We start from the raw sequence: 270,245 nt of genomic DNA, 5'->3' as shown, positions 1-270,245 counted from the left end.
TGTACTTGGCTTTGAGTCTTGCTACACTCCCGCTTGTAGGTCTCCTGAATTCTGTACTCGTGGAGCCTTGCAATTGCTCTATGTGACTGGTGTGGCAAGGAACTGGGCACATATATTGTCCATTCTCTGCTCACATGCATGCTCCATTGTCCCATCAGACTTCACTTACATAACTAAGTTAAAAGATAAAACTATGAATTTCAAGACCCTAGTAGCAGAGCATTTCAGCCAAGGATGAGGCCCTTCTGAGTACGGGGTCCTGTGTAGCTGCATGCGCAAGAAGTCAGCCCTGCCCACCACCCCATGCTGGTCAAAACAAAGTGTTAAAGAAGAGCTGATTTAAATTAATAAACGTGTGCAGAAGGACTGTAAATTGACAGCACCTCTCTAGGACAACCAAAGCACATGCAGAGGGCTGAGTCAGCACTGCGGTGTGATGCTGAACTCAGGGTTGGGGTCACGCAGAGAGCTGGGTTCCACTGCCGGCTCTGTCGTTTACTGCCAAGCTTTCCCAATGCTAATTTCCTCACCTGGAACATGAGACATTAGCATGCGGCTTCCTATGATTATCAAAATGGGGCAACGTGTGTAAATATTTAGCCCAGGGTTGGTTTACTGTAAGTGCTTGGCATATAGTCATAGTATAGGGGACCAACATGCATAGCATTTGTGTGAGATACACTTCCCACACTTGTTTACATGTTTCTTTCTCTGAGTATTTCCAAAGAGAAATGGCAAACCAAAAAGCTGCCATCAGCCCAAGCCAGAGAGGCCAGAACTGGCCTTGGATTCATTATTAGGAATTGCTGGACGAGTGTCATACGACTCTGGACGAGTGTCATACGACTCATTTCCAAATGGATCCAGGGTCAGTCGGAGGACTGAGCTAGGATGCAGCCTGGGGACAGGAGGCAAAGACTTCTAGCATTTTGGAAACTGTTGTGCTGTCCTTCAATGACAGACGTACGTTCTAGTCCCAACCTAGGACACAGAGATGGGCATTGTTTTAAAAAGGTTTTTACGCTCTTTTTGTCAAGGTTCAAAATCCAATAGTCGTAGAGAGTTTACAGCAGTTGATGTTGTCATTTGCCCATCTCTCCCCACACTCCTGTCTGGTTCCTCAGAAGCAACCCTTTCCAACTCCTTAAGTGCTTTCTTCTGGTATTTTGCTCCATAAGCATCATGTGATTATAATGGCTTTTTCTTATGCATCTCTTCACCTGTTTTTCAGTAAATGAGGTTTAGCTCTCACACCATCCCCCCACTGCCACCCATTTTCTCAACCAGCAGTCAACATTTACATTACTAGGTTCACACAATTGAGATAAATTGCAGAACTAAATAGTGGACCAATATTATTTTCTTTCATTGTTTTCATCAGTGCTGTTAAATACCTATAAATATTTCTTTTTCCCAATTGCTCCAAACTGTCTGATAACCTTCTGGTTTCTTTCTTTTCTTTCATTTTCTCTTCTTTTTAAAACTTCATCCTCTGGACTCAGTATGGACTAGTTCTGTCCATCTTTCAAGCAGCTTCATCTTAGGCTTTGCCAAGCTCCTACGATGGATACCCTGTTTTCTGGAGTTTATATTTTATTTCTTTATTCTCTAGTCTGCTTGGATTACCCAAGAAAAAGTACAAACGAAATAAAATTTTTTTTTCTGCTTTCTCTCCCCAAACCCCACCCCTGTGCACAGTTGTATATCTTAGTTGCAGGTCCTTCTAGTTGTGGGATGTGGGACGCCACTTCAACGTGGCCTGACGAGCTGTTTCATGTCCGCGCCCAGGATCTGAACCCTGGGCCGCCGCTGTGGAGCACGCGAACTTAACCACTCGGCCACAGAGCCGGCCCAGAAATAAAATTTTTGATTCCACATGTGTGTGTAAATTTATGTTATGCTCACAGCCAAAAGAGTCCAGCCCAAATTGCTGACCTATACTGTGAGCAAATAAAATGGTGATGGTTTTTAGGGCACAAAGTTTTGAGGTTGTTTGTTACACAGTACTAGGTAACTGATACGACCCTGTTCAAAGTACAGAATTTTACCTCCGTCTAATGTTTTTTTTGGCACTTCATTTCCTCCACCATCCTTATTACCATGGCTCCTTCGGCTTAATTCTTTCAAGAATAAATCTCCCATCTCTTTCCTGGAGCGGGGCAGCAGACTTTCAGGTCCACCAGGGGTGTATTATTTAATTATTGGCTTCAGCCTGATGTCATTGGTTGTCGTATTAGCAGAATAAATCATCCTGCGCAGGTACTAGCTAAATATGACCTGTGAGTGGAGCATGAATTATGCTGCCAGGAAGCAGAGTTAAGCCTTCTCATTTGGCTCAGGTTACGTGGCATCCAAAGGGGCTCTGGGATCTGCACCTTGGTGCTCAGGTTGCAGTTTTACATTCTTCACTTCATTGGAGTCTTAGGGAGTCAGTAGATAGCATCCCTTTCTTACCTTATAGAATCTGGAATCAATTAAAAATAAGACGTAGAAGAAAGACTGATGGAGGTGAAAATATCCATTTCATTACTAAGGAAGCTGATTGTAAGACATGGCTTTTAGACCTTCAGGGGTGGGGAAAGCTTCCTAACATTCCACCTTCGAATTCAAAACAATTTGCTTACCCAGTCACAGGCCTCCCCTGGGGCTAGAGCCTGCCCTGAGGCCACCACAGCTGACCAGAGTAAACGGGCCCCTGAGCATGCTCCCTCTTGGTCTCCCAATCAGATAAATAAGTGGGAGGCCCACACTGTGACCTCTGTGGCAGTTCCAGGGCGGTTGAAAATCCTCCCTAACGCTCTAGCTGGGGCTGTAGGGCCACCATCCACAAGTAACGGCAGTTGAGGCCCCTGGGTGGGTGTTTTCCATGCATCACCTCATTGACTGTCATCAGAGCCCGAAGAGATAAGAGCTGTTTATTTCCACTTAATGAAGAAGATTCAAAGAATTTAGCTGACCATCCAGGATAACAGGATTTGAATCCAGAGCCCAGTGCTCTGTCCACTGAACCATGCTACTTTGTGACTCACTGACATCAAGATTATAGGGCAGCTTCTGGGTATATTAGAGTTGAAGTGTCAAGGCATTTCAGAAGGAAGAAGCTTCGGGAGAGGAGGTGGAACAGTTCAGGAATAAGGAATAAAGGGCACAGGACTCGAGTCTTATCCACCGTGATATACAGGTGCTGAACCACCACTTTCTGTATCAACCTCCCAAGGCCAGCTCCCTACTCCTCACAGGGGCCTGCTCCTTGCTCCTCACCACTGAGTGCAGTATGTGTGGGACACGTCACGAGTCAAGGCAGACAAGTCCCTCCCCAAATATCCAGGGCTGAGGCAAAAAGGGAACTGTTCTCAGCATACACCGCTTCAGGGCCAAGATGAGAGCCTTGAGATTTGCCAGTGGAGGGAGCAAGGTCTCACCCTTCTCCTCCTTGGAGTTTTAGTCCCAAGTCACCAAGAGGGAAGCTTTGCTCAGGGGATTGTGTAATCTCTTGCCCTGATCCTACCCTGGCCTTCACCCATCTGTCTGAAAACAGTGATGGAAACTTGTTCCTTCTTTGATCTTCTATCACTCTCACTTTTGCTCCCCAAGAAAAAAGAGACAAGAAGATATTGAGAATCTAGACCTGGTGGAAGGAAGACATTCTCAGGAGACCTCTCTTTAGATGGAGAAGGAAGTTTGGGCAGAAGTTGAAGCCGAGGAATGTAAGCTGTGACCTTTAACTTCTGCTCTTCAGCCCTTCACGTGTTTCTCTCTGAATGCCGATCCAAGATGGGCGTACTTCCTCCCTCACTCACGTCTAGAGAGGTGGTTTCAGTGGAACCCTCAGAGAGTGAGGTAGGAGTACTCTGCAGCAGAGAACGTGAGAGACTGCTACCCAACTTGTGTCTGAGAAGAAATGGCTGGTGGCAGCAGAGAAAAAGGCTGTGTTTGAGAAATGACTGCACTCCACTCTGACAGCCAGTTGAATGACGTCCAAGATGGCTCACTCACATAGCTGCTGGCTGGGAGCTCAGCTGGAACTGGCAACCCAAGTGTCTTAGTTCTCTTTCATGTGGGCTCTCCACGTGGCTTGGGCTTCACAAAGCAAGGTGTCTGAGTTCAAAAAGGGAGTGTACTAAGAGTGGGAAAGAAGAAGCCTCAGATCTCTTCAAGCCCAGTGTCAGCAGTTACACAGCATCGTTTCAGCCACATTCTATTGGTCAAAGCAAGGACAATCCCAATTCAAGGGGAGGGGAATAGACTCCACTATTCCACAGGACAAGTGGCAAAGAATTTGCAGCCATCTTTAATCTACCACATTGGACTTATGGCTTAAAGCAATCCTCTGACCTTTTCCTAACCTAAAAGTAACTAGGAAAATTGTGACTTTTCTGAGTTTTTTGAGGAAGTTTTTTGAGGAAGCAAAGAAAGAACTTTCCATTGGAAAAATTTTAAAGATCAGTGAGGAAAAAAGAAAGTTGTATTCTGATTTTATATAACTAGTCATATTTATTTAATTTTTCATTATGATAATAAAAAACAATAATAAAATAACATAGCATTGAAATGCACAAAATAATATATAGAGGAAATTTTATAGAAAAAAATTCACAAATGGAAAAAGTTTAGTCCACATTAAAAATTTTTAAAATATTTTTATTACGAAAACTTTCAAACATAAAAAAGTAACAGAAAAGTATAATGAATTCCCACGTGCCCTTCACTAACCCTCAACGATTACCACCTCAGAGCCAGTGTCTTTTCACCTACATCCCAACCTACCTCCTCCCTTCCCATATTGTTTCCAAACCAATTTTAAAGACCATATAATTTCGTTCACAAATATTTCAACATGCATTTGCAAAAGATGAGAATATTTTAAAATATACTGACGTGATATACGAGCGATGAGTGTTATCGAGACTTATTGTGGTGATCATTTCGCTGTACACACATATAACAAATCATGATTTTGTATACTGGAAACTAATCTAATGTTATATGTCAATTGTATCTCAATAAAAGAAAGTCTTAAATACTCAAATACCATTATCCCATGTACAAAAATCCCTTAAAAGTAGTTGGACATTTTAATACATCTCTATTTGACAGATCTAGCAGGCAAAAATAAATAAAGATATACAGCTGCACTGTCCAATATAGCAGGTAGGAGCCACATGTGGTTGTTGAGCACTTGAAATGTGGCTAGTGTAATCGGAAAATTGAAGTTTTAATTTTATTTAATTTAAATATAATGTTTTAAATTCTACTTGATTCAGTATTGGCAAGTTTTTAAGAATGTTTAGAACAACGTGGTTACATGAATCTACATTTTCAACTGTAAATTTTATGGAATCTAAATACAGATCAAGTATTTCTGATGACAATTTAGCATCTGAGATGTGCTGAAAATGTAAAATACACATTGGGTTTTGAAAAACTACTATGAAAAAAAGAATGTAAAATATCTCATTAATATATTTTGTATTGACTACATGTTGAAATGATAATATTTTGGATATGGGGGTTAAATAAAATATGCTAATTAAAATTGGTTTCACCTATTTCTTTTTACTTTTTAAAATATGGTTACTAGAAAATTTTAAATCACTTATGTTGTTCACAGTATATTTCTATTGGACAGTGCTGCTATAGAAAGTCTGAATGATATAATCAATAAGGTCAATTTAACAGACAAATATTGAATTCCCTTTTTCTACAAACATAAAGCTTTCCTAGTACTCGTAGATAAGCTTGAAATTGATTATATATTGTTTATCAGAGAAAATTTCAGTAAATTCCCTAAAGGAGAAATTATTCAGAACACTCTCTAACCAATATAAATAACAAAACTAAAATCAACAAAAAGACCTAGCTGTATGAAAATATTGGAATTCTCTCCTAAATAATTCTTTTGTCAACAATGAGACCAAAATGCAAATGTAGGATATTTAGAAAATAGCAGTAATAAGCATCCTCCATAGTAACCCTATAAGATGCTGACAAAGCTGTAATAAGAGGCAAATTCAAAGCAGCAAATGCTTTCATTTCTGGATGCAACTCTGCTAATACATTTGAAAGTCTTTACAAAGGGTATTTTTGAGTAAAATGTAAATTACCAAACTTGAATCAAGAAATAGATAACCCAAACAAAGCAATAACGGTGAAAGAAAAGTTGATTGCCTCCATAAAAATGCTGGGCCAAGTGATTACAAAAGAAAATTCTTTTTTGAAAAACTTCAAGGAGGGGCCAGCCTGGTGGCACAGTGGTTAAGTTAGCATGTTCCTCTTCAGTGGCCCAGGGTTTGCCACTTCCGATCCCAGGTGCGGACATGGCACCACTTAGGAAAAGCCATGCTGTGGTAGGCGTCCCACGTATAAAGTAGAGGAAGATGGGCATGGATGTTAGCTCGAGGCCAGTCTTCCTCAGCAAAAAGAGGAGGATTGGCAGTAGTTAGCTCAGGGCTAATCTTCCTCAAAAAAATTAAAAACAAAATTCAAGGACTAGATAATTCTCATGATAAAGAAATTGTTCTAGGACAAAGGACAGAGGAAACCATAGATTACATAACAATTCAATTTATAAGGCTAAGCCAGACACAAAGTTTAAAAAAGATGTATAGATGATGTTCATTTACGTATATGTATATGTTATGTATATGAAAACAAAATTTTTTTTTAAAGCTTGGCCCTAGCCAACATCTGTTGCCAATCTTTTCTTTTTTCTTCTTCTTCTCTCCAAAGCCACCCACTACATAGTTGTTTATTCTAGTTGTAGGTCCTTCTAGTTCCTCTACGTGGGACACTGCCTCAGCACGGCTTGATGAGCAGTGCTAAGTCTGTGCCCAGGATCCGAACCAGCGAAACCCTGGACCACTGAAGCAGAGTGTGTGAACTTAATCACTCGGGGCTGGCTCCGAAAAAAAAATTTTAAACAAAACTCCAGTAAATAAGTCCAGCAGTATATAAAATACCAAATAACATTATGTCAGAAATGTAAAGATGGCTTAATATGAAAAATCTACACATAAAATTCATATCAACATCTGTCCTCCTGATAGATATTTTTGAAAAGTTTGATGAATTCCAATATCCATTTCTGATGTATTTTTATTTTTTATTTAGTTTTTTTTGGTGAGGAAGATTGTTGCTGAGCTAACATCTGTTCCCAATCTTCCTCTTTTTGCTTGAGGAAGATTGTTGCTGAGCTAACATCTGTGCCAATCTTCCTCTATTTTATACGTGGGACACGCCACGGCACAGCTTGATGAATGGTGTGCAGGTCTGTGCCTGGGATCTGAACCCATAAACCCCGGGCCACTGAAGCAGAGCACGCAAACTTAACCATTATGGCACCAGGCCAGCCCCTAATGTATTTTTAAATAGTAAGCTTTGATTTAAAAAACATGCTTTCTTTTCATGATGAAGAATATCCTTCTCAACATCTAACATCTGACTGGTATAAATAAGAATCAACGTCATACTTAAGAATTCAACATCAATGATTTTGAGACACCAAAAGCATTCCTATTAAAATCAGGAACAGTGGGGCTGGCCTGGTGGCTCAGCGGTTAAGTTCGCACGTTCTGCTTCTCGGTGGCCCCGGGTTTACCGGTTCCAATCCCAGGTGCGGACATGGCACTGCTTGGGAAAAGCCATGCTGTGGTAGGCGTCCCATGTATAAAGTAGAGGAAGATGGGCATGGATGTTAGCTCGAGGCCAGTCTTCCTCAGCAAAAAGAGGAGGATTGGCAGTAGTTAGCTCAGGGCTAATCTTCCTCAAAAAAAAAAAAAAAAAATCAGGAACAAGGCAAAGATTCAGGTTACCATCACAATAATTTACCGTTACTCCAGAAGTTTTAGCCATTCCTAAACAATAAGGCAAAGAAAGATTGCATTCAAAATAGCAACAATGCCATTAACTACCCAGGAATAAACCTAGAAAGAAATGTGGGAAAAGAAGGACTCAAAATTACATATACAATATAACCTTTACTAAATTAAAAAGAAGTGCATAGACCACGAGCAACTGTTTTTATAATTTCCTACACTGTCAATTTAGCATTAGCATACATTTTATGACCAGAAAAAGATAAACAGCAACAACAAAGAAAAAAATCCCTAAAAGAGAGTGGGTTGGCGTAGAAAATGTGATGAGCTTGCAGTGTCAGGAGAGAGAGGGGATTTGGGAAAGGGATTGACTTGGAACCGAGGGGCATGCTTTTCCTCTCCCAATACCTTCTTGGGAAATCCTACTTCCGGGAACCATTCATCCAGAGCTGAATGTGACTGTCTCAGAGCGTTGGAGTTCAAATTCCTTGGTGAGTCAAGCTGAAACTTGCCAGCAATTAGATGGCTGTAAAAGACACCAGAAGACAAGCATGCTGTGTGATAAAAATTTTTCCGGCTGGATAAAGTCCACAATACCAGACAGCACACACGCAGGGCTTCTGGGGCCCTAGGCTTTCTGATGGCCCAACATTTCTCATTGAGGACATGATCCCAACCCAGGGCAAGAAAGAGTCTTTCTAGCCAATTTTTTTTTTTTCCCCAGAGCTTTTATATTTGAGTTTATTCTTCATTTAACTTTTCAAACATTACTGTAGTTGAATATTCCCACTTTCCTTTTCACTTCCACTTCCCTAGATTCAACCTGAAGAAAGGGAGAAAGAAGTAAGGCGTTTGTGTGTGTATATGAGTGTGTAGACACATGTGTCACTGTATTCTCCAGACATTTCCTTTAACACTCACCCTCTCTCTGGGATGACGGGGATTCTGGTTCACTCCCGTGAACTTCTGAGTGCTTGCACCTTCTGGTTGGGACTGGTCACCGCTGGATCCAAACTGTACTTTCTGTGGCCCACCCACAGCTCCTCTTCGTCTCATTACTCCTGATTCATGTCGTGCCACTTGATCCTCTGCTTCACATCCCAGAAGCACCCAAACCTGAGTAGCTAAAGTCACAGGCTTTCCTAAAAACTCGAAAATGCCATAGACTGGACAACACAAGGAGGAAAACTTTAATCTCAAAGCACCATGTTGGCCACACACAGTCACCTGGAGCCCCTTCCTGTCCAACTTTCTCCTTGGCCTACCTGCCCGGCGTTCAGCAAGCTCCTTCCTCGCAGATCTCAGCCTCGTTTCAATTTGCCCTCCCCCCAGGCCCAGGGACCCTCAAGATCCCTGGATTCCCAGTGTCCACAGAAGAAGCCCCAAATCAGTGAACATCCCAGCAACCCCGGGAGGGCACACTTACCCTCCGCTATGCAGAAGGATTGAGCTCTTTCTTCAAAACTGCAGATGTCCAGGCCAGGCCTTAGCACGAGCACCGAAGAAACTTTTCTCCACAAAAAGCAGTCCCCTCCATCTCCTTATTTCCAGGACGACTTCTGGGGGCCACTTGTTTCAGTAACGTTCTCAACTTGGCAGGACCCGCTCAAATGTGGAACCGCAGGCCTCGCCCCAGAGATGGCCATTCAGTAGGTTGAGGGCCAGGAATCGGCATTTTTAGAAAATGCCCCAAGGGATTCAGATGCAGGTGATCCTCAAAGCATGCTTATAAGCACTCTTCCCCTAGCAAAGGGCAAAAATTAAGATGCTTTTTAACACAGCTTGCCAAGACTTCTCTTTCTCTCCCCCCACCTCTTTCCCTTCCTTGCTTTCTTCCTCTTCTCTTTCTTCTTCCCCTACCCCCTTTTTTTCTTTTTTGAGGAAGATTAGCTATGAGCTAACATCCACTGCCAATCCTTCCTCTATTTTATATGTGGGACGCCTGCCACAGCATGGCTTGATAAGCAGTGCTAGGTCCGTGAACCGGCGAACCCTGGGCTGTCAAAGCGGGGCATGTGACCTTAACTGCTACACCACTGGGCCAGGCTCTCTTCTTCCCCTTCCGCTTCCTTCTCCTTTTTCTCCCACACACAAAAATGTTAACAGTCATTTCTGGGTGGTGAGAAATATTTATAAAGAAAATTATGTATATATTATGAATATATAAGAAATAAATAAGATACAATAAATCATAAACTATAATAAATATAATAAATAAACAGGAAATTAGAAGTAAAGAAGAATAAATAAGAAAAACATAATACTTATATTTATATTTTTCTGCCCTCCACCCAATTATTTGACCATGAACTTATATGATTTTGTCACTAGTAAGAAAATGTAATAAGGAAAAGAAAAACGCGAATGACCCCGGAAATGCGTCCGGTGGGAAACTGAATCTGGCCTAGGAGTCTTCTCCTGGCTCAAGTTCAGGGCCTCGTCTCCAAAGAGCTTATCTAAGTAAGCCGGGGCTTGTTCCCACGTCTCCAATAAAACCTCCAGTGGCTGTCAGTGCTCGCCAACGACAGGCCTGCTGAGCTCTGAGCTGGAAAGGAAAAAGGTATTCCAGGTTAAAGGTCATCTGCCACTCAGGTCTCAGAGGGAGACTTGATCTTTTCCCTCCCTTCTCTCTACGTCCGGCTGTCCTGCCCTCCCTGAGGTTCTGGGGCCCCGTAGCCCCATGGTGAGTGTGATCCCACTCTCCTCTCTCAGCGAGAAGGCAAGCCTCTGATCATCCGTGCTCTCACCTTTGAAGCAGGAAGGGGCACTAATGATCGTTTCTTCAGAAGAGCGTTGGGAGAATTAAACAAAAATGCTTGTGAAAATGCTTTGCAAATTGGACACCACCAGCGACTCCCGCAGGCACTCGTTCCTTCCCCAGAACCTTAGTAAACTGTACTGTGTCTCGAGAAGAGCCCTGGGCATGGGATGTACAGACGGAGAAGGCAAGCTCCTGCTTTCAAGGAGCTTCCTGCCCCGGAGAGACAGACCGACAAAGAGACAAAGCCAGTGCCTGGGGGAGTCAATCGGATCAAACAGCAAATCCCCTCCCCTCCTTAGGGGTCCTGTGACCTGAGGCTAGTTCTCTAACCTCTGTGACCCTGCGAGCTTTTGTCTCAGCAAGGTGAAGCCAGCTCCTTCACAGGGTGGTGGTAAGGATTCTGTGAGATGCTCCCAAACCCCAGGTACCAGCATCTCTCCTTTAAAATGTTCCCTCCAGGGTCCGGCCCGTGGCCCAGCTATTAAGTTCGGGTGCTCTGCTTTGGCGGCCCAAGGTTTCGTCGGTTCGGATCCTGGGCGTGGACATGGCACCGCTCATCAGGCCACGTTGAGGCAGCGTCCCACACGCCACAACTAGAAGGACCCACAACTAAGATATACAACTATCTCCTGGGGAGATTTGGGGAGGAAAAGCAGAAAAGGAAAGGGAAAAAAAGTAAAAACGTTCTACAAGTCCTAAAGTAAAAAAGTTCATACAAATAAAAATATTAAAAAAAAAATAATAAAATAAAATGTTCGCTCCCCGTCCCTGCAGCCTCTGCAATGAGTTCGTCAACCTTGCCGGCCCCTTTTGCTTCACGCTAAGCAGCGAAATTTATGAAATCTTGGGTTTGTTGGGTGATTCCTATTTTTCTGATCAACATTAAAGCAAAGGCATAGTTGTTAAAATTTTAAAAGTTTGTTCTGGTCAGAAACATTTCATGGCACCCCCCCCCCGCCCGCCCCCCTCCCCACGCCCCCAGTGTATAAATACTACATTTAGGGAAATACTGGGATTTGTAATTAAACCACATTGCTTAGTGCGTGGTAAGGCTTAAATACACACAACGTTATTGATTCTGAGAAGTAAGCACAAAGAAAGGCTCCTCAGAGAGGGTGGCATCCAAACACAGCACTGCACTGAAGCCAGAGCTGTCATCAGACAGAGGAGAGGGCTTGAGGAAGGGAGGAGGGGAAAAAGGAGATGAAAATAAAAGGGAACAAAGGCCAGGATAATGAGATCAGGATCGTAGAACATTATAGGAATTGCCTGTGGGGCAGCCAGGCTGGGCTAATAGGGGAAGCCTGTGAGAGGGGAGCTGGGAGCTGGGAGGGATAATTAAGGGGGCTCAGATAAAGATGGAGGGTGTGTGTGCTCTCTGAGGAGTTTTGACTTGATCCTGACGGATATGGCCAAACCTGCTGAGGAGTCACAAGTTCCCATGCACAGCCTAAGAAGACCTCAGGGAATTATTTAGAGTGGCTCCAGACAGAGGGCCCACAAGGCCGGACCCAGCCTGCTTGATAAATCCGTAAGGCCACCTCTCATGCTTCTGGTTCTTATCACTCTGTTCGCTGGCCTGAGGCTTCCAGATAAATCAGCCCACAGGGAACTACGAGTTGATTTCAGCAGAAATGAGCATTTTGTTTCTGGTATCAGCTTCTACTGTCCTAAAAGAGGTGTGGCTGCTACAATCGTCATTTACCAGCCTAGTGGTGAAAGCCAGAATCCAGGAGCTGTCTTGGATTCCTCCGTCTGCCTGACCGTCCACGACCAGGGTCAGCAGGCCTGTCAATTTCCCCCTTTCAATCCTGACCTGATCTTGTCACTTCTCTGCATCCCACTGCCCCTGCAGTTCATACTCTTTTCATCTCTTGCCTCAACACTTTGTAAGCGTCTCGAAACCAGTCTCACGGCTGGTTACATCTGGATTCCTAGATGTAGGTAGCTACAGGATCCTAAGCAGATCCCTGAATTTTACTAAGTCTTGGTTTCCTTATCTGTCAAATGGGGAAGATGTATTCACATATCTGTCTCATAGGGTTGCTGTGGGTATTACTGAAATGCCGAGTGTAAAGCACTTTCTACACGGCGTGGTGCAGAGTAGAAGTTCAATAACGGCCTGGTGTTATTATGATGACCCTCCTCCACCATCACCCCCCACCTCCAAGCTGTGATCTACAGCTGCCTAAAATTGGTGCCGTGGTGTCAGTCTGCCGCCTGCTGGACTGGGTTCATGGGAGTCTGTCCCCTGAGAGTCAAATCTGCACCCTGCGTGTGCAGATTGCTGAACCAGGTGTGGCTGAAGGTCAACAGGGAGGAGGCTAGGCAGAGGCAAGAGGGACGCCTAGGGCACAAAATTTAATAAGGTGCTCACTCTCAGGATCATGTGAGTGCTTCCTTAAATTTTGTGCCCTGGGTCCAAAAATGAGATTACAGTCTGCTTTGTTTTCCTCTAATTGGTGGTTCTTTACACAGAGAACCAGATGCTCCAGCTCTTAATAAAAAACAAGCAAGCTCCAATGCAGCCTTCCAGGTTCCCTAGGACCCAAGAGGGTAGGAGGGAGCGGGGAGAGCCCAGGAGAGGTTTAGGGTTACAGTGATACGCGGTGAGGGGAGTACTGGGAAGGACATGAGTGTCAGTGTCCCAGGCACCTAGACTTCCCAGGGACAAAAATCTGCCATCAACCCTGAGTAGACACAGGCTGGCTAACAGTCTGGTACCTTTCAGTACTACAGTGTGGATCTACACTTTGTCCTACCCCGACTCAACCTTCCAGCAAGAGAGAAATTTCCTCTCTTACCTCTCGGTTGGCCCCGGCCCTAAGCTACTAAAGCATATACTGAGGTCATTCTTCTATGTCCCAACCCGCTTTAGGTAGCTGATTACTCAGGCAACTCTGGATCCACTGGGCAGGATGTTGGGGTTTTTGGGATGGTAGAGGGCAGAGACTAGGCATCATCCTCTCAGGGGGCGATCAGCAGACACCTTTGTCTTGAACCTTTCACATCCTGCATGGGTAGAAGCTTCTTTCCCAGCGCTGGGTGATGCCGTGCACGTAGGGTAGGGGTGAGGTGGAAGTGATGAGGATTTTAGGCTGGTTATTTTTAAAACTACAGATGAGAAGCAGGCTCCGAAGACCGGAATTTTGCTTGCCCTTTTGAGAGACTTTTGCATTTGTGAAGGAAGGGGGATGACATTGTAGGGACCTGAAATTGGCCACCCCAAGATACGTCTCTTTGGCACTGGGATTGTTTTGGGGCTGATTGCTTTCGATAAACTGGGACAGGGAAGGAGGCTCTGAGGAATGGAACTTGCCCTTGTTGGGACACATTTACATTTGTAAGGTAAATCTCTATCTGTAAAAGGTGCCTCCCTCTCTGTACCAGGAAGAAGAGGGGAGATGATCTTATCTCTAGAAACTCTTAATGGGGAAGGCAAGAACTTAAGTTGGTTACTGTCTGGCAATCTCATGTAACTGATTTAGGGTGGTGGCTTCTGGCCTTCACTTAATCCGATTTGATTCTTGTCTAAAAGTCATGGGATCACCCAACGACCAGACTCCACCTGCACTGATACCATTTTAACTTTTTTACATGTTCTTTCCTTTGTCTTCGTAAAGAGATGACTCACATACCTATGCCTTAAATTTAGCCCTAACCCTCAACTCGGGGCAGCAGCAGGAGCTCTGACTGCCTGTGGGTCCTGTCCCCACGCACCAGCCCTGCCTGCCCATGGGTCCTGTCCCCATGCCAGTGGGGGCAGCAGCAGGAGCTCTGACTGCCCGTGGGTCCTGTCCCCACGCACCAGCTCTGCCTGCCCATGGGTCTTGTCCCCATGCCAGCGGGGGCAGCAGCAGGAGCTCTGCTGCCGTGGGTCTTGTCCCCACGCACCAGCTCTGCCTGCCCATGGGTCCTGTCCCCAGCAGAAGCAGCAGCAGGAGCTCTGACTGCCCGTGTGTCCTGTCCCCATGCTATTCCATACTATTCTCTAAATAAAAGAGCACTCCTGCCAGATCTTGAGAGTCTAAGAAATCTTTCTTTCGACTCCTCGGCTCACCGACCCCGCATCAGAAGTAGAGGACAGAGAGAGGTCTCAGATTTCCCAGGCATCTGTCCTGGCCAATATTTTAGAACTCCTTTCAAATTAGTGGGTTAACACAGCAAGGTGAGACCAAATCAGGCTGGTTCCAGTCTGGTGCGTGGGATTAGTGTACCGTGGAAGGAATCAAGGATGTGGCCGAGGCCAGTTAGAAAGTCAGCAGGAAATGCCAGCCAGCAGGGTTTGCACCCTCGCAGCAGAGCTTTCCCTTTGCCCTGTGCTTCTTCCTCTGCCTTCACTTCTCACCCTGTTGCCCTCCGATGGGCTTGGCCCAGAGAGAGACTTTGAACAGGGCAAGCAAAGCAATGGAGTAGGAAGCTTACGAGTTTCGCTACATGCCAGACTGGGTTTGAATTCTGGATCTACCACCGACCACCTGTGAGGTGTTGGTTAAGCTATTTAACCTCTTTGAGCCTCAGTTTCCCCAGCTGCACAATGGGATCTCAGAAGATGAAAGGATGAACGTGGCAGTATTTGCAAAGTACCTGATAAGTAGATTCCACTGATGCCAGTTACATTCAGCTTTGGTCTGTCCCACCTTTTTTCAAATGAAGTGGTGTTGATTTTTTATAATCTTAGTAGGAATGAAGGAGGCAGTGGTTTGCATTAGGACTTTTTGAGGGAGGTTTCTACTGGGTTTCTTGGGCAAGAATTAATAATAACGATGATAGATAACATGCATGGAGCATTTACTTTGTGCATGGCCCTGTTCTAAGTCCGTTACGTGGACTAACTCTTCTGTTCTGCCACCAGCTCTGCGAAGCAGGAACTACTGTCATCCTTATTTTACAGATGAAGAGAAAGACCCATGTCCCCAGGAGAGCATGCTCACCTCTTTACTCCTGCTGGATTGGTTCTTTTTTTTGCCATTCCCTTATGATTTTTTAAAAAAATAATTTATTAAGGCAAAATTCCTATAACATAAAATTAACCATTTTAAAGTGAACAATTCAGTGGCATTTAGTACATTCACAATGTGGTGCAACCACCACCTCTATCTAGTCCCTAAACATTTCCATCACTCCGAAGTCAAACTCCTTCCCCATTAAGCAGTTTCCCCCCATTATCCCCTCCCTCAGCCCCTGGCAACCACCTTTCTGTGTCCTCTCTCTGTGGATTTCTCTCTTCTGAATATTTTATATAAATGGAATCATACAATATGTGATTTTTTTGTTTCTGGATTTTTTCACTTAGTATAACGTGTCTGAGGTTTATCCATAATGAAACATATATCAGTACCTCTTATGGCTGAATAACACTCCATTGTGTGTATACAGTCATGCATCACTGAACAGGGATACGTTCTGAGAAATGTGTCATTAGGTGATTTTGTCATTGTGCGAACATCATAGAGTGTACTTACACAAACCTAGATGGTAGCCTACTATACACCTAGGCTATATGGCATTAATCTTATGGGACCACCATCGTATATTTTGTCCATTGTCAACCAAAACGTTGTTGTGTGGCACATGTTGTATACCACAATTTGCGTATCCATTCATCCACTGACGGACATTTGGGCTGTTTCTACCTTTTGGTTATTGTAAGTCCTGCTGCTATGAATATATGTGTACCATTTACTTGTTTGAGTCCTTGTTTTCAATTATTTTGGGTCTATACCTTGGAGTAGAAATGTGGGGTCATATGATAATTCTATATTTCACTTTTTGAGGAAATACCAAGCTGTTTTCCACGGTGGCTGAACCAGTTTTAGATTCCCACAAACAATGTATGAGGGTTCCAATTTCTCCACGTTCTCTTCAACACTCGTTATTTTCCTTTTTTTTATTATAGTCATCCTATTGGATATGCAGGGATAACTCATTTTGGTTTTGATCTGTATTTCCCTAATGATTAAGGATGTTGACATCTTTTCATGTGCTTGTTGGATATTTGTACACCTTCTTTGGAAAAATGTCTATTTAAGTCCTTTGCCCATTTTTTAATTGAGTTGTCTTTTTTAGTTATAAGAGTTCTTTATATATTCTGGGTACTAGACTCTTGTCAGATATATGATTTGCAAACATTTTCTCCCATTCATAGTTTGTCTTTTCACTTTCCACATAATGTCCTTGGATACATAAAAGTTTTTAATTTTGATGAAGTCCAACTTATCTATTTTTCCTTTTGTTGCTTATGCTTTGGTGTCGCATCTAAGCATCCCCTGCCGAATCCAAAGTCATGAAAGCTTTACCCTAGTTTTCTGCTCAGTTTTACAATTTTAGCTGTTATATTTAGGTTGTTGATCCAGTTTGAGTTAATTTTTGGATAGGATGTGACGTAGGAGTTGAACCTAATTCTTTTGCATGTGGAAGTTTAGTCGTCCCAACACCAACTGTTGAAGAGTCTCTTCTTTCCCTATTCAGTGGCCTTCCCCTTACGATTCTGATCTCTGTGGAATAGACGTGAAGACAGTTAGGGGGCAGCCAGGTGCCCCAATTCCTGGCTGGGAACCAGGGGAGCTATCAGGACAGGTTGCTCGGTATGTCAAACAGAGGACTAGGAAGAAAATTTTTAGAGCTACAGCCCTGTGTATAAGTGGGGGCACTGCTTGCTCTTTATGGTTTTATCAAACATGAATTGAGCAACCCTTTCAAATTGATTTGATTTATAAAATGCAATGAAAATAATAAATAATGCAAACCATTGTGGTAACGTCCAAATTCCAAATCAGAGCTCGTTGCACGTAACACGTCGACAGGCAAGGCCAACCTTTGTACAAGGAGGCCGTGTAATTTCCATCATTTGAGCAATTTACTTCCTCTGTTTGCTTTTCTAATATCCCTGAATGTGAAAAACTTTAAGCTGGTAGTTATGGTATAGTGTTTTACAGTTTTCAAAACGTATTCACATTCTATTGCAGTGAATGCTTAACTGAAATAAGACCTCACTCTAATTCGAGATAGTAAATGAACTTGAAATTGTAAATAAAACACTTGGGAAGGACTCCACATTTATCATGTATATGCCACACCATATTTAGTGCTGAACTAAGAGAAGAGGAAAAGAGGATTCGTGTTCTCTGAGTATTTCCCATACATGAGGTGCTCCAACAAGCGTGCAACCTGTTTTCTCATTTAATCCTGACAACAGCCTGTGAAGTCGGTATCCTGAGTCCCCTTTTACAGATGTGGACATTGAGGCACAAAGAAGTTAAGTCTCTTGCTCAAGGCAGATCTCTAAGAAGCGTAAAAGCCAGAATTTTAGTCCAGATGATATGGTTTCAAAGTCTATATACCCTCTTTTAGAGACTGAAATATCAGTGGCAACAAAATTTAGTTCAATTGTAATGAAAAATAAAAACAAGCCAAAAAATGACCCAACTAGTTCAAACTGGAGTGTCCTTTGCCTGTGTATATTTAGGCTGATTGAGCTGGAATATCACACTGGTCTGCGGTAAACTGGAAGAGAACTCATATTTTATAGAATGCCAGGGTCCGTTTGAGAATCTTTTGACTCTTTTATTTAAAATTGATGATTTTAAGAGGCCGGTTCATCTTTCTCCTTCCCTCAGACAGATCCCCAAGAGACTTTCAGGGCTGGTTCTAATCTGGAGCTATCAGTTCTCACTCGAGGTTTTAGAAGTTTTAGATTCTAGCTAGTTCTAGGTTCTTTTTTTTTTTATTTGAGGAAGATTAGCCCTGAGCTAACTACTGCCAGTCTTCCTCTTTTTTGCTGAGGAAGCCTGGCCCTGAGCTAACATCCGTACTCATTTTCCTCCATTTTATATGTGGGACGCCTACCACAGCATGGCGTGCCAAGCGGTGCCATGTCTGCACCCGGGATCCGAACTGGCGAACCTGGGCCGCCGAGAATCGGAACGTGTGAACTTAACTGCTGTGCCACCAGGCCAGCCCCTAGTTCTAGGTTCTGGACCTCTAGAGTTCAGAGGACTCCGGAAACACCTACCCTTTCCCCCATGACTACTTCTGCTTTTAATCCCGCAGGGTGAGAGTGTGTCTGGGTACCAAGGGTCCCAATGCAGTGGACCAGCTGCTGAGCTCTTGAATGTACCTTCATCCCTGGAGACCAGAGTGGCTGAGAATCCTGTTGGACATCCAAGCATCGTAAGCTGAGTGGTCACACCACCCCCAACCTGAGGTGCCGAGAAGAGCCAGCCACACACAGCAAGTCTTAAACTGTTCATTCTCATTGATCCAGCAATCCTACTTCCGTGAATTTATCCCAAGGGAATTAATACAGAAACTATAGATTTGCTACAAGGATTATTTTTCTCAAAATTTATTTTTATAACCAAAGATCAGAGATAACACAAATATCCCACATGGGGAGATTGAATAAACCAAATACAATACATCCATATAATGAAATATAATTCAGCCATTAAAAGTATGGTTAAAAAAAAAACCAACTAATTTTTGACATGGAAAGTTGCTAAATGAAAGCAAGAGTTAAGTAGAAAAGATTACCACACAGGGTTGTCATCTATTTGTCTCTTTCTATCTGCTTGTCTATCTAACTCCAAATCCTAAAGTATAAACACTATTAGCAATGGGAGACCTTGGCTAGTGGGATTATGGAGATTTTTTGTGCTTTTCCATATTCTTCAGGTTTTTCTGTCATTTACATGTGACTTTTGTAATGGACAAAAAATATTACTTAAAGAAAAATTAAAATAGCACCATCTCTGGAGAAGAACATAAGATCTCGGGGCTTCAACAGAATTGACATTCCACAGAATGCGACTTGTGATTTTTATTTTTTTTGGTGAGGAAGATTGGCCTTGAGCTAAAATCTGCTGCCCATCTTCCTCCTTTTGCTTGAGGAAGATCGTCCCTGAGCTAACAGCTGTGCCAATTTTCCTCTATTTTGTAAGTGGGATGCTGCCACAGCATGGCTTGATGAGCAGCATGTAGGTCCACACCTGGGATCCAAACCTATGAACCCTGGGCCACGGAAGCAGAGTGTGTGAACTTAACCTCTATGCCACTAGACCAGCCCTGAGACTTGTGATTTTTGAACATACATTCAGTCCATCTCACTCATCAACCTACACAGCTGAAAATAAAATACTACATGGCAATATTCCTATTCTAATATTCCTATATGTATCAACATGGATAAATCTCAAACACATAAGGTGGAATGAAAAGTGAATTTTAGAAGATACTATTTAAGTAGAATTTAAAACATTCAAGACAAGTTATTAATGTTCATCTTTATTTACATAAGTAGTAAAAGTTTAAAAAACACATTGGAATTAGGGAGACAAAATTTAAGTAGTGGTTACCTTCGGGCATAGAGAGAGGGTGAAAGAATTTAGCGGGGGATGCCTGTGGGACATTTTCTATGTTTGTAACATTTTGGTTTTTTTTTAAAAGCCAATCATTGAAAGAGAAAAAAGAAAAAGGTGACATTTTACAAAACAGGTTGGTAGGGACACAAGTATTATTTTCTATACTTTTTAATGTTTGAAATAGTTCATTAAAATGAAAAAGAACACAGTAGGGATTTAGCATAGAGTACTGAGGAGTACAGGGTTTTTCATCAGGGTTTGCCCCCCAGCTCCACCATGGTAAGCACTGTGATCCTGGACAAGTACCATAATCTCTTTAGCCCTCGTTTTCCCCAGCTGCAAAATGGGGATGGTTATAATCAGTATAAGATTAAACAAGGTTATGAATGCATGGTCCCTGTATGTGTACATAAGTAAGTGCTCAATAAGCGTTAACCAGTATTATCACCACCTCCGTTTGACTAGGGGAAGGGCGTTCTTGAATCACTCTGACTCTCATTTCTTAATTCTCTTTAGAAAATGAGATTTTGTGTATTAGACCCCCAGAATTTATTCATCTTCTAATTGTAAGTTTGCAACTTTTGACCCATAGCTCTCTATTCCCCTCCCCCCAGCCCCTGGTAATCACTTTTCTGTTCTGTTACTATGAGTTCAGCTTCTTTTTAGATTCTACGTATAAGTGATATCATACAGTATTTGTCTTTCTCTGTCTGACTTATCTCACTTAGCATAAGGACTCTAAGGTCCATTCATATTGATGCAAATGTTGGGATTTCCTTCTTTCTCATGGTTGAATAATATTCCACTGAATATTTTATATACATATATATAATATATATACTATGTCTTCTTCATCCATTCATCTGTTGATGGATGCTTAGATTATTTCCATATCTTGGTTATTGCAAATAATGCTGCAATAAATGTGGGAGTAGACATCTTTTCGATATTCTGTTGACATTTCCTTTGAATTTGTTGTTAGTGCCGTCAAGTCAATTCTGACTCCTTGCGACCCTGCGTATAATTGAGCAGAACACTGCCCGGTCTTTTTGCACCATCTTCTCAGCTTCTGGAACTGTCTCAGACAATGCTCTGCTGCTATTCACAGGGTTTTCGTGGCCAATTTTTTCAGAAGTGGGTGGCCAGGTCCTTCTTCCCAGTCTGTCTTAGTCTGGAAGCTCCACTGAAACCTGTCCGCCATGGGTGACCCTGCAGATATTTGAAATACTGGTGGCACAGCTTTCAGCATCACAGCAACATGCAGCTGCCACAGTAGGACAACTGACAGACGGGTGGTGTGGCTCCCTGACAGGAAACGAACTCAGGCCGCAGTGGTGAGAGCGCTGAATCTTAGCTGGGGCTGGCTTTCCTTTGCATATATACCCAAACGTGGAATTGCCGGATCATATGGTAGTTCTATTTTTAATTTTTAACAACATTGTATTATATACTTGAAAGTTACTAAAGGACTAGATCTTAAATGTTATCACCAAAAAAAAAAAGATAATTATGTGATGCAATGGAAGCATTAGCAAACGCTATGATAGTAATCATACAGCAATATGTAAGTGTATCAAATCAACGTGTCGTACACCTTAAACTTCACAAAGTTATATGTCAATTATAGCTCAATTAAGAAAAACAGAAAGTGAGATTTTGGTCTCATATCTGGAAGAAATATAAGTGAAAATAAGGATATAAGCTTGGAACAGCTTTTTTTTAAGTCTGATTTTGACGAGAAGCTGAGTTTTGACAAGAGCTGCTAATCAAATCTGTGAGGAGGATACAGTGCTGATTAACCCAGCCTCCCTGCTGGCGGCAGGTCCTCTGAAGCACTGAAGAGCTGTCAAGTTCTTCCAGCATTGTGGGGCCACGGTTACGTGCTCAGCTCTTTTCGGCTTGTCTTCACGTAATCAGGCAGGATCTCCACAGCAGCACTTATTTCAGGCTTCTTGGTACGAAGATAGAAATATATACCTGACCAGCCCTTCTATAATTTCTCACTGTGCTCCTTCTCTGTACCAGCACCGTGCAGGAGCTGGGGGTGCCCCTGCTTTAAGAACTTAAACGATTCCATTGGGGAGATAAAGCAAATACCAAATAATGAAGATCTGAATAATAGGACAAAAGTATGTAATTGCTTTGCTGAGTGGTAAAGACAACGAGTCAGGGGATTCGTAGAAGGGGGATGCGTTGAAGGCTGCAAGAAAGCAGCTCCAGCTTTGGTGTCACACAGATGGAAGTTGAAAGCAACATCCCTCTCTCCTCCCCAGGAGGTGTGTGCTTCCCTGCCCCCATAGCTTACCCCTGTGACCTCCTCTAGCCAATGGGCTGTTAGCGGAGGTGATGTGAATGAAGGCTTCAAATATACTTGTGCATTTCGGTTTTTGAGCCTTTTGCCAAGAGATTATTGGAGAGGATAAACTTTTCCTTTACCCTCTATGTACATTCAATGGGGGCCTGCAAATTAAACTAACAAAACAGATTAACAAGAGAAAGGCACACAATTTTTATCAATATTTTACGTGTATGGGAGTTCACAGAAAAAGAGAAATTCAAAGAAGTTGTTCCACTCAGGGGGTTATGTACCATTTTACAAAAAGGAAAGGGGGTTTGGGATTTGAGGGATGATGAATTGTGGTGAAGTAACCAGGATATATGTGGGGAAAATAATGGAAGATAAGGGTTATTTTTGTAAAGTTTGTATATGCAGACTCCTCTTGGTGCCAACCCTCCATCTCTGGTGATAGGAGTTCCTCTCTTTTTCCTGGTGTGATAGAGGAGGGGACTCTTTCACAAAAAGAAATCGATGCCTTGCTTTTAGGCAGAAAAGGGGAAGGGCAGAGAACTCTTCCTGCGTCTGTTGATTCTCGCTAATCCTTATGCCAAAGGGGCATAGTTTGGGGTTGCATATCCTGACCCAAGAAGGATAAAAGACCATGTTGAGCATGCCTGGACCCACCCCACAGCCTGGAACCAAGCCCAGCTGAGTCTACCCTAGATCAGCTGAACCACTGCCAACCCACTAGTGCCTGGGTGAGAATAAATGCTGATGGCTGTGTGCCACTGAGATTTTATGGCTGCTTGTCACTCAGTATGATTGCAATAATTTATTCATCTATACAAAGGGGAAACGTGTATCTAACTTGCAGTGGTATTGTGCGAATTAAGTGACATAAACCCAATGTCTCAGATTTTGACACCCTGAGAATACAACTGAGGTCACGTTAATATTGATCCCTGACTCTCAACGGCTCCTTTGCTCACAAGGAAATTCCCTTCTCGGAAGATGGTTTATACATAGTCCTGATGTTTCTCAGTGTCCGGGTGTGCCCCTCCCCCACCAGCCCCTGGTCCCCACACCCCTGCCAGGGTACCACTGTAAGCTGTTGCTTAGAGTTCTGCATCTGTTGATTGGCTCAGGCTGGCCATTTGGTGGACTGCAGTGGAGACTCACCAACAAATAGCACAGGACTTGAACGTCATGATGCAGGACAGCTTGACTCGTTTACTTACTTAACAAACATCTGCTGTGTACGCAGCAGTATATTTCAGCGGTATACTGAGTCAGATTCATGACTTAGGGTAGTTGCTTTGATAAGGGTATATTATTTGGGAGAGGAAAGAAAATGCTCTCTCCCACATTTATACTCACTTGTTGAACCCACAGCCTGGTTAGGGCCCCAGAGAGTCGGAATTTAGTGAAAAGCTCTTGCAAATATGAAATGTTTCTAGAATGGCAGGATTAAGAAGAGATCCTCTGACAGCTACAGTAGTAAACCCAATTCGGTTCTCCCCTACGGCCCTCAGGGCCTGTTGCTAAGTCTGGGTCCCTAGGGTCAATGTTCTCCCTGGCCCCTGTAAGGCTTTTCTAACCCATGGCCCTCAAGTCTGTCAGGCACGTCTGAGCCCTGATCATGAACAGCAGTCAAGATCTGTTCCCATCAGACATTCCAGCCTCCATGCAAATCTGAGTCTGCAAACAGCTTCTTGAGAGCTGGGGTATCGTTCAACCAATCCCAATGGATAGATTGGGTCCTCTAGGATCCCTGCTTACAGAAATAACGTATGCAAAGTACCAGGTGAACGGCAGGCAGTCGAGAAGTGTCAATTCTCTTCCACTTCCTGGAGGAGAGGAAACTTAAGCTGTATTACAGAGCAGTTGGAATGAAAAAAGGAGAGGCCAGAAGTCTCTGTGCCCAGTGTGAGTAAAAAAGCTCAATCTTTGTGCTTCAGACCTTGAAGACAGCTCAGAGATGACAGATAGACCAGTGAAGTGAGGCTGGATGGTCTGCTGATTGCTCAGGGTTACACAGCAAGTAATAAAGGCCATGCATCCCTGCTCTGGGTGATTGCAAACCCAGACACCCTTTTGGTGATGAAATTATTATAAGGCCTCCCAGAATTCCTATAAATATTTCCTAAAGTTCTCATGAATACTACTTTTCTTAAATTTGTGACTCTTCTTCAAAGGTTAACGTTATTCATTTGAAACTGTTCCTGGTCCCCTATTAGCTTTTTTATTTTTGTGATTAAGACTTTATATTTTTTAGAGCACTTTTAGGTTGACAGCAAAATTGAAGGGAAGGTGTAGAGATTTCCCATACACCCTCTGCTCCCTACCCACAGGCATAGCCTCTCCCATTATCATCTCCCACCAGACTGGTACAGGTGTTAAAACTGATGAACCTACATTGACATATCATAATCACTCAAAGATCATAGTTCACATTACAGTTCAATTTTGGTGTTGTACAGTCCACAAATTTGGATAAATGCATTATGACATGTATCCATCACTACGGTATCCCACAGAGTATTTTTACTGCCCCCAAAATTCTCTGCGCTCTGCCTCGTCTTTCCTCCTGTCCTTCTCCCATCCCCTGGCAACCATTGATATTTTTACTGTCTCCATAGTTTTGCCTTTTCCAGAAGGCCATATAGCTGGAATCATACAGAATATAGTCTTTTCAGATTGGCATCTTTCACTTAGTAATATGCATTGAAGTTTCCTCCATGTCTTTTTACGGCCTGACAGTTCATTTCTTTTTAGCGCTGAATACTATTCCATTGTCTGAATATACTACAGTGTATTTGTTCATTCACCAAGTGAAGGGCATCTTGGTTGCTTCCAACTTTTGGCAATTACGGATAAAGCTGCTATAATCATCCGTGTGCAGGTTTTCGTGTGGGGACAGAAGTTTTCAATTCATTTGGTAAATACCAAGGAGTGTGATTGCTGCATGATGTGTAAAGAGTATGTTTAGTTTGGTAAGAAACCACCACCCTGTCTTCCTAAGTGGCTGTACCATTTTACTTTCCCGCTAGCAGCTAATGAGAGTTCCTGTTGTTCCACATCCTCGCCAGCATTTGATTTGGGACATTCTAGTAGGTAGGTACCCTATAAGCTTTTTGTCATTGAATTTTATTTTGAGGGTAAAGCAGGACCCTCGTATATAATCCATTTGGAAACCACATGGCAGTCTCCCGGGCTTGCCCCAGCTGAGCTGGCCTGTGGTCCTGCCCAAACAGCTCTCTTCTTTCTCTTCAAAGCTGTGAGTCCTTCAAGACACAATCTCTGTGCAATGGGGAGGGCAGCAGTGGGGGGCCTTCTCAAACCAGCATTTGCCTCTGAGACCTGAGGGCACTCCAGGTGCAGACAGGAGGCCTGGTGTGCGTTCCATGGTGACTTATCCTGCTGTGGATGGCTGAGGTCAGGGAGAGAGAAAGGTGCCTAAAAGTGACAACTAATTAAAAACAGCGTTAGGTAGGGTGTTGGAGTGGGAGGAGGGCGCAGGCTGCATCCAGGCATCAGAGTCCCTGGGACCAACACTCTTCCTTATCCCTTGGCCTCTCAGTAAGGAGCTCTGCCCAGTTGAACAGCTGGGCCACAGGAGGTGACATGAAACGTGAGCCAGGCCATTTCTCAATGATCAACCCAGTGCATATTCTTCATGGAGTGAATAGAAACTAGAAAACAAATAAGAGCTCTCCTTACAGGGTGCCAGCCAGAGTCTGTTCCCAGTCCCTGCCTTCCTTAGGTTGACTTGTGAGGGAAATGACCCTTGGTGTTTCTCAGACACGCCCTCTAAAAATCACGCTCTCTCTCAGTGACATGTTGCAGCTGTTTGCTACTCTGCAAACACCAGGAGCCATTGGATGGCCACTTTCAGCTTCTTAACTTATTGAGAAACCAACTAATATTCGTGACCACATTCTCTGCCTTTCTGTTTGCAGTTTCCAGAAGACGAGTCCGGGCCTGTTCAGAGCCTGCCTTTCTGAGCACACTCACGGCTGAGTTCCCAGCCATGCGAACCAAACGGGGCACCACAGGCCCTCCTGTCAACAGGAGCCCTCTGCTCCACCCTATTCTTATTGTTTCCTGAAATGCCGTGTGCACCTGCTCCCTTCCAGGCCTCACTTGGGCAGTTCTCCCTGTCTGACATGCCCCCTCCCATCTGCCTGGCCCAAATCCTGCCCATCCAGCAAGGCACCTCCAAGACCCTCTCCCACTTACTGGCTACCACTATTGCCCTGGATCACTGAATGCTTTGAAACATCTTTTGTATTATCTTGGCAGTGGCTGGCAAATTTATGTACACTACACTCAGATGCACATTGGGAATATATTTCCTTTAGTTTGTCTATAATCTAGTCTTCTTTTGAGTGTGCATCCTCTGGGTATTGATGGGGGTCTGTGGGGGAGTTGGTGAGGAAACAATTTATTCTAATGTAATAAACTAATACAGTGCCATTGGGTAATGTTCAGTTTCTTTAGGTGAAATGCTTCCTCTCTCAGCATCCCCGCCTCCCCCTACACATATACACACTATACCTCTATAAGATGGTATAATGGTGGAGTCTATGGGATGCTTATGATGATGTGTATAATGTCTTCATACTATCTAGTCACTGGGCCAGCCTCTGAAGCTAACACCTGTTGTCAGTCAACTTGTGCTCCCGTCCCTTGATTTGAGCAGTGCTCTGGGGCACCCTCTCCAACTTCCACTTGCTGATGGGCTCAACTTCTGGCTTTCAGTGCTGTTTAAAGATTCCCATAGTTGCAGCCACTGCTAGAGTCTTGAAAACCAGCTTGCCCTCTATTACTTCCCACATCTCTCTTTCAGGGCATATACACGTTTCTGGACAACTTCAAACCACACAGAAAGCCAGGAAGACTCAACCAAGCCAAACTCAAGCTTTTCTTCTTGGCTACAGCAAATGGAGGCCCAGTTATGGGCAGGGGTCGGCAAGACTGGTGCCTTCTGATGAAAGCAGGACAGATGTCTCTACGCCCCAGGGCTCCCCCACATTTAAGCATGAGGGTCAATCTTCCTGGGGACTGGAAGTGGAGGGAGGATGTCAAGAGGATGTGAAAGAGAAGCCTGGCATCTGCCTTCATCCTCCAAACTCCATTTTTCTCTTCTTTCTTTTCTCTACCATCCTGAAAGCTAGAAGGAGTGGATTTTTCTCTCACTTCCCTTATCTTACTCTTTCAACTATAGTAGCTAGTTGTCACAAGTGGAAGGGGTACTGTCTCTACACTGTTGGTAGAAAAATCTATGAGCTAGTCCTCCAAATCCATCCTTTGCTATACTAAAGAAATGCAGGAAATCGCTCTTTCTCCACTAGGCTTAGTGTGCAAGCCCATTATCCTAATAATGGGTCAGCATTTGCCTCTTTTCCACTCTCTGGTTATAAGCTTCAGGGCTCTCTCTCTGAGGGAGAAGGCTGCAAAGTAATACGACCTATAGGGGAAATTAAAATACATTGGTTTAATATTTACAAATATTATCCCCCATTTCATTTTACTTTACACTCGAGCTTTTATTTAACTTTTTATTTTTGTCGGTCTTGTCTCTCCAAGTAAGTAAACTGCTTGTTTTATCCGCTACAGAGTTTCACACACTATTATATATGGAGTAAATTCACACAAGAAAATTAAAAATAAAATTTTATGGCTTCATTGCGGTATAATTGACATACAATATACTGCACGTATTTGAAGAAGACAACTTGATGAGTTTTGACATATGCGTACACCAGTGAAACCATCACCACAATCGAGGTAATGAATAAATGCATCTCTCCCAGAAGTTTAAAAGCCTTCTTTCCCGGCCCCCCACATCACCTCAACCCTTACACGCCCCCAGACAGTCACTGATCTGCTTTCTGTCACTATAGATTAGGTGGCACTTTCTAGAATTTTATGTAAATGGAATAACTTGATATGGATTCTTTTTTGTCTGGCTTCTTTCACTCAGCATAGTTACTTTGATATTCATTCACGTTTTCTGTTTATCCATAGTTCATTCCTTTTATTACTGGGTAATAATCTGTTGTATGGATATACCATAATTTGTTTATCCATTCTTTTGTTCATGGACATTTGAATTATTTCCACTTTAGGGCTGTTACAAAGAGATCTGTTAGGAACATTGGTGTACCAGTGGACAGATATTTTCATTTCTCTTGGTTAAATACCTAGGAGTGGATTGGCTGGGTTGTATGGGAAGAAGAGTTGCAAGATTTGGTAAATAAAAATACAAGGTTTGAATTTGAATTTCAGATAAACAAGTAATTTTTTAATGTACGTATGTCCTATGCAATATTTAGAACTCACCTAAATTGAAAAAATTATTCATGGTTTATGTGAAATTTAAATTTAACTTGGTATCCTTTATTTTATCTAGCAATACTAAATTGCTAGTGTAGTATTAACTTTTTAAGAAACTGTCAGATTCTTTTTTCTGAAGTGGTAGTACCATTTACATTCCCACCAACAGTAAACGAGAGTTCTGGTTGCTTCATGTCCTTGTCAACACTTAGCATGACCAATCTTTTAATTTTAGCCATTCTAGGGATCATGCAGTGGTGTCTCAGTTTGGCTTTAGTTTGCATTTCCATAATGACTAATGATGTTGAGGAACTTTTCAGTGTGTTTATTTGCCATCTCTATAGTTCATTTGATGAAGAGGCTGTTTGGTTCGGTTTGTTTCTCCATTTTTTGTATTGGGTTTCTGGTCTCTTATTATTGAGTTGTAAGAGTTCTTTGCATGTGCTATATACAAGTCGTTTGTCATATGCACTCTTTGCAGTGTTTGGTTCTCTGCTTTGCCGATCTCCACAGCACATGCTTTGTCTGTCTGTTGGTTAACCCGGGATAGTCTTCCTCGCATTAGAACTTTTGCAAAATATGCTTCAGCTTAGACTCATTAAGGAAATGCCAAGGCTTCCTCATGCTATCTAATGTCACAGTGAATGTCAAAAAGCAAGAGACTATACGGTTTGCTAAATTCTTTTGCCTACAAGGATACTCAGGTTGTGGGAGACTGAACTCCAGTAAACATCTGCCAGTTCTGAGCATGGAGGCCAATTTTAGTTTGCTTTGCCTTTCTTTATTTCTTGTATTTGGACCTCAGGTACCCAGAGTTGAGCTAACCATTCTCCTCAGTTCATGGCACGCCATCAACATTGTCTGCAAGATTCTACTCTTTTTGTATTGTAATATATTTCCTTTCCTCACACAGCCCCCCTCCCAATCCCTCTCTGAGTACCTAACTAGCCACTCTGATATATTTGACATGTGATTTAGGCCAGTGGTTCTCAACCAGGGCAATTTTGCCCCTACTCCCCACTCACTTGGCCAGGGGACATTTGGGAACGTCTGGAGAAATTTTTGATTGTCATAACTAAGGGAGTGCTACTGGCATCTAGTAGAGAGAGGCCAGTGATGCTGCTAAGCATCTTACAATGCACAGGACAGATCCCAATAGCAAAGAACTATCTAGCCCAAAATATGAATATTGCCAAAGTTGAGAGTTATGCATGTATCCTGAAAAAAGAAGGTATATATAGACACACACACACATGAATATGTACGTATACATATGTTTATGCACACATATATGCATATAATATTCTTTGGGCGTTTGCTTTCTAATTTACACAGATAGTATGGAGATATAGATCTGATTCAGTTTCTTACTTTTTTCATTTATCAACATATTTTTAACATCTTTCTAAATTGCTGCTCATAAGTCTAGTTTCTTACTTTCTGACTGGTGCATGGTTTTCTGTTATATCCATCTACCATATCCATTCTCCTACTGATGGGCATCCAGCCTGCTCCATCTCCTTGCTCTCCCAAATAGTGCTGTGATGAATATACATGAGCCTCCCTCATGTATATCCCCTATTGGACCCGTGCAGGTTGTGAAGTCCATATTCAGGAGTGGGCCTGTCATAAATACTTAATTTCACTAAGTATGTTACTGCCATATTGCTCACCAGTTTGCCCTCTTACTAGCTAAGCATGAGAGTTACTATTCCCCCATAGTCTCAGGATAATACCAGCGTTCTCATTTTTGCAAGTTTTATGGATACAATGTGGCATCTTTTTTTGTTTATTTGTTTTTTTTTTGAGGAAGATTAGCCCTGAGCTAACATCTGCCATCAATTCTCCTCTTTTTGCTGAGGAAGATTGGCCCTGAGCTAACATCTGTCCCCATATTCTTCTATTTTATATGTGGGATGCCTGCCATAGCATGGCTTGATAAGCAGTATGTAGGTCTATGCCAGGGATCCGAACTGGCGAAGCCTGGGCCTCCAAAGTGGAGTGCACAAACTCATCAATGGCCAGCCCTGTGAAGTGGCATCTTTTGATTTTAATTTGTATTTCTTTGACTTCCAGTTAGATTGAGCAGCTCTCCACCTATTTGTAAGTCATCAAATTTTCTCCTTCCATGAATTGCCTGATCACATGCTTTGAATGTTTTTTCTACTGGGTTTTCTGTTCATTGTTGTGACTGATTAGCATGCATTCTTTGTACATTCTAGATATTGAGCCTCTGTGGTGTTGGGTGTTTCGAATGCATTCTCCCAGTCTGTCACTAATCTACCAACTTTGTCTGTGGTGTCCTTTCTTGAATAGGAATCCTTTATTTTTGAAGAAGGGAAATCTATATATTGTTTAAAAAATCTTTTCTCATTTGAAATGTTAAAATATTCTCCTACAGTTTCTCCTACTAGCTTGGCAGTTGCACTTTTCATAATTAAGCCTTTAATTTATTTGGAATTTTTTTTTTATAAAGGACATGAGGTACAGTTTCAATCTTATTTTTCCACATATGATTAGCCAATTTCCTAACTCTGTGTACTGAATATTCCATTTTTACTCCAACTGATTTGTGATGACACTTTATCATACATCAAATTTCTGTATATATCTAGTTTCCTCCTGGGATGTCCATTCTTTTCCCTTGAACCACTTGTCTATTCCTGCATCACCATCACACTGTTCCTGTAACTACGGCTTTGTAGTATAATTGTATTCTTCAGGTCAGTTCCCTTCACTCTTCTTTTTTCAAACTTTCTCTAGGTATGCATGGACTTACATTCTCCCATACAAATTTTAAAATCAGTTTGTCAGTTCCTCACAAAATCAGGGCTTTTACTGAAATAGCATTGAATCCATAGATTAATTTTGAGGAAATTAACAAATTTATTTGTTGTTATTCTATCCATGAACATGGTATATTGATTTATTGATATCTTCTTTCATATACTTTTAAATTCTAAGATTTTCTTGGTAGTGATCTGCTGAGTTCATTATTAAGTTAATTACTAGACATTTTATAACTGTATTGCCATTGTAAATGAAATTTTTAACTTCATTTATAATATTTAGTATTTTATTAAATATATTTTTAATAAATATAATTCTTCAGCATTTTATTTTTTGGTTACTTATGCAGTTATAGGAAGACACTGTTGATTTTTTTTCTCGACATTTTAGTCTGCAACTTTGTTGGACATTCTACTGGGACTTCAAATGACTCACAACTTGGGCTCTCCCTCTACCAAAGAATAGAAAGAAAGACTACCACTTCCCCAACTCCCAGAGGCTTGGCAGTGATTAAGCAGTGGATGAATCTGTGGATTGCTATCAGACTCACCAAAATGAAGTCATTAAGAATGAAGAAAAGGAAGTCCAAAACATGGATTGTAAACTCAGTTGCCTAAGTGGACTAGGTGTAAAGCACAGGGAATGGGGGTAACTGGGGCAAACCCAGAAGCACAAGTTCTACCTAAAAAGGGCAGACCTACTCAGCCTCAGCTAATTCTTGCTATGCAGCAATGAAAGCCCAGTTTTCCCACATCTTCAGATTTTTTTAGGAGAAGCCCAAACACCTTGAGTTTAAGATATTAGCACTATTTCAACCTTTTATTTATTTATTTTGGTGAGGATGTTTGGTCCTGAGCTAACATCTGTTGCTAATCTTCCTCTTTTTCTTTTTTCTCCCCCAAGTCCCAGTACATAGTTGTATATCCTAGTTGTAGGCCATTCTAGTAATTCTATGTGGGACACCACCACAGCATGGGCTGACGAACGGTGTGTAGGTCTGTGCTCAGAATCCGAACCAGCGAACCCCAGGCCGCCGAAGGGGAGCACGTAACCTTAACAATTTGGCCACAGGGCTGGCTAGTATTTCAATCTTGTAAAAATATTGGATGGGTCAAAGAAAGCACATCTGTGGGCTAGATTTGTTTCACAATCTACTGATCTGCATCCTTTGGTCTAAGAATGTCCCAAGTGGAGGAGATGATAGGGAAGTAACTGAATATCCTCTCTGGACCCACCCTTCCATTCCTTTATTCCTTCCCTTCTACCCCATTTGCCTTCACTGTGCAGGGTTCTGTTCCAGCCAGCTTGGACACTAGTCTTATAGGACGAGGTTAGAACTTGAGGAGAGAAGAGGGAGGTTGAGGCTTAAGAAGGTATGGGCTGGGCCCAGATCCCAAAGCCTGAGAACTCCCAAGAGAACAGGAGTCTAAGCTGGGACGTGAATTGACATGTGGCCCACCAGAGTCACCTAAAGTGGTTTGGTGTTGAAACCAATCCAACTCTTTCCCGGCATCATCTGAAGATGAGCAGTGTTTGGACAATTGTCTCAGATTAGGTTGGCTCCCATGGGTCCATATTCTGGACCTGAACCAGCCTCCTATGGTGTCTTAGGTTGGTGTTATGGGCTAATCGTGTCCTCCCAAAATTCTCTGTTGAAGTCCTAGCCCCCAAAACCTCAGAATGTGGTTGTATTTGGAATAGGGCCTTTAAAGAGATAATTAAGGTAAAATGAAGTCAGATGGGTGGGCTCATATCCAATATGGCTGGTGTCCATAGAAGAGGAGGAGATTTCGACACAGACACACAAAGAGGGAAGACCGTATGAAGACACCAGAAAGAGACAGCCATCGACAAGCCAAGGAGAGAGGACTCAGAAGAAACCAAACTTACCAACTCCTTAATCTTGGACTTCCGGTTTCCAGACTGTGAGGAAACAAATTCTGTTGTTTAAGCCCCCAGTCTGTGGTACTTTGCGATGGCAGCCCGAGCAGACTCCTATTGTTGTGTTCCTTGGCAACAGACTTTGAGGGCAGGTTCTGTGTGGTTTGTGGGAGCAGTGTCAGGATATCCTACACAAAAACACAGAAGGCAGAATTGGGCAGAGGGAGAAAGTGAACTACGCTAGGAGTGCCACCAAGCAGGAGTTCTGGAGTTCTGGAGGTGGGATGGCCTTTCAGGGCTGTTCCAAATTGAGGCAAGGGGTATTTGTTTTCCTACGTCGGCTATTCTCAAGGTGAAGGAGGGGAAGTGATTTTGGCCCCCAGGGAACGTTTGGCAATGTTTGGAGATATTTTTGGCTGTCACAACTGGAGGGTGGGCAAGGGTGTGTGTGTGCATGCACTACCGGCATCTAGTGGGTAGAGACCCGTGATGCTGTTGCTAACCACCTCCAATGCACAAACAGCCTCCCCACAACAAAGAACCATCCGGCCCCCAATGTCAGTAGTACTGATAGAGAAAGCCCGCCCTACACCAACAAGCCACTGGCCATGAGCTGCTCTGGCAAGGACATAACCTTAGGCAGACCCCTGAGGGGTGTAGCTGTGACCTGTCACCACCCTCTCTTCCCAGCAGCTGAGGAATGAGCACGTTTGCCATGAAGAGAGGAGCTGGGCACAGTAAAGAGCCCTCTGTCTGGCCTCTCAGACTTCTCTTTCTAATATAAGTAACAACTAACCATGTTCAGGGCACTGCCCTGGGAGTTTTAGATACCTTATCCCATTTAAGCCTCATGAAAAGGCCAAGAACTGGATTTTATTGCCCCTGTTTGATCATAAAGGAGATCCAAGACTCAGAAAGGGTTAATCACTCACCCAGGGTTCCTGAGCTAGTAAGTTACAGAACCAGAATTTGAAGCCAGGACTGTCAGACTCCAAAGTCTGGCTCTTTCGCAAGCAGGAAGGACAGGCTCTGCTGAAACAAGAGCAGTATACACCGCATAGACGGGAGAAAGAGGTGGACTGCATACTTAACCCAGAAGTGATATAAATCCAGCCTCAGAGCTGCCAGAAGCTCTGAAACAATTTCTGACATCATGGGGGCCAGACCTGGGGCTCGGGATTCCCGGAGAAGAGCCTCCTGGCACCTCTGTATCTGCAAATGTTAACAGGTTACCAGAAATAACGCCTCTGGTAAAGAGGACTTTTTTTTTTCCTCCTTGAGGAGAATGCATGGACTTTAGGACTTTGGATGATGACAACAGTAACTATGAAAAAGAAAAAAAAGCTACTTCCCAGGAGTCAATGGTATAAAAATAATTTTTATTTACTACTGTAAATAAAGTAGTGCAAAGAGTAGTTTGGACCAATATTGCATTACTGATTTATCTACTACCTTAGCAGCATACAGTGTACAGTCGGTCTGCCCTTCCTCTCCCTCTCTCTGTGCCTTTCTCTCCCCCTTTCTTCACACATACACGCTCACGCGCTCACACACACACACGCACACCCTTCATGGACTCAGGCAGGCAGAAGGGGCAGAAGGCTGGGATGAGACTATGAGCTAAAGGCGTGTTTCCTGCATACCCACTGCTGCCAGGCTATTCTAAGGGGTAATTCATGGAGAAGACTACGCTTAAATACTAAGAATTTTCTAAATGTTATTTTATGGATTGCAATTGAAAAGTAAACCATATCCAACAATGTCATTAAGTGATTTGGAAGCACTACGACCTTAGAAAAATTCAAGGAGAAAAATGTAAACCAATTTACAAAAGCCATCGCCTTCCCTGCATGTGTGGCCACAACCTGTGTATTTCAAGGTGCCTTAGAACTGCTGCGTTTTGGAAGTTAAATTGAAATCTGTTGATTGGACTTTGAGGAGCAGGGTTGTGGCAAACACTTGTACTGAAATATTACCCAACTGGTAGAGAAGTCACAATTTTCTGTTCTTTAATAAAAGGGAAAGAACAAGGCGCTAAAAATTCTTAAATTACATCTCAGTGTATAAGGATGCCGATATGCCACAGGGCATACACACAATCGCCAGGAATGGACGTCGGCAATAACCCTGGCAACCTCCCCAACACCCCTATGACCAGGATCTTCCTTGCATTGGTTTGATAACCTTTGGTATAACCAGTGTCTGCTCTGGGTACTTCTTTGTAATTCAATTTAAAAAAAAACAACAAAAGACACCAAGTGCAAAATTTGCATCCAGTTGACAAGACATTTAAGGTGTTTATCAGTATGTTGCGGTGGCCCCAGCTTCCCAATACCAGCCGTTGAAAGGATTGTCTCTCATCTGGAGAGACCTGGAGTGCATAGTTCACCCACGAGGCTCTGGGTTATTAGGGACCGTGGGCTGGTCCTGAGCGGAGGCATCTGCAGCTGGAGTCACAGCTGGACTTGCAATGGGAGCGGTGGAGTCTGGGGAAGCCCGGGCTGGTGTCGGACGGGAACTGGTGGCTGCAGAGACACATGTACAACAGGTGCTGATTATTCAAAACAGTGCGTGCAGGACACACAACCACGCCTGGACCTTAGCAAGCCAGGGAGATGCTTCTAGGCTAGTGGCCATGACACGAACTTGATAAGGCAACTTTGGACCCATTATCTAGGTTCTTCGGACTTTGGTGTTCCCTTCTGTAAAACGGCAGATTGGAATAGATGTGCAAAGACCTTTGATGGTTTTGACACCCTGGGACTCTAAGCTCTGCATTTATACTGTGGCTTCCAGGTAAATATTTTAATTAAAAAAAGAAAAGAAAAAACCAACACTCTGGTTTGTTTCCTGTGCTTATATCTCTTTTTTTCCCATGGTGCTGACGCAACGCAAGCTATGAACTATACCAATCAATCATAAAGGAGTGTTGGTTTTATTCACTTTCTTATTCCATTTGGATGATGTACCAAATTTGGTTTAAATTACTTTATTTAAATAAATGTGTATACGTTTTGGAAAACATAACTTCTAGGTTTAATTATTCATCAATCTACCTTTAGTAAGGAGATTGAACAAACACAAACATTAGAGAGGCTTATAAAGTTTTATACTTTATGTTAGTGGTTTTCAAATGCACGTGATTTTGATTCCCAGGCAACAATTGGCAATGTTGGTAGACATTTTCGGTTGTCACAGCTGAAGGGCAGGGTACTGCTGGCGTATAGTGGGTAGAGGCGAGAGATGCTGTTAAGCATCCTATAATGCAGGGATGGCCCCTACACCAAAGAATGGTCCACCTGCAAACATCAACAGTGCTGAGGCTGACATATGCCGCATGTGTACTGAGGCTGGGCGGAGTCCCGGTTAACAAGACCGTGGGCTCTGGAACCCAGCTGCTCCGCCCTTTATCAGTTATGTGACCTTGGACAAGTTACCCACTCTCCTTCTGCCTCTAAAAAATGGGGAAAATAAAAGCATCTCTACCTTGTTGAGTTGTTAAAAGGACTAAATGAGTTAACGTATATGAAGTGCCTAGAACAGTGTCTGGGACGCACAAGTGTTCAACAAATGTTAGCTATTAATTCCAGTGACCCATTTTATCCTGAAAATGTGTTAAGATTTATTATTAATTTCAGGGGCATGGCTTGCAGGACCGATAAAAAAGTTGGTGCCTTTGCTTCTGGGATGCCTACAGATCTCTGTTAGGCCCCAATATCCTGTGAAAACTGCAGAAACCTTGAAGCCAGGAAGTCCAGGAGTCTCATGCCTCTGCCATTTATCAGCTGTGTGATCTTGGGCAAGTTACTTAACATCTCTGATTGTAGTTTCTTCATCTGTAAAATGAGGGTAGCAGTTGGCAGGGATGAATGACATGTGGCTAGCCCAGTGGCCATAGTTTGTGCCAACAACTGCTAGTTTGCCTTTAACCAGTGATCTTAATCGAGCTCAGCTATCCTTGACTCTTATACACTTTCCAGTAGATGGGACCATTTTTAAAGATTCCCAAATGTCCATTCTGAAATGCACTGACTTTAAGAAGATGCTGGCATATATCTAAAAGTCATACGTTGACAATCTGATTTTTAGATAAACTCTTCAAGAGATCCATCTTCAAGGAGCCTTTCTAGGCCATTCAATATGGGCTCCAAAGTCTCTGGTTTTTCTGGATATGTAAAGGAATTCTCCTAGGAACCCTTTCCAATACCCACTGAAGATCTTGTGGATCCAGAGACTGTTCAGAAGGAACAGGAGAGTGGTGGTGGAGGGGGTACCCAAGGTGTTGCATAACGCTGGGGCGTTTCTGGGTTAAATCATCACTGTGGCAGGTGAGCTACCCATGGCAGGGAGCATGAGGTCCAGCGATGGGGCACAAAGACCATTTGCTGGAGTCAGGAGACCCGGTCTAAGAAAGTCTTATTTATCTACCACCAACAGGTGACTTTGGGGTAGATATTACGGCAGACATTTCAGTCCCAAAAGCTTGAATCTCATAGGGCTTGGTTTCCTCTTCTGTGAATTGAGGGGCTCCGATCAGATGGTGTTCAAGACACCCTTGGGCCCTAGGATTTATCTTTCTGATGATCTCTGAAGAAGTTAATGAGGTACTAAGGCATGTATTTTTCCTTTTCAAGCTCAGGGAAATGTTTAAATCACCATGGTAACAAGATAAATCAGCAATCAGTTTTCTGATTAAAACAAAAAAGTGCCAATGTGTAAATGTAGAAGGAATGCATAATTAGCATTGCCACGATTTAAATTTTCTTGTAAGAGCATAATAAGAATGCTCAATGTTTCTACAGCATGTTTGTTATTATCCACGTGAGAACCCTCCCCCTTCCACTAGGGGTCTGCGATCAATGGACAAGCCCCCCACAGCCCATGGTAATTTTAAAGTGGCCCCCTTCTCTCTGCTCACCTGGGATGTGTGTTAATTTGAGGACCAAGTAGAATCAAGGTAACAGGAAAATAAGCGTGCTGCTTAAAAAATTACAGAGCGTGTTCCAGAGCATAATAGAAATGATTTTTGGATTACCTGCTGCTTGGGGGACCATTTTCTGTGCATTAGTGAGAATAATCAAGACCTGGCTCTGAGTGGTGTGGACCAGGGGTTGGCAGACTGCAGCCCATGGGCCAAATGTAGCTTGCTGCCTGTTTTTGTGTGGCTGAAAATCTAAGGATGGTTTTTACATTTTTAAATGGTTGAACAAAAATCAACAGAAGAGTGATATTTTGTGACATGTGAAAAACATGAGATTCAAATTGTCACATCCAGAGTAAAGTTTTATTGGAAACCAGCCACACCATTCGTTTTCATGTATTGTCAATGGCTGCTTTCACACTATAAGGAAAGTTGAGTCATTGCAACAGAGATGGCCCTCGAAGCCAAAATGTTTATTATCTGGCCCTTTGCAGAAAAAGTTTGTTGACCTCTGTTGTGGACCCTTGAAGGAAAAATGTCTACTTGCCAGTTGACCAGATGGGAGCATAAAGAAAAGAAGAACACGAGGAGATATCCTGGGTTAATCTCGAGATAGTAGAATGTTTGCAAAGATGGGGGGCAAGCGGATGATTGAGGGGGAGGCTCTGGGAATCATATCCTCTGAATAAGATCTAGCCTCCTTCCTTTGGGCCTCTGGCTCTAGCAGGGCGCAGGACAAGATTCCTGTCATTTAAATGCTTCTTCTGAGTGGAGATCCTGGGAGGGCACCAATTGTAATGAGTTAGGAGAAAAGCAAAATCTCACCACTAAATCGCTCTGACTTTAAGGCTCCTGCTTTTTTCATGAGCACCACTTTGTGACATTCTACTGTAATTTTTGTAGAAACCTCATTAACCAGAAATGTAGAGGACAGGAAAAGAGCAGGAAAAGGTTTAATTAATCTTGTTCGTATCATCTTACTCTTTTTAAAAGACCACTAGGCTAATCATTTAGGCAGAAAGGATGAGTTGGCTTAAATTACGAATGTTTGAATAGGCTGATACAGGTTTAAAAGGCGACCGAGTCACACCCAGGAGCTGGTAGCTCTGCACAGCGTGCTCTGTCCTGTGTTTTCTATTCAGACGTAAAGTCTGCACCGACACTAGTAAGACGTTGTCTGAAATGGCCACTGACATTTTCTCCACCTAGTCTTCTCTTCACCTTCCTTCGGACAGCCAGCCAGGCTTCACGCATTCTTGTCTCAGGGGAGATTTGTGGCAGGGCCGAAATGGAGATGGTTCTAGACATACTTTGCTTTGGGGTTTTTTGTTTTTTCACAAGCCTGAGTCCATTAAGGCGCTTACACTTGGCGTCCCTCACAGGGAGGGGAGAAAGGCTTTCAAGATGCAAGGAGGCAGGGAAAGGAGCGTTTTGGAGCCTGAGAAAGTGGCTGAGCCCTGCTGTGGGTTGTACCAGCAGCAGAGCCCTCACCTTCAACCACCTGAGAAAGGAAGACTTGGGAGAAAAAAGGCTAATGGTGCACAGCCTTGGCAAAGAGGATAGGACTCTTAGGCGACCGAGAAGCGGCAAAGCCACTGGCCCTGGAGGGACAGCGTGGGCCCAGGGCACTGTGTGTTCTGCTATCAGACTGGTGACCACGTGAGTGGTCCTAGCGCTACCCAAGACCCAGGGACCTTTGTATCACCCTTGGTGGCATCAGCCTCAAAAGAGACTGAGGGGCCTGTGGAATGCAAGCTAGGAGTCAAAAACAAGCTCCCTTGAAGGATACAAAAGACATGTGTGATATTTTTTGTGATAGACTAGTCAATGTCTTCGTTTAGATGCTGTAAAAAGAGTTTCATATTTTTGACAGAGTCTAGCAGCATAGAAAAGCACGATAGGCTCTGGTGATTGTATCTATCACTGAGATAAACCAAGCTACCTGAGAGCAGGTGCTACCTGGTGTCACCACGTGTTAAGTACAGGTAAATGGCCTGGAGGACACTACTCCTTGGGCACTACCAGTTAACATTTGTTGAGTTCTAAGCACTTTACACCGCGTTATCTTCTTTGGTTCTCTCAACTACAACAGGAAGTAGGTGTACTACCATTTCCACTATTTTACAGAAGGGGAAACTGAGGCAATATACGATCTCTGCTTTGCCCAAGGTCACACAGTTAGCGGCAGGGCCAGAATCTTGGCAGGCTGACTCCTGAGTCTGTGGTGTTAGCTACTGTCCTGCACGGCTGGCCTTCCGGAAGGTGGGACAATGTTATGTGGCAAATGCTGTGACATGTTGACGGTATATCACAGAGCATACAAACTCAGGAGGAAAATGAAGGTCATTAGAGCCGAACGCAAACGGATGGAGAGCTCAATTTAAAGGTTTGACCATAAATCATTCATTTTAAAAAAATTGACTGGAAAAATGCAAATCACAGAATGACGAAGATCTCTAACTTACAGCACAATCCTCACACAAAGCCACTTAAGGGAGGTTCCTAATTCTCCATCTCATTCCTCTTTCCTCTGTCAATCAGCACTTGAGTTCATGATTGTGCTTGCTTCCCAACGCCATGGCTACCACCAGCATCTACTACATTGTCCCCCTGCCCATGGGGCGGGTCATGGGACCTGGAGCACTGGGGCATCAGGGGATCCTGATGGTGGAAACTTTGTCCTCTGAGCAATCCCCCACAGAAGCTTCTCTCCTGTTCTACTGTGCCTCTATTGCCCCTGCCCCATGGCCCAATCTCGGACGAAGTACCTTCTTATTTCACAGTTAGTGACAAATTTGCACTTATGTTGAGGACTTTATGAAAAAAATTTACTCCATATTTTAACTCAACACCAGTTCTAACAGGGCTGGTAGGCACCACAGTGTGGGCACATTTTGGAAATACGTGGAGACTTTGTTTTTTCACTTTTAGGCCCTTACGACTCAAGGTATGGCCCATGGGACAGCAGCACGAGCATCACCCGAAACCTTGTTAGAAATGTCGAATCTCAGAACCCAGCCCCAGACCTACTGAAGTAGGATCTGCATTTAACAAGATCCCTAAGTGATTCATATGCACATTAAAATTAAGAAGCACCCGGGCTATAATTTACACATTGAAATATATACTATTTTGTTATAATTAGTTTCTTTTTTTTCCTCCTTTATATTGCTGTTAGGGCATTATTTTAAAAAATATATGTGTAGGCAGGTTAATTATCCTTAATTTCAGGGCACCAAAAGATGTGCCACAAAATATTTCTTATGTAAGAGGATGATAGGTCGAAGACAGATGGTAACCACTATTTTAAAGTATTGTGAGTCTGACAAAGTTTGAAATTCTACTGCCCTACATCCTTTCTTGGACTTTATTTTGTGAATTTGGGGCAGGCCACTTCATCCTTTTGGCCTCAATTCCTTCATCTGCAAAATGAAGGGCATAGAATTAAATTATTTTTAAGATCCCATCCAGACTTCTCTAAGGCTAGTCAAGAGGGAAGGAGGGAAACACATGAAGAAGCAAGTGAAAGAGAAAGAGATGAAGAAAAAGTGTGAAAGAGCACAGGGTACATAGAAAGGGGAATATATCAAAGGGCAGGAGGAACAGGAAGACGAGAATGGGGAGGGACTGATAATGAAGATGTGAAGGAAAGAAAAAGAGACAACTTCTGATAAAAGCAATTCCGCCAGCCCATGAATTTTCATGGCGACCAGCTGGCATAAAATCATAAAGACAATTTTCAGTTCCTCTAATGGAATTGCATTTGTAATAATCATAACAATATTTCTACAGAGTAAAAATGACAAAGATAATTTGAAATGGAAAACACTGATGAGAGGCAAAATAAATATGCTCTACCTGGCAACAAATTTAGCGACGGGACAGAATTTGCATGAGGACAATTTATAAGCTGGCATAGTACAGGGCATCAAGCCTGGAAGGGCTGTTGACGGTTCCTGGCTAACCTCCTCAGGTAAATCAGAGGGAAATGTTCCGGATTAGCCTCTAGCAATGGCGACTTTCTCCTCCCATCGAATCTGTGGTGAAATGTACTCCTTTCGCTTTTCATTATCTGCTGCATAAATAATGGCTATGCGAATGCTCAAATGCCATGTCCAGTCCTAATTTCTCCATTTGTAAATGTCCCTGATGGTCTTCATGAATGACTATGTCCTCCTGTAGCCATCTAAGATGGTGGAAGATTACAACTCTCCACAGACAGATGTTTGCAAATTTAAGCACCTACTAAGTGTGAGATACTATAAATGACAGGACTAAGGCCTTCCTCTGACTCAGTTTATGGTCTCACAGGGGAGATAAACACGGTAGGTAACATTTGTTGAAAGGGTTTTATATGCCAGATAAACACAGTAGTTAACATTTAACTATAGTAGTCCTTTTGGTGACTTATGAGTAATTTTTTCACTGAACCCTCCTAACACCCTTGGGAAGTAGCTACTGTTATAACTTCATTTTATGGACGAGAAATTGGGGGATCAGAAAGGTGAAATAACTCGCCATAAGTCACACAGCTAATGAGCAGCCAGGCCTGGACTCTAAGCCCAAATTGAAGCCACTGGGGCTCCCGTCTCCTTAAGTAGTGCCCAACATGAGCTCAGGCAAATAATAGTGATCAGTGGAATCCCCATTAGATGAAATGCTGGTTTTACGCTCCTCCTTAGACCCTCCCTCTGAATCCATGGGGCTGGGGATTTTTATTCACCATCATTCCTTGTTTATCCTCCCACACCTTTGATTCCTTGACTTGGATAAATGGGAGGACATCAGCCTGAAGGGGGCCTCAGAGCCAGGTTTAAAGGCACATAGAGGTCAAATTTTGAGAGCAGAGGTATTTTCAATAGGAGAAGACATTTTAATTTGATTTCTTAAGCTTTTTATTTAAAAAAAGCCTTGCTTACTTTGAAAAATATAACAATAATTGGGGTCTTCCATCAGCCAAAGATTATGATGCACCCCTAGGGGTAACCCCCCATTTTTATATATAATATATATATATATATAAAAGAATCCCTACCTTTTTATATTGCCCTGGCTTTTTATAAATCTTTACCTGAGACAGACTGGAAATACTGCACGGTCCGGGCGATCAATATGGACAGCAGGAAGGTTCCCAGAAAATAGATCTGCAAACATCAGAAGTATGCATCAGATGACTGAAAAAGGGCAGGGGCCCCTGGGCAGGGCTGGGGGAGACAGTACCTACCAGGGCAGAGTGCAGGATGGCGCCCCAGATAAGCCGTAGGTGAAGGTAAAGCCAGGCCAGGGCGCAGGGGCTGAAGGACTCCTCAGTACTGTGGTTCCAGCACCTACAGATAAAAAGCACAGCGCATCTTGACGTGTCAGCCAACTTTGGTGGCCTTACTTATGACCAACATTTTCAGATCCTCAAACTCTCCCCCTTCTGCTTTGGGACAAATGGGCACGCTAAAGATAAGAGATAAAGAATTAAAGCCAGTTCTAAGGGGTTTGGACCTGCCTTAAAATTCTAGGATCCTGGCAGAAATCTTAGAAGAAGGTCAATCCTGTCCTTAATTAAAAGCCAAGATGTCAAGGAGAAGCCTGAAGCATGGGGGCCGGCAGAGCAATACTTCTGTTCAAGTGTCTGTCCAAAGTCCAGCCATTGGAACATCTCCCTATCTTACAGAAAAGCATGGTTCCATTGGACATGTTATTTTTTCCACTTTTGTGGAAAAGCTTGGTCAGCGCTTTAATTTCAGATCAAGCATTCTGTAGCTTAAGCCTCACATACTAGAAAAGGGAAATAAATCTGGGTTCAGCTGAGTGTTCTCTAATCAAAATGAATCCTGAGCCCTTTTTACAGCAACTGACACTACAAAATAAGAGTAAGGCTAACCTGAACCGAGAGGCAAACCCCACTCACTGGGGATCCCCCAGAACCCACCAAACTAACAAGGCTCTGAACTCACCTTTCGTATAGTTCCTGCAGGATGGAGATGTTATTAGAATGGATAGTTGGGTCAATTTCCAAGAAATCCAAAATATGATGCGGGATTATAGCACCTTCCTCAACTAGCAGGGCCAGGTTAAAAAATCCCTGAAAACAAACCGCAAACCAAACTCATTAGCTCCCTATAATGAAGCCCAGACACAAACCCTGCATCAGAAGGTAAACTTTTACAACCTCTCGACTTTTTTTCAGTCCCTGGAGCCAGATGGTTTTGTCATCTTCATTGATGAATTGTTTCCCTAAATAAATGCATCTGAGAAATTTATTTGCAGGAGAACCAGGAGGGTTTCAGAGGATGCTGTGTCCCATCTGCTCAGAAGCCAGTCAACCGGGAGATCTGTCCTTTCCTGCTCTGTTCACTCTCTCAAAACAGAACTTGCTGGAAAACGCGCCCTTGTATCATCAACAAAACCAGAATACTGAGTCGAAGGCAGTGTCCATCACTTACAGATTATGCCCTGGGTCATCGTCAGCATGTCAGAAATCCAACGAAATGTTTTTGTGCTGGGGCTACTACTCGTGACTGACATTCTCATGTAGCGAGTCTCTTATGCACAGAATGGGGTGCGGGTGGTTGCCCCAGGTTGCCTAGGCCAACATGGAAAACCTCTTCTCATGATTCCTCTTGTCACAGATCTCCACTCTGGGATGCTTCCCTCTAGCTCTCTCTTACACACCTTCTTCTTGACCTCAGAAGTAGGACTGCCTTATTGGGCTGCGCAGGTCCAATGAAATAACACAGTGAAGAGCCTGAGGGTAGAGGTGCTTCACAAAGGATGGAAACTGTTATACTACCTGGAGGAGATGCACTGTCCATCACGCGCTGAGCATGTGGCCACACCAAGAAATAAATAAAAAACGATCGGTTACTTACCATTAGGGCTTTACAACTTTCCCTGGATTGCTGCCCTTCAAAGAATTCATGGTCATGTTTTAATGACATATCCTGCCTTTGACCTTTACTTTCAGTTGCCACTGACAACAATTTAAATGAAAATCACCATCCCCCAGGTTGTATATACCAGGACTCTCACAAGCATCCTATGCAATGATCATGATAAAAATAACAGCAGCTAACATTTTCCGGGTGCTTGCTATATGTGAGGCATTGTTCTGTTTGATATACACTCACTTAACCTCATAACAACAAATTGAGATGGGTACTATTATTCTCCCCATTTTATAGATGAGACAACTGAGGCACAGAGAGGTTAAAGAATTTGCCCAAGGTCGCAAAGCTGTAAAGAGGCAGAGCTGGAATTCAATTGCAAACAAAGAGGGTTGGCGTCTCAAATCTCAACCTCGGTCATGCTGCCAAATAACCTCTAAATAGATGAAAGTATTAAGTGATGTGGGCTCAGTGAGTTGAGGAGTCGAAAGAAAGATTTCTTGGACTCTCGAGGTCTGGCAGTAGTACTCTTTTATTCAGAGAATAGCCTGGAATAGCATGGGGACAGGACCCATGGGCAGTAATAGCTGCAGGCATGGGGACAGGGCCCATGGGCAGTAGGAGCTGCAGGCATGGGGACAGGGCCCATGGGCAGGAGGAGCTGCAGGCATGGGGACAGGGCCCATGGGCAGTAAGAGCTGCAATGTGTTGAGGGTTAGCTCTAAATTTATAAGGCATAGATATGTGAGTTATTTCTTTACTAGACAAAGGAAAGATCATGAAAAAAAGTCATTAAAATGGTATCAGTGCCGGTGGGGTCCGGTTATTGGGTGGTCCTATAACTTTAGATAAGAATCAGATCGGATTAAGTCAGGACGTCCTATGCTTCCCAGAGGATGACACAGATCGGTATGTAGGGCAGGACGCCTTGGGCTTCTTCCTGGGGCAGAGCCAGGCTTGATCCTCATCATTAAGTATCTTTAAGATGCACACACGCAAGCAGAGAATGGAATATTTGAAAGGAAGGTACCCTTAAAACTTGAAGTATTAGAAGAAAAGAAAAACATTGCTTTATAAAAATTTAAAGTCTCTGAACAATGAAAACATAACAAGTTAAAATAGATAGGAAAACAGACTAAGGGAATATTTGTGTGCAATGTAATAGCTTAAGGTTCATTATCTATTGGGCAAACGTAAAAAGAACTAACTATGATTTAAACTGAAAAAAAAAATCAGTATCAAGACTCCAATAGGTTAAACAGGTAAAGAATAAGAATAAAGAATCACATAAAAGAAAATATTAAGAGTAAATTATCATAGACAAGTTGAGGTAAAAGTACCCATCTTCACTAGTATTCAAATAAACGCAATTTAAAACCATAAGGAAGCATCAACTTAAAACTATTCAATTAGCAAAATTAAGTCACAAAAACACCCAGTGCTGAGCACATGTCAGTTATCCTCCCACACTTAACCACTGCTTGGGGATGTATTAACTGGAAAACACTTTCAGAAAGCAAATCGACAATATACTGTTATTATGCAGCTGTAAAACAATTTAGACTGTTTGACTCAGTAATACTATCTCACAGACAATAAAAGAAATCATTCCAATGGAGTTAAAAGATGGAAATATGAAAACGTTCACTGTAGCACTAGCTATAATTGCAACACAGTAGGAAATGACCTCCACGTCTTCCTTAATAGATTCTAAATCCCATGAAGCCAAGAATATTGTCTATCTTTTTATCTTAAGTCTCCACCACTAAGCAATGTTTAAGACATGGCAGGATTGGATAAACATATGCCAAATCAGTGAATAAATTAGCGAATGTAAGAATAAATGTCCACCAATAAGATAAACCTTAATAAATTGGAGTTACCAGCTCAACGGAATATAAGGCAGTGGTTAAGGGTAAGAAACTAGAAAGACTATGGAATAAAATGCCCACATTCCTACTGTATGTGAGAAGAGATGGATTTTGAAAGTGGTGTGTACACTCTTGGTAACATCACAGAGATACGCTTGCCTGTGGGCAGGGACTGGAAGGGAACATGAAGACATGAAGGAGTAAAGCCCGTCACGGAACTGTGGGTGCATTCTTTGATTTTTCTTTTCTTTTAAAATGATCCTTTAATGTTTTGCAACATTTTCTTTCCAAAAAGTAAAAATCGGAATTGAAAAAAATGATCCAGACCTAATTTTGAGTCACAGATACCACGTGAGAAAGTTTAGTTTGGCTCTTGATCAAATCGTTTTAGCACCAACTCCTATTTCATTCCAGAACTAATAATAGAACGGACTGTGTCCATTGTGTGTTCTCAGTGCTGGGCTCAACATTGTACATCAAACGTCTCATTTAATCCTCATAAACTGTGAGGTATTATCCCCAGTTCACAAATGGGAAAATGAAGACCCAGTGATTTAGTGACTTGCCATGTACAAACAGCTATGAAGTGACAGAGATGTGGGACTTTAACCCAGGTAAAGAATCATCCTGACATAGTACCTCGTTTGGAAAAAAACTAATACTGGCGAGTTTCCAACTTTTGCTCATCCAACATGTGCCCAAAGCATACCACCAGAACGTGTTGCATAAGAGGGTTATGCAACCATTCCAACTTCCAGCCTGAAAATGACCCTGAGATCCTCACAGGAGAATTCCCATTGGCAAATCCAGGAGGAATGAGGGAAATAAAGAATCATATTAGCACACCACAGAATGACTGCAGGGGGCAAGATCTACCGAAGGATACTAAAATCAGTGGGCAGAAGTTTGAGGAGAAATCGGATATTTGCATGGTTGACATCTAACTCTCCAAGATACCTATAAATTTAGAAAGAGAAAAATAACTTTACAGGGGAGAAACTGAGCAGAAACCATGTTAACCAGGTGACTGAGATCAACCTCATCAGTAACAAGACATATTGAGATCATGTACACCTCGTAGGATACATTGAGAAGGACACATCATTTCTGTGCTGTCCTTGCCCAAAATGTGTAATCTTAATCTATTCATGAGAAAACAGAAGACGGACCCAAATCGAGAGACATTCTGCAAAATACCTGACCAGGATTCTTCAAATGTAACAAGGTCAGGAAAGACAAGGAAAGACAGAAACTGGCCCAGATTGAAGAAGATAAAAGAAATATGACAACTAAATGCAATGTGAGATCCTGAGTGGGACTCTGGAACAGAAAAAGGACATTAGAGCGAAAACTAGTGAAATACAAATAAAGTCTGAAGTGTAGTGAATGGCACTGAACCAATGCTGATTTCTTAGTTTGATAATGGTATTGTGGGTATGCAAGATATGAACATACTCTTCCTGCAACTTTTCTATAAATCTAAAAATATTCCAAAATGAGGAGTTTCCCAAAAAAGGTCACTGAGAGCAAAATCCTGTCACTGAAGTATTAGCCCAACTATAGAAGCAAACTACTTCCCATTTTGACCACACTTTCAATTTCTTGAGTTTCTACATGGTGAGTTAGTTTGAGAGAATCTGGTAGAAAGACCCCTGGGCTTGGAGCCAGAAAACCTGGGTTTATGGTCTGGCTACTTCATCTACTACGGGATTGTTTGGGCTTGAGCAATTTATCACCCTGTCATAGTCTTGGTATTCTCCACTATGAAATGGGTGTGCTAAGCCCCACCCCCACAAGACTGCTGTGGAAAACATGGTAGGTGTTCAATAAAGATTCGCATTATGGTTAGCGTCCTCGTAGAGTTGTTGTGAGGGGCTTGTGAAAATGAATGAGAAATGACTTTGTAAGCTGTGGAAATATACAGACAGGAGGGCTTATGAAGACTCTAGGCCTTTCGACCTCACCAACGGGGATCCCCCGGAGCTCGTTTCTGTCATTGTTTACCTGTGAGTCTCCGTCCAGTGCTGCTTGGGCATACATCTGCACGGACAACTCAAGGTCTTGTGACTGGTTTTGGTGGCCATAGTAGTAAAGGTCTCCCATTTTCAAATATGCTGCAGGACAAAAAGCACAGGTCCATTTGTCAAGTGGTTTTATTTCAGACCGACATTTTAAACAATTGGCCCATTTGCATGGTTGAGAACTTTCCTACCAGAATCTGAATACCAAACATATTTAGGTTTCCTTGGTGGGTCAGGAACCAAAAAATAAAAAAATGGCTCTTGTGCTAAACCTTCTACACAGATTTTTTGCTTTGCTGGGCAGCTCTCCTAAATGGGTCTGTTTGTGAGAATCAGAGTCTGCAACCGCACAACCCAATCGGCCAAGGTTATTTCACATCTGAAATTGTGCTGCTTAGGTTTGATGACTGACGGGTATTTCTGGTATTTCTTTACTCTGTTTAAGCCACATATTTTATTTTTCCTCTGAGGAAAAAGTTTTAAGAGTGTATGTATCACTCAACGTCCAATCAGAAGAAGAGAATCCATGTCAGGTAGTTCAAAAGAGGGATTTTAACACTGTGAACTGGTTACCAGGGTATTGGAAGAGCTGAAAAGGCAAATGGGAACAACAGACAGCCCAGAAATCAGTAATCTGATCAGCCATCAGCGGCCCAGGGACGCTATCATCATCCCCGGGCTGGGAGCCAGCCGAGACCAGAGGGTGGATGACCAGGCAGGAGCTGGAGCCGTGGACAGGCAGCCATTGCCATAGACATAGACCAAAGCAGAGAGAGGAGGGGAGAAATACTTGGACTTCTTGCCTTCTCCCATCCTGCAACCTCCCTCCAGAGCCTCCCATTGGCTGGCACTAATCAGAGGCACTAGAGCAAAGCAGTCTGGGAACTGTAGCTCCTGAGGGTCAGCCCCCCACCATACAGAGCAGAGCCGAGGAAGACAGGAAATACCCCTGGGGGCAAAAAGGCAAATGACTGGCCCAGAGAGTCTCTCCATAATAGCTTCCTCTTCTGAATTCTCACTGATTCTGAAGAATTGGTGGGTTCAAGCATTGGGTGGACAATGGACTGCATTGCGTGAGGCTGAGAGCAGAGTTCAGTCATGATCTTCATAGCAGAGATTTTTCACTCTCTTTCCTAATTGTTTAGAAATACCACACTTCACACAAAGCTGTTAGATGTTCCCTGTTGCTAAACATTAAAATCACCAGCGAAGCTTCAATTCAGCACCCGTTTTTCCATACATACCAAATGAAGGAGCATCGATTTGAAAAACAGAGAAATTATAGTATCTCCAAACGCAATTAACACCCAGGTATGCCTTGGCCAGGTCCTAAGGGGACGAAGGGGGAGAAAAAGTGAATTCAGTAATATTTCGGCCAAGTGACTCATTTTGCCTCCATAAAACCCACTTCATTATCCTTAACCTTAATGCTTCTACTCCAAGAAGAATACATGTACTTACTGGGCGCTCCTCACAGATGTGTGCTAAATTTGTCTGTGACACTTCAATTCCAGTTTCTGCTGCTAAAACATAATACAGCAAAGCTTCGTGCCTAAAAATAGATGATTAATAATAAATTTCATATAGTGGCTCTCACTAATACTCACAGAGAGCTTTATATTTAAATGTAAGAGGGCACCAAATAAGCAGTTTTTTTAAAACCATAAAATCATGAGTTCTTTTTTTCTTTTTTTAAATAAACACGGTTGTTAAAAATACTGCCTGTACTAATTTATTTCCTATCTTCAAAGCTGAACTCACAGATAAGGTTGGGGAGCTGGTTGGTACAACAGCTACCTCTACTGGCAGAAGGTATGTTGAGTGTTGGCTGGGGAGTTGTCTACTAGCCGTTGGTCCTTGAATCCTTCGGTCCTCGCTTGGAGGAGATAAATGGTATTAAGAAAAAGCCCTGTGTTTCTGAGTCCTCTGTTTTGTGGAAGGCTTTATGCGGCTTAGGATTCTGAACAAGGTTAATTAAAGCTGAACTGTTGTGGTGCATTAGAAGTTTGGCAAAGGAGAGCTTTGATTCCAATGGCCAAAAACACACATGAAAAAATAAATGTTCGACACCACCAGTAATTGAGTAATTAAAAAACAATGGGAGACCACTTTTCATCTGCTGAAAGATTGGCACCCAGTTCATGATAGAGTAACAACAAGGGCTTGGGGAAATGGACATATTCCGACAACTGCTGCTAGTGGGAGGGCCAATTAGACAATGGTTAAATGTGAGGAGTCTTAAGAATGCACAGACCACTTGGCCCAACAGTTCCCCCTGCTCAGAGTTTATTCTAAAGAAACAATCAGAGACATGGGCAAAGATTCTGTGGCAACAGAGTTCACAGCAGAGCTGTTTATGTGAACAAAAAACCCCAGAAACAACTTAAATATCTGAAAATCAGTGACTAGTTAAATTAACTCGCAGTGCAGCCACTTTCAAAGGTGGCTGTTAAAAATGTTGTTGTGGAAGAAAATTCAAAAACAGAAAAACGTTCATGCAAAATTTTCCATTCAGTAAAAAAAAAAAAAAAAAAAAAGGCAGGATAAAAAACAGTGTAAATCCATTTTGGTAAAACAGACATAAAACTGAATACATACCATGTTCACACACACACAGATACATAAATGCAGAGAAAAAGTAAAACCCAAAAATTATCTACCAAAATGCAAACAGTACTTATATCAAGGTGGTAAGAATGGAAATAATTTTTATTTCCTTCTTTTTACTTATCTGATTTCCCCCATTTTCTTCGTTTTACCCAGTTTGTGAGTAGAAATTTATTTTAACCATAAATAGTTGTTTCTAAAGCTTATTTTTCATTCTAAGTAGTTGACATTACTAACTTTCTTAATTTTAGTTCCACCTAGGAACTGGTTTATGGAAGGGTGGGGAGGGGTGGGTTGAGAAAATAAGGTAGGCAGATTCTGAAATCATCTTTTCTACACTGCTAAAGCAGCTTCTGGCAGACCATCTTCTGGGGACACAGAAAGGTGGCTAGGGTCACATTAGGACAGCCAGACTTTCAATCAGATACACTGCAGGCTACTGGCCACGTGGCTGCTGAGCGTGCTGATTCTCAGTCTCTGAGATGCCCAAGGCAGCCGACAAATTAGCCATGACTCATGCTAAAGAGACGAGGCTGGCTAAGCAGTGTCCCCTGCCTAGGCAAGCCAGATAACAAGTCCACAACTGCAGCTGCAAGAACAATACAAAAGACACTGAGGCATTTTCTTACGTAACCTGCAAAAATCATGTTTGGTGACAGAATGCTCAGAGCAGACCCTAGATGGAGGGCCTGCGAGGGAGGCTCAGCAGAAAGTCCCCATCGTTTTGCAATCAGGTCCTGTTCCAAAGGTCTATAATCTCGAGTGTCTTCGGGACACTCAGGCTCACACCAGTGCCTCAGTTTCCCACAGGGGTGGATGAAGGAAGCAGATGGTGTGGACTTGCCAGCCCAAGGTCAAATACTGGGCTGGCTCCCTCGGCTGCTGTAACTGGATCAAATGTGGCTTGACGTTATTAAAATGTAATAAAATGAGTTTTTCTTAGACAGTATTCGGGTAGACTGCTAGACTCTGGGGGGACCCACGAGGCTGACACTCTCTGTACGAACAGAGTCACTATGATAAATTTTATAAGACTAATATCTTGTCTCTAAAGTTACTTTGGTGGTGGGGGAGGGAAGAGAGGAACAAGTTTTAAAGGAAGACTTCCACTTCTAATTATTGTATAAGTCGGGAGGAAATTTCATAGAATTCTCGAGCATTTCCTTTGAGGAAGCACTGGAATCCATCAAAAAGAGATGTCTAAAAGCATTAATGTCAATAGAAATAAGGAACAGAAATTCGCCTCTCTTTTCCCGCTTGCAGAAGCGATCATCAGATGCTGGTACATGCCAGTACCACCACCAGCCATTTTCATGCATCAAAGAGTGAACCATAGGTGAGGATTAGAACACGGAAGATCAGGCTTTCTCAGCTTATTAAGACTTCTGAGATGCCACACCTCTGCAGAAACCCTATCCACATTTAGCCTGCTGGCACTTTGCTCTCACTTAATTGTGTTTCAACAGAAACTGTCTGCAAGTATTAATTACAGATATTTCTACCCTTACATTCATGGAACAAACATTTACTCAGCATTTGCTACGTGTAGGAAGCCCAAAGACAAGCCACAAAACTGTAGTGTCCTTGCATGAATTTCCTCAAGGTTTAGGAAGCCAGCCAGAGCTTCCAGCTTGATTTCCAAAGCACTAAAGTGAAATTGTTCCCCAGGCAGTCCTGATGGGGATGGGGATGGATGAGGAGAGGAGGGGCTTTAGAGTAAAGAAGGAGTCTAGGAGCACGTTTGCCACCCTCCCACTTCAGACTCAGCACATACACTTATAGAACTTTCATAACGATACATCTTAATAACCAATGCTTCGACTGCCTGCTGTGAAGTGTGAATTTGGGCACCTCTGAGCAGTTTCTCAAACAATGATATTATTTTCTCTGTGCTCTTTTCTGCCAATGCCTGAAACAGTTCAAACTGGAAAGATAAAAAAATCCTGGGGTCTCAGTGGAATTCAGGACCCCCGTTCTATTGCAAAAAGGTGAATTTCTTTCAACTGGAACTTTGCATGCCTCCTTGTCTTGCCTCAAGCCCATCACAATCTGGCTAACCTCCTGGGGTAAGTGTTTGGGGTATATTTAAGACAAAAGACAATAAGACACATAGCTCACAGGTAAAACACGCGTAGGGGTAAGGCAGAGAGAAATGAAACATGACAGCCGGCCTCTCCTTAGCTGACTTCTCCTGGTGTCCGAGGACAGGCTCAGGCATGGCAACATTATCTTCCGTATTGGGCCTACACAGCAAAAGGCCGTTCTCTCACTCACACTCTTCATTTAAACTGTCCCATATAAATCTTGGAACAACACAGAAAAGTACAAGCTCATCAAACTGACACACGTAATTTGAGAATAATGCCCAGAATAAATTCACTCACAGAAAATGAAAAAAGGGGATGGACTTGGGACATGGATGGACGATTCAGTCCTATTACTGCAAAATAGATGTCACCAAAAAAAGCCACGTTGGGGTGTGAGGAGGCCAACATTCATATATTTCCCATTTAACCCCTGGGGTGTGTTTGGAGGCTCCGCAAGAAGGAAGAGATAGAAGCCCTTTGCCTCAGATATATTTTGACAAAGATCTTCCCATTGGAATGGATACCAGATGTTTCTTCCCATTGATAGGAAAAGGCTTCAAATCTAGATTGAGACTTATCTTTAACTATACTTAGCATCAGCATCAAGACTGGCAAGGATATGGAGAAACAAAAATTTATACACGGTTGGCAGGGGAGTAAACTGGTAAAATCATTTTGGAAAGTAGTTGGCATCATCTTGTAAAGTCGAACATGTGCCTGCCCTGTGACTCCACTCCTAGGTTTATATTTTAGAAACTCTTCCTATATATGCCAGGAGATACATAAAAATGTTTACGGCCACCTTGTTCTTAAAAACAAACAAACAAAAAAAAATGGGAAACAACCCCAATATGTGTTAACATGAGAACTGGTAAGTAAATTGTGTTATAAGACAGCAGCGAAAATGAATGATCTACATGTACATGTACCAAAAGCTATGAATCTCAGAAACATAATGTCAGGTGAAAGGAAAAAGCTGTTGAAGAACTATATATAATATGATTCTAATAATATGCAGCTCAGAAACAAGCCAAACTAAGTCTTATGTATATGAATATATCCATATACAGTCACATGTCGCTTAACGATGGGGAGACGTTCTGAGAAAAGCATCATTAGGCGATTTCGTCATTGTGCGAACATCATAGAGTGTATTTACACAAACCTAGGTGGTACAGCCTACTACGTGCCTAGGCTACATGGCACTAATCTTATGGGACCATCATCATCTGTGTGGTCAGTTGTTGACCAAAACATCATTACGTGTAGCAAAACTATAAAGAAAGCAAGGGGCAGATCAACAAGGTTCAGGATGATGGTTACTTCCGGGCATTGGGAGTAGGGGTGATCTAATCTGGGAGGGAAATGCAGACGGCTTCAATAATTCATTTTCTTAAATAGGGTTACAGGCGTCCACTTTACTGTTATGCTTTGGAACCTATATATATATAGGACATATTATTTCTACATACCAACTATTATATGATAGAAGAACGGGAAAATAACTCAACTGGCTCACGCTATATCTCTGGCTCAAATGCTCAGCTCCTTTTACCTGGGTTCTGAACTAGCTCCCCCTTTCAGACTCTCCCTTCTCTTCTCCATCAAACACAGTTGTTTGGCTCAGTATCTCCAAACCCAGCTCTGTCATGTCACTACCCTCTCTCAAAACTATCAATGGCTCCCCACTGCTTCACAAATTAAGTAAAAAGTGTGTGATCTGCCATTCAAAATTCCGTAAAGCAGGACTTCTGTGGTCTTTTTATATATCACTCCCTTTTGCAAATCTTACCCTCAAGGCAAACTGGGTGGCTTAAAATTTCCTAGACTCACGCACAATTTTCCTGTCTCTTTGCTTTTGTTCCTGTGATTCCCTTCACCATAAATGCTGTTCCTTGTATGTCTAGTGGAAACCTCACCTATTCCTTAAGGCCATATCATTGGCTACCTCCATCATGAAGGCTGGCAGAAGTTCCTCAAACCAGATAGCTTCTTTTCCTCTCCAGCATCCCTAATGCTCTTTACATACTGCTCAGGGCCCTTCAGTTATGATTATTCTGTCTTTTTAAGCACTTGCCAGGTGCCACGAGGTGCTGGGCTCTGGGATACAAGTCACAGGGCAATCAACAAGTAAAGAGCAGTCCTGATCCATGAAAGGACAAAAGGGAGTAAGGAGTTAGGCAGGACTTCTGGGCAGAGGGAACAGTAAGTGCAAAGGCCCAGAGGTCAGACAGAAGATGGGCCATGAGAGAAACTGTAGGTAGTTCAGCATGAGGAGGAGATGAGGCTGCAAACTTCCTCAAGCCCTACTGGTGGCATCCCCCACAGCTTATGGCAAGGCACCCGGCATTTAAGTGTACTCAGTAAATTGGCTGGACTGGACCCAGCTCACAAACAGTGTAGAACACACTTAATTCCCCTTCCCTTCCGCCAAAAGATAACAACCAAAAACACAATCTCATGTTGTAACTGAATATTCGAAGAAGGACAATAGGTGACAAAAATCTTTTTTTTCTTTTAAGGAAGATTAGCCCTGAGCTAACCTGTGCTGCCAATCCTCCTCTCTTTGGTGAGGAAGACTGGCCCTGAGCTAACATCCGTGCCCATCTTCCTCTACTTTATATGTGGGACGCCTGTCACAGCATGGCTTGATGAATGGTGCTAGGTCCACACCTGGGATCCGAACTGGGCGAACCCTGGGCCACCAAAGCGGAGCAGCTAACTTAACCGCTATGCCTCCAGGCTGGCCTCCACAAAAATCTTAGTTCATCTTGAACTTCAGTGCAAATTTTTAAATGTGCTACCTGAAGTGCTTTGTGATATTAAAGCCAAAAGTAGACAAGAAAGCTAAGCCATTAGCAGAAGCTATTAACAGACACTCTATGGGAAAAACGGTGTCAGACATCTTGGTGTATGTGTGTGTGCGTGTGTGTGTGTGTGTGTGTGTGTGTGTGTGTGTTGGGGGATGGGTATTTACAGATGTGCTCTCCCTTTGGGGAAACCCATCAAATAAACATTTTCATATTTAATTGCTTCGTTCTCCTTAAGAAGCTTGTAGGGGGGTATGGGTGGGAAGTCTGGAGGATGAGAAGCAGAGAATGAATTAAAGTCAAATTTGGGAGTTTTATGAACTGAAGCTCACTTGGGAAACAAGATAAAACACCACAAAAATCGTAAGGTATATCAATTGGAAAATAATAATTTCATTAAAAAATTTCTTTCCAATTGTGCAAAGTGAGGCCACAGATAATAAACTTTCACAAAATGATAATAATAAACATTTGTATTTGGTGCTTTTTTCATTGAGTTCATTTCCCTCGCATTCTCTAATCTAAGATTCTTGTTTACTGAGATGCTATCTGTTGATTACGGGGGCACCCATGGACCAAAGGAGAAAATGGCATTCTTTTAAACTTATATTTAAAATTTTTTTTTAGGAAGATTAGCCTTTAGCTAACAGGTTTGCCAATCCTCCTCTTTTTACTAAGGAAGACTGGCCTTGAGCTACCATCTGTGCCCATCTTCCTCTATTTTATATGGGATGCCTGCCACAGCATGGCTTGACAAGCAGTGCATGGGTTCACACCCGGGATCCAAACCAGCAAACCTTGGGCCGCCGAAGTGGAACGTGCAAACTTAATCACTGCGCCACTGGGCCAGTCCCTTATATTCTAATTTTTAATTGAGGTTCGGATCAGAGTATGATCGATGACAGGTCTGGTCTAATGTTCTTGAGGCAGCGGACCGAGGGGATATGTGCTGATTTGCATATACTTTTTAGTTATTACTGAAATACCCAGATCATTTAGGCAATAAAGCAGCCAAGAAAATGTGGCCCAAGGAAAAGTAAGAGAGAGTGCTAAGACTCACAGAGGAAACAAAAAGATGGAGTCAGGTAGAGTCTGGAGAGGTGTCACCTTATTTGTAAAATCAAGTAACAGCAACTGGGGAGCATTTGCAAGTCCTCATACGCGGTGTCTCAAGCCATAGAGTACATCATGCTAACTCCAGCAGAAGAAGGTTAGAAAGGGCAGGCTGTTTGGCTGTGACACTGGAGGTTTGGTGAGTGACTCGAGCAATGCCAGGTTCCTGGCCGTGGGAGATGCAGTAAACTATCTACGGAAGAATGCAGCCTAAGCCTTAAACACGCTGCTCTCTCTTCTTGCCATGAGTATGGTGGAAATCCTGGACCTTCCGTGGCCTGTCCTGAGAGGCAGAGGTCAGCTAAGATCCCCTGTGCTTCTTCCAGACTCGAAAACCAAGAGAAGCAAGCTTGAAGGGAGGGGAAGTCAACGCATTCGTGTGTCTCTCAACTTGATGACTGTGGACGCTCCTCCTAGAGAACTGATTTTTGTGTATAATTAAACATGGAAATGCTATGTTTCCCAATCAACGGCCAATCAGCGTGCGATACTCTGAATATTATTGCTGGGAGGTCGTGATTTCCCTGCAAATTGCTTTTTCAGTTGCATTTTAAGGCTCCATCTCATAAGGCTACTCACAGATTGAAAGATAAGGGCTGGGAAAGTGCATTCTAACGCGGGTCCCGAGCTTACCATGAGCCCTCCAGGTAGGCATTGAGGCCTTTGCGAATGACATGGCCCAAGTAACCATTTTTCTCAGCTACGTGCTTTGCCCATCTGAAAAGGAAACAGAAGAGAAAATATACAAACTGTGGTAAATTAAATAATTGCTTTTTCCTTCATATGATCTCAATAAATCCCAGTTGGGGAATATTTTGCTTGTTAGAATTTTTACAGAGCAATAAACCAGAGCTGAATGTTAAGAAGGTAAAGAAAGACGCGTTTTGAGAGCTTCGCATTCAGTGCCTTTTCTTAAGGATGCTTAGGAGCTGTCATGTATGGGAACAAAGACATGAAAGGTATGTAATGACAAATATCCACCAATATGGAAAAAGATAGCCTTCACCAAGAATTCTAATACTCTCTCCTTTAAAATATGTTTAGTGATTTATTATAAGCTTTCCCTATTTTGTTTCCATCCCTGAATTTATCCTGGAGAGGTTTACTAATAATGAACTAGTCTGTTGTAATATTTAGATCTACAACCACTAAAACAATATTATAAGAATACATAACTCACAAGCTAATGGAAGGGGGAAATACAATAATTTTTTAAAAATACTTGATTAATATAAAGGAAGGGCAACAAAAGAGAAAAAAGGTACAAAGAATAGATAGAACAAGTAGGGAATAAATAGTAAAATGGTAGATTTAAAACAGGTACATCCATAATTACAGTAAATGTAAATGGACTAAATACACCAGTTAAAAACTAAAATTGTCGGACTGAATAAAAAATACACAAAACTCCAATTACATGTTGTTTATAGGAGATATACATCAAAATTAAAGGACAGAGAAAGATTGAAAGTAAAAGGTTGGAAAAAGATACAATATGCAAACTCTAACAAAAAAAGCAGGTGTACCAAAATTGACCATATACTGCTCATAAAGCAAGCCTCAGCAAATCTCAAAGGATCAAAGTCATTCGAAATATAATCTCTGATCACAGTGGAATTAAGATAGAAATCAATAACAAAAGGATAACAAGAAAATTCATGAAACATGAAAGTTCATACCAAATGTCCTAACTAACTATGATAAAAAGCCTCAAGTGTGTCTAATTTTATCACTGAGTTCAGGTAACGCTGGGTTGGCTCTCAAATGTCTTATGAAAAATAACCTTTTGGAGAGCTAGACCATTGGTGTGGGGTGGTGTACAGCAGAGGTCTGCAAACTTTTTTTCTGTAAAGGACAAGATAGCAAATATTTTAAGCCTTGTGGCCCACATGTGATCTCTGTTGCGTATTCTTCTTTGTTTGTTTGTTTCACAACACTTTAAAAATATAAAAAGCATTCTTAGTTCTTGGGGCCACAGATAACAGGTGGCAGGCCATGTGTTATCTGTGGGCCATAGTTTGCCAAGCCCTGCAAAGCATTTCAGTTATGCATGACCTCAAAATTGTGCTCCCTGTCGTTCTTCGGGAAGCTACGGCAGGTTGCGCTCTACCAAAATGTAGGAGTAAACCAAGAAAGAGGAATAGGGTCCAGCAAAGAGAACCACAAAAGATAGAAATGAAGGGAGCGGGAACCCCACAATGATGACAAAGGTCATTTCAGGAGGGCAGCTCTGTCCTGAGCAAAGACTCTGGGAGAGATGTTACCAAGAAGATTAAAGCTATCTGGTGGGGCTGGACACACTGAGAAGACATTTAGACAACTGAAGGAGAATCTGGAGACCAACCACATAGAAAATGATAAGTACACAGAAAGCTGAGCAACGAAAGAACAGTAAAATACAGTTGCTATTCCATAGAAAACAAACGCTTTGCAAGAAAGAAAAAGCCAAGTAGTATACCACATGGCTCGGCAGCGAACATGGTCATAATAATGTAAGCCCTGATGCTAATCTGCCATTTACTGGGAAGGTGGGAGAGGGCAGGAAGTATGAATGTGTGGGGTGGCAGGAGTTGGCAGAGCGAGAGAGAACTTTATCTTTCACAGTGGGACATCATTAGACAATGCCTATAATGAAAATAACAAGAAATAGTGGTGTAAGTATGTTATTTAGAGATAGAGGCAAATAAGAAAAAAGTAATTAAAAAATTGAACATATTTTATTCTTGGGAGCAGGACACAGAGCCCGGGGTGGGGTGTGCAGAGATTTCCTGTTTTTTCTTATCAAACTATTTTTTTTTTAATTTTTAATTAAATTTTTGTTTTTTATTTTTGCCTCGTCAAATTTTTTTGCTCTTTAAACTATGTGTGTGTGTAACTGATAAATATAAAAATGAAATTTAAAAAAATGCAAAGAAAAAACAGAAAAAGGAACTTCGTTTTCTCAGGCATGGTGAATACAGCACAGGTTGTCCGCAGCATGTGACAGATTCTTACACAACAGCCTTCTCGGGATCTCTAGGGAACGTCTCCAGGTTGCCTGTGATATAGTAGAGGGAACACCACAAGGTTCCTTCGATGTGTCCCCCTTGTGCAGCCTTATGGAAATATTCACCAGCTAAAGTCTGTAAGAGAGACGGACAAGGTCATTCTCCTTAGCGAGGAGTCTTCCTGGCTGGGCTGGTTTCATCAGAGCCAAGGTGGGGAGGTACTTAACACCTGAGGGCATCACAGCCTTATAACTTCTGCTATCTTTAAGAAAACCGAGGCAAGTTCTAGGAAGACAGCCAACCACAGGAGCTGGTCTCTGGATGTGATAACCTTGACCACAGCTCTTCCATTGGTTAAGTTTGCCCAATAAATAAGACAACATGTAACTACGAATACCAGTGTCATCTCATTTGATCCCGTAACCCCTGCAAGCTAGAAGGAAGACCGTGTCAGAAGCCATACCAGGTGAGAATTCAGGCAGTTGCTTTCCTAACCTGGCTTAAAACCTTTATTCAAATGCATGCACAAAAACTGCATTTCCAGTAGGAAGGTGAGAATTAGAACATGACAATAAAAAATCCACTCTCGCAGATGTGTGGGAGGGTTACCAGACATTTGCAATGCATAAAAATATACCACCTCATATGTAGTCAGAGAGAGGTAGAGGGGGAAAAAATAAAATAAGCACTTTGAGTGGCCTATGTTCCACGGATTGCTATTATTTTTCCAAGGCAGTTAACTGTCGTTTTTAAGCATGGGTCTTAGAGTCAGACAGGCTTGGGTTCAAATTCCAGCTCTGCTCCTTATTAGCTGGGTGACCTCGGGCATGTTCCTTAATCTAACTGACAGATTATCTCAACTTCTTCCACTGAAAAATGTGGCTTCCGACAGTAACTAGCATGAAAAGTTGTTTCGAGGATTAAATGAGATAACACATTCTCGAGGCTTAGCCTGGTGTTTCACAAAAAATGATCTTCTGATTCCCCACCCCCAAGTCTGCCAAGGCTTCCCCATCCCACTAAATGCCCTCTCCACTCTTCCCATCTCAATAAATGCCAAACATGCTGGAGTTGTCCTGATTTCTCTTCCCCTCTCCCACCCCACATCCAATCATTAGCAAATCCTGTCACCTTGACCTTCAAAATTATCCAGAATCCAGCCACAACTCAGCCCCTCTTCTGACCCTGAATCCTTTCTCCCTTGGATTCAATACATTAACCATCTGCTCCTGCTCTGGTCTCCTTCAATCTTAGTCCCCGCTAGGATCCAGGAGGAGCCTCCTAAAACACAGCCTATCACTGCCCTGTTCAAAGCTGTCTGGGAGTTTCCCATCTTGCTCAGAGCTGAGTCATCACAATGACCCAGGCACCTGCCTCCCTGACCTTATCGCCTGCCTCTCCCATCTCCCCTGCTTTCTGGTCCTGCCACTCAGGCCTCCCTGCTATTCTGCGAGCACACTAAGCCTGCTTTCTTCTTGGGGCTTTTGCCCTGGCTGTTCCCTCCTTCTGGAATGTTCTCCCAGATATCTGTAAGCCTCCTTTAGGAGTCTGTACAACATCACATCATCAAAGAGACGTCTGATTTCCCTTATAAAATAGCATCCCCCAATCTCTACCCTGCCTGTCCTCCTTACCCTGCCTTATTTCCCCGTAGCACTATCTCCACCGTCCTCATATTATATATTCATTTGTTTATTGTCTTTCTCCCCCACTGGAAAGTAAGCTTCCCAAGAGCAGACACTGTTTTGTCTGCTGCTGTGTCCCCAGTGCCTGGCGTAGGATGGGCGTTCAATGAACTTTGTTCAATGTAACGATGCTCAGGTTATTATTATCATCATCAAATTATTATTGGTAACGAAAGGCTTCCATTTCACGTGGGGATCCAGGTCCTGACTCCACTAAGTGTGTGACTCTAAGTCACATAAGATACCGTAAGTTTGCTGTATCTCCACGGCCAGAGCCTCAGTTGCTTATTATGTAAAATGGATGTAATAATAGTAACTATTCCAGAGAGTTGTTAGGATAAAATGGGACAGCACACGTAAAGTGTTTTGGCACACATAAAGTGTTTGTGAGTGTCTGGCACCAAGGAAGTGTTCAACAAACACCAAAGATTGTCATTGTTGTTTTCATTACTCTTCAATTTGGTCTCATACCAGGTAACCCTATTAGGACCCAGCTCTCTTTGCTTCTAGTAAGATCTATCTCAGCACCATCTCTCGCTCATTCTCCCCTATATCATCTCCTGCTCCTCTCCCCAGCTCAGGCCTCCCTCCTCCATGAAGCCCTCCTGACTGCACTGGCCTTCACCATTTCCCCTTTCCAGAACTGTTTGGCTCACAGCAATTAGCACATACTTGGCATATGGCTAAATGCCTTCCTTTGCTCTTCACTATCTTGTCTTCCTAACCAGACCCTTGAGTTCCTCGGGAACATGGTCTGAGTCTTGGGTGGTGTCTGTTCCACCCACAGGGCTCGTCCAGGCTGGGCACACAGTGCACCCTCACAAATGCTTCATGATTGAGTGACTGACCAGCTGTACGGCTGGTCTCAAGTCTTACTCACTTGATTCCTTCCAGGAACTCCTGGGAAAATACCATCCAGATACAGGACTCCAAGATTGTATGATGCATCTGGGTTCCCCATTTCTTCTGCTTTTAACCAGTATTGTGCTGCTTTCACATAATTTTTCTTGAACTTGTGGTAATACCATCCCAGGCCATTGACTGCCTGATGCAATCCCTGGATTTTAGAACAAGAAGAAAGAAATTACTTTTTTTTTGTTTTAATGAAACCTAAAGAGAATTGATTGTGAAAGCATTCTGCTGGAGTCTGAGCAAAACCTTTCCTGTCTCTTTTTTGGGACAGATGGCATCAAAGAAAAGCTAAGTGCTCGAAAACACGAGCCCGCCTCAGAGTCTTCCCAGGTGGATTTCTCCCGGCTGCTGCTGGGATTTTCGCATTCCAGCTCAACAGTGATGCTGGCCCCCAAATCATCACTCCCCTCCAATGGGCTGTTACGCAATGCCCTTGTCTACAAAAGGCCTCTTATTGCCCTGAGTATCAAGAGTGCCCTGAAATTCAGGAAAGCTCAACTGCAACAGGAGGCCTGAAACCTGTCCTGGCGGGGACGGTTTCTAGGTGACCCACCTGCCCATCTGTTGATTACCCTGCCCTGAACACCAGCAAATTCTCGGAGAGAAGCAGCTGCAGCATCCTACTTGCAAAGCACAGGTGCCTTGTGACTGCTTAGCATCCCAGCTCGGCCAGGTGGAGTCTGGTCCGGGCTGAGGCAGAAGGGGAGGGTGGTGGAGAGGGGGTGGGTTTCAGAACTGCATCTAAACTGGCACCAGAGAAGGGCTGGTTCATGTGAATCTAGTCTCGAGCGTCTTTGTTCTTGCTGATTCATGCTATCAGATGCCCTCCTCTGCTTCCGCAGGTTTGCACCCAAGTGCTCCCACCTGCTTCCACACGACAGCCTCCAGTCTAGTTGCTGAAGGCTCAGGAGCCCCGCAGGGGTGTGAGGGCTCCTGACAGAGTCTCCTGCCCAGCAGGGAGACACCTGAGTGCAACCTGGGAATGCAGTGCTCTCCTTCCTCCCATCCTGCTAGACCCACAAGACCAGGAACCAGCAGAGGAAAAAAGGATTCGAGGGGTGACAGTGCCCTTGCCTCTGAGAGAATCCTAAGTGCAGAACCAAATCTCCTTCACCTTCCCTTTCATCCGGGAAAGATAGGTGTTCCTTGACAACAGATGCCAAGACCCCAGCCTGCAGCCTTTCCAGTCTGCAATGGCTCCTAAAAGGCTGTGCTTCCTAGTCTTTATGTTGGAATCTGGGTGCCAGAAAGCCCAGGAGAAAGAAACTAACAAAACTCGTAGAACAGAAGCTCCATGAGGGCGGGGATCTTTGTTTTGTATCTCAAGCACCTATATGAGTGCTTGGCACAGAGTCGGTGCTCAATAAATGTTTGATGAATGAACAAGAGCCACCCTTTGAATGCTGATGCTAAACAAAATGGAATCCAAATCCTCTACTCTGAGGATGGAGAGCAGGGCTCAGTTTTGCAGGTCCGCAAGAAAGCAGACACCTGGGAAAACGTTAGTGCCCTGGATCCAGTCACAGAAGCATTCTTCTTGAGCCTCGCCAAGGACCAGGTGCAAGGCAGGCTCCTGATAAGTCCTGCAGACTGTGTTTCAGTGAAGTAACAGAGCAGGTCATTGTAGAAAGTGGCAAGAACCAGCTTTGGAAGAAGTCTACAGAAGGACACATCAACGTGGCTTTTACAGTGAAGTCAGGGGCCCCAGGCTTATTCACATGCACTTGTCATGAGTCAAAACATCTGCAGAACTCCTTAGGAAATGCATTTGGACCAAGTTCCGAGCCCCATGAGAACTCCTGTCTTATTTCTTAATACTCATACCTTCTTCTGGATATTTACACCTCAATCAACAGATTTGCCTTCACATGACTTCTGGCTAAGTCCAAAAATCAAACTATAGGCACCTTCACCACAGTGCCCGACAAAGGGTAGGGGCTTAAAAATTCCTTGTTGGGTAAATGAGTGAGAATCACCTAATACTTTCAAAGATGTGACTACTCTGAGCCATAAAACTGCATTTCCCCAATACTTATCTAAGCTCAGCTAAAAGTCCCTTCAAAATAAAGCACATTAGACATCAATTCACCACTAGGATGGCTAAAGAGATGCAAATTTCACACCTGCCAGGAAGCCCCATAACTGCCCCATTTTAGGACACTCTGGAACCAATGCCCTCAGTGACCGTCATTAAACTGCTTTTCTATTTCTGCGCTACAATTTGTTGGGGTCGGAGCTGATGTGCACTTCCCTGGGTTCCCTTCTCCTCGGTCATGTGCCCTCTTGATACCCCATAGGCGGAGGAAAAGCCTCTTGGCTCTCTTACTCCATGCTCCACCTCCCTCTTTAACAGAAAAAAGACACTCTGAGCTCCCTAAAGAAAGGGAATGAGGAAGAAAAATCCTCATGATAACGTCAGGAGTCTTTGTTGACAGGGCAAATATTAGCAGCCTTTGGGATGGAGGCACATTCAAGAGCCAGAAGAGCTACACAGGGCCCTGTCAAGGTTGTAGAATTACAGTGGTTTCTACAAATTTATTTATTTGCAAATATGCGTGAGTGTGCATGCATTGGGCATGTGTGTTTGCACACAGGGATATGTGTGCATGCATGTGTGTGCGTGTGTGTGCCCCCTCCCAAATGATATTTAACTTGCATTCTGTGTTGCTATACTGAAACTAGCTGACTTGAAGATAACATTGAAGAGCAAATAGTGACAAAAGCAAAATAATTCCTAAGACTGACAATGAACTTGATAAATAGCCCCATTATTAAAGCACGGAGAAGTAAATGGGCATTGGACACGACAGGGTTAACCTTCAAAAGAATTAGGCTTTTGGTTTTCCTAATTCAAAGGCATTTATACCTATTCAATTTCAAGGAGCCCTTGCTGCTTGTTATCAGGGCAGCCCGTGATTATAATTTTAGCCTTCAAACAAAATTGGGCTGAATTCTATTGACTGGAAGGTGAATTCAGCTTTTAAATTTTGCCGTCCCCATTGTGGCAGGTTTCTGTATGTGCGTAGCTCAAAAATGACTGATCAGTGCAGCGCTGGCGACCCCCCACCCCCCCACTGCATTTCTACCTTCCAGCTGAAGCCTGGCCATTCACTCTCGCAGACTCGCAAGCGTGTGGGTGTGTGTGGTGGAAATGTTTCCTTCTGACAATATGCAGAAGTGTTACCTTGGAAGCGGCTTTCTTCATCAGCTCTAACGCAAGCTGTCTGTTCTTTTTTACTCCTTGACCCTAAACAATGATAAACAGCAATGATTATGAAGAAAATAAACCCGGGGCACACTCAAAAACATTACACAGATACATCAGTGTTTGATATAAAATACTTAAAAATAAAACCCAAGCTTTCTTAATTAAAAACCTAATCTTACAGATTTCTATATGCAGAGCCATTGCGTTATCACCATCACCATCATTATTATTTGGCTTATATTTGTGGGGTGGAGGCAACAAACCTCACCCTCCCAGCCCAGCAGTGACACAAAATTCCCTGTTTGTCATGGAGCGAATCTCATTCCCATCGATCCACAGGTGCTGCTGGGAGAAGATGTGAATAAGGTTACGTGAGTTTGGTCATCCTGGATGTGTTTCTCTGGGGATTACCTAATTTGTGAGCCGGATAAAGGACTTTATCTGTGTTGGACAGTCAAGAGTTATTAGGCTGTCATTTGCAGTCTTCCTGGGTCCTCACAGAAGTCCCCAGGGTGGTACACTGCGGCTTCACAATCAGCTCAAGAACCAGCTGTGAAGGAGACAGGACCCCTTGAAATCGGTTGCTTCAGAGAAGCTGGCAGAAACTGACAAGGTTCCTCCTGCAAAAGCAAGTTCTTCCTGCAGAAGTGGTTTGTGCTCATGGAGAAAAATGGCTTTGGGGTTCTGGTTACAAGAGAGCAACCCTGTGGGGCCACACTGAGGTGTCTGCAGGACCCCGTGGGGGAAATGGTGGGTCTGAGGAGGGGCTCCTGAGCTCTCTCTTGACGTAAGTCTGACAATGAAGATGGTAGGCAAGAGGAGCCAGGTGAAAACCACTGCTGCTTCAAAACTCAGTCTGCTACGGACACCCCGTGCCCCTCAATGTACCCCACGGAGTCCTCCTGGTCTCAGACACAGTGGTTGACGAGGGCACATGTGATATTATGTAAGAGGGTTTGCAATGACTACAGTTATTAACACTATTTAAACACTTAGCTCTATGGTGAATGAAGACAGCGCTAGTGAACAGTTCTGTGCTAATTAACAGGGGCCAAGCACTGTCCTGTCATATCCAGTCCTCACAGCGGCCCTGCAGAGGTGCTGCTGTCATTCCCCTCTGAGAAACTCGCTCAGAATCACACAGTGAGTGAGAAACAGAGGCAGGATTTGAACCCAGGCAGGCAGGCTCCAGAGTCCAAGCTTATAACCACCATGGAATATTTTCTCCTGTACACTTCAGTTCTATGCTGAGAAAGGGTGATTCACAACCTCCTTGCAGGATACAGAAAACATGTAGGGTATGTGGTCTCTATAATTTTTACATCCTAAGATAAAATTCTGGCTCTAACTAAGGGTTAAATTCCATACACTGAGTTTCTACTAGACTTTAACTTACCTATTTAATAAAACCAATGAGCTGAAGCAAAGTGAAAGATGAAAATATTTTTCAGAAGTGCACCATTACTTCATTTAATTACAGAGAGGAAAGAGAAAAGGACATGAAGATTACTTGGCATAATTGGATAGGGCGATGAGACAACCTTTGTGGACTGAAGAAGCATCAGAAAGACCAGAACGGCAGAATGTTAGAACCTGGTTGAACTCAAAGTTTATCTCCTCCAGCTTCCTGGTTTTGAAGGAATAAAACCGGGACCCAGAGAGGTTGACTTATCCAAAACCTCACAGTTAGAGCTGCACCTAGAACTCAGATACTGTGATTTCCAGACCAGGGATTTTCCAGTATACTTGCTATTTAATCAGAAGTGGGATCGTTTCTTGCACAAAGACTACATACTACACACAAATCAGAGTAGTATTGGAAGCTGTTAAGTGAGAGAAATGGAAAGTCTTGGTATATAGCAATTGCTCACTAACTATCCACTGAATGAATTCAGGAAGGACAGTTGCTACAGCAAAAGTCAAAGCTCCACCCTCATGTGGATGCAAAATGCAAAACTCGACTGTGTAGACAAACCACAGCCACCACCATGGTGCCCTCTTTGAATACAATAGGCTGAATACCCACACAAAACCAAGTGCACGTTACTGTCCTTCACATTTGGAAAGTCCATTTTCTGCATGGGGTTCTTTCACATGGGTTACAATTAAAGAGACCTCTGGCCAGAGGTAAAAATGTTCCTTGAGATGCTGATAAAAGTCTTACTTCATCCCTCCCAGGGATAACTTAGTTAGAGGGCAGGAAAACCAGAAAAGCTTTCAGGTTTGGGAAATCAGACCCTGAGAAAACCTTATGACATCTCCAGAGTCATTTATTCATGTATTTGCCTCTCCCTCTAGATTGTGAGCTCCAGGTGGGCAGGAGTAATGTCTGATTCATGCCTTTCTCCTCTCCACACTTTGGACAGTGGCCAGCCCCAACTCTGGTGGACAGGTGTCTCTCCTCTGTGCCTGTCTCCTTCGTGCTTGTTTTCCCCACCAGCGTATGAGCCCCCCGAGTTCAGGGACGCAGCTCATGCATCTGATGTCCCTCCATCTAGCACAGTCTGGCATTTTGTCAGCCCTAAATGGTGTTTACTGAATAAATACATGGATGCATTGGCATATGGCTAAGAGTCAAATCATTTCTATGCTGATTTGGTGACTGGAAAGAAAAAGTCCTGGCTCTAAATTTGGAAACCACAACAACCAATAGATTTTAAGGCTTTGGAGGGTTAGAAATGCAGGAAAAGTCATAGCTGTTAATCAGTGAGTGGCCACAGCTGTGGTTCTGTGGGGTGGGGCTGGCCCCGTGAATCCACATCTTTGTCTGGAGACACTCGCTATCTGGGGGCAGCTGCTTTCTCTGGGTGTGGACATGCGGTCCGAGTGTTTCCTCATCAAAGCCAACGGCTTTTTACTTTTCCAAGATTGGTGAATTGATGCTTCTGTTTATGGATTTAAGGGCAGACTCTGAAGGCAGACTGCCTGGAGCCCATTCCCAGGCCTGAAATGTACCAGTTGTGCAACCCTGGGCAAGTTACAAAACCCCTCTGTGCTCCTGTGACCACAAATATAAAGAGCAATCATAACACACCTCGGTGCCTACCTCGCCAGGTTGTCATGAGGATTAAATGTGTTAATACACGTAAATCAGGTAATGAGGGCTCGATCAATCAGTGTGGACTATTATTATTTCATATAAGATACAGTATTTTACAGTTCTCAAAGCCTGTTCATTATGTTATCTCATTCGATCTGTGGTCATTACCATTGTCCCATGAGATTAGATGACTCCAAGGACACACAGCTGATGGCTGCAGAGGAGGGACTTGAACTCTGTCCTCTGTTTCCTGGGCTAATGCTCTTTCCACCCATCCCCACCATTCTCCTATTGGCTTAAAACCAAGATTTTTGTTTTGATCAATGAGACTGTTGAGATCCAGCCCAAGCACGCACTGTGTTTAAGCTGTAATTCAATGGCAACTCTGCGTGGTGGCGAACTTGCAGCACCTTTGGGGGCTGGCAACCATGTCCCAACCCGTAAAATATGGGTGTCTCCTCCAGAAGCCTACAGTTCTTGCAAAAGCAAAGAGAATCCAGGTGTCAAACAGATTAATGATTAAAAACGAGACCAGGCGACTGCTTCTGACTCCGCTTTTTCAGCAAACATCCCTTTCCTTCCACGGTGACAGAAGCATATAGGAAGTTTCTTCAGTTACAGACTCCCTGTTTGCCTGCACGCCTACAGGAAACTGCTCAGGAAGTCTGACAAGAATTGCAAATTTCAGCACAAACTGAGTGATTCTTACCTTGAATAACACAATGGCATAGTCGTAGATTAACGCCGGGTCCTCGGTCTCCAGGGCGCCCTTGGCGTACCACTCAATCGCCGCTTCCGGATTCTTGGCCACACCTTGCTGGCCCCAGAACAGCATCTGGGCCAGTCGTTGCTTCAAGACAGTAGCAATTTAGAATACTGACTTTCCTGTGTAACACTTCACATAAGACTTTAAAAGTCTTTAAAAGGTAGGAGGACAAAGCTAGTTTAAAATGTTTTTATATTGAGAACCAAGAACTAGGCAGACACAGGACACATGTTAGCTTCCAACTGGGGGCCAGAGCCCTGAAGGTGGACTGGTGTAAACATAAGTCCTTCACACAAGCTGGAAATGGTCCGTCGGGGCATGCAAGTGAATGACTCTACCGCACCCAGGGCCACAGCTCGATGGCACTTGGTCAAGAAGCACAACTGTCTCCTCCCTCAAGAGCCCCCTCCTTTGGAAAGTACTGCCCATCCTCTTGGCCCACTGAACAGTGTGGAGGCCTGTGCCCAGCCGTAGTATTGGTTAGAGCAGCCTTCTGCGCTCTTATCTCCTCCTAGCCCAGCGTTTGTCAACATGGCTGGCTCCACCATTAGCCAGAGCCTGGGAGCTCTCTGGGGGTAGGAAGCTCAAGATCTTATTTATCTGCCCTCGTCCCCTCCGCCCTCACCCAGCAGAACTCAACAGAAGCTTGCAGAACAAAGATCTGCTGAATGAAGGAAGGTAGAGGCGTCCATTGCCAGGAAAGTTCATGCAAGCTGTGGAGCACCCAGTAAACGGCTCTGGCCGCAGCATTTCCAGAACTACGCACTGGAATGTCTTCCTGCACTAGGAAGACCAATGAGGCTAGGGACAGGCGTCTAAGATGGGAGCCAGAGGCAATGCCAGTTAACATTCTGGCCCCCTGTGGGCCCCTTATTGTCATCCCTTCTTTCTGCTTCTCCTCTCATCTCCTTCTCTTTCCTTTCCCTGCAAATACTTAAACTTCCAGCAAAGTACCTCCTGAAATGCCAGGAAGACCTCTACGAAGGGGTACAGACCTCTTACTACAGAGTCTCTGAAATGTCTGATTGTCAATCATTTGTTCTTTTCTGTTTTCTTTCTCTTTCCCATCCCTAGGCTTCTGCCTGCTTAGCAGACCCAGTGGCTCTTCCCGACACTGTGCTCACCAGGAGCACGAAGCAAAGCGAAATCCACCCTTTGGGAAAGAGGCTGGCTTCCTCCCGCCCGGTGCCATCAGCCTTAGCAGGCTCCCACCAAGGCCTTTTCTCCATAGTGAAATCAAGGCAAGAAGTCAGACAGGACACATCCTCCCCTCTGCCCTTTCTTGTACCTCTTAAAAGTCCATCCAAAAGACAAGGCATGTTCACAAGACAGGGTCGATCCTTTCAATCTAATACGCCACACGTGCTTTTCTACTGTTCTTCTAGCTGAATTCATGGCCTTATTTTCAATGCCCATCTAATCTCTCCTGCACCCAAGATGCTTCTTTTTATTTCTGATGCACTAAAATGCCTGAGGGTAGTCTTTAGGACTCATTGTAAATATTGTGGACCTCTCTCTTTCTCGACAGGGTAGGACTACATTACCAGCCCACTTGAAGTCAAGAATGACCAAGTGACTTGCTTTGGCCAATGCAGTGTGAGATGGGACTTGTGCCACTCCTGAGCAGAAGCGTTAAGAGCCAGCCTGTGACCTGCCACGGTCGTCGCCCTGCTGCAATGGTTTTGGAATTACGTGTTACCGTGAAGTCTCTGTTAGATTAGGTTCCTAGGGGACCACGAGAGCACAGCCTATGCCAACCCCCACCAGATGAGTAGTGTGAGCAAGAAATAAATCGGGGTTGTTTTAAGCCACTGAGGTTTGGGATATTGTGTTACCATGGCATAACCTGGTCTATTATAACTGATAGAATTTCCAAGACAGTGGACTGTATCTTTACCTGAGCTGCCGCATTGCCTCGGGTAGCTTCATGCTTCAACCACATAAAGACGTCTCCGTCTTCTTTTGTTTGTACCTTGAGTGTTTCATCATCTTTTAGTCTAATTGTTTCAACATATGCCTAAAAAGGAAGAAAGGAGGGAAGGAGGGAGGGAGGGAGAGAATGGAAGCAGGGAGAAAAGAAATATCCAAATGATATGGGTATGCAAAAGACATGACATTATTCATAAACCACCAATTGCTCAAGGAAAAACCATATGAATAATTGAAATATGAGGTGTGTCCACAATGCCATAAGATCAAATTCTTTTCAAATGAATATATCACATCTCATGTATCTGAGTATTTTTGTTCCTATCAAAGCGTCTGCCTTGGAAGGACACAATTTATTCCATTTCCACTTCTATTGCTCAAGCTTGTTCAGAAGACCACTTCTGTGCCAATGATTTCAGAACCAGATTACACACAGCATCAAAAAAGGTAAATCAATATTTTCTAAGTATAACCTTATTATTTTTTTTTATCCCAAAGTGTTATTATCCTGCATGACTAACCCTCCCTATTTAGCAGGCTCAGCTTCAAATATCTTTTGGCTATTTCCAAAAATTAAATTTACCCTGCAAAGAAGAAGGTGCATTAACTCTGAGGATGCGAGCAAGAATCTGCTAGAGGCTTTAACGATGAGCCCAAAGGGAAAGTTCACAAAATGTTCTGAATTTGCACATAGCCTCCCCGTTATCTGACTCCTTTGAAGAGAATAAGACTCATTTTGATGTGTAACTTTTGGCTGTTTAACAAAAAACTGGCCCTGTTGTTTCACGGTCTCCCCTTAAATAATGAGCCCTATCTACCCGTGCTGAGAGGGGTTCCTGAAAGGGCTGCCATGCCCAGCGCATGCCACAGGCAGATGGTGAAAAACTGGATCTGGATGAGTCTGGGAAAGAAGCCTCAGAAAACAAGCAGCCTGATTTCCCCTGTGACCTCCTTTGTGGGTTAGTTCTGAAAGTACTTAGATTCACAAACTCTAGTCTGCAGCCCCGTTCCTGAGAAGGTCTCTCAGCTGCCTCTGCCCCTTGGCCGCGTGGAGCCAGGGTCCTTTTCAGAGGCATTGGGGTGGGGGGGGTGAGACGTGGGGACTGTGCTAAGACTCAGAACCCAGCAGGTGTCAATTCCTGATGGATGTCTAACCTGGAGAGGCACCAAGCGAATAGCCACAGCTAGAATATGGCGCCCACTACCTTTTATTGAAACCAATATGTGCCAGGTGTTTAACAAACGTTTTTTATTTAACCCTCACGACAGGGCTGCAGCCCAAATATCACTGTCCTCAATGGATAAGCAAAGAAACCGAGGCTCAGAAGGCGAAACCGTGAACTCAAGGTCACATTGTGGAGCTGGCCCTGGAAGCCAGGCTGGCTTGACTCTAAAGACAGGGCTCTGAGCCCCTCCCCCATGATGTTGCCCTCCAGAAAGAAGCCCCTGGAATCCTATCTCATTGAGTCTTTGCCAAGTGTGCTGCCAATGAGAGGGCATTTCAGCCCACACTCCAGGGGACACTCTGTTGTCTGTGATGAGCCTGGAACTGGGCTGAAGCTCAAGCTGCTCAAATAATGGAATTCTCAGCTAGAAGATTTTGTTCAACTGGAGAGTTTGAGTGTTTTAATTTTTAGTTGTCCTTCTCCTTTCCTTTGATTCCCTCCTCCTTCACCTGTGACAAGACTTGAATGGAAGACATAACATATGAAGACACAGTTCCCACACCCTGCAGGGATTTATAAATCCCTTATAAATTTATAAATCCTCTTAGGTGTTTCTGCTATGCTGGTGGTGACAGTATATCCTAAGAACCAGCTTAGACTGCATGCCAGGCACTGTTCTAACTGCTTTGCCCAGACTGACTCATTGAATCTTTGCAACCTTATGAGATAGTCACTATCAATATTCCCATTTCACCCAAGTGGAAACTGAGGCCCAGAGAGCTGAAGTAACTTATCCAAGGTCATATATCAAATATATTCTTCAAACTTAGGAGTCAAACCCAGGCTGGCTGGCCATGGGGCCCACAGTCTTCGCTCAGCCTCACCACCCTGTGCAGGACTCATGCATCTGGGAGGAAGCAAATGGCGGGCCGTTTCATTGTGTCCCTCCATAGACAGTGAACTCTATCCACAGTGCCTTGAGGGGGGTCTTGGCAAAGACCACGTTTCCGGGGGACCTGGGCAACCATGCATAACTCTGAAGAACGAACAGTTAGTCTTTGGATCCCTATCCCCTGACCCAGGCCTGTCTCTCTCCTCTGGGAGGTGCCATGAGCTTTACAGCAGGGTGGGGCCATTAAAAGCACGAACTTTCACATCTGACGCAGGGGACTTGAATTCTAACTTGCCACTAACTACCTGTGGGCCTTGGGCCCCTAACTTTATTTATCTGAGACTCAGTTTCTGCCTCCACGAAATGGAGCTTAGCCTGGTACCTGCTCTACCAAAAGCACTCAGCCTATTAGCCATAACTTTCTACAGCATGAAGAGTTAGAAAGACCTGGGCTCAAATCTAGGCTCTGCTACTCATTTGCTGTGTGACTTTGGGCAAGTTCTTTGGCTTCTCTGAGTCTCAGTTGCCTCATTTGTAGAACAGGAACAACACTCGTACTGACTTCAAAGGATTGCATTTATGTTTTCATAAACATGTGCTTGTTTATGAAAGAGCTTAGCATAGTATCTGGCACATGGAAAGCTCTCAGTAATGGGAACTCATCATTCTTTAGGTCCTTCATCCATTCTAATATGTAAAAGAGTGATAGCAGTTTAGAACATTAGTTCTCCTATTGATATTTGCAGTTTTGTAGAGCTGAGAGCCTTACAAAATTGTGGGGATGAAGATCCATCTAAGAAGACAGAAGAGATAGAATTTGAGGAGGCAGTGCTGGGAACAGAAACACTGCAGAGAGCACACACTGTGTGCTAGGCTCCACGCAGCACACGTCATGAGGATTAACTTACTTGTGCTGTAAGAACCATGTGAAGTGCAGACCATCATGGCACCCATTTCACAGGTGAAACGGTGTAGAGACAGAGAGGCGAGCGGAATTATCCAAGACTTCACACCCAGTGAACAGCAGACCTGGAACTTGAACCCAGGCAAACGTGGCCCTGGAGCCACATCACAGTTGCCTGCTACACCCAGGCAGGTGGCTGCCTCTCCACAGTTCTGGGGTCACCACAGTGGCAATTAGCACCACGTCAGAGCCACATGCCTAGGGCCTTCTGTGAAAGCCAACCACCTATAAAGCCTTGGGATAAAGAAAGAAGCCCTGAAAGGGAACAGTGTGAGGCTACTCATTCATTCAAACATCTCGTGACCAGGAAATGATGCTTCAGATGTGACCAATGAGGAAAAAGTTGTGGGGTGGAGAAGCAACAGTGGGAGCGAGGGTAGGGGCAGAGCTGGTGGAGATGCTATAGGATCCCAGCGTCCCAGACTGACCAGTTCTGGGATCTTGGGTGGCTTCTGGGGGGTTCTTTCTGTTGCTGTGTTGTAAAATCAATGTGTCTAGAATGAATAGTTTGTATCTGACACTGCAGAGTTAAAGCCCGCTGACGAGGTCAGAGGAGGTCCAAGGTCTGGAGACTGTGCCATCCTCAGGGCGCCCTTGAGCCAGTGTCCGAGAAGGCTCCACGCTCTCCCAGAGGCACTGACACTTCACAGGCTTCACCTCCTCTCTGTCTGCTCAGCCTACAGGCTACAAGGGCAGTGTTCATGTTACGTCAGCTGGCTGCCATTGACCACAGTGAAGGCAGGGCAGAGGCGAGAATGGGGAAGGGCTGGGGAGGGTGAAGGCAGTGGTGGAGACAGAGAAAGGAAGAGGGGAAATGAGAGAAAGAAAGAGAGAAGGGAAGAGAGGGAGGGAGAGAGAGAGAGGAAGACAGATAAGGCAGGAAGGAAAACAAGCCCTGCAACTTGGCAGCTGGGAGCAAAGGCTCGCAGCCCCACATTTTCCGGAGCGTCTGCGTTCTCTGGAGCGGTGGAATACGACGGAGCGTCTGCGTTCTCTGGAGCGGTGGAATACGACGGTTCAGCCAGCACTCCCGGGATCTGAGGCGCAGGGTAAGTTCAGAGGCTCCACGTAAACAGCCTACCCCCGCCAACCTCCTTCAGGGCCTGTGGGAACCGCCAGCAGGAACCTGCCTCTCAGGGTGTTTAAAATCAGCTATAACGTTTGGCTCCCGATACGGGGGGTGTATTTCTTTGCTGAAATTTAACATTTTAGGGATTTTAAAGTAAGAACTGGGGAACACAGCTGTAACAACGGAGAGAAAGGGAAGCAAGTACACCAGATTTCCCAGACGGGGATGTCACATACAAGGCTGAATGCAAGAGAGACAGTCTAACGGCAAGTGCTCTGGGCGCTGGCTGTCGACAGTGAACACTGTCACATCCAAAAGCAGTAGAGAGTCACAAAACACTGTGATCCCTTTATGTTTGCCACTGGAGGCTCTGCACTCCTGTCCTATCTATCATCCCAGTGGTAAACAGTGAGCACCAATTGTGTATCAAGCACAGTGCTGGGCACTGGGGTCACTGATATGAATAGACGAGGTGCCTGTCTCAGGGAGCTCAGAGTCTCCTGTGGGAGCCAGATCTACGACCCTGTACACAACACTCATCCTAAGAGCCAGGGCAGGGACGTGCCCGGGGGCCATGGCCCCATAGCAAAGGGGAGATCTGGAGGAGGAGGTGATGGATGAGCCCTGTCTTCAAGGAAGTGAAGAGTCAGCAGGCAGGACAGGAGGAGTGGGTATGGAGAAAGCAAACCAGGCAGAGGAGACCAAGCAGAGCCAGGAGGCATGAACAGCAAGGTGTGGCCAAAAGCTTAGTGTCGCCCGAGTGGGCAGGTGGAGCAAGGAACGTTGAGAGTTGAGGTTGGGGAAGCAGAGAGAAACCAGATCAAGGAATGCCTCCTATGTCAAGCACCGAGTTGGACTTAGTGCTTCTTGGTCAGTACTTCTCAACTCTGGCTGAATATGATGATCATTTGAGGAGCTTTGAAAATACACACATACACACCCATTATCACTGCAATAAGACTATGGGGTGGACCCTGTGCATGGGTATTCTTGAAGCCCCCAGGTGATTCTGATGTGTGGCCAGGTTGAGAACCTCAACTGTCCACAGCCCACTTTGTGCTTGGTAAAAAGAGAACGGGAAGGGACAAGATGAGTGACAGGAAGACCAGTCAGGAGGCATGCTAGTTTGCTAGGGCTGCCATAACAAAATACCACAGACTGGGTGGCTTAAACCATAGAGATTTCTTTTCTCGCAGTTCCAGAGGCTACAAGTCCAAGATCAAGGAGTTGGGAGCTTTTGTTTCTTCTGAGGGCTCCCTCCTTAGCATGCAGATGGCCACCTTTTTGCTGTGTCCTCATATGGTCACCCCTCTGTCTGTTTTGTCAGTGTCCTAATCTCCTCTTCTTGTAAGGCTGTCAGTCACACTGGATTAGGGCCACCTAATGACTCCGTTTTAACTTAGTCACCTCATTAAAGGCCCTGTCTCCACATACATTCATATCATAGTGTGAGGGCTTTGACATATGAATTTGGGTCCATAACAAGAGGCTGTCACAGTGGCTCAGGGGAGAGATGATGAAGGACAAATGTAGGCTGTGGTAGCAGGGATGCAGACGGGAGCAGGGGGAAATTGGCAGGTAAAGCTGTTGGGGACTGTAACTGATGGGATTACGGAGGGATCAGAGATGACTCAGTTGCTACCGTGAACAATGGTGCCATTGGTTGAGGTGTCTCTGGGGAACGGAGAGGAGATGAGGTGGTGTGTTTTCTTTGTGGTTTGTTACAGTGCCAGAAGGGAGCTTGTAAGAACAACCTCAGCCGGAGAGGAAGGTTTTAGTGTCATCAGTATGTGGCAGGCATTGAAACGAGGGGTGTGGATGGCACCCCTGCCCCTCTAGAAGTTGTAGAGAGAGGAGGGTGGGGACCAAACCTTGCAGAAAAGCAAATTCTGAGGAGTGGAGAGAATGAGACAAACTCATTCGCAATTAAGCCACAAAAACAAACAAAAAACCCTATTATCTTCTTTCTCTTTAACCGGAAGCAAAGCCCCACTAAATCATGAAGAAGTGACGTGAAGCGAGATTACTAATAAAGAAGATGCATTGATTCGAACCACGAGTTACGTAAAAAAGAAAATGAAACAAGAATCAAGAAAGGAGCTTCTGACAGATCCTTGGTTTGTTAATTAGAGGTCTGGCTTTCCCTATCTCATTTGTTACGTGTTGCTGGTGAATTAATAGATTTCTCAACAAAAGGACATTTAAATCAACGTACGACACCTGCTTAAATTCTCAAGAAGCCATTAATTACACATTCTTAAGAAAATGAGCGATGATACAACTCTTCTAACTGTATAATTCGTATCTGTGATTCTTAATCATACGACTTTTCAGCTGCAAGACGGATCTTTCCTATTCCTCTTCTCTGGTTCAGACCAATTAAACATTTTCTTTCATAATCATAACATTTCATATGCCAAATCTTCAAAAGAAAAGGAGCTTGTTAGCAACATACCATTTCCCATTGCTAATTTATGCTGAATCAGAATTCTTAAAAGTATAATATACGCATATAGGGCATTATTAACACATTCAGGCTTAGTAGAACAATGGCAATATTCTTTTGTGGCTTGATTTTGTATGAATGTTTTTTCAGAATAATTCCTTTTTTTAAAAAAAGTTATCAATTAAACAAATTAATTCCTGTCAAACTGAGGTTAAATTTTACACATAGCTTGTATACACTGAGAGAACACAAATGATAATGATGAGTGTGCACGTTTCTTCAGAAGAAATCATTATTTCCTAAAGGAGTTAGGGTGTATATATAGACAGCCTTTTGGTGTGTTATAGATTGACTCGTGTTTAATGTTCACTGACACCGTATATCTTTGAGTCATTTATTTCATAACCATAGAGTGGCCAGTGTAGGTTTCTTTTCCAGAAACCACCCGTTCTCAATCATCAAAGCACACATTTTCTGCACCGCAATTTTCTTAGCACAATCCAGGAGCAGCGCTGGGAAACAGTGAAGGGTCTAGTTCCCAGTTAGCTGCTCAGCCCAAGTTTCTACAATCCTGACCCAGCCAGGCTTGTCCCTAAATCTCCCCAAGCATAAGCAGGGAATATCAAGAGTTTACAGTGTAGACCAGAGCTGAATCCAGCCATGCCATTCACGTACTGTCTATGGCTGCGCAAACCCAGGCATCCCATTTGTTTATATATCGCCTCTGGCACAAATGAGTAGTTGCAACAGAAACTATGAGCAAAGCCTAAAATATTTACTATCTGGCCCTTTACAGAAAAAAATTGCCAACTCCTGGCGTAGACTACTGGTACTTTTCAACTCAACCACCTCAAGTGCTATGACCAGGAAAACATCTTAGATCATTTCTGGAGAAAAGGAAACACAAAAATACATTCCAAGAAGCCAACTGCATCATGGTCCACTCCCACTGCATGCAGATCTGCAACATACACTGTCACCTTGACTTACATCCTTTCATTCGCTGACCTCAAACAAGTCTGGAAACAAACCATCAGTTGGTCCAGTGTAACACATTAGTTTTTTTTGGTAGATGTGAGTCACTGATTTCTCTGCCCAATGAGTCAATAAGATTTGGGAGCCTGTAAAAGCAGGGGCAGGAGTTAGAGCCCCTTATCCAGTTCTTAACTGAGGACAGGGCAGAGTCTTCAGACATTGCCTGCTGTCGGTCACCTGGGAGCACTGGGCTAGCAAGGTTCACATGATGGTGTCCAGCAGCAGGGACACAGCTAGGGACAGAGTCTGCTTCTGTGTATCATAGACCCTGCTTGCTCATTACATATTGATAGGAACCCTTGATTTACTGCCCCCACTCAATTTGGCTCAATCCCCCCTAACATCTCCAAACCCCACCGCTTCACATGGTCTTGGAACAAAGACAAGATGCCTATGTTTCTGGTATACACTTTTTGCAAAATCAAAATCTGTCCAGGGCCAAATCTACCCTTCCCCTACCAGTCCTCCCACTCATGGAAAGGTTTCCGTGCATAGATGTAGGATTGCTCCTGCATCCAGCCTGAGAACAGTCAGGAAATATCAATTGGAGAGTACAAGAAAGCTCTTCTCTCCATCTGATTATGCGCATCCTGTGAAGGCCAGTGAACAAACTGGCCACAGGTGCAGACACTTTATTAAACTGTTCTGGAAGCCCTGGGAAACAGGGCCATAACCATTTCCACCGATTTCTCTCCCGTACCTGATCTCCTTGTAGCGTGTGCTGGTCAAGGGGCGTCTTGGTGGCAATGTTGCTGTAGTAGGCGTAGGACAGCTCCCAGTCCAGGGGGTAGTTATCAATACCCTGGTAGTGTTTGTAGCCAAGATTCATTGAGGACAGTCTCTCACTGCCCTGGCCTCCAACCAAACTATACAACATGCCCTGTTTGAAAGAAATGGACAAAGCGTTCACAAGATTGTAAGAAAGGGTCATAAACTCCTCACACTGAAAGGTCATCTGTCCCCATCCCTATATATGAGCCTCTTCATTCCAGAAATATGTTAACATGCCTTGAAAAAAACTGTTAGAAAAGCAGCCCCAACAGCATTCTAACAGTTTGCATATTCCCAGTTATCTGTCCTTCTTAATGCCTAACGGCTTAAAATTCCTTGACTTTTGCCCTTTTCTCAGTGAAAATGGTGGTCTTCCCCTGACTTCTGTCACAGCATCTCTTTGTGTAACTGCCAGCTGTTCTGAGGATCCCTGGTCTGCTTCAGCTACCTCCTCTACGGCCAGATGATCTGAACAGTGGGTCACGTCCCAATCTCACGCTCTCAGAACATTAGTGTTGGGAAAGGTCCTTAGAGATCGACTGGTCCAACAATCTCATTTCATAGTTGAGGGAACAGAGACCCAGAGAGTTGAAGTCAAGTGTCCTTGGCCAACCAGCCACTTTGTGGCAGAATCTTCTGTACTATGCCACCTTTGTGAGGATTGCCTCAGGGCCTCAGGAAAGCATGCCATCAATCATAAGCTTCTACAAGCCAGTGACATGCACAAAGAAGTCACTTAAAAGGACCATGGAACCACCAGGGCAGGTCTACACAGTCCATCTCTTCAAACCCAGGATGAACAATTATGTGTGCAAATCTGAAAATTAAAAGCGATCAGGGACCATTTAGTAGTTCTTATAAAAATGTGATTCCAAATGTTAGGCAAGTTGCGTGATAAATTTGGATTCAAAACCACAAACGAAACCGTCTGGTATGGCTTTTATTTTGATGGCAGAAGGCTGGATGTAATGATACTTTGCTAAGAGGTCCAAATGACTTCACTTAACTAAAAATTCATATGGGATGATGCTCTCACAGCAAGAGCAGTCATAAGAATTGACAAGAGGCACCTGTTCTTGAAGGACTGGGATTCTGGGAAGCTCTACCCAAACTTGCTTGTACAGTATACCGATCCTATCCCCAAGCCTCTGTCCGGAAATGGGTGCAGCGCCCTTTCCCACTCACTGAAAGCAGGAGATCCCGTATTTAACACAGCCCTAGGATGTTTCTCTCGAGTGTAAAGATTTTAAAGGACTCCATGGGGCATGGATATGTCCAGCTCCCCCTGGGGCATGAGAGCATTACTCTGCAAATATAAAGCAGGTGACTGACGTTCTTGGACCCCCTGAAATACTCTACCTGCTGCTGATCCCGAGGTACATTTAATCCAGTTTCATAAAAGACTGCGAGGTAGTAGGATGCTTTATGGTATCCACAGCAGCTGGAATCCATCAAAAAGGGGATGACAGAGCTAATTTGGTGAAGACCATCAACACTGGAGAGTCTCCTTACAGCTTTCTCAAATATCCTCCCACCGATTTCTAATACAAATTCATTCTGGTTCCTTGACACTGTAAATAACACAATTCACAGCACACACAATTAATTACCATAGGATTGACGTGGCTTTATAGAGAAGAGGGAAAAGCCAATTAAACCACCTGAGTTATTAATATGGTTGGTCCTGCAGTGCCTTGAAATATACCACCTTCCGGGGAGGTAAATTAAACCCTTGGCGGATGCCACGGTGTCATTCTGTAAATAGCTTTTTCTTTGGCACTAAATGACAGCCTAGTATTCTGGGGAAAAGAATGTACCTTATATAACTGAGAGAGCGCTGAGAGAGAGTAATTTACCACCTAATCAGGACCACCTAAACTTCCAGAGATTCTTTTTTCCCTTCTAAGACTCTCTGAAGAAGAGTGTATTTTATTAGAAATAGTTCCTAGGTGCTGCTCTAAAAAGTTAAGAAAAAGAACCTTATTTTGAGATGCTTTCTTATCATCTCTTGCCTCCAGTTTTTCTTGTGGGTCTCTAAATACAATAAAAAGAATGAGTCAACCTTTATTGAGAGCTTACAAAATGCCAAACACTAGGTTATGTGTCTTATGCAAATTATGTCATGCAATCTGGACAATTTTATGAGGTGAGTACTATTATTAGTGTCCTCATTTTTCAAATGAGGAGACTGAAGCCATGAGAAGTCAACTAACCTGTCTAAAGTTACAAAAGCTGGCAAGTGTCTGAGCCAAGTTTTGAATCCAGCTTTGCGGGTCGTGAAACCAGAGTTCCTACTCACTCTGCTACACCCACCTCCTGATTAATAGGCAACCAGCTGTCTTAATAAGTACTTTACCACATGGGTAGAGACCTCTTTATGCAACTGCTTTAAGCTATACGATACTTCCTCTGACCTAATTCTCCCGCAAATCTGATAAACACAGAAGCCCAAATTAGCAAACTATATGGCCCTATAGTGTAAGTGTTAACAATCTTCTAAAGTCTGTCTACATATTCTTCTCTCTTGTTTATTAATTCAAGCAGTGCATGTTTCCTTCCTATTCTGTGCATCTATTAGATGCTTTGTTACAACAGACCATGTAGGATTGCAAAGATACTATTTGCATTTAAAGAGATCTGGTCATCTTACTTAAGACTAAAACTTTATCTGCCTAAAAATTATGTCCAACATTTTTCTTTTACTTTCTTCATTCCGTCCAAAATTAAACTGTTGCTAACAACTTTCAGGAGGCAATAAGAGACTCCCTCTATCAGCACTCCACTAAGGAATGAACAGGGATGAGTTCCCACTGTGGGAAAACTCGAATGGGAAGGTTTGGGATCGGATTTACTTAAAGGCAATCCCCTCGCAGAGGCCCATGCTAAAAGCAGGACCAGTGGGATCCATGGATGAAACTGCGAAACTCGAGGTGTTGGTTATGAGCTGGTGCCAGTCTCTCCAGGCACACAGGTGGGCTGGCTGCCCCTGAGAGGGGCACACATGCCTTCATTTGCCAAGCCGTGGGGAAGGAGCCCACCCCCCACCTCCACCCAGTGCTAAGGAGTCTCATCTCCTGGCTCCTGGAGCCCCGAGCCCCAGCACTCTCCAGGGGGCAGCAGCTGGGCCTGCTTGTACTCCCTGGATCTCGAGCGGTAGGGTCAAAAAATATCACCTTGCTGAACAAATGAAATTTGCTCTTCTTCCTGTATTTTTTTAATCCCTAAAGAAATAGCTGCTTACTATTAAAAAAAAATCAATCAACGCAGCTTTGTATAAAATAAAAACAGAAGCCCCCTTTCTGTCAATCCTTCTTAAACAGTGAAGATAAACAATGTTAGAAGCTTGGTGTGTATATTTCCAGAATCTCCCTTTGCACAGACAATAATTCATATACACGTCTATCTGCATATATACATACACTTTCCTTTCCAAAAAGCTCCTATAAATTCTGACCCTCAACTTTCTTTTTTAAATTAAGCACATAACATGGGTATCTGTCCGTGGGTTGCAGATGCTCATTCTGTCTAAAGCTTCAACAGTGTTGCCTTCTAAAGTATTTTCTAAATACTTCAAAAGTATTGCATTCTAAAAACGGCATTTTTCCAACCAGTTATCTATTTCGAGGCTCTTGGGTTGCTTCCAGTGGTTTCGCTATAACCAACAACATGGCAAAGAACATCTCCCTCTGCTCATCTGTTGGGATATATCTGAATAATGACACCCTTTTCCGCCAGGAGTCTGGGGATCTCATTTTGGGTTTTCCCTTTGCATAGCTGAGAGAAGAATTCTGCCCTACTCGACCATTAGACAGAATAAGAATCTCCTCCACCAGATTCAGTATGCACTGATGCACTACTCAGTTGGAATTGCAAAGTTAAATCCTACTTCCACTCATTTATATATTTACTTTTAAATAGGTACTCATCTCAGATGCCCCTCTGTGCACATTCTGAGCAAAGCAACATTAACATTTTCTTAACGATTCATCCCGGCCTCACCTGCTCTGCCAAACATCTCACTAAGATGATGAGTTTTGCCTGAGTACCCACAGACACCGGCTTTGTGCGCTCAGAGGAGAGGAGAGACTCCAAACCAAATGAAGTTCCAAATGAAACACTTGTCCTGCTGACCCCCTGGCACAGAACCGCCGAAATCATTAGCGGGAGTGCCCAGGAAGCTGGGTTTGTTGGAGAACAAGGAGAAAAGGGGAATCCCTCACAAAGCTCAAATCCTTCGCACAAAAAGACTTGTTGGACTGAAAGAGAGGAGGCCGGTTGAAAAGGCTTCGTTATTTCTTTCGCATATTAAAATTCTTAACTCCCCCCAAATATTTCCAATCAGTATTTTCTCTGCAATAGAATCTAAATAATTTTCTCCACGAGAGACTATAATAAAAAATAATTCTAAAATAAAACTGCTCATTTTGCACATTCTTCAAAGTTCGAATTCTTACTGTAACACAAAATCAAAGCCACAGTGTCACTGGCGATATTGTAAGACTGGCAATTTTCAAATCAGTTTAATGAAACTGTTAATTTCACCCATCTGGCTCAGCATATGCATTTTTTTTCTGGTCGATCTGTAACTAAAAAACATGCCTTGTTTATAGAGATTAATGGTGTAACGAAAAAACAAACAAACAAGATGGAAGAAAGAGCCATTTTCCCATTTTCTTTCTTCTTGTTCCAGAAGCTCAGGAAATGAAAGGCACCGCCATCATCAATTAATCCTTACTATTTTCCGAACAGCCCAGCATTGTTTATTTCGCTTTTTTTCTTTTTTCCAGCAATACCATAAGGTCACCATTTGTGCACTCATCATTAAAAGAGGTAAAAAGCAGAAAATGAGAAGGTAGCCACTTGCTGAAGGAGCTGGAGTGAGCATCTTATTGAGAATTCGGAAGGAGAAAGGCCAGCTCATTCTTGTGAGAAGATCGGGGACATTAAGAGGAAAGTCATCTTTAGTTTCAAGATTACAAAAGGGATAATGCATCCCAAGTAGAAGTTTGAAAGGGAGAAATCAGTGAAAGGAGAAAATGTTATTTAACCAGAAAAAGAAGATCTTTACCAAGTTTGCTAGTTTAAAAAACCACAGCACGATCCTCATATGCATTCTGATTCAGCGAGCCCCATTGGTTCCCTAAGACCTAAAGAGATGGTTTATTTCTCTCTCTAAAGTAAACTATTTGTACTTTTCCGTACTGTGCAAATTTTATGGTTTTATACAGGCAATTTCTCTCCCCACTCCCTTTTCCTTTCTCTCTCTCTTTCTCCCCCTTTCTCTTTCTCTTTCAGGACTGTCATTGGGGATTCTCTGAGCAGAAAAGGTACAGCCCTTCCTTTGTTTTCTTCTTTGTCCTTCCGCACATTTTTTAAAAGCTATAATGTATGCTTTCTTTGATAAAAAAAATAAAGATGATGGTTCTTCAATGAACAACAGTGAAAATAGCTCTTAAAGGACATTATCCTGGTATTATTAAGTAACATTATTGTAAATCTACCATCTCCATGCTCTGCATTTTAGAATCTCCAAATAAACATTGCAATTGTTGGCAAAAGTAAGATGAGTTAAAAACAAACTAGAGTGACACCAGCGCAGCCAGCACTGCGTCGGCATATTGTGTGGGGGCACCGCTTCCTCTGCACTCAGCGCTCCGGAGCCTGGGGCAGGAGTCAGGCCGTGGCCCTGACGGAACAGCACAGATGGTGTCAGCGCTGGGAGGCGAGCCCAGCTTCAGACCAGGCCTCCTCCTGAGAAACACGTGCTGACAGACCTCAGACTTACCGTAGCCACAGTCTCCAACTCCTGTGGGCTCAAAGGTGCCCAGTCCAGGATGATAGGAGGGAAGGGAGTAAAGAGTTCTGGCCTCAGGACAGATGTCCGGAGAGGCATGAGGGCCAGCTCACCTGCCTCACTCACCTGTGCCTCCCTGCCCTCGAGTCCCACCTGCACCTGAGCCTCTGTGTCCCTCCTCACTCCTTCTACCGTAACCAGCTCTCTGGCCCTGAGCGCCACCTGCCATTGGCATTCCTGCAGCCTCTTATCAGCCCAGTCCCCATCCCCTCTCTTCCCCGGATGCCAGAGCCCCATTCAAAGGGTTTTTGAATTCAAAGAGTTCTATTTTGACAAGGAAAGTGTGACAGGAGAGTAAAAGAAATAGCCAGCACACCTCTTAAATAAATGAAAAAGTGTGCATACTAAGATACTACCATCCTAGCATTAGAACAAGCCCCAATGCTAAGAGGGCAACTTCTGTGCTCTGACAGGAGCCTTTTTCCCAGAGAACTGGAGGTTCCCCAGGAAACAACTTAGAGGCTGACCAATCAGAATGGTCCCCCTGAAGTCCTGAGCAGATGCCACCCAGAGGCTGGACAGTGCTGAACTTTGGGAAAGAGCAGCACAGGAGAATCCCTGTGCCAAGCATGGAAATCAGGCCACAGAGCAGTGGGTCTGGAATGCCAGGAGGCAGGAAGAGGATTCTGCCACATCTCTATGCACTGCAGCTGGGTGATCCGAGGAGCGCTGCCATCTTTAATTCAAAGACATGCCAACTCCGGGAGGCGAGGAACAAGTCCTGTTATACTTCAGAGCGGGAATCATGAGTAGGGACAGCTGCATTTTATACCAGGTTAGCACATCAGCTGTCAAATTCTAGGAAGCTTCCTTCCTCTGCATCCCCTGGCACTTGGCAGAGTGTGTGTGGGGGCTGGTCTACGCTTTTCATCGTGGTCGCCCCAGGGCCCAGCACAGTGCTCGGAGGTATGCAATACATAGGTGCCAAATTGGATTTGCAGGTACCTTGGGGCTGTCTTACATCTGGGCACCTGTACACCTCCGCAACTAGATTACAGATACGTGGCAGCAAGATCCACGAGGCCTGCATCTCCAGAATTCCTTTGCAGTGAGTGCACACGGACTGAGGAGGATTCTGGTCTACTTTTGTTGCCAGGGGAGAGTTAGAAAACAGCATCCTGACAGACCCGGGAAACAGAACTTTGTTTGCAGAGGTGTTTTCAGAGCCAAGACAGCAGCTCCTGAGAGGGAACAGGCTAAGGGAGTGTGTGAGAAATGAGAAGAATGCAGAGAGAAGGCAAATAAGCCCACAGCACTCCCTCAGGCTGGACTGGTGCCACGGCTTGGCGAGTGCTGACCTTGAACTTGTGTCTCCTGGAAGTCACATTCCTCGTTCCTTCAGGGATTCACTGACCCAACAAAGATGTTTTTAGTACTTACAATGAGATTACTTATTTACTTGGAGTGAATTCAGTTACTGAAGAAATACTTATTGAGGGTCTTTGAAGAAGACCTTGATGCTGTTGCTGTCTTTGAAGACCTCTAAGCTCCACTGTGGAATCAGACAGGCAAATCCACCATCAGAATGCAGTAAGACAGGTACTGCAAAAGGGACACCTACAGAATGGCAAAGGCAGCATGGAAGAAGGAGCCATCTGCCTGGGGAAGATGACGGGAGGAAGCAGTACTTGAGTAGGGACTTGAAGGCTGTTTGCAGGGCAGGCAAGCTGAGGGCCGTGCGTGGGTGGGGCAAGCTGAGGGCGGTGCGTGGGTGGGGCATGCTGAGGGCCGTGCGTGGGTGGGGCATGCTCTTGGAGGGGAATGGTGCAGAAATGTGCTGTTTAGGGTCACAAGGAAGAATGATGGATTCCCTAAGCAGCTAACATATGCCCAGCACCATTGCAGGCACTGCCGAGAACTGGAAGTGTAAGTGAGGTACTTACACTTCTTGCACCACCTTCAATAAGCTTGCAATTGAGCAAGCGGTAGACACACATATAGGATCAAATAGGTGTAACTCCAGGAAGAGTGAGATGAGCTCTTTTTTTTTGAGGAAGATTAGCCCTGAGCTAACTGCTGCTGCCAATCCTCCTCTTTTTGCTGAGGGAGACTGGCCCCGAGCTCACATCCATGCCCATCTTCCTGTGCTTTATATGTGGGATGCCTACCACAACATGGTTTGCCAAGTGGTGCCATGTCCGCACCTGGGACCCGAACCGACGAACCCCAGGCCGCCGAAGCGGAACGTGCGCACTTAACTGCTGCGCCACCGGGTCAGAGAAGACCTCTTTTCAGGTGACCCTATCCCTCACATCCACGTGGTACCTTTCTGTCCATGAAGCTCTTTCATAGACATTACGTCACTTTATGAGAGCACTGCAGTCTTATTTACTACTAAACACACTTCTCCAGTATATAAATTACACCTCAAGGTGGTTCCTCAAAAGATTAAACATAGAATTACCATATTACCATGTGAACCAGCAATCCCATCTCTGAGCATACAACCAAAAGAACTGAAAGACAAGTCTCGAAGAGGTATTTCCACACCTGTGCCCACAGCAGCACTAGTCACAATAGTGAAGAGGCGAAAGCGTCCATTGACAGATAAGTGGACAAACAAAATGTAGTATAGGAATATTATGCAGCCTTAAAGAAGGAGATTCTGACACATGCTACAACATGGATGAACCTTGAGGAGTTGACACTAAGTGAAATAAGCCAGTCACAAAAAGACAAACACTGTATGATTCCACTTATAGGAGGTACCTAGAGTTGTCAAGGTCACAGAGACAGAAGTAGAATGGTGGTCACCTGTGCCCGGGGTGGGGTAGGGGAGAATGGGGAGTTGTTTAATGGGTCCAGAGTTTCAGTTTTGCAAGATGAGAAAGTTCTAGAGATCTGTTGTGCAACAATGTGAATATACTTAACACTGCTGAAGAGTACACTTAAAAATGGTTGAGATGGACAATTTTAGGTTACGTGTATTTTAACACACAAAAAAAATCTTTTTTAAATTATAGTCCTTAAAGAGTGAGGGTGTAAATATTTGGCCAGTCTCTTCTGTAGGAGGGAAATACAGCTCAGTCTTTTGGGAACAACTGGAAGGTGGTGACCACTCCTGACCACACCAGGCCAGGAGGCAGAGGACAGTCCATTAGACACTTCCTACTGGGTGCTGATGAAGCGGAGCTCTGACTCTCCACCCCCTACAGTGCTCTCATTGCTCCTTTGAAGCACACTGTTGGCTTAGAGCGAGAGCAGATGATCTTCCTAAAACCACACAGTGAGGGGGAAAAACACACTCAAGTCTGCAACTTGCAGTGGAGCGGCCTGCAAGTGGAGTTGGCCGGATACATGCAGAGATGCTGCCATGAAAAAAGATAACTCTGTCTCAAAGAACCACAGATCACAGGCTATTGTCTCACGCTGTCTTATTTTTTCAAAATGCCAGGGAAAAAATAATTCCCTTTGTGGGAACTATGGGAGCTAACTTTTTTTTATTTACCTAAATAACTCTCGCACAAAACATGAGAGGGGGCACGTAGTCAATACTTGTCTAGTGAGCGCATAAATGGAAGGTTGGGATATGAGAGGCTTAAGACATTACTCACACAAATTCCTTATCTTTGTTACTGCACCTATTCAGTTTCTACAGCAAGAATTACAAGTATCAAACATCTGATACTTGAGTCCATTCTCGTAGCTTATCTCAGATATGAAAAATGTAATATAATGAAGATGTGCTAATAAAGTCTACTAGTCAAGCGGGCCAGAAAGCTCAGGGCAGCAGCATAAAACATTATGCAAACGTAGTTCCTATCAACTAGAGTCGTCCAAACCCATCTAGACACTTCCAGCAAGATGAACTTGGAAGGAAGGGTACATGAGGAACCCGGAGAGGATACACAGTCACATCGATCTTCCTGCTATTCTTTTTATAGGAGACCAGAGTAAAGATACGTAAAAAATGTAAGCATTTCTTTAACCTTTAATTTACAAAATCAAATTTTCTGCATTTCTCTCTGTCTTCTGAGAACCTGGGCACAATGTGTAACACCAATCTCTCTCCAGGGTTCGTGGGAGGACACCATGATAGCCCCCAGCAAGGGCAGTGTGCCAGGCAGAGCGATGAATTGTAACGAGGAGTGTCTGTCCAACCTCCGCAGAAGCCTCCCCAGTCCTTCTGGACTGAGCAGTGTAACCCAGAAACTCAGGGGCTGAAGGCAGAACGGGGGCTTGAGGTTGGTTCTGGAGATTCGCCTCCCTCTCCTGCTCTCCCTCCCAGCTGGCTCCCCATCCCCAGGAAATGTCAGGGAGAGGAGCAATGCAGGTGGCAGCATGCCGAGGGAGGCAGAGGCCACGGTGGCAGGTATGGCCCCTCAGGGTTCGCTCCTTGGTGCTGTTCTAAGCAGACTTAGCACCAGAAGGACCCGACTGGCTGGTTCGACACCAAATAGCAAATCTGGCTTTCAGGTCCTCTCTCCCCGCAAGGGTGGAGACTCCAGAAGCCTAAGGGAGGTCAGCAGAAGATGTTGCTGTGCTGCAATGCTAACAGCTCCTTACAACAGGACATCTTATGGTTCAGGAGCTCGTGATTTGGGTTTTCAATTAAATTCCATTTCCAGGTCTCCGCGGAGAATAAAATAATTCTAAATTCTTATAAACAAAGCTTCTGAGCTGTAAAAATAACATGAAAACATTCTTATTGAGAGTATTTCCTTAAAAAAGAATGTGTGGTGAAAATGATTCATTCCTGTTCCCAGTCAGCAAACCTATATTTAATACGATCAGAAATCTCATAAAACCAGTTTGGATATGGACGTGGTCTTAGCTCCTTTAGCCTACGCTATCCAACACGCATCTCCCTCTCCTGTTCGTCTGTCTTGAGAGGTGGCTCCACCACCCACAGACGACCAATGAAAACCTAGGAATTATCCCCGCTCGGGACTAATAGCCATACACTTACATAGCAGGGTTCTCAACCAGGGGTGATCTGGCCTCCTCAGGGTCATCTGGCAATGTCTGAGGACATTTTTAGTTGTCACAGCTCAAGAGGGGAGTCATGAGAGGGGAGAGACTGCTACTGGTCTCTAGTGGGTAGTGTTTAGCCAGAAAAAGAGCTAAACATCCTACAGTGCATGGGACAGACCCCTCACAACAAAGAATTCTCCAGTCTGAAACATCAGGAGTGCCAAGGTTGAGAAATACTACTTACAAGGAGCCCACGATGTACTGATACTGTTCTAAGTCTGTATATATCTATTCCTTGAACCCAGCTCTAGGAGAGCGGTACCACCATCATCCCCATTTTGCAGACGAGGAAACTGAGGCTCAGAGAAATGAAGCAACTTGCCCAAGATCACACAGCTAGTAAGTGCTAAGTTAAAACTGGAACCAGGCCACCTGGGTCCAGAGGCTATGCTGTCACATGACTCCATGTGACGTCCCTGCCTGAATCCAGGCAGTCACAGAGTCTTTCAGAACCAACCTCTTTACATTCTTTGGCTCCATCTCCATCACTCTGTCCCATCCAGGCCTGCATCCTCTCCTCCTGGACCATGGCAATGGACTCCCTGCTTCCAGCTCCACCCCCCTCTAGTTCACCTCCCCCAACCTCCCAGTGATGACAGACTAGATCTGACCACACCTCTCCCTCCTGCTTGAAACTCTTCAACAGGTCCCTGTACCTACGAGGTAAAGCCAAAACTCTTCAGGGTGGTGTCTGAGCCCCAGTTGAATCATCACTGTCCAGGCCTTCTTCTTCCTCCCAAACCATTTGCATGTCTGCTCCCACCTCTCTCCCTCCACTCTACCTGCAATACCCACCTCCTCCTTGTCTATCTGGCCAACACTTACTGACCTTTCAAGAATCAGTCCCAGTGTCACCTCCTCCAGGAAGCCTTCTCTGAACACCCCAGCCCATCAGGTAGAACTGATCGCTCCCTTCTTTTACCATTTACTTCCACAGCCTTTATTAAAATGCATTACCGTTTTTCTTTGCTTTCAAGTCTGTCCCTCAAGGGTAGGGACCTTGTGTTATTTTAATCATCTCTGAAGTCTAGCCAAGTAACTGAGAGGTCACTCAGCAACTATCAAATGAAGGAAAGATGAAATATCCTATATGGCTTAATTTCTTTCAGGACAGGGCTGGGGGTCACTAGCTGCAAAGGCAATCTCCCCTGTTGGACACTGCCATTCTTAGGAAGTTCTCACATGCAGTCAGTTTCTGCAATGCCTTGACTTGAGGGTCTGGTTGTATGCCCAGGAATACCACGGGTTCCCCTAAGCACAAAGATAGGTATCATCGGCCCCCTTGGCATCTCCTTCCCCAGGCTGAACACCTCCAGCTTCTCTCCTCTTCCTCACAGACATGGTTTCAAGATCCCCCGTGGCCCTACCGTATGTAGTTAATTACCAAGCAAACCCAAATCTCGATGGGCTTAAGGAGAAGCTGGCCACACTTGGGAAGTGCACACAGACTCCTGAGATGCTGCTTAAAGCGTAGTTCAAAGCAGGGGTCTCCAGTTCAAGTGCCCATTGCCCAGGCAGGTCAGGTCCATGAATGAACAGGCAGGAGGTGCTGAAAGCGAGAGGAGAGGCTGCGGACGGACAGAGCGTGCCTGTGCCGACCACTCACCTCCAGGATCGCTGCCATGTCAGAGTGAGGCCCAGCACTGCCAGATCTTTGCATTTTTCGCGAAAAGCTAGAAATACGCATTTTTACGCAAGTTTTTTGATACTGGTAACTGATTTTTTTAAAAAATGACAACAACGTAGGTGTCAAACCAACTGCATCTGGGGGTCAGCTCCGGCTGTGGGCTGTTCATTTGTGGCCTGGGTTTTAAATAAAGAATTGCTCGAGCAACTCCTAAATTGAAGTTTTTGCATTTAGCATTGGAAATGCACACAGATATATCGAAAGTTGTGGACATACAAGGGTAGAATTTAAATCCGAAATTAAGCTAGAACACTAGGGTTAAAATAACTTGGAGGCACAAGTCACCAAAGAGGGTGAGCGAAATAGAGGAAAAACAGGAGCCTTCCTGACTAACGTCCGGAAGCGAGGCAAAGACACAATTACCAGTCAACGACTCCATCTCCAGCAAGGCCTGGAACAAGCTGGGGTGCTTCTCTTTCAGCTCCCTCTCCCCGGGGAAGGCTCTGCACGTCGACGGGCTCCCATACCTGCGCTTCAGGTCCAGGTAGGAGTTCTGGAGGTCACCTACAGGAAAGGGAAGCACAAGCTGCCACTCCTCTTAGCAGAGAGCAAGTGTCACTTCTCTAAATCCCTTCTGCCTGGGAGGAACTAGAAAGAACAGGTGAGAATTAACGTTGCTGGATGTTGTTTGGGTGCATTCGGGATGTGAAATTAGCTACGATGCCTTTGCCTCGAGGTCACAAATTCAAAGCCGAGGCCAAGGGAAATGTGCCAAAGTTGCTGATGGCTGTTGAATAATTCTACAGAATAAGCAGCTGGCCTCGGACGAGTCCCCAGGAGGCCAATATCTAGGCCATTTTGTTGGCAATGTGAGTTAAGGAGCAAAGCCCAAGGATCCCCAGGGAGCGAAGGCAGTAGAAGATGTTTGAAAAATCTTCCCAGTGCCACCAAACAGATCAGCATGCAAGGCTGGCCTCCCAACTCTGCGAATCTCTCCTGAAATTACATCAGTTATCAAAATCGGTTTCTTGCCTGTTTGGGACATTACTATTCCCATAAATCTTCCCCCTCTTCTGACACATAGTATTTTCTGGATGATTCAATGGTGAGAGTAGCAGCTGGGGACCAGTAGAGCCTATTTTTAAACTGAATTGTAGAAGTTCTGCCTTTCCACACTTACCTGTCACCATCTGTAATTACTGCCTGGGACAGTTTTACGTGAACCCTATCGGACTAGGGTATGTTCGAGATGCATCCATCCACCAAGGCCTGGAACGGGAAGTTAGGCTCTGGGGATGGTGAGATATGTGGGCAGGACTGAAATACTCAATTTACTTTTGCTGATGGTAAAGGCCTCACAGGAATTTCTCTTCCAGAAGGAACATATGTGACTAACTCTAGTGCCACTATATCAAGCAAGAAGATCTATAGCACAGAGAAATTTACGAGTGCTAGATCCAAGCTGGAAGACAAGACAGGACCAAGTTTGAAGCGAAAGGATGTCCAGGCAAATATGAGCAGGCATGAAAGCAATCTACCTGAATTTCATTCCTTTGGTTGAAAATTACCGATGTCTTCCAGAATGAGTCAATTTCAAGGATTTAAAAAATAAAACTGAGCCCCCAACAACAAAGTCATTGTTCAACGTTTCTGAAAGCTAATATTCAGATATTAATGGCCCAAGACAAAAGTGCACGGATGGGGAAACATTTCTAATGATTAATTTATTTTCCAATTCATTTTTATTTTCTTAGACTGGCCTAAGATCCCATTATGAATGGGAATAATGCAATGCGAGACTCAAAACACTCTCATTTGTATTCTTAAACTAAATTACAGATAGTCGAAGCTATGAAGCAGGTTCGGGTTCCTTTCAGCTGCTGGTCTTGCTGGAATCCAGGTGGAGTGCACCCTTTCACTTGCATCCATCTGTGGAGGGCTCACAGTCACAAGTGTCCCCATTGGCCAAGTCATACATGTTCTATTTTAACCCTGTTAGAAAGAAGCCAAACATGTTTCGATACCAATGCACTGAGCTAAAAACTGCTCAATACTTACATGCTTCTTGTCTCCGGCCCCCTTGCTGTACCGTGGATGCATACACAGACACTATTTCTTGAACTTCTGCACATCTTTCATAATATAACTTGATTTGTTCAGCAAGTTGCTTCTCAAGGAGGGGATTAGAAATCTACAAGAAGGCAAGAAAACCGACTGAACGATTGTCGTCAAACCCCCATGGATACCTACAAAGGCTGCGTTCGGGTTATTTCCTTCTCCCACTGACATCACCAGGTGGCTTATTTGTGCACAGGTCATCTACTCTGGATTCACAAAGCAAGGGTGTTACTAGGAATTCAAGGACAGGCTGGTTCCCTCTAGCTTCTTTTTGTGGCATCTTCTCCTCTAAAGAGCTTCTTAAATGTCAGGCTTTCCCAGAGACCAGGCTCCACTCTCTCCTTTCCCTCCACTGCAGCCCATCCCCAGAAAATCACATTCATCTCCTCTCCAGTTCCCAAGGGGACGCCAAGTCCACCAGTGCTGTGCCTGCTGCCTGCCAGCTCCTCCCATCTTCTTCTGCTTGGCCGCCTCCTACTCAACCTCCAAGAGCCAGATCCAGGTCGCTGCTTCAGTTTCCCTAACAGCCCACCTCACCCTCAGGAGTGTTCCAGCGCGGACGCTCCTGCCTCTGCACCCCCAAACACTGTGCGCACATATGAATTAAAGCGGGCACTGCAGTCTTTCATGACTTATCTGTTTAAGGTCCAGACAGGGAGCTCCTGAAGAACAGAGACCTGATCTCAACTCTGTGGTTTTCAGAATGCAGGTTGTGACCCATTGGAGGGTAATGAAATTATTTCAGTGGGTTGTAACCAGCAGTGATTTTTTTTTTTTTACAAAGCAGAACACAAAATATCAGACTGCATTGAACACAGCAAGGGTACGTATTCTTAGTACAATTTTGGTTTCAGCTTTGTGTTATATATATATGTACACATACATGTGAGTGTATGTACGTATATGTGTCCCCGTATATTATGCGTATATGTATGCATATGTATGCTCTGTTCATGATATTAAATACATTTCTTATTGTGGACCAACTTCAAAAAAAAGTTTGTAAGCTACCATCTTAATTCATCTTGGTGAATAATAAGCATTTGCTGTATAAATGAATAAACGAATTTCATTTCCTTCCTTTTCTTGGAGGTCTCTCGATAGGGACTCTAAGGTGCACCCATGGGTGGTAGGGCTGCCCGCTTTTCCTAATTGACTTCGCCTAGTGACTCCCGCTTTTCCCAGAACAAACCCCACAGGGCCCAGGGAATGAGAGAATGCTCCTTGTTCAGAAATCTGGTGATCTCCTTACCAAGGCAGAAAAAACGGCCGCCGTGAAGGCCCCCTTGTGGGGAAACTCTCTCCCCCCGGCACCACCCTGCTGGAGCTGGCCTGGAGAACTGGACAGTTCCATCTGTGGGTGGGCTGGATGTGAGAACCATGGTGCAGGAGACGCAGTTCTGAATACAAAGCCCTCTGTGACCTCTACAGCCGCAGCCCTCCCAGCCCAGCGTGAGCCAAAGGCCCGCTTCAGAGGAGAGCAGCAAAAGGAACCAGGACTCTAATCTTCTAGAGCGTCTTCTCTTCTGATGCTCTAAATAATAGCATATAAAAGAAGCTTTACCAAATAACTAAGATTCTCTCCTTTCATTAGCTTAATCACTGGATAGGCAACAGCCTGATAAAAATCTACTCTATAATTAAACTAGTGGTTATTAAAACAGAGGAAGTAAATGGTTTCCATTTTATGAGTACTAAATGAACCAAACGTTAACAGAAATCTATTATTGCATTTGCTGGGGGAAAAGCCTCAATATCAATTATGTTTGATGACAGAGCCGATGTGAGGTCCAGCTTGGATAAATCTTTTGTTTATACTGGGTTTCACATGCCCCTGAGCCACCCGCCCATCACCCACGAGCACCCAAAAATTTCCCATGGATCCCTGGGGCTCACCTGCGCAGGGTGCAGAGAGCGGAGGCGGTAGTACTTCAGGGGTCCGAAAAACCCTTCAGTGCCGGCCACATACCTGCTCCCTCCAACAATGAAATACCCATCGGTGTCATTATAATAGAAATCCTCCCGGAAGCTGGAGAAGAACAAAGGATTAAGAGAGCTCTGAGGCTGAACCAGATTTTTTAAAAAGAGATTCTTTTATCGACCCTCCTTTGACTTAAAATCCCAAATTTCCACAAGCTCTTCACTCTGAGTTCTAGCAGATGAGACCACAGTGGGGTCAGGTGGACTTGGGTTAGGATCCCAGCTCTGCCACTTACCAGCTGTGTGACTTTAGACCAGTCACTTAACCTCTCTGAGACTGAGTTTTCTCATTAGTAAATGAGCTCCTCACTTACTGGATTGTTAAAAGGATTAAGTGAACTCTAAAGATGTACAGCGCCTAGCAGAGCTCCTGGCTCACCACAAATACTAATACATGCTGGCTATTGATATTGATGAAATTGTTTGGAATCACTGGAATTATTTGGAATTGATGGTCTTAATCGGAAGTATTTTGCTCTAAAAGGAAAAAAAACCCATTGAATGGATAGAAGGTGGCTGCGGAGGAAAACTAAAAACATATCTTATTAGATAAGAACTGAGGTAAAATTCAGAGTTAGGAGGAAGAGGCCACAGAAAGGTCAAAGGCTTGGTCAAAGAGCAGAGGTCAGCACAGGTGATGCTCGCGAATTCTATTTTGTCCTGAAAGACTTGAAGGCTCAGGAAAGAAAATGGAGGAAAAACATGGGTTGGCATGAATAAAATACACATAGTTGCTCCTTGCAGCATTATTGCTATTCACCAAAGACTGGAAAGCCCAGGCGCCTGTCAGTGAGGACTCGCCCACATCCATCCAATGGGCCTTGGATGTCAGCTTTTTTACCATACGGCTTTAAAAGAGGGAAAAGAGGGCTGTGCACTGACCTGGAAAAATCTCCAAAATACATTGTTAAGTGAAAAAAAGTAAAATGAAAGTGCAGAACAAAGAGTATATTTTTCAGCCAATACAAAGAAGAATGGTTTGCTTTTGTTCTTTTTTTTTTTTTTTTTGGTATTTGCATTAGAAAAATTCTAGAAGTATATACAAGAAACTAATAAAAGTGTTTCCCTGTGGCGTGGGGGGTAGGGGACAGACTAGATGGGGCAGAGCTGGGAGTAAGGCATCTAACTGTGTATCTTTTCATGTAGATTTGATTTTTTAAACCATGTGCATTTCCTACCTATTCAAAAATTAAAATAGGAATGGGTGGGCAAGGTGCGATCAGAGCATATGTGAACAGCAAGGAGGGGTCAAGCCAGGCATCAAGTGAGAAACAGGCAAAGAGGAAAGAGCCAGGGAGCGCAGAGGGCAGATGGAAGCAGAAGGAAAGAGAACAAACTGTCAGGCAAGCCGCCAGGAGCTGGCGAGCCGCCAGAGTGATAGGCCAGGGTGACGCCAACGGGGACAGAGCAAGCTACCAGCGGTTGGATCAGAGAAGCCAAGCAACCTGGGGTCATCCCAGGAGAGCAGATGGACTGACTGTTAGCGAGGAACCCGACCCCCAGCAGGGGCACCTGGCTGGAGAGGAAGACAAAAGGTGGAGAGATGAGCACTTCTGACAACATCACTGATGGCAGTAACAGCGAACACTAAGAGATCAGCCTTAGGTGAAAGCAACTAAAATGGAAAAGAAGTGCTTCATCTCCTGAAACTTTTCTTTCCAGAATCTCAGGCTTGAAGGGCCATGAGAAGAGAGCCCCTTTTTCTCTCGTTTTTCAGCTGAGATCACAAAGTTATTATCTCCGAGAGCTGTGAACTGATTCTGTTTTTCAAGACCTTAGAAAGGCTCGAACATTCCAACCACCCCCATGAGACAATACCTGGCACGCAGTGGGTTCAGCACAATGCTTCTGCAGTAGAAGGCCCCTTCACAGGCCTCCGCTCACCCACCCAACAGCTCACCCGATAGCCCCTCCCCACAACACGCTGGATGCTCGCCGGCTGGAGGCGACTCTCCAGAGACCTAGTCTCCACACTTTTTAAATAGAGATAATAATAGCACCGACCTACAGGGTTGTTGTGAGGATTAAATGAAATAATATTTAAACAAAGCATTTAGAACAGTGCCTAGCACATAGTAGGCACCATAACTGTTAACTATGGTTATTAATAGTAACTTAATCCACTGTAGGACATTGCTGCCATCTCTTGAGTTGCATGCTTAGTAAGAGTAACACGTGTTCCTTCCCAAACCTGTTAATACCAATTGCACGGTCATTGTAACCGTACAACTCAATTAAATATTACGTTATCCAATAAAATATGGATGGAGAAGAAAGAGTCGTTCATTCTATAAAAATTAAGTTGGATATTTTGGGTAAACTCAGAAAAGAATGGCTACTAAAAAAATTGTTGTGGAATTAAGACAACTGTAAAAGGTTGGAAAAAGAAATTGAGGAAATCTAGAAGGATTGTGCTATTTCACAAGTGTGTTTGTTTTCATTTGGAAGAAACAGAAATTGGGTGCTGTTTATGCAAGAAAGACGACAGGGCACTTTCATCAGTAGATTCATACTCAAAGGAAAGGCCCTGCCTGGAAAGACTGGCAAATGAACGTACATTTCCATTTTTTTAAGTAAAATAAAATGTTTGCAGTAAGTATCTTTTTTATGGATCTTCGCTTTAATAGACTTCTACTAATCAATAAAGTGCTTGGTTCCTATGGTAGTGGACTGTAATATTTTTGGCTTTTATCATTATTATAATACAATGAAATAGGAGCGCTCTCCAATTTGGCCTCCATCCACATGCGAGCCTCCACATTTTTCTCCTCTAAAATTCTCAGTGGCTGCACAAATATTGCAAGAGATTCCTTGCACTGGGCCTTGTTTGATAGCCATCAATTTCGCTGAGATAAAAGCTTTCCCTTTCGAAAATCTCAGACGTGCTGGCAAACCATCTTTACTCTCATCTGGACACAGGAGAGCGCCCTGGTTTATTACGGAAGAATCACCCAGCGTTCTCAAATAGGCCTCACTCAGAACTGGAAATAGCTCCAGCTCCTGGCTTCTCCAGTAGGCGAACTTAGAGACTCAAATTAGCTGCCACCCTCACCTCTCAGAGTAATTCTCATCTTTGACTCACTTCCCCAATACCTGCTCTGAATTCTGACCCCTGTTATCCTTTCAAGTCACTTTATTCATTTCCTTCCCAGCATTCAGCACGATTTGCAATTTTAAACTTATTTGTGAATTTCCTCGGTTAAGATCTGTCTCCCCTAAGAGACTTTTTTAGCTCCATGAAGGCAGGGACTGACTGTATTCTTTCTGTTCAGCATTTTATTCCCAGAGTCCGGCAGCATGTCTGGCATGTGGTAGGCATGTTGGATGACTGAAGATGTACTGGATAGACGAAGGAATCCAGCACCATACAGGTCTGCAGCTGTGGCCTGTCACCGAGCGGTACTGACAGCCTTTCATTCGGGTGTGGCACTGCACTTCTGAGCACTCAATGACTGATCTTCCCACCCCACATTTGTGGGATAACAGCTACCATTGTGTTTACATGACAGGAACAAATAAAAAGGAACGTTGAGAGGCTTTCCCTGGAACACCGATAACCATCTGAAATATCTGATGTTTAGTTCACTGGCTTGGCCCACTCTGAAAGCGGGATTCCAGATATCTGACCACAGGAATCCCTAGTGGACCTGGCATTAACTCTTTGGTTGTTCTAAATGCTGGAGGAGGGCCTGGGAGGACGGCAGGGCCACTGAGGTGGGGGTGAGGGGCACCCTTGGGTCTGGGGACTGCCGGTATCTGGGGACTGCCGATATCACCGGGTGAGTTTTCTGTGTTTTCACGGGGATGTTGAACTGGTACGTACCTGAAAATCGGTCTGATCTTTGGAATCTTATATGACTACACCGATTTTGTCTTTTCTTAACATTTTGACATTTTGTTCATCGTGGATTCTTTGCATTAATTTTGATTTTTAAAAAGCCTATATCCAAATGTAATTTCTCATGATTACTGTTATGAGTTAAACTGTCCCCCCTCCCCCCCTGCAAAATTCATATACTGAAGTCCGAACCCCCAGCACTGCATAATGGGATCTTATCTGGAAATAGGGTCATTGCAGATATAATTAATTCAGATGAGGCCATACTGGAATAGGGTGGGCCCTTAACCCAGTATGACTGGTATCCTTACGATCAGGGCAAATCTGGACAAAGACAGACACTCGCACAGGGAGAACCCCATGTGAAGACTGGAGTTACACTGCCACAGGCTAGGGGACTCTCAGAAGCTGGAGAGAGAAGCCTAGAACAGGTCCTTCCCGGAGCCTTCAGAGGGAGCACGGCCCTGCCGAGCCCTTGCTCTCAGCCTCTAGCCTCTAGAACTAAGAGGCAATAAATTTCTGTTGTTACAGCCAGTCAGTTTGTGGTACTTTGTTCCAGCAGCTCTAGGAAACTCATACAATTACTGAATTTATCTGATGCCTCCTTAAACTTCATGTAGAAAGCACATGCCTCTCTCGCCCCAGACTGGTCCCAGCCCTGGATCACACTGTGGTCTCTCATCTACAACTCACTCCTGTCAGCATCCAGATTTCTGGGATTTCAGAGGAAAGGAAGCTCTTACATGGAAAATAAGAAAGAGCCTATGAAATTCAATCAGTTGTCAAAAACATCCCGGAGTCGGAGGTGGGTGTCAGGGGAGAAAGAGGAAGGCATTATTTTAGATTTCACGTTCTGAAATGCAAACCCTTAATTTCTCAGGACTTCCTTGCAGATAAGAGATTTCCAAAGGAGCCACATATCATCTGTTTCTCCAAAGAGAATTCCCAGGCCTTTCCTATTCTTGAACTCTTCAGAGAGCCCACGGCCACCTGTTACATAACAAAACTCATAGCTGTTGAATTCTTCCTGGCTGGTCTAAATCCGCCTGGTGTGCTTTAAGACTTCTGCTCCGTGCTTCGGCCCCAGCCTCTATGCTACAATACAGCTATCACGTCACGCCTGACCTTGTCTTTGCAGGCTAAGGAATAACACTGCTTTAGCCTTTCTATATAACTCTAATCCTTTAATCCGGCTGTGAAAATAAGCATTGTTCTACATACCCAGGGCATAAAAGAAATCAGTTTGACTTAAATGTAAACAGGAATGGTGAAAAAAAAAAAAAAACCCATAGCATATGCCCCTTTGTCCCAATGTCTCCTTCTCTCTTTGCTTTCCTTCCTTTAATAATTGGTTTTCAAGAAAATGTGGATTGTGTGGGGACTCTGAGTGAACGGAGCCTGTCTGGAGCGGCAGCTTTCTGCTTGGTGTAGTGGAATGACTGAAGGATGGAGGAGCAAATCCCCTAGCCACCATGCCCAGCAGTCCTGATACATTGATTTAAATCATACATACAAAGCTGGCAATTTATGTTTCTGTCCTTTAGACTTACTCTTAAGTGTTGGATTATATACATATTACCAAGCTCTGATGTGGTATCCTGAGTTCCTAAAGAAGATTGCCCCATGGTTCTGACACCATAGAACCCCCTATAACACAGGGATGTCAAAGCAAATTAAAAAATTATGAAATACAAGGCAAGAGACCCAATTCTCAGTTTCTGTAACTCTTGCAGGGAATGGTTACATAAAGATGAAAAGTTATACCAATATCAATGGTTGCATACATTTCAAACTTAGATTATCAACATAAATATGAAGACTGTCTGCTTTTATGTTTTATTCTAGGCCAAAGTTACTGATCATTCTCAATAAGCAACATTAATACTCTGATTTATTTTTCAGAATCCTTTGTGGAAGATAATTTTCAAAGAAAATAAATTATATAAAGTGCCACGAAAGGAAGAATTTACAATGAGATCTGGAGAGAGGATTAGTTTCTCTTACTTAGAAAACAGGTTGTGGGGGAAACAGGGAGAGTTTGTGGATAGTAAAAGAAAAAAAAGTACAAAGACTAGCTATAGGGCGGACTAGCTACAGGCCACGCTTGGAAAAGCTGATTAAGGAGCTTTGGGAATAACGTTAGGGTTGCAGGCTAAAGCGTGAAGATTCCTTGACCCTCATTCAGCAAAATTTTTCAATAAAAAGAAAGATCACACTTACCTAATGGTCTGATTATGGTAACTTTTCAAATCCTGTCCAATGCTGGTGGTCACTGCTATCTATGTTGGGAGAGATACACAAGGATCAGTTACACCTCAATGCCCCACATCATAAATTCAGGTCTGGGTATAAATTACTCATAAAATGTGCTGCAGAGTTTTTCACCTGATCAATTTCTGCAAAAATAAAAGGAACAGTTTACTAGCCCTGTGTATATTTTAAAACTTAAGAAATTTGATTTCTCCAAATGACTTGACATGGTAGGAAAGATCTATAATGCAGTTTCCCCCAATGGGTTTCAGATACTTCCAAATGTCAAGCCAAAGGTTCATTTGGCGTATTGTGCTTAAAACCTTGTTGCATAGAAAGACGAGGAAATGTGTAAGATACGACAAGGAGTTTTTGAAATTTTGCTCTGACTCCGTGAGAGCCTTAGGGGGAAAACGAGCTCGATGCTGAATGTTCTTCACGCACGACTGTTTCCCACCCTCCTTCTCTAAGCACTGAGAATCCTCACTGTCATTTTAACAGTGACAATGGTTTTGTGGTGAGTGTTGTTAGCTGTCACATGTGTTCTTCTCAGGTACTGGACTGCAACATAAGCTCCTGGAGTTAAAGGGCTCCTTTTAGTCTCCAAATGCTAGCACAGAGCAAGCGTTTAGGAAACATGTGCTGGCCCAACTAGATTCTCGAAGATGTGTCTACAACACTGTGTCTGTGAAAAACAAGCTCACCCATGAAACCATCCAGCGCAGCCATAGACAACATGTGGGTTCAGAGAAGAAAAGGACTCAAACCCACTGTTTCTCTAAACCAATCATTTATTTTAAGTCAACTGAGTCAAAGCAATAAGTATGGTAGTCCCGCCACTGAGGAGGATTTTGTATAGAAAAACAATAAATTTTGTTTTGGAACTTATATATATTGGGAAGACCAGTTGGGACGGAAAGAAAGAAGGACAAATGGCAAAAGTCTACTGAAAAAGAAAAAGAATATATTATATACATACATACACACAGACTTCTTTTTTCTTTCTACCCTATCTGGTCTTCCTAATTCTCTTCTTCTGCTTTACCCCATGAACTCTGCTGTTAAATTCATCTCTTTAATTAAAGGACTACTTTGATTTACTCTTCTTCTGCTAAAATATCTTCCATGAAGCCCTGCTGCCTTGCAAGTAGAAATCTAAATTCCAAGATACTCAAGATTCTCCACATTCTAGTCATAAAGAAATTGTTTTCTTCTCTTAATTTTCTGCAGCCCCCAAATTCCTGCTCCAGTCTAACTGACTGATGTGCTAATCCCCAGTGATGTGCTAAAATGCCCCTTCTTCTCTTCTCCATCTCGATTCTGCCCATCCAGAGGAATCTTCTCTTTGAAACCTTCCCTGAGCATCCCAGCTCAAAGTGCTGTCTCCTCTGAGCCAATATGACTCATTTGGCAATTAAGCTCACCTTACAACATCCCTTTACCTGCTTAATGTTACTTCCATAAGTAATCTATAAGCTCCTTCAGTGAACTGCCTTGCATACAGCAGGTATAAACTAAGATCTGTGATTTGCTCTGATGATTTGATACCTGCCTAAGTGATACACAGCTCTGAGCTGACCTTCTCCTTAGGAGAAAGCAGTAACCCAACTATAACGCCATCTTAACCCTCACGTAAACGAGAAGCTAAAATGTGGACCACAGCTACGTCACCAAACATCTTTCAGGAAACAAACAAACATATAAAACACCCCAGCTAACATTTCCCAGACTCTTCTCAGGAAAGCAACAAGGACTGACCTGATTTCTCTTCCCTTCAGAAAAAGGAAATGTGATAAACCTAACCACTGAGGAAGTCTGTGTATCATCTAATACACAAGACAAACAAAACATCTCTTTTAGTTTTCTTACCAGAAAATCACAAATCAATAAGAAAAGCTGATGAGAAAATAAAGCAACCAGAAAAATAGCAGCATTCTGGCATCGTGGATGCTGAGAAATGGAATTGTATTCCATTATAACAACAGATTTGCCATAATCCATAAAATCTGTGCTATGAGAGTCTGGAACAGTTCTGTGCAGTGTTTTATAGTACGAAGTAGATAAAGACCTTCCGTCCCACCAGAATTATCACTTACGTTTGTTGATTATTGTTCGTCTGTTTAAAGCCAAACATAAGCAATTGTTTCAACTGCCAAAAACAGTCAAACCATTTCTTGGCTGAACTAACCACTAAATTTCCTGTAAAAATAAGTTGTAGATCTGATAACACTACATAAACATGGCCAATGCTATTTTAACATTTATCTCCACAAGGCCTGTCTCCCTGAGGGAAAAGGGCTGAATTGCTCAGATAATTGCAGCTACATAGATGGCTATATTATTTACTCATTCACAATATGGTCGCAAGAAGCAGTTTAAAAGTTAATTAAATGGGATGGAATTCTTATGATTTAAACTTACAGCTATAAAAGTTTGACGGAAAAAGTGTATAGCTGTAAAGAGTTCATCATTTACCACAAATTTGCTTTTACAGATTTTCTTGCTCCCTGACTTTATAGCAATGCTTAACATTAAGTGTTGATGCTGGTATGATTCGTGCTGGAGCATGCATACAGATACCTGGCCTCCGTTAAAAGAGATATCCAGTCTAAACCACTCCTTCAAAGGTACGGTGAATTTAGTTTTTACAGCGAGGTCTTCTCCTTTGTCTAGATGCATTTGAATATGCAAGTGGCCTAAAAGGAAAATTAAAGCTCATGAAAATGACAAAAAATACTTAGGAGGGAATGAAGTGGCTACACCTTTTCAACAATTATCCTAAGAAGCTACCAGACCACGTCATGTATCTTCTTCAAACAAAAACAAAAGAACATATAAGTAAGTACATTCCTTTGTAAAGAAGACATTTGTTTTAAGCTTCCAGAAAAAAAGTTCAACCTGAAGCCCACATTTGAAAACCATCATTCTCGCTGAACTGCCACGTTGACAATATCTTCCTTACTCTAGACAGACGTACCTGCCAATAGACAGAGCACAAGAAAATTACAACATCGTTGTAAAGGTTCTTTTTCGTACTTACCCTCTTCGGTAAGAAATACAGAGGGTGTGCCGTACATCTCATTAGAATCAACAAAGTACAGAATTCCACAGAGATTGGCCTTGCAATAATGGAGTAAATAAAGCCACAATGAAACAGTAAACCTGTAAGAAAGAGGGGAAAAAAAATTCGGCAGATTGATATCATCTAAGAACAGGTAATTACAGTTAACAATGACCAAGTAAGTTGCTTTCTTTCCAATGAAGGGACGAATTTGCCTTCATGTTCATCATGAGAGATCAGCTTGCAAGGCTTGATTTTTGAGACAAAGGAGGTGGTTATAGTAACTGCAAAAGACACGAGTTAAGCATCATTGTACAAAACTGGCAGACATTCTACCTTGCACCAAAAACTCTGTTTCTGTGCCTCTTTGAGAATCTCACATGCCTGCCATTGGAATTCTTGATTAAGTCTTATAAAGCCAGACATGGAATAAAAATCTGGATTTTAATAAGAGGTGATTTGAAAAGAAGTTATTCTAATCTCAATGATTAAAAGAAAAAACATAATTAGGGCTTTTTGAGCAATTTTGTTTCTTTCAAAGATAAAAGCCTGAAGGTAGAGAAATGTCATAATCTGCAAATGGCATCACTATATGCTAATTGGGACACACAGCTCCTATTTTAATGCACACATTAGGTTGTTCGGTAACACAGTTCTGGCTGACCAATATGGAACATCTAATCTAATTGTTCCATTTCTGGACTGGGGCTATTTTTGTGGGAAAAAATATTGTACATCTGTGATTTGTGAAGTGAGGATAAAATCACAGTCGTCAACTTAACTAGGGCACATTTAGCCAGGATATGTGATCCATCAATCATTCAGCAAATATTTGCTGGACACTTGCTTGCTGCCACACAGAGTGCTAGGGACCAGCAGTTCAAAGAAGAGGAGCTGGGAATAATTGCATTTTGCACATGAAACAGGAATCCAGGTCAAAACAAATATATAGAGTTCTCTCATTATCCCAGCAAGCAATTCACAGTTTGGGTTAAAGTGGCAGTGGCCCCAGGTTTTTGGGGGATACATCCAAACAAGTCCTTTAGAATATTCTGGGTTTTATAATCTGGCCTCCAAATCAGTGGTAAGATATGCCAGCAGATGGTGTCACACAGCTCCCTCCTGACCCACCCAGCTGAGCAAGCTCATGAAGATAAGTTATTACAAGGAAGCTTAGCAAGAACATACGCTCAGTAAAGTGACTCAAGATCTTTCTACAGCCAGCAGCATGGGAAGAATTAAATCACTCTGCTAAATCCATCCAGTCTGAGGTGAACCAGGAAACATTTTCAGCATCTTCAATTCAGCAGAAGGAAAAAAATATATCTGGGTTTTGCTGAAATCAATGGAGGAGATCAGAAGTTGTGAGATTTTTAAGCAGCTCATCCAATCTTCCAAGAAAGAAAAATCAAAGCAAAGGCTGCAATCTGTGCTGGCTGTGGCTGGCTGCACCTGAAACCCGGCGAGGCCAGGCTCCGGCACCTTCCTCCCCTCCTCATGGCCTTCCTGGGACCAACATGTGAAGTGTGAGGCAAAGTGAGGAAAGCACAGTGCAAGAATAATTGAAGAATACTCTGAAGTTTTCAGGTCCACAGATTCTGCCTAAGTTCTGTAGATCTCAATATTTTTCCAAAGCATGTTACAAAGGTGTTCCTCCTAAGGGGTTCCACTAGCCTGCTCTGTCCTCAGATAAAAAGGGCACCGCCCACCAGCCCGCATCATCTGCCCGTTCTTACACTGGGTAATCTATCCGCTGGCGTCGGGTGGCTTCCAGCTCTCGGTTCAGAAACCTCGGGAACTTCTTCACAATGCCTGTGTTTTCTCCACTGGAAGCATAGAGAAAGCCCAGGAGGGTGACCACATCTGCAAACAGCAAGACGGCTGCCTTTCAATTATCTCCAGAAAAGCATTGCTTCCCAAATCACATTCTTTCTAGAACCCTCTGCCTAGCACCAATCAAATATTTAAATAAAATACTCTAAAACTATTAGCAAACATTTATTGAACATGGAATATATGCCAGGCATCTGCGAAGCACTTTACCGAGCTATCTCAATTAGTTTTCATAACAACCCTATTAAGGAGATCTATCATTAGCTCCATTCTACAGACGAAAAGCCCGAGGCATGGAGACGTAAAACAACTCGCCTAAGGTCACAGAGCTAATAAGCGGTGGAGCCAAATTTCAAGTTTGCAGCTCAGGTCCTTGGTGCTTAATCATTTTATATACTTCCCTTCTAACGTTAAGGAAAGCATTTTGAATTTGTGTAATAACGGTACGTTATCATTTCAGCAGCACTCACTCTGGTCCACACTGCTGTAAAAAAATAATATTTAATAATTATAAATATACATATAAATTCACTTAATCCTCATCATTGTCCCCAGTCTACAGATGAGAAAATAGATGCACAGCTGCCAAAATAGTAACTAACATTTATTTAACACTGAAAATATGCCAGGCAACATGTTAAGCACATTTCAGGAATAATCTTGTTTAATTTTACAACTTACGAAAGAAGTTCTGTTAGTATCCCCATTTATCAGATGAAAAAACTGAACCTTGGAGATTATAATAACATAAGCTGGACCTGGGATTCAAACTCAGGCAGGTTGGTTTCAGAATCCATGCTCTTCACCTTGCAGTTTCTTTCTTCTGTACAGACTTTCCGCAATATTCAACACATCACCCTCTGCAAAAATTACTAACCATATCCCTTCAAACCAGGGAGCCTTCCACTGTAGTTTGCAAATGTGGGAGAATTCTGTGGCTACAGAAAGGAGGCATGTCCATAACAAATTGTAAGGTGGAACTGAGTTATTTCATCTATATTTAATACTTACTGCTTTAAACAAGGCCAATATTAAATTTTTATTTCCTATATCCACCCCCCTTCAAAGAAAAAAGAATTCACTGAGCTCAACCTAGGAATAAAGATCATTTTTCTCTTTCTTAAAATGCTCCTTGGTTTAAATGTCCATGATTAAACGGTGGAAATACTCTATTTTCTGGGGCTTCTTGGAGAGGGAAGAGTTGATTTCTGAGCAAGTTATCGAATGTCAATATTGGCACAAATTATAGGAGCCTGGGATGCTGGACACCCGGCTCTTGTTCCCCACTGGGGAAAATATTTTATTATAGAGAGAGGTACCTCTGATGCATTATAACTTGGAAATCATGAGAGCACAGTTGTCATAGTCTCAGACCCCCATGTTTATAATAGAATTCAAGAAGCCAAATTTCCCCCAGTGCCCACAAATCTACTCGCTTTGTTGTAGGTAAAGATGCATTTGGAAATCCAAAAGAGTGAAGCTATCAGTTCTAACAGAAACACTTCTAATCTTTTTTTCTTTGCAGTTTGAGCTCAATTTGGGCACACTGGATTTGCTGGTCTGTTACGGGAGCAGGGAGGGGGAATGGAAATGGAAATACTGCAAGGATGTGTTTGGAATTTGGGGGAAAAAATTTACCAAGAGGTTGATACCAGCCCAACCTTGGTTTGGCTTCCATCGTGTTGAGTGGAACATAAGAGACCAGATGGCCACGTCAGGCCCCTGGGAGGCCTTCTGGTAGTGACTGCTGTTGAGTTATCTAGTGTATAGTAGAAACACTTATAAAACAAGCAGGATTTGATTCTGCCCAACCTGACTCCAGTCAAAGGAGCCTTCATAAAGGAGGTTTCCAAAATGAAAGGAGTTAAAAGAGAATGTTGATGAGCCTCTCCCTTATCAGGGGATCAAAGTAAAGCGGGGTTGAGCAGGAGACTGTGGAAGGAAAATCTAAGACCCAGTGATCTAAAATAATTCTACAAAAACACATATTTTTTGTATCCAACAAAACCAAAGCAATGGTGGTTTTCTTGTAAAATCTATAGCTTCGATAGTTTTATGATTTTGAATTCTATTACAATTTTCCCTCAGTATAATATTGTCTTCCCATTTAACTAGAAATAATTAATAAGAATGAAGTTTTGGAGCAGGAAAGGACTTTAGAATTCATCTAGCCCAGGATCACATATGAGCTATTTCCTAGTAACTGACTATGGCTGCTTGGAGCACTATGGTTCATTAGTGATGGCTCCCACAGACACTAGAATGGGAAGGAACAGTACCAATGCCATTCACCATGGAAGAATTGACAGGTAGGAAAATTTAGGTCCAAAGAGGTTAAGTGGCTTGCCCAATTTCCTCTAGAATGTAAGCTCCAAGAAAGCAGGGACGTTACTTTATTCATTATTCCATCCCCAGAGCCCAAAACAGTGCCCAGCACTTGATAGAGGCTCCATAAACATTTAGTGAGTGAATGTGTGCATGAATAAATGAATGAATGAACAAACGAATATAGTGTGGGCAAATCAGGATTTGAACCTCTCTTTCACCCAAAACTTCCCACAATTCTATAATGTGCCCCATGCCATCTAATACAAACAATAGTCACTCTTCTTTCAGATCCTGCCCCCAAATCCGTTTCTTTGCCTAATCTGGAATGAGGAAGCTGGGGGGGGGGGGGGGGAAGGCATCCTTACGACACAAACATAAAACGCCAGGAAAATAGTTCAAGTTTGGAACCCACCCCCTCGCTTATTTTATTTCCCCAAATTTTAGAGCAAGAAGCAGCATTAGATATTATATGGTGCAGACTCTTTCCTTTGGGGGCGAGAAAGGTGTTAGCGTCTTGTTGAAGGTTGTAGAGCTAATAAGAAGCCCAAGTATGATGCAAACCTGGTCCCCCACTCTGTAGCCACTGGGTTTTTATTAAACCACATCACATCTCACAAGTCTTCCCAGAGAGAACGAGGGCTGATGGGCAGCGGGCACGCCCCTGTGAGGCCATACTGGTGGTTGAAACACTGAAATATCTCCATATTGGTTAGATAATTGGTGCTGTCTTGAACTTCCAAGGCCTCATGACCTACTATCCATGCCGCCCCTCCTTCAGGGTAGAGCCTGGCTCAGCAGGGACCTCCAGCATCATCCTGTTTCAGCACTAGGGCCAGCGCCCGGGGAGACTGACTGGGGCCCCCATCTCTTCTGGATTGTTAAGTATTTCGAACAGCACCCCTGAGTGGGGTGGCGTGGGGGTCACATAGACCATTTTCCAGTTCAGCCGAGTTGACAGAGACACCAGTTCTGGGGACGGTGTCATCCCCACGTAACAAAGCCATGCTCAGATGCACTCCAAACGCACCACAGTGATGCCACTGAGATCCTCAGCCCATTCTGGAGAAGTGAGAGATGGTCTTCATGCAAGGAATAACAGTGACTATAAATCTGTAAGTGGAACCTGGAGGAAAGGAAGCTAAGATTTTCCCAACCTGGAGAAGTAAAGCTAGAGCGCAGGTAACTCAATAACGCTTTCCAAACACAGGCCATTAAACAGGCAGCGGCAACAGGGTGTTTCATTTTCTTTAAAGCCAAAGCCTGAGAACAAAAACTCTATTTTCTAGCAAGTATGATTTAGGTCAGAACTTCCCCCAAAAGGATACTAGGCAGTGAAGTGGGTTACTAAGGAAGTCTGTGGAATATTCAATACTAGGAGTCTTAAAAATAAAATAAATTCCTCTCCTAGTAATTTATCCTCCAAGCATACTTATACGGGTGCACAAAGATCCATGTACAAACATGTTCGGTGAAACCTTGTTGTTAACTGGAAAAGACTAGAAATGACCTGCACGACCATCAGCAGGAGACAGGTTAAATAAATTATGGACTGTCAGGCAAAGGAATGCTAAGCAGCTATTGAAAAGAAGGAGGTCTCGCAGCATGCACTGCTGTATAAAAATCTCTGCCGTACTCTTAATGAGAGCGGGACAGTTATGGTACCCTCCCATGTGTGTTGGAAGAGGACACACAAGAAACCAGTGTTACTCAGTTTGTCTGGGGGAAGGGACTAGAAGGCTCGGGTGGGCGGGAACTTACTCTTCCCCCTAAACCTTTTTACACTATCTGAATCTTTTACTAGGTACATGGATTACATTTTGGCTAAAAAAGAAGAGAACGACATCTCTGAGCATTTCCGTGCAGGCGGGGAGAAGGAGCCAGCCACACTCCGAGGCCTCCCCATCCTGGGCCTCCGAGGCTGTTCAATCTGCTTCAAAGAGACAAAGTCCAGTGGGTGAGGAAAACAGGATGATTCACACCAGTAAAAATCCAGCTCAAAAAAAGAGGATTGCTTCTAATTTAGAACCTGGGTTAGAACCGTATTAGCATATTTCGGAGAGGCAGCATAGCAAAGTCAAAGGAATTAGGAAGCTTGGGCTCCAGTTAAAGAAGCGCCCTGAGCCTTGGTTTTCCCCTCTGTAAAGAGAGGACAAGAATAATTCTGTCTTTCCCATGGGACTATTATGAGGATTAAATGAGACAATGCGCACAGAAAAAGTGCTTTGAAAATCAGAAAGGGCAATGCAGACTCCAGGCATTAATTAGTGTTATTACTGAAAAATTCCGACTACCATGATTAACTGGGGGAAAAAAAGGAGTCAGTCTTTTTTTTCCCCTAAACGTGCCAAATATAGACTTCCTATAATAACAGAAGGTAACACTATGTCATTGACTTGAATAGTCTCACTCCATAAACTGATATTTTCAGAGACAGGAAAAGTCTGGCCCCAATATTTGACTTAGTCTTCTATTATTTTGTTGTAGTGGAATTTTGTTATAAGAAATCATGCTTCCAATCCATTGGATCTGAAGATGAGAATGAATTTTTAGTGAAAGGAAAAGAGTGGAAAAGAAGAAAACTGTCATGTTCCCCAGTTTCTAACCTAAGAGAAAAGATCAGAAAAACAGTCACATAGGTAGACAGTAGGGCAGAATGTTTAATAGCCCTTAGCATGGCATTTAAGAACCTTCGAACTGTGGCCCCGACCTGCCTTTCCAGTCTTATTTCCCGAATCGCCCAACTCACAGGTGAGATTCTACCTGAACAAACGTGTGGCTCCTGTGCAGCTACTCCACATTTCCACCCTGTGGCCGGCACTGGTGATCAGGCCACAAGGCGTGCTTTCCACTAGGCACAGACTCAGCCTCAGAATCCTTCTCAACATCATGCTCTGGGCAGCCACCCCCATCACGCGGAGTTGGCATACAAGATGAGACTTATTTGCCACTCCTCGCATCAAGGGATGCAGGCTCGTCACATCGCCCCATGGAGCTGCATTTTCTCCTCTGCGTGGTATGGTTCATGTTTTCCCTTCCGCCCAGATGCCCTTCCCTCTCTTCCTTTTCTCACTATGAAAACTCTACTCATCCTCCAAGCCTCTGTCCAAATGTCACCTCTTCTATGAAGAAGCCTAACAAAGCTCCTAACACATAAAGACTGCTCAGTAACTTTTTTTAATGAATGAATGACTTAAAATAAATAAATAGTTCCAGGACATCCCTCCGCAGTATTGCCTAATAGCTAAGTGTGGCATTTGGGAACCAAACTACCTGGGTTCAAATCCCAGCTCCATTATCAATAGCTATGTGACCTTAGCCAAGTTACGCAACCTCTCTGAGTCAGTTTCCTCCTCCTCCTCTGTAAATAGGATGGTAGAGTACCGGACAGATTAAATCAGATACCCACATAAAGTATTTAGCACAGGGTCTGGCACATGGTGAGTGCTCAGTCAAGGAAAGTGGCTGTTATTATTTTTAGTCATGTTTACCTCCCACATAAGCACCTAAAGAGAGAGAGGGACGGTGTCTGTGTCTTTGAACCTCCAGACTTAGTAAAGAAATTGGTACATTATAGGTGCTCAATTAATCTGTGTTTAACTGAATTGAACATGACACATACTATGAACAGAGAAGGTTACCAACAGAGAGGAGGCCAGAGGGTAGAGAGCTAATTTCCAACTGTGGGAATCAAAAAGAAAGAAAAAAAGCTTCAGGGTTGGGCGGGGGAGGGGGGAGTGGGAGAAGGGTGGAAATCTGAGCTGGTCATTGAAATATGGGTATGATTTTGCCAGGAAGACATGGAAGGTGGCAGCGGGAGGGAGGTGTAAGTGGAGAGAGGGAGTCAGGGATGGCAGCTATCCCTGGAAAAAGGAACTCCTTTGGCCAAAGCAAAGGGCTGGGATCACAGACTCCAACTGGGGGACAGGCAGGACGAAGGTGAGCACCTGTGTGGTGGCAAAGGAGAATCACTGATCGGGAGGCGGCAGACTTCACCAGCACAGCCCAAATGGGCTCTTCTGGGGAAGCTGAGGGGTGCCAGTTCCGGGGAAGGAACACAGCCACCCCGACCCACGCATGGCCCCTAGGGTGGCAACACAGCCCCGGAAGGATGTTGTCACACATAAGCATAAGAGAGAAAAAGGTCCTGGCCATTCGGCTAAGAGCAACCGTCATTCATTTGACAAATGGTCACTCCATACCTGCCATATGCACGTGCTGTGCCAGGCACAGGGACAAAACAAAACAGGACTCTGGCCTCCTGGAGCTTCTGCTCTAGTATGGAGACACTCAACAGGCCAATAAGCAATTAAATATATTTAACTACAATGTCCGGTGGCAATAAGGCTATGAAGGAAAATAAAGGTGGATAACCATGGGGCAGGGCTGGGGCTGCCATCTTAGATAAGGTGGACAAGGAAGCAGTCTCTGATGAGATGACATTTTCGCAGAGGGAGGAAGGAGGTAAGGGAGCAAGCCATGTAGTGACCTAGGGGAGGGGTTTCTTGGGTGGAGGGAGCAGGAATGCAAAGGTCCCAAAGTGGAAAGGATCTTGGTTCACTCAAGGAGGAGCAAGCAGGCCTAAGTGGCTGGGACAGGTAGGCAGAGGGCAGCACGGCAGGAAGGACGCCAGCAAGGGGACAGGGACAGATTCCACAGGCCATGGTAAGGGATGTGGGCTGACCTTCCTGACTGCAATGAGAGGAACTGTCTGCAGGGAGCAATGTGACCTGCTCACACACGCTGCTGTGAGGGGACTGAGGACAAAGTGGGGAGGCCATTTGCAGGCTGCTGCCAGAGTCCAGACAGGGACGGTGGTGGCTTAGACCAGGACGACAGCAATACATGTCGTGAGAAGTGACTGAATATGTGATACAGTCTGAAGATGGAGGCCACAGGACCAGCCGACCTCTCACAATAGGATGTGATAGGAAGAGAGCTCCAGGTGGACCCCTAGAGCTGTGCGGTAGATTTCTTTCTCTCAGTGAGTTCACGCATGAGTCAGGGATACATGTGACTGGAGAGCGACAACAGCTAACGCCTAGTCCCCTCCCCCAAGGAAATGGATGACAATAAGCTGCAGGTGTGGTCTGCCTACCACCTAGGGCCACACGCCCAGGGTGCAGCAGGCACAGGTGCACCAGAAGGACACGTGGCAGAGCCTTGGAACACACATGTCCTAAGAGGCTGCCCACTTCTAATCCGGGGCAGGTTTACTCAGCAGGGCTGCAAAAAAGTCTGTGGCACCTCTGCCGAAAATCAGACCACCAGCCAGGCTGGGCACGGGTCCTGGTGAAGGAGATAGCTGCAGGGGGTGTGTCTGGACACACACAGCCCTTGCCTCGGGAGTCTAACCTAAGCTTTTGGTGGGGGGTGCCCTGTGATCATCATGGAACATCCATGAACAGGGACTTTGGTTCTCTATTTTTATAAAGGAAAAAGAAAATGAAAGCAAGGTGGCGGCGGGGGGGGGGGGGGGGGGTACTTCAGTTCGGATGCAGAGCCCTTGTCGGACACCAGGCACTTGACACAGAAAACACTCCCCACACCCCACACCCATGCTGGCTGCAGACGACTGTGATGGGACCAGACATGAAGGCGCCCCCGTGGCTCTCTAATGGCATCTTGTTGTTCAGACTTGACTCTTGTTCATCAAGAGCCAAATAAAGGAGCCTCTGCTAAGAACAAGCCAGAAGCCTGGCTCCCTTCCATCGCACAGCCGATATCAAGAACAAAGGTCGTGGACACCTTCCATAGGGCTGCCGCTGGCTCTCTTTTGATTTGTCTTTTAAAGAGAGGGAGAGGAAACGGACCCCTGTTTTGGTGAGCAAATCACAGTCGTGCAAACAGCGCCGGTTTTGAGGGTGCACAGAGCACTCCCCTATTTCAGTGACTTTGACTTTCAGGAAAGGTTTTCCTCTGCATTATGCTTTTATCAGATTGGTTCTCACCCCAGAAGTAATGCTCTGAAGAAGCTGGGGAGAAAAATCCCACTGTGCTATTCTGAAGAATACAAATTCTATGAATTTGAGAAGGAACAACAAAAGAAAGAAAAGACGTCTCACATTTTAAGGGTATGTTCAGGCGCCCTAAGAACTCAGCCGGCTCATAAATGACTTCATTTGAAAACTTTCTGCTTGCAATTCAGGCATCCTTCAATGAGAAATATGTGATCTGCCAAACATGAAATGGAATCATTAAGCCCTGACAAAATCGGAGGCAACGTAACACTATGGCTGCGTGTGCCCCGTGTTTCCTCCTCCTTAACAAATTAGGGATCCCTGTGGATGGCATTCCAGACGGAGGCTAGCATGGGGTTCCGCCTGGAAAAGGGATGCACATTGATCATCGAAACGCAGGCAGCTCGACGATTGCAGATATTGAATTACCTACCCCGTCCTATCCCCAATGCACACACACACAGAAAAGGAACTTGCCTTTTTCTTCTAGATATCTTTGTCTTTAAAGCATTGCACCATCATGGAATAAGCTAGACACTGAACAGGGTTATTAAAACAAAATGTAGGATAAAATTGTACAGAACCATATACACATACACAAGTGCACATAAAAACTGGTGAAATATGAATAAGGTCTATAGTCTGGTTAATGGTATTAAAGCAACGTCAGTTTCCTGGTTTTGGTATTGTACAAGCGTTATGAAAGATGTCACCATTAGGGGAAGCTTGTGGAAGGAGACATGGGAATCTCTACCATTTTTGCAACTTCCTGAGACTCTATAATTATTTCAAAATGAACAGTTTTTCTTTTAAATGCCAAATGTGTTGTTTCTATGGCAAGTGGGTTCTGATCAATTATAATATGTGGTTGCACAGGCCCTTTAAGTTTTCATTCTATGCAGGGCAGTTTTGGAGTGGCCCCAGGAAACAGTCATTGCCATTGTTTCCGCCAGGTCCTTAAGTCACCTTGCCCCAAACCAGGCCTCTTAAAGACTAGGAGGTGTCAGTCACAGCGGTGGAAGGCAGTGCTGTCACAGGTCCATGGACTTCCTCCACCCCGCAACCCTGCCTGGAGGTCTGGCCACAGTAACTCTAGACCCACGTCCTGCCCGCTCTGCCCCTGCTGCACAGGCTCTCAAGCTTTGGGATGCATCAGAGCCCCGAGGATGTGTTTAAAATGCTGATTCCAGGGCCCTGTTCCCCACAGACCCTGACTGAGTAGGTACTGGATGGGACCTGGGAATTTGCATTTGCAACAGGAGCCCTGGGTGATTCTGTGGCAATGTGTCCTAGGGCCACACTTTAGGAAACACTGCCAGACCCCAGGTGGTGCCTGGGAGCATGCCCGGGGTTGACTCCCCATTGCAGAGTAGCGAGGAGAGCTGGCAGGTGCTCAGCATCCACATAGCAAGGTGCCCCTCCAACCAGTGGAGAGAACTTCTGACCCCTTCTTCCAAGTGCACACAGCCAGAGATCTCCAACCCCCATGCCTAAGAGAGGCTGAGGAGCCTCCTGCATTGGTCCTTCGGTGGCTGTGACCATGTGGTATTTAGGATAAAATGCAGAGTTTGGACTCTATCATCATCATGGCTTCTTTTCACTGAGTGCTGATTATATGCTAAGCAAATTACACCTCATTTAATTCTCACAACACTGTTCTGAGGGAATTGTTATTTATTATCCCCATTTTACAGATAAGAAAACTGAGGCTCCAAAAGTTCCAAAATTACACAGGCAGAAAGTGGCAGAACCAGGAGTCGAACCCGGGTCTGCTTGGCTGAAAAGCCAGTGCTGCACTAAAAATAACTGCCACTTGAGGGATTTTTTTTTTTTTTTAAAGATTGGCACCTAGGCTAACAACTGTTGCCAATCTTTCTTCCTTTTTTTTTTTTTTCCTGCTTTATTCCCCACCCCCCACCCCCCATACATAGCTGTATATCTTAGCTGTAGGTCCTTCTAGTTGTGGGATGTAGGACGCCGCCTCAACGTGGCCTGACCAGCAGTGCCATGTCCACGCCTAGGATCCGAACCCTGGGCCGACGCAGCAGAGCGTGCGAACTTAACCACTCGGCCACGGAGCCCCCCCCGTCTTGAGGGATTTTTGAGGGGAGACGGGGAGAAAGATTTTCCCAACCCTTGCTTCAGTGGCATTAATACCCCTTTTCTCCTTAAAGCAGATCTAAACCTCCCAAGGCCCCGTTCCATGCCCCCTTTGTCCTTCCCACTTTCATCTTCAGTCCTTTTCTCTCCTACTCTTTCTCCTCTCCTCACCTTTTTAATTTTCCCCTTTCATCCTCAAAGTCCGAAATTACAGACGCAGTGTGTCCCTTCATTTCCCTCGCCTCCTCCACTGCTAATATAAGAGTTTTCCCCTGCCACCCTCTTATGACACAGGCTATCTGAAGAAATGCGAATTAGGTTCCCAGCAAGGCGAATGACCTACCATTTTCAAGAGGACACTGGGGAATCTTGTTTGCTCGAAGGTTCCAAATATAATCTGTGTTCCACTCAAGGCACACTTGATGATCTTTGAAAGGGCGTTCAAAAGGCGGGACGGTAGTCAGCAGAGTATAATTCGTCGCCACGGCGTATAGCAAGTTTTCCTCCCATTTAACATTTAAGTCTCCACCACTATATTTGTGAGTAATCCAGGCGCGTAGTACCACCGCGGACACCGAAATGGAATATCTGATGAAATAATCATCTCTGTAAACCATGATGCTCGGAAATTTCACGTGTACTATTTGTCTCCTGCTGGTGTGAAGGTGTTTCTCATTCTTCCACCTCTTTTTGTACACGGGAATGCTGCTTCTGAACTCAGAAGAAACGACTGCTTCCAAATTGACGACACAAGGTTGAGAGCATAAGTACTCGACCGAGACTTCAGAAACGTTGCGAACGTTTCCTTCAAAGACAGTGAAATAAATAAAGTCTTTGTAAGCCAGGCTCCGCTCAGCTTTGGGTATCACCGACGTAGTCAGGGAAGTCTGCCTGCCCAAAGACGGCACAAAATTCTGAAAAGAAAAAAATAGATATAATAAGTTTAAACATCACCATATTAACAGATATGTGCATCATTATTTTCCTGGGCTAAAAAAATATCCAGCTACATAAAGCGATGCATGCGGAAGATAAAAGATGTCGAAACTACGACAGAACAATTGGAGAAAAACCAGCATACACACAAATGAAGATTAGGTCACATTACACTCTCTCCTCAGACTCAGGAGCATCTGCTGATCGAAATGTGACTTTCAAAGCTATGTGGCAATCATTCCAGAGCTGGTTTCCAAATGGAGGAGCTAGTTCACAACAAATCCAGTAGCAGCGCACCTGCCTTAGAGGGAAAAAGAGACAATCCAGACATGCCCAAACTATGATCATAACTTCAAATCGTGGTGAGATGCAGCCAAATCAAATGGTGGGAGAAGAGTTCAAAGGGCACCTGAGAGAGAACATAACAGGGACAACAACCGTTTTGCTCCCGAAAGTGCTAAGCCAAAGCAAGCGTGAGTGATGGATGGACCAGCAGGAGCTTTCTGTCGCTCCAAATCACACACAAGCAGGCTGGGACCACAGGCTGCTGTCCGAGTCTTTTACCATGGATGGTGCTACACGGGCCAGGAAAGATTTTGCCATGTGTTTATTCATCTAGTTTTTTAAATGATGAAGATCTCTCAATGTGGACATTCCTTCCAGAAGAAATTTGGAAAGTTTGGTAGTGAAACTAAGGCAATGTTTTAAGCACAAGGCACTGAAGCATGGGTCCTAAGAGCTCTTCTGAATACAACTTCGTGATTTGGGCATCCAAAATAATAGCAAAAATGTTACTTTGGACCACTTCACATCCATTAGAATGGCTATTATCAACAACAACAACAAAAACCAGAAAGTGACAAGTATTGGACAGGATATAGAAAAACTGGAACCCTTGTGCATCGCTGGTGGGAATGTGAAACAGTGCAGCCACTGTGAAAAGCAGTACAGCACTTCCTCAAAGACTTAAACACAGAATTATCGGGGCCGCCCCGTAGCCGAGTGGTTAAGTTCGAGCGCTCCGTTTCAGCGGCCCAGGGTTTCACCGGTTCGGATCCTGGGTGCGGACATGACACCGCTCATCAGACCACGTTGAGGCGGCATCCCACATGCCACAACTAGAAGGACCCACAACTGAAAAAATATACAACTATGTATTGGGAGGATGTCGGGAGAAAAAGCAGAAAAAACAAAAAAAAGAAGATTGGCAACAGCTGTTAGCTCAGGTGCCAATCTTTAAAAAAAAAAAAAAGAATTATCATACAATCCAGCAATTCTACTTCTGCGTATATGCCCAAGAGGTGACAGCAGGCACTGGAAGAGAGCTCTTCACAGTCATACGCTCATGTTCACAGCAGCATTATTCATAATGGCTAAAATGTGGACACAACCCCAACGTCCACTGATGGGATGAACAGATAAAATGTAGTATATACAAACAAAGGAATGCTTTTTTAGCATTTTTTTTAAGGAAGGAAATTATGACACATGCTACAACATAAATGAACTTTGAGGACATGCTAAGTGAAATAAGCCAGTCACAAAAAAAACCCAAATACTCTTTGATTCCACTTACATGACTACTAGAGTAGTCAGGTTCATAGAGACAGAAAGTAGAATGGTGGTGGCCAGGGGCTGGGGAAGAGGAGAACGAGGAGTTAGTGTTTAATGCGTACAGAGTTTCAGTTTTGCAAGATGAAAAGTATTCTGGAGATGGATGGTGGTGACGGTTGCACAGCAGTGTAAATGTACCTAATGTCACTGAATCATACCCCTAAAAAAGGTTAAAATCGTAAATTTTATGCTATGAATATTTTTTACCACAATTTTGAAGAAAAAGGTCACTGTAGTCTTTTCTAAAGAAGGAAGAAACAGGGACCCTGTTCTTCAGTTCTGGCCTGGGGCTGTAGGAGAGGCAGAGTGGATAAGGATCAGGAATCCTGTTTACAAATGACAGTGACACAAGACAGGACATGGCCAGTGCTCTGGTCAAACTACAAACAAGCCCGAAAGAAGCACAGCACCAGGTGAGAGCAATTCTGACTGGGGGGGTCTGGGACAGGCTTTATGGAAGAAATGGTACTTCAGTTGGGCTTTGAGGGATGAAGAGAAGTTCGTTAGGTAGAGAGGCAAAGGGGAGACACTGCAGGTGATGTGAACAGCTTAAGTAGGGCCAAGAAGGCAGGGAAACGCAGGCGTATTTGGGGACTAGCAAGCAGCTTGGTTTGGCCAGAGAATAGAAGAGGGTAAAGACACAGAAGGACATGGGGATATGAGGTTAAAAGGCAGGGTCCCGGCGCTGGAGGACACTGAATCCCAACCCAAAGAACATGCACTTGTTTTCAACTAACAACAAACTATCAATGAAGGTTTCTGCAAAAGAGGATGGTGTTTCTATTTTAAAGTACCGACAGTCATTTAGAAACAAAGCTGACAATGAAGAAAAATAAACAAACATAGTTCATTGCAAATTCTCATAGTAAGAGAAATGCAAATGGAAACTACACTGAGATACCATTTTTAACCTATTAGATTCACGGAGATTAAAAAGTCCATTAAGTCATTGTACTGGCCGCCGAGCATAGGCGAGTCTGCCCTGTTCTGTCTTGCTGGTGGGAGTGATATCCACGAAGGGCAATTGGGCAGTGTCTATCAAAAGGATCAAGCCACCCACACTCTGGGTCAATAATTCCTCTTCTAGGATTTTATCCTACAAATATACTCAAATTTATGCAAAATGATGCATGTATAGCTTTTCACTGCAGCAGTGTTTGTCATAGCAAAAGATGAAAAACTTAAATGTCTGTCAAGAGGGCTGGTGCAACAAATTATAGCACATCCACTCCTGGAGTACTACACAGCTACTAAAGTGAAGAAGAGCTTCATGTACACAGAATGAAATGATTTCCAAAGTTTGAGTTTTGGTTTTTTTAAAGCACGGTTCAGAAGTACCCGTTGGATTTTTTAAAAAAGGAAAAAATATAGACATATTTGCTTGAACACACATGGCATTGGTTAGTTGCATAAAGGATGAGGGGACCAGGAGACAGGGTAAGTGAGAGATCGGGACTGTACGTCCTTACTTATCTTTTGAATTTTGCGCTACATGAATTTTGGGGAAAAAATAGTGAGGGGAGGGGAGAAAAGCAACAGTCCTAAAAGATGAAAACGGAAAATGTAGCTTCTCCCAATGGTAGAGGGAGAACAGGAGAAGGGGGGGCCATTCCTCTAGATTCGTCATGGGAAATCTGTGGGAAGAAACATGTCAAGAGCAGGGCACAGTCCAAACTGCCCATCCCTGCAGGGGGAGGCTGAATTGTTTTATGGGCTCACTTCCACTTCCAAATTACAGGGAGGGAAACACATACAAAAATAATCTTATAATTAGAAGTAGAGCATGTTAGCAGACGAGCCCTTGGTGACAAGCCGGCCCAGTCCATTTTTCAGACGAGCAAATGGCAACGGAGAGGTGACATCCTCTGACATCACCCAGCTGGTGGCTTTGCAGAGGCAAGCCCAGAAACCAGGCTCCTTTTTGTCACCCCCATTCCCACCCCATAGGCACAAGAGCGAGACGAAAGAGTTGCATTGCACAGCTGCCTGGCAACTCCAGGCTAAATTCTGCTTTCAGATGAATAGAGATACAGTCGGTGTTTGTCCACAAGTGGTGGTTTATGCATGTGGCCAGATGTGCCAAGATGTGGCCCCCTTCTCAAGATGCGAATCAAGCCATTAAGCCCACAACAGAGTTCAGCAGAAGCCAGAGATCGCTGGCACTGATGGAGGTTGGACTAGGACAGCAGCCAATGAGTGGCCAGCGCTCCTCATTCCAAATGCCCCCAGTGGTGCCCTTCCACAATTCCACCGGAAGGAGACATTGCTTATTTAGCGAGACAATAGGGAGGAGAGTCCAGGACATGCTGTGATATATTAAATATCACGTTGTGTTCCTTTTCAAAGAATGACTTAACACCTCTTCCTCTTTCTTCACATGTGTACCTCAAAACCTCACTAAGGCGCAGTCCTCCCACTTCGATTTTTTTTATCATGTTTTTATTGCTGATGCTAGGAACTCCAGTGAAAACCTTTTTTAAACAAAATGCAGGGAGAAGGGCTATTTGATTTCACTATGTTTCATTGCAAAGTGCAGTTAATAATAATGTTCCTTACTTTACATCTTATTGCTAAAAATGCACCAGCCCACTTTTCTGTGTTAATAAACACAGCATGCTGAATATGGTTTCAGTTTTGCTTATGATCCATGGTGGCCACAGGTCACATTAAACACTCATAATATGGCTGGTCCAAACTGAGATGTGCTGTTAAATGTAAAATATACACTGGATTTCCAAGATTAAATATTAAAAAAGGAGGTAAAAGATCTCATTAATAATTTTTACACTGATTACATGTTGAAACGATAATATTAGGATACAGTGAGTTAAATATATCACTGACATTAATTTCCTGTCTGTGTTCACTTTTTTAACGTGGGAACCAGAAAATCTGAAATTATATATTTTGCTCGCTTTTCTGGCTCACATCATATTTCTACTGGAGGGTGCTATTCTAGATTTGAGGTCAGCAGACTTTTCCTGACCATATGGTAAAGGACCACACAGTAAATATTTTAGGTTTTTAGGCCACTCAACGTCTATCGCAACTACTCAACTCTGCCGTGGTATCGAGAAAACAGTCACAGACAACTCATAAGCAAATGAGCATGGCTGTCGTTCAGCACCGCTTTGTTTACAAAAACAGGCAGCTGCCTGGATTGACCCATGGGCCAGTTTGCTGACCGCTGTTCTAGATTATCAAACTTTTACTGTAGATAGTTTTGAAGAACACGAAGTGACAGAAGATAATGCTTTTAAAGGAATTATCATAAAGAAGAAATGAAACTAATAACCCAGTTAGGCATAATTTCATGTATGTGTAGTTGATGGGGCTAGATCTATTATTTTACTAAGGTTCCCTGGTCGCGGTGTTGACATCTTACTTTTGTTTCTTTCAATAAAGATTTAAGTAGGATAAGAAGTTGGAGCCAGGCTGGGCAAAGAGATATAATTTCACAGACTGAGAAAGATTATTTGAGAAGTGGAAGAAGCATGAGTGACAGCTAGGGTACAAGAGAAGATCAACCTCAGGGATGGAGCAATTTTTCTTAATATGACGGGGGTGTGCTGGTCCCAAGGCGGACCTCGAAATGAGCATATGTAGTTTAGGAGCATGGTCTAAATCCCTCAAGAAGGTGTTAACCATCTTCAGTCTTTGGGCACCTGTGCAATGTAGGAAGCTGGCATCTCGTAGGTTGGAATGGACCCAGTGGGCAGCTGCCACACCATGAATTGTGGCCACCTCTGTTATGTACAAAACCAACACCGATTAGCAACACATCACACTCTAAATATTGATTAAGCTGAAGCTGATTTCCTGGCTCAAGTCATGTGTGTGGTTATGAGCTGTTTCCTGCCAGGAAAAGAAAGCAATTAACTTGAGTTTCAGCTACAGGCGTGACACGTGTCCAACCTTCATAGGTATTTTCACATGCCAGGTTGCATTAACATGAGCTAAAAATTACCCAAACATTCCTTTGTTTAGAAATCATAAGGTCAGAGTCCGTGTCTTATTCATTTTTATGTCTCTGGCTTCTAAGATAGAGCTTGGCACACAGTAGGATTTGGTACGTGTTTCCTGTCAAAATAAAGTGCCACTAGTGGGCATTTCTGCCAGGTGCCTCAGTGGTCCATCCTAGGTCACTGCTGCACATGGTGGGGGTACCTGCACATAAACCGAAGGACTTGATCCAATCGTGAGTCCTCCCCACCTTTTCCTAACATTCACAAGTTCTTTTGTACGGAGGCCCGTGCTACTTTCTTACAAAGAGTCTTCACCCTTTGGCATCTTACTGGGCCCCTGGGGGTCAGAGCTGACCTGCGGCACTGTGAGGTCAGGGTCTGACACCCACCTGGAGTGGACTTCTCCCAGCTACCTAGTCCCTCCAGACCTTTCAGCCAATCGCACTACATTCTAGAACTTTTCCAATTCTCCACACCAAAAATACAAATTAAACTTCTAAAATTTCCTATCCCTCCACCCTCTGTTGGACTCCTGTTCATCTGGCAAGTTCATCCACGTTAATGGGATAATGAAAAAATACTGTGGTAATGTCCCATATCTGCATTTCTATGCCAGCCTGGCAGAAATAATGCCTTAAAAGCAGAGCCCAAATGCACTGCAGCTGTAAGCAAGATATCTGGGGTGTAAGGGACATTTCTGTGTCGCTCAAATTATGCCATTTAGGCAGCCACATAGATGTTCCACCTCGGAAGCTACCGATCTGTTCCGCACACAATGGAGCTGGACTCTGAAAGCTGGTGAGCCCCCAAACACCTGTTTATACCACAAGTAAGCCCTAATCAAAGTCAAATTTGACATCGTCACACACAGCCACAAAACACAGATGCCTTTGTCTTTGCGTAATTGTGTTAAGTATTGTAAATTTTTGGAACAAAGAAAGAAAGGAGTCGGTCAATGTGTGTTCATCATAAAAGACCCAAAATTGGAGACCTAAATGCATTCAATTCAGCCCGGGAATTGAAAACCAGATGAATTTATGTATCTTCTGGATGGAAAAAAAATCTATCAATACTGCCTAAACTTCTTTGAGTATGACTGCATCTGATTCCCTTAAACAAAATCAATAGGAAGAGACTCTATTCAAACAGTCCTCCCTTGTTCCAAAGGGCTGAGAACAGTTGGCTCCCTTCTCTGTACGACCCACTTGTTATTTAAGGAAGGGACAGAGAGATTGGAAAGTCTTCATCATTCATGTCTCGCTATGGGAAGTTCATTTACACTCACACGTGTATGTGGGGGCTTCAGATATGCAAACAATAAGTGACTGTCTTTCTCACTCCTGCCCATTCCACCCCATCAGTCGCCTAAAGAAACTTTGGCTCGTGAGCGCGTCCTCTCCACTCAACTGGCTGGATCAAACTTTCCATAGGTCAAAAAGGCAATTGTATTGGCTTCCAAGCCTACTTTTCCAATTTCTGCTGACTAGAAATAAGAAAAAATTCTGTTTATGTCAATAAAGCATGCAATTAAGCAGAATGGGAGATGATGTCAATATGGACTTCAAAATCAAGATGTGCCTTGGGAAACACTTCCCAGTCAACCAGCATGTCTTCCCAAACTGAGAGCTGGCCAGAGAAACACATTCATCACAATAACCATCATAGTCCTAGCTGTGCTGGGTCTTCTCGCCCACTGTAATACTATTTGATGTGCTCTTTCTTTCTAACTCAAATCATATGCAGGTCACCAAGGTTTGGTTTGGTTTGATTTCATTGAGTACCTACTGTGCGCTGGGCATTGGGACAGGTGCAGTAAGTCTTTCTTCCCACTCACTTCTAACCTCACCCTCTCACATTGAACTTACAGAACTTTTTACTTCAAACCTAATTCTCACAACAGCCCTGTAAGGGACACAACATTCCAGCTGATGAGACGGAACGGACTCCAAGACGGTAAACAACTTACCCGAGGTCAACCAGCTACTGAAAAGCAGAACCAAAATTCAAATCCATAAGTGCTGACTTTGTCAGCACTGGTGCCTTCCAGAAACACCCAAAACGATGCCCTCAACTCACCCACTTCCCTCTACAGGTGTCACCACTTTCTGGCTACAGGTGAGGGTATCTTGGGACTTTGCTCACCCTCATCTTGAAAGTGAGGGGCGGCTAAATTTCCATCATGAAGCCTTGTGTCTGGGGAGGGTAGAGATTATCCTACCCACAAACACACACACCACACTGAGCCTCAGCTTGATGAAGCCCTTCCTCAGATGAGGATGGGAGACAAACAGGAGCTGCCAAAGCAGAATTTCCTCAGCAATTCCTCACACGCTGCCTGGCCCTCCTGCCCCTCAGGTCTGCTCTCAGGGGACTGGGATGAGCCAATAAACAGGGTAACGGAATTCACTGCAGGCTATTTATGGTCTCCTCGAGTCCATGCATCTTCCCTGTGAACTGCCTGGCTTCTTCACATCTTCTCTTCTACCTTTCCTCCAGCTGCTTCCTTTCAGCCAATTCAGGGCTCCCACACCTTAGCCAACAGGAATAGAGGGCAAGAGGCAAACACCATTGCTTAGGAGATTTTAGGAGCTCTGGTTAGGATGGACGTGGAAGCCACTGACTGATGTCAAGTTTGAGGATGATCTCTATATTTCAAATACCCATAATCACTCTTGCACAAGCTGGATGATTGAGGGTCTCTGTACCCCGTTTTGATCTTAGTAGGTCCTGTGGTACACACAGAGTCAAGAATTAATGACTACCTCTAGAGGGATAACTGAAGGTCTGTGGCCACTTACAGAGAATTCTGCACAAGACTCGGTCACAGCCAATGTCTGCTAACGATCCCCACGTACATCTCTGCAGCAAATGTCCTTTTATTTCTTTGTCCTTTGATTGTCTAACAAGAAAAAACATCCACTCTGAATATTTCAGCTCTACAGCTGACATCAATACTAGCCATTGTGAGGTTTGTTTGCTCATTTAAGAAAAAATTATACATTCGAGACCAGAGTTCGGAATGGACAGAACTGCCTTGTACAAGTGCCATTGTCACAGATGGGGCTGGAGCAGCCTCGGGCTGTCCTAGCCAAGTCTAGAGGAAGGTAAGAGTTAACGATGCAAGAGAATGGCAAGGGGGTCTACTGGGCAGAGCAAGTCCTGTGTGGACCACACGACTCAGCACCAGTGACCTCAAGGGAAGTGAGTTCGTTACTGTTTGCTTTCAAGGCCCTCACCCTCTCTGAGGAGGCCCTGCATCTTGACCTTGCTGACCTCAGAATTTTCTGGCAGCTGCTGGAACCAGGGATCATCTTTTCAGAAATCTGCTTGGCATCGTTCCGTGACTTATCTTTCAGGCCTCATCACAATTATTCATGCTTTGGCAGTATCCTAGCTACAGTCACAGTACTGTTCTTGGGCTGCTACTGAAGGTTACTCTGTCCCTACCAATGGAGAAGGCAGGTGCCCACCGCCTCTGGACCCTGCCTCCAGGAAGCACGCTCCCCAGGAGGGCAGGGGCTTAAAGGCATCTGTTCAGAAAGCCACTCAACCTCCAGCCCTTGTGAACAAGCAAATAGGTGGGAACAACACAAAATGGGAATCAAGCCCCAAATCAAGGACAGTTTGGCTTTGGAATGCATGCCAAGGCACCCTGGGCCCGCACTTGGACACACATTCGTACAAACTCAATGCTGAACTCTGCCAGCTGCCTCCGGACTATATAAAGATTCCATCCTTTACCTCTCCATTGCAGATGGCAAATATCTTTTGGTTTTACCTTTTTTTTTTTTTTCTCTTTAACATCCTGCTTCTATTCTGTGGCCTGCGCTTCCTGCTTTGTATATTTTAGGCTACTTTAGACATGACCTCACATCCTGGCCAATTGCACAGTAGCTGCTAATTGCAAGAGCTTTGCTAATGGCCCATACATCTATGCATGAGGGGAATGGGTTACAAGCAGCAAAATCCAGAAGGCAATAAGCTAGCATGGCTAAGAACTGAGGCTCTGGAAGCAGATAGATTTGGGTTTCAATCTCGGACTACCTATGTGGCCTGGGGAAGCTTACTTAACCTCTCTGAGCCTCAGTTACCTCATCTGAATGGGGATCACAATAGCTCCTATCTCACAATGTTGTTGTGAAGATTAATACTGGATAATGCATGTAAATAACTTAGCACAAAGAAACCACTACTATTAATATTATTATTTAGGCTTTCAAATTATGAGATAGCTTTCACCCTCTAGTGTCTACCTATTCCTGAGATCCTGCCTAGCTATTCGGCTCCACCTCTACCCTCCACCTGCCCACCCTCCTTCCCTTAGCAGTCACTTCCTCTAGGAAGTAGACCTTGAAGAGGAGAATGCACACTACCGTGCATTTTTTCTCAGCTGTCTCATGTTTTTCACACATTTCATGCAGATGTTTACATTTTCCCCAATGTGCACACCACACTTCTCCAAGGTCAAGAAGCCTTGCCTTTCAGCAGGATCTCAGGTATCACAGCCCTCTAGAACAAAATCCCTAGCAAATGGCTAGACTTTTAGCACCAAAAGCGAAGCCCATCTTCCAAGCCACACTTTTGCTTTCTTGGGTTTAGCAAAACCTTCTCATTCACTTGCAAAATGGCCTTCCTGTTTATCAAAGTCTTTCTTTTGCAGTGGCCTCTGAAGCTCATCTGAAGGAAGCACACACAGTCAAGAAGGACAGACATTTCCTCTCCAAGAGAGTTCCCAAGTCCATTCCTGCCCTGCCTGCCAAGACGTCCAGCCATGCTCTAGTTATTTTCCACATTACGGTATTTTCTATAATCTTTTCAGAGCCCTAGCTCCCCACTTCTCTACCTCACTCTGACCTATCCAGAGCATCATTGTCCCCCTTGCTGTGATCTCTTTTCTTAAGTCCCCCTTGGTCCATACAGAACTTTTACACTTGCTCCATCATCTGCCTCTGTTCCTACAGCTCACTAGGCCTTTAGGCTTGGCTCTCGTGACCGTGATTTCTTGGAACTGTCAAGAAGTGCTCTCTCCTTGCAAGGCCTTGGGATTTCCATGTGGAACTTTCCAGACCACCTGTAAATTACTGTTTCACACTCTACTCTACTACATAATTTCTGCCTCTGTGGGTAAACCAGCACCTTGTGGAAGTGGATCATCTGTTTAAACTGAAACCCTGTCATTTGTCATGGCAGCAGTTTTATTTATGAGCCTGTGTGCTGTAACCTTGTGGCATAAATATTAAATAATAATATCTCTTGGGTGAAAAAAAATCATTCATGCTAACCAACAACTTCTTATGAAAATATGAGGTATATTCAACCAGAAAATTTGGTACTGGCTAATTTTAAAATATGAGAAAAAGCATGGATCGCTCAACAGGTAGATGCAAAAGCAGAAATACAATTTGCATTTTTACACCCTCTTGCTTCAAGAAATGAAACATCCAAGAAGTAAAGAGTCTCAAAAGAAAACTTGGGCTGGGTGGCAAATTTCTCTGGAACCAAACTCTAATTCCGTCAGTGTCTCCTCAGCAGTTTTTAGCTTTGATGAAGAAAAACTCTGAATAATGACAATGCCACATAAATTAAAGGAATTCTGGATAATGATACTGCTTAATTTTTTTTCTTTTAGCATTCTGTGAATTTCCTATTACATCAGTTTCATGATTCAGCATTTTCCATTCATTTATTTACAATAATATATGGTGAGATAACCCAAGGTTTCTGCAGGATCCTGGAACATAAGGTAGGCTGGACAGGAAGGGTGTCACCTTTTGTAAATTTACTATTGTTTAGGAGAATTCAAAGCAGACAGACGAAACCAAGCCATCAAAGGAATTGAGGACTACCTCCCACCTCGTTCTGAGGGTCTAAATTACTCTGGTATTTCAAATGAGTTGGTTTTGAAAAATAGGTTACTGCCATTTAGTTGACTAAAACAGTAGCCAAGAAGTGTGCAAATTGTAAACTGACATGTATAAGCCAAATGTTATTATCTGAAATGACAATCTTCAAGACGCAGCTAAAGTCACTACTCTGGCGGTAAGTGTGTTACAAAGAACTAGATTTCTTTCTGGCAACCGCAGCAACTTGGCGGGAGTGACCACGGAGGAGTTGAAGAGCACTGGAAATGCAAGGTTCATCGCCCGGTGCGTTGGCAGAAAACGGTCGGGGCCATGAGGGCCCGGGTGGGAACTAAAAGGAGGGTCGAGGCGGGTGGCATTCGTGGAAAGAAAGAGGCGAAGTTGGGCACAAGAAGGAAAGGAGCCGCGAGAAGATTGTGAGGGAAGCCCAGGACGGGCAATGGAGGGGGGTGGGGGGTGCTGGAGAACCGTGCGCGGCAGGGTGGGGAGGGAACGCGGGTAGCGAGGCTCCCAGATGGAGTAGGGGACAGGACGGAGTCACGAGGGGAACCCGACCCGGGTCTGGAGCGAGTCTGGGAGGGAGAGGAATGGACACCAGCGAGAGCGCAGCGCGGCAAGTCCGGTCCACGCACCCCTCTCGGCGCCCCGGGTACCCATCCCAGGCGCCGGGCGCGCCCAGGGCGCAGCGGCGAGGAAACTAGCAGCGCCGTACCCGCCCCGCGTGGCGAGGTCCCCCGTCGCCCCCACCCGCGTCCCCCGGGCTCCGCGCGGAGGGGAGGACCCGAGTAGGGTCCGGCGCTCACCAGGTAGCAGAGTAGGAACAGCGCGCAGGCAGGGCGGCCGCCGAGGCCCGGGGGGACGCCGCCACTCGGGGGGGCCATGGCTGCGGCCCGGGGGCCGACCGCGGGCGGCGGGGGTTGTTGCTGCTGCTGCCGCGGCCACCCGAGCCCCGCGCCGCGCCGCTGCATGGCGAGGCCGCCCGGATACGGGCCGGAACAGGTCACCTGGTGCAGGGACCGGCCCCCGCCCGAGGCGCCACCTTCCCGCCCGCCCCCGGCCGGGCCGGCCGCCGCGCGCGGGGCCACCTGCCGCCGCCGCCGGACCCGCCGCCGCCGCCACTGCCGCTCCCGCCGTCGCCGCCCCCGCAGCCCCAGCCAAGCGCCGGCTCCTCCCCGCTTCCCAGTCCCCGTCCCCTCCCTCCCTCCCCTCTGCCTCCCTGCCCAGCCTGCCTCCCGGCCGCTCCCGCCGGCCCCCAGCTTCCACCCCTGGGGGCAGCCGGCGCCCACGCAGGTGGCTACCGACCCGGGTCCCGCCCCCCAGCTGCCGACCCCCGCCCGGTTCGCTCCTTGCCCGACCTCCCTTTCCTTTTCTTTCCTTCCCTCCCCCGCCCCCCTTCCGCGCTCTTCCTCTCGGCGATCCCCCCCACCTCCGTTTCCCTTTTTCCCTCTCTCCTCTTCTCCCACTCAGCCGTCTCTTCCTAAGCCCCTCTTTTTTCACTTTCTCCCTTTTCTCCCTGTCCTTTTTCTCCCTCCCTCCCTCCCCTCCCTTCTCAGTCTGTTCCGCCCCCCGCATTCTCCCTCTGCCACCCACTCCTTCTGCGGGTCGCGCAGCCCAGTTCGCGCCGGTGCAATGGGTTTTTGTTAGGTGGCTTTTTGCGCGAGGGCGCCATTCCCGCTGGGCGCAGGGTGACTGTGCCCCCTGGAGTCGCGCCACTCAGCGGCCCAGCTTCCAGTCCTGGAGGATGGATTTTGACCCCTGCCAACCTCCACCTGTCCACCTGCAGGGGTGGGGCCGCCTCCCTGCTGGCACATTTTTAGCCCGGGTTGTGCCCCACCCTGCTGGCTGGTTCGCAGCACGTTCTGGATGTTTCCCGAGGGTTTTGTGCGGTGCCGCCGCCGCCACGCTCTTTGTTTTAATTGTCCAGAGTATCGGCGCCCAAAGCGGGCTTGTATTTGATTTGCATCTTTGTGCCCCTGTTTCCACTTTGGACCAAAAAAAAGAAAATGAATTAATTAGGCCAATGCAATTGTATTCAAGCCCCAAATGAAAGGACTAAGGCTCTTGAAGTGCTCAAAAAGCTTTTTAAAAGAATATCCAGGCACATCCTGGGCTCTGAGCAAGCAGGTTGGGACTGGCTGCTCGCCGTCCCGGGTTCTGCCGCCAGGCCGAGGGGCGCGGCGAGATGGCGGGACCGCTCAAGGCCCGCCCTAGCGCTCTGGGAAGCGAATGGCTGTGTCTATTGGCTCAGACAACTCCTTGGGCCCTGGGCTGCTGCTCTGAAACCGTTAACCCATCTTCGAAAGTTCGCAAAAGCTTCCCTTTGGCACCGGTGGATTTGTGCGGATTGGAACTAATAATAGATTGGGAATCTGAGAGGACACAGCCCTTTCCCCGTGGAGGTGCCATCACAGTAGGTCAAGTCACGACAGGCATCGGGAGAGGCTGGTGGTAAGATGGGTTAGACCAGCTTTGCAATCCCCTGTGGCTGCATATGCCCTCAGGCTCTCAGGACAGGCGGCCTGGCCAGGCTCAGCTCCTCAGCTGAGTCATCCCTTACTTTTTTTAGGTCACTCGATGGCTGTGGCCCTGGGTCAAGCTCTTGGCCCCGAGTCACTCACTGCAAGGTAATGCTTTATGTCAGTGGTTCTCAGACTTCAGCCTGCATTGGAATCGTGGGGAGGGCTTGTTAAAACGCACATAGCTGGACAACCCCGCTGGAATTTCAGATTCAGTCAGTCCTGGGTGGGACCAAGAAGCCACCTTTCTAACAAGCTCCCAGGTGATGCTGCTGCTGCTGCAGAGACCCCATTTCCAGAACCATTGGCTTACAGGAGACGGTCACTTCTGCGCCTCTCTCATCCAGCAGCCACCACATTAAAGCATTTGAGGGTTTCTTTGTTTGACAGATGTCGCCACCACTATGCCCCACTTCCACAGACGCAAAGCACTTAAAATTCTCCTGTGTGATGTGGAAAACCATTTATTCTATCGAGTGCCCAAGGGGATCAAAGATTTGATGACTTTGTCCCAGATCATGTCCATATTTTTTCTGTCTGGTCGAAGTATAGACTATACTTTTTAATGTATGTGGGAGGAAAATTGTCGGCCACTTCTGGAGAATGGGGCTTCCTAATATTTCTTTGGTTTCCCCCGTCTCCCTGGGCCTTTCTCCAGAGTTTCTCTCCTCCTTTATTGCACACAGACTCAGCTGGTCTTAGGGAGCCAAATGATTCCCTCAGGTGGTTTGTAATCAGGATTCACACAATCACAGTTTTCAAAGCCTTGTGAGTTTAAGGGTTTGAATTTACCTAACTGTAGTCAATGTGGAGGAACCCCATAGGGGACTGGGCTATTTTAACCTGGTATATCCAATCTCCCACTTATTTGTCTTCTATTGCATTCCTAGTGTCCATCAGGCACCACCAAAAGCCCGAGGAATCCAGAAGTGGGCAGACCATCCGTTCCGCAAGGAGCAGCAGGCTTGCAAAAAACACCAAACACACTTTGGTTCCGTAAAAGGGATGTTCAGGTTGCTCTGCAGCCCAGGGCAGAGGGTGGCAGAGCTGGCTGATTCATTCTGTATTGGAGAGGGGCAGAGAAAGAGAAGGTCAGGATGTCTATTCATAGTGGAGTGTGACATTTTGATCAAGAAGACAGAATCAGTTATTGCCCGGCCTCATCTCTCACTGTTTGTGTCAGTAATTTGAAAGATGTGGTCTGATTTCAGCAGAAGCCCCTTTATTTAAAAATATCGTTCTTTCCCATTGCCCTGTGGAAGAGCTTAAAATTCCACCATTACAATTCATTGACTTGAATTAAGTTTTAATACTCCACTAAAATGTGAAGGCCCCTGGGGAGAGTGTATTAATCGAGTATCACTCCTTACTGCCTTAGTGTGAGTCGGTTTATCACATTCCCCTCAAAGGAGATGGTGAGAGGAGAACAACTCCACACCTCAACACAGAAAAGGACAAAAGCATCAGGGGCCGAGGGAGAATGGTGGACTCATTCATCCTTATTGAGCCTCCAGGGGGAGGAGCATCCAGAGGCCTGGAGCCAAGGAGGCTGGAGAAAGAGGTGAACCTCACTGAACCCGTTTGCCTCGATGGGCACAGATGACATCTTAGGCCAGGAGTCCTCAGACTGAAACGATCACTATAATCTCAGGGACAAATGCAGTTGGCCAACTATTAACTTGCCAAGTAAAAATATTCAAAACAGGACCAGCCTGGTGGCCTAGTGGTTAAGTTCATCTCGCTCTGCTTTGGCAGCCCAGGTTCGGTTCCTAGGCGTGGACCTACACCACTTGTTTGTTGGTGGCCGTGATGTGGCGGCTCACACATAAAAAGAGGAAGATTGGCAACAGATGTTAGCTCAGGGTGAGTCTTCCTCCGAAAAACAAAAATATACATATTTAAAACAAACAAAATAACCTGAAATCTACTTTTATTCACCATTATTTTGTTAAAAAGATAGGGCATTTTTACCAGCAAAAATTAAGGAGGGGTTTAACATTATAATAAAAGACAGTCCTTTAAACTGAATGTAATTTGCTTGTGAAAAACTCCCAATTTGTCTGTGTCTCATTTGGCTGTGGACCAGTAGAAACTTACCCTCAGACTGGCACTGTCCATGCTGGGGCACTTGGAAGCCACATTTCCAGGGATCAAGGCTGTCTAGGGAAAGAGACCTGTGCCTACAGAGACAAATGACACCTGCATATCAAGAGGTGGGGTGGTGGCACTCTGTGGGAGGAAGTGAGGCATGCTCCTTCTAACCACTCCGCTCCTACATAAACCGCTGGGGCCCAGGCAAATGCCACCTGCTCTAGGGACCTTCCCTCATGGCCTCAGGTCAAAACTCGATGGGTCCTTTCTCTCTGTTCTCACTGAGCATTGCCTGGAACCCCACGTAGCAACCAGCTAATCCTGCTTTATACGGTAGCAGGTTTGTCAGCCTGTCCTTCTCTTTGGGTAGACTGTAAGATCTTTGAGAGCAGGGGTGGTTTCTTTCTTTCTTTCTTTTTTTTTTTAACTTTTTATTAAGATTATGATAGTTTACAACCTTGTGAAATTTCAGGTGTACATTATTGTTAGTCATGTTGTAGGTGCGCCACTTCACCCTTTGTGCCCTGCCCCCACCCCCCCTTTCCCCTGATAACCACCAATAAATTCTCTTTGTCTCTATGTTTAACTTCCACTTATAAGTGGAATCATACAGAGTTCGTCTTTCTCTATCTGGTTTATTTCACTCAACATAATACCTTCAAGGTCCATCCATGTTATTGTGAATGGGACGATTTTATCTTTTTTATGGCTGAGTAGTATTCCACTATATATATATATATATATATATATATATACACATACACACACACACACACACACACACCATATCTTCTTTATCCAATCCTCAGTTGATGGACATTTAGGTTACTTCCACATCTTGGCTATTGTAAATAATGCTGCGATGAACATAGGGGTGCATGGGACTTTTGGAATTGCTGATTTCAAGTTCTTTGGATAGATACCCAGTAGTGGGATGGGTGGGTCAAAAGGTATTTCTATTTTTAATTTTTCGAGAAATCTCCATACTGTTTTCCATAGTGGCTGCACCAGTTTGCATTCCCACCAACAGTGTATGAGCGTTCCTTTTTCTCCACAACCTCTCCAACACTTGTCACTTTTTGTTTTGGAGGGGTGGTTTCTTAATCAGCTCTGTGTACTCCCCCCTGCCTTGTATAGAAAATTCTTAAACGTAGTCGCTAAATAAAATTGACTCCATCATCTTCCTTTTCTGTTTTTTCTTCTACCCTCCCTTCTTGTCTTTCTCCCTTCTTATCTTCCTTCCTCCTTTCCCTTTTTTATTCATTGTTATCTCCTCTATCTTCTTCCTGTTAGAACACAGCTTTCCCATGACTATCAGGTTTCTCCCCTCTCCCACCCTCTCCTTTCCTTCTGCAATTTCAGATATTCAGAATAAAGACAAATGAACTGTGACATTTGCCTTTTACGTCAAAATAGAAGAAAACAAAAATAGAAGAGAAGACGGCTGGCAGGCAGCACACTCCCCATCCCAACTGGAAAACCATGGCCTTTTTCTCTGCCAAGGATGACCTTCAGGCTTTATCTAAATCCTGCACGCACGCCATCGTTAATGTTCAGTACCTCCATTTTTCTCACAATGCCTAAGCATTACCTTCTCTAAATCCATGTCCTGACTCTGTTCTGTTTTGCATTCTCCTTATTGACCAATTAACTTCCTATTTCTTCCTTCCTTGGGGCATTCCACCAGATAGCGTCCTTGAGTCCTGGTCCCCAGACCCCCTCAAGTCTCTGACTCTGCAGACTCTGTTCCTGTGGGCCACGGAGCTCTTGCTTTGAGAAGCTGTAGTGAAGAGGGGATGGAAATGCTTGTGTAACCTGGGAGTTTTTCCATGTGTTTCTCCGGGAATGCTGAGGTCTCGGAATCCCTCGTCTGTAGCCCTGGCATGCTCCGAAATGAGCTCTATTTCTGGGCCTGTCAGATGAAACGCTATTGCTCCTAGTTATTTTTGGCTCTTTGCCCTTCTGAATAGGTGCATATTCAGCTCGATTCTCACCCCACCCTGAGCTGGGAAAAAGCTGGCAGCTTCCCTTAGCCCAGGCTCCTCCCAGGTCAGGAGCACTTGCCCCCTTAGGCAGCAGCTATCATAAGCTCTCTGGATCCCATGCAGGCTGTTTGTGCCGTGTCCAGTGGGCAGCAGGGGAATCCACTCAGTGGCCCCCTCGGATCACTGATGAAGAGCTTTGTGAGCTGAACACCCGTGGGCAGGTGCAGCCAGGTGTCCAGAACCTCCTCACTGGGCATGGCTGCAAAAACTTCTGCCATCTTTGGGGGACCTGGAATGGGAGGGGGTGCATCTCAGGCTCCGTGAGCACAGAAATATCTGTATACTGAGGCTCTGAGGAAGGAAGGTGCCCTGGGACACAGAAGGTCAAGGACATGTATGTGTAAGTGGAAGGCTATCTTTGGGTGCACGTGTTGAGAACATATACGTGAAGGAGTGGAGCGGAAAGAAGTTGAGTGTGAATGTGCAGGTCCACTTGGGACAGAGAGTGAGAGGAGAGAGCAACCGGGGACCGAGGGAGAGAATGTCAGTGTAAATAATTGAAGAGAGAATGTGAGTGCACGTGAGAGCTTGCGGAAAGCGATTTGTGTCTCCAAGTCCTGACAGTATTTTATAACTGCATCCTGTAGCCGAAATTGTGATCCTCAGGCAGGCATTAACATCGACTTAGGGCTTTTAGTCCTTCCAGTAATATCGAGTAAAATGAAACGTCCAGATCAGCTGTACTTGTATGGATGCTTGGTAAGGTCCTTATAAATCAAATAAGGCCTAGAGAAGGGGAAGCTAGACCAGGGTCCTCTTAATAAATAATTTGTGTATTCCTCATGACATCAGCAGCAGTCTCATTTTACAGATGAAGAAACTGAGTCATTTGAAAGAAACCAGGAACATGGCCAGGAAGTGGCAGAGCCCGTTCGGATTCAGGCCATTTTGCTCAAGGACTCGTGCTCAGACCACGGCACTAAACTTCCGCTGTGATTGGGGGTGATGGAGAGGCAAGCAGGTGTTGTGTGGCGTGTCGGGGAGCCCCTCCTGGGTTTTCGACTTGAGTCTCTGTCAGGGCTTCAGCAGCTGCCTGAGAACATGGATTGTTGTATCAGACACACCTGTCCAGGGCCCGGCCCACCACTTCCTAGCTGTGTTACCTTGGGCAGGTTACCAATCCTTTTTGAACCTCAGTCTCCGCATCTGTAAAAATGGGCTACAGTTGCAGATCTGCCCCTTTACATGGTGTTCTGGAGGTCAGGGAAGGTAGCATAGGTGACGGTGCATGGTAAACTATCAAGCCTTAGACAAGAGGAAACCACTGTGTGTACAGTCATGCGTCACTTAAGGATTTTGTCGTTGTGCAAACATCACAGAGTGTACTTGCGCAAACCTAGATGATATAGCCTACTTCACACCTAGGCGAGATGGTACTGATCTTATGGGACCACCCTTACATATGCGGGCCGTCGTTAACTGAAACGTCGTTATGCAGCACTTGACTGTATTTTTCCTACTTGCCTACCTCCAAAAAAGGCTCACAAAGAAAGATACATCCCTTATAAGACCAAGAAAAATAGAGAAAGTTTATAAATACCTGTGGCAGCATGACCCCAGCCATGGACCACATCTCCCATTATAACCCTGGCGGGGTGTATTCCCCCGTTTTCCACCTGGGGGAAGCCAGCCGCCAGGTGTGAGCTTCGACTGCCCAGCATGCTGTGAGAAAGCCCACGCTAGCCGTGTGGAGGGAGAGAGAGAAGCTCAGCCAGCCTCTAGATGTTCTGGCTGTCTCAGCCCAGCTGCCAGACATGTGACTGAGAAACCATCTTGAACGTTTATGGCAGCTGAGCCTTAGGTGACTCCTACCTCAGCCACCATCCGTCAGAAACTGTGTGAGAGTCCTCAAGCAAGGACTGCCCAGCTGAGTCCGGTCAACTTACTGAACTATGAAAGGTATAAATAAATTGTTGTTGTGAGCCACTAAGTCTGGGGGTAATTTGTTCACAGCAATAGATAACTGAAACAGTATCGGAGGCTAATATTAATTTTAACTCAACAGTATAGTTAGCTTTGAGCTTCCTGGCATTCAAAGTGAAAAGGGAGCAGGATGGATTATATGCACTTCTTATTGTCTTAAGGTGTTATGATTTACCTGAATAGAAAGTTGATCCGACTCATCACCTTGCAGTCAAATCAGAATGAAAATTAAACTATCTTCCTTACATGAGAATCTCTCCTATCTTTACCAAAATTACAGTTGTGCCGATTCTATAATCTGCCTTGTGAGAGCAAACCCCAAAAATTGCCATCGTCACTAACAAGAAAATATCCCTGCATTCGGCCCAAATCTTTCAGACTGGAGCTCAAGCCCATTTTCTCTTGTTCAGTTCTCAGTGCATCTTCCACCTCCTGCCTCATTCCCATCCCAAATTAAGTCACATGCCGGCTTGGTGACTCCGGGGTCCTACGCAGCCAAAATTAATGATTAAAATAGAAATGCTGAAAATAGTTGAAACTGAAGCAAATTGGATGATTTATTCAAACCTTCAGGAAAAATTACTATTCAGCCCAGAATTGAAATTTAGACTTGTGGTACCTAATCAGCTAGAATGCAATACTTCCCCGGTGCTAACCCCCCAAAAGGGAAAGAAAATCTCACATGAAATCTAGACATGGCTGTCCCTGTGTGTTTTAGAACCCGGGCCCCGCAGGTCAGGAACCATATCTGTCTTCCGAACAGCGCCATGTGTAACGCTTTACTGGTGCTTATTAAAGCTTTTCTTCACTCTGACCTTCCAAGTCTACGGTAGTAAAAGAATACGAGTGTGAAGCAGTGATTTCCATTCTCTCCACCGTGGCCTTGGTGAACGGGTGTCGCTTGCCTGCTGGTCCCATTCTGGGAAGTCTGGGTTAGCGCATGGAGTCTTTGAGGTCACTTCACTCACTCGGGACCTGAACTAGGCCCAGGTAACCCGTAAGGTAGTGAACATTGTCTTTTGTGCCCTTGACCTAATTTTCTATACTCTTCCCCCTCATTTGTCTTCACACCCCTAAATTGGGCTTCAGAGTCCTTATGCTGAAACTCTAGCCTAAAGGTTGGGAGAAAGGGCCGGACTCAAACCCCAGCTGAGTTCTTTATGCTACATTTGCATCAAGACTTTCCAATCAACAAGACATTTCATATCTGTGTTTCAGTTCACTGTCTTAACAGTCCTGTGGAAGACGTTGTTACGGGTTGGATGGTGTCCTCTGAAAGGACATGTTGGAGTCCTCACTCCTGTGTCTAACCCCTGTGGCGCTGCCCTTATTTGGAAATGGGGTCTCGGCAGATGTAATCACGTGAAGATGAGATCATAGGATGGGCCCTAATCCACTATGACCGCTGTCCTTACAAGAAGATGGAAGTTTTGACATAGACATGCCCATAGGGATGACAGCGTAAAGACGCAGAGGGAAGACAGCCATGTGAAGAGGGAGGCAGAGCTTGGAGTCTTGCTGCCCTGAGCCACGGACTGCCTGGGGCTACCAGAAACTGGAAGAGGCAAAGAAGGCAGCATGGTCCTTGTCCCGAGGCTTCAGAGGGAGCATGGCTTTGCCAGGGCCTTGATTTTAGACTTCCATTTTCCAGAACTGTGAGACAATAAATTTCTGTTGTTTCAAGCCACTCAGTTTGGGGCAGTCTGTTCCAGCAGCCCTAGAAAATTAATATATAAGTGTTATCATTTTTCCTATACTTTTTAATGCAATGTTATTGGGTACCAACTGTGTTCCGGGATCCATCCTGACCTCTGGAACCCAGACCCAAGGCTGCAGATTGATACAAAGCAAATCAAAGACCCCGGACCTTCTGAGGAATCTCCATGCTCATTTGGTTGTGTCTCAGGCTCTCCGCAAACACCCCCCACCCATCACCACTGCCTGGCTTGTGCTCATTCCCGCAGCTGTCTTAGAGGTAGACATTGCTGGGACTGGTCGTGACTTAGAGGACCTCCTGATCCATCCCCCTGGTTTTCCAGGTGTGCCAGCTGAGGTTCAGAATCGTCATGCTACCAGTAGAAAGGCAGTGTTGAACTCCAACACATCTTCTCACTCTGGGACTCTGATTAATTCATGTCATGAGTAAATTCAACAAACAACCAATGTTTGTCGAATAAACACTAAATTATTAATGACTGGTAAAGAGAATGTGTTATACTTCCCAGAGGTATTTGAATGTGGAACAATGCCTTAACCCGGATAAGTGAATTTCTGATATTCAAATGTGGGGCTGGGGTGAGGGATAGGCAAAGCAGAGCAGGGAGCTTTGGCGGTGAGGGCAGAGTCTTTTGCTGACCCTTTATCTCATATCCCTAAAGCAACCTCTGTGTCTGCTTAGGACGGGTCTGGCTGCCTTGGAGAATTCTGGAAGTGGGCTGAGGAAGACCTTGCTCTCCTCTGTACTTTGAGAGGCCGTGCAGGGCTGTGACCAGTGCCCTCCTGGATTCAGAAGGAAGCGCTGGCCTCATTATATGCGTGTACCACACCTGCTGTTTTAAACTCCAATCCTGCTGAACAATTCAGAAATAGATCCATTATAGGTCTGCTTTAGCCCCAGGGCTTTAACACAGGTCACTAGAAAATCCAAGATTGCACAGTAATTCAAACTCTTAAGAGGGAAAGAAAAAAATTCTCTTCAGCTCCTTCCCCATCCCCCTGGCTCTCTCCCCCACTATAACCTGGAGTGCCTCTTCATTTCTGTAGTGCTTTGGAATAAATAGCTGTTACGTTGAACGCGAACTCTAAATTTTTCTTTGGCTATTAATTGATAAGAGCAGCTCCTTTTACCTTTCACGCTCTGAAGTAAGATTACAGTGTAAATAAAGTGGGTCAGGTTTAGCAGGATGGACGTGAACCATTCCCTAATGCCTCTAATCTCTGGTAAGGGAATAACTAGGATTTGGACGTCAACATTCAATAAGCAATCATGTCGCTCCTTCAGACTCCACCTAAGTTAGTCCTCTGTTCCCTCGAAGAGAATCCGACGAACCTCCAAGCCGTGCTCTTCAATTGCAATCTCCTTGTTTGTTCTAGCCCGTGAGAGGAGTCAGGCTGTCGGAGGGCTTGGGTTTGACCTATATTAATTTGAGAGTATCAGGGATCTCTTGTTTTACTTGAAACAGATCAGGGAAGAAGGATCAGTAGACAAGGATTTTCTCCATTGCTGATCACCACGCGGTGCTCAGCATTTCATGAGCCCGGCTTCCCATTTTCACAGCGCATTAGAACCATTATCTAATTATTAATCTCACCCTAGAGTTCTGAAGAGTTTATGATGCCTGTTGAAGTTAATGAAGGCTTTTACCTATAGATCTGGCACTAAATCATTGTAATTGACCAGGTGCCTACAATATGGTAGGCGGTGATAGAATTGACAGAAGGGGAAAAGAATTAGAAAGAAAGGAAGAAGAGGAAGAAGAAGAAGGCACCAGAAAGGAGGAGGGGTGAGAAACCAAAACTAGATTGTAACTTCAAACCACCTCATTAGAAAAATGGGGCAGTTAAGGAAGCACTCACCGAGTGATCTGCTTAAACTTTAATTAATTATTCATTTTTGTATATTTATGTGGCACACCTCCTCTAGGGAACTCAATGTGCTTTGCAAACATATTAAATAATTAACTCTCGCAAATCTGAGTGAAGTGGAGAGGCAGCAAATGTACTTCATAAAAGGCCGGGTGGGTTGGTGAGTGACAACTAGATGTCTCACTTTGAAGGAGCAATGCCATGTGATACTCCCCAGAGGCTAGATAGTGGAAGACCTCTTCTGGGGACTAATAATATGGTGATCTGTCCTAGCGTTTTGCAGAGGAAGCAGTTTTTGATTATGAGATATGTGATGATAGATAGCCAGGCAGACACGTAAATAGGTATGAATTTCTATAGAAATAAAGTATATATATATATTTTTATATATATATATATTTTTTTGCTGACGAAGATACACCCTGAGCTAACATCTGTGGCCAGTCTTCCTCTGATTTGTATGTGTGTCGCCACCACAGCATGGCTGATGAGTGGCATAAGTCAGGACTCAAACCCACGAACCTGGGCAGCCAAAGCAGAGCCTGCCGAACTTAACCACTACACCACCAGGCTGTTCCCCTATAGAAATCAAGGATGTTTTGAGGAAGAATGTTATTATAAGAAAGCCAAATGAGGTACGTTTAAAAAATATGTATTGCCTTCAAGACAAAAATAAAAGTTAGGAATAGTTCCAAATCAAGAACACCAATTATGGCATTAAATAAAATGAAATTGCAAAAGTCAAATGCCAAATGATGAGTAATTACATTTACTAAGTTGTGTTTAAACATATTTTGACTTCCTAAAATTGTATCCTCACTGTCTTGACAGGACACCATGAAAAAAAATACCTTTAACACAAGTGGTTTAAACACCCAGAAAGTATAAATGTATCTGTTAAATCTGTGAAGGGCAAAAACAAACAAAAACTTAGAAAATAAAAAAAGAGAAGAAGAAGAAGTGAAAGTGGCAGCTGCTTAGGTTCAGTGGGTGGAGCTGCAGAGTAGAGCGGCCACATTCTCATCAGAAGGTTTGTGCCTTGGTGGGCTAAGACCTCTTGGTCAATTACAGGAACAGACTTCCGTTCAGCGCATCTTCAAACTAGTAAATTGGAATGTACACACGGAGGAGGATGGACGGGTCCTTGGAGAGATCATGGTAATTAAAACCACAGTGTGCATCTGTTCATGTACATATTGCCTGGTGACACATCGCCCAGCAGCTAATGTCGATATTTGGCCGACTAACCTACTGGAATTTTCAGTGTGGCAGAGAGATGGTGATTAACAAGCAGACAGGTTTTTCTTACCTTTTAAAAATGAAAGATGACCTTACCCCAAGACCCATAGCCAGAAATTAAAATAAAAAAGGGAGAGGTGGTGAGTTGAAGGGAGAGAAACTTTTTTTTAAAAGCCAACAAAACCACTCTACTGATTCCCAACTCCACCTAGAATCCCGACTGCTTTCAATTTTCATTTTATTTTACCTTTTTTTTTTTTAAGGAAAATTGTCTTCCTCTTTTTCTTTTTTCTTTTTTCTTTTTTTAAGGGAAGTAGGATAGAATTGGTTCTCCACCAATTCCCAATCAAGGGTGTTTGAGCAAGTCCCTTGACCCTTCTGAGCCAGCTTTATCCATTGAAAATGCTGACTGCCACTCAGGATTGTTCTGAGGATTAAGTGAAATGGTGGCTGGGGCCGTGCTTTGCAAGCTTTACAAATGTGGGGTGATTAGGATCATTTTGGACAGGGTTGAAGATCTTCCTGTTCAGGGCACACACTTCTGAGTGTCAGGACTGAAAAACCTCCCAGGTCTTCTCCCACCCTCTTCCACAAGACAGCCACGCTGCTGCCACTGGACTGTCCCAAAATCATGCTCCAGTTTCAAAGACGTCGTTCTTATTTCATTACTTACTTTCCCCCTTGGACCAGCCCAAGTTTAGCTGGTTAATTTCAGTATTAGCCAGGGATCAGTCTTCAGCCTTAATATAAACAGACCAACATTTTTCTGACTAATCCTCCTACTTCCGGCAGCACAGACCACAAAACAAAACAAGCCCTCTCTCCATATTACTTCAGGGACTGTAGGTAAATTCTCCTCCCTGAGAGAAACATGCATGCTGCCTGGGGTGACTTCTGTCCTGGGCTTTCTGATACTCGGACCAACTAGGTTTTTCTAACTCCATTCACGTTTTTAGTAGACATAGCTTATACCTTTTAATCTAAAATACCAAGAGCTTTTTCAAATCATGTAAGCCAGAGTATTATTAATATTTTAGGTAGCATGCTATTATTATTCACCCTATATATATTTTCCTATATCTATTATATATGTATAGTTTGAATCTACTTTATGTGTTACACATATACAGCAAACAACTATATATATTAGAGATGAGTTTAAATTTATTTTGTATATACAATAAGTTTATATAATTTACATATTTTATATATACGTAAGTTTAAACTTGTCTATACCTAATCTCAACTCACCAGATTTAAATTCAGGGTGGTTAACAGGTACTTCTGTGATATTTCTAAATCCTGCCTCTCCAATTATATAAAAGAAACATCTGCCTACCTACCCAATTTAACAAAAAAAATTGGCAAAATACCGAGAAAGCCCAGCAGCTTCAAGGTGAGAACTAACATTCCTCAAATGCTAACACCAGATCTCCCAACTGTGATCTCATTAAACCTCACAACAATCCAGTGAGGGATTCAGCCACTGCTTTTATTTTGATTTCCAGAAAAAGGACAGTGGAGATGCAAGGAGAATTGGCCAATTTTCAAGGTCACTCACGTACAGCATGGTAAAGAAGCCGAAGCCAAAACATCCTCCGTCTGGTCCGTTGTGGCAGCCCCAGCTGGACAGAGATGTTTGTCCAAGCAGAGGATGGGGGCATTGGACCCCTGACAGAGCATTTCGCTCTTTTGGGAAATTTTACAAAGCATTCCCAATTCTTCTCGTCTGCAGTTAAGCATCCAAATGATTGCATTATAGCTTGTAATACCCTCCCATCTCCCACCAAAACTGAGATGGGGAGAAATATTTAAAGTCTCAAGAGCACAGAAAGCAAAGAATCGGTTCCTTGTTTGCTTCTCTGCAGAGGAAGAAATGGGAAAGCCAGTTTTGCATTTCAGACTTTAAATTCAAAGTTGACTTGCAGACCATAAACTCAATGTCCCTCAATGAATAGAAAAGGATCTGCCTTTTACTGAGAGTTTTGAGGGAAGCTAGAGTATGGTGATTTTCATACACATGCTTTGTGTCCAAATGGTTTGAGATGGAAAAGTGATCTTGGTTGGAAAAACCTCTAATCACATTCTATAGAAAAATTTTTTAAAAATTTATGTAAGATTAATCTTCAAATTATTGGCAGTTTTTGTTTTTATTTCATCAAACTCTGCACACCAGGTTTATTAGTTATGGATCCTCTATTAGAACAGTTCAAAAGTGGCGGGGTGGATTTTGCCCCCCCAGGGGACATTTGGTAATGTCTAGAGACGTTTTGGGTTGTCACAAATGGGAGTGGGGGTGGTGTGCTATCGGCATCCACTGGGCAGAGGCCAGGGACGCTGTGAAACATCATACAATGCACAGGACAGCCTGCCAAACAAAGAATGATCCGGCCCAAAATGTCAGTAGTGCTGAGAAACCCCGCACTGTGACAATCACAGTCGACACTCAGGAAACTGTTCCTTTTCCCCTTCCTTCCTCCCCGCCCAGAATTCTGCCCCACCAAGATTTATTGCTGTCTTGGTATGTTATGCATTACAATAGCTTGACCCAAAAATATTTTTTCAGATCTTTTGACTCTCCAAATGTTGAATACCTGCAGTTTGAAAATGCTATTACGATGTGTTTTATTATTAGCATTATAAATTGAATCAAGAACATTTATATTTTGAATTTGTCTATATTTAATCTCGGTTGTAAACTGAAGCCCCAGCACACAAAGGCCACACGTTACCTTTCAGGGGAGAGATTATGCCAGTTGGGTGGGTGCCTTGGGTTCTATTAAAGTTGCAACCAGTCTTCCCTGTCAGACCGTTACAGCTAAACACATTCAGATCTGCAAGCAGCAAGCGTGGCTTCCTGCCCAAATGGCTCATTGTGCACAGAGGAGAGAGCAGATCCGGACCACTGGAGCGTGTCCCTCTGCCACCCCTGAGCATCCTCTCTATTATCCACTCAGACCTGGGAAACCAGCCTGCCCGACAGCTAACAGCTGTTGGGGGATACCTGTAATTGAGTCAAGCTGCTGACTAGGGACTGTGTAAAGGCAAGTTCTAAAACCTTCTTCCTGGTGTGCCTCTGAGTCCCACAACCCACACTGTGACATTGGATCCCTTCCTGTCCACCTGTTCTTCCCCATGTGTCAATTTTGCTCTTAAGATAAGGACAAAGCTCCTTTAGCGTGAAGAAGGTCCTGCGCACACCCTTTGCTCTCTCCACTCCTCCTGCACTGACCTTCATGCTCATCCACATGTAAGTCATACTCTCTCCTACCACAGGCCCTTTGCACAAGCCTCTCATTTCCTCCCCTCCCCCCATTTCACCTAGTTGATTCACCTGCTCATTTAACAGATATCAGCCCAGTCATGACTTCCTCAAGGACATATCCCAGGCCTCCCTGATCTTCTAATACACATTTTCATCGTACCACTTTCTTCCTTTAGAGCACTCACACAGATGCAATTTTACTATTATTTGTGTGATTATTTGAAAAATGTCTGAGTAGGACGCGTCATTGTACTCTGAGCACCAAACACAACACTTGCAATGTGGTAGGTGCTGGGTAGGTATTTGTTGCCTGACCACTTAACTAAACAAATGAATAAAAGGACAAATGAATAAATCAATGAATGAATGAAACTATCCTAAAACCTAAACTCAGGAGCAAAGCCATGGCTGTGAAACCACGTGTGCGCTTAGGTCCAGGTCACCATCTGGATTGTCAGTATTTGGCATTTAAATTATTGAAAGGAGGAGAAGAGAAACCTTGCCTACAAAACATGCAACTGAGAAAAAATTGTCTACCTCACTCAGAGCATCATTAAGTTAGAGAAGAACTCCCACGCTGTCCTCTAAGATGAAGCCCACATCCAGATTCTCATTGCGAGCTTGGCTCCCCTAGAATTCTCTGTTCTTCTTTTGCCTGATCCCACTGCTTCCTAAACATGAAATATCCACAGCTGCACCATTTCTTTATACTTTTTTTGGCGAGGTTAACCTTCCTTCTTTGGTTGTATGTTGTGTAATACCCAAGAGGCCAACACTACTGTTTGAGATATTTAAATATGACTTTGAGAAATGAGTCTGACTTAGATATAAAAGCCTACAGTCACCACGATGAACATGACTGCAATGTTTAAAATCCCTAAATAAAGAGATGCAGCACTTTCTGCATATTCATTGCTGAAATGAACATTATATATGAGTCCTGATTTCGTAAGCATTCAAATAAGGCAGCAGAAGGAAATGTGGATTTACTTATTTCTGTCAATAAAACAACGGCACTTGACCAAAGGAAGAATTGTTTCCTCTAGGAGAAAGAGTAATGTGTACACGGAAGGCAGTTCTGTGTATTAGTCTCTGAGCAAAGCTTTATTTTTATATTATTGTGTCATTTTATGCACAGTCCCCAAGTGCCTTGTCAGTGACAGCCACTCATTAAATCACTTAAACTATCATATAAAAATAAAGATGGATTTTAGGCTACACTGAGCAGTCAGTCGGTTAGCAAATACTGATTACTCCCCATGGGGTCCCAAGACTTCTTGCAGGTGATGGAGTTGTATATTAAAGAAGTACATGGTCTGTTTCCTCGAAATGACACAGAGGTTGATCTAAGCAACAAATAGATGAACCTGTAGTCAAAATAAGATTATTCAGATAAATGCTGTCTTGGCAAAACGGATCAAAGGTCAGTGGTGGATCTCTTCATATTCAGTCAATATAATGCAGGTTCTATGCCAGACAGAGGAGAGAAGCTGTTCCCTGAATATGAAACTGTTTGGTAAAAGGCCAAAAGGTCATGATGGAGCAAAGAACCTTCTAGAGGTCAGCTTGGTTAATATATAGCTGAGCTCCTCCAACATGGGACAAGTGAAGCCTCACGATAAACTTTGTAGGCCTTTCAGAAGCATCATTTCCCCTTTTTGGAAAAAAAATGTGTAACATTTTTCAACATGGAAACAAACATGGATATATCATGGAGAAGAATAAAAGAAAAACCCTATGAAAATGTGGAGCCACAAGAAACCACAGACACTGAAGGTGGGAGTACAGATTGGTTCAACCACTCTGGAAAACTCTTTGGAGGTATCGACTAAGTTGAAATATGCAAAACCCACGATACAGCAACAGACTTTGAGATAGATACAGTCCCAAATTCGTGCTCAGGTATACCAATAGATATTTACAAGAATGTTTAGTATTAGACATAATAATCAACAACTGGAGACAGCCTAAGTGCCCATCGACTATGAAATGTATAAATAAATTGTGGTGTACTCATATGATGGACACACAGCAATGAAAACGAGTGGACTAGAACTACACAAAACATCATAGATAAATCTCACAGATATGTTGCGTGAAAGAAGCTGGATGCAAAGGAATTAGCAGCGTTTGATTCCGTTTACAAAAACTCCAAAACCAGGCAAAACTGAACAATAGCATCAGCAGTCAGAATAGTGGTTGGTTTCCCTTGGGGAGAAGACAGTGAGGCACAGAGGGTGGGGGGCTTCTGGGCATTTGTTTACCTGGTGGTCATATGCCTTGTGATAATTCGTTAAGCTGTATATTTATGTTTTGTGTACTTTTTTGAATGTATGTTATACATAAATCATATCTCAGTGATTAAAACTTTTCTTAAAGCATGTGACCCTTTGAAGATAAAAACACTAGCATTCAAAGAAATATATTGCTTCTGGGTGGGACTACCTACCACCCCTGGCTGCCCCAAATTTGCTGAAGTATGTGTTCATTCTTTGTAATTAAGGTCAGGAGACATTGGCACCGGTGGGAGTTGGGGAGAGGGAACAGGAGCTGGAAGGTGGGTGAGAGTTGGCCAGGTTCTGTTTCCTAGCCATGGGGAGAATCCATCAGGGACACGATTGCCTGGGGATATACCAAATGTAAGCACTAAACCGGGGGTTACCTGAAGAGACTGGAAACCAATGAATCAGTGGTGGAAGTAGGAATTGGGTTTAAGCATAGAAGCCAGAGGGCAGAACCGGATGAATGGCACCAAATGATAGCTCTCACTGGTGAAGCAGTAAAGAGAAAGCAACTGGAGAGAAGTGACTGAGGAGCCCAAGAGCAGGTCAGAAAGTAAAAAGGTGGGTCAAGAGCTGGGAGCGCCAGGCGAGGACTGGCTCTCTCCAAGCCGCCATGTTCCAGCTTTAAGATTCCGAGTAGTCAGAGAATTCTGAATTTGAATCTGGGCTTCTAGGTGGTGAAGAAGGTATATTTGTCAAGGTAGGAGGAGAGAATACGTCTTGTCTAGCAGTTTGTTAGCTTGATTTATAACTTCTAAGTATTTGGACATATGGTGTGCTGGCCTCCGTTTATACTCTTGCCCCAGGGCCCATGGATGTTAGGGGTGGACCTTCTAAGACTCACATTCCTCACTTAGGAGAAACTGTCCCTCTGGAAGAGAGCAGAGTTTGGACACTGCTCTACCTCATCAAGAATTTTTTGAAACACTGATGCTGACAAAGCAATGCCAGTTATTAGCTGTCCCACTTCCCCCAGATAGGGGGAAACTCCACATTGATAACACGGCTTCTGATTTATGTGTTCCAATAGAAATGCTGAAGAGGACAGGAGTAAGTCCGGAATCTTACAGGAACATGTTAAAGATCTCCCTAAGATTGATGTCAGCCCATTAATCTGTACATTTAGGGGGCCAGTGTTGGTCTATTACCAGAACCACCTAATCAGTTCCTCCCTGCCCAAGCGGACCTGGTGAGGGGTTTCCGAACTCTGCTGCCCTCAATATGCTTGGTGTCGGTGGCAGGCTGTTGATCTCATATGCAGGGACTCCAGTAGAGAAGAAATGAAGTGGTTTGACCAGACTTGCCTGGCTCCTTGTGCTCGCTGTCTTATGGCCTCTTTCGTACGTGGTTCTCCCCTGTGTTTCTCACTACCGGCTTGAAGAGAGCAACTGAATTGGGCCACTTGATAAAGGCGGAAGCAAGCAGTACAAAAGGTAATGAGGCTAAACTTCAAGGTTGTCTCTGAAGTTTCCCATCTGATGAGAAAGATGGCAAAGACTTCAAAGAACCAAAGGGCAAGGGTCAGCAAACTTTTTCTGTAAAGGACCAAATCGTAAGTATTTCAGGCCTTGTAGTCATACAGTCTTTGTTGCAACTACTCAACTCAGCTTCGAAATCAGCCAGAATGCGAAAGCAGCCACAGACGATACTGGATGGAATGATGTGGCTATGTGCCAATAAAACCTTATTTACAAAAACAGCTGGTGGGCCAGATATGGCCCATGAGCCATAGTTTGCAGACCTCTGTTCTAGGGTATAAACACTTCCTGAGTCTAAGCCAAGAACTCTAGGAAATGGATTAATTTTCTGAATCAGTGAGAAAAACACCACCACACCATGGATCACACTTAAGGTGGATCTCATTGAGAGGTCTATTCTGCAAATCAGAGGCCATCAGATGAATCCCTCTAAAACACCAATCTGCTCATGCCTTTCTCAGCCTGAAAACCTTCAGGGCTCACCTTCACACTGAGTCTGGCCTGCTTTTTTCCCCAGTTTCATCCTTTGTCAGTTTCACATACACCTTGCTGTCTAGCGATGGAGAGCTCTTTGCTGTTCCTTTATTAGCTGTGCAAAGTCATAGCTCCATACCTTTGCGTGTGCTGCTCTTCTGCTGAAGAGACTCCCCTTGCCACTTTCAAACTCTTACGTATCCTTCAAGACACTGTTCAAATGTCTCTGTCTTGACAATCCCCCAGCACCCCTAGGTTGGGTCAGTTTCCCCTCTTCTCTGTTCCTAACACACTCTACACAGACCTGTACTCCATCAATACGACTTCAGAGCAATCCCTTCTAACTGATCTCAAATGGTTTAACCTTATCTTGTATAGTATTTTGCTCCCTCCCTGCTGGGTTGTGAACTCCTTTCAGATCAGGCTATGTCTTATGAATCTTCCTTCACTCTGAGGTCAGCACTGAATCTGCCATGGAAAGGATGCTGGCACATGTTTGCACAACTAAGTCGGTGCAGAAGCTAGTCGTGCTGGGGCCACTGGGGTTTCGTGGAATGAGTCACAGTTTAGATTGTCTGCTATTTTTATAAGATACTTTCAGTGGCTTAATAAGCGACTCTTCCTGACAAGGCGCTTGGGAACTGTTCACAAATGACAGAATGATATTAAAATCAAATCAGGTTCAGAGGTAAACATACAAATCTCTCCTCCACCTACATTATATGCTTCCTTCAAATCAGGAAAGATAATTGTTTTAGTTTATACAGATGTTGTGTATTTATGCACATGCATTTTTCTCTTTCAAAGACATCTCATGAAAATCTCATTCTTATATTAGATAAGGGACCATGTTGCATTTTTTTTTAATGGATTTCCTAGATCTTATTGATTTGATCTCCAGTTCCATTTAGAACATCGAAGTAATCATTTTTTCAGTGGAAGCCTAGCAGCTCAAAGCGTGGCTGCAGTTTTTCAAAGTGCCTCCTAGAGGATCCCTTATAGAATTAAATCCAGGGGAGAGGAGAGTTCATGAAAAGACAGACGTCCCCAGGCCTACTGAGACAGTGTTTGTCCAAGGAAAAGGACAAATCGGTGTGTGAGACGGAGATGCATTAAGTTTAGGTGAACCCTGCCACATCATCGGGTTTTCTACGGCACCCGCTTTCCAGATGCTGCTCTTCTATAAATTAATGAGTAGGACACACAGGACCTGGGGGGGCCAGATGTGCAGCTGTGCTCTGCCCTAGGCTCACCCAAGAGGGCCAGTGGGGGCCTACTCTCCCTCACCCCGCCAACAGTCCCAGCCTCAGGCTTGCCCAGCATCAGGGGCCAGGGGTAGTGGGGTCACCTTTTATAAGTTGCACACAGACACCTTATAGGCCAGGAGCGGGCCCAAGGAAAACCAAGGCAAAAATTCCAAAGACTGGGCATGCCCCTAACCTTGATTACCCCTTACTTCCTCTAAAACTTCAGACAGCCTCATCTTTTTCTCCTTATTTGCCCCAAGAACTCTTAGGAAAACATTAGGTCTGTAAGAATCCCCTCGGCTGGCAAGGTTGACTCAGTCCTGTTCCCTTTAGGTGATGGCTTCACCACCTCTTTGCCTTTACCTCCGTCTCTCCCTGGCCAGCAGGGCCTGCTCCTCAGCAGATCTGTGGAAGTGGACCTCATGCCATGCAGAAGCACACATAGGCCAGCTCCTCAAGGTTATGAGGCCACAAACCAAGAGAGAGGAAAAGGAGAAGTGGTGGAAATTAGTTTCTTTCAGGCTTGTCTGATTTCCTCTGGGCCCTGAGTATGGCAGGCCATAAATAGATAATCAAAGATTTTTACTTTCCCAGGTAGGAATTATGTAATCAGAGGCTCCTTCTTCCTTTGTCTTTTTGAAACTTCACTGGAAGGAAATTCTCCTTGCGTTCTCAATTACACTGAGCATTTTCTTTCTGCTTTTACTTGGGAATCTTCATGCTCAAGTCAACAGCCTTCGAAGTTAATCAGATAATTCTGTGTAAATTAATACACACACCGGAGTTTTAAAAATACATCCTCTATGATCCTTTGGAGTGAGTGTGTGTGACAAGAGACATCATATAATGACATGGGCACTCATTTAAAAAATAGCCCTGTTTCCTTGTTCTCCTAGGCCCACTGAACCCAGGAGCATGGCTCCCACTCCCCTCCACCTAGAGCTTCGAAGATGAAAAGTGCTCTGTCCACAGCCCCGTTCTGAGAAGAGGAACTCTTCAACTGCTGTTAACGGAGGGAATAATCTCCTGCCTTAGTGTATGAATCCTGATTCTCCGAGGTTTCAGCCTCTATGGCTAATGACTCCCAACTCTGCTCTTAGCTCCTGAGCCCAGACTCTGTTATCCACCCTCCTCCTAGACATCCGCACACATGTATCCCCCAGGCATTTCCAGCTCCATGTGTCCAAGTTGAACGTCCCACCCTCAGCTCGCCAGCCCTGCTCTTCCTCTGGCATTTCCCGCAGCACTGCGAATAGGCCCAGTCATCCAAGCGAGAAATCCAATGCCCCTGGTCAGGGGTCCTTTCCTGGGAAACAAGGCTGGCTCCCATTGTGCCCACGGCCCCCAACGCAGTTCCGCTCACATCAGGGAAGCCTGGCTCAGCTGGGATGCCTCCTTCTTCTTGCTTGTCTCCACATCCGGGCAGTTTTGTTCCCCCATTCGCTCTGCCCTGCTCTAGTTCAGGCCTGAGCTTCTTCCCCAGGCCTCTGCAAACACTGGTGGAAGTGCAGTTCAGAGCTTGGGCCCCTAGGACAAGACTGCCTGGGTTCAAATCTTACTTCCATCCCGGCTTGCTCTGCAATTAATCCTTCTGTGCATCAGTTCCCTTATCCTTAAATAAGAACAATGCCTCCTGGGCATTTGGAAGGAACAGTCTTTGGCAGGCTTTTCCTATAAAGGGCCAGGTTGTAAATATTTCAAGTTTTGTAGGTCAAGATACAAAATTAAGACTATTATGTAGGTACTTACATAACTAGAGAGAGAATTAATTTCCACAACGTATTTTATTGACAAATTTCAAAATATAATAATAATCAAGGACAATTTTTTTGTAACACGGGTCTGCTAGTAACAATGGAGTGCTCTTTTCGGGGGAAGGATAACATTTTGCTTAATTAGGGTTCAAAATCATCATCAAAATCAGTTACAAATGTTCATCTGTAGAAATCATTCTTGGCTTGTGGGCCATACAAAAACAGGTGGTGGCCTGGAATTGGCCCACAAGCCATAGTTTGCCCACTCCAGGGAGAGAATAAAAGAGAGAGTGCAGAAGACATCATGTGCATTCAAAGGGTGTCAGTTAGTATAATTATTTCTTCCCATCCTACCCACTGTCACGCGTGGCTTCAACTATGTAAATACTTAGGGTTTCATTGAGCTGTTTCATCCCTCTGAGCCTTTGCTCATGTTGTGCCATAGCCTTCACCTCCTTAGGGATGCTCCCTTGCCCTGCTCCCTTCGTCCATATCTTCCCATCCCTGAAAGATTCGCCCACTCCTGCCTCCAGGCCCTGCTCAGCATGACCCGCTCCCTGCTGCTGCAGCCTTCGATCGTTGATGTCTTCCCTTTTAAACTGAGTAGAAACCATGCATCACTCACAAGGTCTCCAGCTCTGTGCCCGATCATATTACATGCTCAATAAATATGGCTGAATATATAAATGATCCTCCTACATCAAAAAGGAAGACTCAGCAGAAACCTACCATGATCGCCCCAGTTCCCAGAGAGCTCTCGGTTCTCTGAGAACCTAAAGCATTTGGCCCTCATTGATTTTCTTATAGGAGACACATTCTAGAATCATGGCTAAGTGCCTTAGCTCTGGGTACAAATCCCACCTCTACCACTTCCTAACTTTGTGGTTTTATACAAGTTACTTACTTAACTTCTCTGAGCCTCCATTTCCTTGTCGGTAAAATGGGGATAATGGCGGTCCCCACCTCACATGTCGTTTGTGGATCAGATGAGATGAAGCATGTACAGCACTCAGCTGTGAATAGTTTATAAATGTTTGCTGCTTTGCTCTCATTTATAAGAGTAATGACCAAGTTTTAAGCTCTTTCATTAATATGTTTATTCCTCACAACGACCGTATGAGGTACATACTATTGTTAACCCCAGATGAGAAAACTGAGGCACAGAGAGGTTGCATAACTTGCCTAAGGTCCAAGAGTCAGTGTGGCAGAGCCAAGATTCAAACCCAGGCCATCTGGCTCCAAAGCTGTGCTGCTAACCTTGGGCATAGATGGGCCTCTTCTGCGAGATTTCAGACTCTGAGGGTCAGGAAAGCGTTCCAGAATTCTTTGTACCTTTCCCAGCTGTGGCACAGCACCTTGCACATGGTGAAGGTCAATACACACCTGCTCATTCATTTATCCATCCTTCCTCCACCATGATCCAGAGGGATCTAAAGAGTGTTCTAGAGACATTTCCTCCTGTCCAGGCCTGATCATCAGTGAGCACCTTTGTGCCTTAGAGGAGGGGACAGGAAGGCAAGCAGAAAAGAAGAGTAAGGTAAGAAAGGAGTGCAGGTGGGGTGTCTGGGGAGAATTTCCTCTGCTCAGAAAGCGACAGTAGAATTTGACTCCATGTTGGAGAACTCCTACTGCCTGTGGTCCCATGGGATACCAACCCCACCATCAGCGACTGGCTTTGAGGACACCAGCCAACGTAGGCTGACTCTACTGTCTGTAACGTGACTGTCTCTCTTAATCAAAGTGATGTCATCCTCTGATTTCAGAAAGTGAGGGATGGCAAAATTAATGACGGCTCGAGCGGGCTTCTAATGGCCGACGGCTGCCGAGCGGCTGTGGGCTGCCGAGCCGGCTGCATGTCAATGGTGCGCGCAGGGATTTCTTCGCTAACAAGAGTGCCATAAGTCTTAATTACCCAGAACCAAGGCCTCACCTTGCTGCGTGTCCCCTGGGAGCTCCCTGTGAAGTCAGTGGGAGCTTTGCCTGCAGTTCAGCCCGGAAAAAACTTGCCTGCAAATGTTTGCAAATTACCTTGAGCACCTCGGATGGAAACAGGAGAGAATCATTTATTTTTAGAATGTTGGCATAGCCCCTTCTCTGCCTTGCTTGACACATACCTCAATGTTACCCAAATCCCACTCCCTTTACCTCTGGGTAATTCTGAACTGTGGGCGTCTTTCCTTCGTGGTTGATGGATACAGCTCTTAGATTTTGCCCTCAGCCGAACCGCGGGTAATGTCATGTTGTTCTCATCCCTTACTTAGCGGCTCTCTCTAGAAAGCCTAATGCTTCTTCCATTACAAGAACTGCTTTGCCCTTTCCTTTATGGCCATGGCATGCCGCAGTCTCCCCCCTCTCGGAGGATGCTGAGAGCCTGCTCCACTGCTCTTGCTTCCCTCTGGAAGTAGATGTGCTTGGTGCCTCACCCACATCCCCTTGACTGGGGGCTGCTAACAGCTCACAGCTGCTCCCTTCTCCTGGGACTTGCCCTGGGAGAAAAACACTAAGCTTTTTCACCAGGAGAAAATGCCTTCCCTCTGGGGACAGCCCACAGCCACGGCTGCCTGATAATGAGGCACAAGGCTGGCCCTCATGCTCCAGAGCTCCCCATGGGATCAGGCTGAGGCTAGACCACATCTTAGCCTGTCATGTTCAAGTCTCCCTCAAACCCTTCCATGTTTCACCTGAGGGCATTCCCTCAAGAAACTCCTTGCCCAAGAAGCCTGTCTCAGGCTCAGCTTCTCTGCAACCCAACCTAAGATGCCTAAGTTACCCTTCCCGCTGCAACCTACCTGACCCTGTCTCTGCCTTTCTTAATGCCTTCTGTGCCCTCCGTTGGCCAAACTACATAGCATGGGGCTGAATCCCACAGACCTGGGGCTGCCTCCCCTCCTGCCTCACCTCCCATCAGGCCTACCGCCTCACCCAGCCCTCACTTCCTCCAGAGAGGCCCACCCAGACCCAACCCTCATTCCAACCCTAAGGGAATAAATCAACATTTGCCTACTTGTGGTTTACCCAAAGTTTTCCTAAATAGAAAATTCACTAGAAATGTATTAAAAGAATTAACTGGGTTTTTTTTTTAAAGATTGGCACCTGAGCTAACATCTGTTGCCAATCTTCTTTTTTTCTTCTTCTTCTTCTCCCCAAAGCCCCCTAGTACATAGTTGTACATTCTAGTTGTGAGTGCCTCTGGTTGTGCTATGTGGGACACCGCCTCAACGTGGCCTGGTGAGCAGTGCCATGTCCACGCCCAGGATCCCAACCGGCGAAACCTGGGACTGCTGAAGCAGAGCACGTGAACTTAACCACTCAGCCACAGGGCCGGCCCCCAATTAAATGGTTTTAATACATATGTCAGTGCAGTCTGGTTAGGCATCTATTTATAATCAATGTATGAATGGACCGGATGTTTCAGAAGGTTTCCATTTCTTTTGGACCCTTAGCTTGGCAAAGACTTTCCAGCCCCACCGAGCTCTGACTCTCGGCAGTCCTCTGCTGAATCTTAAAACCCCTTGCCTTTCCTCTGCCTGCTCCCAATGACAACATAACAAACAAATAAGGAAGAAAAAAATTTAAAAAAACTGTGCAATTCCAAGTGCCAGAATAGCTCTGCTCATCTGAAGAAGAAACCCTTGAACATCAATGAACCGTGCTTTAAAATTTGCCGTTTCACTGCCGACTTTTCAGAAAAGCATCACCCTGTGAAGATGTCGCTCTTGGATGCATACCTGGTGACTGCCGGCATCGTCCAGTGTTCTGAGTTGCCTGCTTCTCCCTTTGGAACTGGGTGTATTAGTCAGCAGAGGAGCATTCATTCTTGGAGTGACCACAGATTGAAACACAAGCAGCATTAACAAATGATCGGTGGTGGATATGCAACAGGAGCAAGGGCCAACATTAAAACAGCCCTCTCTTTTGGCCAATACCTCATCTTGTCCAAAATTCTTAGAAATATTAATCCTCCTGGAATGCTTAGCAATGCATATACAGTAAAATTCTTGAGGAAGCTAATAATTATCTGTTGTTAGCAAGATCAATTTACTGCAGTCTTTCACTGCAGGGACAGAAAAATATTGTGACTTGCTCTGCTAAGCAAAACACTGTGGCAGGATAAATTAGGACATTTAAACTCACAATAATAAAGACACATGGCTATAGTTCCCCTCTACATATAATTGATAAAATTAACAGAAAATAGATACAATGGTAATAGAAGAATGTGTTATGAACGGTTGGCTGAGACACAAAGGGACAAACTTTCTTCCATCGCTTATGTTGTAATAGCTAATATTTATTAGGCACCCACTGTGCATGGCACAGCTCTTATCAGAGACATGGATAATAATAAATTACTACCTGTCAGCCACGTGCACAGTAGCTTCATTATGTGACTAGGCGGCACTCTTATTAAGTCTTTGGAATCTATTAAAAGTCTCATTTTGAAACAATGAACCAAGAGGTACAAATTTATGAATTGTGGATCCCCGGTATTAACGCAAAGACTCAGCCTTGGAGTGAGAAAAAAAACTTCTTAAGAAAAAGAAATTAATTTCTGCCAAGGAAAATCTAAGAACATAAGTTAGCAGGCCCAGCCAGATGCCTCTGGCTGTGCTGTAACAGAGATGAGGCAAATATCTAATTTCACAGGAAAAAATTTATAGACTAGACTTTGAATCAGGCAGATCCCAAAGACCTTCCCTGCCGGGTTCTCAATCAAATGGCGTAATAAACAGCAATGTCCTCACACGTCTGAAATGCCCCTCTGATCTCTGGGTCTGATCAGTGTCGTGCTGTCACCTCTGTTGATGTATCCTGACATAACTTGCCCTTTACATTCACTGATTTAATTTGCTCAGTAAACGTGGTAGATTGTTTGCAAAGTTGGCTGTAATAAATCCTCACATCAGTGCGTGAACATCGTTGCACCACCTCCTGTCAAGTGGTGGAGTCCATTCTTCCTCACCTTGAACAGAAGAAGACTTTGTAACTTGCTTTGGCTGAAGGAATACAATGGAAGTGATGTTTTGGTGACTTCTGAGTCTAGGTCTTAAGGGGCCTAGCAGCTGCTACTCTCACCTTCTTAGAACACAGGACCACCAGGTAAAGAGGCCCAGGCTAGCTATCTTGAAGATGAGAACTCGAATGGAGAGAGAAGCCCAGGCAACAGCCAGTACCAATGGCCAGATGTGTGTGAAGCCATCTTGGACCATCTCGTCCCAGTGCTACGGACAGAATGCTCGCTTTTCCCCCAAATTCACATGTGGAAGCCATAATGGCCCGTGTAATGGTATTTGGAGTTGGGACCTTTGGGAGGTAATTAGGTCATGAGAGAGGAGCCCTCCTGAACGGGATTGATGCCTTTTTAAGGGGAGGCGGGAGAGAGATGATCTTTGTCCTTGTTATGAGATAACACAGCAAGAAGGTGTCCCTCCACAAACCAGGAAGAGCCCTCAGGGAATCAGCTGGCACCTTCACCTTCGACTTCGCAGCTTTCAGAACTGGGAGGAGTAAATTTCTTTTGTGTAAGCCACAAAGACTATGGTATTTTTGTTACAGCAGCTCCAACTAAGTAAGACACCCAGTTCTACCAGGTGACAGAAGCTGCATAAATGACTCCAGAAGCCATCAAGCAGGAGAACCACCCTGTTGAGCCCAGCATGAACTGCTGACCCTCAGAGTCACAAATAAATAAATAGTTATAGTTTCCAGCCAGTAAATTTTGAAGCAGTTTGTTAGACAGCAAAAGGTAACTAGACAATGAACAATGTGACAGACTTTAACATTTTATGCATTATTTTAAATGAGTGTTTCTGTCCTCCTTGTACAGAACAGCAGCTCCAGAACCACACCAGCTTGTGAAGCTAGGGAATCTCTTCTTGTCCCTTCTCCATGGTCTCTGAATGCAATTCACACTGAGACTGAACTGTCCAAACTTCCTTTGCCGAGGGATTAATAAAAATCGAAGGCTCAGAAATGCGTGTCTGCTGGTTGACTGACTGTTTACAGTGAGGTGAGTTGAAAGGCAGCCCCAGGCATTCTCCTCTGTCTGGGTGAGGCATTGCCAGCCTTGCTACGATCGTGGCACCATCGCCAAGGGACCCTTGGATGGTGTATCAGTCAGGGTTCTTCAGAGAAACAGAATCAATGGAGAAACAGAACCAACTCTATCTATATGAGATATAGATACAGATATAGATCCCTAGCCATAGATAGATTGATCTATCTATCTATCAAGCGATCGATCTATCTATCTATAGAGAGAGAATTTGTTTTAAGGATTGGCTCAGTTGATTGTGGAGGCTTGGCCAGTCCAAAATCTGCAGGGTAGGCCGGGAGGCTAGACATCCAGGGAAGGATTTCACTTTGAGTACCAAGGTCGCCTGCAGGCAGGATACTCTCTTCTTCGAGGGACGTGAATCTTTTTCTGTTAAGGCCTTTCACTGATCGGATGGAGGGTAATCTGCTTTACTCAAAATCGACTGATTTAAATGTCCATCTTGTCTAAAAAATACCTTCACAGAAATATCTGGAATAATGTTTGACCAAATAGCTGGGTGTGATAGCCTAACCAAGTTGACACATAAAATTAACCATCACAGATGGTGTGGTGAGTTGAATTCCGCCTCCCAAAGAAAGAAATGCTAAAGTTCTAACCCCCAGTAACTCAGAATGTGACCTTATTTGGAAATAGGGTCTTAACAGAGAAAATCAAGGTAAAATGAGGTCATTAGGGTGGACCCTGATCCAAGATAACCGGTGTCCTTATAAAAAGGGGAAATTTGGACACATGCACAGACATGCACAGAGGAAACACTGTGTGAAGACTCACAGGGAGAAGATGGCCATGTGACCGCAGTGATGCATCTAAGGAGCCAAGGAAGACCTAGGACCACTCCAAACAGCAGAAGCTGGAAGAGGCCAGCAAGGGTTTTCCCCTAGAGCTGTCAGAGAGCACGGCCCTGCCGACACCCTCATCTTGGACTTCTAGCCTCCAGAACTGTGAGACAATAAATTTCTGTTTTAAGCCACTCAGTTTTTGGTACTTTGTTATGGCAGCCATAAGAAACTAGTACGGATGGAGAGCTGGGAAGACTGCTTCCAGATCTGAGAGGCCACAGTCGCCTGTACCTCTGGGGGAGGGGAGCTGAGTAGGACCCTAAAGTGTGTCTTCTCTCCTTGAGCTCCTGTCCTCACAACAGGGGACTTTGGCAAGCCCTGGGAGAGAGAGAGACCCGAAAGGAGTCTGGAAATCTTCTCTCTTCCCACAAAGAGACAGAGACGCTCCCGAGATTTCTGCATGACCAACTTGGGTGGGAGTATGGGGCTTCTTGGCTGTGATTTTGGGGGCTTAGGGAGCTCTGTCCAGGCATCTGAGAAAGGATTTAGCATGTCCAGCATGGCTCTTCCAGCACGTGGCTGCTGGTCCTGCGTCTGGTTATGCCAGCTCACCCTATGGTGGAGAGAAATCCAGTGGAAGTCATGCTGAGCCCCAAAATGGGCAACAGCCTGGGTTCTGGAGTCAGACAAACCTGGCTAAGTCCGGATCTTCCAATTACCAGTTAATAATAATGGCTCTTTTTGTTGATTGCTGAGCACTTCAGGTACGTTATCTCATTGACTCATTCTAACAACTCATTTTGCAGATAAGAGACTGAAGCTCAGAGAGGTTAACTCACCTTCCCGAAGTCACACAGCCAGCTTGCATTCTAATCCAGGCAGCCTGCCTCTTAAGCTCCAAAGCCTAAATTCTTAACCACCATGTGTGATAAAAACATACTAGGGTCACAGTGGCCCGAATTAAATCCCTGTACTTAAGCCAACCAGCAGGCCTGAAGTACCCACTCTGTTAGATGTTCTTAAAGGTACAAAAATTAAAAAAGCAAGATCAGGGCCTTGGCCTTGAGGTGTTGACAGGAGGACACCCACTTGGGAATAATTATAACTGACGTCGCCCCCTTCTTTAGGAGTATGGAAAGTTTAAGTTCACCCACCAGGAAAGCTTTAGCTACTGGAGGCTTCACCATGTTTAATGAGCTGGCGTTTTGCCCTCCAAACACATCAGCAGGTAAATGCTTCTCATTAGGAGAGTTTTGTTGGCATTTCAAGACAGTCAAAAACTAAAGGAAGTTGGGCCAGCGCTTAAAACGCTAGGCAGCAGGTCCAAATTATAGCTAATCACCAGCCTAGGCAAATTGCCGATTAATTCAGACTTTATTTCCCCTCGTTTCACGTCTTCCACATCCACATGCTGCCTACCTGGTTTGCAGGAATAGGCCAGGGTGAGGCTGGTCAGATAAAAGTGCTGTCACATTCGCCAACCAAAGGCTGTTTGCCTTCACCGTGTTATTAAGACAGTACATCAAGAAATGGCTTCAACATTAATCACAAAGGAGGAATCATGAGACTCGTATCCTGGAAACAGAACAGCTTTGGAATATAAAGGAAGGGCAACGCCCTGGTATTAGCTGTCCGCTGCCTCCAGGTACTTGCCTGTCCAAAGCAAACAGTGGGCCCCGGGCGGCTATTGGGGCCAGAGTGTGTTCAGAGGTCGGGGGAGGGGAGCATTGTCACACAGGGTGCGTCCTGGTGCTGGGCAATCCGGGACCCAGTGGCTTCACTCATCTGTGGCAAAGAGGACAGGGAGCTGTGGCTGGGAGGAGCCCACCTGCGAGGTGTGATGGATGGGAGGGTGGGACTGCAGGCTGCAGAGGCTTGTCCCAGGTTGTCAGCTGGGGGGGCCACAGGCAGAGCAATCTTAGATGAGATTCAAATCAACACAGGTTCCTGGAGGTGGAACCCTGGATGACTGTATTTGTTTTCTAGGGCTGTCGTAAACTGAGTCACTCAAAACAACCGAAATGTCTTGTCTCGCAGTTCTGGAGGCTGCAAGTCCTTCATCAGGGTGTTGGCCGGGCTGGTTCCTTCTGAGAGCTCGTAGGGAGAATCTGTTCCATGCCTCTCCCCCAGCATCTGGTGACAGAGGACAATCCTTGGTGTTCCTTGGCTTGGAGAAGCATCACTCCAATCTCTGCCTCCAGCTTCACGTGGCCTTTTCCCGTGGGTCCGGGGGTCGAAATTTCCCTCTTAGAAGGACCCAGTCATACTGGACTAGGGCCTGCCCTAATGGCCTCGCCTTATCTTGATCACATGGGCATAGACCCTATTCCCAAAGAATCTCACATTCACACATACCAGGGGTTAGGAGTTCAAGATATCTTTTTGGGGGATACCATTCAACCCATAATAATGACCCTAATGGGGGTCTCCCCCACTGGACTCTGAGCAGCTGAAGGATGTGCGCTATCATATTCATTTCATATCCCCGGTGCCTAACATCCTGCCTGGCAAATACCTAATGTCCAATAAGTGCTGAATGAATGAGTAAGCAATAGTCTTAGATCTATGGGATGGAAGTTGTTTCACCGAAAACTCGAGTGCAAAATCCTGGCTCCACTACTTCCTCCCTGAGTGGTCTTTGGCAAGTCTCTTAGTTCCTCCAAGCCTCAGTTTGCTGCTCTCTAAAATGGTTATAATACAACCTGCAGGATGGCAGTGAGAAGCCAAGAAGATGGGGTATATAAAATGTGTGGCACTCGCAGGTGTTCAGTAAATGGGAGGCATTATTTTTCAAGGAAATTCCAAATTTAACCTGTATGCTCCCCTCTATTTCACGTTTCTTTACACCGCATTCATTCCATCTTAGCCATTCTTCAAGAATTTTCAAAAAACCTAACACAGAGGCTAATCTAACTGTATCAATCAAGATGTTTGCAGTTGACAGTGACAGAAACCCCCTTCAAAAAAAGCGACATGGAGGGTATTTATTAGTTCACATAGTGCCCTACTGTAGTGGCTTCAGGCAGGGCTTGATCCAGAGTGCCAACAATGCTATCAGAGATCTCTTGTCTCTCAGGCAGGCCCTGGCCTCATGGCTACCAGCAGCCTCAGACTGAAATCCTCCCAGCCTGACAACCCCAGGGGAAAGACATGGCCTTTGCCAATTGCAATATCAGGAAAGATCCAAGGAAGCTCCTGATTTGCTTGATTTGCCTCATGTGCCTATGGGAACCAGCCACAATGGCCAAGAGTGTAGGATACAAGGATTGGCCAGTTCTGGGTCCTGCGAATGGGCAAAGTGAGCTCCCCTTGCATGGGTTCCCTACAGAGAAGACGGCTCTGCTTCAGAAAGGGGTGCTGGGGAGATTCAAATGAGAAACGCCCCTGACCTTTGAAACTGCCCATAGGAGAGAAGACCAAAGATGAGGCTAAAAACAATCAGGTTTCTGGGAAAAGTACTCAGTGTCATTTTTGAAAAAATAAAAACAGAAACCATGGTTTACATGTAATAACTTGTTACTTCAGAATAAAAATGCCCCGCTGCCTTTGCGGTCCTCACAGCAGCACCACTTCCTGCTGGGGATGAGGAGGGCCGGTGGGAGTGACAGAGACTGAGGAGGCCTGTCAGTTTACCAGCTGTGAACACTGGGAGGTCCCTGCCTGCAGGGCGATGGGAACATGGCAGGTGACATAACTCCTAAAGGATGCACCCAGACCCCACCAGGCCAAGGATGTGGGGTAGGGCGGGGGTCGGAGGAAGTTCTGTGGCAGGGATGACGGTGTGCTCCCGCATCCCTGTGCTAAGGACAATCCCGTCCGAATCCACTTATGGTCATCTCACAGTGGTTTTTTTAATTGTTAGTTTTATGCTAGACTCTGGCTTCATGAAAAATACCTCATAACTCAGATTTAATTTCCCTGGGGGAGACAGATTTGAAATAACCATCAAATCTTTTTTTTCCCTCTTTTTTGCTACTCTAAGCAAATTGGGAAATATTTTCCCCTGAGGGACGAAAGTCTGGTCACTCATGCAATAATCATTTTAATGCTATTTGCCTTTTTTTTTTAACTTCCCAACAGTGTTTGCATATAGCCCGCCCCATTCTATATTTCTACATTCTTTTCACGAGTAAGGCAGACAACATGTCCATGTTTAGGGTTTTGTGAGAAATTCAACTTAACTTCATGGCCAGAGGTAGATGCAAGTCAAAGACTCACTGATGAAATCAGGCCGCATTTGGAAAATGCTTGACAATTTATCTTGCACCCTCGTTTCATTATCACACAACTACAAGAGGCATTATCGTCAATTTATAGGTGAGAAAGCTGAGACCCAGAGGGTGAACTGGCTTAAGGTGTCACACATAAACTTGAACCCAAATGATAACAGCTGACATTTACTGTTCTAGACACTTTGCACCCAGTGTCTCATTCAATCCTCTCAAAAACTTGTGAGGTAGGTTGTGGTTCTCGTCCCCATCTTACGGATAAAGAAATTGAGGCTCAGAGGGTTAAACAGGTTGGTAAAGGTTCAAACCCAGACCTATCTCCCTGCAAAGCTACATCTAAATGCAGAACTGGGCTCTGAAAGCCCAGAATAGGAGGAGGTGAGAAGCGATGGGTGGACCTGGGACCCCTGAGGAGAGAGCAGTCAGAGCCGCCGCACTGCTCAGCTGAGCAGCCTGCCTCTGCCAAGCCAGCTCCGTGGATGAACTATTTCCAGACCTTGGTCGTTCAGAAGCGCTGAGGCAGCCTGGATGGAAGCCCAAGTGCTGAGAAGAAGGTGCTCCAACTACATAACACCAGAGTGAGCTGCTGCCTGCTGGCCTAACCTGCTGAAAACTTGGAGACTCCCGCATCCACAAAGATGCCGTAGACAGAAAGAAATATCTGGGAAGCAGAGAGCTCCCAGCAAGTCCGACGACCCATTGCAGCCAACAATCCTGCTGCGTGCCCATCCTCCCACATGGGGTGTAGATGGATGCAAAGATGGGGGAGGCAGCTGGCATACCGCCAATTCCTGCACTAGCAGCTAAGGGCGGCCCTGGCATTTCTTACCAGCCCTAAACACCCTCCTCCAAACTCCTCTAATTGCCAAAGCTCCCACTTACAAGTTAATCAAAATCCTGACCATGAATGAGATAGAAAAAAAATACTCCAATAATTAAAATCTCAAAAGATGCCAGTGTTAACAGTCTGTAGATGCTTTCTTGCTACACTAAGGCTCTCGGGAGACCAGACACCAGCCGTCGGTGTAAGAGTCACAGGTGCTATGATTAGGCCTGAGAGCATGTAGCGGTGACAAGTGGAATGAGGAAGATTCTTAATCCTCCTGAAATCCCAGGCTTTGTAGGTATTTAAATAATTAATGAGAAGCGAGGCTTTCCCTGCCTTCTCAAGAGAGGTTAAATTTCCAAGTGTCTTCCCCAGGCGACAGTGTCTCTAAAATGCCTGGAGGATATAAGAAACTAATATGCTCAGTCATTCAACAAATATTGAGTACCTACTTGTCCCAAGTATTCTGGAAGGTGCTGGAGACACAGGGGAGGTCCATCAAGTTCCTGCGTCATGGTACATACACTCTCAAGTGAGGGGCTGTGATAAACGTGTAAGTATCTAGGTTGAAGGTGCTATAGAAAAGAAAATAAGAGCACCAATGGAGAGCGAAGTGGGGTGAGGACTGCTTTAGACTGTGTGGTCAAGGAAGTGGTACTTGAACTGATACTTGAAAGAAGAAAGAAAGCCAGGCCAAGAGCTGGGCATTTCAGGCAGAGGGCACTGCAGGTGCAAAGGTCCAGAGGACAGATCAGACTTGATGTGTGTTCTTGAACAAACAGGAAACTTGTATGGCAGGACCTGTTAATATGGGACAATGGAGGGAGATGAGGTAGAAGAGATAGGCAGGGACAAATGATCTAGAACCTTCTAAGGATCTGCTCAGATGTTTGGAGATTATTCTAAGTGATTAGGAAGACTTTGGGGTGTTTTAGCAAGGGCTCATACAATCTGATTTCAATTTCTAAAAGCTAGCCCTGGCTGCTGTGTGGAGAATGATTACGGGGGTGGGTGGTAGGGAGTTGAAGGAACCAAAATATTCAGTAGGACCAATCATCCATGTTAGATAATTTTGCCTCTGATACAGTAAGGCCTAGTGACATGCTTGCTTGACCTTACTACACAAGTAGTTGGTATTTTCAATGGATTTCTCCATTGTTTGGCAGAGTTTTGTCATTTCAGACTTTTTAGGTTCTTAAGGCAGTGTTTTTATAAGCTGATCTACCCTTTTATCCTTCTAGGGACTCATGGGTGGACCTGGAGCAAGGAGAATTGACTGTAAACAATTAAGAATGTCAGCTGACCAGGCTGATCAGTGAATGTCTTTGTAATTCCCAAGGTGCATAGAGCTGTATAATTGTGTCCTTGAAGTACTGAAGACACTTGCTCTGTCATGTCCAAGAACATAGCCACCATTTCACGGTGATGTCCTTTGGGAATGGTGCACACGTGAGCAGGGGATGATCAGCCCTATGAGTGTGGGGGCCACAGGGGAAAGAGGCTAAAACAATCTGTGCCTCCACTTTTTGCACCAATTGTTGACATTCACATTGAGGAACTGTACGGTTTGAATGTTTGTGTCCCCCGCAGACTCAAATGTTGAAATCCTAACCCTCAGTGGTGATGGTATTAGGAGATGGGACCTTTGGGATGTGCTTAAGTCATGAGGGTGCAGCCCTCACCAAGGGATTAGTGCCTTGAAAAAAAGAGGCTTCAGAATGATCCTTTGCCCCTTCCACGATGTGAGGACACAGCGAGAGGGTGCAGGCGGTGAACCAGAAAGAGGGCCCATGTCCAACCACGCTGACACCATGATCTTGGACTTCCCAGACTCCAGAACTGTGAGAAATAAATGTCTGTTGTTTATAAACTACCACCCCCCACCCAGGCTGTGGGCTTTTGTTACCGCAGCCTGAACGGACTAACACAGGAACTGAAGCAGTTTTTTTGGACTTTTGGCCCATCGGTGCCATTACGTTCACAGAAGAACAGATATATAAGAGGTTGTTTAATGTAAAAAATATTGACATTTTATTTGCCATCTCCCTGGATATGAAGTTCCCACTTATTTTAGGTTTAAGTGTCTCCTCCACAGAGAGGGGCTTTGTGCACATACATAGATATTCCCAGGATAAAGGCAGAATCTTCTAAAACTAGGATCTCACTGAGCAGGGAGATGGTGCTTGTTCCTGATGGGAAGTAAATCGAGACTTACTTCTAGCTGGGAAGAAGCAGACGAGAAATTCAGAGTGGTAGGTCCCTGACCTGGGCAGATGAGCTAGAATATGAACTGTAAAGTCCATCACTTATTTTGGCAGACAGAAAATAGGAATTTTGGAGAAGAGTTTCGAATCAGGCACTCAGACCCAATAAATACTCCCATTCCTTGCTGAGCTCCCAAACACTCTGCCCTCTATCCAGCAGGCTACAGAGGATGCTCAGCACTGGACCTCTGGACCATGTGTCAACTGGAGCCACCTGGCTCACTTGATGACAACTCTGTGCCACCCCTCACTTTCCGTTCTGCATTCTTTCTTCTTCTTTCCCTTTTGTTCTTGTGCCCAGCGACACTTCAGTAACACCAACACAGGTTGACTTGAGCACATTTCTTTGGTGCCAAGATTGTGAGATGGCAATGGAAAAGATAATGAGAAGACAGACTCTTCAATGGGTTCAAAATTCTGGCTCTGCCACCTACCAATTACAGCCATGCATCACTTAATGACGGGGACACGTCCTGAGAAATACATTGTTAGGCAATTTTGTCGTGTGAACATCAGAGAGTGTACTGAAGGGGAACAAAATTTGCCACCCCAAATGTGTCTCTTTAACATGAGGACTATTTTAGGCTGATTATTTTTAAGAAACAAAGGACTCAGAAAGTTTTTCTTGTTACCTCCCGCTTAACTGCCTAAAAGAAATCAGATTTAAAAAAAAAGCCTGTCTCAGGAAGTGAGCTATCACCTTAGTGTAACATGAACTAGACGGTAGACAGTTTGTTGGGCTCCCCTCTGTGTTCTTCTGTTTCTGTGTGGCCAAATACACACTTGTTTTCCAAACATTTGCTCCTTTTCACCTACCTGTGAATTGCCTTCCTTCCCTTTGAAGTTCTTGACTCTCCCCACCCCAACATCTTTTCTCATTAGCTGAGGATGGTACTTAAGGTGAGGGCTTCAGCCATTTTGGTAAGTTACTTGGTTTTCCTGGACTTCTCCCCTATATACATGCTATTAAACTTTTGTTTGCTTTTCTCCCTCTAACTGTCTCAGGTCAATTTCATTCTTAAACCAGCCACAAGAACCTAGAGGGTAGAGGAGAATTTCTTCCTCCCCTACAGTACTTACACAAACCTAGATGGTAAAGCCTACTACACACCTAGGCTATACGGTGCTAATCTTATGGGACCACTGTTGTATACACAGTCTGTTGTTGACTGAAATGTCGTTATTCAGCTCATGACTGTATATGGCTTTGGGCAAGGCTGAATCTCTCTGTGCCTCGGTTTCCCAATCAGTAAAATGGGGATAATGTCTACCCTGTCAGAGTAGAGACTAGAGGAGATCATGTGTTTGAATAGATGAGATCAAGCACATAGTAGGCACTTAATAAATGTTTGTTATTATTGTGGTTATTATTACTTTGAAAGAATTGAGTTAAATAAGATGTAGTCTCTCCTCAGGGGCATAAAATCTAGTATGTGAGATAAAAGACACTTAAATAATTGTTATATAGGCAAAAGGTGACAAACGCTCTAATCAGTATGTGGAAACAACACCATGAGAGCTGTGGTGGGTTGAAGATAACTGCAAATTCCTTGACACTGCCTCCATTAAGAGCCAGGATCTATTTGTCCTTTTTACCTCCTCAAAACTGGGCTGGCCCATGACGACAGAATGCAGCTGAAATGACTTTGGGTGCCTTCCAAGGCTAAACCATCAGAAGCCTTGTGGCTTCCTCCTGATTTTCTCAGGATGCTCCCTCTAGGAACCTAGCTGCCATGCTGTGACCTGTCATCTACAGGTGCCCCATTGACAGCCCCAGCTGAGCATCAACTGTCAGCCATGGGAGTGAGCCGTCTTAGACGGTCCAGTCCAGTTAAGGCCCCGGTTGACTTCAGCTGTGCCAGCACCCAGCCACACCTTGTGATGCAGAAGAATGCCTAGTAAGCCCACAGCATTTCAAGAGATAGTAAATTATTGTTTTAATTTGTAAGCACTAAGTTTTGGGTAGTTACTTATGCAACTGAAAATAATCCAAACAGGAGTTAAGGAGAGAAGAGTCCATTTCAAGTCAAGTGATCATGGAAAGTTTCCTAGAAGAAGTGGGATTTGCGAATGTCCTTGGAGAGGTGGACTGTGACAAGAAGTTCTCCAGAGAAAGTCTTTCTAGAGAGAGGGAAGAGTTAGAGCAAAGACCCAGAGGCAGCAAAGGCAGGCTGCACCTAGCACCTGGCAAATATGAGGCTGCTGGAGTGGAGCACTGGGAGAAAGGGGCAAGAGGAAGAAGGGGAAGCTGAGGGATTTCTTAGGGTCAAATCATGGTGGCTTTGGGGACTGGCTCACTTTGTTGGCAGGAAGGAAAACTCATTCCTGCTCATCTGACCAAAGGGACTTTATGGGAAACAATGGGGCTCTATGGGTAAGAGGACAGGAATTTATGGGAAGAATGGAAATCATAGAGCAGCTAGACTTCCCAGAAGACACTGGAATTGGAAGGTTGCTCGGGATTCCCCCAATGGCTCCCCATCACATGCACAGTAACACCCTAAGTCCTCGTGGCCTGTGAGGCCCACTGCATGGTGCTCTTGCCCAGCTACCTCGCTGACCTAATTTCCTTTCACTGTCTCTTTCGCTCACTCCTCTCCAGCCACATCGACCTCTTTGCCGTTCTTTGAAGAACAAGCACATTATGGGCTCAGCAATTTGCCCATAGGTCCCTCCACCCTCCATCTGGACTGTTTATCTTGCAAATATTCACATGGCTTCCCCCTTCTCTTCATTCAGGTCTCTATCACCTTCTCAGAGACGCCGCCTTTGATGCCTAAGTAAAAATAGCTGCTCCCATACACAGTCCTCTTGCCAGCTCTACTTTTCTTTCCAGCACTTATTACTCTATTCATTCATTTATGGAAGCCCTCTTTAGTTTTTTTTAATCTAGAGTATTCCATCCTCCAGCTTTTTGTTATAATGGATTTTTTTTTTTTTTAATATACTTGAAGTTTTAGGTTCCCGGCAAAGTTGAGTAGCAAGTACAGAGAGTTCCCATATACCCCTGCCCCCATACCTTCACAGCCTCCCCCAGTATCAACATCCCATCCCCCACCAGTGTGGTACATTGGTTACAAACCATGAACCTACATTGACACGTCATTACCATGCAAAGTCCAGAGTTTACATTAGGGTTCACTCTTGGTGTCGTACATTCTGTGGATTTGGACAAATGTATAAGGACAGATATCCATCATTATGGTATCACACAGAGTGTTTTCACTGCCCCAAGAATCCTGTGTACTCCACCTATTCATGCCTCCCTCTGCCCCACCCCTGGCAACCACTGATCTTTTTACTGTCTCCATAGTTGTGCTGTTTCCAGAGTGTCATATAGCTGGAATCATAGAGTATGTAGCCTTTTCACGTTGGCTTCTTTCACTTAGTAATATGCACTTAAGGTTTCTCTATGTCTTTTCATGGCTTGACAGATCATTTATTTTTAGCACTGAATGATATTGCATTGTCTGGATGTACCACAGCTTATCTGTTCACCTACTGAAGGACGTCTTGGTTGCTTCCAAGTTTTGTTAGCTATGAATAAAGCTGCTATAAACATCCATGTGCAGGTCTTTGAGTGGACACAAGTTTTCAACTCCTTTCAGTAAGTACCAAGGAGTGTGATTGCTGGAGCATATGGTAAGAGTCTGTTTAGTTTTGTAAGAAATTGCCAACTGTTCCTATGTAATGAAAAAAAAATGGGCTTTTTTGGATGAGGAAGATTGACCCTGAGCTAACATCTGTTGCCAATCTTTCTCTTTTTGCTTGAGGAAGATTGTCCCTGAGCTAACATCTGTGCCAGTCTTCCTCTATTTTGTATGTGGGATGCCACCACATCATGGCTTGATGAGTGGTGTGTAGGTCTGCACCTGGGATCTGAACCCGCAAAGCCCGGGCCACCAAAGCAGGGCATGTGAACTTAACCACTACGCCACTGGGCTGGCCCCCACACCCATTTTTTTTATTGAGGTATAATTTACATACAACATTATCTTAGTTTTAGGTGTCCAACATAATGATTCAATATTTGTATATATTGTGAAATGATCATCACTATAAGTCTAGTTAACATCTATCATCATATATAGTTATAGAATTTTTTTTTCTTGAGATGAGAAATTTTTTATGGTGAGGAAGTTTGGCCCTGAGCTAACATCTGTTGCCAATATTCCTCTTTTTGCTTGAGGTATATTGGCCTTGAGCTTAACATCTGTGCCAATCTTACTCTATTTTGTATGTGGGATGCCACCACAACATGGCTTGATGAGTGGTATATAGGTCCACACCTGGGATCCAAACCCATGAACCCCTAGCCACCTAAGCAGAGTGTGTGAACTTAACCACTATGCCACTGAGTCAGCCCCAAGATGAGGACTTTAAGATTTACTCTCTTAGCAACTTTCAAATATGTGATACAGTATTATTAACTAGTTGCCATGCAGTACATGACATCCTCATGACATTTATTTTGGATAACTGGAAGTTTGCACCTTTTGACTCCTTTCACCCATTTTGCCCACTCCCCACCCCTACCTCTGGCAACCACCAATCTGTTCTCTATACCTATGAGCCTGGTTTACTTTTTTACCTATTTATATTTACTTCCCTGACTAGAACGTAAGTTTCATGAAGGAGAGATCTTGTCTAACGCTTAGAATAGTGCCCAAAATGGTGGAAAACAATGAATGCAGAAACGAACCCCAGGCAGTCCCAGCGCTCATGGTGTCTCGGTGCTTCTCAGCAGCAGGGATTTGTAGATCTTCATTTTAATTCTCCTCCATCATTCTCTGCCTCCTGCTATTCCCAGGCAATTCCCTCCCCCTCTGCTTGGCCGAGCTTTTCTCTCACGGCTTCTGCTGACGCATCTCCACGGCTTACTCACAGCTCCCCTTGTGCTGCCACTGCCTGTCCTGTGCATCTGTCCAACTTCTGCTCCTTCTGCCAACCTCCCGACTCTCCCTGGATTTCTAGCTGAAATTCGAGAGGCAGAGAATCTCATTGGGTCAGCCCGTTCCCCATTTAGACAGAGATTTTGGACCTTTGACTGTGTTCTGGGTCCTATGTCCATGCTGATTTAATCAGCTATGGCCACAGGCACAGAGCATGGCAACCTAGCAGCAGAGTACTATTATTTCACTCAGCGGAGGTGCATGGATGCAGCAGTGACCATTAATGACCTCTTGACAAAATGTCCAGGGTGAGTAATTCGTACTTCAGGGAGACATTGAAGCCTTCTGAAAAGAGCAGTGATTGACCAGATCTATGTTTTCAGAAGATAACTTTGGCTTCCCCATGAATGAGGCAGTTTAGTGACGGAAGATGATGGCATGTGTAAGACTGGTTAGAAAGCCATGGCCAGAGAGAGCTGATGAAGACCCAAACCAAGCCAGTGGCAGTGAGAGTGAAGAGGAGGGAGCAAGAGCAAGTGAGTCTTGAACCTGAAGACGTCCAGGCTGGACCAGGCACATGTGGAGTTCAGCAGAAAGGCTGGGTCTAGACACCCAGCTCTGGAAGTCATAAAGATATTATTTCAAACTGGGCGGTGCACAGTGTAGTAACAGATAAGGCAACACAGACATTTGGGGAACTCTCTTAGGTGTAAAGAGCTGATCAATAAAGAAAAACCTGACAAATGATCTAAATAGGAAATATTTACACAGATGAGTAGGCACTCAGAGTCACAGTGCCCGATAAAAACAGGGAAGCATATCCCCTACTCACTCTCATAGTCTCAAAAGCACAGGTCCAGAGGATCCTGCATTAGGTCCCACTCTCTTCCAAGCCCCAAGCTTCCAGTCTGACTGTTTTCCCGCAGAAAGTAATGATACTTCTTGGGAATCCACAACAGTCTAAAAATACATCAGCTGGGCTGCACTGCCATAATTAGTGGAGCTGCTGTCCCAGGAAACCCTCGTCACCATTTTGCTTAGATCAGACAGCGGATTAACTTTGATGTCTGTCTGAACCCCGTGCGAGACACCGCTGGTGGTCTGCTCCCTGCAAGCGTTCAATCTTCACATCCAAGGGAAGAAGGAGAAAGGAACGGATAGCAGCCCGAACCAATTTTTTTTTCATAGTGATTGAGATGAAAATATGTACCCTAGGACTCCTGACACATTTGATTTGCATGCTGTCTCCCTACCTCCCTTGAGCTCTCTCTCTCTTTGCACAAATACCTTCTTCCCCCAGACCCAAACCTCCTTCGGCTTTCACAAACATTGGCACAGCTATGAAGCCCCAAGCCCTTTGTCTATGCCATGTGTTGAAGGTAATTTTTGAAATTTCTGATTCTATTGGGGCTCCTGGTGGTATGCAATGAAAATGAACTCTAAAGTCCCAAGGGAGTTTACTGGAAGCATGTGGGGTGGCCTGAAGAATCCAATGAACAATCGAGAATCAGACTGTAAGGGGAAACAATGAGGGCAGCTCCAGGATTACAGGCAAATGGGAGATCTGCAATAATCTCATCAGAATGTTGACGGTGGAAAAAATCCACTGCAACAGTGCTGTCTGTCCTTGTGCACCATCCTCACGATTCTCATTTCGGAAAGCAAGAGAACAATTGGACCAGGTTAGAGTTGTGCTCACTGTCAGACAACATGAGCTCACTGACTTTTCAAAGCAGTCTAGATAGGTGGGAAGAGCAGGTCTTGCCTGGATTTGAATCCAGGCTCTGCCACTTACTAGCCATGTGACCTTGAGCTAGTCATTCTTGTTATGCCCCAGCTTCCCCATCTGCAAACGGGGACACCTATCCATGGGGGTTGGTGAGGGCTAATGGGTAAACCTGTGATGGTGACGGGCACAGGGGGAGTGTTCTGCAACCTTGGTATTAGCATTGATAGGAATGCACAGGGCCCCTGGATTTACAGTCAACCAAGAATGCCAAGACGAGAGGTCATTCTCCGAAAGGAAATAGGAGCTATTATTAGGGGAGGCTGAGTAGCCAAAAAGCAATTACTATCCACCCCCAAATCTTATCCCTCCAGCAGACTGTAGATGCCATGAGGACAACAGACTGCGCTGTTAATTTACTGCTGCATCCATCAGCACCTGTGAACCTCTGAATACACAAATGTTGCCTGCTTCCTCTTTGTGTTCCCAATCAACCGGTACAGTGCTTTGCCTGGAGCAGGCACACAGGAAGTATTTGCTGATTGAATTTATAGGTCAGCGGGATTCTCAGAAATGGGGAGAATACCGGGATCAAAGAGATGAACTTACATTTGTTAGGACTTGGTGGCAAGCAAGTGATAAGTAACTAGGTTTTGGCGTGATGATGCTAATAAGCTATATAAATGTCATAGATGGATTATGCCATTTGTGTAGATTATTGTTATTTGTATAACTTGTAGCCTGGCTGCTGGTGAGACTAAAACCTTTAGATCAGCATGAGGAGACAGAGAAACCACCAGTTACTTGCCACATGACCTTGGAGAGGGGGGTGGCTCATCTGTCCCACCCTGTTCCTGTCCCTGCCTTGGAGGCACTGCTGGCACCTCACTAGGATGTCCCGGCACACTCCATACTGGGTAGTAAGTGGGTAGGGCTCAGCCAGCCATTCTGCCAAGTTTGCTCATGGAGACGGCAAGGTGTCACAGAGGAGTGTGTCAGATTAGGAATCATGAGAGCTACCCCCCGGTCCTGGTTCAGCCAATGATGTGTGACCCTAAGAAAGTTCAGGTCTCTGGCTCTCAGTGACCCGGTCTATAAAATGGGGCCATCCTTGACTTGCAGCTCACAGAGGTGTTAACCAAATGAAATTACACCCATGGTGATTCCACCTGGAATTCAACCTGTTGTAAAAGACAAAACCCAACTCAAACTGGCTTCCATGAAGAGGGGACTTTATTGGCTCATGTTCCTGAGAAGTCCAAGGGTAGGTGCTGTTTCAGATATAGCTGGTTTCAGGGGCTCAAGTGTAATGTCAGCAGGTGATTTCTCTCCATCTCTGAGCTCTCCTTCTGCTATACTGTCCTCACCCTCAGTCTCTAAATGCTGGTCCCTAGCAGCTCCAGAGTCTCATCGGGTTCAAATCCAGCATTTCACAGCTGGCATACACTAAGCTTGGCTTGACGTGGATCATGTGGCCAGGAGGATGATCAGGCCTGGGTCCTATGCCGATCAGTCCCTGTGGCAAGGGAGCTTGGTCAGACTTGGTTATATGCTTAACTCTCAGAGCTGGGAAAAAAGTAAGGATTGGGTTGGGGGACAAGCCCCAGCTTACCTCTTGGACTGAGAATGGGAGAGGAGTGGTGTGCCAAAAGACATTCGGAGTACTATTAACAGAAGGAGAAGTGGACATTGGGTTGCAAAAAATGGCAAATGTGCACAACACCTGGGAATTTTCTATCACGTGATATAAAGCGTGCATCACAGCTTCCCTCTTCGCTCTGAAGTCTTCTGTCCTTACCCTAACAAGCTCCTGTAGGCACCTGAGGAGCAGCTGCCTCACCCTGCAGTCGTCTGTCTTTGTCTCTGAACTGCCGCAGCCCGCAGGACCGTATCACTCATCCGCAACAGGCTGCAGTCAGGCCATTAGTTATCTTTTTATGTACATGTCCTGTCTCTTCAGCCACGTGGCAGGATCCTGGAGAGCAAGGGTCACGTCTTATTTATCTTTGTGTCCCCAGTAGCACTTTTCCTGGTGTTTGGGGAACAGCAGATAGTCTATAAATCTGCCGACAAATTGAACACCTGATTTATATTCTTGTGGAACCACAGAACTTGATTCAACTACAAAACTACAAAGAAAGAGGAAACCTGTGCTCTCCACACCATTTCTGAAAGATCATAGATCTTTTCTGGGCTAAATAATGCTGCTAGGGTGAAGATAAATATCCTCTTTGCTCCCTAGCCCCTAGCTGCTGGTATCATTCTTATTTATAAAGGATTGAGTGAAGGCCCAAGGAATCTTAGTCTCAGCTGCCCAGTACCCCTAGGCAGGTCATATGTGGGCACAGCCCACCTGGGAGGATGGAGGATGGCAATCACAGGGAGAGAAAGCAGATGTCTGCTCTCAGTGGCCCCCAGCCCAGGCAGAAGTCAGAGCCCCAAGGTCCCATCAGTGGGCCTGGCCACTGGCTCTCTGCCCTGGGCTGATCCCTATTTACTCCGCATCTCATTCGTAAACCTGACATCCAGTAAAAGCAACAGGGAGAGAGGAAGGGATGGAAAAACAGGGTCAGAAAAGATTACTTGTAGCTTGGATGTTGCAACAACATTCCTCTCAGGCCAGTCTTGGACCAGAAGCAGGCCCTGTGGCTCCGGTTTCAAAATCCCCCTGCAGGCCATTCTGGGTCAGGCGATTTGTCCCTTTTTCTCTAACACCCTCAGACTGCCCCCAAAGAGGTCAAGTGACTTGTTCAAAGCCGCGCAGCCAGGCCGGGGCTCCCTCACCTGTCAAGTGGACCGACTGATAGGAGGATTAACTCAGCGAGTCCCAGAGAGCATCGGCTCACGGCAATAAGGCAGAGCCCCAAGTCGCTAAAATCAGATCAATGGGGGAAGAACGAGAAAGTGTAGCTGGTAAAGGAGGGAGTGGTAAAGGAGTTCTGGAGGGTGGTGGGCAGAGCGGCTGAGGGAGGAACCAGGCTGAGGTCAGGGCAGGGGACAGAATAGGGCGCGCGGAAGCCAGCGCAAGAAAAGCTCCGCTTCCAAACCGCCGCTTACGCTGGGCCACTGCAGCGCGCTCAACGAGAGGGCGGGGAAGGCGGGGCGCGGTGGCCCCGAGGCTCCGCCCCTCCCCGCCCCAGCCACACCCACTCCCGCGGCCCCGCCTCTGGCCCCACCCCTTCCCTAACCCCGCCCAGCCCAGGTCCCCGCCCCGCCTCCTAGCCCCGCCCCCAAGGCCCGGAAGCGAAAGGCGCTCCGCCTCTTCCGAGCCGGGTCACGGCCGGGGCGGCTTGGGCCGGGCTTGTGAGAGCGTGGGGCGCGCGGCGGCTCAAGGCAGACCCCGGCCCGGCGCCATGTCCGGGAACCTGCGCACCGCCCTCATTTTCGGCGGCTTCATCTCCTTAATCGGCGCCGCCTTCTACCCCATCTACTTCCGGCCCCTAATGCGGCTGGAGGAGTACCGTGAGTGACCTCTGACCCTGCGCGGTGGCCTGACCCCAGTAACTTCCCCCCTCCCGGGTCATCTCCACGGCGGGCGGTGGAAAGAGTTTGGTTCCCCGGGCAGACCCGAGTTCAAATCCTGCTCTGTGCAGCATTGTGACCCTGGACGAGTGACTCAACCTCTCGGATCCTCAACATCCCTATCTATAATATTTATTTCTACAATACCTAAAATAAAACTGCCAGGCCTCCTGTGACACGCAAAGGTGGTAATGAAAGCAGTCTTCACAAAATAGGTCGACATTAAATACTAATTCATACTCATAGTTCCCGTTCACTGAACGTTATTATGTGTCAGGTTAGGATACATTGGGTAGTTTAATTTGCACATCCTCTCTCTTTGAGGTAGGTTTTATTACCTGTTTTACAGTTGGGGAAACTGAGGCTCAGAGAGGTTGTATGACATGCTCAAGGTCACACAGCTAGTAAGTGGCAAGGCAGATATTCCAACCCAGGCCTCTTTCCAGAGCTTATGCCACACGCTGGTGCTGTGAATGGTGGTCTTGCAGGGAGGCAGATGGAACCCTAATCATCCTGAGCTTGAAGGTGTTTTATTGCACTTCATTTCCAGTCCCAGAGATGCCTTCCAGCGGAAATGTTTCAAACCTAAACTGTTAACCTGGATTTTTGAGTTTTTCCTCTCCTTTCTCGTCACGCCTTTTTTCAGATTCTGCTGTCTTCCTTCATTTTGAGCTGGTTGCTCACATGACAATGGCGAATATCCTGGGAGCAATTTTCCTCCTTAATCATTCAAGTCCTATCATTCTAAAAGCCAAACTCTCGTTCCTTGAGACCTATACCTCAGCGAGGATTAGCACTTTGATACATCTGAAACCATCTGTCAGAGAGAAAATATTAGGCATTAGAGGCTCATTTTGTTCTCCAGGAAACCTGAATCATCTTGAAGATGGAGGAGGGCCAACCCTGCCCCTTGAGAATATCAGTGGAGGCTGAGAGCTTGGCGGTTTGAAGGCAAAAGCCCCGTGTAAATGCGCTGCCCATTACAAACGCTACAACCTGTGGTTTCTGGAGGCAGGACAATTTAAATACTCAAATTGCCTCGTGGCTTCTTTTTAGCAGCCGGGATTGAAATGGCCTCTGTGCATTCTGCCTTCCAGCCTGTCCCGGTGCACCGAGCGTCGTCGTAGATGTGGGGCTCTGTGAAGCCCTGCCTAATCTATTTCTACTGTCTTTCCCTGCCCCAGGCTATTTTATTACAGATTCCAGAGTTGAACTTGGGACAAGGGGGTCTGCTTTGGATCCCACCAGAAAAGTTTCAGTTATGAAGACTAGAGCAGTGGCTGTCAACTGGGCATGGTTTTGTCTCCTAGGGGATATTTGGTTCTATCTGGGGACGTTCTTGGCGGTCACACTGGAGGGGTAGGGTGGTGTGAATGTGCTGCTGGCATGTAGTGGATAGAGGCCAGGGATGCTGCTCAACTTTCTGCAACGCACGGGACAGCCCCGCTATGACAGAATTACGCAGCCCCAAATGTGAATGGTGCCAAGGTTCAGAAACCGTGTTCTAGGTCAGGTGGTCAAGGCGTGGGTTTGTGTCGTGTATCCCAGGAATCTTATAGGGATAGTCTAGCATCTGTGGTGGTCTGAGTTGCTTGAGACAGACAAATTGGGCCTTTCAGGTGAACATTTAGTGAGTGTGGCTACAATATCTGCATTTTTAACTAGAAGCCTGTCTATGCCTGCGCACTTTTCGCATTCGATTTTGATTAATTTGGCCACTCATATCTGAGAGTCATAGCTGATTCTTTAAACAGGTAAATAATACTAGACAGCTAATATTTATTGAAAGTTTATTATGTGTCTGGCACTCTTCTAAACACTTCTTACATATTAACCCACTTAGTTCTCATAACATCCCTTGTGGTAGCTGCCATGTGATCGTCACTCTCATTTTATAGGGGACAAACCGAGGTATACAACAGTTAAGTGATTTGTACAAAGCTCACAGCCGGTGAGTCAGAGATCCGGATTTGAACCAGTGCCCTCGATCGCTACACCACGGCACTTGTACTGCCTCTCTAAGGGCCTGAGGAAAGGGAGTAAGGCAGATGAGAATCTAAATGCCGTACCAGGTGAGGGCCTTTAGATAAGTTACTTAACCTCTCTGAGCCTGGCCTGTTTCCTCATCTGTAACAGTGAAGTTTATAGGACTGAACTTACAGGTTTTTGGGGTCTTAAATAAGATAACCAGTGTGGAAACACCTAGTATATGGTCTGACATGAGCTTCCCATAAAAACAAGGAGCCACGAGTGCAGGGGAGTGAGACTAGGAGATTTAAGCAGGTGGACAGACCCAGGGCTGGCTGGCTGGCAGGAAAGGGGTCTAGGCAGGTGAGGTGTTTGTGACCTGGCCGTGGGAACCTGCTGTGAGGGCGGAGCTTCAATTCATTTCAGCACATTCAACTAGCATTTATTTAGTTTCTTTTTTCATGCTTTTAAAACCTGGATTTTAGCAGTTACTAGGTACCTGGCACTGTGTTAGGTGTCAGGTGTCCATGACTGAACAAGACAGCACTTCTCTCCATGTCTCTACACCCTTGTCCAAATATCGCCTCCCCCCCCCCCGCCCCCCCCTCCCCTCCGACTGCTTGGACTCTGGGCTGGTCTCCCTGTTTCCACCAGACCCCAGCTGCACCCATTCTCCACCCAGCAGCCACAGTGGTCTTTCTGGTTACTTTTTTTTGCTGATCTCTACCTTATTTGCATTTGTGGTAAAAAAATGTGGTTTTGATTCTTTGGTATTGGTCAAGATTTGTTTTGTGGCTTAATACACAGATCAGTTTTTGCAAATATTCCCTGTGTTCTTGGAATGTGTACATTTTCTCCTTGTTGGGTACAGAGTTCTGTATATGTTCCACATCAAGCTTCTTAATTCTATTACTTAGGTATCTTGAGGCCATGTTATTAGGTGCACACAATCTAGAATATTCTGGAGAATTTTTTCCAATTATCATTATACAGGGGTCCTCTTTATCCTTAATATTCCTCCCCAACTCTATTTTATCTGATATTATAGTTACCAGCTTTCTTTTGGTTAGTATTTTCCTGGTATATCTGTCCTCTTATATTCAGCTTTTATTTGGACTTATGTGATAGTCTCATTGCCAGCCTCAACTGGATTCTTAAATCCAACCTGATAATGTCTTTGATCTGTTGGATTGAGTTCATTTTCATTTATTATGTTTACTGGTATATTTGCATTTATTTCTCCCCATCTCATTTTGTGTTTTTAATTTATTCTTCTATTTCTGTGCTTCCTTTTCTTTCTCCTTTTCCTTCTGCTAGGTTGAAAGTTTTATGTTCTATTTTTATTCTTTTGTGATTCCTGTTTAGTTAGCCAATATCTTTATCCTCCTAGGAACAATACAAGGACCTTAGAGTGCCTCAGCCCCGTCCCACACATGTGTTATTTCAGTCCTACCTTGTGTTTTTTCTCCCCAGTTAGTGCCATCAGTGTTTCCTGCAGTCACTGATTATTTCTCTTTACCCGCATTCTTTAATTACCAATCCTTCTTGTGTCTCTTTCCTTTCTAGTTACAATTTTCTTCCTTCTAAAATACATCTGTTGATATATATTTGATGAGAATTTGTAACTGGGAAACTCCATGCTTGTTTGTCAGAAAGTGTATAGTACTCCAGGTCTTCTGCTGTGGCTATTGAAAAGTCTGCTGTCATTTGTCTTCAGGTTGGGTTCCCTCACTTGCTTGATTAAAATACTTCAGTACCCTCTGCTGAGCTCACAGTCCAGCCGGTGGGGGATCATTGAAACACTTTGATCAGGACAGCCAGGTGAGCAGACTCACTCTTGACAGGCGTCACTCTGACGGTCTGTGAAGGAGGGGCTGGAGGGACCAAGGCTGGAGGCAAGGCAGCGAGGTACAGGAAGGCTGTACTTCCTGTGGTCACAGGAGAGCAGGGAGAGGTGACTGTGGCCTGAACCAGAGTGGTGATTCTGGGACTGGGGAGGAGTACTGAGTTTGAGCCACGTTTAAGGGGTAAATCCTGAGGAGAGGCTGCAGTCACAAGCCTGTGAAGATACATCTTCGTGAAAAGGGGTGTGGTCAGCAGGGTTAGGCCGCATGAAGGCAGTAAGAAAGATGGGATCTGAAAATGTCCATTGGATTTAGCAAAACGAAGGTAAAACTCATTGGTTATTTTGTTAAGAATGCTTTCACAGGTTTCATAATAGGCAGAAAGCAGATTACAGTGGATTGAAGAGTAAATAGTGTATTAAATTGACTATTTAAAGATGTGTGGCTGTATGGAGAGGAGAATGACAAAGTATATTTGCACCAGGTCTTGGGGTCTACGGAGAGTTTTGTTTTAGTTTTGGCTGGGAGAGATGGGGGAGCGAAGGGAGTCTCTGCACAGAGAGAGAGGCTGGAGAGGGAAGACCATCCCCAGAGTGGGAGGTGGCCTGGGGTCTTGAGATCAGATGGAGGAGGGGGCCTTAGAACCAAGTAAGGACATCTCCGCCTCCAGCTCAGGAGGAAGGGCAGGTGTGGATGCAGCCAAACGTGGGTTTGATGTTGGGAAGTTGTGGGCGCTTCCAAGTGATGCCTCTTGTTCTGTTTGTGGTGCAGGAGGGCAGGTTATCTGTAAGTGCGAGGCACAACCCCCCGCCATTCTCTCCCTCCTTGAAACACTCCCTTCCCTGGGTTTCTGTGACTGCCCCCGCTCAGTCCTCCTGGCTTCGCTCTTTGGCTCCTGCCTTTCAGCCACTCCTTAGCCTCTTGTTGGGTCGTCCTCCTCTGACCATCCCTCATACATATGTATTCCCCAGGATTCTGGGCATATTGAAGAGAAGCCCATAGTTCTCGGAAGGGCAGGGCAGATGCCCAGTTCTTGAGAAGTGGAGCCAGTGGCTGGCAGGGGAGGAGCCCAGGCCATGTAGGGCCTACACATTAAGTCAGGGTGGGACCATCAGCCTGACCAATGCTGGCCAGCCTGGCTGTGGGGAGTGTGGGGACAGGTAGGATCCAGGGTCTCTGCTGGAATCAGCCTCGAGGCAGCAGAAAAGAGGAGGAAGCCTGCTGAGGTGAAGTAAAACCGAGGAGATCTTCCATGATTTAATAGCAGGCAAGCCACTATCACAAGACTGCCTATTGGATTTCCTGTTGACATTCAGTGTTATCTCCAGTTTCTTCACTGACTCATGCAGACCTTACTAAGTGTTCCATGGAGCACAAGGTCATTCTACCCGTGATACCTCAAGTACAGAAATGAGCCCTGGGGACACGGCAGTTGGCTTTGGCCCTCAGCAGTCCCAGACCAGAAACATGGGGACATTTCTGCTGTGCTTCTGGAGGGAATCCCAGACGTTGCTTTTTAGCTTTCATCCTGTTGGCACAGAGTGCTTTGAAGAGCCCACGTTGAGGGGAGCGTACAGATGCTGTAACTCAAAGCCTGATCTGTCTCCGTTTCCTACAACTAGACTGTGATCCTGAATGTGCCTTTTAAAGATAACGTGCATTTTATACCAACCTGTGAAATGAGATAGAATAAGACCGTTTTCTGTGATCCTGTTCGTTTTTAACTTTAATTAGGTGTGCAGAAGCATAAAATCATAGAGTCTTGCCCGAAACCCTGTGCTCATTCAGTTTCCTCATTTAGGTGACTTGTCCAAGGTCACTTAGCACATTAATTGCTACATGGACACTAGACCCTGACTCCCCAACCTTGTCTGCTGCTTACTGATGCCCTGTCTCACATGCCGTTTACACAGGGAGGAGTATTTACGAGCAAAGTGAAAGGCTACATGGATGAGCTGTGAGGAGACCACAGTTCTCGAAGTCAGAACAGGGTTATAAGGAATCACTTGATGCGGAAATAACTCTTACCTTGGAAGGGCATTTTCCCTATTACATGCCAGGGGCTTAGAATATGCTTTTTATTCCTTTCACTGTGGAGTCGAATGACGTGCACAGACAGACTAAAGCCAGCGTCACAAAGCTCCCTGGATTCACCCAGACTCTGGCGAGGAAACAAAAGTGTTTACAGTGTTGGGAGGATCCAGTGCTTGCAGTGGCCGCTTGGTCCCCCTCAGCCGCTGGTTCACACTCACCACAAGGGCATGCATGGCTAGTTCTGGGTCAGCCAGCTCACATCTAGATGATGCACGTGTCTTGGCAACAGCAGCAAATCGGAGCACTGGAAAAGTATTTTTTAAATTTTATATCTGCTATTTTAAAAAAGATACTTTGAAGTAATCATCATGGAAGAGTCACAGTGTTGTTGGACGTCATACCTGTTTTGCAGTTGTGCATTTTTCTTATCAAAAAAAACAAAACCCAACAGAAAAGACCTGAGAATAGTACAATAAATCCCTGTTTATCCTTCACCTAGATTTACCAGTTGCTAACATTTTGCCACGTTTGCTTCCCCTCTCTATATAGTATATATTATATATCTATCTATACATACATATATAGACACACATATACACATAGAAAATTATATGTGTGTATAATTATGACTGTTGTTTTGCTAAACCATTCGAGAGTAAGTTGAAGACATTGTGAGCTTTCATTCCTAAACACTTCAGCGTGTATTTCCTAAGAACGAGGACATTCTCTTACATAATTGCAATACAGTTACCCAGTCCAGGAAATTTCATGTTGATACAATGCTGTTATCCACTATACAGTCCCAATTCAGATGTTGCCATTTGTCCAATTCAGGTTGTGAGTTGCTTTCATTTTCCCTGTTCCTTGGCAAGAGGAGATGGGGCTGGGGTCCTGAGGTTGTACTGGCACTGGGTAGGGCTCTGTTCTGCACCTGCTTTTCGGTTTGTATGTGCTAGTCCTCTGCTAGAGCACCCTCCACTAGTCACTTAAGAGACTGCTGAGGGGGCTGGCACTTGGGTTTACTCTGTTCCTTTGTTGTGAATGTTAAAGTAACAAGTCACACAGTAGATTTAGTTCACCGTACAGACATTTAACATAAAGATATATTTTCATTTTCAAAGACTTAACAATTATTAGGTGGATTCTTTACCTACCATGCAAGAATCAGCCGTCTGCATGCATTCCCAGTTTTAATGATATACCTCGGCCCTTTGACTAGAGATTATGATCCTCAATTAAAACTGCAAATCAGACACTGCCTTAGCACCAGGGGGCAGAGTCGGGCTTGCTGAGACTCCGGAGTACGGACTTTTCTAACCTGAATTGCAAAGCTCCAGGCCCAGTGTTGCAGATTTGCATTTTAATCATTTCTCTCCTGATAGAAACATGCTCGCTACTGAAAAGTCAGCAATTAGCTTATCCTGATTTGTTCACTTAGTTAAAACCCTGACTTCTGTGTTGCCCTTTTCCTGAGGTTTTATAGACATTAGCTGTTTCTCTGATGATGGCAAAATAGAAACCTACTGTCAACCTCATCAAGATGTACTTGCTAAATCCTGAGGGACCAGTTTGTTTTCCTTTTAGCATATTCCGAATTCACAAATCAAGTGTCTTTGTGTCATATCATGAATTTATATAAGACTGCTTTGGCCTTAGAGTATTTATAAAACATTAATGGATTAAAGAACCAGGGGATGTAGATAGGATGCTAATACAGGTTATCACTTGGTAGGAACTGGTTCAGCAAACTGGTTTAAATTGCCTATCCGAGCCAAAAAAAAAAAAGGTGGTTGCATAAGGACAAGGATTATAAAGAGATTGTGGTCTATTTAAAATAAATCCTCAGCCTGTCTCCAACCTCATTAGCAATTAGCAAGAAAGTGTGGAGACAGGGATTCCTTTCTCTTCCCTTGGTTCTCCATTGCATTGTAGGAGGTTAGAGCACAATTAGGCAGTCTGTCCTTGCCACCAGAAGTCCACTTCCTTTGATGCTTGGCGATCTGCCAGCTTCTTTGGCTTTGCAGTACCTGCCTCATGGAGAACGTGTTCTGTACACCAGGATGTCTGATTTTCTTAAATCTGTAGGTCAAGAATCCTTTCTGGCAATCAATTATTTCTTAAAAGCTCATTTCTTCCCTCTTCCATAGTACTGGAGAGTGAACATTTTAGGTGTAGAAAATTGTATCTATTTTTGTCCCTGACACGATCGATGACAGTGTAGTCTTTTGCTAGTTGGCATTTTCTAAGAGCATGTTTGAAACACATCCCTACTTTGAGACTTACATGTTGATGGTGTGGTAGGGCTCAATCCTACAAGAGTTTAATGTTTCAGGAAATGAGCTCACCTTTTGTGTTGAGTTATTTTAGAAAGTCTGACACCTTAAAGGCTCCATTATCATCCCCTCTGGATGGAAGAAGTCTTTTGGCAGATCTCGGCCCAGAGGGTCTTGGTTGCCGTTCACCTGCTAATTTTCAGGGAGGCCTGATAAAACCATCACACCATTGTCTATAATGGGTGTCATTATGCTATGCCTTCTCTCTGTCTTAGAATTGGATATCAAGATTCACATAATCCCTATTGCCCAGGGTTTTATTTGCCAAAGCAAAACTTAGCATTGATAGAACTATCAGGTAAATCACTTAGGATTGACTCTGTCACATCGCTGGAGAAGCAAGTTCAATGAATATTTGATTTGGCAAAACCCTGTTTCTTGTACCTTTATGTTTGTGTAACTTTATGGGAATCCAGAGGCCAGAATAAAGGAAACGGCCTAATATTAAATAAGAGCTAAATGTAGATTTAAAGAAACGGTGTCAACCTGATTACAACAAAGTTCTGATTGCAACATTTAATTACTATAATTTAGTAGTAAACATCCTTTGGCTCCAAGTCTTTCTCCTGAAAAGCTACCATTTGTTTGTCAAGATACTTAAAATAATGAGTCTTTGTTTTCACAGACCTTGGGTTGATTCTAAACCACTTAGAAAGATGTGTCAGAGTGCTTGAAGCCCACAGACATAAAATGCCCAATTTCTCTTGGCCCTTGCCTGTTGGACATCTCCAAAGAGATCGGCCAAGCTGCTGTAGCTAAAATGCACTTACTAATTGGCACAGCACCTGCAATCAATTAGGGAAGCTTCAATTATCCAAAGCAAAGCCACCCACCCAAAGATTAATTTTCTGCTCTATTTCCTATCAAAAACATAGCATATTTAGCTCTAGGTCTGGTCCTTCAATGGAGTGCATTTGAGACGTGTAAACTACATCGTTTTCTTGTTAATTGTACTCGTTCCTTCATTTCAGCAGCCTTCCCCTCATAATATCACGCCCACCAGTTCTTTCAGAATTGTTCTTTTTCTGTTGTTTTGTTGCCTTTCCAAAATGCTGAGATCACCGAGAAAAGATGCTAGTTGGGAGCTTTTCTTTTGAAGTATGGCTTGCTTGCTTTTATTGAGAATACCAGATCTTTTTGCTTTATAGGATCCAACTTCCATAACCTAAAAGCTTTGAGTAATGGTGTCTCTGAATATAACAGCACTTGTATATATTGTTTTCTGATTGTCCCACGTAAATACAGAGATTTCCACCACAACTACCCCTTCCTCCTTTCTAAAGAGTAATTTTCCCCATTGTGTTTCTCAGAGAAGGAACAAGCCATAAATCGAGCTGGTATTGTTCAAGAAGACGTGCAGCCACCAGGTAAATTTAAAAAGCAAAACAAAATCTCGTTTGTCCTGTTGCGTTGTATGAGGCGTGTGTATGTGCTTTGCAGTGGGAGAAATCTTTTTAGCTTAGAGGCTGGATTGTGATTGTGCTATTTATTTCATAGCAGTTGCCATTTTATAGGTGCCACCCTAAGACTTCATTTTAATATTTCACCCCAGAATACTTTTGCAAGTTTGCACGTTCCTCTTTTGCATTTGATAAGTGGGCATAAAAACGTAACAAGTGTGCAATTAAATATGAAGTGTGAATAGCTGTTTTGCAGACTTATTTACCAAGCACCTGTTTAAACACTACCCTCATGGGAAAATACTGTTTACTTGTGAGCTATTTTAATTGATGTAGGATTCTGCTTTATACAAAAGCTCAAAAGTTCCGTTTATGGCTGAATGGTTAGTTACTTTAAGATGATCCAAGTTGGCTGAGAATGAGAGGTTTCCAGCTTATTAACCAAAACTCTTGTAATCTGTGGCAACATTCTTCTTTCTTTCTTTCTTTATTAACTAGGCCAGATACATATCTTCCTGTTGTGGGGTAGTTTCTGAGCCACTTAAAAGTCTCTCACGGCTGCCGTGGCTTCCCAGCTGCTCCATCCCAGGGTTCCGGCAGCTTGCCCACACTGTCTCAAACGGGGTGCAAATTGCCCAACTCAATTCTGACGTCATTTTGTTTTTGGGGGGTTGAGGGGAGTGGTTGGAAGTTTCAAAACGAATCCTCTTTCTATTCATGTTTCTTTCTGTAGGGTTAAAAGTGTGGTCCGATCCATTCGGCAGGAAATGAGGAGGCTGTGCCCACTCTGATGGTGAAAGTGGACATCTTCATGCTTTCCATCCTGCAGCTAGCACAGTCAGTCACCTCCCTATAGAACAGTGGCTGCAGAAGAAAACTCTGTAATGCCACAAATAAGAGTGCTGTGCACAGGATTAACATTGCCCTTCTCAAGGATCAAAAGAACCCTGGAACAAATCACACCATTAGGAAGGTTTTCATGATTCAGTTTACTTTCTAAAAATGAAGCTGTCAGCCAGCTGTGTTTGGAAGCGATCTACTTGTTATTCAGTCTCTACCACTCACCCAGCCACGCTGCAATATGAATACAAGCGACCAGTAGACTTGGGAAGACCCTAGTCTGTTTCGCCATCTTCCAGCTAGGAAATTTCAGGGAAAAACCACCATGCGGAGCAGCGTCACAGGGCTCTTTGAAAATGTTAAAGTTGATAAATCTCTTTGAGGACAAGGCACACTGTACTCTTTAAGAATAAACATTTCAGCCTAACAATCTCATTGAAGGTTGCTGCATATTGGAAAATAAATATGAAGCAAGTCAAATTAAGGGTCTGCATGCATAATAGAAATCAATGTTGAATTAACAGAAGTGAAAATGTGTAAATTAAAATGACTTATTTTTACCTCACAATGGTGTAAGTTTTTTTGTAAATCCTTTTTTATAAATTCCTCAAATTATACCAAGAAGTATTATTTGCCCTGCCTATATTTGACTAGATATTTGACTGTGTGGTGTTTGTCAGTTTGTACACAAGTAAACATTTTAAAGGTAAATAGCAAATTTGTTGAGACAAATATTGATTGAATGCGATTCTCTACAGGTACCTCCCCAGGTGCTGAAAGATGAGCGTAAGAACACTTCTTTCTCTGGTGCTCTGTCTGGCCCCTTACTAGATTATATGCTTTCGAAGAGACATATCTTTTTCATTTCTACATCTCCCAGAGTGCCTTGCAAATTACTGTAGGCTCTCTTTAGATGAGCTGCTTGACAACATAACTTTTTTATTGTCAACTGGCACAATTAGGTAATTACTGTCAAAAGAAATAAGATTGATAGCTCTAAAACCAAAGTCATCTAAAACCAAAGTCAACATTTAATTGACTTACAGTTAACAGCCCAATAAAAAGAGTTGACTCATTCAGGGTACATTTGACCACTATTTTCCTTGGAGGGGGCAGCAGGAAGTTGTGTAACTTCAAGTCTAGCATTCTGTGGTGCTTCATTGAGATTTCTTTATGACTGAGCAAGTGTGTGTACCATCTGCTTTGGAAGACATCCAGGCTAAAATGGCTGTGTCTGAGTGTCATAGAAGAGAATTTAGGGGTCTCCACTGCCTGTGGAACAGATTCAGTTTAGTCTCCTGAGTGGGACCTCTGTCCTGGCCTTGACCCTGCCCTTGGTCCACCTCTTTGCAGAGATAAAGAGGTTCTCCGTCCTGCTCAACTGCCTTGATGTTCATAAAAGGGTCACTCTTCATGTTGTCAGAGATGTAACGTCAGACTCTCTCTGCCCACACTCCAGGAAAGCTGGGTTGTAAGAGGTGCTGCTCATGAGGATTCACTGAGGGCCTTGCCAGTCATCCACTCAGTTCCCAGGTGTGCCTCCAGGATAATAATGAAAGCACTCGAGAGAGGAGGTCTTAGTCGCATACATTTAGGAAACATAGAGTTAAAGTTAATTAGGTTTATTTGCTTCTAATTTGATGATTTTTCAAGAGAGGCATAGCGTTCCCCACATGCATTTGATCACAGAACATGTTTTATGGCTTATCTTCTGGGACTAGTGACAGCACCAACAACATCCTTTGAGGGAAGTCCTCCTCTAGACCAGTGGTTCCCCAACTTTTTGGTCTCAGGACCCTTTAAAACTCGTAAAAGTTTTTGAGAATGCCAAAGTGTTTCTCTCTATGTGGGTTACTTGTATAAATACTGTATTAGAATTTAAAACAAATTTTTAAAATATTTATTAATTCATTTAAGAATAACAAACCCATAGAGGTTAATATGACCTATTTTTGTGTGACGTTTATTTTCCAAAACAAAAAAAGTAATTTGAATTTCTTTAATGTCTGGCCTAATAAAAGCTAGATTCTTGTATCAGCATTTATTTCATTATTGCTATATCACATGTTATGTGGCCTCTGGAAAACTCCACTGTACACATTTCTAAGAAGATGAGAGTGAAAAAGGCAAAAAAGCTTTACAGGTCAGAGAGCCCTAGAGATCCCTGGACCACACTTGGAGTCTAATTGTTTTTCCTTGGATTTAGTCAGCCCTTTTGAGAATTGTGTATCTGGTTGTGTTAGTTCCCTCACAGAGTTGCTTGTAGTGAACTGTGCTTTGGCCTGTCCATATTGAAGGAGAATATAAGGAGAGGGGAGAAACTGACAAAATTTCTTATTGTTATTATCAAAATGAAATTGTTGGATCCTTCATTTTCAATGTCAAACAATATCCTCTTTAGGAAGACACTGGTTGACTGACTTATTTTATTTTCAATTTTAGAGGAAGATTGGCCCTGAGCTAACATCTGTTGCCCGTCTTCCTCTTTTTGCTTGAGGAAGATTGTCGCTGAATTAACATCTGTGCCAACCTTCCTCTATTTTATGTGGGATGCTGCCACAGCACGGCTTGATGAGTGGTGCTAGATCTGTGCCAGGGATCCGAACCTGCGAACCCTGGGCTGCCAAAGTGGAGAGTGCGAACTTAACCCCTATGCCACTGGGCCAGCCCCCTGACATTTTCGAAATCTCAGAACCAGAAGTAGTCACACTGCTGAACAGTTGGTACATTTATTATGTGAATGTTGATTTGTGTAACTTGTTTCCCTCTTTATATTGGCTGTTAGTGTTACTGCACAAAAATGGGGTTCTCCGACCAGATGCACATAAAAAAGCCAATTAATTATAGCATCAGCCTTTCGGGAAAGAAAACAACGTTATTGCTAGATCAATCTGCAAGGAGACAGGGGTGTGCCCTTAAATCTGTCTCCCCGATCTAGGGCTTGGGGCACAATTTGTGGGATGAAAGACAGGGTGGCCTGAAGTGTGGAGATAGACAATTGGAGGAAAGGAGGAGTGAGGTAACTGATGTGGTGATCTCCACAAGCCTAGTCAAGCTTTGTGTCTCTTCATAGGACGCATGTTCACAAAATGGTAGCATTACCATGATCTGAGGCTGGAGTTTTTATCTCCTTGACATCAGAAAGGTCATTTGTTGAGCATTTGTGCAGGCCCAGTTGATAGGTTGGTGGTCTCATCCAGCCTGAACTGGACAAGGGGTCACAGTTTCTGAAAAACCACTCAATTAATCTGTTGATAAGATGGGGTCAGCTGAACCCGTCTTGGAGGGCCCACGGTTGCAATAGGAAGCTCAAACATATTTATGGTCCAGCTTTTTAGAAAGTACCTAAGACCCTGTGCATTGTATTTGGGCCTTTACATTCATTTCATCCTTTTCCCCTCTCCCAACCTTATGTTTCTTTCTATCTGCTTTCTCACTTTAGTTTTCTGTCTTACCTTGTATGTTAGACCCCTCACTGAAAAATGAGGCAGGGCATAAACGGTATTTATTGAATTGAAAAACCACTTATAATCTAGTTAGGCAAGTGAAGCAGATTCACAAATAAGATTAAAATAATGTGCATATTAAAAGTGCCTTTAAAGAGGTTCAGGGTCTCTGTCGACAATGGACATATGCAAACCCTGTGTCCCTAGTTCTACTCCTAGTTATTTATGCAGCAGAAACGCATCCATAATTTCACCAAGAGACATGCACTAGAATGTTCACAGCAGCACTGGAAACCAGCCAAATGCCCATCAACAATAGAATGAATAAACAAACTGTGATATAGTCACACAATGGACTACGATACAGCAATGAGAATGAACCACAATACGAGGACCCTCACAAAAATGCTGAATGCATGAAGCCAACTGCAATAGTACTTTCAGATCCCATTTAGATAAAGGATAAACAGGGTAAACTAAGCCTTACAGTTAACAGTCAGGAGACTGGCTACTCTTGGGAAGGGGGAGGGGCAGTGACTGGGAAGGGATACAGGGGGTCTTCAAGGTGCTGATACGTTCCACTTTTTGATCTGGGTGCAGGTTACATGGGTGTACAGACAGTCTCCCACTTACGATGGTTTGACTTACAATTTCTCGACTTTAAAATGTTGTGAAAGTGATATGTATTCAGTGGAAACTGTACTTCAAATTTTAATCTCTCCCAGGCTAGCCATATGCAGTACGATACTCTCTCATGATGCTGCGCAGCGGCAGCCCCCACAGCTGCCAGTCAGCCACGTGATCACTCGGGGAAACAACTGATAGAACCATCCTGCACCCATACAACCATTGTTTTTCACTTTCAGTACAAGATTCAATAAATTATATGAGAAAGTCAACACTTTAGTTCGAATAGGCTCTATGTTAGATGATTTTGCCCAACTGTAGGCTAATGTAAGTGTTCTGAGCAGGTTTAAGGTCCGTGAGGCTAAGCTATGACGTTTAGTAGGTTAGGTGCATTAAATGCACTTTCGACTTAAGATATTTTCAACTTACATGAGTTTATCAGGTATAACCCCATTGTAAGTTGAGGAAGATCTGTATTGAGTTTTTAATACTTCACTGTGCTGTACAAATTCGCATACTTTTCTAAACGTCATACTTCAATAAAGTTTTTAAAAAGAGGTGCAAAGATTGGCTTTAGAATAAAAAGAAGTTGCAACTGATTGTGGAGTCAGGAAACTTTCCAGAGAACCGTGTTGTTCGATGGAAGGGTCCAGGTTCAGGACGGATGGTAGAAGTTACCCTGCAGGGTTGCTAGGAACTTAGGAATACTGTCTTCAGGGTGCCTAGGAAACACCTGGACCATGGCAGACGCCAGGATAATGGCAACTGCTGTCATTGATGGAGTGGCTGGCATTGGAATAAAGCTATGAAAATGGCTGGGATTCAGACAGGTGGCGAGTGACAAAGGTGTGGAGTCAGCAGAGCTAAGCAGTATTTGAGAGACGGTTTGGCTCGGATGTAGGTGTGTTGGGGGAGACCCTCTGAACCATGGCCTTTGCCTGTCCTGTGCACCACTGCCCTGGGCATGGCACATAGTGGGCACTCGTCAGTACTTGCACGGAGCAAACAATCAATTGAAAGAACCAGTGAGGGAACAGATGAAGGGAATGGTAGTTTAGGGCCATATGGTGGTGGACACCCTTAAATGTCAAGCCGATAAGTTTTAGTTAACTTATAGACATGAAGTATCGTAAGCAGGAAGTGGCCTGAAAACTTTAAAACAAAGCCAGAGTGCTCTCCTGGCGTAGTGTGGGGCTGTGTTACCTGTCCGTGTGACGGAAGTGCAGAAACAAAGAGTAAGCATTTAGAAAGTTAATAGCAGTGTGACAGAGTAGTTTTTAACTTTTGAATCTGATAAAAAATCAGGCTTGCGTCTTGTGTTTTTGCTTTTTAAAAATTTCTGATAAAATTAATTGGATTGTAGTTTACAGGCCCTCGATGGATTAGAAACAAAAAACTGGGGTTCGCCCGGGGAGTTTGATGAGCGCTGACCCGAGGACGAGTGGAAGAGGGCGTGCTCAGCTCGCGCCAGTCCCCGCTCGGGAGTCCCGTGTGCTCGGCCGGCGCAGAGCTGCCTGGCTGCCTGGGGCTCCTGGTGCTGATGCGGCGGCAGGTGAAAACACCTGGTTCCTCAGCCCTGGGCAGGACTCCACGGACAGGCCATTTCACTCTCCCAGGCTGCGCTGGCACCTGCTGAGTGGGGGAGGCCTTCTGCAGTTTCTTCTGCCTGTTGCTAACAAAATACGTAGCTCGGCAACCCCTGTGTATGGGAAGGTAGGGGCAGCACGTAGGGAGCCTCCATGCTTGTGCTGTTCCGCCTGGGGATGGGTGTTAATTCCGCGGCTCTCTTCCCTGGAGCGGGGGCTCTCAGCCAGGCAGGGGCAGCTGGGTCGCCCTCCTCCAGGGTCCCCCAGCTGATTGGAAGCAGCACGGGGCCCTTCCATTCCTCCACTCGGACTCTAAGTGGGGTTTCCCAAACTCTGACCATCTGAACACACTGGGAAGAAACAACGAGTCCCGGCTCCTCACAAGAGTTGGGGAACAGTCTGAGGCAGTCTCCTCTCCCTGGGGTTCTCTCTGTGACCGTACATGATTAAAATGAAATGCAAAAGGGGCTGGCCAGTGGCATAGTGGCTAAGTTCCTGGGCTCCTTTTCGCAGCCTGGGGTTCACGGTTTCAGATCCTGGACTCAAACCTACACACTGCTCATCAAGCCATGCTGCGGCGGTGTCCCACATATAAAGTAGAGGAAGATTGGAACAGATGTTAGCTCAGGGCCAATCTTCCTCAAGCAAAAAGATTGGCAACAGATATTAGCAAAAGGCCAGTCTTCCTCACCAAAAATTAATTAATTTTAAAAATGCAAAAATTCAGATGTTTTGTCCAGACCCTTTTCGCTGCAAGTGACAGAACACCAAACCCCAAATGGTGCAAGAAGGGCATTCAGTCCTGTAGTGGGAACCTCCAGAGTCACAATCATTTTGTATTATCACAATGATTTTTTAAAATATAAAAATCATAGGTCACAATCATTTGTGAATGGAAAAAGTAATTAAACCCAGAGCCCTCAAGAAGGAGTCACACTGGACATCCTGGATAGTTACAGTTTTTAACCTCTCCTGGTAGACATTAGCTGCTTGCTTTGCCCAACACCTTTCTTGCTCTCTCATGGGAACATTTACTCCCACCTCCTACCCCCAGTTTTGCTCATTCCTCTCCCCTTCTGTCTCCTTGCTTTGGGTGGAGATGCCCCAGGAGTAGGCATGTGGTCCAAGTTCGTTGGGCCAGTCAGAACACTCTGCAAACTCGTGGCCACAGTGATTGGATCCAAGATGGGCATGTGACCCAAACCAAGCTAATCAGGTCTAACTGGAGTTAATCCTGCCTGTTGACTTGTGTGATCAGACTAGAGGAGGGCTCTCTTTTTCACCGGATTTGGAGCAATTGGTAGTCATCTTGTTACCATGAGGGCAGAGCTGGTCTGAGACTAACACCATCATAGAAAGAAACAGCAGGAGACAGACACCAGGTCCTCGTGATGCTGTTCACATCTCCCAGATTCACTTGTGTCTGAAGCAAGAATATCTCTGAATTAATAAATAATGTTAATAAATTCCCTTTTTTTGCCCCAGTTTAGATTGGGTTTTCATCACGTGCACCAAAAGAGTCTTGACAAGGCATCTCAACTTTATATTTTAATCACTGTTCTGAAATGTATTCCACTTCTCATTTCCACCTTAAATAAAGGATGTTAAACATAATTCCACCCCTCTTTGTGAGGGGTTCTTGTTATTGTACAGTTGTGCCTAAGGGGCTGTTGGGGCAGTTTACCTGCTGTGCCTGTGAGATTTCTGGCTTTTCTGTTTTTCTTATCTCTGCCCTGCCTCACAGCTGTAAGGGGCAGTCTCCGGCTTCATCTCCAGATTGCTGCTTCTAGTCTGCAGTGAGATTGGAAAGCAGTTAGCCAAAATTCTGGAATCTGGCATCGAATGAAAGTAAACGTCTTTAATTGTGGACTTAGAGGCTCTGGTCTGGATAAATCGCAAGGGCTTTGTGATATTTTGGCTGCCCCGGGGGGTTTTTGGTATTTGCTTTCTTCTGCTGCATTATTCTGGACAGATGAGGTTTCCTGATGTTTCTGTTGGTTGAGACTTTTACTGTAACAAGATTTTCACGCTAAAGGGTAGTGCAGTGTGAGCAAATGAGCCAGGTTGAAATGTCTTATAACTTAGCAAAGCTATTCAGTTGTCTTCAAAGAAGGAACAGTAACCCACAGCAGTATTCTGAACCCCAGACTGACCTTTAACTTGTTTTTCTTCTTTTCTAAAATAGCCTCTTTATTTTCAACCTCTAATAGCTTACACTGACTTGCAAGGGGAGGAAAAAAAAGCAAGTCTGCTTGTATCAGAGGGAGCGGTTTACTTAAGGCAGATGTGGAATCAATTTGGGCAAATGCGAGCTGCCAGCTTCTGAACTTTCTGGCTAGCGTATGCGCCCTGGAGAACATCGAGCCACTTAAGCCCGTCAATGTGATGCTGGAATATTGGTAAACAGGGGTAAGGGGCACGCAGCTTGCTGCCCTTGCTGGGTTAAGTGAAAACCTGTATAGGCACACTCCCTTTGAGAAGCTCAAATGAAGACAATTGTGTTTAGAAAAAATATAACCAATATCTGGTTTTGAAATTACTAGGAAAATGGCAGCTCTGGTGATTTATCTTGCAGAATAAGCAAAATCTGCTTTCTAAAATGGTTATTTTTTATTTTTATTTGTGCTCCCACTTGGTGTAGACTCACATTACAGACATAAAATACCCAAGCACAAAACCATCATTTGGCTTTTGTAATCAAGAGGGCAGGACTTGGTTTCTGCCAATCTGTGCCTTATGCAAGTTAGGTCTGTGGCTTTGGGGAACAAGTTAGGCAGTGGACTGAGAACCTCAGAAGGGTCACTCCTGTTTCTCCACTGCCTAAACATGTGACTCCTCGGTCTGTTTGGGCTCCCCATTAACTTTGTACCAGCTCTTGCCAAACACAGTTGTTTTCAATGATGAGGAGAATAATTGCAGTGAGTGAGCATCAGAGAACTTGGTACAGCCAGTTCCCAATGTGTTTCCAGCAAAGGAATGGGAAGACGAGTGAGGGCAGTTGCTTGTCTAGTCTCTAGAATGCCTGACGTGATTACACAAACATAGTAGGTGTTGTGGGCTGAATTGCGTGCCCTCAAAAGTCATATGCTGAAGTGCTAACCCCCAACCCCTCAGAATGTGACTGTATTTGGAGATGGGGTCTTTAGAGAGATGATTAAGATAAAATGAGGATATATGGGAGGCCCTAATCCAACATCACTGGTGTCCTTATAAGAAGAAATTAAGAAACAGACCTACACAGAGGGAAGACTGTGTGGGGATGCAGGAAGAAGATGGCCATCTATAAGCCAAAGGAAGAGCCCTCAGAAGAAACTAACCCTGTGGATAACCTTGATCTTGGACTTCCAGCCCCCAGAACTGTGAAAAAATACATTTCTGTTGCTTAAGCCGCCCAGTCTGCAGTCCTTTGTTAAGGCAGCCCTAGCAAATTAATACAGTAGTTGTGTAGTGAGTATCTGCTGGATGTTGTTATATCATCTCTTGTGAATATTTCTCTAAAATAAAATCTGTTTGTCCTAGAGGATCATGGCCTTAGCTTGAGGCTGAATCTCCTCTAAGGTTTATCCCTGGCTTCCTTCCCCTATTGCTCACCCAATGACCCTCCATTTCAGCCCAACTCATCTACTCATGCCCCTCAAAATACCATTAGTGCCCTCCTGCCCCTCTCCGTCCCTCTGCCCACCTTCAACCCTTGTGGAACATCCTCTTCGCTTCTCTTCACCTATCTAAACACTACCGTTATTTCTAGACCTATTTTGAGTTTGCCCCCACCCTTCAGTGCTTCCCTGACCTTGCCAGTTTGGGTGGATTACTTCCCCCTTTGTCTTCTTCTTCGTTCATACCACTCACTTGGCACAAAGTGGCATGGCTACCTTGGGTTGTGATTTTATTACCAGCAGGTGACAACTCCCTCCTACCTTCAGCTCAGGCTAAAATCCTTGGCATCATCCTTGCCTCCTCTCTTTCTCTCACACCTAACAGTCAAGCTGGCAGGAAACCAATGGACCCTACCCTCCAAATATCTCCAGACTTTGAACCCCTCTCACACCTTCCACTGTTATCACCAATGTCTAAGCCACTCTCTGCTCTTGCCCGGATTATGACGACAGCCTCCTAAGAGAATTCTTGGCTTCTACTTTTGTCCCCTGTGGTAGGCAGAATTCTAAGATGGCCCTGTATCCTCCCCTCCCCTGAGTGTGGGCAGGACTTGTAAAATGGATGTCACACCTGTGATTAGTTTATTAATCAGTTGACTTTGAGGGGTATCTTAGTCGGTCCTTGCCTAATCAGGTGAGCCCTTCAAAGGGACTGGGTCCTTCCAGAAGGAAGAAATTTGAAGTGTGAGAGAGCTTCTCCTTGTGGCCTTGAAAAAGAAAACAGCCATGTTGTTAACTGTCTGTTCAGGGGACCACATGGCAAGTACTTGAGTGTGGCCTCTAGGATCTAAGAGCCATCCCCAGGGAACAGTTGGCAAGAAAGTGGGATCTCAGTTCTACAACCACAAGGATATGAATTCTGCCAACAACCAGTGAGCCTGGGAGAGGACCCTGAGCCTCACATGAGACTGTAGGCCCAGCCAACACCTTGATTTCAGCCTGGTGGGACCCCAAGCAGAGGATCTTGCTAACCCATATGTGGTCAACTGACCCAGGAAACTGAGGGAATAAATTTGTGTTGTTTTAAGCTAAGTTTCTGGTAATTAGTTACGCAGCATGGATAACTGATACACCCCACTTCAGTCTATTCTCCGCACACTAGTCAGAGTGATCCTGTTAGAACACAAGGCAGATTGTGTCCTTCTTTCTCTCAGAAGTCTCCCGTGTCTTCTGTTGGCCTTGGAATAAAAGCCAAAGACCCAGAACATCCTCCATGATCTGACCTCTACCATCTCTGACCTCACGACCTTTTCCTTTCTCTCCTGTTCTCTCTGCTGCAGGCACAATGGCCTCCTCACTGCTCCAGGAATGCATTGGGCCTCCTCATGCTTCCACTTTAAGAGTTTGTTCTCTCCGCCTCGAACTCTCTTCCACCAGATTTCCTCATGCTTCTTCCATTGCCTCCTTCAAATCTTTTCTTAAAGAGCCTCCCCTAATCTCCACATTTAAAACTGCAACCTCTCTACATCAAGCCTAGCCCTCCCAATCCCTTTTACGCTCCCCAGCACTCTATAGTTTACATATTTATTGTGAATACTATTCTGTAACACTATGTATCATTCACTTATTTATCATGCATATTATGGGTTTCTTTCTTCTCCTGTTGGAATATACACTGCACAAAAGCAGGGGTCTGTGTCCCTTTTGTTCACTGATGTGTCCAAGCACCTAGAGTAGCACCTGGCAACCAATACTTGTTGAATCAGTGAATGGATATTTGTCGTGACTTTTAACAGTGAGATCCTTTCTGGTTAGTCTCTCTGGAATGTCCCACTGACATCCCCACCGCCTACCCTAGAGGTCAGTTCCCACCCTACAGGCAGTTCCCAAGAAGCAGATGCATCCGGGGTCTCTGACCTTGCACTCATGGGGCAAGTCAGAATTGCCAGGGAGCTAACCCCAACGAGCATCCCCCAGCCAGTAGGGCATGGGAGTTGGTGGGGAAAGACCCCAGGTTTCTTGCTCCATGAGACTCAGCCCCAGTTGTGTACAGCAGCAGTCCACTCACTAACACCTCTTAACTGGCTTTCTTCTTTTCTCTGTCTCACTTCCTCCCTCTCGCATCACCTCCCAAATAAATGACATGTCCCTCAATGCTTGTTTCAGGGTCAGCCTTTAGCCTAAAGGAACCTAGACTAAGCCAGTTCCCTGGTTTGAAGTATTAAGGCTGCAAGCCACATTTTAAAAACAAGCTTTGGGACTGACCAGTGGGTGAAACTTCAAACATTTCCCTCTCAGGAAGATCACAGGATTCAGTCCCTTAAGAATTTTAGAAGCGGAGTTCCATCAGGTAGGAATAGAGGTCTAAGAACTGCTCTCGGTGTTCTGATAGCCTGCGAAAAGTTGCCATTTACCAAGGACAAAACTATGTGTGCTAAATGTTAATGTTCACTATCGGGGGCTGGAGTCATCTATCCTTATGGCATATTATTCGGATCAAAAGCTATTACAGTTATGGATGTACAATTAACTTTTACAAAGAGGGGAGATAACATTAATTCATCAAGGACATCGATATCTGAACGAATCTTTCTAAGCAGAAGCTTTTGCTGTAAGCCCAGCTGGAAACCACTAAACTAATCTAACCCCCTTGTACACAGGAGGCATCTGAGGCCGGAGAAGGCCAAGGGCCTTGGCTCAGGTCACTCAGCTGGGGGCGAAGGGTCAGGGCTAGAACTTGGGCCTCTAGACTCCCCGTTCCATGCTCTTCTCACAGGAAGGGAATGGCATACTTTGGAGAATCTGTGATGATTGTTTCATCTGGAGAATATTTTGATAGAGCCAAAAATTTCCTTAAAAAGCACAGTGAGTGAATTTTACCCATTCGGAGATAAATTAGCTGCAGTGACAAAATGCTGAATATTTACAACATCAGATGAGCTTCTCTGTGGGAAACAGCTGCACGGCATATGAAGAATAGTACTAAGGACACATTTACTCATTTCGGAAGCAGCGTGGTGTAATTACACGCCTGGCATGGTACCTGGCACATAGTAGGCTGGTAGTGCCTAACTCTTTGAACTTGGACAAGTGACATGACCCCCTCTGGACCTCTTCTAATGTGTAAAATGTGGGGAGGAGAAGTTCATGATCTAATGGGGAGACCTGGTCCCAAGTCTTAACTTTGCCATGGGGTCCTGGGTAAGTTCCTCCATCCCTCGGAGCCTCGGTTTCTACATCTCTAAATAGAGAATCGATTATAAGCTCTCTATGATGACTTTTAGCTTAAAAATTCTAAGTCTGATGGCCTGGATATTCCCACACATCCCTTTCCACCTCTCACAGTCTCTGATCTTATTGGGTTTGGAATTGATTTGTTTCTGAGATTGATTTTTTTTCAACCTAAGTGAAAATAAAATGACACCTTCCCTTCAGTCAGGCTAATCCCTAGTGAGCAGCTCAGAGATGAGAAAGAAGTGTCAAGTAGACAAATATAAGTGAGGGCATCCACGGCAGGGGCATTCTAAAACCTCTCCTTTCAGCCAAAGGTGATCCCCGGGCAATTACTCTCATCTGTGCGAAAGCAGGTGGGAAAGGAAGACCAGAGGGCTTGCTCTGACAAACCCAGGAAAGCTGATGAGCAAGAGGGTTGTTAAAATGTGGATTTCTTCAAAGCCCTGTTCTTAGATTCCTTTTTGAAGAGAGAAGATTGCTTCAGGGGTGTCTTGTTCCTGACCAATAGCTTCCCAGAACTCTTAGCAGGACGTCATGTCACCACCCCTAGCTGGCCTCTCTCGAGATGGGTGCTCCAGTGGCAGGAACTGGGAGTATAGGCTTTTGAAAGAATGCTACATATAGTAAGATCTGCATGAGGATTTAATTCTTGATCTGGTTTGCAACATTTCTCTGTGTGTATATATACATATATATATGAGGGTATGGTAGTAAAGTAATGTGGTTGATTTCTGTTTTAAGCAGAACTATTAGACATTATATGCCCAAATGATCAGGCACTTTGCACTGTGACACCAGTGATGCCACCCTGGGGAAATAATTTTTAGAATTCCCCTCTCAGACTTGCCTTCTGAGTCAAGGCACAGTCTTTGGAATGTCCTCAATGGTAGAGGACCAAGGTCTTTTAGGAAAGAATTTGAGTTTTAGAATAGCCTTAAGTCATTCAGAGCGAGACTTGTGGATAAGGTGGGTTCTCCGGCTCTTTAAAAACAGGCAGAAGAATTCTGCCTAATAAATGTGGAAGGAATGAGAGAATGAAAAAGTCATCATTTTGTAACTCCTAGGGGAAGAATTGATTCAGACAATGATCATCAATGGATGAACTCGTTAGATGAAAGATTGATGGGGAACTTGAACACAGAGGGATGAGGCTGTCACCACCTGAACCAATGATCAATCTTAGCATCACCGAAGGTAGGACATTGTGTGTTTCCTGACATGATGCAATACGCAGCAGGAAGTGCCACCAGGAGGTGTTCCTGCCACGCATGCCAATAGTGCCCCTGGGGCTGACTTCCCTTTGCAGGAATTATGGAGGAATAGGGGAACAAGTAAAATGACTTGAATGGTATCACAAGGGGTCAAAGAGACAAATCCAGAATGTGGGCCCTTTTACAGCACAGCTGATCCAATTTCTACAAGTTAGCAGTGTGAAATAAAGATGGCAGAGGGAATAGTCAAGATTAAAAGAGAATTAAAAAAAAAAGATTAAAGAGAGTGAAGAGACATAATAACCATATGGAACATAGGGATCTTTTTGAACAAACCAGCTATAAAAGGGACACTTTTGCGACAATTGGGGAAATTTGTTTACAGACTGGGCATCAGATGGTGTCAGAGAATTGCTGTTAATTCTGTTAGGTGCAATCCTAACTGTGTGGTTATGTAGAAACAGTGTTGACTGGTTTTAGAGCTACAAAGTGAAGAATGTAGGGGGGAAGTGACCTGGTGCCTAGGGTTTGTTGTGGAATACATCAGCCAAGAACAAACAAAAAAAGAGAACATTTAAATGGATAAAGTAAATGTCATAAAATCTTGATAATGATTGCATCTGGGTGATGGGTATAGGAGCTTCATTGTACTAGTCTCTCTATTTTTGTTTGAAATTTAAAAAAATAAACAGTGAGAGGGGGAAGTAGTGGTGACTTTCAAAAGCTGGTCATTCTGAAGCAGGGTGTCAGACCACCGGCTCTCTGTGGCCCCTTTCATGTCAGTTAATACATATATTTCTCTACAAGGGAAAGAGGAGAAGAACAGGAGAAGAAGGAAGGATATCTACATACACATGTATGTAATGATCTCCAGGATATATTTTTAGTGATAAAGCAAAAGACAGAATAATGGGCTTAGAAAGCTACAATTTGGGTAGAGAAAAGAGGGTGGGGGTGTGGAACAAATCTACCTTCCTCTGGAAGGACGCGAAAGAAATCAGTGGTTGCCTCAGAGGCGAGAAACTGGTGGCTGGGCCAGGGTACAAGGAAATTTTACTTGCACACCGTATAGCCCTTTATACTTTTGGAATTTTGACAGTATGCATGTATTACCTATTCAAAAAATACAATTTTAAAGAAAAACAACCAAAAAAGAGCCATGCTTTTATTCCTCTATTTTAAGCAGGGCATTACTAGTCTAGAGCCAGTCTTAAGCTCTGAAGGAGTTTAGGTTTGGGGGGATGTCCACCTCATTTACCCTCTCTTCTTCAGGAACCACCTCTCACAGAACGTGGTGAAAGAATGGGCCTGGGTGGCGCCATTCTGTGCTTCAGCCACAGCTCACTGACCAGGGCTGAACGAAGGACCTAGATTTTCATTCTCTATCTCTCTCATAAGTCTACTGTTTCTTCTTTTTTTTAATTAAAAAAAATTTAGCTGTGGTAAAATAAACATAACATAAAATTTACTGTCCTAACCATTTTTAAGTGTGGAGTTCAGTAGTTAAATACATCCATAGTGTTGTTCAACTGACCTCCAGAACTCTTTCCATCTTGCAAAACTGAAACTGGATGCCCATTAAACAATAGCTTCCATTCCCCCCTCTCCTCAGCCCCTGGCAGTCACCATTCTACTTTCTGTTTCCATGAATTTGACTCCTCTGAGTACGTCAGATAGGTGGAATCATTCAGTATTTGTCTTTTCATGACTAGCTCATTTCACTTAGCATGATGTCCTCAATCTTCATCCGTGTTGTAGCATGTGTCAGAATGTCCTTCCTTTTTAAAGCTCAGTAATATTCCATTGTATATATATGCCATATTTTGCTTATCCATTTATGTGTTGATGGACACTTGGGTTGCTTTTAGCTATTGTGAAAAATGCTGCTATGAACATGGATGTACAAATATCTCTTCAAAACACTGCTTTCAGTTCTTTTTGGTGTACACCCAGAAGTGGGATTGCTGGATCATACGGTAATTCTATGTTTAATTTTTTGAGGAACCTCCATACTGTTTTCCGTTGTGGCTGCACCATTTTACATTCCCACCAACAGTGCACAAGGGTTCCAGTTTCTCCACAACCTCACCAACACTTGTTATTTGCTGTTTTTTTGATGGCAGCCATCCTCGTGGGTGCGAGGTGGGTTTGATTTGCATTTCTCCCATGTCACTTTCTTTTTCTTGACTTGATCCCTTATCTTCAATCCCGTTCTCTTGCTATAGCCCTTAACAAGTCTGTCTGTCTCTTAAGGGGCGGTAACCATGGCAACGCAGAGTACATTCCTTTACTAGGGCTGCCATAGCAAAGTGCCACAAACTGGGTGGCTTAAAACAATAAAAATTTGTTGTCTCATACTTCTGGAGGTTACATGTCCAAAATCAAGGCGTCTGTGGGGTTGGTTCCTTCTGGAGGCTGAGAGGGAGTAGCCTAACTTCTGGGTGGCTGCAGGTAATGCTTGGCACTCCTTGGCTTGTAGATTCATCACTCCAGTGTCTGCCTCTGTCTTTACGTGGTGTTCTTCTGCGCATGTCTGTGTCCAAATTTCCCTCTTCTTATAAAGACACCAGTCATCTTGGGTTAAGGCCCTCCCTACTCCAGTATGACCTCATCTTAACTAATTACATCAGTAGCCACCCTATTTCCAAATAAGGGCACATTCTGAGGTACTGGGGGTTGGGACTTCAACACACCTTTTTGAGGAACACAATTTAACCCAAAACAAAGAGCAATACTTTGCTGAACTGAGGAGCTGGGGAAAAAAAAGAATGTATGATATAACCATAGGACAGAAGAGACAGATCATATAACTACAGCCTCCCTGGAGCCTAGGAGTTAAAGAGTCCAGGAGCCAGAGCCATCAATGAAACAAGGAGATGAAGGACAGAGGAACACTTGGCAAGTCCATAGACCTATGTGGCTTGGGTTCATTGTCTCAACACGTATGAGAACCTATTCTTGAATCTAAGGGTTGGAATGAGCATAGTATGATAGATGTTAGGAGCAAGGACTCTTAAGCTAGACATCCTGGATTCAAATCCAAGTGCTACCATTCAGAGCTGTGTTATCTTAGGCAAGTTGTTTGTCCTCTCTGTTTCTTGGTTTCTTTGTCTGAAAACTGAGGAAAATTATACTATCTATCTCAAAGGATTATCATCAGGATTATATTTGTCAGTACAGAAAAAGAGCTTAGAATGGTGCCTGGCACCAGTCACTGCCCCACACACATTAGAGGTTATCGTTATTGGGGCTGGGCTGGGAGACAGTCCTGCTCCAATGATCTTTCCAAGTTGAAAGATGGTTCATTCAAATGGGAGTTGAAAAGAGGTTAATGAAGATGAAGATGCTACTTTCAGAGGCTTGGGCGGAGTTTAGGGAACCAATAAAGGATGATGAAGCACCTAGGGACCAGCAACAGCAGGATAGCAGAAGGGCCAAGGGGAGGAAGTGGAGTTGGTGGAATCTGATGAGCGTGTAGGGAATGAAGGCGCCTTCCAGGCGCTGTAGCTGGAGAGAGAGGAAGCAGCCCTGCCGAGGCTCAGCAGGGAGAGTGGGACACCGAGCCTTCTCCCTCCCCTCTCCTCCAGCCTCCTGGTTTCCTGCTGGTGACTTCCCATTCCTGCTGGTGATTTCCCAGTGCTTGTTTTCCATGGACCAAACCCAACTGGAAGTCAAAGGGCAGAAGAATCAAGCAGAGCCCAGGTCCCAGAAGGACAGAGTATGGATCTGGAGGGGTAAGTGGAGAATTGACAGCACACCGTCCCACCAAGACTGGTCTTAGGAATGCAGGGTGATACCATGAAAGCAGTGTATGTTCCCTGAACCACACCAACCAGAAGAGAAGATGTAGCAGTTAGTGCTCACCCCAAATTCCATGTACTTCCTACGATCCGCTTGGGGCCACACGACTACTTCAGACTACAATGGACTGGGAGCAAAGACGACATGTGTCACTGGCTCCAGTGGCTAAGAGCCAGTGTGCCTCTTCCATCCCTCTCTTCTTCTCACACAGTGACATGGGGACATTGGGGTCCACAGTTTCAAGATAGGGCAGCTTCAGGATAGAGGAGGAATGCCCAGCCTGCATCAGATTTAACTCAGTGAGAAGAAACCCTTTATGGGGTAAGCCTCTGAGATGTGGGGATGCACCTGTTACAGCAGCACAGCCCATCATGTCCTGACTACTGCGGAAGGAGATAACCTGGGCCTGGAGTGGCCCTCGGCAGTAGAGAAAATGTCCCTCCTGAGCCTTGGAAATATGCTGGAAATAATTTAAAAGAAAAATATCACCCCACCCACCTCTATCCCCGGGGGCGGTTGGAAGTTGACTCTGTTTCCTGAGGGTCCTGTCATCTGAGTGGGTCGCATGGAAGGAAAGATGGGGGTAGGGAGTGGGGAGACTTGACTCAAGGTGCAATGGGGGAGGCAAACCAGGCTCTGAGGCAGCAGGGCTGGGGAGGGTTGAGGGAGGAGATGGGAGGGGCATTTCCACAGCATCCTCAGCCTGGCAAAGGCTCTAATTAGAAATGAGGCATTTCAGCAATGGAGCATTTTTTCTTTCAAGGAGCTGAGGTGCCGAGGTAAGTATTACACCCTTTGAAGATCTGTTTGTGTTATGAACATCAAAGGGTAAGGAGGGTCCCTTTCCGAAATTTAAATGTAAGGCTTTCCTTCTCAACATCTTGCTGGTGTTTTAAATTAATACCTAGAACATCACAGGATTCACAAAGGAAGCAGAAGCCCAGATGCGTGAGCTGGGTGCAGAGGGAGCGGGCACTGGGGCAAGTCTGAGGGGAAGCTCCCACCCTCTGCCCAGAGGTAGGCATGAGGACAGTGGACCGGCTCAGGTCAGATCCCAGAGGCTGCGGGGACCCAGTGGTCAGTGGCTGGGCTCCCAGCCCCAGAAGCCCAACACAGAGAAAGATTCGGACCCAGAGATGGAAGCCAGTGAGCAGAGGGCCTGCCACCCCAGTCAGCCTTAGCCTGGATCTTGGGGCTGAGGGCTTGGGTGGGGACTTCACAGAACCCTGAATGGACAGCAGGAGACGGCCAAGGTGGAAAAAGTGGGTCAAGGCTGAGAGAAGGAACCCAGGAGAGGGAAATTTTCAACTGACTGTGGGAGCCCAACTGGATCCTCTCCGGAAGGATATGCAGCTGAGCTGGCAGGGCCCCCAGTCTCCTAACTCAGACACCACGAGCACTGCCATAGTCCCCACACAGCCATTAGAACCACGATTCTTCACTGGCTGCATGTAGGGAAAATAAGGGAAGCATTAAAAATGCTGATGCCTAGGCCTCACCCAAACCACTTCAGTCAGAATCTCGGGGCATTTATAAACTCCCTGGTGATTTTCATGTGCACCCAGGCCCGAGTACTGCTACCTGAGAACAGTGGTTCTCAGAGTGTGGCCCCTAGAGTAGCAGCAGCACCTGGGACCCTGTTGGGAATGCAGATTCTCAGGCCCTGCCCTGCCCCTCAGAAACTCTGAGGGTGGGGCCTGGCAACCTGTTTTAACCAGTCCTCCAGGTGAGTCTCATGCACACTGAAGTTTAAGAACCACAGCACTTGGGAGGAAGAAAGGATCGCCAGCTGGTGTGCCTGTCCCCTGCACAGACTGGCCCTCCCTCTGTAGTGATCATCGCAGTGGCCGCCACCACGACGGCTGAGATTTGTTGGGCAGCTCCTGTGTAAAGCACTCTCCTGAGAGCTTTACATGCCTTACCCTATTTCATAAACCTCACAAGGTGTCTGTGAGGCAGGTGTAATGATCCTCTTTTTACAGAGGAAGGAACCGTTTTCAAGAGGCTGAACCAGTTGACCAAGGGCACACCCAGCTGGTCAGGAGGGAGCTGGAGTTCTGACTCCAGAGCAGTCCACGGTCCTGGCTACTTGATTTTTCTCTGACAATCTGAAAACACCCTGGACAAGTGAGGGTGCCAAGAGAGGAGAGGAGGAAACAGTGGGTTGCTGTGTGTTCTCAGGTTCTCCCTTCTTCTCGAGCCCCTCTTGTCTTTAAAGAGAAGTAACACTCCTGGAGGCTCTGGGTGGGTTGCTGAGAGTGACTAAACTCCTCTGCTTCTCCCCGATGGGCTGTGCCTTTGAAAGAGCGCCAGCTATTCCTTTTCATCTCGGCCACCATTTCCCTCCCAGCCTCGGTGGCTCCCCTGCATTATTTGGAGCAGGTGTTCCAGGAGTTGTGGAATCTGCAGCCCCTTGAAGGATTCAGGAGCCCCATGCCCTCCGGGTGGTCTTAGCACCACGAGCGGAGAGATCGAGATGAAAGATGGAGCCTCAGAGTGTAGAGGACACCTGGGAAAGTTGCCTGCCACTGTCTCCACACACCAAATGCACAGTGAGGCCGGATAAGGGTTCTGAGGAGGAGGAAGTAGGAATCCATTTTCTTAAGAAGCTTTGATCAGCATGGTGTTCATCAGGATTCTTCAGAGAAACAGAACCAATAGGAGATTCTATAAGCTGAGCTGGTCTGAGAGAGGAGTGAAGGGAAATGGAGAAGAAAGAGAAACAGAGAGAGTTGCAATAATATTGGAATTCCTGGTCCCAGGAACCCCTAAGCCCAGCTCTCCTTGTGGTTTTATTATACGAGCCAATCAATTCCAGCCTTTTGATTAAGAGGTACGTGTTAGACTTCTGTTGCCTGCATCAAAAGAAGCCTGAGGTATATAAAGAGAGAGTGGGAACAGGGCCAGGACTAGATGGAGGCAAGAGAGGTCCCCAAGCCCCAAACAGAAGGAGGCCTTGCTCCCAGGCTAAGCTTGTGCAAGTGCACAGCTGGCACCTGAAGTGAGTGCCTTCTTAAATTCTGGGCCCTTGGCACTTGTCTTGCCTCACTCTTCCTGGGTGGTGACCCCAATATTTGGCTATAAATGGAAGTCTTGACCTTGGGGAACTCAAAAATGTAATTATCCACAGACTTATTTGCTTACTCACTTATTAAACAAGCTTTGATGAGTGCCTCCTGGGTGCCCAACACCATGGTAGATGCTGGAAGGGGCAGCAGATGAGGTTTCTGTCACTAAGGGGCTGACAGCCTGGCCAGGAAGACAAACGTTGAGAAAATAATAACTTGAGCGATGTGTCTTGGAGGAGAGGAAGTATAGTGTGCAGTGGGCATGTGTGGCAGGAGGATCTAGCTGAAGACTGAGGGGGAATACGATTTGGATTGCGGGGCGTGGGTGTGTGCATGCGTGTGCACACACTGGAGAAGGGAAAGTCATCCCAGATAGAGGGGCAGCACACACTCAAACACGCTCCATATCCACTCAATAAACAGTTGTTCGAACCTATTAGGAACCAGGTGTGGGTTAGCCTTCGGGAATTATAGAGATAAAACTCACCATCCCACCTAAAGAAGATGTGGTGTATATATGTATACAATGGAATACTACTCAGCCATAAAAAAAGACAAAATCATCCCATTTGCAACAACATGGGTGGACCTGGAGGGTATTATGTTCAGCGATATAAGCCAGATAGAGAAAGACAAACACCATAAGGTTTCACTCATATGTGGAAGATAAACAAACACATGAACAAAGAAAACAGTTCAGTGGTTACTTGGGGAAGGGGAGTGGGGGGTGGTCACAGGGGACAAAGGGGAATACTTACACAGGGACGGACAAGAAATAATGTACTCGGGGCTGGTCCCGTGGCCGAGTGGTTAGGTTCGCGTGCTCCACTTTGGCGGCCCAGGGTTCGGATCCTGGGCGTGGACATGGCACCCCTCCATCAGGCCGTGCTGAGGTGGTGTCCCATGTGCCACAACTAGAAGGACCACAACTAAAATATACAACTATATACTGGGGGTATTTGGGGAGAAAAAGCAGAAGAAAAAAAAAGAAAGAATGTACAGCTGAAATTTCACAATGATGTAAACTATTATGAACTGGAAAAAAAAAAATCACCATCCTACCTTCAAGGAATTGACCCTCACAGTGAAGGAGCCAGACAAGTTGAGAGACCTTGACCATGCAGAGCAATGCATTCCATAGAGTACAGAGCAGAACGTTCAATTCAGCCAGAGTGGGTAAAGAAAGACTTCCTGGAGGAGTGATGCCTGCCTGAGCTGAATTTGGAAGGATGAGCAGGTATCAGCCATTCAAAGAAGAAGTCAGGGCAAGCCAAGAAGAGAGACCAACCAGCAAAAGGCAGAGAGGTGAGGAAATGCACTACGATGCTCTAAATGATGATTCGGTACCCAGGCTAGCCCATGCCATCCAATATGGACCTGCCATACTCTACATTTTCAAAGAACAACAGTAGAAATAATACCATAGTGGAATTGCATCCACTCCATCTTTCACTAAGTCCCACGCACCAGCTTTTCTCCCAGCACTGGAACAGATAGCTATTTCTTCAGCTGAACATGAGATGATGCAGTTGGCTTACATCTAAGGATTTGTGCTGCATGAAAAAAATACGATGTTTTTAAACTAGAATGAAATTCGATGCCCCAAGATGTCACATCCTGAGAGTCTGAGAAGCTAGAAGGAATTGAGAAGGACCAAGGAAATCCCAGATTTACACCTCCCAGATAATGCACTCTCTCTAGGGCATAGCTAATTGAGAAGAATGGCAGACAGCTGTCTACACTTTTAAAATTGTTCTTCTCTTTCTCTCTGATTATGTAGATATGAAAAAATGTGTGCTGGAACCAGAATTCCTGGTTTGAATCCCAGCTCTGCTTTCTAACTGTGTGTCCTCTTTGCCTCAGTCTCCTCATCTGTGAAATAGGGATAATAATACTGTTAGGAGAAATAAATGAGTGGACATACATAAAGGGCTTATGCCAGTGATTGGCACATAGAAAGCACTCTTTTAAATAAGAGTCACTGTCCTTGTTTTTATTGGTCTGTTATTTTAAATAGACTTAGAGCACCAGTCTTAGCACTGTGGGGGATCAGAATTTCTCACCTCAAAATGTAGCTCTTTGGCCTGATTATTTTTAAGAACAAAAGACTCTGAAAGAAACTTTGACCTTCCCCCTAACTGCCTAAAAGAATTTAAGATAGAAGGCCTGTTCCAGGAAGGAGCTATAACATAAGATAATTATAGTATAAAATAAAAGGATGTGATAGACAGGGAGGAAGATTTTAATCAAAGTCCTCTCCATCTCTTTGCAATGGTCTTTGCAAGGCATGGTCAACGTTTGTTTACCAAACATTTGCTATTCCATCTCCATATGATTTGCCTTTCACCCCTTTGAAGTCCTAAACCACTACTCCCAACATCCTCCTTTGTCCTTAGCTGAAGGTGGTATTTAAGGTAGTGGCTTCCACCATTTTAGTGGGTTATTCAGTTTTCCTGGGTTTCTCTCATGTACACATGTTATTAAACTTGGTTTGATTTTCTCCTGTTATTCTGTCTCATGTCAATTTAATTCTTACACCAGCCACAAGGACCTAGAGGGTAGAGAAATGGTTCTTCCTCCCCTACAGCACCATTTCAGACTCTGTGGGAAAGGCAGAAAGGAGCCGCCGTTGAAGGGCTGATGGGGTAAGGAAGATGTAGTAGCCAGAGCTGAGCTGGAGTTTGAGAGTCGGGGGTTGGAGGAGGTGAGCTGGGGGCAGGGTATGGAACTTTAGACTGAGAGCCCACCCCCATGCCACCCCCTGGATCAGGGCTCCAGTACAGATCATCTAGTCCAGGTCATTCCTTGGTGCAGGCAGTAAGGGACTAGTGAGGGCAGACAGCCAGGGTGCTCACAGTATATCTTCATTTGGTCCATAGCCAGGGCAGCTTTGCCCAGAACAAAACCTTGAGAGCTTTGTCAGGGCTGGCTGGAGGTAACCCCATGGGAGGTAGGTTTATCTTTCATGTTCCCTCTCATGTCCTGCTTTCTTTTCCATCTGGTTTCAGCCCCACAAGCCTAGGGTCTTTGTCCCATGAACTCAGCAGTGGCTGCCTCAGACCTGTTCCTCCCTCTCCTGGCCCACTAAGGCCCAAGACCAAGTCCCGCCTACAGCCTTGCTACTCAGGAGCCTTGACGTCACCCAAAAGCTTGCTGGAAATGCAGAATCCTCTTGAACGGAATCTGCATTTAATAAGATCCCACTTGTTTGCATGTTACTGTTTGAGAGGCACTGACCTAAACCTTCAAGATTGATTTCCCTTCTGACTGTTCTCCCAAGGCCCTTGCCGACCTTCCAAAAACTGGCTTCATCAGCTGGGCCCAGAGAATGGCCCTCGTATTACGGCCCTATTGGATTTGGGAGTTGGAGTTCACATCACACATCTTCAGCCTTGCCAGCAGCTGTCCACTTTCTGCTCTACCAGTCTTGAGAACATGCGTCCTTTCCCTTGAAGTTCCCATGGCAGCACGTATAATTTTTACTGAAGCCTTGGGCCATTACATTGCAGCACAGCCAAAAAAAAAAAATTAAATTATAGTAAAAAGTTTTTAAAATCAGGGTCCAGCCCCATGGCCAAGTGGTTGGGTTCACGCGGCCCAGGGTTTCACCAGTTTGGACCCTGGGCACAGACTGGCACTGCTCATCAAGCCATGCTGAGGCAGTGTCCCACATGCCACAACTAGAAGAAACTACAACTAGAATATACAACTATGTACTGGAGGGCTATTGGGAAAAAGAAGGAAAAAAATTGGCAACAGATGTTAGCTCAGGTGCCAATCTTTAAAAAAATAAAATTTTTTGAATCGAAGTATCACATTAGAGTTTAAAAAGTCAATAAAGACTAAATATATATATATATATATATATATATATATATATATGTATATATATATATAAAACAGCAATGCCTTGTTCACCTCCATCACTACTTCCCTCCAGAAAGGCAACCATTTTTTTAGGATTTTTTTCTAATATAAACCTCCATTTACTGCCATTTCTTAATTCAATTTTAAGCTTTATCGCTTGGCTTTCTACTTTGGCACATGAGGATTTAGCTCCTTAAAAATCCTTCCTGTCCCTTTGTCCATTTTCCAAATACAGTTTCATCATAATTTTTTGTCAAACCAATATTTGGTGTTTTCAAAACTCAGTGTGTCCCTACAATCAAGAAATGCATGCCTTTCAGTTTGGGCAAATTTTCTTGTATTATTTCTTTAATAATTTCCTCCTCTGCACTGAATTCTCTATGTCCTCCGTCTCTGGAATGCTTATTCATTCAACATATCATATCATATTAATCTGACCCACTGTAGAGATAGCTAGTGTTCCAGATAATACATTCACTTTTGTGCAACTTTTTATTTTTCTATACTTAATAATTGCATCATTTGATCACTTTTCTTTGAACCTATGACTAACTTTCTCATATCTTGTCACAGCTCTGTACGATGTCTTTCCACACAATTTTCTACTTGGTTATAGCTGTCAGATAATTTATTGTTGTCATTTCTCACTTGTCAGTCAATTTGGGCTGCTATAGCAAATTACCATAGACTGATGGCCTAAACAACAAATACTTATTTCTCACAGTTCTGGAGGCTGGGAAGTCCATAATCAGGACACCAGCAGATCTGGGTCTGGGGAGAGCCTGCTTCCTCATTTGCAGGGAACTGTCTTCTCATTGCATCCTCACATGACAGAAAGCAGTGAGAGACAGACAGCAAGCTCTCATATCTTCTTGTAAGGGCACCAATCCCAGTCATGAAGGCTCTATCCTCATGATCTAATTAACTCCCAAAGGCCTCACCTCCAAATATCATCACATTGGGGGCCACGATTTCAATAAATGAATTTGTGGTGGGGGGGAACACAAACATTCAGTGCATGACATGACCCCTCTCCCCTCAGACATCTTTCTATCTTCCTATTCCCTAAAGCTACTGCGCACTTGTAGACCTGGAATCTTTCTTTACCATCCTTTCAGGGGTTCCCTTTGCCTCTCTCCTGTGGATCTCATTTCCTGATTTTCCTCTTTTTTGTTGACTTCCTCATTTTGACTAAGAAATATCTTCCAGGAGTTTCCTGATACAAGCTACATGGAAATAACTTTTTTGAGATTGTGAATCTCTGAAAATGCCTTTATGCATGCGTGTTCACACTTGATATTGGCTGAGTATAGAATTGTAGGTTGAAAATTACTTTTTTCTCACAGTTCTGAAGATATTGCCCTATTGTCTTTAAAGTTTTTAGTGTTGCTGTCAAATGAATGCCATCCTTAGTCCTCATTCTTTGTGTATGAACCTTTCCCCTCTCTATCTCTCTCTCAAGAAGCTTTTAGTGTTTCGGTGCTTTGCCATTTCACAAAGATGTATTATTTTCATTCATTGTGCTGGGCATTCGGTGGGTCTGTTTAATCAGGAAGCTTATTAGTTTAGGGAATGCACTTCAGTTTGGGGAAATTTTCTTGTATTATTTCTTTAAGAATTTTCGCTATCCTGCACGGGTCCTCCCTCCATATCCACGTGTTCTGCTTCAGCGGATTTAATAAACTTCTAATCAAAAGGCCTGCAAGGGTTGAATCTGTACTGAACATGTCCAGACTTTTTTTCTTGTCATTATTCCCTAGACAATACCATATAACAACTATTTACACAGCATTGACATTGTATTAAGTATTATAAGAAATCTAGAGATGATTTAAAGTATATGGGAGGATATGTGTAGGTTATAGGCAAAAACTATGCCATTTTATATGAGGGACTTGAGCATCCATGGATTTTGGTATCCATGGGGGTCCTGGAACCAATCGCCCCTGGATACTGAGGTACAACTGTATTCACTATTTCCTCGTTCTCTGAAATTTCTATTTATTGGAAGGTAATCCTTCTGGGTTGACTTTCCTGATTATTACAACTTTTTTCTTCTATTTTTCATCTTGTCTTTTTTGTACTTTCTGATAAATATACTTGACTTTATCTTATAATCCTTTTAATTAATTAAAATTTTTTTCTCTGAATGTTCTGATGATCCTTGACAGCCTGTTTTTTACTTAAGATTGAGGATCTCAAAAGCTGACTGGAAGCTGAAAGATGATTCGAATCTCTGTTTGCAGAGTGAGGCAGAGCACTTGTCAATTGGTGAGCTTTATTTATGAGTGATTAAGGGACTAGTGATTCTTTCTTTGGGGAATCCCTAATGTCAGTATCTGTAGGCCTGTTCTGGAGATGGGCAACAGAAGGTGGCTGAGGATATCACCATTCAACACGTTTTCACTTTCCCCTGGCTTTTTAGTTCAGCATCTCAGCCCCACCCTCCTCTGTTCCTGGCGTCCTTGAGTCCAGGGCCTCTCTGATTAATTTTTTCTAGAATTTATAGCTCATGTCTCCACTGGAGTTGGGGCCAGGGGTGGTTGCCTAATTAGTAAAGCAGAAGTGGGGAACTGCAAGTTCTAACTTCTCCTTATTCTGTCTTTCAAAGAGGTCTCCCGTTTTAACCCATAGCTACATCTTCCCTTCCTGCACTCCCAGTGACTCCCAGGCCAGGGTGGGCAAATGGACTTGATTCTCTTAGTAACCTCCTCTCAGGCACTCGGTTTTCTCCTCCTTGGTTCACCTCCTGTTTCTTTCATCTGTTTTCCATTTTCAAATACTGTAGTTCAGCTTTACCAGGTACAGCAAAGATGTACTCGTTTTTGTCTTCCTTGTTGGAGAGTGATTTTTGATACAAGAAGGGAGTGGAACTGGCCTTTACTCTGCTATCTTCAAATTCAGCAAACATTAAACACACTTTTCTTACAGCCCCTCGGCAACCTCTGCCAGTGGGAATCCCATATTGGCAGTGCTCCCTTCACGTGCCGTTTCCTGCTGCCATGTGGGCCCCTCTCCCCCTGGATCCCTCACAGCCCCCTCTCCACTTTTGCTTCTCCTTTTCTCACGCAGATCAGCTCAGGCCTCTCTCTGCTCAGCTCTCTTCTTTCCTGTTTTGTGGAAGTCTTTCTTCACTCAGATGGTGTATGAGATTCCTAGAGCCGCTGTAACACATTACCGTGAACTGGGTGGCTTCAAACAACAGAAATTTATTCTCTCACAGTTCTGGAGACCAGAAGTCTGAAATCAAGGTGTCAGCAGGGCCGTGCTCTCTCTGAAGGATAGGGAAGAATCTTTCCTGGCCTATTGCTAGCTTCTGGTGATTTCTGGCCATCCTTGTCATTCCTCAGCTTGCAGCTATGTTCTGATGTCACATGGTCTTCTTCCCTCTGTCGGTGTCTGCATCTTTCCAAATCTCCCTCTCCTTATAAGGACACTCGTCATATTGGATTTAGGACCTGCCCACATCCAGTATGATTTCATCCTCACTTGATTAGTGGACATGAATTTTCAGGAGACGCCATTCGACCCAGTACAAATGATGTACAGGATGTTTTGCTCAGCAAAGACTAGCTCTCTCCCAAAGGGAAACTCTTCTTTTAGCTGTTAAAATAATACATCTTTTCTCCTCACTACAGTAATCCTTTAATTTCTTAGGCCTGTCACTTTTGTTTCTCTGATTATTCTGAAGTGACCCTGAGCCCGGGATTGTGGGTGATAACTCTACACTGCCTGTCTCAGTGCCAGGCACATAGTGGGTGCTTAGTGTTAAAAACAGGCCCCAAATGGAGTCACTTATGCTAAGTCTCGCATCACCAAACTGAGACTTAACTTAATTACAGCTTCAGCTCTCCCAGAAATGGGATCTTAAACCAGTCAATAGGGACTCGCCGGATCGGCACTAGGTAGATCATATGCCTGACAGACCCCTGCCATCCACTAAAGGAAAGGGACCTTGCAGTAACTAACCTGATTGTTTGCCTGGTGTAACTTCCTTGTTCCTGCTCCTTTCTGCCTATAAAAGTCTTTCATCTTGTACGTTCCTTGGAGCTCCTTTCTATCTGCTAGATTGGATGCTGCCCAATTCAAATTGATTTTTGCTCAAACTCTTAATGTTTTTAACATGCCTCAGTTTATCTTTGAACGTTAGTAAACCTTAGAAAACAAACTTGGCTCTCGTGTTTTCCCAGTGCCCCGGTCTATCTGGTTCTCTGGTGGGAAAGTGATCTGATGCACTCTTTATCTCTGAGAACTGATGATTCCTGCCCTCCCAGAGCTTCTGCATTTCCGCAGTTCCCATGGGCAACCTTCTACGGGTCCCCAGTGATTAGTGAACAAAATCAAAATCAGCCTGACATGCAAAGCCCTTCGTAATCAGTATAGGTGCTTTTCTCGTTTTTTCTCCCATTTAGCTTTTGCTGTCTCCATTCTCCAAACCAACTGCACTCTTTCCTAGCTTCGTGCTTTTGCTTAGCCATACACCCCACCTGAACTGGTCTCCCTTCCTCTGTTCCCCAGCCTTCTTCCCCTGGTGAACTTCTACTCATCCCTCAAGACCCAGTCCAAGAGCAGCTTCCTCTGTGAAGCCTTTTTTAACTCCCATGAGCAGAATTCATTTCTTCTGCCTTGACGCTCCCTACCATTGTGAACATAGCTTCATTTTAACACTTGCCACATTGTGAGCGAAGTTGCAGTGTCTGTGTCCACCTCCTACTAGATTGTGAGGTCCTGTTGTGTCTGCTGGGCACAGTGTCTGGCCTAGAATAAACTTGACTATGTTTGTCCAGTGCAGCCATAATGGTGGCATTGATGGCTGACAGGCTTAGCAGCCTTTTAGGGTTTCTCTACCCGGACCTGGGGAACTGCTGCGTAATTCCTTAGCCTGGTCATTGGGAATCAAATGAGGGAACGAGCCGTTATGTAAATAATCCAAACTCGATTACTTAAGAATCAGTCCCAGGTGACTTAATCTTCCATGGCTTCTAAACCCTAGGTGATACAGGACAGCCCTTTGCTTGAAGGAGGCCAGGGAGGGTGTGGGGTCCTGGAGAAGAGGAGGGACCCACCTGTATCCCTGTCCATGTGTTAGTCGGACTCACTCCAGTTAGCTCAGATCTCAGGGTCTTATTGTAATGATGCTCAAGAGCTAGGCAGCCATAGAAACGGAGAGCCCAAGGGGTGGACCATTCTCTCACTATCTCCCTTGTGCAGGCTGCAGGGTCCATCCGTCTGTCTGTCTGTCACTCCCCTCTCTTGGTGAGGCAGACTCCCCCAGTGCCTCGCCTGCAGCCCTCAGACCTTGCAGTGTGCTTCCCATCATTCCAACCACCAGGATGTGCATTTCTGCGCAGAGGGAATTTTTTTCTGGCGCCCTGGAAGGCAGCTCTTTCCATAAGCAGCAGCGTGGAGTGTTGGGGAATTAAACTCCTTGGGCGCAGCCCTCAACCAATGGCTCCCAGGAGCTGCTGTATGAGATGCTCCAACCGCTCACCTCCCGGCTGGGGATGACTCTGAGGTGTGCATATTCCAAAGTTCTCCCTGAATTAACCTCTAGTTGCCTACTTCCATGGCCGGCTTGATAATGCGCCATTTGTTGGCTGCCTTTCCTTGCCCAAATCCCTTCCTCTTCCTCTTCTAGAATTTCCGGGATCACTGCCCAAATACTTTGAGTGCAAATTTGCACTCAAATCCTTGTCTCAGCATCTACTTCTGAGGGAGCTCAAACTAAGAAACATGGCAACTTCATTCTCTTAAACTTTTGCTATGTTCTCTTTTTGTTACCATTTGGCTTAAACTTTCTTCTAATCTCTGCAAACTTTTAAAAACTTATGGCTCTGCTTTTCAGGTCTTTTGCTCATTCACTTTAATAGTTATCTCTACCTTCTCATCACTTGCACCATCTGTAACTTCTCATGGCCCTCAGTCTACGGTGTACTATGTCTCTTTACATCCTTTCTTTGACTAGTCCCATAGCTAACTGTCTCACTCTTTCCTAATTTCTCAGTTCAAATCCCTGAAGAGAGAATTTGACTGCCCAGTTCATCTTTTTTGCATAGGGCACTGGCCAGCCCATGGATTGGCTGTGCTAGGGTCCAATCAGCTGTGCTGGTGTAGGGTGATGAGACAGGAGGGTACCAGAAGGTTCTATGGCTGATCTCCTTGAGAGTGGTGTGGAAGTTTTAGCCCCTCCCCCATCCTTTTATATGGAACACTGATGTTTTCTCAATTTTATTTTAAATATAACTTCAAATTCTCCTTGCCTGTCATATTGTCCCTCTAAGTCTCTCCCATGCTAAAATTCTGAAGCCACCATGGGTTTCTGTAAATTAGGACATGGCTGCCCAGAAACTGGCCCCACAGCCAGGCTGCGGGCAGGACCCTCCCTGGGAAAAGGTGGTGTATATGAGGCCAATGTATTTGACAGGATTAATACCCCAAGCTTTCTGTAAAAAAAATTTTTTTAATGATTACCAAAAAGCTTGGAAAATATAGAAAAGCACAGAGGAAGAAAACAAAACCCACAGGAAATCCCAACACTCCGAGATCCTTACTCCTTGCATATTAGGGCCTTTCCTTTGGAGTGTGTATGTCTGCATTTACAGGAAGTATTTCTTCCTCATAATAAGAGGATCATCCTACATATGCTGCTTTTTATAACCTGCTTTTTTCACCTTATCAGAGAACATTTTTCCATGCCATTAAATATGCTTCTAGAGCCTCATTTTAGTACCAGCCCGGCCTTTCAAACACAGGGTTTCCTGCCCTGCTGAGCTGCCTTCTCAACCCTCCCTCCCCAGGACACTCAGCTGTGAAAGGCACCAATTATACAGGTAAATCTAATGAGCTCATCTTGCTTCACTACAAAACTCCAGCTAATCCCATGCCGACAGCTGCCATGTGGGGCTTGGCCTGTCTACCGTGCAGAGCTTCCCGACCCTCTGGGGAAATCACCAGTCAGCTCTCTACAGCTTCCTCGTTCCCCACAGGCTATCTGCAAAGCCAGCTCAGGACACTGTCAACTCAAATCATCAAAAAACTAGAGCTGGAAGCTCCCTTAGGAGCTTCCTGCTCCAGCCCCTCTGAGTTAGAAATGAGGAACCAGGCCAAGAGAGGGGAAGTGACTTGCCCACACTGGGCCAGGGAGTGGGTGGCAAGGTGAGGACTCAAGCTGGTGTCTCTGTGGCCAGGCCCAGCCTCTTCTTGCTGCCACTCCAAGGTCTTTGGGGAGTAAAGCGTTTTCCTCCTAGGCCCACCCATCCTGCAGGGTGAGGTCTTTGTGGCATTCACGAGCTCCAGTAGGAGCTTGCCAACCGAAAGCCCCAGCCCAAGCATCCCCCTTGGGGAATGGGGCTGCCCCCCCAGCCTCCTTCTGGATCGAGTCCTGGTTTCACATCCCTGGGTGTGGTGTGGTTCGAACAGCTGCCTTTCTGGCTCTCTGCAGTGCCCATGCCTTTGGGCTGAATAAACATTCCAGCAGCAACAGGCCTTCCTGTCTCTAGGGCCTGTGCTGGTGAAATGTCTGGGCTCCTGAGAAGCAACCCAGCAGCTTTGCAGACTGTCACTAAGCCACAAAGACCTCCTCCAGGCCCCCAGGCACTGAGTCTGAGTCATGAGCAGGTTGGAGAGGTTGGAGCTGACCCAGGAGTCCCGGACGCTCCTGCCCTTCCAGCTGCACTGCCGTTTGCAGTGCCCTCAGGGCCTGACCCCCAGCCCTGTCAGGAGTCTCTGGTTCCTGAGGGAACCTGCAGGAGGCCTTGTCCCTGTGTGATCAGAGGAGTCGCAGCCCAGAATGTGCTTTGGGGAGCAGTTCTTCCAGTTGAAAGCCAGTTCCCTCAGTGTGAAATGGGAGAAGGCATATCCCAGGCCCCATCTGCCATTCTCAGGAGTCTTGAGCTCCCTGCCTGACTGCAGGAGCCGGGGGGCCTTGCATTTAAGCAGCATGAATGGAATTCCTAGGCCTTATTTCCCCCCTTTACTCAGCCTGACCCCCAGCCTCAGGGATCCCCAGGGCCCAGGCCTAAGGCAGAGATGGGCCCACCGCTCTTCTTCTTCCGGCAGCCGTGAGGCATTTGCTTTGGACACACAGCCCACTTTTACCCCATGCCTCACTGGTGTCTCTCTTCCAGGGGGAACCATTTGGTGAGATATGCGCCTTCTCCGAGCGTAGACCCCTTAGCTCTTTTTCTGCGCCTTAAAGCACACGCTGCCTCATTTCTTCTTCCACCCTCTTGCTTCTCCTGCAGATTTTCCTATGAGGCAGGCGGGACCAGACAATTCCTGGTGGCCACTGTGTTTGCTGAGAACTAACCCAGTTTTCTCACCTTCTTAGAGACGAGAGAAGCAAGACAACCACCGACCCTGAGCACGGGACAGGTGGGCAAACTCTCCAGATTAATGCACAGTGATAGATCATTCCTGGTTTCCCTGATGATTGGGAGCAAAGACTGAAGCCCTCTGGTCCTTCACTCAGGGCCCCTCTCTGTCAGGAGCCCTTCGCTAACCCTCACGCCCCACCTCCGGGCCAGGAAACGGGAATCCTTACTCTACAATCTTCGAGGGGTTATAAAGGCCGCTGTGGTTCAGAGACAGTATCCATTGTCACCCCTGCAAGCTGAGTGCTTCTATATCACCATGGGGAAAAGAGACAGACGCCTCTTAAGGAGGGGCTGTGCCTCCTGATGGGCCTGGAGCACATGATCAGGGGTCGGGGCAAACAGTTTGAGCTTGGCTGCCAAGCAGAAGCAGGGAGAGTTGGAAGGAGAGGAAGGCTGTAGAGGAGAGAAGAGACAGGGTACAGTGGAAACCAAGCCCCAAATTCACCAGTCTTGCTGCAGGCAGAGGCAGACAGGGACAGAGGGAGAAGATCCCTGCCTGGCCCTAGTTATGCATGAATGCACGAGGCCAGCGGTGCCAATTTTCCAGGCAGGACTGTCCACATAATTTGCGGGACCCAGTACAAAATGAAATTGTGGAGCCCCTTCTTCAAAAATTATTAAGAACTTCAAGACAGAGACTGCAGAACGTTAAACCCAGTGTGGGGTCCTGGGCGAGTGCACGGTTCGCTAGCCCATGAGCCGGCCTTGATTCCAGGGCTGGGCCTGGTGTATCGATGGGTCACTGGGCTGATCCAGATGCAGTTTACTGAGATTAAAAACAAGTTTGCGGAGGGGCCAGCCTTGTGGCTGAGTGGTTAAAGTTCCATGTGCTCTGCTTTGGTGGCCTGGGTTTGTGGGCCCAGATCCGGGGCACAGACCCACTCCACTCATCAGACATGCTGTGGAGGCATCCCACATCCAAAATAGAGGAAGACTGGCACAGATGTTAGCTCAGGGCTAATCTTCCTCACACACACACACAAAAAAAACCCAAAAACCCCCCAAAACAAAAACTAAAACCCAAAACTGAAACAAATTTGGGGAGGGACACGACAGGATTAAACCAAGGGATGGAAGTTACATCAATGATACCTAATTGTTGAGCACTGGCTGTATCAGGCTCTCTTTTAACTGCCTTATGTATGTTATCCAACTCAATAGGACAACTGTAGGGGGTAGGTACTATCATCATCATCATCTCCCAGATGAGGAAACTGAGGCACTGAAAGGTTAACTAGTGTAACCATTGTGACCATTGGTTAACTGACAGGTTGGGTAATTTGCTCCAGGGCATAAAGCTCCTAAATGCAAGAGGTGGGATTTGAATGCAGGCCCAGGGCCCTGCCTGTCTAAATGTAGAGCACATCTCAGCAAAGGGAAGCTTCCTTATGAGGAACCATCTCACTGTGGTCAAGAACGTTCTAGCAGGCATTTGGAGAGGCATGGTCTGGAGACATCTGACAATAGGCAGGAGGCCCACACATAGAGGCGAACCCTGCATGGCTGGGGAGTTGGATTAAATGACAGTAATCCTAATAACAAGAGTTAGACGCTCTCAGTAGTTGTGATGAGTCAGGCTCTATGCTAAGTTCTTTACAAGCAACTTTAGAGCCCCAGGATGTTAGTACCTGGTTCCCATTATACAGAGAAGGAGAGAAGCTGAAGGTCACAGAGCTTGGAGCTGGCACTCCCCAGAGTCAAGGAGGTGGAACTCGAAGCCAGATTGGTCTGCCTCCAAAGCTTTTGCTTTTGACAGCCATACAGTGTGGGCCTTTTGGGTCCCTCCCACCTCCAAGATGCTATAATTCTAAATCCCCATGAGGAAATGATACAGCATCCGCCCAGGCGATTTCATTTTAGCCTGTGTTGATATTTTTGCCAAGAGCTTGGGGACTGCTAGGGGGCCCCTGGAATCTGTTCCCTGTCTTGAATCAGTCCTCCGGAATGTTGGCCCAAACCCTGGCCAGATCATTCTGAGTTTTTCTCCCTCGTATTTTACAATCTGGATTTCAAATAAGTGCCGGTGAAGGCCTGTGCTTCCGATTTCACCCTTATTTAAACAGACAGCTTGATGTCCAGACAAGCTCATGAACTCTCGCTTTCTCTGAGCCAGGAAGTCTGTGGCAGCCCCTGCACTCAGGCTGAACCCCAAGAGACCTCTTTGAAGTCATAGGGCTGAAGCCGTAGGTTGAAGGGGCTCTGGTATAGGATTAAATTCCAGTTTTCTCTCTCCACTTCCAAACCAGCCCCCAAGGATTCTATCATCTGGCTCCAGAGCTGCAGGCACCAACAGATTCCTGGGGATCTGATCCTAAAAAACACGAGACAGGACACACATCTCTGGTTCCCATCTAGATGCTCAGCTCTTCCAACACTGACCATGGCACCTGTGTTAGTGTCCTGTGGTTGTCACAACAAAGTGCCGCCAGCTGGGGGGCTTTAAACAACAGAAATTTATTCTCTCACAGTTTTGGAGGCCGAAAGTCTGAAATGAAGGTGTCTGCAGGGCCGCGCTCTCTCTGAAGGCTCTAGAGAGAATCTGTTCCATGCCTTTCTCATAGCCGCTGCTTGCCAGCAATTCTTGGTGTTCTTTGCCTTGTAGACACATCACTTCAATCTCTGCCTTGTGGTCACATGGGGTTCATCCACCCACATTAGGGTCCATCCTAATCGAATATGACCTCATCTTAACTTGATTACATTTGCAAAGACGCTATTTCCAAATAAGGTCGCATCTACAGGTACCGGAAGTTAGCACTTGACCTCACCTCGACCCTGTGAAGCGGGTTCTGTTAATATCCCCACTTTACACATGAGAAAACAGAGGGCCACAGAGGTTAAGCAGCTTGCCCAAAGTCACACACAGCTACCGAGAGCAGACCTGAGACCTACGCCCTTGACACTAAGCAGCACTGTTCCCAGCATGCAGTGAGCAGCGACAGGAGTGGGAGCCCTCGTGTCAAGAGCTGTGGACCTGTCGAGACGAAGGCTCTGAAACACCTCGGCACTTCTACAAAGGGACACGCTGACTCCACGCTGGGCGCCCTGGCTTCAGACTCCTTTCCTTCACGTCAGATCATTTCACTGAAACTCAGTTACTTCATCCATAAGCCAAGATTGCGGAAGCTGCCCCGCCCATCTCAGAGAATGGCTGGACCAATACCAAGGCAGGTGCTGGCCCCTCGGAAGCCCCATATGCACGGGCTGTGATGGCCCATCCACCTGGCCCTCAGTTCCTTCAGGACTTTGCTCAAATGCCACCGAATTAGAGAGAGCTTCCCTGATCTAAACTAGTGCCGTCCACCCTACCATCCGCTTCGTCTCTTTACCTGAATTTATGACCACTTGACATGTTATATTTATTTGTTGATGGTCTATCCTCCCTGCTTTAGAATGTAAACCCCAAGGGAGCAGGGCTCTGTCTATTTTCTTCCCCGTTGTATCCCCAGTACCTACAGCAGTGCCTGGCACAGAGCAAGCACTCAATAATATCTGTCAGCTGAATAAATGAATAGCTTAACGTGAAGTGATGGTTCCTCCTCATGACTGGAGTGGAGGCAGAACAGCTTTTCCACTAAAACCTAAGCTCTGTGAAAGCAGGAAATCATGGGACATTTGATTCATTGCTATATTCCCAGTGCCTGGCACAAAACAAAGTACTTGACAAATATCTGTAAATGAATGGAGAAGGCTGCTGGACAGACAGAAACCATGCTGTCCCCTGTTCTGGGAAGTGAGAAGCCAAGGAAGGCTGTGGTTGGACCTGAGCTGGACCTTCAAGGATTTTGGAAGGTGGGGGAAAGGAAGAGGAGTCTGCTAGCTCAGAGGGGCAGAGAGGATAGGCTCTGTGAGCAGGTGGGGTGGTCAGGAGCAAGTCTTGTTTGCAAAGTCAGGAGACCTGCCTGATTTGAACAAGGTTGGCATCAAATGTAGAGAGGCAAATTGGTTGCATCTGATTATGAATTACTTAAATGCCTGGTGAAGTGAAACACATGTTTTCTTCCCAGCCATACGCATTAGGGACTTCACCAATAAACCACTAATAAACGTTTTAAAGTGTGGAATGACAAGACCTATTGAGTTTAGCTTGTTCTCCCCACACCCTCCAGCATAACCAATGATCTCAGCCTCCACAAAGGCCAGGGCATGTCTTGAAATAACTTCTTCTCAGGCAATTAAACCACATCCAATTTTATAAGTCTGAATATGTCAGAGGATCCTATTACCTCCATCTCTAGGCCTGGAGGCCAACATTTTCTCATTAAACCTAACGGGCTTATAAGAGAAGCCGCCATCTGGGTGATAAAGCAGACATGTTGTCTCCTCGCCTCGGTCTCTTTCTGATCACTGGATGCTGACAGCTTCAGCCCCACTCTCTGGGGGCGCTGGGATTTCAGGGACGGGGGAAGCTCCTGCCCCTCCAGCACCACCGGGATGCCAGGGATTCCTTTAATGCAGGTCAACACCCTTCATTTCATTTCAGAATGAGGTGGCCTACAATGTAAACCGCCCAGGAGAAGCCACATGCTGGGTTAAAGGAGCACTAAGTGAAATGACTAAGCACAGACCTTTGGCCCCTGGAGGGGCGGCTTTCAGTGAGAGGAGAGGTGGTGTGGTGAAAGAGAATGGACTTCCTACAAGCCCAGTTCTTCCACCTGCTACCAGTGGGACTTTGAACAAGTTAATTAACCTCTCATTAGTAACAACCCAAGACCTCTACTTTGGCCAGACTGAGCTGCCTGAAGCTCCCTCCATGTGCCTGTCCCCACCCCCATCTCTGTGCCATTTCTTAGGGACCTCTTGGTCTGGAAAGTTCCTCTCCCCTTTTTCCAGCTGAGTCCTTCTCATCTTTCTGTTTCCCTGAGGTTCTCCAGGGGTTGGATGGCCAACTCTGTGTCTACATTGGAGAGTCAACTGTTTACCCCACCACACACACCAGACCGGGAGAACCTAGAAGGCAGGGTCCATTTCTTGTTCTCCTCCAGGTCACCATTATGGAATCACCAATTGCCTCTTCAGTAATTGAGAACCACTTCTGTTAAGAAAAATTTTCCAAAATGTGGAAATAAAGCAAGCAAGTGACTGCATGTCCTTTCAATGTCATGCTTCTGAAGGATCCAGGCTCACCAAGGATTATTTAATTCTCTAGGAAAACTTACCTGTGTTTGCCTTTGCTGTTTACAACTGAATAGAGCCCAGACACTCATGTTACATGTTAACTTGCAGATGTTTGCCCTGTAGAGATGGAGATGAGTTCTTCCAGAGAGAAAAGATAACCTATGACTTTACTGCCATGTAGAACGTTAACCAGTTTTGTACCTAATCTAGTGATCTTATTCTAACATTCTTTTTCTTTCCTTTCTTTTTTCTTTCTCTTCCCTTGCCTATAAATATCTCAAATAGTCTATAAATAATCAGCTTTGCCATCATACTGGTTCCCTCTGTTTTTAATGAGTTGAATAAGACGTTGACTTGCATTCATTCTATATTTTATAAGACCCATTTTTTAAGAGTCATGTTTTTAACTTTTTGAAAATCATGTCTGACATCTTGCAGGAATTTTGAGTGGCCTAAATAAAGCAGCCCCTAATTGTTGTGTTTTCTTCAGAGCTAAGCCTTGTGCTAACACTTCATATCCACCATCTCATTTAATCCTCATCACTTTACAAAGCAGATCTTATAAAGCACGTCCTTATAAAGAAGATCTTCATTTTATTGGTGAGGAATCTAAAACTCAGAAGGACTCAGTGGCGTGGCAAAGCCAGGGACACACACTGTGTGCCAAGAACTTTACCTACCCTATTGATTAATCCTCGTGACAAGCTTGTGTCACAGGTATCATAATCCCTGTTTTGTCTATGAGAAAACTGAGGTTTGGCTGTTTGCCCAAGGTATCACCATCTGTAATTGGCTAAGCCATGATTAGAAATCCAGCACTTACCTATTATTCCACATTTTTTGTTCAATGACCAAGTGACTTAGCCTATGGGAAAGCCCATGATGCTGAGCATACTACAGAAAATGTTCATTTCTCTTCTGTTGGGAAGTTTGGTGGTAAAGCGGTATGGTTGACATCAGTAGATGACTCCATGATATTGTATCCATTTTTCCCTTCTTCCATAATAATAGATCTGACAAATTTTAGCTGGGCCCTGACCATCCCAAATAAAGATTACATTTCCCAGTCTGCTTTGCAGCTGCATGTGGCCATATGATTAAATAGGAAGTAAATGAAATTGTCACGTGCTCTTTTAGGAACCATCCCAAAAGATGATTGATGAGCACCTTTTTCTCTATACCTTCCTCCACACACCTACCAATAACATGGGTGTGACGTCTGGAGCTCTGGCTGTGATCTCATACCATGGGGATGATCCTGGCCCTGGAGATGTTAGAGGAATGGACTGGAAGAGCCTGGATCCCCAGGGCATTGGCCAAGCGCCAGGCCTAGACTCTGACTTCCTGGCTTTCGTGTGAAGGAGAAATAAACAACTGTCTTATGTAAGCCACTGTTCTTTCAGATCTCTATTGCTTGCAACCAAAGTAATCCTAACTGATGCAGCACAAAGAAACTGGAGAGGGCACCTCAGAGGCAAAGTTGGCCTTCTTCACAGAAGAGCCAGGGGCTGGTCCTGATTCTAAGAAGGCCCTGGAGAGCCCACCAGAAGGGCCCTGGAGAGCCCAGCAATTGGAGCCATCAGGGAAACAGTTGAATGGGTTCTGCCAACATGACTCGCCCTGACTTGTGTCACTTCCCCCTCTGCCAGGCCTGCCCTGCCCACGATTTTATGGCACCTTTAGGAGCTGCCTGCAAAGACATGATGGTCCACATAGGCACCCACAGTCTCTTGTCTTCTTAGTGGGAAGAAATGGCGTGTCACTAAAACTGTAATGAGGAACTCCCTTAAGGCACTGGGTTCTCTTCTCAGTGAGCATGAGGAGAAAGTACCTTCTGTTCTGCTCCTTTGGGCTTGCAGTGCAAGAATAAAGCATGTCAATCTCTTCCACAGGGACCGACAAGGCATGGTGCAGAGCCTCTCAACTCGCTAGAGATTTAAAATTCAGCTTTGCCTCCTCCTAGGCCTCTGGAGGAAGGGAACATTTCATTCTCCTGCAGATGTAGAGCAGGCTTGGGGGGCCTGGGGGTGGCATTATTGGCAGGGAGGGGAGCTTTGAGAGTCCTTGAATAAAGCCGCCGACAGAGGTGTTGTTCTCTGGCAGGACTGCGTTGGCCTCAGCTGCCGGGTGCCCACTCCTGGAGTCTGGCTGCCTTGGGGAATGTCCTGGCCTGGCCACATCCTTGGCTATGTGATCTGGGATACAATGTTCATGTGCTCAGTTCCCCGCCAGTAAAATGGAGGTTATGACAGTTCTTGTCTCCAAAAGCTGTTATGAAGACTGAATGATATATTCCAAGCACAGCTTTTAGATGCCTGGCACACAATAAGCACTTAATAAATGTTGCTTGTTATTATTGCTATGAAGTAATAATAATACAAGGTAACCCTCAGAGTCTTACCATGTGCCAGGCACTGTAGTAAGTACTCCATGTATATAAACTCTTTTGGTCCTCACAACTCTAGGAGGATTACTAATATTACTCCCACCCCCATTTTATTGATAAGAAAACTGAGGCACATTTGGGGCCCAACCCTAAGCAGCTGCTCCACTGTCAGTGCCCTTGAAAAAGGAAGAAGAAGGGTATCCTGACTCCTTCCTGATGCTGGCCTCCTGTTTCCCCAGCACACCTGGCTCCTGCCCACCTCGGCCTGCCTCGTTCCTGCCATCCACCTCAGCTGGCTCAGGGACACCTTCTCAGCCCTGGCCGGACACCTGTTTCTCTATCACATAGCTCCCTGCTTCTATTTTCACTTTGGTAAGGATTTATTTATTCCAAGGTTCGCTTATCTTCTCTCTCTCTCTCTCCGCAGATTAGACTGTAAGCTCCATGGAGGCAGGGAGACCATCTCCCCATGCAATGCTTGGCGTGCAGTAGGCATGCAATCAATATTGCAGGTGTCACCAGGTCTGGGTAGAACTGAGAGAAGGGATCCCCCGCAGCCGTGTGCCCCTGCATGCATCAGCCCCTCCCCTGTGCTGAGCAGAGCTGGCAAGTGTGGAGCCCTTGCTGCATGCCGGGCCCTACTGAAAGCACTGACGTGCATCATCTCATTTAACCTCACAGCCACCTAATGGAGTGTATCCTAATCTGCTCAGGCTGCCGTAACAAAGTACCATGGACTGGGGAGCTTAGACAACGGAAATTTATTTTGTCACAATTCTGGAGGCTAGAAGTCCAAGATCAAGGTGTTGGCAGGTTGACTTCTCCTGAGGCCTCTCTCCTTAGCTTGTGGATGACCTCCGGCATCTTCATATGGTCTTCCCTCTGTGTGTGTGTCCTAATTTCCTCTTCTTATAGGGACACCTGTCATATTGGATTAGGGCCCACCCCAACGACCTCATTTTACTTTAATTACTCACCTCCAGATACAGTCACATTTTGAGGTCCTGGGGTTTAGGACTTAAAGATATGAATTTGGGGGTGACACAATTCAGCCCATAATAGGGTGCAAGCTATTACTATCCATTTTTCAGTGGAAGAAACTGAGGCACTGAGAGACTGGGTAGCTCACCCAGGTCCACAGCTAACAGAGGGCAGAATTTGAGCCATAATAGCCTGACGTCACAGCCTGCGCATGGAACCACTGCCTGTCCCCACCACAGCCTGCAGAGGCAGGTCCCAGGCCATCAGCTTCTCTCTACAGCCAAAGAAATCAAGACTCAGAGTGACACTTCTTGCCCAAGGCCACTTAGCTGACAGGTGGCAGAGTGAGAACTCTAACGCAGGTGTTCTGGCTCTGAGCCTAACTTCCTTCCACAACCCCACCTCTGAGTCTCTAAATCCGTCCCTTCTGTAGGGAGAGGAGATGGTAATGGGTCCCAAGAAGGTGAGGAAGAGTTTGGGAATAAAAAGCAAATTTGACTTTGGCATTATAGGGAGACTAATGAAAATACGATTTCCTCTAGCATCTCTGACACATGCCTTTTATGAATGGCCCTTGTTGTGGTTCAGAACTGCCCCAGGCAAGGCTGAGAAGAAGGCAGCAGAGTTCGCCTTCCTCCGAGATGCCCTCGCCCCACTTCCTGCAGCCTCCTTCCCTTCCCTTGCAACAGCAATAGCTGCCATAATCATCCTAGCACTTTCTGAATGATTACCGTGTGCTAGGCACCATCCCAAGTACTTTAATGCATTAATTCATTTAATCTGCTCAGCAACTCTGTGGGGTATGGGGTGGCATTGTTATCATCCCTATTTTGTATATAAGGAAGTCAAGGCACAGCCATTTGCCCAGGGTCCCCCAGGGAGTAGTTGGTGGAGGCTGGATGTAACCCCAGGCAGCTGGCTCCCAGCCTAAGCTCTAATCCACGCCACACCATGGGGTAGAGGGCTGACAGGGAGTTAGAGGGTTAACTCTCCCCATCTGCTCCTCCACTCCTTCATCTGCTCATTCATCCACTGAGAACTTACTGCATCTGTTCTACCTGATCTGACCCAGGCCAGCACCAGCTTCCTCCCTGTAAGGCCTCCAGTCTCGGAGGTCAAGAGGCCCCTTAAAGAGGCAGCTGAATCCTGGATAATAGGAGTGTGTCCAAGGTGCTCTGGGGCTCTATAGGGCAAGAATGGATATGCTGGGTCTTTAAGGGTAGGTGGGAGTTTGTTGGGCAGAGAAAGGGATATTGCCGCAAGAGCAATGGCTGATGTGTATGGAGATGGGGGCTGGGTGGGTAGGAGGAGAGCCCGGAGATGAAGCTGGCTGGGTGCCATGCTTGGGAGGAGGTTTCATCCTAGAGGCTATGGCTTTTGAAGGCACTTCTGGGATTTGAAGCAACATGGTCTTCCAGCTCAGTAGTAGCTTCCCCTCCTACTTAGACTGAGATCCCACGTCTCCACCGTGGCTAGAAAGCTGGACATGACGTGGCCTCCCAGCCCAGGCTCCTGACTTCTAGCCTCATCCCCCATCCTTCTCTCCCTCCCTGTCTGCATCCAGCTCTTCCTGCCTTCCTGCTTGGCCCCAAACAGGCCAAGCTAATGACCTAGACATTGGACTTGCCACTCCCTCCACCTGGAACTCTCTTCCCCTTCAGCGTAGCTCTGCTTAATAGGCTAATTACATTCAGAAGAGCTCTAGTATGGCTCTTAATAAACACTTGTTAAGTGAATGAATGAGCTCTACTTCATTATATTCCAATTCACTGAAAGGAAGTATACAGACAGCTCTCAGCCATCCAATTGTGCTGAATAATTAACCAGGACACGCTGTCCCCCTCTGGGCTGCCCTGATCACCCAGTTAACTCTGGGCTTTTCCCGGCTTGCCAGCACAGCCTCCAGAGTGGGTCTGGGCTGCAGTCGAAACGCAGCTGCTTAGCAATTGAGCTAATAACCCCGCTGCTGCAGACATAGCTCAGTGGCAGAAGAGAAGCCGTGAAATTGCCTGAATTGAGAAGCTGCCGGGAAAGTAAAAGCGGTCTGTCAAAACCCAACCTAAATTGGAAGACAAAAGGCAATTCCTTCTAGCACCTTCAGCATGTTTCTGATGCTGGTAAAGAGAGAGGGCACTCTCCCACTTCCCATCCTACCTACACCTCCCTCTGCCTCTGGGGGAGGGGGGAGGGGGAGAGTCACAGCAGCTGACAGGGGACCACGGCCTCAGGACAAAACGAAATCACTGGCCCTGTGATTAGGGAAACATGTTCCTGACAAATTCTGGATGGCCAAAATAGCAATACAGTCTTTGATGGAAAAGACAAAAAAATCTTCTTTCTTTCCCTGGAAGCAGCATGTCAAAATTGTTTCGCTATTTATGAAGTCATTAGTGCGCACACTCTGGCATTGTCTCATCTTTATTTCTTGTCTATTTCAGAACCAAAAAACAGCCGTGTTCCCAAATCTTGCACCCTAACTCAGGGCTCAAGTTTTGTTTCTCGTGTTATTATTACTCTTTCCTGTTGAATGACAACATTAGCTGATTATAAATAAATCAAGGCCCCTTTCCAGCAGTTGCAGCTGAAAATTCATTTTTCAGGATCAAGCCGGATTGCAGTGTGTCTTCACTAACAGAGGGTGGAACAGTTAAGCCATTTACGCCCAGAATCCTGGTAAAGAAATTGGGGCTTAACGATCCCTGAAACAGCTACTCTTTTCTCCCCTAGAAGGAGAAAAAAACGTGACTCTCAATTTTAAATGTGAACTAACAACTGGTTTGGAAATTGTTATTCAGAGAGGGTGGCCGTGGGGAACTCTGGAAAGCAGATGTCTTCACACCGAAGGAGAGAGATTTTTCTCTTAGGAAAAGCTCAGGTAGCCCCTGAGAGATGCTGCAGATGAAATTCGGACGCCAAGTTTCCTATGATTCTGTGCGTGCCGACGGTGGGTTTTACAGGCCCGGAATGTCCAATCTGCGAGGAGCCCTTTGGGGGTTAGGTAATCATCTGGCAGATTCTGAGGGCTCTCCTGGCAATGGGTTCAGGAGGTTTACTCCTTGAAGATTGCAAGGCAAAGCGATTTCCCAATATTTGCAAATTGGCATGCTGTGAAGTTTTTGAACAGGCAGATGGGGTGTTGGAGAGCCCCCCCCCCCCGCCCCCATTCAGGGGTGCGCGCTGAGCCGGTTCTCCAGCTGAGCACTAGATGGCGCCAGCAGCCTTTCTGGGCTGAGCTGCCTCCTCCAGCACGGCCACGTCTGAAAAGCAGGCTCTGCTTTCTCATCGCGAGGGAAAGAAGTGATTGTGAACCCAAGTCCGAGACGGCTTTCCTTCGCCTCGTGAGCACGCAGGGTGTATGCGTGAGATCAGTGATGTGTCCAGTCCTGGATGGCAGCATGCGGCTGGTCCAAAGTTAAGACCCACTGCTTTGCTCTGTCGTGCTCTGCTTTCCAGTTGCTTCTTGCAGGGAGGGAGGGCTGGTTTCCTCATGGAGATTCTTATCTTGCCTTTCTCTCTTCCAGCTACTGGAGATCTTCCCTAAAGATGTTACTCTTCTGTTGTGGCAGAAGCTGCTTGCTGTCCCCAAATAGTCGTTTTCTCCTTCTTCTTCCCCTACATAACGTGAAGGCTCTGAGCAGCCAAGAGTCACACCACACGTGGGAGTCACCACCCACAGGATGGGGAGAAGCACTGAGAGGCTCTTGGGGGAGTCTGGAGGAGCTTGCCCATCTCCCAGTTTTTTGCCTCATATCTGTGGTGTGAATGCTGTGTCTGAAGTCAGACATTATTCCCCAAACTTGGGTGGTGTCTCCATGTACAAAGGGACATGAGAATTACTTGTATAAGACCTCAAGTTGAGGTAGTAGTTATGTCATATCATTCTTGGTCAGTCCCAGAACTTTTTGTTTGTCTGTTTACTCGTTTCTAATCCTCATTCTTTGCTCCATGGGCAACTATGTATGTGATTCATAGGTATCCTTGAATTCATGTTACCTTTGGGAAAAAAATTGTATTCTTGACATACATATGTGTATATATATGCATTTGAGTAGACATGTACTTAAAACACATCCACACCTCTTTAATCTAACATCAACGTTGCAAATTAGAAGTCCAAAGCCCGAGGAAGATAGACAAAGAGATCAAGGTTTCATATGGGTTGGAGGCAGAATTTGGCCTCCATCCCAGGCATCTAGACATCCCAGGCATCTAGACTCCTTCCACCAGAGTGTGCATATATTTTTAATTCACGTAAATGATTTATTAGTCAAGATCTCTCAAGAAAATCAGAAACCACTCTAGGTCTTTCAAACAGAGGGAATTTAATATAGGGCATTGGTTAAACAAGTGATAGGAGAACTGAGAAGATAAACATGATGATAAAGGGACCCAGAGGTTATCCACCACAGGAAACCACCACCACCACCACCCCTGGGACTGACGGGACAATGGGAAGAGTGCTGTTACCAGAATCCAGAGCTGGGGCTTACATCTGGGGCCCTAAAGTGGGGACTCCTGGTAGGATGTGAAACAAATGGGGAAGGAACCATCTGGAGGGAGCCAGAGCCACAGAAAAGGCACAGGGGCTGTGGGAGATACCACAGGAAACAGAAAGGGAGGAACACCCTGGCTCTCCCTTCCTCCTACCAGAGCTTCCCATTGCCACAACCAGCCCTGAAGCTGGAGGCAAGAGAACTAGGAATTTCATTCCCTGTGATATGGAGGAGAGCAGGAGAAGGACCAAGATGGATTGAGAACAAACTGGCAGTTCATGGGCAGAATGGCGGGTGGTGAAAAATGTGTGTGTGTGTGTGTGTGTGTGTGTGTGTATTTAGTATAGCATTGAGGTGAAGTGTGTAGGCTGCCTGGTTCAAATCTCAGCTCCTCCATTTGCCAGCTGTATAACATGGGCAAGTTACCGAACTTCTCTGTGCCTCTGTTTCTTCCTCTGTACGTTGGTGATATTAAGGATGTGTATATACCTCCTGGGATTGGTGAGGTCTAAATGAGTTAGTCTATGTCACGTACTTAGAAGGTGCCTGGCACAGAGAGAGCATTCAGCCTCATCTACCATGTTTTTTAATGATCCGTCTGTGTTCTGTGTACGTGCATCAGTGTGTGGCTTCTAATTGCTGCACACGTTGCCCTGGTGTGTGCCCACCACAGTCTATCCAAGGAAGCATGAGGCACCTCTGGTCCTCTGTCCACTTTCATTTTGGATGACTAGAGGGGTAGAGATGTATTGAATTAAGGCAAGACTGTCTTTCAGGAACAGCATTAGATGCTGCACGTAACTGCTGCGTGAGAGTGTTCTGCAACCCAGGACGGCACCTGAGGGTCAGCTTCAAAGCAGGGACTCTGAAGCCTTTGTCCATGAGATTTGGACTAAAAGCACTTGGCAAAATTCCCTTGACTGAATTTTAACCTTTCATAAATGAAAATAACTTGTTTGTGTTCTTCCATTACAGTGTAAGTCCCATGAGGGTAGAGTCCATGTCTCATTTCATTGATTGAATCCTTCCCCCCATCCTCAGAGCTGCCCTGTGAGTTAGGCATTGTTATCAGCTGGGGAAACTGAGGTTCAGAGGAGTTAAGAAACATCTGGTGGCTGAGCCAGGGTTGGACCCAAGCCTGGGCTTGGTCGTCCCACCACACTCCCTAAACTGTTAAGAGGGTAGCAGGGAGCCCGGCCTGTGGAGTGGCAAGTCACCTTTTGTTTGTGGCTGGGAGCGTGGGTTGATGCCATGGGCCTGGAACTTGAGTGAGGAATGCCAGGATCTGTTGCAGACAGCCAAAGGGCCACAGGCGGAGTCAAGATGGGGTCAGAGCCAAGAGTGTGTGAGAAGTGACTCCAGGTCTGGAACCATTGAGGGGAATGCTGGGAATCTTTGCCTGAGGGCAGGGCTCGTGGGTGGAGAATCAGGCTTAAAGGACTGGGTCCTGGTGGGAGGACAGATAGTTGGCACCTTCATATGATTTCATTGAGTGGTTACCATAATGCCCCATTGTGCCATTGTAAATGTTTGCATGTTGTAGTGGAAAGCTCTGAGACTTCTCCAACTGGAAGATTTGAACTAATTCGTGGCTCAGCCAGTGGACAGCATGGTTCATTTGGACAGTTGCTCTGCGCTTCCAAGCGTGGATGTGTGGAACATTTATCTGTGCCTTATTGTCTCCGCAGGTCTGGAGTCAATGCTAACATGAGCAGATTCATTTTCCTAAAGCACCATTTCTATCGTGTTGTGCCTGGATTAGAACCCAACGATGACAGCCCATTACCTCAACAGAAAAGGCCGAATGCCACATTTGGAAAGATATCAGCGTTCTCTGCAGTCAGCCCTCGGCCTGCCTTTCCAGCCTGGCCTTCCTCCACCTCCCACATGTGCTCTAAGTACATTGGTTCATTCATTTAACGTTTACTGAGTGCCTACTGTATACTGGGCACTGCTAGGTTATGGCAATTAAGATTTGGGCTAAGCTATGGTTTGAATATTTGGGTGTCCCGCCCCCCCACCCCTGGGTCCTCCACCAGATTCATATGAAGGAATTCGAATCCCCAAGGTGATGATATTAGGAGGTGGGGCCTTTGGGAAGTGCTAAGTCACACAAGGGGATCCCTCATGGATGGGACCCCACAGAGCTCCCTCACTCCTCCCACCATGTGCAGTTATAATGAGAAGCTGGCAGTCTGCAGCCCAGAGGAGGACCCTTATCATCCAACATGCCGGCTCCTTGATTTTGGACTGCCAGCCTCCAGAGCGGTAAGAAATAAATTTCTGTTGTTTTTAAGCTACCTGATCTCTGTATTGGTGTTTAGCAGCCTGAATAGACTAAGACAGGCTACAAATAATAAAATAATCGAGAACACAGTGTGTATTAGCTTCCTGTGGCTGCCATGACAAAGTACCACAAACTTGGTGGTCTAAAACCACAGAAATTTATTCTCTCACAATTCTGGAGGCCAGAAGTCTGAAGTCCAGTGTCAGCAGAGTTGGTTCCTTCTGGACGCTGTGAGGGAGAATGCATGTCATGTTCTCACCCAGCTTCTGGGGGCTGCCCACAACCCTGGCATTCTTTGGCCTATAGATGGATCACTCCAGTCTTCGCCCCCAGTGTCTTCTGTCACCTTCTCCTCTGTGTCTTCTTCTCTCTTTCTCTTCTCTTATAGGGACACTTGCCATTGCACTTAGGGCACACCTGGATAAGCCAGGATGATCTCATCTAGAGATCCTTTACTTAACTACATCCACAAAGATTCTTTTTCTATCTGCAAAGGTCCCGGGGTGAGAATATATCTTTTATGGGGACACCATTCAATTCTTCTCATTTAACAAAAAATTTGGAGGTCTGCAGCTACCAGCTCTCGATTATTCTCTCACCGGCCTGCAGTTCTGTTGAACTTCCCCTGGCTGTGCAAGATAGCTGCCTCAGTTCATATGTCGTGTCTGCATTGGGGGTGGCAGCATCTGTTCCATCTGTCCCTGTTGTCACAGCTATCTTAGAACCCCACCCAGCAGACCTCTCCTTATCCAGAAGAAAGGCCAAGAACATGAGACTTGAGCTTTTCCTGCCTCCGAGGTAGAGGAGGACAAGGCAGCAGCAGTTGGGCATGAGTGATGGGTTGGCCAGCCAGCCGTGTCTATCATTGATGGGGGACCCAGTGACCAACACACACTCCCTGTCCTCAGGGAGCTGAGAATTATTGTCTCATTTAACTCTCATGACATCCTTGTCTTGAGGTTTGTTTGGCTGCAAGAAATAGAATCCACTGGTGGTGGACCCTGCGATGCACTGCCCAGAGCCCCCTTCAATGAAGGATCTGCTGCCCAGCTACTGGGGTGCTGTCCGCAGACCACCTTCAGCTGTCAGACTCCTTGGGGACTGACTCAGCTGCAAAGAGTGGCCTCTCCCAAAGTCACATCTTTCCCAGAGAGTCCCACATCCAATGACAGATCCATATAGACCTGGCCATTTGGGCCCAACTGGGACAATTTTGGGAAGGGTCATTCTAACTCCAGAGCTTTCCATGATGTTATGGGCTGAATGTGCCCCTGTCCCATTCTTGTGTTGAAGCCCTAGGACCTCAGAATGTGACTGTTTTCAGAGATAGGGTCTTTAAAAAGGTAATTAAAGTAAAATGAGGTCATATGGGTGGGCCCTAATCCAATATGACAGGTGTCCTTATGAAAGGGAGAAATTAGGACACAGACACAGATGGGGGAAGGCGAGGTGGAGAAACCAGAGGAAGACAGCCATGTGCAAGCCAAGGAGGGAGGCCTCAGAAGGAACCGACTCTGCCGACACCTTGATCTCAGACTTGTAGCCTCCAGAATTGTGAGAAAGTAAATTTCTGTTGTTTAAGGCCCCCAGGCTGTTCTCTGTTGTGCGGCCCTGGCAAACTAATATACACGAGTTGGCCAAGATAACGGGCCATCACTGAGGGGTTCTAATCTGGAGCAACATGATATAAATGGTGCTTTAGGAAAATGAATCTTCTCTTGTTAGCATTGACTCTAGAGCTCCTGAGAACAAGGCATAGCTATTTGATCCTAATTCAAATAAATCAAGAGTGAAAGACAATCAGGAGACATTCAGAGAAATTTGAACTCTGAATTTTTGAATGATGTTAAGGAAATATTGTTAATAATTTTAGGTGTGATGACTGTCTAGTGATTATGTTTGAGAAAAAAATAGTCCCTATTTTTTAGAGATACATACTGAAACATTTATGGATGAAATGATGTGATATCTGGGATTTGCTTCAAAATATTCCAGGAGCAGGGTGTGGGGAGAATAAGTGGGATATAGATGAAAAAAGGTCAGCCATGTGTTGATAATTATTGAAGCTGAGTGATAGGTACCCAGGGGTTCATTTTACTATTGTGTCTACTTTTGAATGTGCTTGAAAATTTCTACAATAAAAAGCTTAAAAGCAAACATTTGTGATGAAAAATTATCCCACTTCCACAAGTGGGGAAACAGAGGCTCTGAGAGGTTAAGTAATATGCCCAAGGCTCCACGGTTATTTGGGGGCGGAAATGGAAGACAGTCATCAGTTCCAACTCAGGAGATGGCGAGTTCACCACTGGGCCACCTTCTGTTCTCGCCTGTCCACAGTCCACGTTTTTCTTCTCTTAATAGAAGGTCTTGGGGGACCAAATTCCCTAATTCTTCGTCCGTGTCTGGCTCCAGCTCCAGGGCTGGGTAAATAACCCAGCCTCGAACTGTCAGATTATTCTACCCTTCTCTCATAGTGGTTGGCTCAAAGAAGGCAGGAGATCTGAGTTGATCCAACAAGACTCAATCCTTGGAGTTTTCCAGAAGGAGAAGCTCTTGTTCTTTGGAATTGCTAAAGAATAATGGCAGCAACGAGAATAATATATATTGAAAGCTTGTTTTAGGCACTTTACACATGTTAACCATTATGTTACTTAATTATTACTATTATTAATTATCCCCCTTTTACTGAGATCATTGAGGTGCAGAGAGGTTAAGAGACCTGGTGAAGATCTGGAGCTGCTGGAGGCCACCAGATGAAGAGAATCTCCCTGAAGTGAGGTCAGCACTACAGGAAAAAAATAAATGCAAGAAGGAGATGAAGTCCTGATGACATCATTTGAGTCCCTGGATTTGAGTCCCTGGATTCAGCCAATACTTTTTCTTTATTAGTACAAGCAAATTTGAGCTGGGTCTCTGCACTTTGCTACTCAAGGAGACTTGGTCCCTAAAATCATGGAGGACCTCGAAAGCCAGGGGCAGGGGAAGGGAGAGAATGAAAGGAACCTATCATAAGGTAGGCATTGTGCCAGAAGCTTTACGTACATTACCTCATTTCTTCATTATGACAACCTATTAGATGAGTAATGTTCTCATTTTATAGATTAGGAAAATGAGGTTACCAAGGGTTAAGTCAATTGGTTCCTTCTGGGCCAGGTACTCTGATGCGTATTGAGAATTCAAAGATATCAGTAATAATAATAGCAATAGCTAACATTTATTGAGTGCTTACTGTATGCCAGGCACTGTTCTAAGTACTTGACATGACTTGTCTCACTTAATCTGCTGACCAAATTTGTAAACTAAGTTTTATCATCATGCCTATTTTATGGATGAGGAACTGGAGGCACAGAGAAGTCAGGTAATGTATTCAAGGGCATGTGGCTAAGGATGGAGATGGGGTGACTTCAGGAGCCAGGACTGTAACGTGACACCATGCTGCCAACTTTCCCTTCAAGATGTTCAAGATAACTTGCCCTCAGGTCACACAATGCAGTCCAGACTGTCTGCCTGACCCTAAAGCTCACACTCTTTCCTTGGCCTCACAGTGTGATTGCACGTTAGAGTGGAATTAGATTTGGGTTTTACAGGAAATCAGGAGCCCTGGAGTGATTTCGGGGGAAAATTATGTTCTCCTCAAGATCAGACCATCTTTCAAAGAAGGCCTGGGTCCTTCACTGTATTTACACTGACGACAAGTATCCCTATAAACAGCTCCCCAGGGCCACACCTTAGCGTGGTGTACGCTGTGTGCCATGACACACAGAAGTGGGTTTCATTTCTGCTTTTAAGGAGAGAGCTTCCTGTGTGTCCCAGCCCCTTGCAGCAGGACACAATGTTGGCCAGCCTACAGGACTCAACTTTGCACATCTTCTTTCAAACTGCCAACAGCCCTTACCTACCTATTCCGGTAACAGCTCTCCTCTTTCCTTTGGCACTTGACCCTCCTGCATTCCACATGGGTGTGCTGGGGCTACTGATCATAGGACTCGCCTTCTCTGGCCAGAGGGTAGGTTTTCCTGGGCTGCAGTGATGGGTTCATGGAGTGGGAATGTTACTCTAGTAAGATCAGACTCTTCTGGGACTTTCTGTCTGGCGCTGGGAGAGAAGAGCTTACTTTTTACTGAGATTGGATGATGTAAACCTGAACCTGTCCGTGATGATACTCGCCCTCTCCCCTCCACACCACAAAGCCACGTGGAGGAAGCGCATCTTCTGTAATAGTAATGAGCCTGATATCCCAAGAAAAACATAGCTGAGAAATGGACACAGAGAGAGAATAATATTGAGTCTCTGCATCCAGTCACGCCTGAAATCAACTCCATTCCAGGAACTCCCAGTTTCTGGAGTCAATAAATATTCTTTTCACTGAAATTGGCTTGGCCTGAGTTTCTGTTGCTTGCAACCCTAAGAGTTCTGGCTAAGACTTGCTTCATTACCCAGAGGCTTTCCTATTCACAGCTTGTCCTTCTGGCTTTTCTCACTTTTAACTTTCACAAATAGTAATAAGTCAAGAATGTGCTTGAAGATCTAACTACAAGGAGACTGACTGCAGAATTATTTATTATGGTAAAAACTTTGGAAAAAGCTTAGAGGACCTGTTATAAGGGATTGTTCCCCTGTACGATAAACTAGTGCTCCCAGGTCTGATGAGTTTGAGGGTAGAAAGTGACATCCAGTGATATTAATGCCCTGAATATGATATTCGCACAGAGGTTCAGCTCCATCCAGAATTTCCCCTGGTTATGTCTCGGGGTGCCCATGGTGGTGTCCCACATAAGCTCAAGCACAGGCTCGCTTGTATTTTTCAGCTCTGTCTCCCTCCTTTGAGGATGGAGGCTGCCACTGCCTGGGTTCTCTGGGAAAAGACTGTTCCTATGTGTGTGGCTGTCCTCTGGGGTTGCTGCTTTGGGGCATCAGAGCCGGGCTAGGTCTGTGGGGGTGGGAGAAGCCGGGAATCTCCCTGGAGTGGGCTATGGTATTTATGTTTCTTTTTCCTCTGTTCAACAAGCTTCCTCATTTCCTTTTTTTCTGCTAATAGATTCCATGACCCAGGCCACAGGAACAGACCCATGACCCAGACCTGATTAGTCAGAGCTCCCTCTCCCCCTGACAACAGTGAGTGATGAAGAAGTGACATGGGACCCAAGCAGGACAAATTAAGATGCATCTCTGGAATTGATCTCCGGGACCCAGGCAGAAAGATACTCTCTCTCTCTGAATGTGTCTACTTACCAGATTACTAGTTTATTATAAAAGGACAGAACTCAGGAAGAACCAGGTAGAAGAGATGCATAGGGCCAGATGTGGGGAGAAGGCACAGAGCTTCCAGGCCCTCTCCGAGCTCGCCACTGTCTCTCTGAGTCTCCATGCGCTACCCAACCTGGAAGCTCCATATTCTCCCTTTTCATTGTGGTTTCTAAGCTGGAGCTCATGGAGCTAGAACTGTAATAAGAAAACCCAGGAGCCGTTGGATGGCCTGTGTTTTACCTTGCGGAGGGAGGCACGGAGAAAGCTGATTCGCAGAGAATAGGGAGGAAGCAGATGTGCAGAGTAGCAGACAGGAGAGACAGTCTTGGCAGCCTCCCATCTAGCTCCTGATTCTAGATCTTTCCTGAGGTTCTGCTGCATCACTGACCTTGGGCTACAGTAGACACCCTGGAATCTACACAATCAACTTCCAATTTTTGCTGAAGCTCACTTTAATTGGTCTTTGCTTTTTGGCCACCTAAAGGGTGCTAACTAATCCATGCACTATTCTCCTTTCTTCTTCAGATACCTGTGCACAAAACTCCTCTCCTCTCCCTTAGTCACCCGGAAACAATGCCCCCAAGGAAACCAACACCAGCAAACCAATCCCTGGGCCACCAGCCCCAAGCCTGGCAGCATAGCCAGCCAATGAAATCCCTTCAAACACAACCTAGAACTCACAATTCCTTCTACATTAGGTCTAAATATAGTAACAACCACTAATGCTAACTTGCTCCACATTGTCAGATATGGAGGAAATAGAAGAGCCAGTATGCAAACCTATGTCCCTCTATATAGGAAGGGATTTAACCCTTCTATATATTTTCTATATTTGCATATCAACCAGTCTTTCAGAGATTTATCTTAAAGAAGTAATGTGTGAAACGGTTATAGTCCTGGCGGTAAGGAGCTGACCAGGGCCTCCTCAGTTCGCCCGGCCAGCACCTCTCTGGTTTTATCAGCAGGAGGGGACCTGGTGCCCCCACCATCCCCCCTTCACAGTTGGAGCATCAGTGGACACTCAGAGCAGACAGCGGAGCACAGGGACTCAGGCACTCACCAGCTCAGCTCCAAAGGTCTCCAGGCACAAGGATAATGGAAGCCAACCCTGAGGTGAGGGGACATAGGCTCTGTGTGAGGAGATAAACCCGCCCAGAGTGGGCAGGGTGCGGGGACATGGCCACAACCAGGGAAAAGGGGCTCTCTCAGACAGCTGCTGCCTGGCTGGGGTCTGCCTCAGTGGTGAAAGGGGCCAGGAGTTGGGAGGCGATGGTCCTTGAGCTGCTCACGTAGGCCAGAACCCCGCCCTGTGCCACCAGACCCCTCCCAGGAGTAGTCGTCTCTGGGTAATTTTCTAGGTCACTCATGACCCTCCAGATTCCAATCTGGTGATTGGAACTTGATTTCTGATTTCGACAGGCCTTGGTTTGCCTGTGACAACTCTCTGGACTTTTCTAGATACTTCCAGCTCAAGCACTCTGGGTTTGTATGATTCCTTGGATGTAAACCTCAGGGGCAGTTACTCTGGCTTTTCACACTTCAGTTGTGTGTTATTAAAAGAAACCTATTGACACCTTTCCGGTGTGTGAGAGAAGCATCTGAGAAAAATCTTGCGTATGCCAAGGATAACCGCAGTTACCGTCCCAGTGGGAATCCTCTTTCTAGTTCTCCTTTCATCCCAAGGACAGTGGGCAGGCACTGAGGAAAGCTCTGACAAGAAGGGTCGTACTCCTGCCTCCACTCTATCCCACCAGGGCTCTCTCCTCGCCTGCTAACAGGCTTGCAGTTCCCTCTGCTGTGGAGCCCAACCCTCGATTTAGCCGGCTGTTCACTCCTCACACGCCAGGGCTGGGTCTATGCATGGGGACATCACAGATCATGATCCGTAACCTCGGTGGGTCCTCGGTGCTTCCAGGGAGGCTTCTGAGCACCAGTGCCCCCTGATTTCCCACAATCCTTCACAAGCCGCCTCCCTATGGGCCCAGGATGTGACCCCTCCCATACTTCCCAGAGAGAATAGCCATCAGAAGGGCCACCCCTACTCTTGCTGGCCCCACCCCTCCTTGCCTCCCCTCCATCCAGAGCTCTGTCTGCGGAGCTCCTCTTCCTGTCTAGGGCACTAATGCTCTGACTCTGCAGGAAAGACAGCTATTATTTATGATCCTCCCTCTTTTCTCTCCTAAACCATCTATATTAGAGTTCTCCAGAGAAACAGAACCACGAATAGGATGTGAGTGTGTGTGTGTGTGTGTGTGTGTGTGTGTGTGTGTGTGTATAGAAAGAGAGAAATTTAAGAAACTGGCTCACATCATTGTGGGGGCTGGCAAGTCTAAAATCTGCAGGGCAGCTGGCAGGCCGGAGACCTAAGGAAGACGTGATGTTGCAGCTCACACCTGAAGGCAATCTGGAGGCAGAATTCCCTCTTCCTTGGGAGACCTCGGTCTTTTTTTCTGAAGGCCTTCGACTGATTAGATAAGGCCCACTGATATTATGGAGAGTAATCTTTACTCAAAATCTACTGTTTCAAATATCAATCTCATCTAAAAAGTGCCATCTAGACTGGTGTTTGACCAAATATCTGGGTAGCGTGGCCTGGCCAAGTCGACACGTCAAACGTGCACCATCACACCGTCAGCCATAACCATGGTCAACAGTTAATGTGTGTTTACCAAGTGCCAGTCACTGCACATACAATATCTTATTTAACCCTCCCAATAACCCCATGAGGTAGGCCCTACTGTTGTCCTCATTTTACGGAATGAGGATATTAAGTTACTTTGTGAGTGGCCAAGCTCTGATTCAAATCCGAGTCTGACTAACTCAGAAGATTATGCTCTCAACCTCTAATCTATGCCACATCCCAAGTGTTCTCTCTATTCCCTATTTTTATTCTATGATTGTACACATTGAAATCTCTCTGATTAAACAAAACAAAAACTTTCCATTATCTCTCTCCTCTCTTTCCCAGGGAAACGTCTTTGAAAAAGTTGCCTGCTGTTCATGTCTCCAGTTCTTATCCTGCCTCAACCCACAGCATCCTGGCATCAGCCTCTACCAAGACGAGAAAACAATGTTGACCAAGGTCACTGATGATGTCCATACTATGAAAGCCAGTGGATGTGGCCCTTTCCTCTATGTATTTGTTATCACACAGTAGCAATTGTTCATTGTTAACAAAAAAAGTTAGAAAAAGCACTTCTGGTCAAGATGGTGTTGGTGTAAATAACTGTTTGTGGCACCCATTCTGCTAGAAACAAATGGCAGTAATGGATAAAACTTTTAAAAACTGAAGACATAAAAAGGCATAACTGAGCTCACAAACAAGAATCGTCTTTGTAGACCAGAAACAGAAAAGAAACGCCCAGCAGTGAGCGAGGCTGAACCCTGGGCCTGCTGGCTCCCGAGGCAGGATGAGATGGGTGGGCTCTGGCTCCCTGTGGAACTAAGTTAGTCTGGCTCCTAGAAACAAGGACTAAACACGTTCCAGGAGAGGCAGGGGCCAGGGCCCCACTCAAGGCTGGGAGTAGGACTGGTGGTTTCTCCACTTAGGTAGGACAAGAGACTGATAAATCTTCTTCTAAGCACTGCCCAAGGCTATACTTTACGTGAAGCTGAATGTTTGGTAGACAGAGGTCGGGACAACACAGGAACCAAGACCTGAACTGAGCCACCTGCTCGCTGAGTGAGCCCCCCACGTTGCCAGTAAGCACGAGCTACAATCATCAACGTAAGACTTAATGAGAGGTAGTGCTGAGAGAGGAAGCTACAAATTCCCAGACAAGGAAAGGGAAAGAGTGGAGAGAAAGAGAAGAAAAGAGAGAAGAGAGACATGGATCAAACTTATAAGGACTCTACAAACCAAACCAAAAATCCAACAGACACGAGGAAATCCAACTTTCACAGATGATAACCAACTATTGAGATGTTGTTCACGTCAGGTGAAGCTAAAATAATAAAACAGTCTGAAAAAGAATTTAAAATAAATATATTTAAGGCGTTTAAATAAGAAGGCAAAGGAATAATATGAAATAAATAAGAATTAAAAACTGTGAAACAAAAAATAGGCAGAAATGAACTTTTTTTTAAAAAAAAAGATGGATATGAAAAAGAACCAATTAGTAATCTTGGAAATATAAAATGCAGTCCTAAAATAAAAAATCTAATATGCTGGCTAAAATCTAAACTTGGTGCAGTCATGAAAAGAAGTGAGTTGAAAGATAACACCAGGGAGTTTACTCAAAACATGACAAAGGGAGACAAAAGTTTAAAAGTATGTCAGAACAATTAAGAAATATGGAGGATAGTTTGAGAGGCTACAACAGACAGAATATAGAAGTTGCAGAGAGATAGTAGAGAAAAACTAATATAGGAATAACGACTCAGAATTTTCCAGAATGGTAGAAAGACTGAGCCCTCCAGATTGAAAGTACATCCTGAGAGAAGCTGAAGAACAACCCAGATAGAAAGAAAATATTAAAGAGATTTTCAGGGAGAAGAATATGATTGCCTGGAAAGGACTGAGTAATTTTCTCATCAGCAACAGAAGAGGTCAGAGATGGCAATTACAACTTGAGTGGTACCACGTGCTGGACTCCACACCAAGTATTTTATGTGTCTGAACTAACTGAGTCCCAACAAGAATTCTGTAAGATAGGATTCGTATCGTCCCCTTACAGCTGAGGAAACCGAGGCACAGAGAAGTTCAGTAGTTCTTGCCCAAGTTCTTACAATTAATAAGAGGAGGCACTGGTACTCAAACTAAGTGATCTAGTTCCAGACGTTTATGACCACTGTTTATACAGCTTCTCGCTGTAGAGAAATATGTTCAAGGTAATGAGGGAAAATAAATAACAACCTCTAATTTTAGCCCCAGATAAATTAAGAAATGCTTTGGAATACAAAGATTAAAAACATGTATTACTCATAGACATTCATTAAAATAGTTATTCATGTATATACTTCAACAAGAAGAAAAATTAACTAGGAGGGAAGGCATGGGGGTCAAGAAACAATGATGAATTGATCCTCCGTGTTGGTACACTTAACTATGAAAGGTAAAGATATATAGAATGCTGTATCTGTTAAATAAAGAAAACATTATTTTCAAGTATATGTGGAACACTTAGAAAGTGATCGTGTATTAGGTCACAATATTTTCAAATGATTAAAATAATAAGGTCCACGTCCCCTGTCCACAATGCAATTAAACTGAATGTCAAATGTCCAAAAGTTTGGAAACTGAAAAATACACTTTAGGGGCTGGCCCGATGGCATAGTGGTTAAGTTCACGTGCTCCACTTCAGTGGCTCACGGTTCACAGGTTCGCATCCCAGGCGCAGACCTAGCACTGCTTGTCAAGGCAGCTGTGGCAGCGTCCCACATAAAACAGAGAAAAGTATGGCACAGATGTTAGCTCAGTGGCAATCTTCCTCAAGCAAAAAGATTGTTGCCAATCTTCCTTATGAAAAAAAAAACAACAAACAGAACACTCTAAACAAGAGAAATGAAATCATAATAGAACAGAAAATATTTTGAACTGAAGAACATTAAGAACACTACATATCAAAACTTCAGTATACAGCTAAAGTGGTACTTAGAGCTGAACGTCTCATTAGCTACTCAGTTGCCTCCCCTGCAAGCTGCCAATGTTCCCAGTTTTTTCCAGATCTTTCCATAGATATTCAAAACATATACAAGCATATACACATAGGCTTAGGAAGGTGCAGAACAGTGTGTATTAGTATGCTACCACTGGTATAAAACAGTTATAAGGAATATATACAAATTTCAATTAATAATACATGTTGAAGATTTTCGTTTTTTTTAATGATTGCATAGTATTAATTGTGAAACTTTAGAAGCATTTGCATTAATATCAGAAATAAGACAAGGATGCCCACTCCCAACCAACTAACTCTTCAATGTTTACTGGGCCTCCTAGCCAAAGAAATGACCAGGAAAATAAATAAGCAATAAAATAACTGGAAGAGAAGAGACGAAACTCCTCATCCGCAGGTAGAGCAACCATCTGTACAGAAATGCCAAGAAAAACCCCAAGAAAATCTACTGTCAAATCATTAGAATGAATAAATAAGTTTAACAAGGTTGCAAGATGCAGGCAACATTTAATAAAATGATTGTTTTTATATATACCAATAACCAACTCAAAATTTTAACTGGAAAAAAAATCCCATTCATAGCACCATGGGTCACATTCTCCAATCATCATGAAAAACAAGGAGAAAAGAATATGGCGCCTGCAGGCTCCAGTTGGAAAAATCCCAATAAAGCTTTTGTATCAGGTTGCTTCGTGTGCCATGCCTGAGCCAACGATGGCAGTGGGGAGAGAGGAGGTCTGTAATTAAGTCTACAGTATCACACAGGGTTGAGGCAAGAAGGAACGATTCTCTCAAAATGGGTGGGGAGGTTCAGCAGCAAAAGCATTTTTTATCTAGCACACATGTCTGCTCCCCTGGCACACAGTGAGCTCGTTAAGGGCAAAGGCGATGTCTAATTGTCCCTACAGCTCCTGGGCTTAGTGCCGTGCCTTACACGTGATAGAGCTCAACCAACGATCAACGAATGAGTGCGTGCGTGCAACCCAGGTCCAGCCAGCCTGGAGCATCCTCTCCTCTTCCCAAGACCACCTGGGACCCCACAGCTTGGGACAGAAGCTCTTCACCAGGCCCCCGCCAAGTGAGTAGGGAATGAGAGAAGTAGCTGTGACTGAGATTGATGTGACTGCTTGGGGGACCAATGTGACCATCGTCCAGGGCACTGCTGCTGGACCCCTGGGGGGCAGTGCTCAGAAATCTGCTCCCATTGAGCTTGGCTGCCTCTGCTAAGGCTAGTGGTTTCTGGGAGCATAGGGCCCTCTGCTCCTGGGAAATGAGGACAGCCTTTCATTCTGCCCAGCAATTTATGGGGGAGAGGAAGAACTGATTCTCTTTCATTTTATTGCCTAAGAGAAATAAGCAATCCAGCCTTTTAAATGCGCCCCAATCCTGCTCTCTTCAGCATCAATAGTAGGCACTGTTGACACAAATAATCCATAGTCAATCTATAAATCAAAACTGGGGTGAGTTCATTATGAGCCAAGTTTGAGGACTGGAGCCTGGAGCCTTCCGGAAGGAAAGAAGGGCACCAAAGAAGTGGGGTGTACAGAGTGGATACTGTCTTGGAATGCAGAGCGTACATCACATATGACAGGACTATCTTTTTTACTACTGTCAGGAGATGCTTAGCTGGCACAGCAGGTCAGAGGTCAGCAGGTCAGTGGTCACAAGGTGAGCACAGAAGATTGGTAATTAATCCTTAGTTTCTGGAGAGAGATGCTTATCCCCAAAGAAATGCCGATATTGGGGGAAGCTACATCCTTACCTTTAAGGGCATCATTCTTGTCTTTGGGACATAGTAAATGTTTAAAGCAGATGTACAGTGCAAGCTCAACAGGCGCTTTTGGGCCCTCTTGGAATAACAAGGTCAGGCTGAATTAGTTTTACACCAAATGGCTTCCTCATATCCTCCAATATATCCTATTCCTTTTCATTTACTTATCAGCATAAAAAAGGAAAAAGAGAGAAAAATTAACGTTTGAATATAGCCAGATTGGTGGAAATCTTTTTGGAACAGGACTCCCTCTAATGTCTTTGCCCAAGCCATCCCTCTGCCTGACACCTCACTGTCTTCTTCCAACGCTCGTGCTTTCAGGACCACTGTCTCTGGACTCGCAACTTCCATTGCACTGTCATGAATATCTGATTCTTTTTTTCTGCCCCGCACTTTCCCTTTTGGGGACTTTCTTTCTTCCCAGCACTTTGGGATTCTGATGAGCTGTCAATCAAGGTCCAGGCCTCCCCCACCACATGAATGGTCATGAAACTTGGGCTGGCCAACCAGAGTGTGCCATTCACGGGACACAGTGATCGGTCCAGGGATGGGCAGAAGACCAAAACGAGCCATGGAAGAGGCAGAATCTCCCTCCTTCCGAAGGACCTTGGCTGGAGCTGGCGGGCATCCCTTTTGCTACAACACGGAAAAATAGTGCCAGAAAATGAGGCCACACAGGCGAAAGCAAAGCTGAGAGCTGACCAGAGAGAGTCCTGCTTATATCGCAAGAGTACCCTGGATTCAGCTGTGCCTGAAACCAAATGACTCTAATACTTGAGCCAGCGTATTTCCCTTTTGCTTGAACTGCTTTGAATTTGGATTTGGATTCCCGTCACTTAAGCCAAGGGTCTTGACCACCTCAGCCTGTAATTTTTAGGACGACTCATTAGGCACATAACGTTGTTGCAACCCAGTGAAGCTGCTTCCCTGGGACGTCCCACTTTCTCTACAGAAAGTCCGGCTCATCTCTGGTCCACGTCGGGCCCATCAGGCCAGGCTCCTGGTTTCTTTCAGTATAAGCCTCTCTTTTTTGGCACTTTTTTCTTTCCATATGGTCCATCAGGCTTTGATGCCAAAATAGTTTAGAGGCACATCAATGTGCTTCAGGTAGCTTATGCACAGTTTCCACTGCTTGCTGGCTTAGCTGAAGTGTTGTCCCCTGGGAGATGTATATGTGAGCATACACACACACACACATATATACAATATCTCTATATTAATATGCACATGTCAGCGCTCTCTCCTCCTCACCTCTCCATCTAGGGAGCAGGTATGCATAACTGAACCACCCCATTCCCCGAATGCCTCTTCTCAGCCTGACCCCTCTCACTTGCAGACAGCTCTCACAGGTTCTGGAGCCCTGCTGAGAAAGACCCGTGTAAGGCCTCAGGGGCCCCCAGATTTAAGGCACCCTGAGTGCTCTCTGGGGCAGTCTCCAATCTGTAGCTGGAGGGGTTACCTCTCAACTACGATCATAATTCAAGAAGCTGGGGAGCAGGGATCCCCATCTTACTTACTCACTCCTTTTATCACATGAGCACTCACTCCAGAACCCACAATGGCTCCCCAGTGCTCCCATATCCAAATCAACCTTTTGCCAGACAGTGCCCTGCATAGGCTAACTTCCTTCCTGCACGTTCTCTCTCCGCACCCCTAGACTGGTTGGCGGACTGACTCCCTGACTCATAAAAATACCAAGCTCATTCTCCTCTCAAGGGTTTTGTTCTTGATGCTCTTCCTGTCTAGAATACTCTTCTTTCTTCTTCCTCCCACTCTCAACCCCACACAGTCCACTTTAAGTTGCACCTCCTTCACGCAGCCCTCCCTGATTCTTCCCTGAGTCTTTTAATTTACGATTTATCCCTTTTCTGATAATCAGGACTACACAGCTTATCATCTCATTGTGGCACATTGTGGGGTTTGAATCCATCTTGCCTCCTAATTGGAATGTGGGCTTCTTGAAGGTAAGGACCATTACGGACCCATCTTTTATTCCCCTCCCTTCCAGCTCAGCATCTGGTAGGACTCGGCGTATAGTTGGAGACAGTTTCTCACACTTAGTTCTCCTGCATGTGGTGATGTCGCCCCATTTTGGAGGTTGTACCGCCTGATGGCTGAGAGAATGGGCACGGATTCTGACAAGGGTTTGAGTCCTGCCTCAGCCGCTCACTGTGGGACTTTGGACAATACACTTAACCTCTCTGAACCTCAGTTTCCTCCTCTAATAGGAGCCACTTCCCAGGATTGCTGTGAGAATCAAATAATACCTTTATGCAAAGCGCCCAGCTTTGTCCTGGGGCAGAGTGCATATTTGTTACATGTTTGTAACAAGTACTGGTGGCTGTTAAATTACTGAAGCTGGGACACCTGCCAGGGCGTAGGAAGTTGTAGGCTAGAGGAAACATTTTGTTGGTGGGGCACATTCTCCATTCCTACTGAGAAGGAGGACTTGGGGGACCTCTTAGTCCTCATGAGAGTGCTCACCACCCCTGGGAGGCCCCAACAGCATGATGCCACTGAAGCACAGACTGAGAAGTACGTCCTATTTATTATGCAATGATAACCTATGTGGTAGTAATGTCATGCTCCCAGCACGGTATCCTTGCTGAGTTAGAGAACACTTTTCTTCCTCAGTCCATATTTATGGAGCTCACAACTGAAAATGGTTGCTTGTTTTGGGACCTGCGTATCCCTTGTCCTACGTTTGGTCACAGGCACTTGGGAGGCAGCTGTGGCTGGAGGGCAGAGAGTCTGATTTTCTCTGCCCCTAATGCTAGACGGAAACCCCCACCAGCACCTGGCCAGGGCCACAATGGTGAGGCCTCCATGGGGGATAATTTAAGACAGACAAACGCGGGCTTTGGAAGCCCAGGCTGTGTCTTCTAGGAGGTAGGGGGACAAGACCGCAGTGGGTGGGATGGGGTTTCTCTTGCGAGCAATAGGTCAATTGCGCAATGGATCGATGGGTCAGTAGATCAATGGGATTTCTCCTACAGGCAATCGATACTCCCATTGCCAATCGTTTTGGGCAGGAAAAGGCCAGGGTCTTCGTCCAAGCAGCAGGAAACTTTGCTCTCCCCTCAGGGACCAAAGGGCAGTACTGTGGACGGTACTGTGATGGGAGAAGATGCCTGGGAAGTGCCATTCTGGAGGAGGTTCATGGTCGCTGGCACCACTTTGGGAACAGGAGTGCCATGGTCCCATGTTACCTGGAGTTCTGCCAGGGAGGTGCAGACTCTAAGCTCAAGCCATTGTCATAAAGCTCTCTCTGGCTTGTGCTTCTGTTGCCCTAAACTTCAATAAAAGCTTGCAGGAAGAATTTAGCAGTGGGAAGAGTTTAGCAGAGAATTGTCCTTTCTTAGACTAGGAGTCTCAGCAGCAGCCCCCAGTAGAGAAGCTAGTCGGGTGAACCAGAGAGGCCTTCCTGGAGGAGGTGGTGCTGAGCTGGATTGTCAGTTCAACTCGTGTCACTGAGCCAAATTCTTGTGGTTGGGTTTGGAGGTCACCATTGACCCCACAGTCCCTCTCGTGATCCTCAGAATTGACACCTCCCAATGCCTGAAAAGGATAATTTCAGGGCCCAGAAATTCTGACTCCCAAGCCCCTGAGGTCCACTGTGGACTGGGTCCCTTTCCCTTCATCATGCAGGGCCATCTCATTGGCCTTGGCTTGCCCTGTGGCCACAGAGCCTTTTTCCGCCACACGCTCTGACACAAGCTCAGAAATGACAGGGTTCCTGTGGGTCCAGCCTGCCAGGAGCAAAGTTTGCCAAAGCCATCCCAGAGCCAGGCGGGTGGCCTGTGAGCGAGCAATGGAACTTCCCTCAGCCCAGTTCCAGGCTGGAAGGTGAGGGCAGCCTCCCAGCTATTTCCTCCAACCTCATAAGCGAATCGGTGGCTGGCAGTTCACATGAGGTCCCCCTGACATCTCCAGTCAGGAATGCAGCTTGCTGGGGATTCTGAAGCAAAGAGGTCATCGAGAAGGGGAAAAGTCATTAGCAAGCAGGATGATCAGCGTGTACCCAGGGACCTCTGTCTGCCTCAGTGCGTGGTGGCTCTGCCCTTGGCCGGCTCTCGGCTGAGCGCTCCAGGGCTCATGGAGGGGAGGATGTGGATCTGCCGGGACCCCTTGACCACCTGAGACCTGGCAGAGCAAGGCTCCAGCGACCCAAGCTTGCCTTTAAATCCATAAATCTTTGAATCTCATGAATGAGGGAGAGGAAAAGGTGGCTGAAGGCAGATCGTAGTTGCATTTTTGCTGACTGTGCCCACATTTATGAATTGCAAACACTATTTGATAAAGAGGTCCAAAGATGGAATAGAGGAGGGGTCAGGAGTTCTACTCTTGACCTCAAATCCCCTTTGTTCCTGATTCAAGCTCTCTGCTCTTGACCTTGTGTCCTACTCTATATACATTTTTCTGTCCTCTAATATGCCCCTGTGTGGCCTGGCTGACCACTTCTGCGGGCTGCTATCCCCCAAACCGGGGCTGACGTGGCTTAACATACAAGGGGCACCCTAGGTTCTAGAGCATGTACTGACCTGGAACACACTCATCCCGCTGGGGGCTAGAAGGTACTAGAACAGTGCTTCTTAAACTTTAAGGCGCCTAGAAATTATCCAGGGCTCTTGTAAAAATGCAGGTTCTGATTCAATAAGTTTGGGTGGATCCCAAGATTCTGCACTTCTAGGAAGCCCCCAGCTGATGCCGATGTTGTTGGTCTGTGACTGCACATTGAGAAGGAAAGTGCCAGAAGGTCCAGGAGCTATTGCTATGGGGTCAGGACTTGGAATTTCCAGGAACAGAGGTCCAAATAGCATCCTCATTATAATGACCAGCTGACTCTCTGCTGGGGCCATTTAGCCCCCACTGGCGAGCCCAGCCCTGCTTGAAGTTTGGGTACCCACTCTCTTGAGAGATACATAAGATCAGAGCTTGGATGGAGTCTTAGGGGTCGTTATTTCCCCTCTACCCACCCTGCTTTCATCCTCTCAGAGTTAAAGTCCCCTCTGCATCTTCCCAGCTTCCAGGGCTGCCCAGTCTCCCTGCTTCACCTACCTCCTGGAGTGCCCGGTCCACTCACGGCAGCACTAATGCACAGAGACATCCTCACCACTCCTTCGAGACTCAGCACCAGTGTCACCTTTTCTAGGATCCAACTGAAAAGAGTAGCTGCTTCTTCTAGGCTGCTGCTGTGACTTGGAACATATAAGCATGGTATTTGTTGCAATGTGATTGCAATTATGCATCTATGCAACTGTCACTTCCGTGATCTTCGAGGGCAGTGCCTGGCGCGTATTGTACATTTGTTGAATCAACAGTGCTGTTGTCCTGATCCTGCTTCCTCAGGAGACCCCTCCCTCACTTCCTTGGAGACATCCCTGGGTTCAATCGCTCCAGTTTCTCCAACCTCCACCCTCCCTGATTAGGGGAGTTGAAAACACCAATTCTTAAGGCTGGCTGTGCATTGGAATTGAGGGGGGGAGTTTTAAAAAATACTGACTCTAACCCTCAGAGATTCTGACTTATTTGGTCTGGAGTGTGGCCTGGGCATCAGGATTTTTTTTCAACTCCCCGATGATTCTCATGTGCAGACAAGTTTGAAAGACCCTGGGGGTCGGGGATTTTAGGTAAACACCCCGCACTTCCACCTCAAGTCGGCACTGCCACCAGCCTGTTCTAACCATGGGGCCCCAGCACCATGGGTCGGCTCTCGCCTTGGGCTTGAAGCTCAGCTCCTTTGGATGGAGGGAGGCCATAGGACCATGTGGATAAGGACTAGAGGCTGGCATCAGACAGACCCGGGCTCAAACCCCAGCTCCACCATTTAACTAGAAGTTCGACTTTGGGCAATTTTCTCCACTTCTCTGAGCCTTGGTTTCCTAATCAATAAAATAGGATGACGGTGTATTAGTCAGTTTCTACTAGGTAATAAACCACCCCAAAACTTAGTGGCTGAAAGCACAAAAATTCAATCTTTCTTGCAATTCTCTGGGATGGCAGGGCAATTCTTCTGGTCTGGACTGCCTCTAGAGGGCTAGGATGGCCTTCCCCTGATGTCTAGCAGTTGGCTTGATGTCTACTAGGGTGACGGCGGCTGCTTGGCAGTTGTCTGTGTCTCCCCTCCCATCATCCAGCAGCCTAGCCCAGGCTGGTTCACAGGGGGGCGGTCACGCGGTTCTGAGGAGCTTCAAGGGACTAAGCCACAATGTACTTTTCTTGGGACTGGTTGCCAATGTCCCACTGGCCAAAGTTAGTCAAGGCCAGTCCAGAGTCAGTGCGGGAGCAGATTACCAAAGGACACAGCTCAGTTTACTATAAACACATACAATTCAAAAAGAAACTAAAAGCCACATTGGCACTCCAGCTTTAGCAGCTAGGACCTGCCTGATCTTTTCCTTAGTATTCACGAGCCCACTGATAATGATAATAATGGTCACAATATATGTTAAGCCCAGGAATTGAGTCACTGACAAAGGTTTCTCTGACTCTCAGGACGTAATTTTTCTTGCAGATGTTTTCCTGCAGGTTTGGTCATTAATTCATCTAAGTGAAGATTTTAAAACCAGTGGAAATGGCCCCTTCCGCCCAGGAATTTATCATCCACTGGGAGAGGCGTGCAGGTAAATGGAACCCAGAAGCCACTTGAACTTGGGGTTTGTGTCTGCGTGCGTTTCCCCTGCTTTTGCCTGTGTCCGCCTGCACACAGAAATCCTTTCCCTTCAGAGTTCCACATCACACAAATGTGTTTGTGAGCAATGGAAATTTTACTGGAAGCTTCTCAGAGGAGACAGAAAAAGGGGCACATGGTACCCACCACAGTCCCCAGCTTAAAAAACCTGTCTGGATACTTCTGTTCTTCAAAGTTCCTCCTCCTTTGCTCACCTCTAGGAACGTTCTAATTCCCCCCCAATCTGCCCTCCAACTTCCTTGAAGCCACCCCTAGCCTCACTAGCTCCCTTCCTCCTTTTCCAGATTCTCTTGCAGAAATGCCTCTCTTCTTTGTCATGCAAAGCAGCACACTGCTCTCTCACCCGCTCCCGGTCCGCCCCCACCGCATCAAAATATTTCTTCTTCTTCTCTTTGCAAAACTAGACCCACCCAGCTTAGAAGTCAGGGTAGGAAATGTCTTGGGCTACTCCTCCACGCACCTTGAGATCTTATTTCTTTCTTACCTCATCCCAAAGGACTTATCGAATTATTTATTCCTTTGGTCTCCCTATGAAGACTTTTGTGCATAATATTTTTCTCCATCTTCTTACAACTCCTTCTAATATCAAGCATTTTGAATTTTGTGCAAGAACAACAAGAAGGAGTGATATTTTCTAATAGAAGCATGAAGGAAGGCTTCCAGGAGGAGGTGACATTTGGACCAAGCTCTGATGGAACTCCCTTGAGAAGGATAGCTATTAATTTCCAAACTAATGATTTAAAAATGTGTTCACCATTCTGATCACTCAGCCCAATTCCTCAGGCTCCTGTTCCATTTCTGCATGCCATGCCCCACCCTGCCCCGATAGTCACTCTGAACTAGAGAATTGGAGCAAAGGAGTTAACAGGAGTTCCTTTACTAGTTAGTTATCAGGAGGGTACAAGAGGCCAAGGCTCCACCTCTTCATGACATAGAGAACAGGGGAAAAAAATCGGCCCTGGAGTTTCAATTGTTCCCCAAATAGTGTCCATGTGTCGTTGGTCACCGCGGTTTGTGTTTAGCAAGGGTTTGTTGTTGGTTTTCACATGGTTTGGATCACGACTAATCTTGGCACTTAGATGTCCCCCTGGCCTCACAGAACAGCATGCCTGGAACTGGTCACCAGAACCAGCCAGAGTGCAAAGAAACCCCTCAGTAATTACTACATTATTTTGCTCTTTGTGTCAAATGGGTTAGGTGAGAGAAATCATTAATCTCTTACCATGCCACGAGGGCCAGAGGCAACTTCTCTCAGGATTCAAGGCTAAAGTAGATTGTCTTCTGGCCTTCCCTGTGACATTTAACGGAAACTGAAATTCACCCATAAAAACTTCTTCTTGAGAAGATCATGCCCAGAAACAAAAAAAATGAGTAATAGTCCACTTGGAAGACACAAAAATTTAATTTCACATGGCCTTTTGGGAGGTGCGTGTGTACACCTGTGTGTTTTAGGACTCTTTCAGTTTCAAGATATAACAACCCAACTAAAAATGGCTTAAACAAAATGGGGGTTTTAGTTGTTCATATAACAGAAAAGTCCAGGGTAGAGTAATCTTCAGTCATGGCTGGATCCAGGTGCTCAGATGATGTTGTGTAAGTTCTTATCCCTCTCTGTCACTCAGCTCTGCTCTTCTTCTTGTCAGACAAGCTCTCCCCATATGGTGTCATTGTGACCACCAGCAACTTCAGACTTAATTCTGCCAGCTTAACCACCTTGGAGAAATAAGTGTGCTTTTTTCCCAAGAGTCTTTGCAAAAGTCTCAGGCTTGTGTCTCAATGGCCTAAACTGGATTTTGTGTCCATCCCTGCACCAATTTTGATGTCTCTAACTGGCCAGGCCTTGATCACACACTCCTGAAGCATGGTGGGTGAGGCAAACTCCAACCAAACTGCAGGGACTAAAATTTGGGAGGAAGATTGATTCTCCGAAGAAAAATTAGACAGTATTAACAGACAGGAAAATGATTGGGCAAAATCAAGACACGTTTATTACAATGGAATGCCTACTTAATGGGGAAATAAATACGAGCGAAAAAGAGAAGCAGCTGGTAGGGTGCTGGCAAAGAGCAATGGACAGGTCTAGACTAACTGAATTTGGGTTGCCAGGCCTGACTTTCAAACCAGTTGCATTGACAATTGGTAAAAACTATAACATCTCAAGACCCTAGACATGTCTTTTTAAATTTCATCTGAGGGCCCAGTAATCGCTGATGTTCACGAATGACACTGTCAACGAGTAGCTGGCTGACTCTGGGCAGTCTGGCAAGCAGGCGGCTGTCCATCAAGACTGAAGGAAAGAGGTTTGAAACCAAGGCAGAGAGAAGTCAGGAGCTTGGCCTGTGCAGCGCACCATGAAGGAAGGCGGGAAGGAGGAGAAACCTTGGCAATTTGTTTTTAATATTTCGCTTGTTCTGGATACCATGAAAGCTGCATGTATTGGCTTCTGACTAATGAAAACAGAGGGGAAGCCAGGCTGGAAACCTGGCCGTGTTTCCGTGCACAATTAGGTTTGTTTGTTTAGGTCTCTTTTTATTTGTTTTCAGATGACTCAGATAGGAATACTGCAGGCCTTTCAAAGCAAAGTGTTCTTATGTGTATTTTGGGTCTAGGGCATCGCCAAGCGCAGAAAGCCTTGGCTCCCTGAGCTTATTTTCCTATCCAAGCGTTTTTCAAACTTTCAAGTGGAGCTGGAAGAATGCCTTTTTGCGAGCCAGGTTATTTTTCTTAGCAGACCCCAGCTTGGGGTTGCAGGGGGGACAGAGATCACAAACACACAAACATGAAGGTCCTCGAACGGCACACAAGGGCACCCATTGTGCGGATCTCAGGCCCTGGCACCCCTTGATGGCTTTACCATCTGCGCACTTCGGCCCTCTCTGGAAACCTCCCCATGAGTCGGCCTCCCTCTCTCCAGACAACCGAGTCCAGAGATGGCGTCTCCCTTCCAGTCTCTCTGTATCTGTCTATAAACTCTTCAGCTTTCGAGACTCCTCTCTCATTGCCGTGGTTTGGAGTGGGAAGCCTCCTGTGAAACGCAGAGATATTTACAAACAGGGAGCCTGCCAGCTCAACCCCCACGGGGACAGTTTGCTCTCGGCCAGTTGACCCCACGTCTAGGGTATTGAGAAGGGCCTTGGGAGGGGATGGGCAGTCGCCTTTCCCCTCCTAGGCAAGCAAGATGCAAACCAGGCAACGAGAAAACCACTCCAGCCTCCCTTCCTGGAGGCATCTCTCCAGTAGCCCTGCCTCTTCTCGAAGAGTCAGAGGATGGAGAGAGCCCGGAATGGTCCTGTTCTTTTCAAATACCAAGGATTTATGTAGGCAGCAGGAGCAGGTTTCCTAAGATGCGAGTTCCGGCCTGAGTCGGACAGTCTCCCCTGCTCAGTTGCCGTGTTCCATGAAGGGGGACGGCCGGCGCGCTGACCGGAGAAGAACCTTCACACGTGAGCCACTCCACTGAAACGTCTGTTGACTGAGCCTCTGTTTCTCAACGCTCCTCTCCCTCTGAATGGGTCTCTAAACTGTCCCACTTTTAAGACTCTCCTCTTTCATTTTGAAGTTTCAAGCCTCCTGAAGCTTTTAGGAGAAAGATTTATTCTATCAAAATTTACACATTTCAGGAATTTCACTGTCTTCCAGAACTATATCCTGGAGTCAAACAAAATCCTGCCCAGCCCCCTGCACCTGCTACAGCTACACGGCTCGGCTGTGACGGGTGGCGTTGGAACAACGGTCCTGTGTCATAGACCCTGAGACGAGGACTGGGTGCAAGTAGTTTAGTTGGGAGGTGAGCCCAGGGGGCGCATGAGGGAGAGGGGAAGTGGCTCTGGGCACCTGGAGCTCAGTCCTGTTGGGGAGAGGCATCAACCAGGTCTACAGCGTCTGCTGTATCCGAAGATGACATAAGGAAGGGCACAGTCATCAGAAAGAGACTGGACTGGCTTCACTCGACTGTGTTTACTAAGGCAGAGACGTGACTAATACCTCTTAGTACTCGGTGAAACAAAGGCTGAAAAGCAAAAGGTTTCAGTTCAACTCTCAGTTTGCTGTTTATCCATTTATTTAGCAAATATTTACAGATTGCCTACCTGCTTCAGGCTCTGCACTGGGTGCTGGGGTCCAGCCGGGAAGGAACCAGGCTCTGTCGGTGCCTCACGACACCACAGTCTAGCAGGGGAGGTAGATCAGTAAAGAGGTAACAAGGGAGGGTGACAGCACGGGCCACCTCAGAGCAGGCAGGAGGGGCCCCTCATCTAGGCAGATAGAGTCGGGTGCCCTGTCCTTAAGAAAGGAGGGAAGAGTGTTCCAGAGAGAAGGAACAGAATGTGAGAATGCCTGGAGGCCTCAGTGCAGATGTACAGAGTCGTAGGTGGTGTCGGAGTGGTGCTTGATAAAGCTGGAGGTCAACAGAGACTAGACCACAGAGGACCTCTTCAGACACATTGCAGTGTTTACGTAGTATCCCAGGGCAATGAGGAATGGCTTATTATCATTATCACTATTATCTAATTGACATTTATTTATTTGTTTCATTGCCTCTTGAATCCCACCTCTTACTTCTGAGTTCAACTTTCTTCTTCCTGAAGGTCATCTTTCAGTAGCTTTGCACTGATGTCTGTGAGAGGCCAAGTCTCTCAGTCAAAGGCGGGTCCCGTTTTCTTGGGAAATTGCAAAGCTTATGCAATTTTGGACCATCATTAGGAAAGACAATACGAACTATGAACACAAAATTAAGAATGAAAGTAAATATTGACAATGAAAAAAATCTCAACAAATTTTAGAAGGCTGACAAAACAAACATTATAAAATCCAGAAAAATAACAGTTTTTATTAATTAACTATAATTTTTTCCAACTTCTCCTCATCTTGGTGGCATTGGAATGACCGTGGGCCTTGTGGGGATTTGCTGAGGAGGAAGATGAGTTGGCCTACGCTTACTTTGGGTTTCACGGGATGTATTAGGTGGGTTTTAGTCATTTCTATGTATAGTTAGTCATTACTGGAGTACAAATTTTGGAATGGCTTCCAGAAATACTCCTACCATCCACATGCTGCCTTGCCTGGCACACAGCGTCAGAGGTCGGATGGAGATGCAAAAAATTCTGCAATGTCCAGCACCAAAAATATGTGGATGGGAGAGAAACAAAGTTTAAGATGTATAGAGCCATCCATAACTTTCTGGTCTGTGGAAAATTCCTCTAATATCAGAAACGTCAAACCACCAGGGGAGGGTGCTTCTTATTCAATGCCTGGTCCAAACAGAAATCTTTTTCCATCAAGAATATATTTGAGTATGTGGTGCATACAATTATAAACACACTATGAATTTACAGTTCATATGTGAAAGAAATTTCACAGAGGTATTCCCAAAGTTGACAACAATTCTAAACATTTATGTGCCATTACCGAAAAACAAAGCTAAAAGAAAGAAATTAAGTTGTCAATAATAGAAAAGAAGTTTGAATAACTATGTTAGAGTGAAACTGTATTATCTTTCTATTCTGTCTGTAGAAAGTGATATTGCAAAATCAGCATATGAAGAGGTGATTAAAGAATACGTAGCTAAAAGTGGAATAAGTCCAATGCAATATGGTATCCAGGATTGGACCTTGGGAAAGAGAAAGGATGTACATGGAAAAACTGCAGAAATCAGTGAATAAATTGGAGGATATAATCACATGATTATTGATGACGCACACGTTCAAGGATACCAGGATGCTGTTGAAGCAGGCATTTGAATATTTGCATTTCCAAAGGGTATAGCTGGAGCTGAAGAGCAGATATTGGCCAAATATGGAGGCCAAGTTACTTTGTTCCATCCCTTGATAAAGTCCAACCCCCCACCATTACAGCCCATTCAAGGTCTGATGACCACTCCCAGGACTGCCACGGCATCCACTCATGTGCTAACCACTCTCGTTTTCAGTGTTTTCTTTGTTTTTGACGTGAGAGCATTTATCTTTGTTTCTTCCAAACTTGGCTATGTATTTAAATTTCTAGGGCCTTATACTGTGGGGGTTTCCAAGTTAGTTTAGCCCACCAAGGTGCTGGGCCGGTTCTCAGCAGGGGAGCAGCCTGGAGAACGTGCCGATTAAGAAGGTAACTCTGGCTGCAGTGTGGAGAATGCATTTAAGGTGTGGGGTAAAACAGAGGCAGGAAGACCTGATGGACTTCAACTGCAGAGATCATCAATGGCAGCCTGAATGAGAGGAATAGGAGTGGAGAAGGAGAGAAGTGGATGGACTGAGACACTTTAGAGGTGGAAGGAACAGAACTTGGTGAGAGAGTGGCTTTGATGGCAGAGGGAAGGGGAGGGTTTAAGATGTGCCCAGGGTGGGGTGGGGGCAGTGGGTGGATGGTGCTGCCATTTCTTGCAACAGGAAGCAGAAGAGGAGGAGGAGGAGGAAAAGTCCCCTGAGGAAAGATGAGGAGCTCAGGTTGAATGTGCTGAGCTTTAGATGCCTGTATGGCATCCAAGTGGACAGCACTGACTTACGGTATGATGCCCAGGTCAGGAGAGATGTGACCACCCGGACATGTGGACTTGGGACTTGCCTTGGGTGTTAACCTCATGTATGGAGAATGGAGCCTGGTACCTAGGAAGCCCTGCATAAGGGTGAGCTGTCACTCATGGTCACTGCAGTGGTGGAGACAGCATCAATCATGTAAACCAATGTGGAAGAGCAGCCGTGCTGAGGCAATGAAGAGAAATACTCGATGTTATGTTGTCCAATCAGGAGAGTCAGAGAGGGCTTCCCTGAGGAAGCGGCCCTTGATCTGAAGGATGAACAGGAAGAATTAGGCGACAGGGGGAAGGATGAACATTCCAAGCTGAGGGAACGGGGATTGTGGAGAAGGGATTGTGGGCGTATGTAAGAAGCTAAACTGTTATTATGGCTGAAGAAGACGAGGGCAGCCGTGCCTTGGGAAAGACCTGCCACCTCCCAGAGAGAACAGAATAGCCAATTTACAAGGCCCTCTTTTTAAGTCTCAATTTATGGAGTCTGTAATCCTCTTTTTTTCTTTGCAAGATAACACTGGGTGGTTCTCTACAAGTTCAGAGAAACTTCTCTAGTAACAAAATATAGAAATGAGGCCCGAAAGTGCAGTCTTTGTGACCCTTTTAACTTCTCATTTTTGTAAAAAGAATTCTCCAGAAAAGTTGCAAGAATAGAATAATGAACTTCCATAAATCTCCACTAAGATTCACCAATTGTTAAAATTTTGCCATATTTGCTTTCTCTATCATCTATCTACCTACCTATTAATCAATATCCTATATATACATATAAAGAATTTATATCTAAATATAATACATCTTATTATTGCTGAACCTTTAAGAGTAAGTTACAGACATCACGACCTCCATCCTCAGCCACTACAGCATATATCTCCTAAGAACGAGGACATTCTCTTACGTGACCGTGGCACAATGATGAGATTCAGGACCAGGTCTGCGATCCAGAGTTCTGTGACCTCTTTAAATGCAGAGGACCTTCAGCGGCAAAGCTATACTGAGCACCTACTGTGTGCAAGGTGCTGTCCTGTGCACTGTCTTCAGACTGGTATGAGAGAGAAATCGATAGGCAGGTATTTACATTGACATGTCAGGAAAGAGCAATGGCAGATGTAAGCAGGAGTGCCAAGGGGATGTAAAGGAAGGAAATTGGGCAGAGACATCTAGTTGTCTATCCCATATCCATTGGGGTTTCCAATGTACCCCACTCAAAAATTTTCTCCAACTTCTCTTTTGGGAAATTTCTCTCTTTGAGAGACCAAAGATATATAAGCAGAAGTTGGAACTTCTGGGAAAGCTTATTAAAACAGCCAAACCAGCTGGGAGGCACACACTTTGGCCCCTGACCCTTCCTTCTTCCTGCTCCTAGGAATGTCGTTGTGATAGCTAGAGCTGCAGCAGTCATCTTGCAGCCAAGAGGAGACATTAAAGACGGAACCCATGTTAGGAATGGTGGAGCAGAAAGACAAAAGGATCCTGGGTCATTGGTGATAAAGTGTAGCCACCATACCAATCCTGAATTGCCTGCTACAAACTCTTTAAGAGGGAGGCATTAACTATCTTATTTAAGCCACTGTTAATTGGAGTTTCTGTGCCATGTAGCTGAATCTAGTGCTAACTGATAAATCACCTGATCCATCTTGGGGATCCAGAGACAATTCTCTGCAGATTATGAAAGATAAGTAGGAAATAAGTTGGGTACAAGGGTAGGAAGAAATTCCAGAGTGTGGATTTTAGCTTAAGAGCAGCAGAGCCCACTGAAGGGCTTTGAGGAGAGTCTCAGGATTGAGGTTTAGTTTTAGGAAACAACAGAGTGGAAGTCACCTTGTTGACAGCTACACTGAAGGGATGGGAAGACTGAAGTCAGGAAAACTAGTAAGAAAGAGATGGGACGATCTATGCAAGGAATGATAAGATGCTGATGTAATCTGCATAACCGTGCTAAAAAACAAGGGCTTTGCTGTCTGCAAGACCTGGGCCCCATCTGGGCTTTGCCACTTATTATCTATATGACCCTGAGCAAATGACTTCTCCATGCCTTGGTTCCTTCCCATCTCCACGAGATTAGTACGAGAAGTCAATGAGGCCGTGCGTGCAGAATGGTCAGAGCTGTACCTGGCACATAACAAGCACCCACGAAATTGTTGTTGAGTCCACAGCAGTGAAAGGCGGATTCTAGGCAATAAGGTAGAATAAGATGGAATCAATAGAATGTGGAGCTCGGGCCGGCCCAATGGCACAGCGGTTAAATTCACATGCTCTGCTTTGGTGGCCCGGAGTTTGCCAGTTTGGATCCCGGGGGCAGACCTACACACCGCTTATCAAGCCAGGCTGTGGCAGGCATCCCACATATAAAGTGGAGGAAGATGGGCACAGATGTTAGCTCAGGGCCAATCTTCCTGAGCAAAAAGAGGAGGATTGGTGGCAGATGTTAGCTCAGGGCTAATCTTCCTCAAAAAAAAAAAAAAAAAAAGAATGTGGAGTTGGGTTGGATGGTAAGAGGGATGAGTAAGAGAGAGAAAGTAGTTAAAAATATCTCCCAGATTTGGAGCCAATTTGAACCATTTGGGGGAGAAATACAGTTTGGGACCTGTAGAGTTGGTGGCATCTCTTGCCATCCACATGGAGATGACCAGTGTTCGCCTGCATGGATGGGTATGGAGGCGAGGATCTGAGCTGGAGACAGACTGGTGAGCAGCTGGAGCCCCAGGTGTGTGTGTGTGTGTGTCGGGGCCTGGAATCACACCCCTCAGGTGGGTGTGTAGAATGAAAAGAGAAGGCTAGGAGGGAGTCCTGTGGCTGGTGCTGGTGGACAAAAGGGAGCCAGCGAGGAAACTGATGAGGACTGGGTTCAAGGTCACAGGGAAAGCACAGGGAGTGTCCCAGAAAATTCAAGAGAGGATTTACAGAAAGAACCGTCAGTAGCATGGATGCTGCAGAGCCATCAAATAAGGTCCGAGAAGCGGGTATTGGGTTGAAGGGCAAAGAGGTCACTGGGGACGTGGCCAGAGCAGGCTCAGGGGGCTGATGGGGCAGGAAGACAGAGAGGTCAGTACGGAAGTAAAGGAGAATTAAGGATCAGGAGAGAAGGTCTGTGTGACGGAGAGAAGGGAGTTCTGCAGCAGTGGGAGCTAACAAGGAGAAGAAAACGCAAGGCAAGTAAGATGCTAGAAGGGGACTTAGGAAGATGAGAGGTGCGGGCTTGACGCCCATGAGAAGCCCCAAAGCTGAGCCTCAGTTTCTGCCACGTGTCCAGAGCGTAGAAAATGATCCACAGTGGTGTAGGGAAGCCGAATGCCTAGTGGGGATAGGCTGAAAAATTGTGGGGAAAATCCCAGTCTGAGCTTCTATGGACAGAAAAGGGCAGAAAGAGGGAGGGAGTTGGAGAGGACGGTGAACAATAATGACCCCGTTTCCTGAGTGCTCATCCTGTGCCACGCATGGAGCCGCGGCTTGACAAGCATCTTTACTGCAACCCTATTCCGCCAGTGAGCCTGAGACCCAGGGAGCTTAGAAACCCGGCCAGAATCTGGCAGAGGGGGGGCCCTAACCCGCCGTCTGAGCCCACGGTGGCACCCTTAATCACCAAGCTCCACAGTGTGGGGGACGAGAGAGTGGAACTACCCGAGAAGACACGGGGATGCGGCTCGGAGAGAGAGGATGGACTGAAGCGATTTGAAAGGCAGGTGCAGAAGAGGGGCTGGGTGGGAGGGGCAGGGTCAGACACCTGAGGGGGTGGCCCTACAGCTGGCTGGCAGCCCGCGCCTCAGCCGGGAGGGCGAGGGGGCCGGCACAGCGGCGCGGAAACAAGAAGGGCTGCGAGCCTCTCCCGGGAGGGGGCAGCAGCGCCCCGCGGAACGCCGGCTGCCGAGGGGCCCTGCTGCTGCCCCGGGGACGGTGGGGCCCAGGGGACAGGCTGGGGAAGCCCTGCCGCGGTGAGTGTCCCCTCCCAACCATCCCAGCAGGCCTGCTGCGTTCGCTGTTGCCCCGTGAGGCCCGGGGGGCGTTCCTCTTGGCCTCACACCCTTGCAAACAAACTCCCCCAGCCACACGCCTGAATGTCTGCGCAGGGCGAGCGCTGCGGGAGTCATTAGCAATAAATACATGGCGTCATTATTGTTCACTTTCCCCTCCATCTCCCCCTTTCTTTCTCTTTGCCCTCTTCTATCCACAAATTTTTCCCCCACAAGTTTTCAGCCTATCCCCACTGGGCATTCTGCTTCCCTTCACCACTGTGCGCTGTTTTCCACACTCTGGACAAAGACCCTGGCCCAGGCTGGGGTCCTCTCCTGGACATCAAGCCTGCACCTCTCATCTTCCTAAGTCCCTTTCTGACATCTTACATGCCTTCCTTTTTCTTCTTCTTCTTAGCTCCCACTACGGCAGAACTCCCTCCTCTCTGCACCCCTGGCCAGCCCGACTCCTGGCTCCCACCCGTGGAGCAGAGAGAGACCCCACCTCTTGCTCAGGCCCCTCTGCACAAGGCCACTCTGCAGGACGTGAGTCCCGCAGCTCCGCCAGGAAGGCTCCCACATGGAACCCACCCTGTAAGGGCAGCTGGGAACCCTTCCTCACAGGCCCGCTGGGGTCCCTCTCGAGGCTGTAGGAGTCTAGCTTACAGCTGGCTCTGATGTCCCAGGAACTCAGAGTAGCCAGTTGCACAAATATAACTCACATCGCATATCGGATGTGGAGGGAAAATAGAGTATCATCATTTTGCTTAGAACTAATCCGGTCTTTCTGCTCTGAGCCCCACCCACTAGTTAGTGGGATGGGGAGGATAGACTAAACGTCCAACCCAGTTTAACTTTGTGTGGTATTTAAAACCCTTCAGATAATGTTCATGCTTCAGGAAAAAACACTGTCTCTGAGGGACTCCGCTTCCTCTGTCCCCACCCTAGAGGCCCAGTGGTGTGGAGCGAGCGGGACTTTCTCCCCTCACGGCCCTGGGGCAGTGATGTGTGCTGTCCACTGGTCTTGGGGAGATGCGCTTTTGTTGCCTGGGTCGTACTTGACCTCCCAGCCTCCAATAATGAAAGTGTGGCCCATTCTTCCAGCCCAGACAATGCTCCTGGTGACGGTTTGGTGTCTCGGCCTCAGCAGGCCCGCAGCCCTAAAGCCGTTCCCGTTGGCTCTCCAGTCTGTAAGCTGGAAGGGCAGCTTGTCTCAAAATAGCAGGCCCCTTGGCGAGCCCACTGGCTCCCAACTCTTCACCTGCACCCCATGGGACGGAGGGTGCCCAGGGAAGCTGACCTCCAGGCCTCCCCCAGGCTGACCCCTCGGAGTTTCTTTTCTGTGGCTGTGCCCTGGGTTCTAACAGGGTGGCTGGTGATGTGACTTCCTCCCAGCGTCCCAAGGGTGACATTCACTTGTCTAACACCCTCCCTCTGCAGGCCCGGAGATGGGGACCAAAGGGCAGTTCTGCTGATTGCCTGGCTATTCTCGATGTGTCCACTTCCTCCTCTTTTTTTAAGATTCTCAGGTACAGAAAGAGGGTGGGCTTGTCCTGCGCTTCTCATTTCCTCCTTTCTGACCCGCGTGACCCCTAAATGACTGGCTTTGGTGTCTTCCTCTGTTTATGGAAGAACTCCAAGCTTTAGGCTTGGTCTTGATGCACTGTGGGAGGAGGAAGAAGAATTTGGAAAATCCCTTCTCAAGACAATGCTCTGGCTCCTAAGGCTGGAACTTTCTGTATAATCCTATTTTGAATGACTGAAGCTGCCGTTGCCTGGGTCCTTCTCACAGAATCCCTTCCGTACCTAATATGAATCAGCACACACAGCTTCCCCTCCCCCCTTTCTCCTGCCCCTCCTCAGGGCACACAGTCATCCCTCCTCCTACAGGCAGGTGGACATCCAGGGTGAATCCTGGAGAGTGGGAAACAGACGAGAAAGCATATTAGTGCCTTAAAATGGGATCCCCCTTGCCCTCTCTTGCAGCCTAAAGAACTCTGTTCACATCCATCCAAATCTCTTAGCTTTTCTTTTTCTCTTACTGCTCTGTAACCCCAGGTCTCCGTCCCTTTTGCTCACTTCCCCAAAGGGGCTTGTCAGCAGCATCTCTCCTCTGAGATACCAGGTGGAGACGTGTCGGTGTCCTACCCACTCTCATCACCCTGAAGCACGCCCCAGTACCACCCCCCACCCCCCCCACCCACCCCGGCAGCCTCACCTCCAGTCCTGCCCCTTCAGGTAAAGCGCTTGCCTTGGGCAGACTTCCATGTTCCATTCCTCTGGTACTCAGGACGCTCTTCCCCACCTCCCCACCATTGCTTGTGCTGTGCCCTCCGCCTGAACTTTCCTCATAGAGCCCTTTTCTAAGGCTCATCTCAGTGTCATCTCCTGTGTGAAGCCTTTCCTGGCTCTTCTAAGTGGAATGCGATCTCTGTCTCCTCTGAGGGCCTGAACCACTTTGGATCCCTCCCATCCTGCCCTGGATTTATAGCTGTGTTTGTGTTTCTCTCCCAACTACACTGCAATCTCTCTGAAGGCAGGAACTGCCTCTCACTCAGATGTGTATCTTCCACGGGGCTATGGGTTAAATCAAATTGAATAGGATTGTCAACAGGAAGAGCCCTAGACCAAATTTTAAAGTAGGTCCAAAGCACGTTGACTCACACAAATGATTAATCCCATTGGCCTCAGTTTCCTAATTTGTTAAATGACTGAATTGGTTTCTGTGGTGTCTTAGATCTTTTCCACCTCTGATATTCTCTAATTCGACCCATGCTCTCCTGTGATTTGTAAGTGTACGTACAGGCGTGTGTGCGCATGTGCATGTGTGTGTGGTAGGCAGGGGTCACTAACTGGGGAGGCCAGGTGGAGTATTGGAATGGCTCAGGTTTTAGATTTGGACAAACCTGGATCCGAATCCAGGCTCGGGCTCTCACCTGCTGGGTGACCTTGGGCACGCTGTCTTCTCTGAGTTAAATGGAAAATGTGGTGGATCATTCATCTACTCGGGAAACATTACTGAGTACCTACCAAGGACATGCATTGAGTGGGTAGCCAGG

General features: G+C 45.2%; 2 protein-coding genes and 5 long non-coding RNA genes across 8 annotated transcripts in view; 3 read left to right on the top strand and 4 right to left on the bottom strand.

Moving 5' to 3' along the window:
* Positions 1-34,583: 34,583 nt before the first annotated feature.
* SEL1L3 (SEL1L family member 3) lies at positions 34,584-173,570 on the bottom strand. Of its 2 annotated transcripts, XM_070613040.1 has the most exons (26): positions 173,457-173,570; positions 134,008-134,276; positions 120,836-120,894; positions 118,667-119,237; positions 107,842-107,968; positions 106,085-106,206; positions 105,625-105,740; positions 103,015-103,073; positions 96,873-97,005; positions 94,917-95,049; positions 93,282-93,422; positions 81,763-81,974; positions 80,333-80,512; positions 72,029-72,148; positions 70,075-70,215; positions 66,302-66,364; positions 63,086-63,262; positions 60,528-60,655; positions 58,167-58,250; positions 50,378-50,468; positions 50,161-50,245; positions 48,900-49,009; positions 44,095-44,222; positions 43,371-43,473; positions 43,218-43,290; positions 34,584-35,750 (listed from the first exon to the last, which is right to left on the bottom strand). In XM_070613040.1, exons 4-26 carry the CDS (start codon positions 118,938-118,940, stop codon positions 35,611-35,613), a joined length of 2,940 nt encoding a protein of 979 aa, XP_070469141.1. In that variant the 5' UTR covers positions 118,941-119,237; positions 120,836-120,894; positions 134,008-134,276; positions 173,457-173,570; the 3' UTR covers positions 34,584-35,610. The 2 variants fall into 2 exon arrangements, with proteins under 2 accessions (XP_070469141.1, XP_070469140.1); XM_070613039.1 differs by lacking the exons at positions 120,836-120,894; positions 134,008-134,276; positions 173,457-173,570 and adding an exon at positions 131,503-131,814.
* Positions 129,191-130,441, top strand: LOC139082341 (uncharacterized). Its single transcript, XR_011538241.1, has 3 exons — positions 129,191-129,334; positions 129,499-129,635; positions 129,800-130,441. It is a non-coding gene; the product is annotated as an uncharacterized lncRNA (long non-coding RNA).
* A 3,017-nt stretch (positions 173,571-176,587) lies between the features above and the next one.
* LOC103546889 (uncharacterized) lies at positions 176,588-178,376 on the bottom strand. Its single transcript, XR_011538240.1, has 4 exons — positions 178,157-178,376; positions 177,171-177,347; positions 176,985-177,036; positions 176,588-176,888 (listed from the first exon to the last, which is right to left on the bottom strand). It is a non-coding gene; the product is annotated as an uncharacterized lncRNA (long non-coding RNA).
* Positions 178,377-178,445: 69 nt separating this feature from the next.
* SMIM20 (small integral membrane protein 20) lies at positions 178,446-189,881 on the top strand. The gene is made up of 3 exons (XM_008513787.2): positions 178,446-178,834; positions 188,384-188,440; positions 189,207-189,881. The coding sequence occupies exons 1-3, from the start codon at positions 178,726-178,728 to the stop codon at positions 189,242-189,244; spliced, it is 204 nt and encodes a 67-aa protein (XP_008512009.1). The 5' UTR covers positions 178,446-178,725; the 3' UTR covers positions 189,245-189,881.
* Positions 189,882-239,446: 49,565 nt separating this feature from the next.
* Positions 239,447-243,175, bottom strand: LOC139082340 (uncharacterized). Its single transcript, XR_011538239.1, has 2 exons — positions 242,877-243,175; positions 239,447-240,174 (listed from the first exon to the last, which is right to left on the bottom strand). It is a non-coding gene; the product is annotated as an uncharacterized lncRNA (long non-coding RNA).
* Positions 243,176-247,534: 4,359 nt separating this feature from the next.
* LOC139082338 (uncharacterized) lies at positions 247,535-255,312 on the bottom strand. The gene is made up of 2 exons (XR_011538238.1): positions 255,084-255,312; positions 247,535-253,983 (listed from the first exon to the last, which is right to left on the bottom strand). It is a non-coding gene; the product is annotated as an uncharacterized lncRNA (long non-coding RNA).
* An 11,463-nt stretch (positions 255,313-266,775) lies between these two features.
* LOC139082337 (uncharacterized) overlaps positions 266,776-270,245 on the top strand; it is a 7,344-nt gene continuing 3,874 nt past the window's right edge. The window contains exon 1 of the long non-coding RNA XR_011538237.1: positions 266,776-266,915. This is a non-coding gene — a long non-coding RNA (uncharacterized lncRNA). The remainder of the gene's footprint in view (positions 266,916-270,245) is intronic.

The sequence above is a fragment of the Equus przewalskii genome, chromosome 3, assembly GCF_037783145.1.
Source record: "Equus przewalskii isolate Varuska chromosome 3, EquPr2, whole genome shotgun sequence".
Classification (NCBI taxonomy): Eukaryota; Metazoa; Chordata; class Mammalia; order Perissodactyla; family Equidae; genus Equus; species Equus przewalskii.
The sequence above is the reverse complement of the archived record's forward strand: the minus strand, read 5'-3'. Positions and strand labels throughout refer to the sequence as shown.

What these genes read in the sequence shown, in the direction of transcription:
- SEL1L3 (XM_070613039.1), bottom strand. Translation starts at nt 131,667, where the DNA reads ATGCAGCGGCGCGGCGCGGGGCTCGGGTGGCCGCGGCAGCAGCAGCAA. An exon ending in CAGCGGATAGATTACCCAGT is followed by an intron (nt 106,207 to 107,841) that starts GTAAGAACGGGC and finishes TCTTTCTTACAG; the next exon opens with GTTTACTGTTTCATTGTGGC. An exon ending in ACATCTGTGAGGAGCGCCCA is followed by an intron (nt 50,246 to 50,377) that starts GTAAGTACATGT and finishes TCGTCCCCTTAG; the next exon opens with GACCTGGCCAAGGCATACCT.
- SMIM20 (XM_008513787.2), top strand. Translation starts at nt 178,726, where the DNA reads ATGTCCGGGAACCTGCGCACCGCCCTCATTTTCGGCGGCTTCATCTCC. An exon ending in AATGCGGCTGGAGGAGTACC is followed by an intron (nt 178,835 to 188,383) that starts GTGAGTGACCTC and finishes TGTGTTTCTCAG; the next exon opens with AGAAGGAACAAGCCATAAAT. An exon ending in AGAAGACGTGCAGCCACCAG is followed by an intron (nt 188,441 to 189,206) that starts GTAAATTTAAAA and finishes TTCTTTCTGTAG; the next exon opens with GGTTAAAAGTGTGGTCCGAT.